Genomic DNA, 272,789 nt, shown 5'->3' with positions numbered 1-272,789 from the left:
CCCTCCCCCCGGTGGTGGGGGCTCACACCTGTAATCCCAGCTACTCAGGAGGCTGAGACCTGAGCATCAGGACTCGAAGCCCGCCCGGCAAACGAGTCTGAGATCTGTAACTCCAATTAACCAGCCCCAAAGCGAGCGGGCACAGGGCCCGGCTCGCGGAGGGCCGACGGGGCTTCCTTCCCCTCTGCGCCCGCAGCAGCCCTGCGGGCCCGGCATTGCCGTGACTGCCGCCGCTGCGTGCGTCGCTACGACCACCACTGCCCGTGGATGGAGAACTGCGTGGGGGAGCGCAACCACCCGCTCTTCGTGGCCTACCTGGCCCTGCAGCTGGTGGTGCTCCTGTGGGGCCTGTACCTGGCGTGGTAGGTGTAGGTGCCGCCCGCGGTGGGCGTGGGGGGGGGCGTGGGCAGCACAACACCCCCCCTCCCCCAGGTCTGAGCAGAGCCCGGGTCCCCCCATCCCTGTCCCGCAGGTCTGGCCTCCGGTTCTTCCAGCCCTGGGGCTGTGGCTGCGGTCCAGCGGGCTCCTCTTCGCCACCTTCTTGCTGCTGTCGCTTTTCTCCTTGGTGGCCGGCCTGCTCCTGGCCTCGCACCTCTACCTGGTGGCCAACAACACGACCACCTGGGAGTTCATCTCCTCCCACCGCATCGCCTACCTCCGCCAGCGGCCCAGCAACCCTTTTGACCGCGGCCTCACCCGAAACCTGGCCCACTTCTTCTGCGGCTGGCCCTCGGGCCCCTGGGAGACGCTCTGGGCCGAGGAGGAGGAGGAGGAAGGCAAGAGCCAGGCGTGTAGGCTCACTCAGGGTGATGCCGGGCGCGTCCCGCCAGGCCGGGCTCCCCACGCCTCCCCGTTTCCTCCCCCCCCCCCCCGAGCCCAGCCGGGCCTGGGCCTTCCGCTCCCGCCCTCCGTGGGGGTCCCCCGCGCCCGCCCCTCCGTGGGCCACCCCACCCCCTCCGCCCAGGCCTCCGCCGAGTGTGGGGAAAGACCCCTGCCTTCCTGAGGAACATGGAGAGAAACGGGACCTTGGGGGGAGCTCGAGCACGAGCAGACCCCAGACTCGATCCCAGCCCTCGGCTGGGCTTCTTTCAGTGCTCAACGATTCTACACATTTAATATTCCATAAAGCGAAAGGATTAAAAAGACAAGCCACGCCTGGCCGCGGCGCCCTCTGTGGTCCCGGGGCCCAGGGGGGAGGCGGGAGGGGCCGGGGGCATAGCAGCTCGCGAAGTCGGCCCGTGGTCATCTCCATGGTCCCCCCGTGTCCAAGCCCTACACACTGGCAAATATCAGGGCGCAGTAGTGGCTTCCACGCCCCCCCGGCCGAGCGGGACGGGGCGGGCGGGCGGGTAGGGACGGAGCCCTGGGCAGGGCAGGCGCCGCAGAGCCTCAGGGCTCCAAGAACCGCTCCGACACGAAGTCGAAGTCCCGGAAGGCGGCCTGCTGGGGGGCACTGAGGGGGCTGCGGGGGGGCGGGCGGGGTCAGGGCGGGCGGCAGGCCGGTGAACTCAGCCTCGAAGTAGCGCAGGTCCGCAGGGCCGCAGAGCGTGGGCACGAAGGGGGGCCGGACGGCGCGGGTGAGCAGGGCCTGCCAGTCGATGGGCTGCGGACCGGGACAGAGGGGAGGCTGAGAGAGCGGGAGGGGGGGGGGGGGGACCCCGGGCTTCCCCCGCCCCCCCCCCCCCGTGGCCACCCTGGGAACCGCGGGACCCGGCGGCCGCTCACCCTGAAAAACGGCTGGACCTTGATCTCCTCGGCATCCCGCTCCCCGGCCCCCAGGCGCTTCTCGGGGCGTTTCTGGAGGAGCTGGCAGGGCACGGGTACGGACTCAGGGCGCCTCCTGCAGGCACCCCGACCGCGTTGTGCTGCAGAGCTGGAGAGGGGTGACGGGGCCCACGCGCCCGCCCGCCTGCGGGGCGGGGGGGACCTACCTACCTTCTGAATGAGCTCGAGCCCCTGCGCGGAGAGAAAGTGGGGGTACGGGGCGTCCGCGTTGACGATACACTCGAACACCTCCTCCTCCGTGTCTCCCGGGAACGGGCACTGCGGAGACCGCGGCTCAGCGGGACGCGCGTGTGTGTCCCGCCCCCCCCCCCCCGCCCCCCGCCCCCCGCCGGAGGCCCCACCGCGCTCACCTCGCCCACCAGCATCTCGTAGAGCAGCACGCCCAGCCCCCACCAGTCCACGGCTCGCGTGTAGGCCTCCTGGGTCAGCACCTCGGGGGCCAGGAACTCCGGGGTGCCGCAGAAGGTGCTCGTCCGGTCCCCAAAGCCAATCCCTGCAAGGCAACAGCCGCGCCAGTCAAGCGACTCGTCCGCTCCTCCACGTCCGCGGCCCTAGGGGGCGCTGTCGGGCTGCCCCCCCCCCCCCCCCCCCCCCCCCCCCCCCCCCCCCCCCCCCCCCCCGCGGCACGGCTGGCCTGGCGTGCGTGTGGTTAAGGCCGGAGTTGAATCCTAGCACCAAAATAAAAAACAACACATAAAACAGCCAGGCGCTGGTGGCTCACGCCCCCGCCACCCTAGCCACTCGGAGGCTGAGATCCGAGGATCACAGTTCAAAGCCGGTCCAGACGGGAAAGTCCGGGAGACTCTGATCTGGGGCCCGAGAGCAGCGCCGCGCCAAGCCCTGCCCGCACCCGAGGTGAGGGCTTTCGGGGCCAGGGCCCCCGGCAAACTCCGCACGCCCACGGTGACGCAGAACCAGTGCCCTCTCCAGCCTCCATCCAGACCTTTCCTCAGCTGCCGGCTAGCAAGGAGGAATCGGTGCTCCCAACTGTACCCCCGGGGTGAGGGCCAGTCTGGGGGCCCCTGGGCATCGTGGCGGGGGGGAGGGGATTTCCTGCTGGCCTGGGCTCTGTCCCTGAGCCTCTCTGTGCTCAAGGCTCCTAGCACTCTACCGCTAGAGCCACGGTGTCACTTGTGGCTCTTTCTGTTTATGCCGTGCTTGGGAATCGAACCCAGGGCTTCACGCATGCTAGGCAAGCGCTCTACCGCTAAGCCACCTTCCCAGCCCTGGCCCCCACCTTCTTTGCAGAGCCCAAAGTCTGCGATCTTCAGGAAGCCTGGGCATCGAGCAGGAGATTATCCAGCTTCAGGTCCCTGGAGGTAAGTAAGGGGAAAGATCAGGAACCTGAGACCCCCACGAACAGCAGCGTGGGGGTGGGGGGGAGCCGGGGAGGAGGGCAGTGTCCAGCCCCCAACCCACCCTGCATGACCCCAGCACCTCTGGGGAAAAGCTACCTGTAAATGATCTTCTGCTCGTGGAGGAACTGCAGCCCCAGGACGACGCAGGCCAGGTAGAAGCTGGAGGGGGAGGGGGAGACCTCAGGGGCAGCTGGCGGGGGTGGGGGGGGGTGGGGGGAGGGGGCAGGGCACCGGGGCCTGGGTGAGAAGCTGGCTGAGAAGGCCCCGAGGGGCGGGGCTCAAGGGTGTGCCCCATCACTAGGTAAGGGGTCACACCTCCAGGCAGGGCCAGAAGCGCCCAGTCAGGCCCTCCCAACGCCAGAGGCGGCCCCGGAGGGAGGGCAGACTGTGACAAACCCAATGCTGTCCCCACCCTCGGTGGCTGGGGGACACGGCTCAACCCGGCCACCATCCCAGATCCCGGATCCCAGATCCCATGGACTCAGAGAGCGGGATCCACAGAGCTGAGCATCGAGGGCCTGGGGACCCCAGGCTCCTCTGATGGGCACCTGGGGTGGGACCCAGAAGCAGGAAGTGTGCTGCCGGAGGGAGGGGGAGGGGGGGGGGAGGCTTACCGTGCCTGGGGCTCCGGAAAGACGTCCTCGTGGATGTGCATCATCAGGTCGCCCCCGGGCGCAAACTCGGTCACGAAGCAGGCGTGGCTGGAGGTCTGGAAGCAGGCGAGGAGGGAGAGCAGGAAGGGGTGCCGCGCGCGCCCCACGGCCTCTAGGATCCGCTTCTCGCAGTACAGACTACGAGGGGAGGGGCGAGTCTCAGAATGCAAGGAAACCAGGCAGTGGCGGTGTGGGGGGGGGGGGAGGGGGGCGGTTTCCATTGCTGGCACACAGCACCCCTGGCGGATGGGGACCGGGCATGGTAGTGCACACCTGTAATCCCAGCAACGTGGGAGGTGAGACAGGATGGCCAGTTCCAGGCCAGCTCCAATGGGAACACAACACAAACGAAAGGGGCGGAGGCTTTGGCTCCAGCGGTAGAAGTCCTGCCTCGTATACTCAAGCCACGGGTTCAAAGCCGGGACCAAAAACACCCTACCTCCTCCAGAGCCAGAGGCAGGAGGACGGCCATTTGAGGCTCACTTTGGCCAAGAACCAGTGGTCCCCGTGCCCGTGATCCTAACTATTCACGAGGCTTAGATCTGGGAATCGTGACTCAAAGCCAGCCCAGGTACACAGTTGCAATGAGATGATTTCCAATGAGCTAGCAAGAAGAAGTCAGAAACTGGAGGCCTGCTCAACGGGTAGAGCACTTACCCGACTCTTGAATGAGAGCCTGGGTTTCATTTATAGTACCTGACACACACACGCACACACACACACACACACACACAAAACACCAAAACAAGGCTGGCCCCACCGTAATCCTAGCTACTCAGGAGGCTGAGATTGGATCTGAGTATCACAGCTCAAAGCCACCAGAAAACTGGAAGTGGCGCTGTGGCTCGCAGTGGCTTGAGCTGAGGAGCCCAGGGAGGGCGCCCCGGGGTGGGGGGGCCCCCCCGGCAGCCCTCACCTCTCTATCTCATCCCGGCTCAGCAGCTCCCGCTTCTTCAGGGCCTTGACGGCACAGTACTGCCCCGTCCCCTTGAACTGGACCAGCAGGACCTGGGCGCCGGGCAGAAGCGGGGTGTCAGGCCAGGCTGGGGAGCCGAACTTCCCACACACTCCCCGCACTCCAGCCTCCTAGTTAATGGGGGGGGGGGTAGGGGGGACGGCCCCTCTCTTGCCACACAACCTTCCCGAAGTGTCCGCGGCCCAGCACAGCCAAACAGCGGAAGTCCTGCAGCCGCGGGCTTTCCTGCAAGAGAACGGGGAGACGGGGAGATGGCACGCCGTGTAGGCCGGGGTGGCCCCCCGCCCCCCCCCCGCCCCCCCCCCGGTGAGCGGCATGCATTACCTGGTGGGCGCCGAGGCTGGGACAGGAGCCAGGCCTGCTCGAGGCTCCATGTGGGGGGCGCTTGGTGCACTGTGAAGGCAGAGGGGGTCAGGGCGGGCGCCCACCCCCACCCCCACCCCCACCCAGCAGCTCTGGGGTCCCCCAGTGCCCTTGGCCTCACCGGGGTCTCCTCGGGGGCCGGTTCCCGGGGCGCGGGTGGGGGCTCCGCCCTCAGGGGGCTCTTCTTGGCCTGGAGGTGACTGTGGGAGGAGGCAGAGGCGCGGCGTAGCCAGGAGGAGCGCGAGGGCGGGACGGACGGACGGACGGACAGACGGACGGATGGACGGATGGACGGACGGACGGACGGCGCGCAGAAACACAGAGTCACGGAGCCCCCAAGAGTGTGCAGTGTCGGGGAGGGGGGGTTCCTTACCTTGGGGAAGCAAGATGGGAGGCCCCTCGGGGGGCCGTGGGGGTCTGCAGGCCCGCTTTGGGGGGGCTGACGGTGCTTGGAGAGCCGCAGGGGGGCAAGCAGATTCATGACCAAGCGTCCCCAGGCCGCCATGCTCAGGTTCAGCTGAGAAGCCCTCAGGAAGTCCTGGCCTGCGGGGGGGGGGGGGGGGGAGAAAGGAGAGGGGGGGTTCAGTCCCGGCACCCCGAGAACCCCATTCCCTCCATGCGCCGCCTCCCCCCCCCCGCCCCCCCTACCTCTGCGTTTAGAGAAAATGCGCTTCTGTCTCTGCAGCCGGGGCCGCCTCTCCATGACGGGGTCACAGAAGGTCACCTTCAAGGGGACAGGCGGGGGGGGGGGGGGGGGATGGTCCAGCCGCCACCACGGCGACCCCAGGCCCCCCCCCCAGGCCCCTGCCGGCGTCGGGGAGCCGCACCTGCGTGAAGACGCGGCCCTGCGGCAGCAGGCGGAGCGCCAGCCGGTGGCAGGCGTTGTCCAGGAAGTCCTCCAGCCGCACGAAGGCCACGCCGCAACAGCTGCCGCCAGTCCCGCCAGCGCACCCCGATCTCCAGCTCCCGGGCCTGCGGGGGGGGACGGCGGCCGGGCGGGGGAGGGTGGGCGGGGTCCCGCGGCTCCCCCCCCCCACGGGGATCCCACCCACCCACACGCACACCCCCCGGGCCGGCCTCACCCGCTCCAGCGGCACCGTGAAGGCCTGGTCCCAGCACCCGGCGCCCGCCGGCCCCCAGCCCGTGCGGCCCACCACGCGGTTGTCCACTTTCAGCACAGCAAGCGCCTCATCTGGGGGGGGTGGGGGGTGGGGGGTTCAGAGCCGGCCCCACCCCCCGGGGGTGGGGGTGGGGTTCCGTGGGGTCCCTGCTGCCTCCCCATGGATCCCGACTCCCCCCCCCCCCCTTGCTCACCGCTCAGCTGGCCGCTGCCGCGCTGCCGCCGGGCCCTGGTTCGGAGCCAGCCTTCGCAGGCGCTGCCCGCCAGGGCGGCCCCCGGGGAGCGGCCCGGCACCGCGGGCAGAAGCTGCTCGCAGCCCAGGAGCCGCACCTGCAACGTCCCTGCCAAGGGGGGGGAGGGTGGGTGGGGAGAGGGGGGAGTCAGGGACCACAGGGCATCTGACCCAGCCTCCCCCCCCCCGCCCCCCCCGCCACGCTCCGGGCACACCACGTGGCTCTCCCGCTACGTGGGGGACAGGCTGGGAGACCCACGCAGCGGGTCACGGGATGGGGGTACACTGGCCCCCCTCCCCCCCCATGCTCCGGCCTCTCAGGGCACCGTGGTGGGGGCAGAGTTGAGGGGGAGGCAGAAGCCCGGCCTGCCCGCCCCTCCCATCCTCCAGCGACCACCATGGATACGAGGTATTTTGGCATCTGAATGAGCTGCTTATTTACTTATTTTCACGCCAGTACTGAGGCTCGAACTTAGGGCTCCTGGCTTTTGTCACTCAGGTGTGGTGCTCTGCCACTTGCTTTAGTTCCCATGTTTTGGTGGTTAATTGGAGATAAGAGCCTCAAGGACCACCTTCCTGCCGGGGCTGGCTTGGAACTGTGATCCACAGATCTCTTTTTTTGGCCAGTCCTGGGGCTTGGACTCAGGGCCTGAGCACTGTCCCTGGCTTCCTTTTGCTCAAGGCTAGCACTCTGCCACTTGAGCCACAGCGCCACTTCTGGCCGTTTTCTGTATCTGTGGTGCTGGGGAATCGAACCCAGGGCCTCATGTATACGAGGCAAGTGCTCTTGCCACTAGGCCGTATTCCCAGCCCCGGTCCACAGATCTCAGCCTCCTGGGTCATTAGGGTTACAGGTGAGTGGGCTCATTTTTAGGGTCACCAAGTTGTGTCTCACAGGACAGAGGGAGCCACGAGCACTCAGGGAACATAAACCGGGCCCTGAGCACCATTTTGGAAGGCTGGGCCTAGAGAGAGAGAGACCTTGGAGATACATGCCGGGGGCGGGGGGCAGGATGGGACCTACATCTTAGAAAGAACTTTCTAGAGAAGCTGCGCCCTCTCCTTCCCCAACTCATTTGCTTACGTGGCCAGAAGTGCTCTCTAAAGTCCTTCAGGACCCAGCCCCTACATCCCTATTCCAGGCAGCAGCCTCGATGGCCAGGGCTGAGGGAGCGCCTGGCCTGGCCCCGGCCCCTCCTGCTCCTCTCACAGGGGATGGGCTCATCCGGCCCCACCCCCTGCCCCCTGCCCCCTGCCCCCCTTGCTCCCCGAGGCAGACAGCAGCCCAGCTGGACCCAGTCAGCTACGGATTCAAGGAGACAGAAGACAGAACTTTCTTTTCTGCCAGTACTGTCGCTGGCCAGCACTCTACCACTTGAGCCACAGCGCCATTTCTGGCTCTTTCCATATGTGTGGTGCTGAGGAATCGAACCCGGGGCTTCATGTATACGAGGTGAGTGCTCTACCACTACGCCACATTCCCAGCCCCAGAGACAGAACTTCCCAAAGCTGGCACGCCTGAATCTTAAGTATTTAGGAGGCTAAGATCTGAGGGTTAAAAGATGCAACTAGGTGGGCGAGAAGGTCTATGAGATTATCTCCAATTAACCGCCAAAGCAAAAGCAAAAAAAAAAAGTCGGAAGTGGAGCTGTGGCTCAAGTGGTAGAACGCTAGCCTTGAGCAAGACAAAGCTCAGGGACAGCTCAGGCCCTTAGTAAAGGAGAGGGAGAGAGGGAGAGAGGGAGAGGGAGAGAGAGAGAGAGAGGGAGGGAGGGAGGGAGGAAGGAAGGAAGGAAGGAAGGAAGGAAGGAAGGAAGGAAGGAAGGAAGGAAGGGAGGGAGGGAGGAAGGGAAAAGGAAGCTTCCTCATGTCCCAGGCCGCCCAGGCCGTCCCGGGGCCCCGGGCTGGGGCTTCCTCGCCCGCTGTGACTGCCAGGCCCTGTAGCGTTCGGGCCCTGCATCGAGCCTCACACCTTGCGCAGCCACCCTGTGAGGCAGAGCCAGGACCATCCGGCTTTCCAGATGGATAAACTGAGGCTCCGAGAAGGTACGCCGGCTGCCCAGGGTCCCCCAGCCGGTGGGCAGTGGGCGGAGGGTGGACAGGCCTCCCCAGAGCGCTTCAGGGCCTCCCCCCCCCCACAATCCAAGGTGCCCGGTGGGGCGGGCTCACCTGTGAGGGCGGTGGGTCTGGCGGGCGCCCCCGCGGGCCGGGGCTGCCGGAGCGTGGCGGTCCTCAGCTCCTGGGCCACGGCGCGGCGCAGGGGGTGCGCGGCGGGGAGGCCCTGCGCCAGCCGCTCCAGGGCCAGGCGCAGGAGGTCCAGCTTCTGGGAAGACTCGTGGAGCTGGGCCTGGGCCTGCGGAGGAGGGGGCGCGGGCGGGCACCGGGTGGGGCGAGGGTGGCGGGCCTCAGCACCGCCGGGGAAGCGGGGGGAACGGGGGGACCCCGGCGAGGGGCGGGCCCCGCCTCACCTCCGCCAGGGCCTTGCGGTCCTGCGCGCTCCGGCCGCCCGACAGCTTCACCGCGTTCTTGGCGCCCTGGGCCACGGCCGCCTCGATGCGCAGTCGGTGCCGCAGCTCCTCCGCCAACAGCTCGGGGCCTGCGGGGAGGGGAGCCGGTCCGCCCTCCGCTCAGCCCCCGGGCCCTGCCGGCCTGGCCACCCCCCCCCCCGCGCCCCCCCTCCCCCCCCCACCCCCCCCCCCCCCCCCGCCTCCTCACCTGGCTCAGGGGTGGTGCTGGCCTCCAGGGCGCTCACCTTCATCCGCAGCAGGGCCACCTTGCGCTGGCTGTCCCGCAGCATCTGCTGGGCCGCTGCCAGGAGCCTCCTCTCCTAGGGGGGCGATGGCACCCCGTCCCAGCTCGCCGGCCGCAGCTGGGCCTGCGCCCCCCCCCCCCAGACCCCTGTTCAGGGGGAAGAGCCTCCTCCATCAGACTAAGGGCAGGGTCAGGCCTATGCCTTCCGATCAGACGCCAGGCCGAGCTCCCCACATTGTGCCAGGAGCCCGAGCTCCGCGGCCCCCGGGACTGGGGTGCCCACACACCGGTGTTGCCCACCCCCACACGGAGTTCGGGCTGAGCCTGGCGGCTGCCCTGCAAACTCGGCATCTGGACTCTCTTTCCCTGTTAGAATAGGAACTGGAAGGCCGGGGGTGCTGGCGTCTCCCGCCTGCCATCCTAGCCACCCAGCAGGCTGCGATCTGAGGATCGCAGTGCAAAGCCAGCCCGCGAAGGAGAGACCGTGAGACTCCTCCCTCCAGTTCACCACCAAAAAGCTGGAAGTGGAGGTGTGGCTCAAGCGCTGGAGCACCCGCCTTGAGAAGAAAAAAAGCCAAAGGACGGTGCCCTGGCCCCGAGTTCAAGCCCCAGCGTCGGAACAGGGGCCGGAGCCAAACTTCCCCAAACATCTGAGAGCCGCGTCTCTCCCATCAGACTGGACGCTGCGCCTCCCCCACTCAGACCCCGGGGGGGTGGTGGGGGGGCCTCACCTTGGGGGTGCCGGTGGCACAGGTGTGGATCATGTTCTCAGCACCCTGCTTTACCTTCAGCTCCACCTGCAGCTGCCTCTGCAGAAGCTCCAGGTGCCGAGCGCGTGCCTGCCCCTCCGGCCCGGCCCGGGATCCGGGGGCGGCGGGCTCTGAGACGGACAGGGTGAGGTCAGTGAACCCCGCGTCCGAGCCGGAGCCCCCCCAGGGCCACGCTCTCCCGGCCACGGCCCCCCACCCCGCCCCGGGAGGAGGGCGGGGCGGAGGCGGAGGGCAGCGGGGCGCCCCCCCCGGGGGCCTGCCCACCGGGCCCCCTCGCTCACCGGCCGGGCCCGGCAGCTGGACCTGGGCGTGCAGCGCCTGCAGCTCGCCGTGCAGCTGCTCCAGCCGGCGGTTGGAGGAGCGCAGCAGCTGCTGGACCCGGCCCAGGTGGCGGCGGTCCGTGGCCGCGCGCCGCAGGTTCTCCACACCCTCCTTGATCTTCAGCTCCTTTCGGATGGCCCGGCGGATCACCTCTTTCTCGTCCTGAAGGGGCGGCTGGGCAGGTCCAGGCTGCGGACGGGCGGAGAGGGGTCAGGGACGGCAGCAGCCCCCCACAGCAAGGGGAGCGGAGTACCGGGGCGCCAGGCTCAGGCCTGCGAGCGTCTCTCCCAACAACCTAGATAGATACTCGCTCAAGTACCTAGCTCCAGGCCCTGTGTGTGTGTGCAGGTGTGTAATACGAGGACTTGAAATCAGGGCTTCGAGCCTGGTGCCAGTGATTCACACCTGTCATCCTAGCTGCTTAGGAGGCTGGGATCTGAAGGTCACAGTTCAAAGCCACCCCGTGCAGAACAGCCCATGAGACGCTCATCTCCAGGTGACCACCAGAAAACTGGAAGTGCGTTGTGGCTCTAAGTGGTAGAACGCCAACCCTGAGCAAAAGAGCTCAGGGACAGCAACCAGGCCTTGAGTTCAAGACCTATGACTGGGGCTGGGGATATGACCTAGTGGCAAGAGTGCCTGCCACGTATACATGAAGCCCTGGGTTCGATTCCCCAGCACCACATATATAAAGAATAGCCAGAAGTGGTGCTGTGGCTCAAGTGGCAGAGTGCTGGCCTTGAGCAAAAAAGAAGCCAGGGACAGTGCTCAGGCCCCTGAGTCCAAGGCCCAGGACTGGCCAAAAATAAAATAAATTAAAAAAAATAAAACATTAAAAAAAGACCCATGACTGACAAAAGAAAGGGAGGGAGGGAGGAAGGAAGAGAGAAAGAAGGAAGAAAGAGAGAGGGAAAGAAAGAAGAAAGAGGGCTGGGAATGTGGCTTAGTGGTAGAGTGCTTGCCTAGCATGCATGAAGCCCTGGGTTCGATTCCTCAGCACCACATATATAAAAATAGCCAGAAGGGGCGCTGTGGCTCAAGTGGTAGAGTGCTAGCCTTGAGCAAAAAGAAGCCAGGGACAGTGCTCAGGCCCTGAGTTCAAGGCCCAGGACTGGCAAAAAAAAAAAAAAAAAGAAAAAAAAAAGGAAGGAAGGAAGGAAGGAAGGAAAAGAAAGAAACTAGGGCATCACACTCTAACTTGACTTTTTCACTCAAGGCTGGAGCTCTACCACTTGTCCTATACCAGCTTTTTTGGTGGTTAATGGGAAATAAGAGTCTCTCAAATGTGTCTGTCTGGGCTGGCTTTGAACCTTGATCCTCAGATCTCAGAATTCAGAGTAGCTAGGATTACAGGTGTGAGCTACTGGTACCAGGCAGGATGCTGGTTTAAAGCTAACCTGTACAGAAAAGTCTGTAAAGTGTGTGTTTTTTGTGTGGGGGGGGGAGGGGAGGGGGGCAAGAGTCTGTGTGGTTTTATCTCCAGTTAACCAGCAAAGAAGGCTGGGCTGGCCGTGTGGGTTCAATGGAAGAGCTGAGAGACAGAGTCCCTGACTTAAACATCAGGTCAATAACTACAGAGCACAAGGGGAGGCTGGAAGCGTGGCTTCAGTAGTAGAACACCAGCCAAGCAAGTGTAAGGCCCCTGAGTTCAAGTTCTTGCACCAGACCCCCTAAACAAAATTAAAAAATGGGTGCAGGAGGCTGGTGCCACTAATCCTAACCACTTCAGGAAGCTGAGAGCTGAGGATTGTGGTTCAAAGCCAGCGTGGGCAGGAGGAAAGCCAGCCTGAGACTCTATCTCCAAATAACCACCAAAAAAGCCAAACGTGCCGTTGTGGCTCAAATGGTAGAGCAGTAGGCTTTAGTAAAAGCCCAGCCCCTGGCCCAGAGTTCAAGCCCCAAGACTGCAACCAAAGTGAATCAATTACTTAATTAACAATTGAATTGACCCTATTCACATGGAGAAGGAAGCTTTGGACCTAAGAGACCAAGGCTTGTTTCTCCACCACCTCAATGTCACAGGTACCAAAGTTACCCAGAGGGCCTGAGGGGTGGGGGTGGGGGTGGGGAGGGAGGTCTGGGGTGCTGCTCCCAGGTCAGCCAGGAGGAAGTGGAAAGAAAGCTCCCCGTGTGTCCTGGCCAGTAAGAGGAAAGAGAAAGGCCTTTCTCCAGCGGTGCACACTGACCTCGCACCAGCCCGGGGGGTGGGGGAGGACACCCCCCACCTCTCCCCCCCCCACCTCACAGACAGTGGCCCCGTCCGTCTTACCTGTCCCGGTCCGGGATCCATCTCCGGAGCCCTACGGAAAGGTGGCTGCCCACCCCGCAGCCTCAACCCCCATCCCAGACGGCTCCCGTGCCCCGGGGGGTGGGGGGGGGCTGGCTCTCGGAGGGCTGGGGTGTGGCTCAGGAAATCCTCTGACGGCTTGGGCAAGAGGGCCCGGGCCCAAGGCCTGAGCAAACAAAGATCTCCAGGACCAGGGTCCCCAACCCCCGGGGTCCTGACTCACTCCTCCGCGGGCCGGGCGAGGCTCAGGAAATCGGAAAATGTGCAAAGGCTGCTGCGGGGCCTGGCCAGGGCGGGAGGAGGAGGAGGAGGGGGGGGGGGAGGGAGAGGGGGGAGGAGGGGGAGGTGGGGGGGGGAGGGCCCTTGGGGGAGGAGGAGGAGGGGTGTGTGTTGTGTGTGTGTGCATCCAGTCCCGGGGCAGTCCCAGCACGGGGGGTTGCCCCCAGTGCCACCCCCCCAACACCCCAATGGGCTCGGGTGTGGAACCCTGAAGTCCCCCCACCCCTCCCCATTCTGCTAGGCCGGGGCCCACAAATGTCCCGGGCCTCCCTCCCAGCTGCTCTGGGGGAGCAGCAGGGGTCATCCTGCCTCAGTGACCCCGGGTGACACACCAGCGCGGGTCCCCTCCCCCTCCCCCAGCCCTCCCCCTCCCCCTGCCCTCGGCCCCTCCCCTCCCCACCAGTCCCCCTTCCCCTCCGCCCCTCCCCCTCCGGTGCCCGGGGCCCGCCCGCACCCCTCCCCCCCGTCCCCCATCCCCCCACCCCCACCCCGCGCAGGCCCGTCGGCCTCCAGGCCCCGTCCGTCCGTCGGGAGGACCGACTTGGAGGATTTGGGGGCACCCTGGAGGCGCACCCGGCGGCTCCGCGGCAGCCGGTGGAGGATCTGGGTCCCCGGGGGGGGGGGGGGGGCCGGGGAGAACCTAACTGGGGCTCCGGTGCCCGGCGGGGGGCGCGCGGGAGGGGGCGCGCGGAGGGGGGGCGCGGCGGAGGCCGACCCGAGCGGGGGTGGGGGGTGGTGGGGGGCGCGCTGTCACCCCGCCGCCCGGCCGCTCACCTGCCGCGGCGCGCCCGCCGCCATGGCGCCGTCCCGGAAGCCCCGGCCGCCGCGGCGCCCGCACTTTCAAACTTGAAACTTCCCGGGCTGCGAGCCGAGCGGAGCCCGGAGCCGAGCGGAGCCCGGAGCCGCCCGCGTCCGCGCCGAGCCCCGCGGGCCGTCGGGCCTGCGCGCCAGCGCCGCCTCGCGGCCGCGCGGGGAACTGCAGACTGGAGAGCCGAGGGGCCCCGCGCCCCGCGCCCCGCGCCCCGCGCCCTGCGCCCCGCGCCCCGCGCCCCGCGCCCCGCGCCCGCCCCAGCTACTCAGGAAGCCGAGATCTGAGGACTGGGGTTCGAAGTCGGCCTGGGCAGGAAGGTCCGCTTGACACCCGCCCGCCCGGATCGTATTTTCTCACCCTTGCTGGGGCGCCCCCCCCCCCCGCAATGGCTCCCGCATCCAGCTCCCCGTCTTGGGGCGAATGGGGTCCTGCGAGCCCCTCCGCCCGGGGCTGGCTTGGGGAACCCTGATTCTCCAGGCTCCGGGCTCCCAGGAACTAGGACCATGGCGGTGAGCTATTGACGGACAGCTGGGACCCACTTTTCTCTTGAACTCAGAACCTGGGCGCCGCCGTCTCTGAGCTCCGGGGTGGCCGGCGCTCGGCCGCTTGAGCTTCAGCCCCGCTCTCAGCTTCTTGGTGGTTAATTGATTGGAGATAAGACTCACCATGGGCTTTCCGGCTTCAAGTAGTGATCCTCAGACCTCAGCCTCCTGAGTAGCTCTAGCATTACAAGTATGAGCCACCAACACCGGCTAGATTTTTGTTTTTTTCCTTGAGGTTTCCCAATATTCATGGCCTCACAGGAAAGGAAAAGAACTCAGAGGCAGAATCCATCTCATTTTTCCCACTTGGGAAAAGCTGCGCACAGCGCGCACACACACACACACACACACAGACCACCTAGATGCACCTTGTGTCTGGGAGATTGCCACAACAGATGCTCACATCCCTGGATAGCCCCTATCCACCCGACTGTGTAAGACTGTATGAACTAGGACAATCCTTATTCTTGTTGTAATCATCAAACTGCAATCCTGATCCACCGGGCATGGGTTCATAAACACAACAGCATCAATTGAAGGGGATCACTGCCAGGGGGAATACAGACTGGGAAATAAGTGCCTGCGTGCAGAAAGCAGTGGTGGCCCAAGCCTGTAATCGTAGCTACTTGGGGGGTAGAAACGGAAGACTGAGGTCTGAAGCCAGCCCTGGCAAGGTTTCTCAGACTATCTCCACCAATGAATGGGTGAGGCGGGTGTTTAGTCCAGCTACACGGGAGGCAGCTACAAGAGGATCACAGTGCGGACAGACACAGCCAGGTGCCAGGAGGCTGACCTAGAATCCTACCCATTCATGACGCGGAGATCCCAGGACCAGGTGAAAGCCAGCCCAGGCAGGAAAAAAGTCTATCTCCTACAAACGGCCACAAAAAATCCCGAAGTGGAGTTGTGGCTCAAGTGATAAAAGCCCTAACCTAGAACAAAGAAGCTCAGGAACAATGCCCAGGCTCAGTTCACGTCCCAGGAACAGAAACTAAAGGGGGGGGGGGGGGAAGAACCTGACAGAGCTGTTTGAATTCAGCATGGCCATCAAGGCTCCTGTGTCCCCCTTAACCACTAAAAATCCGGAAATAGAGCTAGGCCTTTGTGATTAAAGCGCTTGGCTAGGCTGTTTTCCTTTATTGCTAGTACTGGGGTTGGAACTTAACCTCAAACTTGCTTCAGTGACTGCTCTACCACTTAAGACCATACCTCCAGCCAGCTGTTTGGATTTTTCAGGTCCCTCCCACTTTTATTTCCCATCCTAAACTTGAGAGGGCAAGTGCATGCTACAACCAGCTGATTGGTTGACATGGGGCCTGGGTCTTACTTTTGCCCAGGGAGCCCTTCAAGAGTGCTTCCCAGGCATTTGAGGATTGTAGCCCATGTCTTTACACCTGGTTATCTTTTTAAAATGTAGATCTTGTGTGTATAATCAATCCTAGCTACAGAGGGAGGGAGAGCACTTATGGAGGTCAGGTAACAATCTTCTCTAAATCATGATCTCACTTTCAAGGCTTGGAAACTAAAGATACAATACTCAGCAATGAAGGAATGTAGAAGATGACCCATCTTGGAAAAAGCTACCACCCTCCGAGAAGCAATGCACCCTCTAAGGGGCCTGGATATCCTTCGCATCTCCCCAAGATCCCTCCCACAACCAGCACAAAACTCAGTAGCTAAATCCTCATCAAACACAGGCATAAACTGCAACCATACCCAGAACAATTTCCTTAAAGAACCTCCAAGTTTGACCCCACCTGAAATCAAATACTTGGGCAAGGTAACCCTGTCTATGGTCCCAGTCACCCGGGAGCAAGGCATCCTGCCTCCCAAAAGAGAATGTCATGTAACAAATAGCACTAAAGTCACACACACACCCTAAGTTGGGCGGCAACTTGTGACTACCCCACATCACAGATCTAAGGAGCAACTTAAGTGTGTGCCGGACATTATTCCTATGAATTAGTGTTCTCAAGTGTACAAAACTCTCACATACATGCCTGTAATCGCAGCTAGGCAGGAGGCTGGGCTGAGGATGGCTAGAAGCCAGTTCCTCAGAGAACGGAACCAGTGCAAAAAGAAATCCTGCCCATCAATACTCTGCAGGCTGTGTGCTGTAGGTTGCAGTGACCGTCTAGAATACCCCAACTATAGATCCCTGGTGATCTATGGATCCCTGGTGATCGTGTGGTTCCTCTCTCCACTCACTGCTTCACTGAAGCCCAAACCAAGTTAACACTTCTCTACAAAACAAGGAGAATGACCCCAGTCCAAAAAAAATCTTTATGTTCCTTTATTGGAGCAAGATTCCTGACCGGTATACAGTGATGTATTTACTCAACAGAGACCTGTGTCGAAATCACACACTAATCCATCTAGACAGGTTTTGGTTACACTTTTGCCTATTGATGGAATAGTTCCATTAAGAAAGTCTTATACATCACACAGCTTCCAATCTGACCAGGCTGTCCATGAATTCATCTCTGAAAAAGTGGCATTTAATCATTTCAGCTATATTTTACAGCATTAAAAAGCGTATGCATTTGGCAGCTTCTCCATGTGACACAGTGGGCAGAGCCCTCCCTCCACCCAGTCCACTCACAGGCAGAGCCTTGGGCTAGACACGGGGTCTCGAGGGACAAGGACGCCCTCCCAACCACCCACCGACTTCTCTCTCCAGCTTCTCCGCTGCACTGAATTGTGCCAACCAAGACACACCAGCCAAGGCAGGGTGCCATGTGCAACGTGGCCTTAGAGCAACAAGTCTGTGTGATGGTGGGTGGAATCCCATTGACGCACAAAAAAGCCAAGTTAAAAAAAAATACCAGTGAGATAAAAATCAAGGGTAGAACTCAGAACTCAAATTTGAGGTTCTAGTATCCCAAACGACATAGAATTAATGATAGCACGGTTTCCCAGTTGCGGAGACATTAAGACATTGATTCAAATCCCTTTATACCCTATCCACATAGCCCTGAGGTCATCCTGCAAAGTGCGTATCAAAAAATACGAGGTTAGGGGCACAGTTTGACAGGGGCGTTATTACACAAGTCAAACTCGGAAGGTCAGATCAAGTATGTCCATTCTGAGAGAAAAGCATCAAACCCTTTGTGTACACATTTAGTTTTATTGTAACAAAGCAACTTGTACACTTTTAACGTTTTAAAACTGAGCATTATCTTTCCTTTCCAGTGAAAACAAAAGAAATTTTAAAATAAATGAACAAAATTACAATAGAGAATGTCAATTCCGAATAAGATCCTACAGGGTCTGCTGATTCTCCCGTAGTGGCAGGGCTCAAGTCATCATTAGGAGAGAATTTTATTTTAAAAGTGTCATCTTAAACTGCAAGGATGTCGGTTAAACATCACAATTACACATGCCAAAGGAGAAGCCATGTTGTCAAAATGCCCACTTAACCCACCCAAACATCTCAAACCCACCCTTTGCTGACCTTCTATAACCCCTTTTTTTTAAGTTTTTTTTCTTTTTTTTTAAACAAGAGAAAGTAGACAGATACATGTTGGTAATGCTAACTGTCTGTATTCACATAGACACAGTGTAATCTCTGAGCCCAATATACAGAGAAAGGAGGAGAAAAGCTAGAATCTATGCACTACTACACAGGGCCTGGGCCTCAGCAGAGCCAAGGAACCGGAGGCTTCTTGTTTCCCACAGAGCAGGTGGCGGCGGCGTTGATTCCGTACAGTTCTTGTTGAGACAGGGGTAAAAATGAATTAGAACAGGTGTGTGGAGATTCTTTTCCTGTTGTGTTCTGAGCAAGGTATCCACCCCCCTCCCCGAATAAGTTGAGAACCATGGTGTTGAGAAAAAGAGACCTCAAGAATGGGGTGACTGAGCACAGAGGGGGAGAAGACTGCAAACTTGCTCCCAGGGACTGGAGAAAATTAAAAAAAAAAAAAAAAAAAAAAGAAAGTTGGAATCCATCAGTGTTTTCTATTAGTCATCTTCTCCTTCATCCTCCTGAAAGAAAAAGCAGGCAGTCAGTTCCCAAGGCTAATAAATTCGAGTATCACACATTAGCTTCTGTACGGACCACAATGAGCCCACAGAACCTGAGCACAGTAATGTTATGGTATGGCCATCTTCCTGAACCCATTATTCTACATCACATCAACACAAAGACCCAGAGATACTATTTCAGACAAATTAGCACTATTAAATCATTGAGCACATTTCATACCAATAATCCACAACAACCCATCTGTCCTATTTGACTGCTTGAAGGCCAAAGCTCACATTAAGGAGAAAAACAAGAGAGTCCGTTTTAGCTAACCCAGGAGGCTAAGATCCGAGAATTGCAGTTCAAAGCCAGAGTGGACAGAAAAGTTCCCATGAGACTCTTACCTACAGATAGATAACAAGCGCAAAGCTGGAAGCGGCACTGTGACTCTAAGGGGTAGGTAGAGTGCTAGCCTTGAGCAAGAGCTCAGGGACAGAGTAGTGCAGGCCCAAAGGTTAAAAAAAAAAACAAAACCCTAAACCAAAAAGAAACTAGGGACATGGTTCAAGCATTGGGGGCCAGCTCAAAGACAGGAGGTTCAAAGCCCACAACTGGCAAGGGAAAGCAGTTTGTCCAAAGCACTAAGCTTTGTAATTTAGGAAGTATCAGCTGTATTTTTTTTCCTTCAGCCAATCCTGAGGCTTGAACTGGACACACAGTCCCTAAGCTTCTTTTGCTCAAGGCTAGCGCTCCACCATTTGAGCCAGTGACAGTTCTGGCTTTTCTGTTTATATGGTACTGAGGAATTGAAACCCAGTGCTTCATGCATGCTAAGCAAGCACTCTACCACTAAGCCACAATCCCACCCCAGCACTGACTTTTAATAAGTGTTTGACTGGCTGGGTGAAAAGACAACCTTGCTGGCATGAGCTGGACCAAGTACAGCACATGCCTGGAATCCTAGCACTTGGAAGGTTGAGTGAGGCAGGAAGATCATGAACTCAAAGCCCAGTCTTGACAAGGTGATAGCAAAAGGCAGTTGGTGGCCCATGCTGGTAATCGTAGCTATTCAGGAGGCTGAGATCTGAGGATCATGGTTCAATGCTAGCCCCAGCAGGAAAAGTTCAGGTCTTATCTCCACTAAACTACTGAAAAAAGCCTGGAGCTGTGGCTCCAGTGGCAGAGTGCCAGGTGAGAGCAAAAGAAAGCTCAGGGACACACCTTCCCCCCGGGGTTAAGACCCAGGACTGGGGGCTAGACCAGGATAGAAGATGCATAGGCTCAAGTGGTGCGGGTCAATTCCCACCTTCCCTCCAAGTCAGAAAATAAGTCTACAGAAAACATAATCACTATCACAAGTGAATTAATTTACCAAGTATTTCCGAACAGAACAGCTTCCACACACATCCAATTGGTTTTGTCAGTCCTGTTACACTGGATGTGAGGTCCCAAAGTACCATGGGGAGTCTTTCAGCATCTTTTGTAATTATTTAGGCCCCCCTCCCTTTTCTTCTTAAGTTCTGGGAATTGGAACTCAGGCTGAGCACTGCCCCTGGTTTCTCTTTGCTCAAGGCTCACACTCTACTTGCCTTCTCTGTGTATGTGGTGCAGAAGAATCAAACCCTGGGCTAGGCAAGCACTCTACCGCTAAGCCACACGCCCAGCTCGGGCCCATTTGTTTTACCTCTCCCTCTTCCCCTTCGTCATCATCTTCGTCTTCTTCCCCTTCATCCTCATCCCCTTCTTCATCAATATCTTCCAATCCTTCCTCCTCTTCATCATCATCATCATCCTCTTCCCCTTCTCCTTCCTCATCATCCATGTCAGGCACCTTAAAAGACCAAGGTCCCTCAAGGCCTGACTTTGGCACAGTGGGGCTGGCAGCAGCACTGTGGGAAAGGCAGGTGCGGCTCACCAGGTAGTACTGCAAGGGGTTTGGCCAGATGTCGTCTTTGATGACCTCTCCCAGCTCGTCTGCACCGGCGTCTGAGTGGTCAGCGAACCAAGTGAAGAAGCTCTCAGGCTCTTCATGCTGCCGCTTCCTGCTGGCTTTATTCTGCGTTTGACTGGAGCGCTTTGTCAAATCCTAAAAAAGGGGCAACTTTCCATTTTAGCTGTCTGGGACACCTAAGCTCCATGAAATTTAATTTAAAAATATCCCTCTAGAGCAGCAAAAACACACCCCAGTACAACGTTTTCACGATTACAAAAACAAGACAACATGCGTAGTGGGGCAAGAAGTCTCCACAAATGTTTAATAGAAGACGAGCTATCACTAAATGAGACTTCATAAAATCAGTTCGGCGTGAGCAGCTAACGGTATTAACAGTCTGAGTGTGGGGGCACACTTGCAATCCCAGCACTGTGGCTGTGGATCTTGAGTTCAAGGCTAGTGAGAAGCCCAAAACACCCCAAAACAACCACGCACACACACATCTGCATATACATATACATGTATATATATATATATCTTATTACATGGACAGAAAGGTACTTTAGCACATGACAAGCCATTTGAGAAATTCAATGACCAATACAGGAACCAAGAAGATCTCACTCAAGACTTGCCATCTTACCACTCATGCATCGCTCGCAAGTTACATGGCTTTGCCCTTAGCATGCTATCAAAGCACTGGTTAAGTGACTCACAAAACCACAACACACAAAGTGTTATTTTCATTGAACAATTCCTTAAAAGCATATACCTTTCCAGATTTCCATTTGATTTCAGTGGACTTTGAAGATGGATCCCCGCTCTCATTCAGATGAAATTCTTTGGAGAGAACTTTATTTTCAAAGTAAGGATTTTCATCAAAATACTATAAGAGAGCAGAGGATTTGCAATCAATGCAGCAGCTCTCCCAATCCACATCTCCAATTCCAACAAGCAAGCAAAAGCAAGACTGTGGCTACTTACAAAATCTATTCTGTAACCTGATTTTATATCTTCAAATTCTGTCACTTCAACTCTGGTCAGGTAATGCAGCGCCTCTTCGTCTTCCTCCCCCAGCAGTGCAGACACTAACATCAGAAGACTGCATGTCAGGCAAACACTAACAACCTCCGTGACCCCTTTTAGACTTTTCCAAATTTAGTGAGCACTTTAGATTTCACAACTCATAAGTAACAAGACAAAGTCTAAACTTAAGAGTTGGCTGTAACTATCTTTTGAAATCTCCACCAAGGCTCTTTCACGCGTCAACTGGTAATAATGCTCTGCCCCACAACATACCTTGTGGATGGTTGACAAATGTTGTTACCCAAAAATTTGGGATTTTGGCGATCAATTCTGACCTCTTCTGAAAAAACGGTTGGCGGAGTTTATTATATTTCTGTTCTACTTTCAAAATCTCCTCACTGGCTTGTCATTAAGTCTAAAGCAAACAAAAACACATGTAGACAAGGGGGTTATCTGCCAGATGTGAAAGGCCCACAAACCAGTGCACAACACTTTTATCTGGTATAAGACTGCAGAAACGCAGTTACAAATCAAGTTTACTAGCAATTACATAGATCATAGTTTCAGTGACAAAACTTTTGTTTACCAGTAAGCAATGCTAATAATAAAGGGCCTTTTTTCCCCCTGGTAGTCCCTCAGGCTTGAACTCAAGAGCTCCATCCAGCACTGTCTCTGAGCTTTTGTCAAGGCTAGCACTCTACCACTTAAGCCATAGGCTCCACTTCTGACCTTTTCTGTTTGTGTGATACTGAGGAATGGAACCCAGGGCTTCCTTCCCGCATGCTAGGCAAGCACTCTACCACTGAGCCACATTCCCAGTCCAAAAGGCACTAGGCCATATTCCCAGCCCTTAAGGCACAATTCTTGAGAAGCTAAACTGAGTATTCAGGGAATACTCTATTACAAATACTCTTATTACCAGGCTGAAAACTGTTTTGTTCAAGCAGGAATTCTAACTTCAGGGAACATTGTATCATAGCTTATTAAGAGTACTCAGCCTACAACAGTGGCTCATGCTGGCTTTCCTAGCTACTCTAGGAGGCTGAGAGCTTGAGGATCAGCGATTGAAGCAAGCCTTAGCAGCACTTGAGACCCTCATGTCCAATAAATCAGCATAAGCTGGAAGTGGAGCTGTGACCCAAGTGGCAGAACAGTACCAGTACCCTTGAGGAAAAAAAAAAAAAAAGCTCAAGGGTGTCTAGGCCCTGAGTCAAGCCTTAAGATAGGCACACCAAACAAGCCCTGTTCATCCCAAACATGCAATCCGTACAGTACTACATACATCCCCAGTTGGATGCCAAGCTCAACTATCTCATCAGCTTGTGGGAGGTAGAGTAAGAACACTGGAGCATAGGAGCTGGGGACAAGGGCAGCCTGGACAATTTGGGGAGACACTACCTCAAAAGATAAAAACTATGAAACACCCATTGAAGGATGATGCATTTTCACCAAAACTTTCCTGTAATTGCACAAGTTATTTCACAGGAAAAAACACCACTGGATGTACATATTCCCAACCACGACACACACATGTATATTTATACTAGCTCTCCCTGGAGAATAGGTTTGAGTTTTATTGCTTTCACTGATTACTGGACCATTAGATGGATTTCAGAAAACAAGTCTCTAAGAAAAACTTTACCTGTCTATTTCATTTTGTACTTCATCGATATGTTCAATTGCTTCTTGCTGTTCTTTTTCTGCAAAAAGAAAAGGGAAGGGGAGCATAAGACTCAATGCTAATCATAACTAGTGTTTCGAAACATTGTGATATGTGAACAGTAACTGTAAAGCTGTTAAAAGAAAAAGTGCCTACTACAGGCGTGCTCTCCACGTGTTCCTACACGCAGTTGACAAATAACTTTTTCATTAAGAGACCATTCCCACAAATCCAGCTATCTGCTAGTTACTCAAAGAACGTTTTAAGAATTTCATCACAACAAAATATTACGGTTTCAGACGGTTATGGAAGGCGGGAGGTAGCCTCACTCAACTCTTGGTGTTTATTTATATTACTTATCACGAACACTTGCCACGAGTTGCCCCGCGGGAAGCTAGAATATGGACACTAACCCAGGGTAACAACGCACATCAGGAGGCCTCCACTTCTCAATTACACCATCCCCTCTCACACGAAGTTTAGGGTCTGCTCGGTACCCAGGGCAGTGGAGAGGCCCCGTCAGCCCTGCAGAACCATCCGCAGCACGCGACTCTGCCTTCCCGGGCCCCGGGATTCCAGTCCGACTTTCCTCGGCCCAGGCCAGGTGGCCTAACTGACCGTCTGACGGCCCCACAAAACCCGCTGGCCGGGACCGTGAGTCCCGGGGCAGGCAGAGGCCCCAACGGGGAGAGGAGAAAGCGGGGTGTGCTCCTCGTCGGTGCCCTTTTGTCCCGTGGACCGCGAACCCCGCGAAGCCCGGTGGGCGTGAAAGATCTGCCCGCGCGGCCCACTTCCGGTAAGCTCTGGGGGTCGGCAGCGCCCCCGCCGCGCGTCTGCCAGGCCGGGGGGCGGGCGCGGGGGGCGCCCGGGGTCCGTCGGGGGCTCCTCCGCCCTCCCCGTCGCCGGGCCCGGGGGCCTGGCGCGCCCCGGTGCCGACCCCACGTGGGGAACGGGCCCGAGCATCCCGGACCGCCCGGGGCCGGCCGCGTGCTCGCCGCGCCCCCACCCCGCCCCGGCGCCCCGGCCCCGCCGAGGGAGACCCGCGGCGCACGCCGAGGCCCCGGCTGCCGCGGCGGGCCGGGCGGGAAGGCAGGCGGCGCGGGAGGCCGGGCCCGCGGGCCGCGTCCGGCCGCACCATGTGGCGGCGGCGGCGGCGGCTGATGGGAGCGAGGCATCATGGCGGAGCACAATAAAGAGAGGCTTCTCGGGAGGGAGGGAGGGAGGGGGAGGGCGGGCGAGGGAGGGGGGGAAGAGGGGGGGTCTCCTCCGCCCGCCCGCCCGCGCCTCGCAGGCCGCAGCGCCCGCGCCCCGCCGCCCGCCGCCGCGGCGCCACCCAGGGCCCCCGGCCCCGCCGCGCACAAAAAATTAAGAGAAAAAAAAAAAAAAAGGGCGCCGAGCGGCGGGGCCCCCGCCCGGCCCCGCGCGCCCGCCCGCCCGCCCGCCGGCCGCCGCGGCCCGGGGCGAAGATGGCGGCGCGGCCGGCCCCCGCCGCGCCCGCGCTCACCTGAGGTCTCGTCGGCCCCGTCGTGGTTGGAGTTGAGCTCCTTTTTACTGACTTTGGCCGCCGGCGCCGACATGGTGCCGCTCCGCGGTCGGGGGGGGCGCGGGGAGGGGGCGCAGGGAAGGCGAAGGGGCGGGCGGGCGGGCGGCTGCCCCTCACGCCACACGCGCGGGCGCCCGCTCGGTCCGGCCGCCTCCTCCCGGCGCTCGATCGCCCGCTCGATCGCCGCTCGCGGGCCGCCCTCCCCCTCGCTCTCGCTGGGTCGATCTGCCCGCGCGGCCTGGCGCCGAGGGAGCGGCGGGGGCGGCGCGCCGTGCCCCGGCCCGGGGCTGCTGCGTGCGGAGGGGAGGCGGCGGCGGCAGCTGCGGCGGGCGGGCGGGCGGCGGCGGCGGCTCGCTCCCTCACTCGCGCTCCGCGCTCCGGCTTGCTGCTCGCTCTCTCCCCGACCGCCGCCTCCTCCTCCTCCTCCTCCTCCTCCTCCTCCTTCCTCCTCCTCCACCTCCCCTACCACCTCCTCCTCCTCTCGGCGAGGGGCGGGCGCCAGGGCGCAGGCGCGCCGGGCCGCGCGCACGGCCCGCCCCCGGCCGGAGGCTCGCGCCGCCTCCCCATTGGCCGCAGTGCCGGGACGAGGGGGCGGAGCCTCCGCGAGCAGACACAGGGCCTCGCCGAGAGGCGGGAGGACGGAGCGCGGCGACGTCCGGGCCGGCCCCCCGCGCCGCGCTCCCCTCCCCCGCCTTCCCCTTTCCCCAGCCCGACCCGGGACATTTGCGCGCGCCGGGAGCGCGGCGGCCCGAGGGGCGGGGCTCCACCGGGCAGCGCCGCCTCCCACTCCCCCCCCCACGCCTGCCCGCGCTGTCACGTGGTGGCGGTGGAGAGGCTCCCCAGCGCCAGGCGGCGCGGCGTGGGGCGCCGGAAAGGGGTGCTCGCCGCCCCCTGCGTTCCCACCGAGCCGGGGAGGGGGTGGGATCGGCACCGGGGCCTCGGGACGCCTCCCGCCGGCGAAGGACGGCGGCACCCGTGCTGTTCCGCGTGGGGAGGCGGAGACTCCCGCCCGGCCCGGCCGGCGCGTCCCATTTCTGGTTGGGGCCCGAGCTCTGCCCAGCAGGCAGGTCGTGGACCCTCGGGATCCATTTGCTGCAGATGGCGGACCAACGCGGGAGTCTCCCCAGAGCCGGGGGCACCGCACTGCACCCCCACTACTCCCGGCCCAGCCTAGGGCTGCTCCCCAGAAACCACACGGACCCCGGCCAGAAGCCGGCGTCGGAGGAACTCGCCGGCCGGCCGCGCACGAGGTGCCCTCGGAGCCAAGTTCCCCGGCCGGGAGACCTGCTCCCCAGGCGAAGCCCGCCGGCCGCGCGTGCCCCGTGGAAACACGGCTTTCCACCTGAGGAAACTGGCCCTGCTCTCCGCAGGGCCTCGTCCAACACCTACCTGATGTGACCGACCAGAACTTGCTGCTGGGGCTTTTTGTTTTCTTTTTGCCTTCCAGCAAGGAGTGTCAGGTCTTAAGCTCAAATGTTTACCACGGGGTCCAGGGTGGGTGTGATGGATAAAGTTAAATACACCGTACACAGAGAGAGGAGGAGCAAATATCTTCCAGAAACGCTCCTTCCAACCCAGAAATCCCTGAGACCCATAGTCTCAATTGCGTCCAGCTCCATTCCTGTCTATTGCAGTTGCAAATTCCATTTTCTTTCTTGCATTTTTGAGAAAGGGTCCCAATACAATAGGGAACTTGCCGTCCACCAGCCACCATCTCCCTAAACGCCCCGCCACAGTGAAGCCCATGAAAAACTACTAGAACTAAACTGATGCAGTAAATGTCTGACAACCTGTTGGGGGGGGGGGGTTGGGATGGAAACTACAAAAGGGGTTGTAGCATTATTTGTTGATTTCAGTGATGTAACTGCTTTCACCCTAGTCATTGTAGTTCAGTGCTATTATGTCACTGAATACAGTTGGCAAAGAAATCCCACAATCTGAGCCAGTTTCTAGAGTTCCCCCAGCAACCTGAGATCGAGACAATTGTATCAAAACAATGAAAAGCAAGAGCCCCAAGTTGGTGGCTCATGGTGTTTATAAGTAAGTACTAGCTACTCAGGAGGCTGAGACTCAAAGGATTAGTTTGAAGCCGGCCTGGGAGCAAAGACCTTGAGATTCTTAGCTCCACAAAAAAGTTGGAAGTGTAGTTGTGGTTCTTGCGGCAGAGCACCACCCTTGAGCAGAAAAAGAAAAAAAAAAAAGATTGCCAACGACTGGTGGCTCACACTTGTAATCCTAGCTACTTAGGATGCTGAGGTCTGAGGATCATAGCTCTTAGCCAGCCCAGGCAGAAAAGTCCCCATGAGACTTATCTCCAGTTAACCACTCAAAAACCAGAAGTAGCACTGTGGCTCAAGTGGTTGAGCCACTAGCCTTGAGCACAGAGGCTCAGGGACAGAGCCCAGGCATCAGTACCAGCACTCACACTTGCACACACGTGCACACACACATAAACCCACAATCAACCAGGAAGGCTGAGAGCAAATGCAGTCATAATACTTAATGTATGGAACATTAAAAAGCAAACTCAAGCCAGGTGCTGGTGGTGGCTTACACCTGTAACTCTACTTCGGAGGCTTAGATCTGAGGATGGAGGTGGGAAGCTAGCCCAGACAGCAAAGTCCATGAGACTCTTATCTCTTACTAACCACCAAAAAGCTGGAGGTGGAGCTTGTGTGACTCAAGTGGTAGGGTGCTAGCTTTGTGCACAAAAAGCTCAGGAACAGTGCCCAGGCCCTTAGTTCAAGCCTTAGGACAGGCACAATAAAAAGCAAAACTCAGAAAACCTGATGGAAGGGGTGAATTTAGGATAGAGAAGAGAATGACTTAAGAGTGACACTGGTCAAGATGCACTAAGCAGAAATGGATACACTGAATTTAAGCACCTCTGTACAATGTCTAAAGATAAAAATAAAAGTAATTCTTTTAAAAATCCACAATCATCTCTATGAGCAGTACTTCCTCTTCTACACCACTGGAGCATGAATGAGAGCTGCAGGTTGTAGTAACTCCATGCAGTTTTTACTTAATACTCACAAAAATACAGGTAATGTGGGTTTTTTGGGCCAGTCTTGGGACTTGCACACAGGCCTGGACCCTGTCCCTGAACTTCTTTTGTTCAAGGCTAGCCCTTGAGTCACAAGACCACTTCTAGCTTTTTCAGTGTATGTGGTACTGAGGAATGGAACCCAGGGCTTCATGCATGCTAGGCCAGCGCTCTACCACTAAGCCATACTCCCAGCCCCTAGTTAAGTCTTAATAGCCTCACTTCACAAGTTTTTAAGTTACTGGAAAAAGCCTTGGATTTGTGAATGGCAACCAAACACCCTTAAGACCAAACCACAAAGGAACTTATACTAAGTGGGCGATCCAAGATTCTAAACCAGCATTTTTTGCTTTTTCACTTTTATTTTTTGTGGTGCTGAAGATGGAAGCTGGTGGTACATACTTAAGCTCTACCACTGACCTACACCCTCCCTGCCCCTCCCTTCTCCTTTTCGGTGTCAAGAGTCTTGAAACCAGGACTTCTGGTCCAGAGCATACTATGCAAGTGCTCTAGCACTTGAGGCCTGGCCCTTCCCTGTTTTCTTTTCTTCTGGCAAGTAGGGGGCAAAAAGGGATTGAACTCAAAACCTTATTTTCGTGCCAGTCCTAAGGCTTGAGCAGGCTTGGTTTCAAATTGCAATCCTCAAGTCTCAGCCCCCTGCATGGCGGGCCATGGGAGCCCAGCTCAAAACTCTGTTTTTGAAACATGGTCTCAATAACGTTGCCCAGGCCGAACTCAATATCTGGCCTTCAGGATTATTTTATTTTTTGCCTTTTACTCAAGGTTATAGTGCTCTACCACTTTGAGCCACTTCCCGTTTTCTGGTGATTAATTGGAGGTAAGTCTAAACAGACTTTCTTGCTCGGGGTGACTTAAACCACGATCCTCAGATCTCAGCCTCCTGAGTAGTTAGGATTACAAGTGTGGGGGCACAGGTGCTATCTAACTTTCAATTCGTATGAGTTTGTGTGTGCATAGCGCTACCACTTGGGCCTTGCATCCAGCCCACTCAATTTTAAATGTGACCTCCACTGCTGGAAACTTCTTCTATGAAGCCTATTCCACAGGTTGGGATCAGCAACCCACAGCACCTGCCACATGGCCTGGCCCACCTGTTTGTTCTCCAGCGCTCCTAGAGACCCAGAAGGCCGGGGAACCTGGTAATAATGCCTTGTGATTAGGCAGAGGGCCTCAAGGCTCCATTCCCACCCTGCCTGCAGCCCTGCAGCCCTCCAACCGTTCTTCTTTTCTTCCAGATAGAAAGAGAAAGCAAAAGGGCCAGAGAGCCAGCACACAGGGAGGGGCCAGGGCAGGCCTGGGCCCATTCAGGCAGTGTATGGGTGTCCCCAACACCTGCTCCTGGGCCTTTTCCCTTCTGGTCTTTCACCTTACTCAGAATTCCTTTCTCTTCCTGTTTCCTGGCTTCTTTGGAAGAGGAGAGAGCCCCACAGGCTGCTGGGAAATCTTAACTCAGATACCTAAAGGTGTATCCTCACACTTCCCTACCACACCTAGGCTAACCTCTTTCTCATCCATAAAATGGAGATTCAAATAAGCTAGGGCTGGGAATGTGGCTTCCTGGTAGAGCACTTGCCTAACATGCATGAAGCCCTGGGTTCCATTCCTCAGTACCACATACACAGAAAAAACCAGAAGTGGCACTGTGGCTCAAGTGGTAGAGTGCTAGCCTTGAGAAAAAGCTCAGGGACAGTGTCCGTGTCTTGAGTTCAAGGACTGGCAAAAAACAGACAAAAAAACAAAAACCTGATAAGCTACGGTCCTAAGAACTGACCTGACAGGATACATACAGACATTCCCTGTGAAGGAATGGTGATTGTACCTCTCAACTCCGTTCTGGCCATTTCCCCCACAAAGCTGAATACAAGACCAGGAGGGCTTGTCTATCACCTCTGCTGATCACAAGACCAAGAGGACTAATTTGTTGTTATTCAGAAGACTGAGATCTGAACTTTGAGGTTCAAAGTCAATCCATACGGAAATTTTCAGTGACTCTTACCCCCACTTAACCAGCAAACAAAGTGAAGGTGTGACTCCAGTAGTAGAGTGCTAGGAAAGTGCCCAGGCGCAGAGTTCAGGCCCCACGCCCGGCATGCCTACAAGACAAGCCGAAAGCATGAAGCCTTGAGTTCAAGCCCCATTACACACCACACACACACAGATTAATTCAATCATGCCAGACCTTTTGTCTTTATTCTTGTTGGTGGTGGTTGTGGGGCTTGAACTCTGGGCCTGGGCATGGTCTCTGAGCTCTTCAGCTCAAGGCTAGTGCTCTACCACTTGAGCCACAGCGCCACTTCCCATGCCCTTGTCTTAAGTGCTTTACTTAGAAGTCAGCCTCAGCAAGGCTGAGAACCCAATTTACAGGAAAGGAAACAGCAGGTTGGTGGCAGGCCTCGGGCCGTAGGTCCGGCACAGTGCCTCTGCATGCCAGTTGGAAGGTGAGGGACTGTCACCAGAACCGCACACCTCCACAGGACCTTAGAGAGGACTCTGAGATGAAGGATCCTTCCAGTGGGAGGGACTCCACCCCTCCACCAAACTGCTGCTTTCCTTATTCAGCCCTCTCCAGTCTCTACCTGAGAAGACCCCCCCACCACTGACCCCCCACTCCACTGAGGAGCCCTGGTCGCCAGAACCATCAACACTGTCTAGCTCCAGGCTGTCTGGAAACACAGCCCTGGGCTCGGTGTTTAAGCATCTAATGGGGGCGGGGGGGGGGTGGAGACAGGGAAGCAACGTGCAGCCCACTATTTAAAGGCAAGGATCGAGGCGGGCGCTGGCGGCTCCCGCCTGTAATCCTAGCGACTCCGGAGGCTGAGATCTGAGGATCCTGGTTGAAAGGCAGCCCGGGCAGAAAAGTCTCCCAGGCGCCCATCTCCAATGAACCACCGGGCAACCGGAAGTGGCGCCGGGGCTCTGGCGGCAGAGCGCTAGGCTTGAGCAAAAGGAAGCCAGGGGCGGCGCGCGGGCCCCGAGTTCAAGGCCCCAGGAGTGGAAAAACGAACCCACAAACAAAACACCAAACACTACCCCACCCCCAAAAACCAGTGGCCGTGGCCCAGGGATGGAGAGGGAGGCCTTCGTCCCGGGAAGGGCGAGGCCCGCGCGGAGCGGGAGGGAGCCCGAGCCGGGCCGGAAGCGAGGCGGCTGCCGGAGGCCGCACGCTGTGAACCTGGGCGCGGTCACGTGACGCCCGGCCGGGCGGGCGGGCGCGGGAGGCGCGGGCGGCGCGCGCAGGCCCGGGCGGAAGGGGTCGCGGCCCCCCGGGGGGCGGGCGGAGGGTGAGGGGCGAGGGCGGCCTCACGCCTCAGGCCGCCGCCGGGGCCTGGGGCCGGGCCGCGTGGAGCTGCGCGCCCGCCGCCCTCCTCCTCCCACCCCCCCTCCCTCCCCGGGCCGCGAACCTTCGGCGGCCTCCCCCCCCACACACTCCCCCCCACGGCCCTCGCCCGAAGCCGCCGGGGCTCAGCGTCCGCGGGGCGCCCGGGCCCGGCCGCTCCCCCGAGCAGCCGCTCCTCCCCGCTCCCCCCGGGCCCCGCCGGGCGCGGCGCGCGGCCGACTCACCTCCCTTGGGCACGCCGGAGGAGGAGGAGGTGTCGGCCGGCTTCGCGCCGGGGCTCTGCTTCGCCTTCTTCGGCTGGGGCAGGATGGAGGACTGGCGTTTGGGGGTCATGGCGCGGAGAGAAGGCCGGGAGCGGAGCCGACACGTCCCGATTTCCCCAGGAAGGAGCCGCCGAGGACGGAGCGGGTCCCAGGTGCCGCGTCTTCAATGGCCCCGGGCCGCCCTGCCCGCGGGGGACCCCGCCGCCCCACGCCCCTTCCCCCAGCCCCGCTCCCTCCAATCAGGAGAAAGTTCTTTGAGTCGCTCCGAACTTCTCTCCGCGGGGGAGGGGGGGGCGGACACTTGGCCATGAGGGAGGGGGAGGGGCGGCTCCGGGTGGGGGGTCGGCTTGGGGATCTGACACCCCCAACACCCCCCTTTTCCCTCTCTGGGTCTCAGGTCCCCTCACCGGTCACTCAGGATCCCTTGGAGAGAGAACTAACTTCCTTTCTGGGTTGTTTTTTTTTTCCCCCCCTCTGGTGTGCAGAACCCTTAAATAAGTGCCAGGCCATCAGTTTACTCTAGAACATTCTTCCATTATCCTCAAACCCACCCCTAGGTCTGGCATACTCCTCAGCCTCTAAGGGAGTTCTTGAAGGGATAACAACCCCCCCCCCCCAAAAAAAAAAAAGTGTCTACTCTAGAGGCTGAGATCTGAGGATTGAAGTTCGAAGCCAGCCCAGGCAGGAAGATTGGTAACACGCTAATCTCCGATTATCAAGAAAGCAGCAGCAGGAGCTGGAACTGAAGCTCCTGGGGTACAGAGCTCCAGGAAAGCATGCAAGCCCAGAATTTAATCCCCAAGATCAGCACCAAACAAAATTTTTAAAAAGGTACTGGGGGTGGAGTGCGAGGGATTTGAGAAGCATTGAAACACAAGAATCATTTTCCACTATTGGAGAAAACAATGGAGGTGAGCCAGGCCCTAAGGCCCCAGCCTGTGATCCTAGCTGCTCAACAGGCAGAGCTAGGAGGATTAGGGTTTGGAGAGAGGAGAATTTTTTTTTTTTGCCAGTCCTGGGCTTGGACTCAGGGCCTGAGCACTGTCCCTGGCTTCTTTTTGCTCAAGGCTAGCACTCTGCCACTTGAGCCATGGCGCCACTTCTGGCCATTTTCTATATATGTGGTGCTGGGGAGTCGAACCCTGGGCTTCAAGTATAGGAGGTGAGCACTCTACCACTAGGCCATGTTCCCAGCCTCAAAATATGAAGATTTTAAGCCAGCCTGCATGTAAATTATTTTTTTTAAGTTGGAAATGAAGCTGTGGCTCAAGTGATAAAACGCTGACCTTAAGCAAAAGAAGCCGAGGAACACCATCCAGGCCCTGAGCCCAAGCCTAAAAGAAAAGAAAAACTGTGAGCTGGTGGCTTATACCTGTAATCCTAGCTACTCAGGAGATTGAGATCTGAGGATTGCAGTTCAAAGCCAGCCAGGGCAGGAAAATCCATGAGACTCTTATCTCCAATTAAACACCAGAAAACCAAAAGTAGTGTTATGACTCAAAGTGGTAGAGTGCTAGCCTTGAGTGGAAAAGCTCAGTAACAGTACCCAGACTCTGAGTTCAAACCCCACAGCTGACCAAAAAAAAATTTTTTTTAATTAAAGGGCTGGGAATATGGCCTAGTGGCAAGAGTGTTTGCCTCCTATACATGAAGCCCTGGGTTTGATTCCTCAGCACCACATATATAGAAAATGGTCAAAAATTAAATTAAAAAAAAATGATGCCTGGCTCAGGTGGCTCATGCCTGTAATCTCAAAAGGCTGAGAGTTGAGGATTGTGATTTGAAGCTAGCCTAGGGAAGGAAACTCCACAACTCCACTAGACTTTTCTCCAAATAAGCACCAAAAAGCCACAAGTAGAGTTGTGTCCCAGGTGGCAGACTGTCAGCTTTGAGCAGGGAGAACCAAGGGACAGTGCCTAACCCCTGAGTTCAAGCCCCAGTACCAGCATAAACACAAATCCTGGAGAGCTGTGTGTGTGTATGTGTGTGTGTGTGTGTGTGTGTGTGCCAGTCCTGAGGCTTGAAGTGGGGCCTGTGCACTGTCTCTTAAGGTTTTCACTCAAGGCTAACACTCTACCACTTGAACCAAACCTCCATCTTCTAGCTTTTTGGTAGGTAATTGGAGATCAGAGTCTCATAGACTTTCCTACCTGAGCTGGCTTCAAATCCCGATCCTCAGACCTCAGCCTCCCAAGTTCTTAAAATTACAGGCAAGAACACCCAGCATCTTGCTGGAGGGTTTTCGGTTAAGGGCAACTATGATGTTCGTAACAGCTAGCTAACCGGAAGTTGACAGGACCAGTCCAAAGACTGTGTCCAGTCCACCCACGCTGCGTGTGTGCAGAGCCTGTGACCCCCCTCAGTTGCCCTCCTGGCTGTAACTCCAAGAGAAATGCATACACAGGTACACGCGAGCACCACTGGGTGTAATGAATGTGTTCAAGAATGTGCCTAGCAGCAAGATTCCTAGGGCCCAAACCTGGACACAATACAAATGTCTGTCCCCAGTAGAATGAATACATTGTAAGATATTCATACAAAGGAACAGGGAAAGCAGTGGAAATAAAAGCACTATAGCTTACACAGAAAGATCTGAATGAAGCCTGGGTGTAGAAAATCCAGTGCGAAAGACAAAATAGTAGCTACTGTACGATTTAATTTGTATCCATGTAAAAACAAACAAAACTGCCTAGGAGAAGGTGGCTCATGCCTGTAATCGAGCTATTCTAGAGGTTGAGAGGTGAGAATTGAGGTTTGAAGCCAGCCTGAATAGGAAAGTCCTGGGTGGCATTAACCACCAAAAGCTGGAAGTAGAGCTGTGGTTCAAGTGGTAGCCTTGAGCAAAAAAGCATAGACTCAGCATGCAGACCCTGAGTTCAAGCCGTAGTCACACCGATCAAAACTGAGAATAAACTGCCAGAGAACCAGCACCCTTGCCCAGGGGCATATACAGGATCTGTGTCACTGGAAGGGGACAGTGAGGACCGTCTGGGGTCCATGTGGGGTTCATTCTGCAGGTCCCTTGCCTGCACAGCAACTCCGGCAACAATCTAGCAACTTTTTAGGCTTCTGGGAAAAAGGCCACATCTATCATTGGAATACTCTGTAGCCAGGAAAACAAGGAACTAGAGCTAAGGTGAAGGCAAAATGGGAAGTCCAAAACCATGTGGTCAGCATGTCCCCCACTTCACCAAAGAGAGTGCTATGGGCTGAAAGGCTTTGTCCTCTCTGCCCAGCTCTTGAAGGAGTCCAGAGGAGCCCAGGAGCTCCTCCTGGCCCTGCTGGGTAAGGGGGATGGACAGCAGGGAAGTGCTCTCTTGTTTACTGTGTGGTAATGTTAAATTTTGGACCTTAGGAACATATTACTTTAAAATGAAAACCTTCAGGAGGCTAAGAGCTGGAGGATTGAGGTTTGAAGCCGGCCAGGGCAGAAAAATCCATTAGACTCCCAGAAATAATTCTTGAGAAATAGACTCTCGAGAAATAACCAGTAAGAAGTAGAGTTGGATGAGTGGCTTCAATGGAAAATGGCGGCTGAGTGAGGAAGGGTAAGGACCTCAGTTCAAATCCCAGTGCTAAAAGGAAAAAAAAAAAAAAAAAGCTAGGTGCTGATGTCTCACACCTGTAATCCTAGCTACTCAGGAAGAGCTGAAGATCTTGGTTCAGAGCCAACCCAGGAAAGTAAGTGAGACTGTATCTTCAGTTAATCACCAGAAAACTGGAAGTGGCACTGGGGCTCAAAGTGGTAGAGCACTAGCCTTGAGCAATAGAGCTCCTGGACTGTGCCCAGGCCCCAAGTTAGAACCCCACGACCAACAAAAATAAATAAATGGGGGAGGTGGGAGGAAGGCAGCAAAAGCCAAGCAGAGAGCTGGTAGCTCATGCCTATAAATCCTACCTACTCAGAAATTGGAGATCTGAGGTTGGCAGTTCAAAGCCAGCCGAGGGAGGAACTCTTGAGATTTTTGTTTTTTTTTTTGGCCAGTCCTGGGGCTTGAACTCAGGGCCTGAGCACTGTCCCTGGCTTCTTCTTGCTCAAGGCTAGCACTCTGCCACTTGAGCCACAGCGCCACTTCTGGCCATTTTCTGTATATGTGGTGCTGGGGAATTGAACCCAGGGCCTCATGTATACAAGGCAAGCACTCTTGCCACTAGGCCATATCCCCAGCCCTGGAACTCTGAGATTTATCTCTCTAAATAAACACTAAAAAAAAAATAAAAAACAGAAGTAAGGCTGTGGCTCAAGTGGTAGAGCGCTAGCCTGGAGCAAAAAAAAAATCTCAAGGAGGGGCTGGGAATATGGCCTAGTGGCAAGAGTGCTTGCCTCGTATACATGAAGCCCTGGGTTTGATTCCCCAGCACCACATATGTAGAAAATGGCCAGAAATGGCGCTGTGGCTCAAGTGGCAGAGTGCTAGCCTTGAGCAAAAAGAAGCCAGGGACAGTGCTCAGGCCCTGAGTCCAAGGCCCAGGACTGGCAAAAAAAAAAAAGCAAAAAAAACTCAAGGAGAGGGTCAGAGCCCTAAATTCAAACCCCAGCACACACACACACACACACACACCACACACACACACACACACACACACACACACACACACACACACACATCACTTAGTTTAGCACTCAGCCAGTGCTTATCAGCTTAAATCCTGGCCCTTAAGACCCCACCCTTCCTCTCCAGCTTCTAAAATCTGCTGCTTCCTGGATTCTCGGGAGTGCCTGCAATCATCCCTGCCTACCCTTGCTGCAGGCTGGGGGAAGAGTTAGAGTGAGGGAAAAAGGCTCCTTCCCCCTAGCTTAGAGGCTGGCAGACTCTGAACCCCAGATGTTCTGTAACCGGAGGCCAGCCACTTTCCCAGACAGTACTCTGGTTGTTTATTTGCCTGCTCTTCTATGGGTATGGATACTTATGGTCTGTCCAGACTTAGGAGCCTGTGAGGCAGCTACAGTGCATTATCCTATTATTATTATTATTATTTGTTTTTGGGGGGGCCAGTCCTGGGGTTGAACTGAAGGCATCGGCACTCTCCCTGAGCTCCTTTTGCTCTAGAGCTGTAGCACTCTACCACTTGAGCCTCAGTACCTCTTGCAGCTTTTTCTGTTTATGTAGTACTGAGGAATCAAATCCAGGACTTCATCATGCATGGCTAGGCAAGCACTCCACCACTAAGCCACATTCCCAGCCCTGCATTTCCCTTTTTATTTTTATTATTTATTTATTAGTTTTTTTGTTTTTTTTTTGGCCAGTCCTGGGCCTTGGACTCAGGGCCTGAGCACTGTCCCTGGCTTCTTCCCGCTCAAGGCTAGCACTCTGCCACTTGAGCCACAGCGCCGCTTCTGGCCGTTTTCTGTATATGTGGTGCTGGGGAATCGAACCTAGGGCCTCATGTATCTGAGGCAGGCACTCTTGCCACTAGGCTATATCCCCAGCCCCTTGTTTTTTATTTTATTTGTTTACTTATTTTGTCCTCATAGGCTTGAACTCGAGTTTGGGCGCTGTCCCTGAGCCTCTTTGTGCTCAAGGCTAGCACCCCACCACTTTGAATCATTACACCACTTCTGTTTTCTTGGTGGTTAAGTGGAGATGAGAGACTCATGGACTTCCCTGCTAGTGCTGGCTTTGAACCGTCACCTTCAGATCTGAGCCTCCTGAGTAGCTGGGATGACAGGCCTGAGCCACCAGGGCTAGCTAGCACCAGGAGTATTCTCCTTTTTATTCATCACATCCACTGCCCCAAATGGAGAATCCATCCAAATAAAGAATCAAAAGCCAAACCTGGGCCAGGCGGCTCAGGCCTATAATCCTAACTACCCAGGAAGCCGAGATGTGAGGACTGCGGTTCAAAACCAGCCTGGGCACGAAAGTCCATGAGACTCTTATCTCCAATTAACTTCCAGAAAACCAGAAGTGGCGCTGTGGCTCAAAGTGGTAGAGCGCTAGACTTGAGCTGAAGAGATCAGGGGCAGGGCCCAGGCTCAGAGTTCAAGCCTCAGGACCGAAAAAGAAGTAGAAGTGTGGCTAGAGTGGTAGAGCACCAGCTTTAAGCAAAAAGGCTAAGGGACAGCAACCAACCAGGTCTTGAGTTCAAGCTTCTCTACAGAAAGTAAGTAAATAATGCTAAGAGGCAGCCTGCCCTGACACCAAAGGCCTAGAATTATCTGGATTTAACTCAGGTCCCTCTGACTCCCCTGCTCACAGGGACTGATGGCTGAGAGCTTGGAGCCCAAGGCCGGCCTCTAACACTTTAAGGAACTCCAGAGCATCAACCCTAAAGGATCACATTACTTCACAATGTGGCACTTGCTCTGACAGTTCCTCCTGCCAAAGGATGAGCTTCCTTTTTTGTTTGTTTTGTTTTTGTTGCCAGTCCTGGGGTGTGGATTCGGGGCCTGAGCACTGTCCCTGGTTTCTTTTTGCTTAAGGCTAGCCCTCTACCTCTTGAGCCACGGCGCCACTCTGGCTTTTTTCTATATATGTGGTGCTGAGGAATCGAACCCAGGGCTTCATGTATATGAGGCGAGCGCACTTTACCACTAGGCCATATTCCCAGCCCTGAGCTTCTTTTTTGTGTGGTACTAGGGTACTGGGAATTGAACTCAGGACTTCCTGTATGAGCCACACCCCCAATCCATTTGCTTTTAGTTCATTTTAACTTTGTCAAGCATGCATTGGGCTGTAATCCTGCTACCTCCACTTTCCAGTAGCGGGGACCACAGATCCACAATACTATTCTGGGCCTTTTATTTTCTGTGCTGGTGTAGAGGCCGTGTGCATTCTAGGCAATGTGTCTACCACCTGATTGCATCCCCTGCCTGAGCTTCCTCTGTTGTTGCTAGCGTGATGGCATGATGGCATCTGTTTTTTTTCTTCTTGGTCCCGAGACTTGATCTGAGGGACTGGACACTGTCCATGAACTCTTTTGCTCAAAACTAATGCTCTACAACTGGAGATACAGCGCCACTTCTGGTTTTCTGGTGGTTGATTGGAGATAAAGAGTCTCATGGGGATTTTTTTTCTTTATCCTGGGCTGGCTTTGAACCATAATCCTCAAATAAATCTCAACCTCCTGAGTCGCTAGGATTACAGGTGTGAGCCACCAGTGCCTGGCTCCCTTAGCTTTATTTTGCCCAAATTTGGTGCTCTTGAGCCACATTTCTAATTCTGGATTTTTGGTAGATAATTGGAAGTAAGACCTCATGCCCAGGCTGGTTTTGAACCACAATCCTGAGATCTCAGCTTCCTGAGTAGCTGGGATTACAGGTGTGAGCCACCAGCTCCAGGCCTGGACTTGTTTTGCTCAAGGCTAGCACTCTATCACTTGAGCCACAGCACCACTTCCAGCTTTTTCTTTTTTTTTTTGGCCAGTCCTGGGCCTTGGACTCAGGGCCTGAGCACTGTCCCTGGCTTCTTCCCGCTCAAGGCTAGCACTCTGCAACCTGAGCCACAGCGCCGCTTCTGGCCGTTTTCTGTATATGTGGTGCTGGGGAATCAAACCTAGGGCCTCGTGTATCCGAGGCAGGCACTCTTGCCACTAGGCTATATCCCCAGCCCCAGCTTTTTCTTTATTTGTTTTTGTTGCCAGTCCTGGGGCTTGGACTCAGGGCCTGAGCACTGTCCCTGGCTTCTTTTTGCTCAAGACTAGCACTCTACCACTTGAGCCACAGTGCCACTTCTGGCTTTTATCTATATATGTGGTGCTGAAGAATCGAACCCAGGGCTTCATGTATATGAGGCGAGGACTCTACCACTAGGCCGTATTCCCAGCCCCAGCTTTTTCTTTTTATGTGGTGCTGAGGAATCAAACCCAGGGCTTCATGCATGCTAGACAAGCACTCTACTGCTAAGCCTCCTTCCCAGGCCCAGGACTCTTATTTTAACAGTAAATATCTAAACTAAATCAAGCAAAAAGGAGCAAGGCCTGGCGGCTTATGCTTGTAAACTGAGATATGAGGCTCACAGTTCCAAGTGAGCATGGGCAGGAAAAGTCCTGGAGACACTAATCCCCAAAGAAGCACCCCAAAACGAGGTGGAGCTGTGGCTCAAGTGGTAGAACACTAGCCCTGAATACCAAGCCTCAGGGACAGCATCTAGGCCCTAAGTTCAAGACCCAGGAAGGTCTAGACATGAGCCAGTGTTGTGGCTTAAACCTGTAATCATAAGTACCTATGTGATTAAGATCAGAAGATAGAAGTTCAAGGCAAGCTCACATAAAGTCTCCAGACCCCTTCTCAACCATAGCTGCACTTGGTGGTGGGTGGTGGTGTAAGCCTATCATCCTAGGCAAGAGAGAGACTGAGACCAGGAGGATCAACATTTGAGGCCAGCCAGGCAGAAAAGCCTGAAAGATTTGATCCTCAAGGTGGCTGAGCCTGGTGACGCAGGCCTGTCATACCAGTTATGGAAGAAAATGAGGGCTGGGAATATGGCCTAGTGGTAGAGTACTTGCCTCATATGCATGAAGCCCTGGGTTCAATTGCTCAGCACCACATATATAGAAAAAGCCAGAAGTGGCGCTGTAGCTTAAGAGGTCGAGTGCTAACCTTGCGCAAAAAAGAAGCCAGTGCCCAGGTCCTGAGTTCAAGCCCCAGGACTGGCAAGTAAAGAAAATGAAGAACAGGTGGAGCTCAGCCCAGGAAGGGGCTGGGGCTAGAAATGAGACCTCATCTCAGAAATAGCCAGCACAAGGCCAGGTGGCTCATGCCTGTAATTCAAACTACTCAGGAGGCTGAGATCTGAGTATTGCAGTTCAAAGACAGTCTAGGCAGGAAAGAGTATGAGGCTCTTATCTTCCAATTAATCATCAAAATGACCCAAGTGGAGCCATGGCTTAAGTGGAAGAGCGCAAGCCTCCAGCACAGAAGCTAAGGGAGAGTGCCAAGGCCCTGAGTGCAAGGCCAGGAAGGGCACACAGGACACAGGTGAGTCTAGATGGAGGATGGCTTCCTGGGCTGGGGCTGGCTCTCCTGCTTGCTAGTGAGTGTGAGGGAGGGATTTGCCACCAGGGACTTTTACACTCCTCAGGCCTTTCCTTCCGGTCTAAGTCAAGCACAGGAAAGTATTCTAATGATTGTGTGGAGACCCCTTTGTCTTCAGCACACCTTCATGCTGGGGCTTTTCCGGGTAAGTGAAGGCAGGGTGGAGCCTGAGCTGAGGACTTTGATTTGGTGGTGCAGGCAAGATGGAGACAAGATGGGGGTGGGGGAGGCTTCTTGGGCCCCAGAGGCACTGAATTCCCAAAACAATCTCCTCCAAGGAGCTTCCTTTTCTGCCTGGGAAGAACAGTCCCTTTCCTTCCTCTTCTGAACCTTACTTCCAAAGGTTGACTGTATTTCTTAATATTTGTTGAACAGGGAGGGTGGTGTAACTCAGTAGTAGAGTGTGTATTAAATGTGAAAGTTCCTGCCTTGAGACCCAGCACAATGCTCCCTCACGCACACGTGCGCACGCCCCCCTCCCCCCCCCATCATCTGTGAGGCATAAGAATCTCAATTTCCTTTACTACCCTATGGTCTATCCCACAGGAACACCAGCTCAGGTTCAGAAGCACAGAACACTGCTGTGTGTGTGTGTGTGTGCGCGCGCGTGTGCGCGTGCAGTACTTGGACTCAGGGCCTTGGGTGCTGTCTGTAGTCTGTATTTTTTCCCCTCGAGGCTAGCACTCTGCCACTTGAGCCACAGCTCTACTTATGGCTTTTTTGCTGGTTAACTGGAGACTTTCCGGCTCAGACTGGCTTCAGACTGTTACCTTTCAGATCTCAGCCTCCTGAGTGGCTTGGATTGCAGGTATGAGCCGCTAGCAGCAGCCAGCATGCTTCTTGCAACCCTCCTCCCCCCAATTATTTATCTACAGGGTCAAATCTCACTGTGTAAATTCCAAGCGTTTACTGCTCAGTGGGGTAGCTGGCTCCCAGGCCTAACATACAGGTGGTATAGGTGGCTTGTCAGAGCTGACTTCTGGTTGAGAGACTGAACAACGCAGAGCTGGTAGAGGAGTGCCAGGGCATGCCTAGGAATTGGAACTGGATGGAATTTTCCTCTTCCATGTTGCTCTTTGTCTAACTGTGCTCCCCCCCCTCCCACCCTTGGGGGAATGGGAACTTGTGTTTGCTAGGCTGAAGCTCCTGGCTCATTGTGCCTTTGTTATTTTTCAGATAGGTTCTGGGACTTGGCCTAGGGGAGGCTGGTCCGTCATATAATTTCCCAGAAGTTAGGAGGCCTGTCTTGTTGACTGAGATGGTGTCATTTTTTTCTGAGGCTGGACTTGAACTGATGATACATCTTTGTCCCTCAGCCTCTCAGTGCTGGGATTTACAGGTGGGTACCAACAACCCCACTCACTTGGACTTTTGGAGTCTTTTTTGAGTGTGAGTTTTGGAATCTTTGGTAACATTTCCAAGTTTTTCTAGGATCAGGAGGGCATCACGTGGAAAATAAGATCTAGGAAGATGTTTCTGTTGCATCTTCTTTCTCTAGTGCTGGTCATCTGCCCTGTGTTTGTGGCCTAGGCTTGAACGTTGTCTGGATTGGGAAGACTGGTGGTTCGCACAGAACCAGGACTGGGCAGGTTTACATGTCTGATACAGGAGGAGAGTTCTGGAGACCCAGCTATGGGATCTCTAGCTAGAGGCCCACAGCATGCTTGGCTTTAGGACCAGGCAGATGACCTGTGAGCTCTTTCTGGGTGGTTGGGGGCAGCTACATCTCTAGCCATCAGCACCCCCAAAAGACATAATATACATACATACATATATATACACACATACATATATATATATATGACACTGTGTGTGGGTGTAGCTCAATGGCTTCAGATGCAGTTGGCTGTAGGTTTCATTCCTGGCACTGCAAAAAAACAAAAACAAAACAGGGCTGGGAATATGGCCTCATGGTAACGTGCTTGCCTCGTATACACGAAGCCCTGGGTTCGATTCCTCAGCACCACATACATAGAAAAAAGCCGGAAGTGGCGCTGTGGTTCCAGTGGTAGAGTGCTAGCCTTGAGCAAAAAGCCAGGGACAGTGCTCAGGCCCTGAGTTCAAGCCCCAGGACTGGGGAAAAAAACCAAACCAAACCGAAAAAAACCCCAAAAAACAAAAACAACCCTCCACAAGTTACTTCTTCATAGTGAGGCTTTTTTTTTTTTTTTTTTTTTTTTGGCCAGTCCTTTCTTCTCATAGACAGCACTCTGCCACTTGAGGCACAGCGCCGCTTCTGGCATTTTCTGCCGGTGTGGTGCTGAGGAATGGAACCCAGGGCTTCGTGCATGCTAGGCACTGCGAGGCCAGCGCTCCACCACCGGGCCACCTTCCCAGCTCCACGGCGAGGCTTCTTAAGATAAACAACACACTCTGGGTTCCGACACTTAGTGTGGTGATGGAGATCTCTTCTCCATCTAGGGAGCCCTCTCCCCCCACACCCCCCCCGTCGTGTGTGTGTGTGTGTGTGTGCGCGCGCGCGTGCGTGTGCTCGGTGCCTTGCCTCATTTTGGCCTCCCAACTACTCCACCTCACTTGGGATCGTGCATTCGGGCCACACTTGGGTTGCACGGGCAGTTTCGTCTCCACCTGGGCCCGGGCCCGCCGGGAGGCCCGGAGGCCGGGAGCACCGGGCCGGCTTAGAGGGCCGGGCGAGCTCCGGGGGCCCCGCGGCGCACAGCCGCGCCCCACTCCCCCGCCCCCCCCCCCACGCCGCCCTCGCCTCCGCGCGCGGGCTCCCGGCGCCATCTTTGAACCTGGAACCTACGCCTCACTTCCGCAGTTCTCTTTGCCCACATGGAGCTGCTGTTTCTGGAGAGAGCCGCTCCTCGGGAGTATCCCGATCCAGTCACGCTTATGGCGGTTCCGGAAGAAAGCGCTCCTTCTTGGGCCTGGGGGGGGGGTGTGGAACAGGGATAGGACCGGGCCACACACGAGGCCGCCGGCCTCGCTAGCCCTGACTGGCGCTCACGGGGCGGGGCGGGAGGGTCAGAGGTCACGCCGGAGTACGCAGGCGCGAGGGGAAGGGGGGGGCGGGCCCGTCTCTATGGCAACCGGCGAGCGGCCCGGGCTGCTTCGCGCAGCGGAGCGGGCAGCGCGGGCGTCGCGGAGCTGGCGAGCGGCGGGAATGCGGGTGCCGAGGGGCCCGGGAGGGCCGGGCCGCTGCGAGACGAGACCCTGGGCGTGGCGTCCGTGCCCTCGCTGTGGAGGGTCGCGCAGGGCATCCGCGGGGAGACGGTGAGGGCGCGGGCCGGGGCGCGGAGCGGGGCCGGGGCGGCGGCGGGTCGGTGGGCGCCCGGGAAAGTGCTCGGTGACGTCGGTGGCGGTGAGGGGCTTTTCTGAGTGGTTGAATGGAAAAGCCCCACGAAGTGGGCGGGGGGGCGGTCCGACCCCGGGCTCCCCCCCTCCCCTCCCCCCCCCCGCCACGCTGGAAGGCCGGCAGCCGTGGAGGAGAGGGCCGGGTGCTGGACGGAGAAGCGCTCAGCGGAGGGCACGGGCCGGCCGGTGAGCCAAGGCCCCGTCTGGGGAGTCGGCGGGGTGCAAGGCGCGCTTCACATCTGCCAATCCTAGCTGCTCAGGAGCCTGAGATGGGAGAATGGACCCTAGAAGCCAGTGAAGAAAGTCTGTGAGACTTGTTTTTTGTTTTTTGCCAGTCCTGGGGCTTGAACTCAGGGCCTGAGCGCTGTCCCTGGCTTCCTTTTGCTCAAGGCTAGCACTCTGCCACTTGAGCCCCAGCGCCACTTCCGGCTTTTTCTATTTATTTGGTATGGAGGAATGGAACCCATGGCTTAGGCATGCTAGACAAGCGCTCTACCACTAAGCCAAAGTCCCAGCCCAGTGTGAGACTCTTAATCTCCAATTAAAATACAGAAAAAAACCAGAAGTGGCGCTGTGGCTCAGGTGGTAGAGTGCTGGCTTTGAGCAAAAGGAGCTCAGGGACAGCATGGTGGCCCAGAGTTCAAGCCTCAGCACTGGAAGAAAAAAAAAATTTAAGAACAAGCTGGGCACTGGTGGCTCACACCAGGAATCCTAGCTACTCAGGAGGATGAGCTCTCAGGGTAGAGGTTTGAAGCCAGCCTAGGCAGAAAAATCCCTGAGACTCTTACCTCCAATAAACTACTCAGAAAAAGCAGAAAGGGCCCTATGGCTTAAGTGTTAAGAGTGCTAGCCTTGAACACAAAGAGGGTCAGGGTCACTACCCAGACCCTGAGTTCAAGTTCCAGGACCAGCAAAAACAAAACTAAAGTGGATTTCATCCAGGTGATCTTTGAGCAGACTTGAAGGAGTGAGAGCTCACCAGGCAAAGCAGTCTGGGCTGAACATGTAGCTAGTGGGAAGGCCTTGGTCTCCGGGCAGATCTGTTTGAGGAAGCTTGTGGAGCTGGAGAAGACTGAGGGAAAGGGAGAGTGGTCTGAGGTGGTAAGGACAGGAGCTCAAAAAGGCCCTTGGTTGGAGGTTCACACCTGTAATCTTCTTAGTTACTCAAAAGGCTGAGATCTGAGGTTCACAGTTTGAAGCCAGCCTTAGCAGGAACGTCCTTTAGACACTTAATTCCAACTAACCATCCAAAAGCTGAAGTGGAGCTGTGGCTCACATGGTTAGAGTGCTAGCCTTGAGCAAAAGAGCTCAGGGATAGCCCACAGGCCCCGAATTCAAGCCCCAGAAAGGGGACACACAGAGGAAAAGAAAAGAAATAGCTAGGTACCAGTGACTCATGTCTGTAATCCTATATAATCCTAGTTGCTGGGGTGACTGAGATCAGAGAATTGCAGTTCGAAGCCAGACTTGGCAATAAAGCCTATGAGCCTGTATCTACCATTAACTACTTAAAAAGCCAGAAGTTGAGCTGTGGCTGAAGTAGTAGAACACTGTCATTGAGCAAAAGAAAAGCTCAGGGACAGCACTCAGACCATGAGTTCAAACCCAGGACCAACACACACACACACACCCCTCCAAAACAAGCCCAAACAAACAGAAAAAGAAGAAAGCCCTTTTGCCTAGTGCTAGTGACTCTGACTCACTCCTGTATGTTTAGCTACTCAGCAGGCTGAGATCTGAGGATCAAAATTCAAAGCCAGCCTCTGCCGGAAAGTCTGTGAGACTCTTGACCACCAGAAAGTCAGAAGTGGAGCTGACGTCTCCAGGAAATGTCGACCCTGAGAACACAAGGCTGGGGATGTGGCTTAGAGCGCTTGAAGTGCTTGGGGAGCGCTAGAGTGCGCGACGCCCTGGGTTCCGTTCCTCAGTACCACACAACAAAGTGACAGAAGAAGCTCAGGGACCGTGCCCAAGCCCCGAGTTCAAGCCCAGGATTGGCAAAAAAAAAACACATAGGTGTCTTGCCTGAGGCCTTGGTATCTGAAGGTGTCCAGCCAGGATCGGAGCTGGCTCCAAGCCCTTCCTAACCGTGCCTTTACTGCATAGGAATGGTTCCAGCCAAAAGCAAATGAGTTTCAGACACGGACATTTAAACAGTGCTCCTGAATGAAGGTTCAGATTTTAGGAGTGGGATGGGACTTACTGATGCAGTAATGTGGTGCTGAGGAATGGAACCCAGGGCTTCATGCATGCTAGGCAAGAACTCTACCACTAGGCCACATCTCCAGCCCTCTTATTCTTAAAAAAAAACACACAAAACAAAACCTGTTTTTTTTTCTTTTTTCTTTTCTTTTTTGGTACTGGGGATCAAACCCAGGATTCTTATTTGTTTATTGAGGCCTTATTGAGGACTGAACCCAGGACCTTGTGCATGTTACACAGGTGTTCTATATTTTTAACTACCTGTCTAATCTCCAGTAGGTTTTTGTTTTGTTTTGTTTTTGGCGCTTGTATCAGGGCTTGAACTCTTGGCCTCTGCTCTTGCTCAGCTTTCTCGCTCATGACTGGTTCTCTGTCATTAGAACTATACCTTCAGTCCAACATTTAGTTGGTTAATTGGAGATGGAGTCTCCCAAATTTTCCTGTCAGACTGCCTTTTGACTGAGACCTTTCAGGTCTCAGCCTCCTAAGCAGCTAGGATTACAGGTGTGAGCCACTGTTGTCCAACTGGGTTTTGTTTCTGATATAGGGCCAGTTCACAGTACTGCAATAATAATAAGTAAAAAAGGGCTGAGAGAATGTGGCCTAGTGGTAGAGCGCTTGCCTCGCATGCATGAAGCTCTAGGTTTGATTTCTCAGCACCACATAAACAGAATAAGCTGGAAGTAGTGTTGTGGCTCAAGTGGGTAGAGTTCTGCTAGCCTTGAGCAAAAAGAAGATCAAGGATATTATTGCCTAGAATGTGAGTTCAAGCCCAGGCCTGGAAAAAAAAAAGGAAATTTTCCTTTTTATTGTTTCTACCTTGTTTTGAAATGACCTTGAATATTCTAGGCAAGCAGTCTGCCCCTGAGCTTCAACCCTAGTCTAACAAAAGCTTCTTAAGCTTTATTTTATTTAACGAGTGCCAGTTTAATGAACCATTAGGATGTTTCCAGTGTTTCTTTATTATCAATGATGTGTGTTGTAACTAAATTTTTATTTGTTTTCTTTATTTGGTAAGTTCCTTTAGAAGAGTTGAACATTGCAGCATTGTAATATATTTGTGTTTCAAGAGGGATTTAAAAAGCCAAACGTTAAACATTAGTGGTCTAGGACTAGGAATGTGGCTTAGCAGTAGAGTGCTTGCCTCACATACATGAAACCCTGGGTTCGATTCCTCAGCACCACATACACAGAAAAAGCCAGAAGTGGCACTGTGGCTTAAGTGGTAGAGTGTTAGCCTTGAGCAGAAAGAAGTCAGGGACAGTGCTCAGGCCCTGAGTTCAAACCCAGGGCTGGCCAAAAAAAAAAGAAAGTCTCATGGACTTTCCTTACCTTCCTGAGTGGCTATGATTACAGATGTGAGCCACTGGTGCCTGGCTTCAACAAATTTTTAATGGGAAGTAGAACTGTGTCTTAAGTGGTAGAACATTAGCCTTGAGCCGAAAAGCTCAAAGACAGTGTCCAGGCCCTGAGTTCAAGACCCATGCTGGGAGTTCCTGGAATGTGATGGCCAATTCCAAACCCCAGAGCTGCTCGGACAAAGGGAATTTAGAGCTATCTAAGCTGGAGCTGTCCTAGCCAGCCCCCTACGTTTTATTTCTTTATTAATTCATTCAGTCCTGGGGCTTGAACTCAGGGCCTGGGCACTGTTGTTGAGCTTCTTTTTCTCAAGGCTAGCACTCTACCACTTGAGCCCCAGCGCCACTTCGGCCTTTTCTGTTGATGTAGTGCTGAGGAATCAAACCCAGGGCTTCATGCATGCTAGGCAAGCACTCTACCATTAGGCCACATTCCCAAACCCTAATTGTTTATTTTTATTTTTGGCAGTGCTTGGGATTGAACCTAGCTAGGGCTTTGCACTTGCTAGGCAAGTACTCTGTCACCTGGCATGCTCCTCCAGTCCCATTTTGCAATGATTGTTTGTTTGTTTACTTATGCCAGTACTAGGGCTTGAACTTAGGGCTTGGGTGCTGTCCCTTCGCTTTTTCACTCAAGGCTAGTTCTCAGCCACTTGAGTCATAGCTCTACTTCTGGTGTGTTTGCTGATTAATTGGAGAAAAATGTCTCCTGGACTTTTCTGCCCTGGCTGGCTTTGAACTGCAATCCTTCAGACCTCAACCTTATGTGTCGCTATGATTACAGGTCTGAGATATTCATGTCCAGCTGGGGGTGGGGTGTGTGTGTGTGTTTGAACTCGGGGTCTAGGTTCTATCCCTGAGCTTTTTGTGCTCAAGGCTAGCACTAACTTTGAGCCACAGCGCCATTTCTGTTTTTTTGGTGATTTTTTTCGGACACAGGAGTCTTACAAGCTTTCCATGCTCCAGATGGCTTTGAACCATGATCCTCAGATAGCAGCTTACTGAATAGCTAGGATTATAGGCTCCTGACTCCAGCTAGTTTTCAATTCTTGAAATTCTTTTTGTTTTCTTCCTGTGTCGTCCAGGCTGACCTTGAACTCCTAACCCTGCGGTCTCTGCCTCCTCAGTGCTTTCTCTATAGGTGTGAAGCATCACAGCTGGCCTGCCGTGGACAGTTCCAGTTCCCTCCGGGTGCTGCGTCCCCTTGTCCCCCACCAGGGCTTTCTTCCTCAGTGCCTGCTAAGCACAGGGTGCTGGTGTACTTTTCCACCTCCCAGGAAATGCCCCATTGAAGGGTCCACCCTGGGAGTGGATACACTTGTGTCAGCCTCACACCTCAACCACCCCCCCCCCTGCAGCTTCCCTCTCCCACTTGATCATCCCTCACCCTTGCCATGCTGCGGTGCGTGGCGCCCTCTGCTGGGCCATCTGGGCTTGCAGGCTGCCTCCCTGACTGGAAGCACCTTTAAGTGCATGGTGCACAACTTTTCCCTCCCTCCTTCCATCCCCCCTCCCTCCCTCTCTTTCCCTTTCTTCTTTCTTTCTCTCTCTCTCCCTTTCCTGCTTTCTTTCTCTTTCTCTCTCTCTTTCGTTTGTTCTTTCTTTCTTCTTGTCCTGGGGCTTGAACTCAGGGCCTGGGTGCTATCCCTGAGCTTTTGCTCAAAGCTAGTGCTCTCCTGCTTCAGTCACAGCGCCACTTCTGCCTTTTTCTGAGTAGTTCATTGGAGATAAGAGTCTCGAGGATTTTCCTGCCCAGGCTGGCTTCAAAGTGATGCTCAGATCTCAGTGTCCTGAGTAGCTGGGATTACAGGTGTGAGCCACCAGTGCCTGGCTTTAGTTTTTTTGGCTGTGGGGCTTGAACTCAGGGCCTGGGTTCTGTCCCTGAGCTCTTTTGCCCAAGGCTCTTGATCTACCACTTTGAGGTACGGTGCCATTTCTGTGGAGATTAGCCTCCTCAGATCTCAGCCTCCTGAGTAGCTAGGACTGCAGGTGCGAGCCGCCAGCGCCAGCAGGCAGACGTTTTGATCCTAGGCTTTCTTTCATGCAAGGCCCAGGGAAGAGCAGCAGACGCACGGGATGCCTGCGCAGTCGCCGCACCTGCAGCCCGTGGCGCTGTGTGGGCTCCTGGCGTCCGTGAAGCGCTTCCTCCGCTGGGCTCGAGGCCCAGGCCATCCACTAAGAGCGCTTGCAAGTTCAAGCGCATGACAGGCTGGCTGTGGACGGCGGCAGGGGCGCCTGTGCGCGCTGCGTGCCAGGGAGCAGGAAAGGGGGGGCCATCTGGAGTGCACATGCGCCTTGTACAGGGGGCACAGGAGCTAGGGGACCTGAGAAAGAAGGGGGGGCTGCGGGGGGGGCTGAGGGACTGCCTTGGCATGGCCATGAGAAAAGGGGGTGATGGGCTGAGGTGTAGTCAGTGGGGGGGGGGCAGGCTCTTGCTCGTACAAGGCCTTGGGTTCCATCCCCAGAGCCACCTAAGAAGAAGGGAAGGGCTGGGCACTGGTGGCTCACACCCGTAATCCCAGCCACTCAGGAGGCTGAGAGCTGACGATTGCAGTTCAAAGCCAGCCTGGGCAGGAAAGTCTGAGAGACTTTGAACTCAGGGCCTGGGCTCTGTCCCCAAGCCTCTCTGTGCTCAAGGCTAGCACTCTACCACTTGAGACACAGCACCACTTCCAGCTTCTTTTGCTTATGTAGTACCAAGGAATCGAACCCAGGGCTTCATGCATGCTAGGCAAGCACTCGACCGCTAAGCCACCTTCCCAGTCTTGGGAAGACTCATGGCCAATTAACCACCAAAAACTGGAAATGGCACCATGGCTCAAGGTGGTAGAGCGTTAGCCTTGAGCAAAAATAGCTCAGGGACAGCACCCAGGACCGAGAGAGAGAGACACACACACACAGATTCTGGGCCAGCTGGAGTTCAGGATGTGGCTGGGTTGGAGGATAGCCAGCGCCTGGGCTTTTCCATTTTTATTCATCCCCAACACCCCCCTCCCCTACTGAAGCCCCTGGGGCTCAGGGCTCTGCGTGTGCACACATGAGCCTCGTCTGCATGCCAAGCGCCAGGGACGCCGGGTCAGCTGGTTCCCACGCTGAATAGACGCCCAGTTTACCAGCTGTCGGGACTGGGCAGGGCAGGATGGGGCGCCACGCCGGCCTGTGGTGGCCCTGTGCACAGGGCTGTGCCGGGCAGCGGCGGGCACCGCGCGCGCCGGCCCCGGCTCTCGGGTGAAGCTGAGCAGCGCGCGGGGAAGCTGGCCGCATCGCCTCCTCTGATCTCACGCCTGCACTGTGGTCCTTGCAGCCCCGTGGCTGGCGGGGGGAGCGCAGGGCCCCCTTCCCCGCCCCGGCACACCCACAGGGCGCGGGGGGGGGCAGTGCCAGGCCACAGCCCTCCGCCGGCAGCCAGGTCTGAGGAGCTTCTCAGGCACTCGGCGGCCCTGCTGCCACATCTCCCTCCCCGCTGTAGCAAATGTCCCTGCGCAGCTTCTTCCTGCTTTATTTTGGTCACATGAGCATAGCCGAGCCAATCACTGGCTGGGGAGAGACACAGAGCTCTGGTTGGCTCGCTGGAAGTCGTGTCCCCTTACAGTGAACCCCAGCCACCGAGGGGTTCCTCCTAGTGACCAGAGGAGGGGACCCTGGGCATGTCAAGCAAACAGGCCACCTAGCCTGGGGCAGTGCAGCCATCACAGGGTGACCCTGGTTCATTTCTCTCTCCTAGAAAAGTTGCCAGACAGCCAGCATCGCCACTGCCGAAGTGTCCACCCAGGCCCGGAAGCATGCAGACGCCGAGGTGCAGACGGAGGCCCCCGAGCCGGTGGCCGTGCTGCCCCTGCCCCGGCACCACAGCCCGCGGCTGGCGGCCTTCCTGCGCAGGGTGGAGGCCATGGTCATCCGGGAGCTGAACAAGAACTGGCAGAGCCATGCCTTCGACGGCTTCGAGGTGAACTGGACCGAGCCGCAGCAGACGGTAGGTCCCGGGCCGCCAGCCCAGGCTGGGGCCTGCCCACACGTCCCGTCCCTGTGTCCCTCTTAAGTTTTGGTGGCACAAGTGCCAGCCGCCGCTCTTAGCTTTTGCTGTCCCGGGAGTGGGTGCTGTCAGACGCCCATCTTCCCGCTGCAGGGGCGAGCAGTGCCCCCCACGCCCCGTGCAGGAAGGGCTTCTCCGGGCCGTGCGAGTCCGGAGCCTCTGCCATGGCTTTGTCTTTGCTGCATCGGGCACCCCAGATCCTCAGACCCACGGCTTCCTGTGGAACTGGGGGCACAGCGAAGAAAACAAAACCTAAACGGTGCCGGGCACCCAGCTCTGCCCCGTAATCCAAGCTAGATCCGAGGATTGTAATTCAAAGCCAGCCTGGGGAAGGCAAACAAGAGACTCATGTCCAATTAACCAGCCGCACGCTGGAGGGAAAGGGTTGCTCAAATGGTAGACTAGCACCCTAGAGCAAGAAAGCCAAGTAAGAATGGGATGCCCTGAATTCGAGCCGCAAGACTTGCACACGCAAAACCAAATCATTTTAGCCAGTGGCTCATGGCTATTGTCCTAGCTGCTCAAGAGGCTGAAACGTGAGGACCAGGGTTCCAAGCCAGCCCAGGCGGAAAAGTCCAAGGGATGCATACTTCCAATTAACCAGCAAAACGCCAAAAGTGGAGCTGTGCCTCTAGTGGTAGTGTCTGCATGGTAAACAAGCTGAATGAGCAAAAGGCCCTGAGTTCAAACCCACGTGCCATTGAAAAGACAAAACGCCCCCACCGTTGGTGTGTGTAACACACACAGGGTCGTGTTAGCCCTTTGTTGCTGTGCCGTTGGGCAAGGTTGAGTCCATTCACCCTGCCCAGCTGGCCCCGCCTCCCCGCCCGGGGGGGCCTTGCGCCAAGCCTGGGCGCCACGCAGCCTCTGTTCCAGAGCTGGCATGAACCGTGCGTCTCCAGCTTCGTCTCCCTGGGCTTGGGACGCAGCCTGGTGGGGGCCGCGGTCGGATGAAGGCGCTGCGTGGTGGACGGCTCCTCCGGCTGGGGCCGCGGCCTGAGCACGCTTGTCTCGCAGGTGTCGTGTCTGCACACGCTGTGCTACCCGCCGGCCCAGGCGCAGGGGCTGCACGTGACCAGCGTTTCCTGGAATGCCACGGGCTCCGTGCTGGCCTGTGCCTATGGCCGGTGAGTGGCAGCTGGGATGGGGGGGGTAGTGGGAGCCCTCAAGACGCTCGTGGGCCTGTGTGCCCGGGGAACATTGGCCGCGCAAGGCCATCGAGGCAGGAGAAGCGCGGGAGCGGGGCTGTGCGGCAGCCCAGCCTTCCTTGGCCAGCAGGTTCCCTGGGGCTGGATTTTGATGCCCTTGACTCATCTCCAGGGCCTTGACCTCTCTAGAGAGTGCGGTGCCCTTGAGGCGGCAGCCACACGCCCTGCCTGCTGTGTGTGAGCTGGAGCCCCGTCTCTGTGTGTGTGTGTGGGGGGGATGGGAGGTGACGGCCGCTCCCAACAGCTTGGCGTGTCCCTGGCAGGCTGGACGATGGGGACTGGAGCACGCTCAAGTCCTTCGTGTGCGCCTGGAACCTGGACCGGCGAGGTCTGAACCCCCAGCAGCCCCTGGCGGTGGTGGAGGTGCCCAGCTCCGTCATGTGCCTGGCCTTCCACCCCACGCAGCCCGCCCACGTCGCAGGTGAGTGCCGCCTCTCAGCCTCCCCCCGCCCCCCAGGCTGGCGTCCTTCCCTGCAGAGGGGCAGGGGAAGGCCCAAGGGCTGGCACCACAGCCTGCTGGGGACACGTGCCAGGCCCAGGCTGGGCGTGGCACTGGGAGGAAGGGGCATCTGGAACGCTGTGCAGAGACCGGGTGAGAGGAGACCGGACGCCCTTGGCTGCTTGCAGTGCTGAGGCCCACGGCGCCTCCCCCGACCCCCCCCCCCCCCCCCGGCCCTGTGTCCTGGCTTACCTCCAGAGCCTGGCTGGGAAGCTGCCATGCTGGTGCGGCCAGGCTGACCGGCCCAGCCCCGCGGGAGGGCTGTGCAGGGGGAGGCGCTGACGCCAGGCCTGGCCCCGAGGGAGGGCTGTGCAGGGGGAGGCGCTGACGTCAGGCCTGGCCCGCAGGAGGGCTGTGCAGGGGGGAGGCACTGACGTCAGGCCTGGCCCGCAGGAGGGCTGTGCAGGGGGGAGGCGCTGACGTCAGGCCTGGCCCCCCGGGAGGGCTGTGCAGGGGGAGGCGCTGACGTCAGGCCTGGCCCCGCGGGAGGGCTGTGCAGGGGGAGGCGCTGACGTCAGGCCTGGCCCGCAGGAGGGCTGTACAGTGGGGAGGTGCTGGTGTGGGACATGAGCCGGCCCGAGGACCCCCTGCTGTGGCGCACGGGCCTGACTGACGACACCCACACGGACCCGGTGTACCAGGTCAGGTGTGCACGTGTTGCAGCCCCGGCTGATGTGCCTTTGTGGGTGCTGGGGTTCTGGGTTGGGGGGACCTCGGGTCCCTGTGGACCCCAGGTGAGGCTGGGCCCTGTCCCCTCTTCGTGGCAGTGGGGGTGGTGGGGAGCAGGGGCGCCCCGCCCTCACTGCCCCGCCCGCCCGCCCGCCGTCCTCAGGTGCTCTGGCTGCCGGAGCTCCAGCACAGCCACCGCTTCCAGGTGCTGAGCGTGGCCACGGACGGGAAGGTGCTGCTCTGGCAGGGGGTCGGGGCCGGCCAGCTGCAGCTCACCGAGGGCTTCGCCGTGGTCGTGCAGCAGTTGCCACGGAGCAGCAAGCTCAAGAAGGTAGGGCCCCCCACGAGGGCTGTGGCTCCGGGGCGGCTGCGGGGAGCCCCGGCCCTCACCGCTGCCCCTTCTCCACAGCCCTCCCGGGGTGAGACCGAGGTGGGCGCCACTGCCGTGTCCTTCTCCAGCTTCGACCCCAGCCTGTTCGTTCTGGCCACGGAAGGCGGCTTCCCCATCAAGTGCTCGCTGGCCGCGGAGGAGGCGGCGCTCACGCGCATGCCCAGCTCTGTGCCCCTGCGGGCCCCCGCGCAGTTCACCTTCTCTCCCCACGGGGGCCCCATCTACTCCGTGAGCTGCTCCCCCTTCCACAGGTGCGGAATTTGGGGAGCTGACTGCTCAGGGAGCCGGGCAGTGCCTGCGCCCCAGGGCTGAGCCCCGCATCTGGCTCTGCAGGAACCTCTTCCTGAGCGCAGGGACGGACGGCCACGTCCACCTCTACTCCATGCTGCAGGCGCAGCCCCTCACCTCGCTGCAGCTCTCCCACAAGTACCTGTTCGCCGTGCGCTGGTCCCCCGTGCGCCCCCTGGTGTTCGCAGCTGCCTCTGGGGACGGTAGGAAAAGGCCATGGGGCCCAACATTTCCCAGTGGTGTTGGGGGCCCATCTGGTGCCCCCGTGGGGTCCAGATGACCTCCCACAGCAGGTGGAAGGTGGGGTGGTCTTAGTTTCTGAACCTCTCCCTGCAGGGGATGTGCAGCTGTTCGATCTCCAGAAAAGCTCTCAGAAGCCCACGGCGTCCATCACACAGACCCACGACGGGAGCCCCGTGTACTGCCTGGAGTTCAACAGCCAGCAGACGCGGCTCCTGGCTGCTGGTGACGCCAAGGGCGCGGTGAAGGTGTGGCAGCTGAGCTCGGCCTTCACGGAGCAGGGGCCTCGGGAGACGGAGGACTTGGACCGGCTGGCCTCGGAGATAGCCACCTGAGGGCGGGCGGGGGAGAGGCGCGGCCGAGCCAAATGAAGAGACATTGCTGGGGGAGAGTCGAGTCCTTTATTGTCTTTTACATGAAAACAGAAAACGGGGGTGGCGGGGGGAACAAGGATGCAGGGAGCCAGCTGCTTAGGTTTCTCTAGGCTGGAATGAGGGCAGCTGGTTGGAGACACAGGTGTGGGTTCCCACAGCAACACGGCGATTGTGACCAGACCAGAGCGGTTTATTGAAGCACCATTTTCTACTAAGTCTTAACCAAGCTAAGCGGGCTACGGTTACACTGGAGGAAGCGTGTGGAATATTCTCGGTGGGCACAGAGGAAGTGACATGCAGCAGGGCAAGCAGTGTGGGTGGGTCTAGCCGAGGATCAATTCACAAAGAGCGAGCGGGTGAACTCCACATAGTCGAAGGCCGTGGGGAGCTCGCGGCCCTTGCCGTCCACGTACGGCTTCATGTGGGACACGCAGTAGTCGGCTTGTTCCCGGGTCAGGTTCTGGGGAGGGAGGGAGGGCGGGCGGTCGGCTTGGGCAGGCGGCAGGGAGTTCAAGTTCCAGGTGTAAGTGGAATGGGCTTGGGGGGCTCACCTGATAGAGCTCCTCCTTGGTGACGTATGGCTTCCCCTCGGAGCTGAGGGCCCGGAAGGCGCTCTCGATCTCCTCGCTGGACTTGACGTTTTCTGTCTCCCGGCTGATCATGAAAGCCATGTACTCTTGCAGGGAGACGTGGCCGTCCCTGTGGGGCACGGGGCGAGCGGGAGCAGCGCGTGAGCAGCCAGCGGGCAGGAGCCCAGGCCCGCACTGCCTCTGATGCCACAGCTCACCTGTTGGGGTCCACGGTGTCCAGGATTGCCTCAAACTCCGGGTCGGGTTCTCCTTCCTCCACCATGGGGAGGTCGTAGCCCAGGGAGCGCAGGCAGGACTTGAACTCCTGGTGGTTCAGCCGGCCAGACTTGTCCTTGTCGAAGTGTCTGTGGCAGAGCCCAGGGCTGAGTGCTTAGTACCCAGGCCCCACTGCCCCCTGCCCGCAGGGCCCCCACTGCCCCCTGCCCGCCAGGGCTGGGGCCGCACTCACTTGAACATCATGCTGAACTCCTTGAGGGCCTCCTCTGTCACACCTGTTGTGTTCCTGGGGGAACAGTGCAAGTAGGGATGGGGTTGGCAGCACACCTCCCCTCCCCCATGGCACCCCACCTCCCATCCCCCAGGGCAATCCCTTCCCCCACAGGATGCCCTTCCCCCGGGCACCTGGCCTGGATCTGCTGCTCCAGGTTGTGCTGCATGCGCATGCCCAGCTGGTCCAGCTGGTCCCATTGCTGCGCCAGGCCCACGGTGCTGTGCTCCGTGTACTTGTTGTCCAGGATGAGGGCCTCCTCCATGGCGGCGCCCAGGTCCTCGATCTTCTTGAGCTGACTTCTCATAGCTCGGATCTCCTGGTGCTTGCGCTGTAGGAAGGGCATAGAAGTGTGGGGACAGGACTCCCGTCTGGCCCCAGTCCAGGAGTCTGCACACCCCCCTCCCTCCCTCCCTCCCTCCTGGAGGGGAGCAGCACTGGGGTGAAGTGTGAAATGCAAAACGGCTGGGGGGAAGGTGCGTGCGCAGCCATAGGCAGACACTGGGCAGGCCTGTGGGCAGCAAGGCCTCGCGCCTCCCCATAGGTCACTTAGGTGTCCGGGGCAAGGGTTTCACCATCCGCTGCTCACCTCCAGCCCAAGGACAGGAGATGTAAGGAAAGTGAGGAAGGCTATGCCGCCCACTGAGTCCTGACGGGAGGACAGGGAGGAGCAGGCAGGCAGGGGGGAGGACAGAGGGCCAGGTAGACAGTGGGGAGGACAGGGAGGACCAGGCCCGGGGAAGGTCAGCACCAGGCCAAGAGCCCCCTCACCTTGGTGGCTTCTAGCTGAGACTCGAGGGTTCCGGACTCTTCCACCATGCAGGACCTGGACACAGAAACACAGTGAGGACGGGCCAGCCGCAAGAGCTCAGGATGAACTTGCCCCGTGTGAGCGCGGGCCTGCTCTTTCTAACTGGCCCCGGGAACCAGGTCAGGTCTCCGGGCATGGGGCCCCTCGGCTCCCCGGCCCCCCACGGGCTCCTTGCCAGGTGGGTTTGTCTCCCACAGGGGCAGGTGGGCTGCTGGCCTGGCGCCTCGCCCTTCTCTGCGTAGACCACAGCAGGGCCCAGGGCGGAGCCTCCCGCAGGTCCAAGCGGACAGGAATAGCGGGGGCCGAGCCCTGACCTTGGCTCTGCCATCTACACTCAGCGGGGCCCCGTGCTGAGGCAGGTGGGCCTCTGGCCCTGCACCTCTCCAGGTACCAGTGTGAGGCCACAGGCTACCGGTGAACGAAGACAACACACGAGTAGGGGTCACGTGCAGGGACAGGGTCACACAGTGAGCACGGCCTTGGTTTGAGCCCCATTTCCTCTGTCCCCTCGCTTGCCGTGGTCCACCCGTGTGAGCCCAGTGAGCCAGGGCAAGCCTAGAAACTCCCCAAGTTCAAAGTGCTCCAGCAAGGCAAGCACCACAACCCTACCCCAGCAGGCGAGTCTCAGGCAGGCCCCGTCCCCAGGGGAAGGACACCCCAGGAGCTGGGGCGGGAGGCAGGGCCAGTGCAGTGGAGGGGACAGACCCTCCTCCCAAGCGGCCAGGGCGTGGGTTAGTCGGGAAGCAGAGCCGCCTGGCAAGTCCAGAGTGCATTGGTAAAACCATAGTGAGGGAAGAAGAGAAATAAGAGGAGAAAAACCTTCCAGACAGATCATCCCCAACTTCATACTGATAGACACGAATGACCCGACGGTATGCTATGCTATGCAAAGAAAAGAAACCAAATGAATACACCAGAGGGGGCGAGGCAAGAGCACGCGAGACACGCGCCGCGAGGCCCAAGCTGGCGGCGCAGCCAAGGGGATCCTGCTGCTGGGCAGGAAGCGGGAAGTGGCCTGGTGGCCCACCGTGGGGCGGGTCACAAGGGCACTGGGCCAGGCGGGGCAGGGCTGGGGGGGAGCCACGGGTGAGGGCACAGCACAGCACACACAAGAGCAGAGCAGCCGACAGCACGCCAGGGGAGAGCCTGAGCCCCGAGCCGGGGGCTGCCCTTCCTGCCCCTTCCCACCTGACCGGTTTGGGAAGATCTTGGCCGTTAGCAACTTCTATGGGTTTGCCATCTGCAGAACTTTAGGGGGCCAGGCCTGGGCACAGCCTGCGGCTCTCTGGGCTCCATCTCCCACTGTAACCGCAGGGGTCCCTGCCTTCCACTAGGGCAATGAGCTCCAGAGCTTGAGGGCGGCACAGCTCCCCCGTACCCATCCTGAGCCCTTAGCCCTGCCAGCAGCCTCATGCCCACTGACTGTGTGGGGCCACTATGGTCTTTGGGGACACACCGGGGAAAGTGAGGTAGAGGAGACGGATCAATCCTAGTACTCCAACAGACACGGGATTCCCAGATGCTTTGGGCTCAGCTCTGGCCTCCAGGGCCCCCTTGCTGGGCCCCGGCCGTGTCCCGCCAGCCGGGAGGGAATGGAGGGCAGGTGGGCGTGCGCCCTGCCCGGCGGCCCTGCTGCAGGCTCTGGAAGGACCGGAGCTGGGGGGGGGGGGGGGCAGGGGGGCACACGCTGCTTGTCAAGTGACAGAGACAAGGTGGGCGGGATCCTATCTTGGGATCCTTTGCAAGCCAGGCCACGGGGGACGAGGGGTACAGGGACAAGCACACGAGACCACCACACCATGAGCCCGGAGAAAGAAGACAATATTAACCCATCGAGAAGGTACGTTCTGTGCGGATCCAAACAGCCATGATACGTGGGGTCCGGACGCGGCGGCGACGGGAGGAGGAGCAGAGAGAAAGGAGACAGAAACAAAACCAACACCATCAGTGCCATTCTCCATCCATCGTGCCAACGGTTGCCAGATTCCTGCTGGGGCTGGTCAGAGGCCATGTACAGTCCCAGAGGTCACCTCAGCGGGGACGGCTGACAGCTGTGCTTCGGAGATGACTCATGCAGTAGTCCTTTACCAGTCTACCCTCACCCCACAGCGCGCCTGGACTGTGCCAACCTTTGTGTGCTGGTACTGGGGCTTGAACTCAGGGCCTCCCACTCTCACATGGCTTTTTTGCTCACAGCTGCCACTTTACCAACTGAACCATAGCTCCACTTCTGGCTTTTTACTGGTTAAATGGAGGTAAGAGTCTCAGGGTATGTCTACCCGGGCTAGCTTTGAACCTCCGTCCTCAGATCTCGGCCTCCTGGGTAGTTAGGATTATAGATGACTGGTGTGAGCCACCGTGCCCAGCAGACCTCTGATTTTCAGCAAAGCTCTCAGTGCTGGGCAGGCCTGCGGTATCTAGCTCAGGGACCAGAGTGCTCCCTCCCTCAGCTGTCCCACAGAGCACTCCCTCGGCCGCCCCGCAGAGCAGGCACCTGGTCTCTTGGATCCACTGGTGGAAGGCATTGGCATGTTGGGCAAACTCCTGGCGCAGCTTGTCATTTTCCTCCTGCCGCCGCTGCTCCTTCTGCAGCTCCAGCTCCCGCTCCTAGGACGCAAGGACCCCATCTCTCAGAGGGCTGAGTGTGGGCGTGGCCCCCAGGCCTGGGAAACGGCCTGCACTCTGGGAGGCGCGGAGGTACAGCTGAGCAGCCAGGCAGCAGGCACATGGGGGCCAGGAGGGCGGCAGGGGCAGGGGGCAGGCAGGTGGGGGCCAGGTGGGTGGCAGGGGCAGGCACGTGGGGGCCAGGAGGGTGGCAGGGGCAGGCAGGTGGGGGCCAGGAGGGTGGCAGGGGCAGGCACGTGGGGGCCAGGAGGGTGGCAGGGGCAGGCACGTGGGGGCCAGGAGGGTGGTAGGGGCAGGCACATGGGGGCCAGGAGGGCGGCAGGGGCAGGCCCACCTTGATGATCTTCTGCAGGTTCCTCCAGGTCTCCTCCAGGGCCTCCATGGTGAACCAGGTGTAGGGGTTGGAGGCCACACGGAAGCTCTTAATCTGGCGGTCGAGCTCGGCCAGCTGGTTGAAGTCGGCCTGCGCGGAGCTGAGGGAGGAGCGGAACGCGTCGTGGGCCTCACGCAAAGCTTTGATCTCTTCTAGGGAGTTGCAGCGGACAGGGTCGGTCAGGTCCTCCTCAGCGTTCTCAAACCAGCTGTTAAAGGCAGAGGCCTTCTTGGCGAAGGTCAGGAAGAGGTCCTCCACCTGGAAGCAGAGGTGAGTCAGGAGTGCGCAGGGCACGCAGCACGTGTGCGCGCGGCCTGCTGGGAGCCTGGCCTGCTCGGCTCAGCTCGCTATTCCTTCCTCCTGGGGGGAGGGGGGGGCGCGGGGGCGCGGCTCAAGAGCGCAACGGCTCTACGGGCCTGGTGGCAGCCCCCCCAGGCCCGCGCTCCCTCCCAGGACGATGGCACTGCCGGCAGATGTCTGCCGTGAAGTCAGCTCTGACGCGCGGGCCGAGGGGCCCTCTCACCTTGCGGAAATGACTCTGAGCCTCCAGAAGCTTCTTTTTCCGGGTGGCCGAGTTGGCCAGCAGCTGGCTCCACCTCTTCATGAGGGAGGCATGCCGAGCCTCAATGGCCTTGGACTGGATGTGCTTGGCGGCCAGCAGCTGGTCTTTGAGGGCCGTGATGTTGGCGATGCCCTCCTGCTGGAAGGCCTGCAGGCCGGCATCAAACGTTTCCTGCAAGCAACAGCAGGAAGGCGATTCGCGGCGACAGCAACGCGACAGGACGTGTTCTTCCCAGCGCCCCAGGTGCTCACGCCAGGCTGCCAGCCTGGAGCCCCACCTCCTGCCGCCACCCGCCGTGCCTCAGACCAGGGTCCCCCCTTCCTCGGCACCCGGGCTCTGAGGGTACACCACAAAACACCCCTACGTGACTACCTGTGGCTTATCCTAAATCTATGGCTGCACCACAGACTGAGGTGTCCCTTGTACCCGTGTGCCCAGCCCGGAGCCCCCACAGGCAACCGCAGGTGCCTGGCGATGCACGGTTTCCTCAGTTATTCTGGAAGCTCCAGGACAAGAGTGGCCTGCTGCTGAATCCTCTGGCCTTACGAGGGAACCAGCCATCGACCGGAATGCTGGGGTGGGGCCATTTCAGCCACCAATCAGGAGAGCAGTTGCTCACCTGCTTGGTGAGGAGCGTCTGGACGGAGGACAGGTCTCGGCCGTAATCATCCGTCTTCAAGCTGTTCTCCTTCTCACCTAGAAAGCCAAGCAAGGGAGCTTTCACACTCCTTCCTGGGGGTGGGGGGTGGGGGGGCGGCATGGGGCTGGGAATGGGGCCTAGTGGTCGAGTGCTTGCCTAGCATGCACAAGGCCCTGGGTATGATTCCTCAGTGCCACATAAAAGGAAAAAGCCAGAAGTGGCGTTGTGGCTCAAGTGGCAGAGTGCTCGCCTTGAGCAAAAGAAGCTCAGGGACAGTGCTCAGGCCCTGAGTCCAAGCCCCAGGACTGGCAAAAAAAAAAAAGAAAAGAAAACCACAGAACTGACACAGATGTGACTTCCCTCCGCTTCATCACCAAATCACTACAGGTCCCCTCTGACAGCAGCACTCATGGCCCTCAGTCTTATGCCACAAAAGGACCTCCTAACTTGGAGGTCACATGGACCCCAGTAACAGAATCCCCTGCGGGGCCTGGCCAGAGCCTGGCTGGGGCGGCCTGTGGGGTGCACTGACAGAGCCCCGACCCTGCACCTGTGGCGGTCAGGCCTCAGCGTCAGGCTGTGTCCCCAAGTGACTCACCTATCCAGGATTCCACCACGTCGGCCTTCCAGTTGAACTGCAGGAAGGCCGAGTTCTCGTCCAGCTTTGCCTTCCTCTGGGCCGCTGCCTTCTCCAAGTCAGACACCTTCCCATTCAGGCCCTTCATCTTGGAAGAGATGTTCTCCTCGTGGTGATTGTTCTATTCAGGACAGAAGCACTGTGAGCCTCCCTTGCCTCCCTGTTCCCCGCTATGCCAGTGGGCGTGGGGACGAGACAAAGGCCTCAGGTGAAGCCCTGGGCTGGCAGAGCGGTTTCTGGGCAGTCATGCTAAGGGTGAGAAAAGTGCTGGCATTTTAGATTGCAATGATGTATCATCACTAGTAGTCTCCATAGCAAACCATGGAGAAAATCCAAGTAATTAGCACTTAAATGAAACACTAAGATAGCTAAAGGATGCTTAATATGCGCTCAATAAAGACAATGGTTCTAGGGGCTGGGAATGTGGCCTAGTGGCAAGAGTGCTTGCCTCATATACATGAAGCCCTGGGTTCGATTCCCCAGCACCACATATATAGAAAATGGCCAGAAGTGGTGCTGTGGCTCAAGTGGCAGAGTGCTAGCCTTGAGCAAAAAGAAGCCAGGGACAGTGCTCAGGCCCTGAGTCCAAGCCCCAGGACTGGCAAAAAAAAAAAAAAAAGAGAGAATGGTTCTAGAAGATGTGCCACTGTAGACATTATGAAGCACTGGACACTTCGGTTAACTCTGTTTGAAAATATCCATAGGTGCCAGGAGTTGGTGGCTTGTGCCTGCAATGCTAGCTACTCAGGAGGCTGAGATCTGATGATTGTGGTTCAAAGCCAGCCCAGGCAGGAAAGTCCGTGAGACTCTTTTTTTTTGGCCAGTCCTGGAGCATGGACCATCAGGACCTGAGCACTGTCCCTGACTTCTTTTTGCTCAAGGCTAGCACTCTGCTACTTGAGCCACAGCGCCACTTCTGGCCATTTTCTGTATATGTGGTGCTGGGGAATCGAACCCAGGGCCTCATGTATATGAGGCAGGCACTCTTGCCACTAGGCCATATCCCCTCCGTGAGACTCTTATCTCCAATAAACTACTTTAAGAAAGCCGAAGTGGCGCTGTGGCTCACGTGGTAGAGTGCTAGCCTCGAACACAAAGAGTCTCAGGGTCAGTGCCCAGACCCTGAGTTCAAGCCCAAGACCAGCAAAAAAAAGGAAGGAAGGAAGGAAGGAAGGAAGGAAGGAAGGAAGGAAGGAAGGAAGGAAATACCCAAAGGCTAGCAGCACAGAATTTAAAGAGACATCTGTGGAGGGAAGAAAATGTGAGGCTGAGAAATGAAGCACCAAAGAACGGTCACGGCTGCCACTGAGGCTCACACTGGTGGTCACAGCTGCTCAGGGCTGAGGCCTAGAACCCATGGCTCACAGTGAGTCATGCAGAGGTCAGTGAGCCTCCACCTCTAATCAACCAGCAAAGTGCTGGGCAGGAGTTGTGGCTCCACTGGTAGAGCGCTAGCCATGAGGGCAAAAGCCAACTGAGAGCCAGGTGCTGGTGGCTCACGCCTATCGATCCCAGCTACTCAGGAGCCTAAGATTTGAGGATCACAGTTTGAAGCCAGCCTGGGCAGAAAAGTCCCCATGAGACTCTTATCTCCAATTAACCTGCCACGAACTAGAAGTTGATCTGTAGTTCAAAGTGGTAGAACGCTAGAGCCTTGAGCAAATGAGCTCAGGGACAGTACCCAGGCAGAGTTCAAGCTCCACAGCCACACACACAAAAAAGCCAACTGAGTGACAGCTCATGGTCCAGAGTTCAAGCCCTAGTACTAACACACAAAAGTAAAATAAAATACAAAACCAAATAAAACAAACCCAAACCCCACCCTCCTCACAGCTATCTTGTGGGCAGTCAGGGAGCCTTGGGTCTGGGGAGTTTCATACTGTGTATGCTGAGCAGGGCCAGAACGAAAGTTATCCAATGATCTAGACTTTTTTTTGCCTGTCTGGGTCTGGGCGCTGTCCCAGAGCTTTTTTGCTCAAGGCTGGTGCTCTACCACTTGAGCCACAGCTCTACTTCTGGCTTTCTAGTGCTTAATTTTCCTGCCCCGGCTGGCTTCAAGCTGCAATCCTCAGATCTCAGCCTCCTGAATGGCTGGGCTTCCAGGCGTGCGCCAGGGGTGCCTGGCTCTGTTTTGCATAATGTTTACAAGTTCTAAAAAGAGGTTCTCTTACCGAGAAGCCATTCTGAGAGTTCTAATGTCCCTACCTCCCCACTGGGATGCCTGTCTTTTCCAGCAGAAATACTGCACTCCCCAGCACGTCACTACCAGCTCGGCACGGACGTTGTGGAACTTGGGAGCATCTGCTGTGCTCTCCACATGGAGCTGTCTGGGGAACATGACAGGTGACAGGAGGGGTGTCCTGTGGGCACATCTGTCCTTGGGTGGGACCAAGTACCTTCCCAGAGGGCCAGGCTCCTCTTTTGTTTTAGTAAGGATTTTAGTATAACAAGGACCAGTAGGGAGAAAAAGAAACACTTCCTGCTCCGCCTGCAGGAAGTGGGAGTTAAAGCCTCAAAATGGTGGCTGTCAGTTGGCTACAGGCTTACCTTCTTAATGAGGTCTTGTCCGTTGGTGCAGACGTCATTCACACGATCCTTGTGGACCGTGAAATCCGTCTCAAAAGCTTCGTGTTTCTTTAGCAAGCCCTGGAACAGAACAGCAATGCCGGCCACTGAGCGCCTGTGCCCGGGATGGGGGAACAGAAACTGCCATGCGCCCCCAGCAGGCAGGGCGGGCAGAGGCTGGGGCGAGAGACCTTTCCTCAGGAACCCAGCATCCCTCTTTCCCTCTAGAGCACCAAAAATGACGCTGCAAAGCAGTGACTTGTTTGACCCATGAGGAATCCTGCAGGTCTTCCTCCTTGCCCACTGGGGGGACCTTGCCGTCAGCCACATCCCACCGCACTCATCCCAAGGGGTGCTGGGGCCCCTGCAGACTGCAAACCCGCTGTCTAACGCTTAGGGACACGTGGCCCTGATGGTGGGCAGCATCTTCCGAGGGGGACAGTGGGAAACGCAGGCTTCCCTGGGGCTGGCTCTGGTGCCAATGTAGGGAGGGTGAGGTGGGCTGCCTGGAGCAGCTTACTGGAGGGGGCAGAGAAGGCCCAACCAAAAGCCAGGCCTGCCCCCCGTGTGGACGCAGCTGTCTGAAAGATGCCGGTAGAAGCCGCCTGGGAAATGCCCACCAATCCACAGAACAGTGGTTACAGCTTTTAGCCACCAGGGTTCAGGTGGGATGTGAGTGATAACATTGCCAGAGTTGCTATGGGCGTAGCTGGGTCCTCATTTCTAGGCCTGAGAATTTGGAGGTCTTTGAAGAGGGAATGTGCAAGTTAACATGAGGTGATTAAGGGGTAACACATGGCCATGACCACATCTTGGTTCTGGGGTTTAAACACAGGTCTGGTGTGTGTTAGGCATTGCTCTACCACGGACTCCTTGAGCATTATCTGCAGCATCCTCACCAACAGGGCTGGTGTTCTGAAAAGGGGTCATTTAGAGGCTGAGTGCTGGTGGCTCACATCTACAATCCTAGCTACTCAGGAAGCTGACATCTGAGGATTGTGGTTCGAAGCTAGCTAGGGCAATAAAGTACTTGAAATTCTTATCCCCAATTAACTACCAAAAAAGACAAAAGTGGAGCTGTGGTTCAAGTAGTAGACAACTAGCCTTGGGCACAAAATGTACTCAGGGACAGCGCCCTGGCTGAGTTCAAGCCCCAGAACCCACATTAAAAACAACCCCCCCCCCCAAAAAAAAACTTGGGTACCAGTTGCTCACGCCTGTAATTCTGGCTAGTCAGTATGCTGAGGCCTGAGGATTGCAGTTCGAAGCCAGCCCAGGCAGGAAAGTCTGTGAGATTTTTATCTCCACGTAACCACCAGAAAACCAGAAGTGGTGCTATGGCTCAAGTGGTAGAGCACTAGCCTTGAGCAGAAGAGCTCAGGGACAGCACCCAGGCCCCGAGTTCAAGCCCCACAACTGACACCCCCCCCCCAAAAAAAAAGGGTAATCTGGACACACAGATAATGTTAAGTAGACACAGAGGGAGATAGCCATGTAGAAACAGGCAGAGACTATAGCACTGCCACCAGAAAGTGGGAGAAACAGGGAGGGGTCTCGTCCTGCCTGCGTCAGGGTTTCAGGACTGTGGGCAGAAGCACGTGTCTGTGGCAGCGCTCTTTTTTCCTGACCTGAATAGCAGCAAGTGTGTCTCCATAATCCTCGCTGGCCACCAGTGTCATTTTCTCATTGATCCAGGCTTCTTCTTCTTCCACATTGGCTACGAACTGCTGATATTCCAGGGACTCCTCTAGCCGCTGACCCCTATTTCCCAAAGGTAAGAAAACAGCGGTCACAATGTGGTAGGCAATGGTGCTGGGTGCTCACCGAGGGGCCTGTAGACGCCGCCCAGCGCCACATGTGGGGTACAGCAGACAGGTGCTCCCACGCAGGGAACTCCAGCCACAGCCTGCTCCACACCGCGGCCTGCTGCAGGGAGCGACTGTTCTTGTACAAGCCCAGGAAGGGGCCGAGGAGCTGGCAGGAGACGCAGGCCTTGTCCTCCACACCCAAGAGCTGCCTGGGAGGCTCACCGCGCTGCCGCCAGCTGCTTCAGCTCTTTCCAGTGCTCCACGAACTGGGCCAGGCGCTGCTGGATCTCTTCCTGCCCAATGGTGTTGTCATCAGACAGCTTCTTCCCGGTGTCCAGGACGCCCTGACAAGCAGCACCAGTCACCAGGGGGCAGTGCTCCCAGCAAGGGCCCCCACCTCCAGGTCCCGCTTCTCCTTCACACATGTGAGATCCGAGCAAAGGAATCCTTGTTGGCCAGCTGACCGCACTCCCAGCCCCCCTGCCATTGAGGACGGCCGGTCCTCACCTGGATGGCGGGCTCATGGGCAGCCAGTTCCGCCTCCAGGCGCTTGTGCTTCTTCCTCAGGTTCTGCACACCCGTGAGGTCTCGGCCATAGTCCTCGGAGCTCACCAGCAGCTTCTTCTCCCTGGAAAAGAGGCAGGCCGCCTGTACCTCCTTCCTTGCTGACATCCACCAGTCTCTCTGGAAAAATCCTGGCAGGTTTCTTCCAAACAAGGTAAGCCCACCCAGGAGCCTCAGCTGGTGGCAGACACACATGCCCATGAGTACCGGCTCACTTGTGTCTAGGCTCCGCAGAGGGCAGGCACTGCCTTGAGCACAGGGGCACCTCTGGCACTGAACCCGGTAAGAGTGCATCATTGTCGCATGCAGGGAATGTACGTATTTATTAGAGGTGGATTTCAGGATCTCACGTTCATTAGACAGGTGCTCTACCACTTAGGCCATGCCTCTAGCCCAAAGATATTTACATATGTAATTCTTTTAAGGTTGTAAGGAAGGAATGAGAGGAGTTGGTTCTAAAAGTGGCCTGTTTATAGGCGATATTATTTGGGAGACTGATATTTTGGGGATTGGGGAAAGATTAAAAAAAAATGGAGTGGCTGGGAATATGGCCTAGTGGCAAGAGTGCTCGCTTCGTATACATGAAGCCCTGGGTATGAGCCCTCAGCACCACATATATATAGAAAACAGCCAAAAGTGGCGCTGTGGCTCAAGTGGCAGAGTGCTAGCCTTGAGCAAAGAGAAGCCAGGGACAGTGCACAGGCCCTGAGTTCAGGGCCCAGGACTGGCCAAAAGCAACAACAACAACAAAAAAAAACTGGAGAAAAATGGAGGAGGTAGTAAGTTTGACAAGAAATGCACTCACTACCTTAGGTATGTAACTGTAACCCCTCTGTACTCTGTACATAACCTTGAACACACACACACACACACACACACACACACACACACACACACAGCTCTCCTTGGAGAAGTGGTCTTCTCGGATTAGATGCAAGTGCACTAACTTCCCCAGGGGCAGGATCTAGTGTGACACGAGGGTTGTCACCCTCGTGGGCCACTGTGGGTCACCACTGGAGAAACTGCCGTATCCCAGGTGAGCATGGGGAGCTGGGGACTCGCGCAGCTGCACGCCTGCTTCACAGCCCCAGAGGCCTGGGACACCCGCCTCTCCTGCACTCCCGCTGCCCATGCTAACAGCCACAACAACGCGTACTTTATCCAGGACTCCTCATCATCCATGTCCCGGAAGAACTGGTGCAGGCGGTGGGACTCGCTGAGCTTGGCTCGCCGGGAGGCCGCCATGCTCTTGATCTTCTGGAAGCGCCCGTTGATGTTGTCCCGCTTATCCTTCACTTGGGAAGTGTCGAAGGCACTGCTGGTCATCAGGCTGTCCGCCTGGCTGTTCAGGTCTTTCAGGCGATCCTGTGGGAGGGGGGCGGGGCGCACAGGGAGGGTGAGAAGCCTGGGTCTCCCAGGAATAACTGTGCACAAGTAAGAACTCAGGCATCCTGAGCACTTGTCCCATGGGCATCTTTGGCACTTGGTGAGGGCAAACGATTTTCATAGTGACCTAAGAAATGACCTGCCGATATCACTGTAGGACACTGTGTGTGACACTGTGACACTGGCACTGGTGGTGCAAAGGCAGGGGGTGAGGAGTGCCAGCACCTAGGCACACAGCCAGGCGGCGGCAAACACATTTCACTGTTTCACTTTGATTTCAGCGTTCTGGTGCTGGGGATAGAGCTCAGAGCCTTCTGCTCTACACCACAGGCTAGACGGTCCTGAAACTATTCTATACTAAGAAACAAATGTTAATTTTATTATCTGTGCCTTTTTACTTGAAAGACAGGCAAGCACTGGCAATTCTGCCTTAGGCAGCCAAGAAATATTTTGTCTGGGATTACGAAGTTTATTGCTATGATAAAATTCAGACTTGTGGAGAAAATGACAGCTTTGGAGAATTTCCATCCATCACCATGAGTTTGGCAGTTTCTCCAAACAAAAATTATTTCTCTGATGAGACTGGTGAGTGTGTTGAGAATGCCAAGTTTTGGTACTACATCTGTGCCAACATTTAGAACCAACCCACACCTCAGTGAGCCAGCACTTCCTGATTACCATGATGCCATGAGCCTGCAGAGCCACAAAACAGAGACGGCCAGTGGATTTGAACAGAGTGCAGAGTCCAACTCCAACCATTGGAACTCAACTATCCTCCTCCCCTCAGTAACCTCTATCTCGTTAGATACAAAATAGCACTATAAACTGAGCTCAGAGCAACCATATCCAGATACAGGGCTGGGAATATGGCCTAGTGGCACAGTGCTCACCTCATACATGAAGCCCTGCGTTCCATTCCTCAGCACCACACTTATAGAAAAAGCCGGAAGTGGCGCTGTGGCTCAAGTTGGCCGAGTGCTAACCTTGAGCAAAAAGAAGCCAGGGACAGTGCTCAGTCCCTGAGTTCAAGCCTCAGGACTGGCAAAAAAAAAAAACCCTAAACAAACAAACAAAAAAAACCCAGATGTCTCCTACTAAGCTGATTAGAGAGATCTGCTAAAATGTCATTCTTCTCATTCCTTTCTCCTTTTTTGTCCTTTAAAAAAAAAAATCTTGGTGGGCACCAGTGGCTCATATCTTTAATACTATCTACTTGGGAGGCTGAGATCTGAGGACTGCGGATGGAAGCCAGGCTGGGCAGGAAAGCCTGTGAAACTCTTATATCTGATTCAATTATAGGTAAAACTGGAGTGGCGCTGTGGCTCAAGTGGTAGAGGACTAGCCTTGAGCAAAAGGAGCTCAGGGACAGCACTCAGATCCCGAGTTCAAGGCCTAGGACTAGCAAAAACAAAACAAAACAAAACAAAAACCACACACACAGAGACAACACAAAAAACCATAATTAACTCTTGTTTTTTTCACAAGATCTCACTATAGAATCCAAGATGGCCTAAGCTCTCCACCCATCCTTCTGTTCCAGCCTCTTAAGTGCTGGGACGGCCGATGTGCCATCATGGCTAGTTCTTTTCCTTCTGATGAAAGTTATTGTTCATGAGAATGTTATTTATACCATAGAACTTTAGTATTACTAATTCCATCACTTTCTATTTTTAATTAGGTTCCCAACAGGCAAACACAAAATCCTTATGGGCATGAATTGATAAGAACGAAATGGCCCGAGGTTACATGCTGTGAGAGCCACTGCAGGCTTACCTCATGGGCTGATATGTCCGCCTCCAGCAGCTGGTGCTTTTTCAGCAGGTTGTTGACAGAAGCTAGGTCTTTGCCATAATCCTCAGATGCTAGAAGTGCCTCCACCTGGCATTGGAAACACCCAAAGAAAGGCCATTGTATGGGCATATGCGGTGTTGTGGGAAAGCCAGAATGCCCAGCTTCTACTCCAAGCGTGCTGGGTCAGTTTGCCTGTTCTGCAAAGCCAGTACAACTCAAGAGCTCACTAATGGAAAAGGGAGGGGAGAGGCACAGGCTTCATGGGCAGAGAGAAGAGCAGTACTACTGTGCTGCAGCCCAAGGTAAGGACCAGCACTGTGAGCCACAATGGCATACGGCAATGCCCACTGCTACACACTTACAACACTCAATATGTTCAAATATGGCTGCTCTAATATGGCAGCTTTCTCTGAGGGACTTATCCAGGCCCCCAAATGTCTGAGAAGTTTTCAGTGACCTAGAATAACATCCCTTACCTACTAATGTAAAACACTGTGAACTCTCCTATCAACTACACCCCTCCAAACATCCAGTGAAGCCCAGTCTCTGAAATGCTAATAGTAGTGGTATCTAACAATGTCTTTGTTTATATTCTCTATATCGTCTCAATTTCCTGCGTGGAGAGTCTCACACTCTGGCTCTGACTCGCTGCTCCTTCAGTTCTGTCTTGGCGCAGGTTTGTCAGAGCTCCTGTTGGCCAGACCCTACTTCTCTTCCCTGCAAGAGGAGGGGCTGAGCCTGAGTTCCACTCCAAACACCCATTCCTTCAGCCCTTATGTGCGTCCCAGGAAACCACAGACTTCACGCCGAGCATCTGTGCCCAAAGGCACCTGCTGAGTGGAGCCTGCCTTCTCACGGCTGGGGCGTGCATTACCTCAGAGAGCCAGAAGTCAAAGTCCTTGATCCCAGTGTTGAAGTTCTGCTGCTTGTTGGCCTCTTTCAGCTTCTGGCTCTTCTCAGCTGACTTCTGTACCAGGAACTGCCACTGGTCAGCGAGGGCAGCCAGGCGGGCCTGCAGAAAGAAGGGCAGCCGTGCAGGATGGAGAGGTTATGAAGAGGAAAAGGTGACAGGAGCCCTTGGCCCTGCATCCTATGCATAAGAGCTGAGCGGCCACACTTGGATGTTTCGGAGGCCTCATGCAGTGGCCGCTGCTGCTCCTCCTGGGCCAGCAGGAGTCCTCGGGCTGGACTTACCTTGACAGCGTCTTCGCTGCCAGCGCACGCCCCACGCTCGATGAGGGAGTTGCCCATGTCGATGACTCCACGGATACGGTCGGCATTGGCATGCAGCTCTGCCTCGAAGGCCTGGTGCTTCTGGTGCTTGCTCTGAAAATACCAAACCACCCTTCAGAGCCAACTCTTGGAGGGTGGAGCTTTAATGCAGGATGGAGGGAAACTTACAAAAGAACTGCTTAAGAGTTGTTGCTCACAGGTGGTAACCACGGAAGTGTGTGAGGCAATAGGGCCAGCGGAGGGTGTGGACCGAGGATAAAGGGTCCACCAACTTGGGAGCAGGACAGGGAGTGGTCCTGAAAGCAGCTGCAGCAGCTGGCTGGGGAAACGCCTGATGATTATATACTTTAGCATTTTGCAGCAGATGGCAATGCCAATTTCAGTCTTGGGGCTACTTGTTGCCAACTTCCATCCATGCTCTATTATGTCCTTAATGGCCAGAGGCTTGGACAATACCAGGCACGGGGGACAGCTCATTACCCAGGGCGACCATCTGCATCCAGCTATACACTAGATGGCTGGTCATGTTCCCCTGATGACAGGAATAGTCTACAGCTGTTGCCGACCTAGGCTTTGCTGGCTGTTCACGTGATAGCTGGCATTAGTCAAGGCACTGGGCTGATCTCAGAAGACAGCCTGATGGGAGGCTGGGATTTGTTTTTGCCAGGAAAGCATTCATTAAGGGGTCGATCGTACTGTAACACTATGAGAGACGACTGCAAGGACATAGCGGCTGTAGCACAATTCTGGGGGAAACACTGGACAGGTGAGAAGCGCAGGATCTCAGGGGAGTGTTACTGGGAGGAATAAAACTAAGTAATAAAAAGCAGTAAAGCTGAGGAGGAATTCTGCACCAAATGTTTCATTTCAGAGGCAGCAACTATTACGATGGGGGAGCAGCAATGACATTGCTGTGCCACGTCCCCTAAGCTCCTGATCCAAACCACAAGGACAAGAAAGGGGCTCAGCCACTGTCCCCGACAAAGCCAGACCCCCTCTGACCACAGCCACAGGATTCGAACCCCATCTATTCACGGTACAGCCTCATTTCTTCCACTCATAGAATACAAATTTGAGCTAGGTGTTACTGGAGACACCTTTCACTGCCTCTTGGGCAATATCCACTGTCATCCCAACCTCTAGCTCTTGACCCTCTCAAGGTGGGAAGCAGCCACGGCCTCTGCAGTCCCTGGGGCCAGCACCGCCGGGCACCCACCTGGGTGTGTAGCGGACTCTCTTGCCAGGCTAGACTGACCCTGCCTGCGCCAGTGACACCATGAGCCATGGCAAGCCTGATCCAAATCTTATATAGCAAAACTGACTATTCCATCTTCAAAAGAAGCATCCTTTGAAGGAAAGCAGTCAACTACTGCCCCTCAAATCAAACACTGTACAGAATTTGTCTGTGTGATGAACTGGGGTGGGGAGGAGGCGTGCAGGTCGATTACAACAGGGAAAGCCACATCCCACAGGGACACCTGGATGGCGGGTGATGGGAGTATTAGAAATGAAAATGATGAAGAGACACCAGCGGACCACGTGTGACCACAGTAACAGTACTCTACAGAGAACACAAATACTGGAGGCTCACGTATCTATAACTCTTAAAAGCATAAAAAAACTTACCAGCAGCTTGGAAAGCTACAAAAACAGATTAAAAGACAAGAGTTCAGTACACAGATATGAACACGCATCAGCTATTTAACAGACATTCTTCCCCTGGGAAGCTCAGCACCTGGGAACGGTTTGGGGCGGGGTTGGGGATTCCAGAGACTTGCTAGAAGTGATGCCAGCTTTCAAATGGCTCTGAACATTTACTGGGGCTTTTCCAATAGCTTGGTTTATTGACATGTTTTCCATTGGCTTCATCGTGAATTTAAAGAGACCTCTTTATAGGTACGTCCCCTTTAAAGATGTCTTGTTTAACAGAGTCTACTCACAATTCGGGGCTACTTCAGGACAAACCCCAGCTTGGCTCACCTGGATGTTTGTGGGGTCCTTATAGGACTCATCACTGGCGGTCTGCAGCTTTTCACTGATCCATGCCTCAATCTCGTCCACATCTCGGCTGAACTGCTGCAGGGTCTGAGACTCTCCCAGCTTTGACCTTTTCTCAATCATCTGGGCTTTCAAGCGGCGCCACCTGAGAGAGGGAAGACGTGAGGCCGGCTGTGAGCCCCCCTACCATGGAGGAGGACATGAGATGGGCCAGGCTCCTCGTGTGAGGACACAGCCTCTCTGTTGGAGCTGGGCGCATCAGTGCACAGGACACCCACCTGTCCAAGACTTCATTGCGACGGCTTGCAATGTCTCCCTTGGCATAGTGACCAGCAGCAATGAGCTGGTCAGCAAAGGCCTGCAAGGCGGCGATCTTCTCTTCCTGTGGACAGACCGATACAGTTAGGATGGGCTGCAGCCGGGTCCTCCTACACTGCAGGTCTTCAGAAGGCACCGGTTATTTTGGGTGACTGGGAACTAGCTGGTGGCAGGATCAGAATACACTGACACTTTAGAAGCAGGAGTGAGCTTGATTTTCATCATTACGAGAGTACAGTTTAACTCAAGACTTGAGGTCACCCTGAGGTGCTGGACACTAGCAGATTTCACTCAACAAATTAGTCTTCCTAACAAGAAAAGACCATCAGATTCAACAACACAGTTGAGAGATCAGTTACAGAGTTTGTTCATTTAGTCCCTTACTGATCCATAAATTTCCTGGAGCTTGAACTTATGACCTAGGTGCTATCAGGCTAGTAGTGGTCTACCATTTGAGCCACAGCTCCACTTCTGGCCTTTTGGTGGTTAACCAGTAATAGAAGTCACATGAACATTCCTAACCAGGCTGGTTTCTCAGCCTTCTGAGTAGCTAGGATTATAAATAAGCATGAAGATGTGGTGTCCTGCCTTTTTTTTTTTTGCCAATCCTGGGCTTTGGACTCAGGGCCTGAGCACTGTCCCTGGCTTCCTTTTGCTCAAGGCTAGCACTTCTGGCCGTTTTCCATATATGTGGTACTGGGGAATTGAACCCAGGGCTTCATGTATACGAGGCAGGCTCTCTTGCCACTAGGCCATATTCCCAGCCCCTGCCTTTTTTTTTTTTTTTTTTTTTAAGTCAGTTCTGGGACTTAAACTCAGTACCTGAACTCTGTCTCTGAGCCTTTTCTGCTCAAAGCCAGCGCTTAACTACTTTGAGCCACAGAGCTATTTCTGAATTTCTGGTGGTTAATTGGAAGTAAGAATATCACAGACGGGCTGGGGATATAGCCTAGTGGCAAGAGTGCCTGCCTCGGATACACGAGGCCCTAGGTTCGATTCCCCAGCACCACATATACAGAAAATGGCCAGAAGCGGCGCTGTGGCTCAAGTGGCAAAGTGCTAGCCTTGAGCGGGAAGAAGCCAGGGACAGTGCTCATGCCCTGAGTCCAAGGCCCAGGACTGGCCAAAAAAAAAAAAAAAAAGAATATCACAGACTTTCCTGCCTGGGCTGACTTCGAACTGCTACCCTCCGAACTCAGCCTTCTAAGTGGCTAGGATTACAGGCATGAGCCACAAGCTCCCAGCTTTATTTATTTATTTTTGCCAGGCCTGGGGCTGGAACTCAGGACCTAAGTAAGCACTGTCCCTGGCTTTTTTTAGCTCCAGATTCGTACTCTACCATTTGAGCTACAGTGCCACCTCTGGCTATTTTTATATATGTGGTGCTGAGGAATCGAACCCAGGGCTTCAGGTATGTGAGGCAAGTGCTTTACCACTGGGCCACATTCCCAGCCCCTCTATTCACTTTTGATTGATGGATGGATTGCAGTGGTGAAGGGCAAGTGCTTCCAGTGAACTACACCTCTATCCCCTAACATTAAAACAAATTATACATGTCCTTTTCTTGACCAAAGACATACTTCATGGAGACATACAGTGATTTTAGTGCTTGTTTTTGTAGGCAATATTGAGTTGTTCTTTTTGGTGGTGCTGGGGCCAGAACCCAAGCGAGTGCTTCCGTACTGAGCTACACTTTCGGCCCATATGAAGTATTTACTTTGAGGAAACTGGCAAAGCTGTCTAGCTGAGATAGAACATCATAGTTATTTACTTCAATCATAAAGAAAGGAAAGGAGAATTAGGAAATACAGAAGATGTCCATCAGGAAAAATCGAAACTAAACTTACAAGGAACAGGGTCTCACCTGGACATTGATAGCTTTGTCGAAGTCCTCGTGTTTTTTAATCAGGGCCTCCACACTGTCCAGCGAGTCTCCTTTGTCTTCGGTGTTGAGGAAGGCCTCGCGGGCAGCCATCCAGTTCTCAGCTTGTTCACAATCCCGATGAAACAGCTGAGGGAACAGACTGGAAGGTGAGAAGCCGAGCCACTGGCAAGGAAAGTCCTGGTGGGGAGCCAAAGCACACGTACCTGCAACTCAAGGCACTGGTCCAGCATCATCCTGCGCTGTACCCAGGCCTGTTCCAGGTCTGTCCGCTCCTGATCAAGAACATCAAGTTTCTCCTTGATCTCTGGGCTGGCATAGTGCCCATGAGCCAGCAGTTGCTGCCCAAACTGCTCAAAAGCCTGGAAAGTGCCAGCCCTGGCATCAATTTCTGTCCGGTGTTCCTGCCAAGAGGAGGGAAGGGATTAGGTAACTGGCAGAAGATGCCCATGTTAGTGTCAACCACTGGCTTTCAATGAAGGGTGGGGGCGAGGCCACTGAGCAAGCGAGTCTACCCACCTGGTGTCGTTCCAGCAAAGCTTCGGCTCCAGTGACGTCCTTTGCTAGCTCATCCGATGACACCAATCCCCGGATTCCATTGATCCAAGACATGAGATCCCTGGAAAGCAGACCGGCAGAGGACCAGCTATTACATGCTACCAGGCAGGCAGGCTTTCTGCCTAGGGAAACTCAAGGCCACTTTTGCTGCAGGAAACAATTCTTATTCTCGTCATTTTTCAAATGGGCTGGGGCTTGTTTTGTTGAAATATTTTTTTTTTGCCAGTCCTGGGCCTTGGACTCAGGGCCTGAGCACTGTCCCTGGCTTCTTCCCGCTCTCCCACTCTGCCACTTGAGCCACAGCGCCGCTTCTGGCCGTTTTCTGTATATGTGGTGCTGGGGAATCGAACCCAGGGCCTCATGTATCCGAGGCAGGCACTCTTGCCACTAGGCTATATCCCCAGCCCCTTGAAATATTTTTTAAAAACTAAAAACAACAACAACAAAAAAAAGGTCTGTATTCCCAAGAAGAAAGCCAAAGAGCTTTTTTCCCCCGCTAGTCCTAGGGCTTGAACTCAGGGCCTGGGAACTGTCCCCAAGCTTCTTTTGCTGAAGACTAGCACTCTACCACTTGAGCCACAGCGCCACTTCCAGCCTTTTCTGTTTATGTGGTACTAAAGAATTGAACCCAGGGCTTCGTAAAGGTCCTATACTACAGACCTGAACCACATTCATTTTTTTACCGGAAGTCACTAAGAAAGCGCTGCAGGTCATGGGAATCGCCCAGCTTGGCCTTGCGCTGGTCCGCGCGCTTCCCTAGGCTGGTCCAGGCTTGGTTTAACTCGGTGCACTTCTCCTTCAGGTCCTCTGCGGACTCGGGGTGAGACTGGATCAGGCGTTGGGCCGTCTCCCCTAGGGAGTTTACCTGTGGAAAAGAAGTGGTGAGGAAACAGAAACCAGGGAGCTCTGCTCTGCAGAAATGAAGGCTTCACTCTCCCCCTGGCCTTTAGCACCTTGTCACCGAGAGCTGCCAGGTCCCTCTCGAAGCCCTCATGCTTGCGCTGCAGGGCCTGGACACTGGCTAGATCATGGCCGTAATTGTCGGTGTTCAGAGCCTGGTTCTTCTCCTCAATCCATTCTTTGGTTTCGTCGGCATCTCTGCATGAGACACACCCAAGTCAAGAGCCATTGAGTACTTGTGCATGAAACCACCAGGAGAATTGCTTCAGTGGCACCCGTGGATGGCCACTGACAACAAGTTCGTCTTCAGTAGTATTGATGCTGTGTCAGGAGTGGCCTAGGTGACACAGACACTACCAGCAAGACCCAGATGTTAGGCTGGGATCCTGGTCCCCAAAGTCAGGGCTATTAGTGTGAGTGGGCAGTGCCGCTTGTCCCAGCCTCAGCCGGAGTAGGACCCTCACCTGTGGAACCTCTGGACTTCATGGGCACTGCCCAGGAGCTGGCTTCGCTCTTCAGCCAGTTGCTGCAGCGACCGCCAACGCTCATTCAATTCCTGCAAGAGGACAGCAGTATCAGCCCTATTCCCACCCTTCTGGGGCCTGGGGAAATGGCTAAACTAGAGCAAGTGCCAGGGTCCTATGGCTTCCTATTTCCAAGTTTCCTGGTTGAACAAATACTACAGAGAAGAGCAACATTCCACACAGTCAAAAGCAGCTGATGCCTTGAACACCGCTTGAGTGCCTGACTGAGGAATGCCCTTGGAAAGCGGCAGGGCAGCCTAACTCGTCCTCACTCTCAACCAGACTGGTGCTTGGTATGTGGCACCTACTTTATGAGCAACTGCTGAGGGGACAAATGCCAAGAATCTGCTTTCCAACACTCACTCAGAGAGAGTTGGCAAGCAGGGCAGGCTCTGATTTGCTGTGGATGGTGGAGGGAAGGCCAGCAGCACTGCTCAGCACTTTTGAGGCTGGCCTGGAAAAGCTGACCAAGCCTCCTTGCACAAGCAGGCTGGTGTTGACCAGGGTGTTCAGGGGAAAGTCTCCTGGAGACCAGGAGAGCGACTCTGGCCACAGCTTGCCCTGATGATGAGGACAAGAGTTCCACACCACAGGGAAGGAAGATCAGGGAAGTAAGCACCATGTCTTACCTTGATGGAATTGAAGGTGGCCACGGTGTGAACCATAAGACGGGCAGACTGTAAGGACAGGGGGGAACCAATGAGACAGCTATTTGTACATTGAGGTCTGAGTGTCAACTGCTACTGATTAGGTCTCGGTGGCCAACCAAAATTACCTTAAGGGACACTGACAACATTTGGAGGAGAGGCATTAAGGATCAGCCACCAGAAAAACAAAAACAGCCCACAGCTCCATCAGTTTATCTGACATCGTCTGACCAGAAAGCAGTGACAACACAATAGCTAGTGCACAGAAAAAGCAGCTCAAAGACTAGGGGAGTGTAACATTTTCTTATCCGCACAAGTTAGTTAACAGGGAGGTGAAGTTACTGGGATGTCAGCATGCTCCTGTAGGAAGAGCACAGGTTTATCAGAGGAAAAAAAGCCATGAATAAGCTTTCCTCTCAAAAGTGCAGACATTTCCCCACATCTAAGTGCCTGGAAGTTCAGAGTTCACCCAATTTATGTGAAAGAAACTCCCGATATGGCAATGGAATTCCACAGATGCTCCCCTGAACCTCAAGGTAACACATGGGTGTGTACGGAAAGAATGGAGTCTTTAACTCCTAGTTTCTGCATGGGAAATCATTGTATTATTCCCCCCCTTATTTCTTTGTACTTGCCTCCTTCTACATTAAATATTTACTAAAACTTAGAAAAGAAATCAAGATGTGCTGGTGTTTACAAAGGTATCTGGGCTGGGTGCTGGTGGCTCATGCCTATAATCCTACCTATTCTGGAGGCTGAGATCTTAGGCCTGAGGTTTGAAGCCACCTAGGCAATCAAATATGAGAGACTTGTACCTTCAACTAGCCAGCAAAAAGCTGGAACTTTATGTACTATTTTGCCTACACTGAGGCCTGAATTCAGAGCCTCTACTCTAGCTCTCACTCATGGCTAGTACTGTACCACTTGAACTACAGGCTTTACTTCTGACTTTTTTTTGTTTTTGTTTTTTTGGTCAGTCCTGGGCCTTGGACTCAGGGCCTGAGCACTGTCCCTGGCTTCTTTTTGCTCAAGGCTAGCACTCTGCCACTTGAGCCACAGCGCCACTTCTGGCCATTTTCTATATATGTGGTGCTGGGGAATTTAACCCAAGGCTTCATGTATACTAGGCAAGCACTCTTGCCACTAGGCCATACTCCCAGCCCCACTTCTGACTTTTTTTGAGGCTTGAGATGAGTCTCACAGACTTTGCTGCTTGGGCTGGTATTGAACTGAGATCCTCAGATGTCAGCCTCCTGAGTAGCTAAGATTACAGATGTGAGCCTGGTGAAGATATCTCTCTATATATCTCTATTGTACTGAGGCTTGAATTCAGCCTTTTCTGTTCAAGGATGGTGCTCTACCACTTGAACTACAGCTCCACTCCCAGCTTTTTTCTAAACGGACATACGTGTCTCATGGACTTCCCTGCCCTTGCTGTCTTTGAACTGAGATCCTTAATTCTCAGCCTCCTGAGTAGCTAGGATTACAGGGGTGAGCCACTGGTACCTAGCTTGTATGAACTTTGATGTGTTACAAGTATTTTTGTCTTTTACATGCTCAGCCTTTTTCCTACTTATATCATTCACTTGGTCTGCCATTAAGATCATTCTTGACTACACAGTGCCTTGGAAGGGTGCTGACACTGACATGATCTCTTCTATTGAGGATCTGAATAAGAGCACGTTGTTTCTGTGTACTACATATTACATCTTTGGAGAAAATGGAATATCAAGTGTAAGGAAAAGTCTGCCTAAAAAAGTCTACGGATGACCAAAGGCTCAGGACAAGCTAAACCCTCAGAAAAAGGTAGGACTCCTTACCTTCCATGGAGAGGCTGTCTTGGAATCCGCTTCATCCTATTCAAAGAAGGGTGAGTTTAGATAGGAGAGCCATCACACCACATCAGTGACTAGTGTGTCCAGTAGAGCTCCCAGATAAATTGAACACTGTCATACTGCTGTGACCGATAGCTGACTGTGACTAAAAACAGGGAGCCAGGTGCTGGTGACTCACCCATGTAATCCTAGCTACTCAGGAGGCTGAGGTCTGAGGATCACAGATTGAAGCCAGCATGGGCAGAAGTCTCTGTGAGACGATTATCTCCAATTAACCACTCAAAAAACTGGAAGTGGGGCTGGGAATGTGGCTTAGTGGTAAAGTGTTTGCCCAGCATGCATGAAGCCCTGGGTTTGATTCCTCAGTACCACATCAACAGAAAAGGCCGAAGTGGCACTGGGGTTCAAGTGGTAGAGCACTAGTGTTGAACTAAAGAACTCAGGGACATTGCCCAGGCCCACAATAAACAAGATAAGACAAAACAAAACAAAATCCAAGCAAACAAGAATCAACTTTTCTCTTTCTTTCTTTCTTTCCTTTTTTTTTTGCCAGTCCTGGGGCTTGAACTCAGGGACTGAGCACTGTCCCTGGCTTCTTTTTGCTCAAGGCTACCACTCTACCACTTGAGCCACAGTGCACTTCTGGTTTTTTCTGTATTTGTGTTGCTGAGGAATCAAACCCAGGACTTTGTACATGCTAGCCACGCACTCTACCAATAGGCCACATTCCTGGCCCAAGAATCAACTTTTGTTTATGCCATGCTCATAGGTTTTGTTGTAAGAGGTTAAAAAAACAAAGTCTAATGAGCCGGGTATTGGTAACTCTTTCCTCGAATCCTAGCTGCTCAGGAAACAGGATCATGGTTCAAAGCTAGCCCGGGAAGCAAATCCATGAGTCTTGTTATCTGCATTTAACCAAAAACAAAAACTGGATGTGGAGGTGTGGCTAAAGTGACAAAATGTCAGTCCTGAGCACAGAAAACTAAGATAGTGCCATGCTGAGTTCAAGCCCAGTACTGGCACACACATGCACAAAAAAATCTCTTTCCCACTCACGTTCCACATGGAGCCTCTGCAACTTACCTTGGGCATCATACCATACATTTCCTGCAATAGAGGGAACAGTTTTAGCATAAGAGTAAATATATACATCTTAGAACATAGAATACTGACAAAAATATTAGCAGATCAAGAAATGATGGAGAGATTTACAGAAGATGGGAATGATAGCTGTACTTGACAAGTATTAATGGGCAAGACCTTTCAATTATTTATGGAATTCATGAATTTGCCTTAAAGAACTAAAAAAGTACTTAACAACTCTCATAGCATTTCATACCCCTGGATGAAGGGGAGGGATACTGGCCCAAAAAGTTAAAATGGCTTGTAGTCAAAAAAAGTTAAAAAAAGTCAAAAAAAAAGTCAAAAAAAAAGTTAAAATGGCTTGTAGTAAAAAAGTTAAAATGGCATGTAGTCACAACTCTGTACTAGGAAAAGCTGTTGTGCATGCATGAAGGAACCAAGCTGATCCCTGATTCCGCTAAGCCTCGCTCTAAGATGGAGACACCCACCTGCTGTTGCACGGCTTGCACCTCCTCTGCCATCAGACCTTCAGACTCTAGGTCTTCAGCCACCTTGTTGATGTCCTTCAGCCGGGACTCATTGGCCTTCAGATCCTTTAAATCAAAAGCTAAAATAACTGCACTGCAATAGTAAGTGGAGGGAGAAGAAGGCACAGATTCTCAGAAGCAATGGTGTAACCATATAGATTTGCTCTCCAGGTATTATATGAAAAAGCTGAAGGTCAGTACCCAGGCCCAGAGTTCAAGACCCAGGACTAGGGGAAGTCAGGAGGACCAATAAGTTTAAGGCCAGCAAACTCAGTCTCAAACAAACTAGCAGGAAAAGATTATTTTTACATCTTTTTGTATAATGTAGGTTTAGAAAAGTTTTTTTCCCTCACTTTTTTTTTTTGGAGTGCTGGAGATTAAAGCGAGGGTCTTATACATGCTAAGCCAGTACCCCACAACTGAGCCGTGTCACCAGTCCCCTCAGGAAACTTCTTAGAACAACTGGTAGAGGAAACAGCATTGCCTTTCTTTGAAACTGGTGCAGGAAGTTCCTATTAACTTCATTTTTAGTAGTCACAGATCTCTACCTCATACATCTATTAACGCTACAAATGGTGAATCACAATCTACAGATTATTGTGTAATCTGTGTTTAAAAATCAAAGAGATGCCAGGCATTAGTGGCTCATACCTGTAATCCTAGCTGCTACTCAGGAGGCTGAGATCTAAGGATAACGGTTCAAAGCCAGCCCAGGCAGAAAAGTCCCTGTGAGACTCTCACCTCCAATTAACATCAGAAAACCAGAAGTGGCTCTGTGGCTCAAAGTGGTAGAGCACTCGCTTTGAGCAAAAGAGCTCAGGGACAGCACCCAAGCCCCGAGTTCAAACCCTCCTCAAAAAAATCAGGAGAACTGTCTGTAAGCAGTTCTTTTTTAGCTCCCCATACCTTCTGGAAGTCATCAAACTTCTTCTGCAGCACCTCGACCTGCTCCAAGTCGGCACCGACCTCTTCATTTGTCAGAGCAGCTTCCTTCTCATTGATCCACTGCTGCAGCTCATTTGCTTCACGGAACAACATAAACTTCTTGCAACTTTTCTCCAACATGCCTTTACGCTTCTCGCCCAGTTCCAGCAGAGAATGGTACCTAATGCAGGCCAAGGGGAACAAGAGAGGCAAGGAGGACAGTTAGCTACCGATGGCTATTAACACAAAGGCAAGCTACGCATCTCCAAGGTGTGCTCGAAGGCATGAGCGTGTAATGATGGTGCCCTGACAACAAAGACTCAGAACATGAACACGAGGATCCCAAGTACCCGCTTACAGCCTTAGGAATAAACACACAATTCACAGTTCAGAACTGGGGGCTACAATAGCCACACACACTCATCAGAAGGTCAATTTTGCATTTGCGACATGGGAACCACACACACTTAGCACGGAAACATAGGGTTCTTGCGACTGATTACAGCTGAGAGAGGAATTTGCACAATGTATATGTATGATTTTTCTTGTCTTTTATAATTCTGAGCAGTCCCTGAGTGGGGAAGGTATAATGAGCCCGCGATGGCCTGAGACAGATGCTGTGGCTTTATCTCTGGATCAGTAAGACATGTCTACAGCTACATTTTTGGTTATTTTAGAAAGTTGTGACAACTTTGAAAGCAAAGGTAGAGTGCACTATGTCCACACAATTTCATTATCTGGAAGGGTCAAGATTCCATTATCTGGAAGACTGAAGAAGAATCAAAGAATATTCTAAGATTAAAATACAAAAAATTCAACTCCTACTATCTTTAAAGATATAAAAAGGTCAACACTAGGAAAGTAAACTAAAAGGAAAAATCTAAAATCACCATTAAACCTAAACTTGGCAAACAAGACTACAACAATTCAAGAACACTCTAACAGGTGTTTCATTCCCTTCCTACTAGGACAACACAGAATTGGCCTCAGGTTTGCTGCTGGCAGCAGATGTTGTGCCACAGAACCAACAGAGGGAAACCAACACCACTGTGAACACAGAGCAGCAGCACAAGGAAGCAGCCATGACAGCAGTGGTCACTGCCTTTCGGCGTTCCCAGCAAAGCTGCTGCGCAGACGCGCCCCACCCTTCCCCACCTCCTCTGTACTGGGTGGATGAGTGCCTTGAAGAGAAGCGGCAGAGGGAGAATGGACAGGTGTGTAGCAGTGGACACAGGGTGCTCACAAGGCTCTCAGCCTACTCACAGTTCTTCCACCTGTTTCATACGCAGAGATACACTGCCGGCCTCCTTAGTTATGCGTGTCCTGCACAGAGGGTACAGCAAAAGCATGCACAAATTAGTGGGATTAATCCACGGGAGTGATAAGCGGCAGGTCCGACTGGTGCTGTGATGGTGACAGTTAAAGTAGGGAAACTGAGGAGTCATTCAGAAGCTCTGAGAAGCAATCTAGGCCATGAGTGAAATCACGGTGAAGGCATAGCAGGAAAGTTAAATGAGAGGGTTAGTTGCCTTCACTTTCCTGACAAGGGCAGGTTTTCCTGTACTACAAACATCGTTAACTTCATAGAGTAGGATCAGGGGTCAAGATGGACTGGGAAGGAAATTTTCCTAATTGCTAATAACCAATTTTCTCTTGGATTTGATCATTTTTGCTCTCATATTCATGACTCTGGCCTCTGATGAGAACACAAAACCAAATGTCCCATTCTTGTCTCAACAATAAGAGAATCTAGAAGTATACAAGTGACTGCAATCATTTTAAGGATCACTAAGGTCAAAAAAGTTCCATTACTTTAAACTCTAGTGGAAATATATTTTCTGGATATTTCCCGAGTATCCAAAGCCATTGATTTCATTTGTGGGTTAAGATAGGTACTAACAGATGCAAGCCTTTATGGGGGCCAGCTATAGAAAGGAAGACAGCCTTTTGATTAAAAATAAGCTATTCTCAGAACACAAAGCCATGGCAGAGAAGCTCTCGAAATAGCCATCCAAACGGGAACAGAGCTGAGGGATGAAAAAAATCTGGAAACCCAATTTCAAAAGGCATCTTGAACCACAAGACAAAAGTTAAGACAACAGTGATTAGGAAAACGTGGTTTAGAAAAAGAAACTCAGAAACACTGGGAAAACAAAACAAAGGAGATTAAGGTACCACCTGCCTGGAATTTGGGCTCAAATAAGGAGACCAGTGGGTTAAAAGTGAAAGTCTTGGAAAGCAAGAGGTGGGCAGAAGGGCTCCAGATGCCTCAGGATACTGCCTACACCTTGGCTAGTGGGCAGACTAAGCCCCACATACTGCCTTTGTACTGACTGTGTGCCCCTTACTGGTTGTCAATCTGCTCCTGCCGCAGCGCGATGCTGCCCTGCTCCTCCAGAAGGTTCTCCCTCGAAGCTGACTGGGCAGGGTCCAGCTTCTTCACATATGCAGCAGGCACAAAACCCTGACGATCATTCACTTCCACTTTCCACCAGTCCTAATGGAGAAGAGAGGATTTAAAGTAGGTCCTTTTCAGAAAGAAGCAGAATCCACACACATGCCTATGTATTTGGGGACATGGGTGTGTGAGTTGTGTTCAAGCCTAAGAGCTTTCGTCATTTTACAAGGCAAGCACTCTTGCCACTAGGCCATATTCCCAGCCCCAGCTTTCGTCATTTTAAAAGGCCTGAGACAGTCACTTGGACCACCATGTGCAAAGGAGGCCACAGGTGACCCAAACAATGGCAGCTACCATGGCCATTCCAAATTATGTACCTCATATCCACATCTGACTAGTCAGCTTTCAGCAAGATTTCAACTCATAAAAAAACTGATACAGGGCTGAGAATGTGGCTTAGCGGTAGAGTACTTGACTAGCATACATGAAGCCCGGGGTCAATTCCTCAGTACCACATACACAGAAAAAGCCAGAAGTAGCACCATGGCTCAAGTGCTAGCCTTGAGCACAGAGAGGTTCAAGGATAGTAGCCAGGCCCTGGTGGCTCACGCCTGTAATCCTAGCTACTCAGGAGGCTGAGTCCTAAGGATTGTGGTTCAGGGCTGGGGATATGGCCTAGTGGCAAGAGTGCTTGCCTCATATACATGAGGCCCTGGGTTCGATTCCCCAGCACGACATATACAGAAAATGGCCAGAAGTGGCGCTGTGGCTCAAGTGGCAGAGTGCTAGCCTTGAGCAAGAAGAAGCCAGGGACACTGCTCAGGCCCTGAGTCCAAGCCCCAGGACTGGCCAAAAAAAAAAAAGGATTGTGGTTCAAAGCCAGCCCAGACAGGAAAGTCCATGAGACTCTTATCTTCAATTATCTGCTAAAAAGCCGGAAGTGGTGGTGTGGCTCAAAATGGTAGAGTACTAGCCTTGAGCACAAAACCTCAGGGGACAGCATGCAAGGTCCTAAGTTCAAGCCCCATGACCACCACCACCAATAATGAAAGCATCAAAAGAGCTGAAAGTGGAGCTGTGACTTAAGTGGCAGAGTGCTAGCCTTGAGCAAAAAAAACTCAAGGGCAGTGACCGGGCCATGAGCTCAAACTCCAGGACCAGCACCGCCCCCGCCACCCCCAAAGCAACAACAACAACAAAAAACCCTGTATGGGTCAAGGAAGAGAAGCTGATGAGCCTGAGAGGACGAAGCCTACATGGCGCTATCACAGCTGTGTTCAACTTTCTGACAGGATGAGACACAGCTACAGAGTCTAGGTTAATAGCTGAGAGGAGGGGTAGAAGAAGTAGCTTGTGGTGGAGCACTTCTCTAGCAATGCATGAGGTTCCAGCCTCAGCAAAACAAACACCACAACCACAACCACAACCCACAGGTGCAAGTTACCCAAGAGCAGACCAGGCTCAAAGGCAAACATTCTACCTAAAGATTACCTAAACTGTAATAGAAACTATCTCAGAGGACAGTTCTCTGCATAACTTGCAGGACACATTCAGGAGGACAGATCTGGACCCTTCCTAATCTTACACAGCAGTAGATTCACAGATGAAGGAGGTCGGCAAGGAAACCCTCCTACCCATATTTAACCACTCCAAGGACCCCCAATAGAACACACTTGGCAGTGTGAAGGTCTCAGGCACCCTCCCCTTTCTATGCCTTGCCTTGTTAGTGCTGTTGAGCAAAGTGAGAATATCTCCTTTTTTCATGGTGACCTCACGAGGACTCTTCTCCTGATAGTCGTAGAGAGCCAGGACCAGCTCCTTCCCGGTCTCATCATCCATTGGAGCCACTTGTTGCTACAATCCAAAGGAAAGGCAAAATGATTAAAGGACATCCACAGCACATTATCTGTACCATAACAAAGCCCAACTCTAGGAGCTGTACCAACTTTACCAAATACACATGCAGGAGAGTCTTCACCAAAAATGGTAATGAAATTTTATTCAAGCTGATAGGTATGTTTACAAAATTTCAATTAAAACTGTCTCACTATAAACCTTTGTTTTGGTGTCCCAAGTATGCTGACCATTCTATTTCCTAAGGAACCTAGAACAGCTATACCACTTACCCGGCATGACTGAGCCTGCTCACGTAAAGCCTGGATGCTGCTGCCATAGGCACTGAGATCCGACATCAACGCTTCGTGTTTCTTCAGCAGAGCCTGAAACACAAGCATACATGGCACCCTGCACGAGAAGCCTGAGCTGCATCCTCCTGCACAAGGCCTCCCTTCTTTAAAGATTAAACATTTCAGTGAAATACCACAACATATATAAAACTCTGCCCAATTTTACCTATCTATTTATATAGAGACATAGACTTTAAATATACAGCGACATGGAGAATATTATATCCCATGTACAGGAGAATCCACTATCTATCCTAAGATGTAAAATACTACAAGACATTGAAGCTAGCTACACATGCACGAGTTGCCTCTCCACATGGGGTGCCTGTCTTTTTCCAGTAATAGCATTTCTAAGACTCTCAGTCCCTCCATCTTTTGGGAAGAGCATATAGTTCATGTTAATGCTTAACTAAATCTAGTCTTTAACATTTTTAATTTTTGTTATTTAAAAATGTTTTATAAGCATAAATTAATTGTACTCATACATGGATATGCAATGCTTATATACATGCTTATGTACAACACAAATTGTTGTAAAAATGCGACTATATTATTGAGATACAGACTGTATGTGACACAATTCTGATCACATGACTATAACATAATTGACAAAAACATGACAGAGGACGTGTGGAAAAACTGAAATGTCAGAATTTACGGACTAGGAAGACATGTCAACGTTCCGGGTACCACAAACATCTGTTTGACCACCTACAGTGGCCTTTGAATCACACTTCCTCACTCTGAGTGGAGAAGAGTTCCACACACACTGTCTTGAGCACTGAAACTGTGAGCCAAGACCAAACCTCCTAACCGACCATCCAGCCATCACTCCATCCTAAGGAACGCGCAAGAAACCATCAACTGAAAGCATACAGGAGACTGAAATCTCCATAAATTCTGGACTCAGATGTGGAAACCTCAGCAAAAAGCCCCCCAGTATGTGACTAAACAAGGCAACATGTTGCTATCAAAAACCATGAATTCTACAATCAAGGGCTTAGGTGAGAATGAAGAGGAAGCAGATAGAAACAATGAACTCAAAACAAAGACTAGAATGGCTAGTGAAATAAAGGAAAAGAAGATTTAAACAAGAGAAACAATGGTAAAACAAACAGCTGAATGAAGGATATGAGAAAATTCAAAGGAGATATGAAAATCTTAAAAAAAAAAAAAGTCAAACAACTCCTGGAAATTAAGACCTCACTCGCCCAAATAAAAAAAATCCAATCGAAGCTGGGTGCTGCTAGCTTACACCTATATCCTACCTACAGATCAATTAATCAAAGGCATTGAAAGGTGGGCTTAGAACATACCAAATAATTCTCAGGCTCCATCAAAGGATGAAACTTACGAATTATAGGGATAGAGAAGGAAGAAAAAATAAAAAGTAAAAGTATTGAAAATCTAATCAATAAAATAATGGCAAAAAAGTCCCCAATCTTAAGAAAAAAGCATCATCTATGTAACTGAGGTTTAAGGAACTCCAAACAGGTAAGATCAGAGAAGAAACACCCCTAGGTACAGTAATATAGAGAATAAAAAATATTGAAAGCTGAAAAAGAGAAGACACAAGCTAACACTGGTGGCTCACACATGCAATCCTAGCTACTCAGGAGGCTGGGATCTAAGGATCACGGTTTGATGCCAGCCTGGGTAGAAAATCTCTGAGAGACTCTTATCTTCAATTAAGCACTCAAAAATTGGAGGTGGAGCTGTGGTTCAAAGTGGGAGAGCAAAAGAGGTCAGGGACAGTTCCCAAGTTCTGAGTTCAAGCCAACAAATGATACACACACACACACACACACACACACACACACACACACACACACACACACACAAAGTGGAGTTACAAGTAACTTACAAGGACAAGCTTGATAGAATAACACATTTCTCCAGACACTGAATGCAAGGAGTTCATTGAAAGACATAATTTAAACTGGGCAATAGTGGCTCATGCTTGTAATCCTAGCGACTCAGGAGGTTGAGATCTGAGGAATGCAGGTGAGAGCCAGGCCAGGCAGGAATATCCACGAGTCTCTTTATCTCCAATTAACCACCAAAAAGGCAGAAGTATATCTGTGGCTCAAGTGGTAGATAGAGTTCTAGCTCTGAGCACCCAGAGAGAATGCCTGGGCCTTAAGTTCAAGACCCAGGACCAGTACCACAAAAAAAAAGTCACCATACTTATACCTGATGAGACAAAGGTTACTCCATATTAATAAAGGGAATGATCCATGAAGAGGTACTTACTATAGTTGTTAACATATATCTACCAAAGCACTGCATCCAGGTTCTTTAGACAGACATTTCTAGGCTTAAAAGTGCTGACAGACCTCAGCACAGTAATAATGAGGCACCTCAAACACCATTCTCAACAATAGACAGGTCATCCAAACAAAGTATAACAAAAAAACTAAGAATTCAAAGAAATTACCAACCAAGTGGACATAAGAGGCCATCTACAGAGAATTTCAACTAAAAGCTGTAGCTTAAAAAGAAACTGAGGGAAACTGTTTGGTGTAAGGGAACTGAACAACTCATGGGGGAAAGGGAAAGGGGGAGGAAGGAGGGGGGTATGAGGGACGAGGTAACGAACAGTACAAGAAATGTATCCAATGCCTAATGTATGAAACTGTAACCTCTCTGTACATCAGTTTGGTAATAAAAATTTGGAAGAAAAAAAAAAGAAACTGAGGGGCTGGGAATGTGGCCTAGTGGTAGAGTGCTTGCCTAGCATACATGAAGCCCTGGGTTCGATTCCTCAGCACCACATATACAGAAAAAAATGCCAGAAGTGGCTGTGGCTCAAGTGGTAGGAGTGCTAGCCTTGAGCAAAAAGAAGCCAGTGACAATGCTCAGGCCCTGAGTTCAAGCTCTAGGCCTAGAAAAAAGAAAAAGAAAAAAGCAACAGAGGATCTGGGGTGTAGCTGAGTGATAGAGCATCTGACTAGCATGTATATGGCTCTACATTCATTCCCAAAACAATGAATGAGTGAAAAAAGGAATAGCGACCGAGTACAGGATCATGGTTCTAGTCAGTCTGAGCAAAAAGTTAGTGAGAATCCATTTCATCCAAGACTGCAGAAATGGTGGTGTGGCCTGTCATGTGGCAGGTGTAAATAGGAGAATCACTAAGCTAGCCTGGGCAAAAACACAGAATCCCATTTGAAAACAACTAAGGGAAAAAAGTGTTGGAGGCATGGCATACATAGTAAAGCACCAATCTAGGAAGTAGCCCTGAGTTCTAACCCCAGTACCACAAAATCACTGCGGTGCCACATCTTTCCTACGGCCTCATTTCTCCTAACTCGCTTCCCTCCGCATCCTCACCCACTTCCCTGGAAGACATCACAGGAGCTCGAGGTTACCTCAGCAGAGTCCTCATCCTTCCCATAGTCAGTGCTGCCCACAATGGGCTCCTTCTCTCGCATCCAGGACTCGGCCTCGTTGGCATCCGCAAAGTACTGCTGGGCCTGCAGAGAGTCCTCCAGGTCTTGCCTCCGCTGAGAAGCTTTGGCTTTCAGCGCCTCCCACTTCTGGTTCAGCTCATTGAGCTTGGCCTTCACATCCTCTGCAGCAAAGTGTCCTGCAGCAAGGAGAGGATGGCATGGATATGGTGGAGGCCAAGAGAGGCTTCTATATCCACAGCACTTTTGTGATTACATTTTGAGGAGCCAAGCCCTGTCACAATAACTTTTTTTTTTTTGCCAGTCCTGGGGCTTGAACTCGCCTGAGCACTGTCCCTGGTTTCTTTTTGCTCAAGGCTAGCACTCTGCCAACTTGAGCCACAGCGCCACTTCTGGCCTTTTCTATATATGTGGTGCTGAGGAATCGAACGCAGGGCTTCATTTATGAGGTTAGCACTCTACCACTAGGCCATATCCCCAGCCCTCACAATGACATTTCTAATGAGTTGCTCTGACCCAGTCCTTTAATGGATTGCCTCCTCTCTTGCTTCCTCTAACTGTGGCTCTATCCAGTGCCAACAAGCAGGCCTCCTACGCCGGTGTAGTGTTACTCCAATCAGGAAGCTGTAAATGACAGCAGTATCATGGTTCTCCGTTCTGAGTCTTCTGTGTACAGGCACTTTCTCAGTCCTGTTACCTCAAAACCACTCCAGGAGAGGTGCTGCATTTTGTAGGTAAGACACAAAGCCTCAGCAAGGCATGGCTTAGCCATGGTTATATGATTAGGATGGATTGGGAACGGGACTTGCCCACAGCTCAATCTGCTGCCCCAAAGTCCATGCACTGAAGCAAAGCAGGGGAGAAAGGATGAGCAAAGTCAAGCTCCACTCACTGAGGGTAATCACTCACCTTCCTCCACCATGGCATTTCCTTTCTGTGTCACTGCTTTGATGCGAGGTTCATGTCCGGCAATTTCTGCTTGTAAAGCTTGATGTTTCTTTAGCAGATTCTGAACTCCGATCAAATCCTTGCCTGAAAGCAGAAACCACTCCTTCATCATCCAGAGAAGTCAGCACTGCACTACCACACATAGTCAACTCCCATCGGGGCTCCAGCAAGAAACCTGACCGCACTCTGTCCCCCTTATGCTATGGTGCCATAGCTCTTTTTCGGCTGCTTTCCTGCCTGCTGGAGGCAGACTGACCTCTGTTCGTAGATGCAGCAATGGGCTCCTTCTCTCGAATCCATGTCTCTTCATCTTCTACATCCCGGAAGAGCTGCTGTAAGCGCAGAGAATCTGCCAGCTTCTGCTTCCGGGCAACCATGGGTTCTTTAAGAGCCTCATAGCGAGCCACAAGTGCCTCTTGCTTCTTCTTGATGTTTTCAGCATCAAAATGGCCAGCATCCTGGAACTGGCGGGCCTGAATGGTGATGCCATCAATTCGATCCTGAGAACAGGAAAGAACAAAGCCTTGAGAGCACGAACAAAGGCTGAGCAACTGTGCTCTACACATTTCTGGGCTACTGCTTGGGGTGGAATTCTAGCACACTTAAGCTCCCAGAAAGCTGAGGGATGAGCAAAGCAAATAGAGTTCTTTCTCTAAGACAGCCACATATCTGTCATTCTGTCATTCTGCATTCACTTGCCCAAACACAGGCCCCAATTTCAACTCCACCTGGTGAGCAGCCACATCAGCCTCCAGCAGGGCGTGCTTCTTCTGGAGGTTCTGGACGTTGGTAAGGTCTTTGCCATAGTCATCAGAAGCCAAGTGACCTTCTACTTCATACAGCCACAATTCAATGTCCTCAACATTGCGATTAAATTGCTGTTGCTGGTTAGCTTCACGAAGCTTTATTCCTGTCAGGAGAAAAAGTTTAATTTCTGTTAGTTAACAATGATTCTTCCACCAATACAGCACATGAGCCATGCTCTCCTGGTGAAGGAAGATGGGTAAGAATTTTATTTACTGATTCACTTTTACCACAAAGGCAAAGAAAACCTAATGTACAGCCTCCACACCACCATCTAGAAGCCAAATTAGAAACTGTCTGGAAGCCGTCTCACCTGTGTTATTATTTATGCCCTTGGCTCATGGCTGAATTTTGATTTTCAATTCAGATGAAGCCCAATTCATTCCCTCAAAGTCATCAGACCACTAGCATCCATTTCCTCCTACCTTTCAGTTCTGTGGCCTCCAGCAGCTTCTTCCACAAACTGATGACCTCATTCATACGAGCTGCTACTTCATCCTTGGCATAGTGGTTGACATCTATCAGCTTCTGCCCAGCTTTCTCCAAGGCGTCAATTCGGCTCTGGTTTGCTGAGAGCTCAGCCTCAAAAGCCTGATGCTTCTGTACTTTCCCCTGCAGGTTGGATGGGTCCTACCAGTGAAGGAGAGAAGACATGTAAGTACACTACATTACTTTTACTTTCATACAAAACTTTCTATGTGGTTATGTCAGTGTGTTTGTGGAGTCTGCTATTTATTTTTGCTACAACTGGTTTGTGATAGCTGGGTTCAATATACTACTGGAGTACCACAGGGCAATGTTAACAGTATATTACTTTGTAAGCTTCATCAGTGGCAGTTTTCATCTTCTCATTGACCCAACTCTTGAGCTCGTCAGAATCACGGAAAAACTGCTGGAGATGGAAGGAATCGGCCAGCTGGGCCCTGCGGTGCATGGCGCGCTCGTGGAGGGCATTGCGGCGGCTCAACAGCTGCAAAGACAGGATCGCTGTGAATCTCTACTTCTTAGTTCCCAATAGTGTTCAACTCAAAAAACAAGCCTGCAGCAAGGGACACTGGTGGACAGCAATGAAGGGGAAGAAAGAATCCGGGGAACTTACAGCATCTCGGCGAGTCGCCACATCTTCCATTGCATAGTGGTTGTTCTGGATTAGCTTAGTTGCAAACTCATCCAGTGCCTAGGAAAGAAGATGAGAGCTGTGACTGAGTACTAGTCCCAGCCTGGCCTCTGGGGAACAGGAACTGTTGCCTGAAGGGAAAGAAGCTGTATTTGAAGTCTCAAGATCTGCACAATACAGAGTTCCCTGTAATGTAACGTGTAAACACGAAGGGCCTTCTCAAAGTCCTCATGCTTCTTGAGAAGGTTTTCTTCAATAAAGTAATACTGTGTTAAGTTCCATTCAAACCTAGAAACATGAGCTGTGACATACATAAGCTCCTGATAGTGCCAAACACGGACCATCACTTCTGATTCTTGTTCCTAAGGTGTTTTGGGGTTTTTTTTGGGCCGGTCTTCTTGAAGTCTGGGCCTGGGCACTGTCCCTGAGCTTCTTTTGTTCAAGGCTAGGAGCACTCTACCACTTCATCCACGTTGTCACTGTAAGGTTCATCAGAAAGAAAAGGAAACCTGCCACATGGTTCAGGCACAAAGGAGTTTATTGGGGGAGGGGGTGGGGGGGAAGCAAACTGCCAGCCCACACAAGATGGAGACATAGGGAGACAGAGGGGAAGGAAGAAGGGAAAGAGAAAAGAGCAAGAGAGAGCAAGAGAGAAAAGGAAAGAGTGGGGACTCGTGTTGTTGAGCCACATTATATAGGGAAAGGTAGGAAGTATGGCCAGGTGGATTGGATGTGACCTCAGAGAGGGAGTTAACTGCCTCCAGGTGTGCCAGTTACCTAGGTAACATAGCTACTGGGCAAAGACTTGAACAGGTGGGGGACATCTGAATGGAGCCCTCCCAGGGGTGGACCTTACAGTCGCTTCTGGCTTTTTCTGAGTAGTCTACTGGAGATAAGGGTTGCATGGACTTTCCTGCCCAAGCTGACTTCAAATCTTGATCCTCAGATCTCACCCTCCTGCATAGCTAGGATTACAGGTGTGAGCCTTACAGCTGTAAGGTGTATTTTCAATGGAAACAGTATGTTACATAACTTCTTGTAAAAGTACATCTCAAGTTGGAGGATTCTATCCAGCAAGTGGTTTCATTCAGTTCAGCCATGTTACATCTGTGACAAGATGACATGTCACCCCTGTAAGCCATGCGCCCTGCAAGGCACCAAGCTCCTTTGCGTGACCAGCTTGGAAACTGGGACTCCTGATCCCTCTAAGGATCAGGTGACTAGGACATCTTACCGTGATCTTTTCTTCCTGGGCACTGAGGGACTTCTCAAAGTCTTCGTGTTTCTTGAGAAGTGCTTCCACACTGTCCAAGGAATCGCCCAAGTCTTCATTCAGCAGGAATGCCTATGAAAGCAAACAAAGTAGGCGAAATCATACTATTTCTGATCTTCTGTAACTTGAAAGCAAAGTAGGCGAAATCATACTGTTTTCTGATCTTTTGTAACTTGAAAGCAAGGGATATGTGGATCAAAATACAGAGATTCTGTAGTCTTGAACTTTTGAGATCTCTTCTGGAAGGTGTAAAGTTCTTTGTGATTCAGTTAAAATTAATCTGGATACACTAGGAAATTCCTGTTCAATATTTTAGTGGAACTTCTTTTGTCAGTTATGGGGATTGAACTTAGGGCCTGGGTGGCTTTTTTTTTTTTTGCTCAAGGCTAGTACACTACCATTTTGAGCCACAGCTCTACTTCCAGGTTTCTGGTAGTTAACTGGAGTTAAGAATCTCACCTTTCCTGCATGGACTGGCACCCAACCCTGATCCTCAGATCTCAGCCTCCTGAGCAGCTAGGATTATAGGCATAAGCCACCAGTGCCTGGCTTGGAACAACTTTTTTTTTTCTTTAATGAGGGACTGTGTAGATTGGGGCTAGCTTCAAACTTATCTTGCCTCAGCCTCTGAAGTGCTACGGTCAGTCATGCTACACTGCACCTAGCTTTCAAATAAGCTTTGCCTATTTCTCTTAGATTCAGAATACACATAGTGATAAATTCTATTTTTCAAAATGAATTTATGAATACTGCTCCCACAAATATAATTATCTTGGGTCATTTCATCTTAGCAGTGAGGGAGGAAGGCAAGGATGACAGAAGCCTCCCCCTCCTTTGCTTGATTCAGAGCTGAATTGACTTTGACGTCATAAAACAAAGTAAACAAGCCACTCAAGTGGAGAAGAACAGGCCCAGTTCCTCCCTGCCTGCCCCCAGTTCATCAAGCTACCAGCTTTACCTCCTGTTTGCTCATCCAGTTGTCCACTTGCTCAGTGTCACGGTAGAAGAGCTGCAGGTCCATGCACTGCTCGTACTGCTGCCGGCGCAGTTCCCACAACTCTAGCAGGGCAGCTCGCTCCTCTGAGAGGATGGTCAGCTTGGGGGTTGGGAGGCTTGGTTAACATCATGTCTTAGTAGGAACTTCCCTGAGGAGTCTAGTCCTCCTGCTAACCTTCAGGCCATTTTCTGATTTCAAGTAGAGGAGCACTGTATGAACTTCGTTGTTTTTTGGGCCAAGGCAAGTGATCTACACTGGAACCACAGCTCTGCTTCTGGCTTTTTGGTGATTAAATGCAGATGAGAATCTTCTGGACTTTCCTGCCTGGACTGGCTTTGAACCATGATACTCAGATCTTAGCCTCCTGATTAGCTAAGCTTACAGTTGTTAGCCATTGGCACTTGGATACATACTCTGATTAGCTTGCAAATGTATGTTAAATGCAGGCAGGATGGCTCTACTGATCAACCTAGAATTAATTTATTATCATAATATTATTATTTATCTAAGTAGACTGATATCTAATATCAATTGATAGCTAGTACCAACATCTACCTACTAAGAAAATTGATAGAGAAAAGGCACTCTATTAGGAAGTGAGGGGTCTATAAGGAGTAGAGACTATCAACTAAGATATATCAGCTGAGTGGTACTCTGTAAAACCCATTAGATGCATTCATGAATGCCTTAGACTCAATTTATAAAAATGGAACTCGTTCTTGCCCCAGAAAAAGAACTGGCTCAGTCCTAAAACAGGACTTGCTCTCTGAAGTAGGAGATGTGTTACACATGCCCCAAATAAAACCAACTGTGACTTCCTGGCTAATTATCACACTTTGCATGTATCTTCTTTCTAAATCTTTAAGGCAAAAGCTGCCTTGCTAAGGCCTAGTCTCAAACTAAGTGCCCTCGCACATGATGGAGGACGCCATGCCTAGGACACTGAGGACAGAGAAGAGCTCCTGGGGCCCGGCTTCCCTCCAGAAGCTCCTGCTCCCCTCCCTTACCTTCTCCCTCACTTCATCTGAGGCGTAATGACCAGCTGCCAGCAGTGCCTGGCCAGACTCATCAGCAGACTTAAAACTATCTTCGTGAGCATCAATCTCACCCTGAAAGGGAAGAGACACAGTTTATTTCCAGAAGCTTGTAAAAGAAAAATAAGTTGTTGATTTCAAATACTCCTTATGAGTCAGACTGCCACATCTACAACGAGGAACAGATGGTATCCATACAAAATTCCTAAAAGTCAGCCTGATCTATGAAAACACCACTTTTCACATGAGAAGTCCTTCCCACTGGCTTTGCAAGGCCACCTCGGTCATCCATCAAGTAGCCACATATTCATGGGACCTGCGTTCTCTCCCGTCCCACTGGTCTATTTGTCTCCCTTGTGCCAAGTAGAGACTTGTTTATTTGATTTTATACACATACCTACATCCACAACACACATATCATAGACATATACACACAGCACACACACCCTTGCTGGGCTTCTGGCCGCTACTGCACTATCTTCACCTTTACAAAAAAATTCAACACATGGGCTAGGTAAGTCACTCTGCTTGTTGAATTATAGTATCTTTCAACAAGTTTTCTTAGCTTTCTCCACAAATTTATTGCTAAGTACCTTATATCTTGTGCTCTGAATAAGGATTCCCCTGCTTAATGGTAAAGCCCATAAACATACTTGGGGAAATCCAGTTTTACTTTAACAGCTTATAAAATTCAGTACATGGGTGTGTGTGGGTGTGTGTGTGTGTGTGTGCGTGCGTGTGTGTGTGTGTGCGCGCGCGCGCGTGCCAGTACAGGGGCTTGAACTCAGGGCCTGGGCGCTATCACTAAGCTTTTTTGTTCAAGGCTAGTATGCTACCATGTGACAGCCACAGGATGATCCACTTCTGGTTTTTTTGGGAGTTAACTGGAGATAATAGTCTCACATACTCTTTTCCACACTGGCTTCAAACCACAATTCTCAGATTTCAACTTCCTGAGTAGCTAGGATTACAGGCATGAGCTGCTGGCCCAGCATTACTTAAATATTTTTTACATGGGATGTGCAAAATAGTACCACTACCTGGCCAGAGCTCACCACTGCTTTAATGGATCACCACAGTTCCCCACCAGGAACAGGTACAACAGCCTTCTAAAGGCAAAGACAACTATAAGCTTAGGATAAAAGCGCCTGTAGATAATGGTCAATGACTGCGACTATGGACTTCTTGAACAGAGAGGCACTGATGCATCATGGGCTGTCTTCAGAAAGATGGGACTTTATTACCTTGTGTTCCTGGTGCCTATCCAGCAGGGCTTCAGCCCCAGCCACATCATTGGCCAGCTCATCCGCATTGATGAGAGCCTTCATCTCAGTCACCCAGCTGGTAAGGTCTCGGAAGTCAGCAAGGAAGCGCTGAAGCCTTGAGAAAACCAAAGGTATTATTACTAAAGGTTTTTGTGGTGGTTCTAGAATGGAGGATGTCACCAAAAAACTAGCAGAGCATACAAACTTCAGTCATAGCAATAGGAAATGTTATAAACTCAGGGAAGCACAGAAGTCTGATTAATCCTTTTAACCTCAGGTAATAAGCTGGGTGGTGGCTCATGCCTATAATCCTAGCTACTCAAGAGGCTAATTTCTCAGAAATTACTGCCAGCCCAGGCAGGCAAGTCCATGAGACTCTTAATCTCCAATTAATTACCTAAAAGCCAAAAATAGCAACGTGGTTAGAAGTGGCAAAGCACTAACCTTGAACACAAAAGCTCAGGTTCATTCAGTGCTAAGGTCCTGAATTCAGGTCCCAGGACCAACACAAAAACAAAAATAAAAATACCTCAGGTTCTATCTGTCACTGTAATGCCTCAATTCTTTTTTTTTTTGGCCAGTCCTGGGGCTTGGACTCAGGGCCTGAGCACTGTCCCTGGCTTCTTTTTGCTCAAGGCTAGCACTCTGCCACTTGAGCCACAGCGCCACTTCTGGCCGTTTTCTGTATATGTGGTGCTGGGGAATCTAACCCAGGGCTTCATGTATAGGAGGCAAGCACTCTAGCCAGTAGGCCATATCCCCAGCCCTGCCTCAATTCTTAAAATGTTTTGGTGGTACACACTGCTTGCTAAGGAGGTCTGCTTTACCAATGAATCAGGCTTCTAGCCTTTTTTGATCTTTTTGAGCTAGGGTCTTGACTTTTGCCTGGGCCTAAGCCTGAACCACAGTCCTCCCATTTTAAATTTCTACCATAGCAGACGGGTATGTCCATTACACCCAGCATTTTCCACTGAGATGATAATATATGCCACTATGTCAGGCTTAAGGCCAAACCTTTTTTGTGTGTGCTGATCCTGGAGCCTGGGCACCATCCCTGAGCTTTTCGTGCTCAAGGTTACCACTCTACCACTTGAGCCATAGAGCCACTTCCAGCTTTTTTAGTGGCTAGAGGTAAGAGTTTTGTCACAGACTTTCCTACCTGGGCTGGCTTCAAACTGCTATCCTTAGATCTCAGCCTCTTGAGCAGCTAGGATGATGAGCCTGAGCTACCAGTGCCTGGCTGTCATGATTCATTTTCAACTTTCTTGGTATTCCCGAGTCAACACCAGGTCAGTTAGAAGCATTTTTTTTTTTTTTGCCAGTCTTAGGTCTTCAACTCAGGGCCTGGTTGCTGTCGCTGAGCCTCTTTTTGCTCAAGGCTAGCACTCTACCACTTGAGCCATAGCACCACTTCCAGATTTTTCTGAGTAGCTTATGGGAGATAAGTCTCACAGACTTCTGACTTTTCTGCCTAGGCTGGCTTGAACCATGGGCCTCAGATCTCAGCCTCCTGAGTAGCTAGGATTACAGGCATGAGCCACAGGTACCTGGATGATTTACTCAATTTTAACAGGATATTTTATGCAATAATCAGACAGCTAAGGGGATATTTCCATTTCTATCCATCCTACTGAACTGATAGGGATGGAAGAATTTATGAAATTATAAACACTATACTGTCCTGTATCCAGATATAAGAACACAGGTGAGAACACGTGATCTGCATGCTCTTAATGACAGCTGGCTGAGTACACATAACTAACTAAAGACAGAAGTGTTTTTCCACCTGTAGGAGTCATTAAGGCGTGCATGTCTCTCTGCGGCCAGAGTGCGGATCTGCTCCCAGTTGGTAATCAGCTCCTCTCGCTTCACCTGGATCTGGGTGGCACTCAGAGGGTGGGACTGCTGCAGCCGGTCAGCCTCTGCACACAGTGCTTTGACCTGGAAATGCTTGCTGTTAGTACTGTTCTTCTAGCCTTTCAAACTTACTTATGGAAACAGCTGCTTTTCACACCCACCTTGTCCTCTAGAGCAGCAAGATCTCTCTCCAGACCTTCATGCTTCCGCAGCAGAGCCTGAACACTTGCTAGGTCTCGGCCAAAATCATCAGAGGCCATTAACTGTTCCTTTTCTTTAATCCAACTGATAGTCTCGTCCACATCCCTAGGGAATGGGAATAGGGGCACCAGTCAACCTGTGATGCTGATCATCCAAGAGGACCAAGACTAGCACACAGGCAAGATCTGGTGGCCAAAGACTTTACCAAGCCCTTTCCAGCCTGTGCTTGTTCCTCAAAGTCCAGTTGGGGTGGGTACCTGTTAAAGCGCTGAACTTCAGCAGCCCCAAAGAGCTTCCCCTGCCTCTGCAGAGCCAGACCCTTCAGTCGCTGCCAGGCTGCGTTCACCTCCCCCTGCTTGGTCTTGATCAGCTCCTCCTCAGGGTGCTGTTCCTAAACAAGGCAAAGCGAAAGAGACTAAGATTTGCCTGTCCACTCTCATTCCTCCAGTTACTCTAGTGCTCAAAATCCGATACTCCACATATCTGTGAGCTGGTTAGCACTGTTGCCCATACACAGGATTTTTAAGGCCCAAGTATTTATTCCTGGGCTTCATATCTTATAATAAGTACCCTGCCTACCATCCACATTTTATTTCTTTGTTTTAAGGAGAACAAACTTAGGAGGCAGAGACAAAAGGTTTGAGTCTGAGGTCAACCTGGACAAAGTTTACCAAGACTTTATCAGAAAATACAACAAAAAGGCTAGGGTACATAGAGTGCTTGCTTAGCATGCACACAAAACCCTAGGTTCAGTCCATGGTTACCTTCTCCTGCCCTGAAAAAAGAAAGAAAACACAAGGTAATCAGTTGTTTTCTTGTTGGATTACGGGCTTGGCCTGACAGCACTTCTTCAAAGCAAGCTGAGCATGGCTCAGGCTTTGGCAAGGAGCAATGTCTCTGTTCAACTGTAGCTATTTTTTTTGGTCAGTCATGGGGCTAGAACTCAGTGCCCGGGCATTATCCCTGAGCTCTTTGGCTCAAAGCTAGTGCTCTACCATTATGAGCCACAGTGCCACTTCCGGTTTTTGAGGGGTTAAAGAATCTCACAGGGTCTTTTCTTCCCAGGATGACTTTGAACTGTGGTCCTCAGATCTCTGACTTCTGAGTAGCTAGAATTGCAGGCCTGAGCCACGGAGGCCTGGCTAACTGTAACTATTTTTAAGGAATGCTACCTATCTTCTCTTAGCCACTGAACAGAAAAAGGAAAGAAGAATCACACTGAAACATATCTATAAATTTAAAATCTGTTTCCCTCAAAAATCTCCCTAAGGGCTCAGAATGTGGCTTAGTAGTAAAATGCTTGCCTAGGATGCATGAAGTTCAATTCCTCAGTACCACATAAGTAGAAAAAGATGCAAGTGGTACTGTGGCTCAAGTGGTAGAGTGGAAGCCTTGAAGAAAAAGCTCAGGGACAGTGCAAAGGCCCTGAGTTCAAGGCCCAGGACTGGACTGGCAAAAAAAAAAAAAAAAAATCTCCCAAAGCTCTCTGCTCCCTACTGCTTGGTGTCTCTAGTCCATGCTGACCTTGGTAGAAGAGATAAATGAAAAAGGAGCTCATGGAAGTGCACTAGGAAACTCAGCAAGGTCATCTAATGTCTTCTTTTGTATGCGTGTGTGCCAGTACTCCGGCCGTTCTCAACTCAGTGCCTTGAGCTCTTGCTTAGCTATTCTGCTTACAGCTAGGGCTCTACCACATGGGCCACACCACTAGTTCTGGCTTTTTGCTGGTTAAGCAGAGTCTGCTTAGGCTGACTTCAAATCTCAATCCTCAAATCTCAGCCTCCCAAGCAGCTAGGATTGCCAGTGTGAGCCACCAGTGCCCAAGTGTCTTTTCTGTCTTGACAGAGTATCACTATTCAGCTCAGGCTGGCCTAGAACTCAATCCTGCCTTGGTCAAATTCTGGCATCACAGGATTATACCGCCACAATGCCCAGCTGTCTCCCCACCTCCCCACCCACATGGACTCTACAGCTACCAGAGGAGCACTCATTTATAATCAGATTCCCTTAGGCTCCCCAAAGAGCCAGGGAAGCCTCAATTGAAAAGGAAGTGGCACTGGTGGCCACCTGCCAAGTCTGAGCAAGCACTTATCACCACACCCTCATCTGAGAAACTCAAGAGACCCAGCTTCAGCAGCCTAATAAAAGCTTTGCCCCACCCACCTGAAAGTGAGTGGAGGAAACAGACCAAATGAACTCTGGCCTTCCTGCCCACAGCTACAAGGTAAAAAGAATGTTCTTGTTTAGGGGTAATCCGTATAAGGCTTTGCTTGGATCTAAACAAAGGTTTTATGGATGCTTATAAAAACTCGCTCACTAAGGAGATAGAGATAGGTACTTTGGATATGCCACAAGGCTCATGTGATGATGCTGTGGTATGTTACCTGGATGAGTTTGGCAGCAAATTGGTTCACTTCATTAACTCTTTCTTCATGAGCAGCCAGATCTGTTTGAAACTCTTCAAATTTCTTCTGTAGAACCTCTACATGCTCTAGGTCCTGGCCCAGCTCCTCAGAAGTCACAATTGCTTCCTATTGAGGGACCAAAACAGAGTCACAGTCAACAGTTGGCTTAAAAAAAAAAAGTTTATCCAGGAAGTTATATGAAATTATAAAATCGATGTATTAGGGATGGAGCCAAGTTAACATTCATGGACCATTTTTTATGTGGTTTCTGATTTTGGTCCTTTTAAAGCATTCTGTTCAAGATACCCTAGGCTTCGAGTTATAGAAACCAAAGATCCTTCCCTACAGTAAGAGACCCAATGGTCCCCTTTTCACCCAGCATCTAGCTGGCTGCAACTGCCTACTGCTGGCTCTCAAAGCTCTCTCCCTGGGAGGCTCTCCAATTCTGCCTCCCCAGCGCACCTTGTCGCTGATCCAGTCCATCACGTCCTCACACTCTCGTAAATACTGCACCAACTTCTGGGCCTGCAGCAGTTTGATTCCTTTCTCCCGCATCTTCTCCAAAAGCAATTCCCACTGGCGGTGCAGCTCCATCAGACGGGTCTAGAGGACACAAATCAGATTTTTACTGGATTATAACTGGACCTGTAGGAACGGACCTTCTACAGAGTTCTGACAAGCCAGAGCCAACCTCAAGGCTCAGGTAAAGATCTCTTAAGAGGAGAATCCAACAGGAAAGTAAAACAGGCTCTGTTGTGGAACTAAGTACCAGTGGGAGGGGGAAGGGAAGGTGTAGTGGCTAAATAGGGATAGATAGGGCTGACATAGTTTATCTACATATATAACAGAACACCAAACCCATTGAAAATTTTTTTTTTGTCCTTCATGGTGCTTGAACTCCAGGCCTGGGGCACTGTCCCTGAGCTCTTCAGCTCAAGGCTAGCATTCTACTACTTGAGCCACAGTGCCACTTCCAGTTTTCAGGTGGTAAACTGGAGATAAGAGTCTCAAAGACTTTCTTGCCTGGGCTGGCTTTGAATTGCAGTCCTCCGGTCTCAGCATACTGAATAACTAGGATTACAGGCATGAGCCACCAGTGCCTGGCTTCTGTTGAAATTATATTAAGAATGGGGATGTAAGCCAGGCACCTGTGTCTCATGCTTCCTACCTACTCAGGAAGCTGAGATCTGAGGCTGGCAATTCAAATCCAGCCCAGGCAGGAAAGTCTGTGAGACTTCTGTCTGCAATAAACTACTCAGAAAAAGCCAGAAGAGAAGCTGTAGCTCAAGTGGTAGAGCACTAGCCTTCAGCAAAACCAACTCAGGGACAGTGACCAAGCCCTGAGTTCAAACCCCAGGACTGGTACAAGAAAAGAAGTGTGTGTGGGGGGGATGTATTTTCATAGTAGATTTATGCTAGTTTACTACATACAGGAAAAGTAGTATTATTTCCAATTTATAACTGTAGAATACCAGTAATTATTAAAGTGAGATTATCAGGCTTTAAAGACTGGTGGGGAAGGGGTAATAAGGAATTAATGTAGAAACAAATTACTGAAGGCTATATTCTAAATTAATGGAGGCGAGCAGAAAAACAAAACAAAAACAGAGGACCAACAAACGTGACAAAGATTACAAGACACAACACAAAGATCTTAGGATAAAAGTAGAAAAAGTAGGATCCTAAAACGTTATCAGCTACTGAAGATTTCTGGGCAGAAAAAGGTTTCAGACAGTCTGTATGAGAGCTGTACAGCATCACATCTCAAATCAGGCTTATTTCAAACTTAACTAAGTAGCAGCCACAGGGCTAAACATATTCATCTCCCAGCATTGTTGGGTGTTCAGAGCACAGGCCCTTTTAAAGGCGTACAGACTGAGCACAACTAATTCTCATTCACGCCTTGGTGCTTCATTCAGCATTCTGATCAGACCTCAGTGCCCTGATTATGCTCACTCAAGATACTGGGAGTTTCTGTGTAACACTGACAGGCAAAGGTAAACCAAACAGAAAGGTTCAAATACCAACAGGAACACAATGTGGGATCCACCTATTACGACACCACTCTCAGAAAAAAACCCAAAACAACTCTGCAAGCCAGGGATAGTCAGGTAGGGTGGAGACTGGCAAGGAGAAAGCAGTGGGAAGGCAGGCTCACACTGTTTACTTCCACCTGCAGTGAGGACCACTTGCCAGCACTGAGGAGGAAGTGAAAGACATTTCCACAGCAACCAACAGCAAGTCAGCATCCACCTACTCGGATGTGGGAGCCAATGTGGGTGGCGGTGACTATGGGGCGCCATGCTGTCCGGTATGGTGTGAAAGTCTAAACCAGTGACAGACAGGTTATACAGGACACAGACCCAGCCCTCCACCCCACCCACCATCTGTACTAATGCTACCTGCCAAACTAAGCTCTGACAGATCAATTGCCAAAACAGGATCCCCATGTATGCGCGCAGAGTGGAGGAGAACTCCCTGCTTAAGAATGTGGTGAGGCAAGGACACAGGGGAAACAAAGCTCTCCCTCCCGTCCCCTGGCATCCTCACAAACTTCATTCTCACACACGTCATGACTCAGGCAAAGGCCTGTTTGTGGTCGTATTGGCAATTTTCCTCTCTGGTTGGTCTGAGTATTTTGGTCCTACAGGTCCAAGACAACCCAGCTGCACAAGCTTTCTATTGCCTGGGAGCATGGGTGGGCAGAGGCAAGTGCACTTCAGAAACAGCAGGAGCTGGCAGGGTGGAGGAGAAAGCCCAATTCTGGTTCAGTGATTTCTCAATAGAGGCATGAGCCAGAGCTGGAGTTTTCTGAGAAACAGATGGCAAAAACATTAAGGAAGAAGAAAAGCAAGCGCTTGTGGGTCACACCTATAAGCCCAGCTACTCAGGCTGAGATCTAGAGGCTCATGGTTCAAAGCTAGCTGGGATAGAAAACCCACAAGACTCTATATACAAAATAACCAGTGAAAGTTTTGTTGGAGACATAGCGCAACTGGTAGAGGACCAGTCCAGAAAGTAAGCATTAAGTCCCCAAGTCCAAACCCTAGTACCAAAACAAGGGATAAGAGGGCTGGGAAAGGGCTGGGGATATAGCCTAGCGGCAAGAGTGCCTGCCTCGGATACACGAGGCCCTAGGTTCGATTCCCCAGCACCACATATACAGAAAACGGCCAGAAGCGGCGCTGTGGCTCAAGTGGCAGAGTGCTAGCCTTGAGCGGGAAGAAGCCAGGGACAGTGCTCAGGCCCTGAGTCCAAGGCCCAGGACTGGCAAAAAAAAAAAAAAAAAAGAGGGCTGGGAAAGTGGCTTAGTGGTAGAGTGCTTGCCTAGCATGCATGAAGCCCTGGGTTTGATTCCTCAGTACGACATACACAGAAAAAGCCAGAAGTGGTGCTGTGGCTCAAGTAGTAGAGTACTAGCCTTGGACAACACCCAGGCCCTGAGTTCAAGTCCCAGGACTAGGAAAAAAAAAGAAAAGGGGTAAGAATGAAATACAGGTTGGGATGAGGTGGGGTAAGCAAGCAAGTATGACTGGAAAAAGAAAGGAGCAGAGTGAAATTCCAGTTGCCATGTTAGGTGTGGGACTCTGAGGAAGTTACTTAAAATTCTGAGCCTCAATTTCCACACTTTCCCTATATGGAGATAATGGTCACCTTGCAAGCTTATTGTGAAGATTACCAATTAGCAGTGTCTGTACTTTAATAATAACTAGTAGCTACTCAACAATAGTAGTTAACAGAGTATTCATATTATTAACAGTATTTTAAATGTTGCTTTACTTCAATAATTTCTCCAAACTGAGAGGTGCAGACTTGCCCTGGAAGCTTCTCGGTCACAAAGTGGGTTTGTGTTTAGGAGCTCAAGCCTGGGATAATGGTGTGCATTCCTTGTATCGTCATTCCATTTCTGCTCCAGATCTTTAAAAAATTCCTGGAACCATACTTGTACCCTCTGGTCTCCCCTTTTGTTGGCCGTATATGGCCTAAAAAAGCTGTGCAAAAAGCCAGCAATAAAAATAAAGGCTCAGGGGCTGGGGATATAGCCTAGTGGCAAGAGTGCCTGCCTCGGATACACGAGGCCCTAGGTTCAATTCCCCAGCACCACATATACAGAAAACGGCCAGAAGCGGCGCTGTGGCTCAAGTGGCAGAGTGCTAGCCTTGAGCGGGAAGAAGCCAGGGACAGTGCTCAGGCCCTGAGTCCAAGGCCCAGGACTGGCCAAAAAAAAATAAATAAATAAATAAAATAAAGGCTCAGTAGGCTGCAAGGCTGCAGACTCAAATGGATTACCAACAAAAGGACCAACAGAAATCTCTGACAAAAAGACTGTTATTTTCCCCAAAGGATCTCAGTTTGGAAAATGGACCTGATGATACGAAGCACCTTCTTTGTAGTTGTTTCTGACCTTTTTCTCCTGAGACCAGAATTCTGGATAGACAGTTTAGATATTTACCTGGTACTAATCAGGAAATATATGGTATTTATATTTAAAATGAACTTAGTTGTATTTAATGACTTCATTCTTGAGTTCCTTTTCCATTAAAATAGTTCTCATTCCCTTATTACTGTTTTAATACTATGAATAAGTAAGAGATTTGTGCCAGTAGACCCTTTACTGAAAATCCTCGGGCCTTTAGCACTTGTTGAAATGAATTTGCCATTTGCTATAACTCAAAGGGTTCTAATTTGAATAATTTTACTGTGAAATAGTACAATGATGTGAGAAGATGCAGTGTAGCAGCTCATTAGAGTAGTAACTGCTGTTTACTGCTCTGGTGGGAATTGAAAATTCCTTGATAAATGAAACATCTTTTACATATACATCTAATATATAAACTATAATCCTATTGTATTCCTTCTGTTCATACAAATGCATTAAAGATCTAATTAAAAAATAATTTCTCCAAACTGATCACAGGGCACTCAGTAGTAAATAATAGCACAGTTAGCTTTGGGTCCTCCCCCAGGCTAATCACTAAAGCCCAATATCACTATTGCCAAAATAAGAAGCAGGCCACTTTCACTTACTCTTAGACTATAAACAAAATAGTGATTAAATGTGCAGGTTAATATTCATATTTAAATGCAGAGATGCATTGCAGTGCCAAAATGGGTTCAGTGTAACTAATTTATTGACATATGATAATGGACACTCTCTTTTACTTCCTATTTGCAATCATCACTAGTAATAGTAATTAGTTGTCATAAGCTCAGAGCTAGTTCCAAGACTTCAATGAATGGTCAGGGAGGCAAGTGCACTTGATACACCAAGGGCAGACAATATGGAGAAGGAAGCAAAGCAGAACAAACACGAGACAATGAATGTTTACTAAGAGAATGGATCCTAAGAGAATGAAACTGACCCCCTCTAAAAATAGTTATCAGGAGGCTGAGACAGGAAGATGGGCAATTTGAGTTTATAGAGTGAAACTCTGTCTCAACAACAAAACATAGCTAGATAGGAAATATTTCAAGGTAGAGAAGAGCATCTGCAGGTGAGAAACTCAGTGTGATACTCATCGGAGATTTGCTTTCCCCTAAAATCTATTGGGATGAAAACAAAGCAGAGAAAGATCAATTACAGTACCAGTTCCACAACAGACCAGACCAGTGTTGGGGGAGGACTGCCTTCATGTTAGTCCTATCACCACATCATGGGCCAAGACTGCCTCAGACATTCCTTAGGGCAGGGACTTTTCTGGCTTTCTGTATCAGTGGCTCAAGGGAAAGATGCTAAGATTCAGACAGAAATATTCCTAATACAGAACTTTCTTTGGAATGTCTGTGAGCGTTCCTATTTGTCTTTGTACCCTAACCTCAAATCCACCATTTGCCCTAACAGGCATTCCCATCCGATGTTGAGTTAATTTACGTGCTATCATATCCTAACTTGTTCTACTACAGAACACAAGTTTATATTCACGCTGAGTCACATCACAAACTCAGAACTTGGACAACTCCTTCAGGACACGCCACAGGTTCTCTACAAAGCTAGAAAAGTCTGTCTTGACATACAAGATCCTGAAGCCCTATTCTTCTTCCTCCCAGGCGAGGCCATCCCTACCCGGCACTCCTCAACTTACTCGGATGGTTTCAGATGCAAAATGTCCTTCTGAGATCATCAGGTTTCCAGTTTCATCCAGCTTGACAATGGCTCCTGAGTTGGCCTGCACTTCAGCTTCAAAGGCTTGATGTTTCTGGAGCTTTCCCTGGTGGTGGACACAAAGTCAGCCACAGGTGCCGTTACCCAGCAATCCTCGTCCCTACCTTGCATTCCTCCTTCCTCAGACTCACTTTCTCTAGTTCAGGAGGCATCCATCAGTGCCTTACCTTATTCTTTGCCTGGTCAGACAAAGACAGACTGCATCTATACTCCCTCTACGAGATAGGCCAGGAAGCACTTCCAACTTTGCAGATAAAAGATACAAAAAAAATGTCTAAAATTCTTTTGTTGACCAATTGATGTCCCTTTAGAAAGAGGATTTTATTACCAGTCTTCTTAGTATGTATGGGGAGTAGTTTTCCCTTGAACAATCCACTCATATTTAGACTGACACTCTTTTCTCCTTGCTTTAGAAGCAGTACTCCTATCTTGCTTCCATGGTGAGTTTTCTGGAATGAATCCAGGGCCTCTCTCTAGCACCGAGCTAGCATCACGGCTCCATACCTTTCTCCCCATGGACTGAGCTAGGAGGGGACCTGCAGGGCCCAGACTGCAGATACCTGCCACTCTTCATTCTCTCTTCTTACAGTACTTTGGTGCAGTAAAAGACTGTGCTTGGAGGGGTTAGAAGAATGGCTCAGTTGGTGGAGTGCTAGCCAATGAGTGGCACCATGTGCCATGTTTAAGTACTGGTCTTGGGCCAAAAAAAAAGGAACCCATGATAACAGCTACTACTCCATTTGTTACCAAAATTATTTTTCTTTAAAGTCTTTTACTGCCAGGCGCTGGTGCTCACGCCGGGGCAGGAAAGTCTGTGAGACTCTTATCTCCAGCAAATGACTCAGAAAAAGCCAGAAGTCCCCGGAAAAAAGTAGCAAGACCCCATATCAACCAACAAGCTTGATATAATGTTGCATGCCTTTCATCCCAGCTTCTCAGAAGATGAAAAGTGGGTCCAGGACAACCCAGGGCAAAAAGTGAGATTCTGGGCTGGGGATATGGCCTAGTGGTAAAGTGCTTGCCTCGTATACATGGAAGCCGGGGGTTTGATTCCTGTGCACCACATAAACAGAAAAAGCCAGAAGTAGAGCTGTGGCTCAAGTGGTAGAGTGCTAGCCTTGAGCAAAAAGAAGCCAGGTGGCAAAAAAAAAAAAAAAAAAAAAGTCAGCAGGCTTTGAACAGTGATCCTTAGATCTCTGCCTCCTGAGTAGCTAGGATTGTATGTGTGAGCCACTGGCACCTGGCTCCCTTTTGGCTTTTTGATAGTTAACTAAAGGTAAGAGTCTCATAGATGTATGTATGTGTGTGTGTGTGCACTCAGACTTGTGTCAAACACTGATCATCATATCTCAGACTCCTGAGTAGCAAAGATGGACTACAGATATGAGCCACTGGCACCCATCTGGGTTTTGAGCACTGAATTCTGGGATTACAAGTGCGTATTGCCATGTTAGCATCAAGCTTTGCTCTTCTATTTTATTTTATTTTATTTTATTTTGCCAGTCCTGGGGCTTGAACTCAGGAACTGGGCACTGTCCTTGAGCTTCTTTTGCTCAAAGAAAGGATAGCATTCTATCATTTGAGCCACAGAGCCACTTACACTTTTCTGTTAATGTGATGCTGAAACCCAGGGTTCATGCATGCTAGGCAAGCACTCTACCACGAAGCCACATTCCCAGCCCAGGGTTTGCTTTTATTAAGACTTACCAATGAGTTTTGCAAGGACCCTGGAATGTTGTCAGCAACAATATTGTTAGCATCCCTTTCTAAAGACCATATCACCTAAGACAAGACTTTTTTGGAAAACATTCACTTCACAAGTCAGCAGTAGTTTGAGAATTATCTGTGTAAAGCACTCAGAAAACCCTACATTTACCTCACCAATCCCCTAGGGGCTTATCAGTGCATTGAAAAGTAGTTGGAATTAAACATTCTGAACCATCATACCCAGCTTACTGGTTGAATGGGGTCTTGCTACTTTTTGTCTGAGGCAGCCTAGCACTGTGATCCCCCGATCACTGCCTTTTGAGTAGTTGGGATTGCAGGTAGGAACCACCATGCCATCTTCTGTTCTACATTCTTCATGCTACTGAATCTTTTTGTCTGATTTTTGGGGCAAGAATGTTTGGGACTTAAATTTGGGCAAGGCATCTGAAGGAGGGAAGACATACTGTACCTGTAAGTTGGTAGGGTCTTTATAATTCTCATCAGATGCAATCTGAAGTTTCTCCTGAATCCACTTCTCCAGCTCCTCGGCATCTCTCTGGAAAAACTGGAACCGATAGGAATCTTCCAGCTTCTGACGCCGCAAGGTAGAGAGCTCCTTGAAGCGGTGGTATCTATCCAGAACCTGCTGTCGCCTCTCCTGGATGTCCTCTGCTGTCTCCAGCACCTTGACCCCACTTGGGTCCATTTTCTGTTAAAACAGAATGTCCTGAGATAAATACCATAGGACATCAAGATAGACTCAAGGAAGAATGATCAGAAAGCCATAGCAAAAAAAAAAAAAAAAAAGGAACAGAGAAGGTGGCTTCTTCTAAGGAATAATGAACAATGCCCCTTGAGAAAACCACTATTCACTCCCACAACACTTACCTGTCCAGGACCCTCAGGCCATGCCGGTCAATATGGGAAAGGTGGGTGGAAGCATTATGTCTATATTGTCAACTTTACAGGGGCTTTAGGGTTCAAAGGAGAGCACAGTGATGATACTCAAGAGAATTACTGTAAATCCTTTAAAAGTCCTTTCGTCTGGACTCTGTGTTCATTGTGGGGAGTTTAGAATGAATTTATTCTTATTTAAATCAGCTATTCTGTCTTTCCAGATCCCAGCCTGATGGGTGATTTAAAGATTGATTATAAAACTACTAAACCCTTCACAACAACCAGCAGAATCGATCGAAAATGTCAGCTCTACTGTCTCTCGCCAGCCAGCCTGCCTGGGTGATGACCAGACTAGTTCTACTCAAAGACGTACAATGAAGACAAAACCATATCCCAGTGTATTTGGAGGATAGCGTCTTGAAGATCTGCCCTTCTCTGTACCTCCTGGGGATGGGGGGTACCTCAGAAAGCAAGGAAGCTGAATGGGTGTGCTCCCGGCAGTGGTGCGGCTCCCCGCAGCACTCCATTTGTCCCAAATTTGAGCCGGTGCTTGCTGGGCAGTTTTGCCAGATTTCAATGTCAAAAAGAGAACCTGACCTATTTATGGGAGAAAAGCATAATATGCTACTTGATCTTATTGAGAACAAGCCAGGCTAGACGTGTGGCTCAGGTATTGGAGCGCTTACACTTGCCTGGCTCAATCTAGCTCCAGTACCGAGAAGAAAAAAAAGCCACTTTATTCTCCAACCAATTAAGGAAAGTACACAGATTAATAACAAAAGGTCCCTTAATTTGTCAATATCATATGAAATAAATGAGTATTTAACACCAACAGTGAGGTAGCACAAGCTACCTTTTCTACCATGCCTGTTTCGAGTGGCTTACGATATGGTGGGTGAACACAGCATGGCCCTCATAATTTTAAAACCACGCTCTAGGGCCAGGTGTTATGGTGCAACACTGCCGTCCCAGTACTTGAGAGTCTAAGGAAGAAGGACTTAGATTTCGAGGCTGGCCTGAGTTACATTTCAAAATAAATAAACTTCAAAAAATTAGTCTACAGAGATAATTCTGGGTTTGATAAGCAACAGAATAGGGAATCCTTATATTCCCTTTCACCATTCTATCATATGTAAGAGGTCTAAAACCTGTTACCCAGGAAACACTTGGGAGCTTTCCTGTCATCCTGTTACGTGGCACTGCCAACAGAATGGGCAAGGCAAGCAGGCTGAGAATTGGGAGACATAGGTCAGTAAGGGTGCTGCCCACATTCTGCAGGTTACAGATGGTGGTTACAGGCCAGCTTAGAGAAAGGTCCACATTGAGAGGTCCTAGGAGGACTTCCAGGAAGACTGGTGATTTTAGCTAATCATCATGGCTGCCATATTACATAACATACCCACATTTTTGTCATATTATTGTTCTTCTTCACTGTTGGTGCTGGTAGTGAGGCTTGAACTCAAGGCCATGGTGTTCTCCCTTAGCTTTTTTTTGGCCAGTCCTGGGGCTTGGACTCAGGGCCTGAGCACTGTCCCTGGCCTCTCTTTGCACAAGGCTAGCACTCTGCCACTTGAACCACAGCGCCACTTCTGGCCATTTTCTATGTATGTGGTGCTGGGGAATTGAACACAAGGCTTCATGTATATGAGGCAAGCACTCTTGCCACTAGGCCATTTCCCCAGGCCCCTCTCCCTTAGCTTTTTCACTCAAAGCTGATGCTCTACAACTTGAGCCACAGCTCCTCTTCTCTCTGTTGACTGGCGATAAGAGTCTCACTGACTTTCCTGCTTGGGTTGGTTTTGAACCACAATCCTCAGATCTCAGCTAGAATTACAAGTGTGAACCACCTGTGAATTACCCAGCTATTTTTTTGTTTCGTTTTGTTTTTTGGACAGAGAATGAACAAATGCATCAGGGGCACACAGTAGACACTATGCTGAAAATGAACTATACAACCTGTGGGGAGGGACAGAAGGGGAAAAACTGGAAGAGAGCAAAGGAAAGGGTGACGTTACTCAAAAAGAAAGGTACTTGTTACCTGACTTATGTACATCACCTTTATAATAATAAATTAAAAAAAAAATTAGCAGTCCTGGGGCTGGGAATATGGCCTAGTGGCAAGAGTGCTTGCCTTGTATACATGAAGCCCTGGGTTCGATTCCCCAGCACCACATACATAGAAAATGGCCAGAAGTGGCGCTGTGGCTCAAGTGGCTGAGTGCTAGCCTTGAGCAAAAAGAAGCCAGGGACAGTGCTCAGGCCCTGAGTCCAAGCCCCAGGACTGGCAAAAAAAAAAAAAAGAAAGAAAAAAGAAAAGAAAAAAAATTTAGCAGTCCCAGAGTTTGAACTCAGGGCCTCACAATGAACTCCAGTTGCTTGCTTGGCTAGCTAGCATCCAACTCCTGAGTCACACCTCCTGTTCTGCTTTTTGTTTATTACTCTGGAGATGGAATCTCAAGTCTCTTCGCAGGCTGGTTTGGGATCTCAGCAAAAGAAATGTTTTTTGCTCTACCAATACCAAACCTTTATGGCTCCCTTTTGACAGAGAATGAATTCACTTCTTTATTTAGGAGGCCCTTTACCATTTGGCCCAACACACCTGGCTGGTATCATCTCATCTAGCTCCTGAATATACCATATTCTTTTTTTTTTTTTTTTTTTTTTTTTTTGGCCAGTCCTGGGGCTTGGACTCAGGGCCTGAGCACTGTCCCTGGCTTCCTTTTGCTCAAGGCTAGCACTCTGCCACTTGAGCCACAGCGCCACTTCTGGCCGTTTTCTGTATATGTGGTACTGGGGAATTGAACCCAGGGCCTCATGTATACGAGGCAAGCACTCTTGCCACTAGGCCATATCCCCAGCCCCTACCATATTCTTGGTATACAGAAATATTCTTTGTTCCCCAAAGTTTATGTATCGCTGTTAAACTCCAAACTATGCCCACATAATTATTTTGCCTAAATAGCCCATCTCTTTTGTGCCTAGATAACTCCCATTTATACCTCATACCTCAACACCAGGTGAAGTAAGTAAATTGCAGATTCTGTATTGTGCAAAGATCTTTCCTTCTCTACTTCTCAGATGCATCCATGTCTGTAGATTTTCTGTATTTGCAAAGTTCTGTATCTACTTCCTACTGTATGATTGGCCTGGCAACCTAACTTTAGAGCCCTGATTTCTAGTACACTGAGGTTAAGAAATGTTTGTATAAGCTGGGTGCTTGTAGCTTATGCCTATAGCCCTAGATACTCAGGATGCTGAGATCTAAAAATCTCCACTGGAAGCTTGGGCAGACAAATCCTCAAGACTCTCCAGTTAACTGGCTAATAGGCTAAAGTGAAGCTGTGGCGTATGTGGCAGCATACCAGTCAAGTAAAAAAGCTGAGAGAGAAGGAGGCCTTGAGTTCAATCCCCAGTACCAGCACATACACAAGTGTGCGCACACACATACACACACAAAATGCTTGTTTACTAAATGATCAAGTACATACTGTTACAGTTGCTCTGAAACTTGCTACATGATTTTATTTTAAATTTTCATATAGCAAAACTGGAATTCTAAATTGGTGATTAGAATGGCAAACAAGGGATGTGAGGATTGAGGCTCTACAAGGCGTCACTCTGCATTACCCATCTGGGAGGATTGCCTGGCATGTCCCAGAAAGCAGCTGCTCTCTTCACTGGCACAGGGTAGAACTATAGGGCAACAAATCTCAAGAAGAAACACAGCTCTACTCCTACAGTAGGTAGCTGTGACTGAAAAATATCTTCTATTCTCTTTTTGTTTATGAGACAGGATCTCACTCTTATGTAGCCCAGGCAGGTCTAGAACTCTCTATGTGGGCTGGTTTCAAACTTGCAATCCTCTTGCCTCAGCCTCCTGACTGTTGAGATTATAAACATGTACTACCATATTAGCTTCTGACATACTCTTTAGTGCACCAGCAACAGTGGCTCATACTTGTAATCCTAGCTATGGGAAGTTGCCAATAGGATTGTGGTTTGGGGCTAGACAGGGCAGAAAGTTAGCAAGATCCCTTCTCAACTAGAAGTGGTACAGTGACACACATCTTCACTGTAAGCTATGCAAGAGGCTGAAATTGGGAGGATGGTGGTTATAGGCCACCTTAGAAAGGTTTACAGAACTCTCAACAAAAAGATGCTGGGTATGATTGTAAGCATCAGTCAACCCAGCTTGGAGAGGAAGTTTAAGACAGGAGGATCAGGTCCAGGTTCATGCCCAGGTAGGGAGTGAGACCCTATCTCAAAAATAACTACCACAAAAAAGGAGTGGAGGCAGAGCTCAACAGCAGAATGCCTGTACGGCAAGCATCAGGACTGAGCTCAAACTCTGGTACCACTAAAAAAAATAAAATAAAAATAAATAAAAATTACTATTATTTGCCAGTCCTGGGGCTTGAACTCAGGGACTGGGCACTGTTCTTGAGCTTCTTGGGCTCAAGGCTATCACTCTACCACTTGAGTCACAGTTCCACTTCTTTTTCTGTGTATGTGGTACTGAGGAATCTAACCCAGAGCTTCATGCATGCTAGGCGAGAACTCTACCAATAAGCCACATTTCCCGGCCCCCCTATTTTTTCTAAATCAAAATTGTTTTTAATTTGTTTTCTTAAGATTGAATCTTAATACATTGTATACTGCATATGGGTCTACCTGACCTAGACAAGGGATGGGAAAACAGGTTGTAAGATATCACAAGAAATGTACACAATGCCCTACTATGTAACTGCACCCTCTTTGCACAGCACCTTGTAAAAAAAAAAAAAAATTTATGTTCAATTGATAATAAAAAAAAAATAAAAAAAAAAAAAAAAAAAAAAAAAAAGATTGAATCTTAATACCAGGTGGCAGTGGCCCATGCCTGTAATCCTAGCTACTCAGGAGGCTGAGATCTCAGGGTCATGGTTTGAAGCCAGCAGGGCAGCAAAGACTGAGAATGGTGAGAATGCTATCACCAATAAATTACCCTACCAAAAAAGCCAGAAGTGGTGCTGTTGCTCAAGCGGTAGAGTACTATCCTTGAGCAAAAGCTCAGACAGCACTCAGGCCCTGAGTTTAAGCCCTAGGACAGGTACAAAAATAAAAAAGGAATCTTAAGGCAGTCATATTTATTTATAGATTTCCTTTGTTCTCATCCCTTTCCCCCCTCCTCCCCCCTCCCGGAAATGGTTACGATTGAAAACCATCAGGAAATGATGTATCTGATTTTCTTGCTAACAAAATGTTCTGGTGAAGAAATTTTCCAGGGAAGGTAGTTATGTCTGGAAGAATTGCATTACAAAGGAGTACCAGAAGAATGTCTAAGATCTCAGGATTAAAGACTCCTCTATCAGAGGTTCAGTGTATTTTATTTGCCAGTCCTGGGGCTTGAACTCAGGGCCTGGGCACTGTCCTTGAGTTCTTTTTGTTCAAGGCTAGCACTATACCATTTGAGCCACAGCACCACTTCCAGCTTTTCCTGTGTATGTGGTGATCCCAGGGCTTTATGCATGCCAGGCAAGCACTCTACCACTAGGCCAAACTCCTGGCCTCTATTTATTTGTTTGTTTTGCTAGTCCTGAGGTTTGAATTCTGGGCCTGAAAACTGTCCCTGAGCTTTTGTGCTTAAGGCTAGTGCTCCACCACTTGAGCCACAGCTCAATTTTGATGCTTCTGGTGGTTAACTGGAGATGAGTCTCATAGACTTTCCTGCCCAGGCTGGCTTTGAACATCGATCCTCAGATCTCAGCCTTTTTAGTAGTTAGGATTATATACACGAGCCACTGGCAAATACTGTTATTTGTCTAGCATGCTTAGCAACAACAAAAGAGAAAGAAAAAGGTTCCATCTGAGAAAGTATCATTGCACTGGGCCCTTTCTGATTTGGCCCTTCCAATCTAGAAAGTCCAGCGAGGCTCTGCTAAAATTAACCAACCTAAAAGGCTCGCTTTGTCACCCCAGTGAAGTAGAATGGAGTCAATTCTATACCAAGTGCTTGGGTCAGGCAATAATGGACTTTTCTTTCCTGCAGTAGATCAGCTGACGTCAGGAGGCGGGAGCTCTGCCAAGCACACTGGCTGTGTCTGGGGAGCTGGACATCTGAAAGTCACCGATGTGCTCCCATTGCAACCTCATGCAGATGTTTTAATGGTAAGACAACAAAGAAGATTAGGGGTTAATAAGAGTTCCCCTCTTGGAAGCTGGGAGGAGGGCACAGAATGAGTGGGGTGAAAAAATACAGCAGAGGGGCCCAACAACTCCACTGGACATCGATGAAAGTGAACTAAGCAACTCAAGGGTAGTGATGGGAGGGAGGGAATGGGAGAGAAAGAGGGAACAGATGATACGAAGCAAAAGGAAAGAAATGTACATATCACCTGATCTGGAAGAAGTACTTTTATTGTTAACGTTCATAGAGTTTGTAAACTTTGTAGATTAGAATGAAGACGTTCATCATTGTGAAGGTTAAAATGTATACTGTGAAATTTATAGTTACTTAATCTCAATAAAGGAAAGAGTTCCCCTCTTAGGTAGAGCGATAACTCAATGGTAGAGTGCTTGCTTAGCATGTTTGCAAGGCCCTGGGTTTGATCACAACACTGGAAAAAAAAGAGGTTTCCCTCTTAATCTAATGGGCCCTATCTCCCTAGTTTATCTAACAGAGACCCAGTTTCTGTTTTGGATCTTAAAGGGTAATCTCCACAGACTTCATTAAACACAGGAAAAACTTCTTAAACACAGCCAAGAATTACTGCCATCCAAAGGTGCTACAAAACCTCTTACCCAAAACCACGTCAGTGTTCCTGGAATTTCTGGGGCCCTTCCTGTGGCCACACTCCTTCCATGGCTGAGGCTGCACACTGCAAGAGCCACACCCCTTCCCTGGCAATATGTAACAGTCTGATAAGGCAAACTCTACGGAGAATGTTCCAGGCTCTTCTCAACCTTCTGGGACTAACACCTTTAAAGCACCACTAGAAAGGAAAACCTGGCAATGTGTCATCAAAAACCAATCTTCAACAGTACCAGCTTATCTGTCCATCCCACACACTGTGGACAAACCACAGGAGAGAAGACTTCCTAGGAGTACAACCAGCTGACCCCTTATCTTAGGGCAAATGATTCACTCTGATTTTACCAATCTGGTCCATGTATGCAGAGAATGCAGGAGGAGAAATAAAATACTAGGTGTATTCTTTCTATGTTCAAGGACAGGTCCCATTTAAGGTAATTGAATCGGGAGATCTTTACAAATCTTATTAGAGAAGATTCAAGATACAGCCATTTATAAATGCTGCAATGCAGCACTCAAAATGTTAGCTGCATCATCCAGCCAGCAGTGTGATCAGATCTCAGAGGGATAAAAAGGGAATTACAACCATGTCCTCTATTATAATAAATTAAAGGGTCATGCCAGTATTCTTACAATACTGTCAGATCTTTGGGAAGAGTGGGTCCTAAAGATACAAAATTTAGCTATTATAGGAAGTGATGCTGTGGCTCAACTGGTAGAGTACTAGTTGAACCAAAGCTCAGGGACAGCGCCCAGGCCCAGAGTTCAAGCCTCAGGACAGGGGAAAAAAAGAAAGTTTAGCTATAATTTTTTAACTAAATGCAAAGACAAAATGTCTCAGAATATCTTAAACAACAACAACAACAACAAAAAGCCCATTGTTGGTGGCTCACACCTATAATCCAGCTACTCTGGAGGTAAGGTATGAGAATCAAAGCTCAAAGCCAGCCCAGTCAAGGAAGTCCATGAGACTCCAAACAACCACCAGAAAACCAGAAGTGGAGCTGTGACTCAAAGTCATAAAGTGCTATCCTTGAGCAAGAGAGCTCCGGGACAGCACCCAGGCCCTGAGTTCAGGCCCCATGACTGACAAAAGAAATGAGTGACTCCCCATATTCAACACAATCTTATACATATTATTAACTGAAAAAGATTATTTAAGAAGAGCTTAAAAAAAGAGTACCCTTGTCTTTCTGCTGAATGCCAAGAGGTAGTACTTCGTACTTAACTTTTTTTTTTTGTCAGTTGTGGGGCTTGAAATCTGGGCCTGGGCATTGTCTCTGAGCTCTTCAGCTCAAGGCTAATGCTCTACCACTCTGAGCCACAGCACCATTTCCAGTTTTCTGGTTAAGGTTAATTGGAGATAGAGTTTCATGGATTTTCCTGCCCAGGCTGGCTTTAAACCATGATCCTCAGATCTGAGCCTCCTGAGTAGCTAGGACTCCAAGCGTGACCTACTGGTGCCCAGCCACTCAGCAATTTTTAAAATGCCCTCACCTAGTCTACAGGAGCTATATTGCCACTGTACAAAGAAAGGTACCCACTGAACAGAGCAGGGAGGGCCCACGGCTGAGAATGCACTGCACTAAGCAACACAACAGACTGCAGATGCAAACATTTCAAACCAAAGGTCAAATGCTTTGTACTCTGCAAACTTGGCACCTGCAGTGAGTAGCTTAAGACACCCTCTTAACAGTGGAAGACAGTTTCTCTCTTTTTTGGCCAGTCCTGGGCCTTCAACTCAGGGCCTGAGCACTATCCCTGGCTTCTTTTTGCTCAAGGCTAGCACTCTACCACTTGAGCCACAGCGCCACTTCTGGCCGTTTTCTATATATGTGGTGCTGGGGAATCGAACCCAGGGCTTCATGTATATGAGGCAAGCACTCTTGCCACTAGGCCATATTCCCAGCCCGGAAGACAGTTTCTTAATGGAACCCCAAAAGATAAAACAAAGGGAGTCTCCTCAAGACATCATTGCCAGTCTTCCAGCAAGGGAAATGTGCTGGAGGTTCGGGGCTTTCAGAATAATACAGATAGAATGGCAACTTTCAGGCAGGACTCCAGCTACTCTGCTTGCAAAACAGGGATTCTCAGGGACTCAAGAGAAACAGATCACGTGGCTCTATGGAAAAATGTATAAGCATTGCCTATGGTAGAGGTCACAGAAACCACTCATCTGGTGTTTTTGTTGCTTAGTCAGAGCCCAAATGTGCAGAACTAACAATACCTTTTTTCTATGGCTTAGGAATCCAGCCTATTACCAAATTCTAGATTTGCAAAGCAAAAGGACTATATCCATGAATGTGGAAGGGCTCTCCAAGAAGAAACCACCCATAAAACTGTTTCATCTGAGAATCAGCTGGTGCACAAATTAACTCAAAACTAGCTTAGCTGCAGATTTTAGTGGCAGATCTTATGGTAAGCAAAAAGGTAAATAATACATTAAGATTTTCAACTCCACGGAGAAAAACAACAAATAGTTCTGCTTAAACTACATTCCAACCAGTACTGTGGACCTGCATGTCAGCCTTCAAATGGATTAATTCATTCCAACTTGTTAGTGCAATTCTGCAGAGGCGAGCAGGAATGTGGCTCTAAAAAAGCAAGATTCATACTGCATTGCATCAAAACTCAGAAATGCAGACCAAGCTGAGAAAACTTACTTCTGAATGCTTCCCAAATACTATCTTGCTGATACTTACCTTTTAACCTGTAAAATTTAGATGAGAGGTATTTAGGTGTAACATACTGTTACTAAGATTCAAAGCAGGAAAAGGAAAAAGCAAAAACAGGAAGAGATCATCATGTGGCCCTTTTTTTTATAAACCTCATTTAAATAATTAACTGGTCTGGTTTATAAAAGGGCCTGCCTTGGATTTATCACCTAAAATTACTAAAAATTTCAAAATCTGTATGTCTCATGTTAGAACATCAAGACAATTTTAACCATTTCTTTCATTTTGAAAAATGTCCAATGTTAGGAACACAAAAGCTACACAAATAAATATACAGAACTTTTTTGTTGTTTTAAAAAATGCAGGGATTGCGGCCAAAGTCCACAGAAAAGGAAACAAACCCAAGTTTACAACATCTGTCAATTTTTTTAAAGTACTATTTATACGACATATTTTCAGGAAACTATCTCATGTATCTAGGATAATTTCTTTATGTCCCTTGGTTCTTAAGAACCAAGCAGCCATCAATAAAAATACCAGCAAACAACTCCATGCAAACACCAGGATGGCAATAAGAAATTAATACATTCATGCCTTAAAGAGAAAGAAGGGAATGTAGGAAACGAAAGGCATTGAAAATTTTAGAGTACAATACATTAAGACTTCTGATCATGTGGCACCAGAAGCCATAAAATAAACCCTAATCACGCTTTCTGTTTAACAGAAAGGTCATGCAGGCAGGGCTGAGGCCCCCCTCTTTGGATCATTCACTCTCTGGCACAAATGTGTCTTCACTGCAAGCCAGGCAAATCCAAAGCCAACACATTTTCTGCATGCAGGTCAAATACCTGGACTCTGCGTTTACGAAACGATGACAACATGATGGAGGAATGTGGAGTCTAAAAAAGGGGGGGAGAGCAAGATAACAAGCTTCTAAGGGCAAAGTGAACAGACTTCAAAAATGAAGAGAGTAGATCTGTACAAATATATGAATAAAGGTGAAAATCAAATTTCAAGTATTTCCCAAACATTGTGATATTCATGACTAAATCCTCCAGGGACTGAAAATGCAGAAAGAGAAACAAAGTTCCAGATGTTGGCCATTACTATCATCTAGATCTGCTGTTCTGGCCAAGTCACATCCTCTTTGGGGCCTCAATTTCCCCAAGTGCAAGTGTTAATATGAAAATGCTTTTTTTTTTTCTTTTACTAGTTTTTAAGCTTTAAGTTGTTGTTCAAAGGTGCTTCAATTCCACAAGTCTGGTTATGAGTGCAATGAATCTTGATCAATGTCACCTCTTCCATTGTTCTTTCCCATGAATATGCTTTTTAAACTAAATACGCGCTTCTATCAATATTCTGATAAAGTTGAGATTTCCAGAGCTATGGCAATCTTAAATCCCCTTCCATTCAGTAATAAAAGAATGATTTCCTCAAACTATTTACAAGAACAAACTCATGCTATAAAGCAAGATGCAACTTAGGCCTACTTGGCTGGCACACTTCCTTTACTATTACTATTTCCTGTTCAAAACTGGTTCAAGAGGCCCATGCAAAAGAGATGGGGGAGAGGTGATGGCTCACTGCACAGCTGTTCCAGCCAACTGGTCCCCAGTGATCAGCCATGCAGTCCTCCTCTGCATTCCTGGAGTCAGCATTTGCCACAAGGGCACGAATTCTTCTGGAAGGCCACAGCTGACAGGCTAAAGCAGACCCAGATGCGTAATTAATGAAGGATTGATTATAAAGGTAGGCTAACCTCCACCCTGTCCTCAGTGCAGATGTGGGGCACTATTCCTAAGATCCACCTTTTAGGACCTATATCAAGCCCCCTCTTTTGAGATGAAGAAAAGAAGAGAAAATTCTAGTGAAAAGATATACTTAAAACAGATCTTCCCACTTAAAACTGTTAATCAGATCACTTGACAGGCTTACTTGGGAGCCTGTGACATGGGATTTCTCCAATTACTAGATTACTACAAAGCATGCTGCCAAGACCAAAATCATATAGAGTAGCTGGAGTGGCAGGGCTGGTGGCTTACACTTGTAATCCTAGCTATTCAGGAGGCTGGGAACTGAGGATCTCAGTTCAAAGCCAGCTTGGGCAGGAAAGTCCATGAAACTCTATTTCCAATTAATCACCAAAAAGCTGGAAGTGGAGCTGTGGCTCAATTGGTAGGTAGAGTGCTAGCCTTGAGCACAAATGCTCAGAAACAGTGCCCAGGCTCTGAGTTCAGGCCCCTGGACCAGAGGGGGGGGGAAAAGTGGGAGAGGGAGAAGGCAAGAGGGAGGGAGGAGGAGGGAAGGAGGGAGGGAGGGAGGGAGGAGGGAGAGGGAGAAGCTGGGTTCAGACTGGGGCAGGAAGATCATTTGAGTCAAGTGTGGGGCTATCTCAAGCAACATTAGAAAAACCTTGTCTCTTAAAAAACAAGGGGAGAGGGAAGACTGGAAGTATGGCTCAATGGTAGAGTGCCAACCGTTTTAAGAAAAAGCTGAGCAAGAAAGCAGAGAATAAATTAGTCTGATGGTTTAGTAAAAGAACTGCCACACACTTGTCTGGTGCAGGGCAAATCCTCCTTTCTCTACTCTCCTTCTAGGTCCCTGGGTATCAGTTAACATACTTTAAGGGTCCCTTTGAGTAATATTGGCCCAGTTACTGAAAAAAGGCTTATTGTACTTTTCCTCAGAGGCCTTACTGCAGCACATTTTTATGTCCTACAGCTGCATATTTTTTTAAACTTTGACTTCAACGTGACCTTTTAAAATCTAAGCCATTGGGGCTAGGAATGTGGCTTAGAGGTAGAGCTCTTTCCTAGCATGCATGAAGTCCACATAAATAGAAAAAGCCAGAAGTGGTGCTGTGGCTCAAGTGGTAGAGTGCTAGCCTTGAGCAAAAAGAAGCCAGGGACAGTGCTCAGACCCTGAGGTTCAAGCCCCAGGACTGGCAAAAAAATAAAATAAAGCAAAAAAATCTAAGCTATTAGCTGCAGTGAGATAGTTGAGAAGTGGGAACAGTGGCTCATTGGCTTCCTACAGCTGACTGTTCCTGCTGCTATTCTTAAGATTTTGTTTCTTGGCTGCAAGACACCCCCACCCTTCCATCTTTGATACATTCTGTTTCATTTAAGTCCAATTGCTATGACGACGCAGTTTCTCAACACATTATGAAAATACTTCATTCGGTCTCTCCTCTGTTCCTCCACGACTGCCATAGTGGTTAGGTTTATTCTAAAATATCATAAAGACAGGACAAAGGACCTAAATATTTCAGGACCTATATTATTAAAAAAATTTTTTTTAAAGATTTGATCCCTCAGGAGTAGGAGGCTGAGGCAGGATGATCTCAAATTCGAGGCCAGCCTGCATTACACAGTGCGGACTTTTGTCTCAAAACAAGTAACCACAAAAAAATAAACAATATTAATAAATAACAAATACGGAAATAAAAGATAACACAAAAAGACCTGACAAGGTGTTGTAACAGCTCCAGAATCATCTCACCCTAGCTTCCACTTAAAATGCATTTAAAATATATTTTATTTCTGTACCTGAGACTTTAAAAATAAAAAAAACAAATTTTATTTGAGAAGCACAATCAAAATCGCTGGGGCAGCTTGCAAACAAAAGACTGCTCTATCATCCCACACTGGCACGGTTGAAGAATTGACAAATAATATACTGCCTTGGACTTAAAAGAACCCAGATTCACATACACGCAAAAAAAAAAAAAAGAAAGAAAAAGGACTGTGAGCCATCAAGTGATCTGGTGTGGATCTCACACGAAGCGGGTGCCCGTCTACCGATGGCTGACAAGCTGATCTCGACTGGAGAGGAGAGGAATGTTTATTACGGGGTGGGGGGGGTGCAAGAAAAGAAGATGGCCAATTTGAGTCCTTTTCCGCGGCCGCAGGGAGAAGGCCGAAACCCGCCATCCAGGAGGGAAATCGAGGTCGGTCAAGGAGCCCTTCGCTCAACGCGCTGCGCTCTTCCTCCTCCGCGGGGCGTCGGGCCTGGCACCGACGGGTTCGGGAGCCCGGGCTGCCGACGCCGCTCCCGACCCCGGGACCCGGAGCGCGGGCCGGGGACGCCGCGGGGGCGCTCGGCGGGGAGGGTGCGGCCAGGAGCCACCCACCCACCCACCCACCTGCCAGCCGCGGCCCGACCGCGCAGGGCGGGGCCGCAGCGGCCCGGGCTGGCCTGGCCCCCGCCGCCACCACCACCACCACCACCTCCCCCTCGTCGGGGACATTCCTGCGCCCGCGCCGGGGCTCGGCCCCGCGGCCGCCCGCAGCCCACGCGCCACAAAGGCCATGGCGGCGGGTTGTCTTCGCTCCCCCCGCCCCCCCGTCAGCCCGAGGGGGTGAGGAGGGTGAGGAGGCCCGCCTGGCTCACCTGTCCGCGCCCCGGACCCGCCCCGCTCCCGGGTTGGGCAGCCCTGGACCCCGCGGCCACCCCGAGCTCGCCCTCCTGCCCAGCCCCGGCCCCGGCTCCGGCCCCGTCTCACCGCTTCCTGTGAGGGGGATGAAGGGCGTGGGCGCGCCGGGCTGACGAGTGCTGAGAGACCGATGTGCGGCCGCGGCCTCCGCTCCACACGGTTCGCTCCGCAGCGGGTAGTGGCGGCGGCGCGCGCCCCGCCTCTTTTATAGGCCGCCCTGCGCGCTCCCGCGGCGGCGCGGGCGCGAGCCTGAGGGGGAGCGTCCGGGCGCGGCGCGAGCCGAGGGCGGGGCAGGGGGGGGCGACTGCGGAGGGGGCGGAGCTCCCGAGGCCTCGTCGTCTGACCGCTGTCCGGAAACGGCCGAGCGTGGCCGGAAGGAGCCGAAGTGGCGGGCGGGCGGGCGGGCGGGCGGTGGGTGGAGGGCGGCGGGAGGCCGAGGACACGGGGAGCGCGCGCAGGGGTGAGGGCGACGGCGCACTGGCGTGGGGTTCCCCGCCCCCCGCCGCCGCGCCCCGCCCTCGCCGCAGCCCCGGCGCTCCAATCCGGCCGCTCCGGCCCGCCCTGCAGAGAATGCGCGCCGCGCCCCTCCGCCCGCGGGAGCCCGGCCAGGACTGCGGCGGCGGCGGCCGCGGCGGCGGCGGGCGGGGCGGGGCGCGGCGGGGGCTGCGGGCTGCGCTGCGGCGCGCTCGGGCGGGCCGCCCGGGTGAGGTCAGCGGAGCCTGCTCTTCCTGCTCCCTCGTCCCGGAGCAGCCCGGCGTGGCTGGGGGGCTGGGGTCCTGTCAACGCAGGGCGAGGGAGGCCCCAGGAAAAGGCCGGGTCCCGATCGATCGGGAAAGGGGTGGGGGAAGGAGCTAATCGGAGGTGTGAGGCCACCGTGTCAGGATTGGTAGAGTTAATCTTTCCTTGTGTGCTTTCAGCAAAACCTTTGTCACTAGTCTCCGGTGTGTGTGTTGTGTGTGTGCGTGGTGGTGGTGGTGGTGGGGGGGGGGGGAAGCATCAGACCTAATCCGTAGCCCACAATTAATTGCACTTTTCTGGGTACATGATTAGCATGTCATAGGTTATCGTTTCCGGGTGGTTTTGTGGTGTTGTGTTTTTTTTTTTTTTAAATACTTGGATAATATTTCTCCATTTCCTAAATGAGCATCCCTGACGTAGGAGCTAGGCCTCACATCCCGGGTCGGGCAGGCGGCAATCAGAAAAACTAGGATCAGACCCCCCAACTAGAAATCTTGCTTTCCTACGAGAAAGGGAAGGCATCTTTGATACAGGTGGATGCTGGGTTTTTATCGTTGGGATGTTATTTTGGTGCTAATAATGGGGCTTGAACGCTGGGCACTTGAACTGGGCATCCTCCCTTAGATTTTTCACACAAGGGTGCTGACTGCTCTACCGCTTGAACCACACCTCCAACTCCAGCTTTTTGGGGAGTGGTTAATTGGAGAGAAGAGTCCCACCATGACTTTACTGCCCAGGCTGGCATTGGACTGCAATCCTCATATTTCAATTTCCTGAGCATCTAGGATTACAGGTGTGAGCCACTGGTGCCTGGTGGATGCTAAGGGTTCTGAGATGAGAAAAAATGAGTTCCCTGTAATTTCTGTTCCCTACAGCTTTATCTTTTAAACTTTTAAACCTCTCTTCCCTTCCCCCACTTTGAGGACAACTGGGTCACAGCCATTGGGAATAATACCCAGCTCATTCCTGTGCATTCAGGCAGACTGGAGTTCTGTAGCTCAGGAAGGCCTCTTCCTCCTGGTTACCAAGCAGCCCTGCTCTTTAAATAAACATAAAAGCACTGGCCACTGCACCAGAACTTGGGCCCAGGTCCAGCCTTGAGCTTTCAATGGTTCTCTGCTATTTTGCTGCTTCTGCTGGCTTCTGCAATCTGATTTCTAAGCTGCCCTGGCTGTAGCCATCATAGTGGGGAAAAAAATCCCCTATTCCTTCCTTTTCCATTGGAGTGGAGAGAAAAAGAAGTGGCCACACCCCAGAAGCAGCTTGACAGAATCTGCAGGAAAAAACCGGAAGAGCTGGGAAGCATTTCCTGCAGAAAAAGAATCTTTCTTCAGAGAACACTGGGCTGAGTGACTGCTCCCCAGGGATGTGAAATTCTACGAACAGCTGATGGCATCCATGGCCTCTTCTCCATTAGTAACAGCAAAAAATTTTAATCAGATATCCAGCCTTGGGTACAAAAATGGCTAACCTCACCCTAGCTCTCCCAAATTTCCAAGCCATTCTGCTCCAGCAAAGAAATGGGGCTCACACTGGGGGTTTTCTTTTCAGTTGCCCTGGTTCCCTAAATTGGGGGAGGGGGGTTGCTACTTCTGCCAGATGTAAAAACAAATTGGAGCCCCCGAAGAGAGCCCTGTTTTGATGCCGAAACTAAAATCTTATTTGATGATCCTTGTCTGATCTGAAGCATGGTCAAGAAACACTATCCCAGCCCTCTTAGGCTCCCAATCACCCACCCCCATTCTGCATTTGGCACTAAAAATGAGACATTAAAAAGCCATTCTTCATGTGTTCTATTGTCTGCCACGCTCCCTCTCACCAGTTCCAACACAAGCCTCTCCCTCTACGAGGTGTGGGGAGGGAGAGGGTAAAGCAAGATAATAACCTTTGTTTTCTATGAGAAATTCAGGAGGGAGGGGAGGAAAGCCCAGGAGTTTATGGTGGCTCTGTAACTCAGTCAGCTGTGTGTTCTCGGTCCTGTCTCTCCTGGTCTGAGGAACAGCTGGTAGGACTGAATTCTAAGCGCCCTCTGAAGGCATGATATATATATATACACACCCCAGGCTTAGGCATCTATCTGGGTGTTCTCAATCCCTTCCTTAAGTTGCTCAACGATCAAGTAGTTGCCATGTTTTCACATGTTCCAGCTACTTGTCTTTTCCTGGTTTGGTTTTGGTGCCAGTACTGGGACTTGAACTTGGCCTGGGCACCATCCCTTAGCTTTTTCACACAAGGCCACTTGAACCACACCTCCAACTCCAGCTGTTTTGGGAGTGGTTAATTGTAGATAAGAGTCTCCCCCGGACTCCATCCTCAAACCACATCCTCTGCCAAGGTCAAAGGCAAGCATTGCACTATTTTCTTACCCTGCAAAGAGAAAAGTCATGCTGGCAAATGGACTGTAGCTCTTCCCAGATGACATTCTGCAGTTTCAGCTCTAGTAGGCAACGTATCTTCCAAACACAGTGACTAGCTGTCAAATAAGCCAAACAGGCCAAATATGATCCTATTTATGTGAGATCCCTACAATTGCCATACCCATAGACACAAGAATAGTGGTTACCAGGGGTTGGAGGCGTGGCTCAGCTGGTAGAGCGCCAGCTAATGAGCAAATCATCAGGCACTGAGTTGGAGTCCAGCCTGCCCCTCCCCCCCAAAAAAGAAAGGTTACTAGGGGTTGAGGAGGAAGATATTATGGAAAGGGGAGCATCATTGTTTCATGGGTAATGTTTCCATCTAGAATAAGAAAGTTCTGGAAATGATTGGGATCACTATGGATATACCATACTATGAATGTGTATAATATCACAGAGCTGTACACTTAAAGTAGCTGAACTTTCATTCTAAAGATATTTCAATCACAAAACAGTAAAGCAAGCCGGCTGCTTGTGGCTCACATCTGCAATTCAGGCTACTTAGGAGGCTGAAATCTACAGATCCCACTCTGAAGATAGACCAAAATTGGTGAGACTCTTATCTCCAATTAACCAGCAAAAAGCTGGAAGTGGCGCTGTGGCTAAAGTGGTATAGTGCTAGCCTTGAGCGAAAAAGCTATGGTACAATACCCAGGCCCTAAGATTAAGCCCTAGTACTGCCACACACTAAAGTAAAATAAAATAAAAGCAAAGCAGCCTGGGGCTGAGCAAGGGAGATCTTACTTCTTTGAGACCAACCTCAGCTATAAAATCCTTGACTAAAAACAATAACTTAATGAAGCACAGCACAAGTAATTGGCCTGGCTAAACTGGTATTTTTAATAATGGAGCCTGGCTGTAGACTGGAGGATAGACTGCTTTATATTTGGCACTTTCTGTGGAATTTTTAAAAATACAATTTTATTAAGGTATGTACCATGATTTCCATTTCATAAGTCAGGTAATGAGTACATTGCTTTTTGGGGACAATGTCATCCTTGCCTTCACTTTCCCTCAGTTCATATTCGGCACTTTCGTAAATGAATCACATAGCAAGAAGCCCACAGATCCCACTTGCTTTCTGTAGGTACATAGCAAAGTAGCTATCAGGAATTCATTAGGTGGAGGACAAAGAAGGGAAGGGAATGGCATCATGTCATTTGGGCCTGTAGGAAGCTCTGGATTTAAAGTGCTTGTCTGGCAAAAAAAATGAGACCTATAAAGCTACTGATGCTACCGCCACCACCAAATGAAGCTTGAGGAGAGGAAGTGCCAAGCGCAACCCCATTGTTCTGTACAATGGATGTGCAGAGGTTCTATCCTATTGGAATTTTTTTGAGGACAATGCTATGACAAGAATGTGGGCACTCTGCCTGAAAAATGAGGTCAAGCTGGACGGGAAGCAAATGGACAAGTGAGTACTTGAGTTGAAAAGTGAACACAGCCCTTAGCATTCTTCGGGCAGGAATCTGATGCCACTACCCACAGTACTGTATCTACCAGCTGGCGATCATGATCTCCAAGCGACACTATCAGTGAGTATCAAAAACTGAGGTGCCCAATGCTCTTCTTTCTTGGTTTACCTCTGAGAATCCATCAGGAATACCAGCATCAAATAACAAATGAAAAAGTGTTTTCCACATCTAGAGGACTATTATTAAAATACTGAAGTGGTGGGCTGGGGATATAGCCTAGTGGCAAGAGTGCCTGCCTCATATACACGAGGCCCTAGGTTCGATTCCCCAGCACCACATATACAGAAAGCGGCCAGAAGCGGCGCTGTGGCTCAAGTGGCAGAGTGCTAGCCTTGAGCGGGAAGAAGCCAGGGACAGTGCTCAGGCCCTGAGTCCAAGGCCCAGGACTGGCCAAAAAAAAAAAAAAAAAAAAAAAATACTGAAGTGGTAAAAAATTAAAAGTGAAAAACTCTAAAGCAGGTGTGGTAGCCACTCCTACAATTCCAGCATTCAGAGGGTAAGATAGAAGGATTAGAAGTTTGAGGCTAGCTTGGAGTAAGTTCTAACTCAAAATACAAAAACAGCAGCAATAGATGGGCCCTGGTGGCTCATGCCTATAATACTAGCTATTCAGGGGGCTGCGATCTGAGGACTGCAGTTCAGAGTCAGCCTGGGCAGGAAAGTCCATGAGACTCTTATCTCCAATTAACCACCAGAAAACCAGAAGTGGAGCTGTGGCTCTAACTGGTAGAGACTTAGACTTGAGCAAAAAGAGCTCAGGGATAGCACCCAGGCCCCAAGTTCCAAGTCCCACAATGGAAAAAAAAAAAAAAAAAGAGGGCTGGGAATATGGCCTAGTGGCAAGAGTGCTTGCCTCGTATACATGAAGCCCTGGGTTCGATTCCCCTGCACCACACATATGGAAAATGGCCAGAAGGGGCGCTGTGGCTCAGGTGGCAGAGTGCTAGCCTTGAGCAAAAAGAAGCCAGGGACAGTGCTCAGGCTCTGAGTTCAAGCCCCAAGGACTGACAAAAGAAAAGAAAAAACCCCAGCATTAATAGTAAAAACATATATGGAGTTGTGTGTTGCACAGACACCAACCCATACTCCTAGGCTGAAGCAATCCTGTCTCCTCATCCTCCCAAATAGCTGGTACTACAGGTGCATATCACCTCACTTGCCTTTACATTTTATGCAATTTTTCCAAGACAAAAACCTCATTATAAAGCCAAGGCTGGCCTGGAATTTGCTAATCTCATGACAATGCCTTCTAAATACTGAAAGCACAGCCATTTGCCACAATGCTTGCCATCCCTTCTTTATTTATTTTTTGTGCTGGTCCTGGGACTTGAACTCAGGGCCTGGGCACTGTCGCTGAGCTTTTTGCTCAAGTCTAGCACTCTTTACCACTTTGAACCACAGTGACACGTTAGGTTTTCTGGTGGTTAATTGCAGAACAGTCTCACAGACTTTCCTGCCCAAGCTAGCTTTGAACCACGATCATCAGATCTCAGCCTCCTGAGTAGCTAGGATTGCAGGTGTGAGCCACCAGTGCCTGGCAGGATTCCAGAATTTAATAGTTGGGCACAAGGTGAGCTCTATGACTCAGGTGGGCACCATTCACCTGCTAGTACCATAGATTTTCAGCTCTGAACAGGTCAGTTTTCCAGCAGAGAGCCCTAGAATCTAGAAAATCTGGAAGGGATGCCTTTCTGAAACGTGCACAAAGCCTCTGTCTTCTGACACACCCATTTGCTCAATACCACTCTTACCCTAAAACCACTGATTGCCACTCTGCTCCCTGCCATGATGTGTGGAAAATGATGTCAGGTTAGGCTCGGGTAGAGAAAAGTGCAAACTACAATTGACCTTAAGGATCCACTCACTACAGGCCCTGTTGAGCTCCCGTCAGGCTTTGGAGCACCAGGACATCTCAGTGGAGAAGCTCTGCCTTGAGGAACGGCTGGCTACCACACTCCATTTGAAAGCTGACGTGGGAATATTTAGGTTCAGAGAGGGTAAATGGCCTACCCAGGTGGAAAAGCGAATGGAACCCAGGTGTCCTTTGTTTGGAGTGGCAGAATTTAATCCCTTTCACTTCTTTGTTTCAGGGGTGAGAATATTGGGGATCAAACTTAGGATCACCATGCTAGGCAAGTGATCTACTGCAGAGCCACACCCTAGTCTCTCATATTTGTTGTTAGACGAGTCAGTTATTGGTGGATAATAAGGAACAACAGAAGTGAAGGTTAAGTCAAAAAAGGAAGACTTGGGGCTGGGAATGTGGCCTAGTGGTAAAGTGCTCACCTCCTATACATGAAGCCCTGGGTCCGATTCCTCAGCACCACATATCACATATATAGAAAAAGCTGGAAGTGGTGCTGTGGCTCAAGTGGTAGAGTGCTAGCCATGAGCAAAAAGAATTCAGGGACAGTGCTCAGGCCCTGAGTTCAAACACCAGAACTGGCAAAAAACAAAACAAAAAAGGAAGACTTGCATATTATCATAGCTCTGATGATTGGCACAGATTAGGATACAAGAAACTGATTGTAATCAATCAACTACACATCGGCAACCTTTTTTTTTTTTTTTCAATGAAGCTTTATTACTTAATTTTTGACTGTACTCAACAATTCACAGAATGGATTGTTTCAGGCCACTCATACCAGAGGAACCCCGCCCCCACCTCCCGACCAGCAAGGCATTTAGTATACACGAACAGATCTCGGACCACTGCCTCTGCAGTATAAAGGAGAATCTAGTTTTCCTATAGAACAAATCTCAATTTTTATCTGAACAACTATGGAGTTCTGCAGTGGCGTTAGCCAAATTCCCCATCATTCGTTACTGAGACCATGTAAAAAAGTACAAAGCACTTTTCAATTCCTCCTGTGCATCTTTATTTGCCCAGCTCATTGTTTGTGAATGCTCAGCACATGAACAACGTTGCAGGCCACAGCACAGCCACCTTGAGTTTCTTCGTATTATTTGGTTTTTAAGACAGGGTGTTGGCATGTTTCTGAAGCTGGCCTGGAACGTAGTCAAAGCTGGCCTTTGATACTTGAGCCTTCTATCTCAGCTTCCTGAGTTCTGGGATGACAAGTATGTAGCAACACACCAGCACCTACTCTGATGCACACATCAAATCCCTTCAGGAACAAAATTCCAGATTCAAAGGACAAAGACTGCTCCATATTTCCTTGTGTCCAGACCTAACACAGGAACTCAGCTACTCTGATGTCCTTGGGGACACAGTCCATGCACTTAGATTTAATTCACAAGATAGACCAGACTTGTATGATTGGTCTCAACCATTACATTTATCTTAATTTTACTTGATCTTTTGTGCCAGTACTGGGGCTTGAACTCAGGGCCTACGCACTGTCTCTTAGCCTTTTTGCTCAAGGCTAGTGCTCTACCATGTGAGCCACAGTTCCAGTTCTGGCTTTTTATGGTTAATTGGAGATAAAAGTCTCATGGACTTTCCTGCTCATCTGGATTTAAACTATGATCCTTAGATCTCAGCCTCCTCACTAGCTAAGATTACAGGTGTGAGCCAATGATGCCCTATCTTCATTACATGATTTTTTTTTGGGGGGGGGGGTGGGGATCATTTGTGGGGCTTGAACTCATAATCTGGGCACTGTCCCTGAGCTTCTTTCACTCAAGGCTAGTCTACCACTTTGAGCCACAGCGCCACTTCCCAATGACTGGTGGTTAATTGGAGATAAGAATCTCATAGACTTTACTGCCTAGGCCAGCTTCAAACCTCTATCCTCAGATCAGCTCCCAGAGTAGCTAAGTTTACAGGTGTGAGACAGTGGCACATGGCTTTACATGATACTTTAAAGGGGATCTTATGGGGCTTTCTTGTTTTGGGAATTTATCTGGACAGGGGAGAGGTGAAGGGAGAGAGGTAAAAATTGTGGGCTCAGACCAGCTCAGAGAAATGGCTAAGGTATCTCCAACTTTCTGAAACATACTGGACAACAAGGAAAAGAGACAAAATTGATCGAGTGCTAAAACCTCTTCGGAGAACTTTTGCAAAAATAAGCAAGGCCAGTTCTATTTACTCAATCATGTGGACACCTTCAGCAGTTACTGAATCTGCAAAGATACAGCCAAGATTTTGTAGCCCATGCAAACCTCTTCTAGTCATACAGTGCAGCTATAAAAACACACTAAATAAAATTCTAAATCTGACATGACTTCTTCCAGATACAGCTGTCTTCAGTTGCTTTATTGTTGCCTCTCTGCAACCTAATGGTGACCATAGGTGACAGAGTGACATCAGGAGCGCCAGAAGGAAGAAGTCAGAAAGCCCTTGGGGACAGGAATCTCCTTGCGCTGCAAACATTTCTGGTCAGGGAAAGATGAAGAAAGATGAAGAATGAGTTTCTGGGCTGGGAATATGGCCTAGTGGCAAGACTGCTTGCCTCCTATACATGAAGCCCTGGGTTTAATTCCCCCGCACCACATATACAGAAAATGGCCAGAAGTGGCACTGTGGCTCAAGTGGTAGAGTACTAGCCTTGAGCAAAAAGAAGCCAGGGACAGTGCTCAGACCCTGAGTTCAAGCCCCAGGACAGGCAAAAAAAAAAAAGAATGGGTTTCTAACTACAAAAGCAATACTAGCAAAACTGTTTGGTGTAAGTGAACTGAACACCTCATGGGGGGAAAGGGAAAGGGGGAGGGGGGAGGGGGGTATGAGGGACAAGGTAACAAACAGTACAAGCAATGTATCCAATGCCTAACGTATGAAACTGTAACCTCTCTGTACATCAGTTTGATAATAAAAATTAAAAAAAAAAGAATGGGTTTCTAACAGAATTGTTTCTAACACAAAAAAAGGCAGAAAAAAGGGGGAGACAGGAAGTTCAAGTCTTGTGGCACAGCAAACAAAAAAAGCAAAAAGCCCATAGGTGTAGCTGATGGATCTGTGTAAGAGTAGAACAAATGAAGCTCTGTTACTACATCTGTCTTACCTCTATCTTCCACAGCCTTGCCTCCCCTGTCATGGGTACCACATTCCTAACTAGGCTCTTCTTTCTCTTATCCCATTCCTGGGGCTTAAACTAAGGGTCTGGGTGCTGTCCCTGACCTTTTTTTGCTCAAGGCTAGTGCTCTAACACTTGTACCACACCTCCATTTCTGGCTTTTAGTGATTAACTGGAGATTCGAGTCTCATGGCCTTTCTTTCCTACGTTGGCTTTGAAGTGTGATACTCAGATCTCAGCCTCTAAGTAGCTGGGAAAATATTTAAGATTCTTTTTCCCCTCATGGGGCTTGAACTCGGCCTGGGTGCTGTCCCTGAGCTCTTTGCTTAAGCCTAACATTCTATCGCTTTTTGCCATAGTGCCACTTCTGGTTTTCTGGTGGTTAATTGGAGACAAGAGTCTCAAAGTGACTTTTCAGCCCAAGCTGGCTTTGAACTGTGATCCTCAGATCTCGGCCTCCTCAGTAGCTAAGATTACAGGTGTGAGTCACCAGCACTCAGCTTCTTTGACACTCTTATCTCCAATAAACTACCAAACCAAAACAACAAAAAGCTGGAAGTAGAGCTGTGGTTCAAGTGCTAGCTTTGAACAAAAAAGGCTCAGTGATAGTGCCCAAGCCCTGAGTTCAAACCTCAGGACTGGACCAAAAAGAAAAAAAAAATTCCAAGAGAAGCCTGTAATCCTAGTTACTCAAGAAGCTGAGATCCAAGGATTCTGGTTCAAACACAGCCCAGGGAAGAAAGTCTTATCTTATCTCCATTTAACCAGCAAAGAAGCTAGAAGCAGAAGTATGACTCAAGTGGTACAGCACCAACCCTGAGCAAAAAATCTGAGGGAAAGCATGAGATGCTAAATTCAAAGTCCAGGTGAGTGTGTACATATGCATCCGCATGCGCACACACACGTACATATGCACACAGGTACAAAAAGAGACTGCAATTATAAAACAGAAGTTATTTCAGGCCAATACTTTGGGATTTACAAAGATCAGGACATCTTACCTCCAAGAACTGCTTCAGACGTATAAAGGAACCCATCTGTCCTGAACTTGTGATGGCCTCAATTCTACAGGTGGAGAGAGAAGACACATGAATCCCATCTGTGACACAAATCTATCTTTTGGACAGGTGCTGATCTCACAGTCATGTCTTCTAGGCTAAGGATGCTGCTGCTCATTCAAACAGGAGGAAAGGAGAGCACGGCTCCTTTCTGAAGTCTTCATGCACAGGTAGGATGGGTTTTACCAAGACTGTCCCCCACTTGATATGCCAATGAGTTGAAAGAGCAGGAGACTTCAAGGTGAGTTCTCCATCTCATTTTATGAGTCTTGAGTCCTTGGTTTAATTCATGAGTACATGGGGTTTGGGGAAAGAATAGTTTAAAAAAAAAAAAAAAAGGCTGGGAATATGGCCAAGAGTGCTTGCCTCCTACACATGAAGCTCTTGGTTCGATTCCCCAGCACCACATACATGGAAAACGGCCAGAAGGGGCACTGTGGCTCAGGTGGCAGAGTGCTAGCCTTGAGCGGGAAGAAGCCAGGGATGGTGCTCAGGCCCTGAGTCCAAGGCCCAGGACTGGCCAAAAACAACAACAACAACAACAACAACAACAACAACAACAACAACAACAAGAACAAAAAACCTGTCAGATTTTCTTTTGCTGCTAGGTATAAACACCTAGCACCATAAACTAGGTAAGTACTCTAACACCCCCAGAGCAATGCCACCTTAATCCAGTACCTTCCTGATTCGTGTTTTTATATATATAGTCAACAATATTTAAAAGATTCTCATTAGTTCAAAAGCATTTACTCGAATAACATAGACAGGCTACAAGTAGGAAGAGATCATGTTTTATATAGGCCTTATTTTTTTTCTCCTTTCTTTTGCAGTGCTGGGGATGGAACCTGGGCTTTCCGCATGCTAGGCAACTCCTATATGGCTGAGCTAGGCCTCTAGCCCACCTAAGACATGTTCAATCTGAGCTGAAGACAGCAGGCAATAGCAGTTCAAGGATGTTGCATGCCTGGCTCCTAATTTTACCTACTAAATCCCTCCAGTCTCTCAATAAGCCTGATACCTGGGGAAGTAGTCTTCTTTAATGAGAAGTATCATCTTCCAGAACTGGACCTGGTATTGCTTCATGAGGGCATTCCCACACACCTGGGGAAAGAGGGCAGGGAGAATGGAAACCCCCCAACAGACAGGTTTACAAAGCACTATCAGCCTTCAGCTTTCACATCTATCAAACATTTTCAGACTGCCCAGCACCAGTGGCTCACACCTGGAACCCTAGCTACTCAGGAGGCTGAGATCTGAAAATCATGGTTCAAAGCCAGCTTGGGCCAAAAAGTGCATGAGACTCTTATTTCCAACTAATCACACAAACGCATACAAATAAGAAGTCAGAAGTGGAGCTATAGATCAAGTTTTAGAGCAGTAGACTTGAGTAAACATGCTTGCGGATGGCTGGGCACTGGTGGCTCACGCCTGAGATCTGAGGATCATAGTTCACAGCCAGACTAGGCAAGACTTGAATTTCCAATAAACTACTCAGAAAAGGGCAGAAGTAGCACTGTGGTTCAAGTATAGAAGGCTAGCCTAAAGCACAAAGAGGGCCAGGCCCTGAGTTCAACAACCTAGCACAAAAAAAAAAAAAGAAAAAAAAAAAGTAAATTCCAACTTGAGGCCTTAGAGAACAATTCATTTTTTTTAAACTATATATATTTTTTGTCTTTTCTTTTTTGGTACTGGGGATGGAACCCAGGGCGTTGCACTTACTAGGCAAGCACTTTGCCACTGAGCTACATCCCAGCCCAAAACCCGTTTTCTTTTTTTTTGCCAGTCCTGGGGATTGGACTCAGGGCCTGAGCACTGTCCCTGGCTTCCTTTTGCTCAAGGCTAGCACTCTGCCACTTGAGCCATAGCACCACTTCTGGCCTTTTCCATATATGTAGTGCTGAGGAACCGAACCCTGGGCTTCATGTATATGAGGCAAGCACTCTTGCCACTAGGCCATATCCCCAGCCCCGAGAACAATTCCTTTTACTGAACCTTTTTTTTGAAGGTACAGTATCCTTCTCAACCTTAGAAATACAGAATAGTGTGTGTGTGTGTGTGTGTGTGTGTGTGTGTTTTAATTCTCCTGTACCATTCCCTAGTTCACCACTTATATTCTTACAGGCACAGGCTCACTGTTCACATACATTAACTTTTGGAACTATCAGGTAACTATGGGCTATGGACATTATAGGAGCCATTCTCTCAGTTTTGCCATGGTATATACCCAAGCCTTTAGCATTATTTTTTGTTTGTTTTGGGCAGGGTATCAATATGTAGGCTCAGGCTGGCCTGTAACTTGTGTTCCTTCGGCCTCAGCCTCCCAGGTGCTGGAATTACAGTTGTGTATCACGTTGCTCAATTCCCTTAGCCTTCTTCCTGCCCCTATGGTACTGGGCTTTTAGGCTTCCCATCATTACTAGGATTATAGGTGTGTGCCACCTCATCCAGCTTCCCTCCACAGAGAGAGTCCTGCTGACCTTTCTGCTCAGGCTGGCCTGGCACCCCGATCTTCTCCATCTCAGGTTGGATGATAGATATACACACCACTGTACCCACCTATGAGTTGAGCAGGGGAGTGATAACTTTGCTGCCCCTTCAGCTATCCCTGAGCCTTCTTTAATAAGCACCTCTTGTACTCCTGCACTATGATGGTGAACCTTCAGGGGCAGAACTAAAGCCTTCTAGATGGGGAGATACTTGACCCTTGATGACGCATAGTTTCTCTCTGGGAAGTAGGAATCACAACTGCAATACCTGTCCCTCCATACTGGGTGACCTGACTGAGACTGTGGCACAGCCCAGGATGGCCACCCTGGTCAGTATGCACAGAGAAAACTGCCCTACAGAGCAGGAACAAAGCAATCTGTAGGGACAGCAGTTCCCTAGAGTGTGTTCCCAGACAGACTGCTTTGTTGCTTGGTGATAGTCCAATTCCTGGTTCGAGGGCCTCAGGATACATCTTATCTTTGATTGTAGATGTTACTGAAACTACCTCTTTTTATTTATTTTTTGTTGATCATAGAGCTTGGACCTCACTGGTCATTAAGTCAGGATCTGGGGACTGTCCTGGAGTTTTTTGCTAAAGGTGAGGGCTTTACCAGTTTGAGTCAAAGCTCCACTTGCGGTATTCTGGTAGTTAATTGGCAGTCAAAGTCTCACAGACTTTCCTGCCTGGACTGGCATTAAACCAGGATGCTCAGATCTCAGCCTCCTGAGTAGTTAGGATTACAGGTATGAGTCACCAGCACCTACCTGCTGCTGCTTCTTTTTTTGGTGCTAGTACTGAAAGTGGAACTCAAGGTTTGGGCACTATCCCTTAGCTCAGGGCTAACGTTCTACCATTTGAGCCACAGCTACACTTTTGGCTTTTTGGTGATTAATAAGAGGTAAGATTAACAAACGTTTTTGCTTGGGTTGGCTTCAAACCTCAGTTCTTAGAGCTCAGTCTCCTGAAGCCCCCAGCTTAATTCCACTTTATACTCATGACACCTTGTATATACTTTTTAAAAAATGTGTGTGCCAGTCCTGGGGCTTGAACTCAGGGACTGGGCACTATCTCTGAGCTTTTGTCCTCAAGGCTAGCATTCTACCACTTGAAGTAGAGCTCCACTTCTGGACTTAAAGTAGAGCTCCACTTCTGGCTTTTTTGGTGCTTAACTAGAGATAAAGATTCTTATGGGGGGGCTGGGGATATGGCCTAGTGGCAAGAGTGCTTGCCTCACATACATGAAAGCCCTGGGTTCAATTCCCCAGCACCACATATACAGAAAACGGCCAGAGGTGGCACTGTGGCTCAAGTGGCAGAGAGCTAGCCTTGAGCAAACAGAAGCCAGGGACAGTGCTCAGGCCCTGAGTCCAAGGCCCAGGACTGCCAAAAAAAAAAAAAAAAAGATTCTTATAGACTTCCCTGCATGGGGTGGCTTCAAATGGTGTTTCTCATATCATAGTGGTACTCATATCTCAGCCTGAGTAGCTAGGATTACGGGTGTGATACAGCAGCATCCTTCTTTTTGTTTCCTTTAAGGGGTGTGTGTGTGTGTGCGCGTGTGTGCGTGCGTGCATGCGTGCATGTGTGTGTCCTGAAGATTGAGCTCAGAATCTAGGCACTGTTCTTGACTTTCTTTTGCTCAAGGCTAGCACTCTACCACCAAGCCACATTACCAGCCACTCTTCCACTTCTTGAACCATGCCTTCAGTCCTTGAGTAACAATTGGTTGACAATGGCCCAATATTGCTCAGTACCAAGTTCCATTACCACATTGTTTTCTCACTCATGTCACTCAGTATCCTGAGGCCACCTCAACCACTGGCTTCCTCGTAAATGAATTACGTACCTCTAAGAAGTCAAAAAGGAGGGTGGCTGTCACATCTGATAGAGGCTCCATGTTTAAGATTTGTGCTAACCAGCGCCAGCCATGATTTAAGCCATGAGGGTGAGTCTGGGAAGAGAGAAACTTGGTCATGGCTTGATCTCATTTAATTCAGAGACCTAAACTCCAGGTTATTATTTACAGCTACTATATAAACGCAACCCTAAGTGGACATCATTTAGCCAAACCACATGCCACAAGGCAGATAGAAGACAAACTAACCTAACAAAATAATTCTTTTTTTAAATGTTGCAATTATAGAATTGGCTCCCAAATTATTTACAGATTTGCTTCCACATATGCATCAGCTTCAGTTTCAAGGATTCCATAGGCCATCACTTACCATTACTAACATTATTATTCTTGGTACTTTTTGCACAGAACCAGAATACACCAATGGAAGAATTAAAACTTTTTTTGGGGGGGGGCAAGCACCAGGCACCAAAAAACCCCCCAAACTCAAAAACAACAAAAACACAAACCTTCAAGAGTAGCTAGGCACAGGTAGCTCATGCTTGTAATCCTAACTACTCAGAAAGCTGAGATCTGAGGATCATGGTTCAAAGCTAGCCCAGGCAGGAAACCTCACCAGACATTTTTCCCCCCAGTCACGGGGCTTGAACTTTAAGCCTAGGTGCTGTTCCTGAGACTCTTTTGCTGAAGGCTAGTGCTCTCCCACTTGAGCCACAGTGCCACTTCTGGCTTTTCTGAGCAGTTTATTGGAGGTAAGAGTCTCAAAGACTTCTTTCCTGGGCTGGCTTTGAACTGTTATCCTCAGTTCTTAGCCTCCTGAGTAGTTAGGATTACAGGTGTGTAGGATTACAATTGTGAGCTACTTGGGCCTAGCCGCTACACACACACAGACACACACTCAGAGGATCTGCCACCCATGCATGCCTGGCAAAAAAAACCTTATTGGATTCAACTTCTGTTTTTCTGTTAGGGGTCCAAGTCCATTAATTCTGCTATCCGTCTAATCTGTCAAACCTTGAGAAACAACTTGACTACATGCTCTGTTGCTGACAGTTATGTATCCTGTTAGTTTTCAAGTCTTCCATCTGCTCATGTGTGAGGTAAGGTATGGGACCAACAAGGCCATATCCAAGTCTAAGATAGCAATTTCTCATTTATTCCTATAGTTGGAATATCTCCAGACTCAGATGTTAGAGCCCTTGCTTAACATATGCAAGGGTGTAATTCCAGCGCGCGCGCACACACACACACACACACACACACACACACACACACACACACAGAGAGAGAGAAAGATAAAGGGAAGAGGAAGAGCAGGAGCAGGAGGAGGAAGAAAAAGGAGGGAGAGAAATCAAGAAGGAAGGGGCTGGGGATATGGCCTAGTGGCTAGAGTGCTTGCTTCGTATACATGAGGCCCTGGGTTCGATTCCCCAGCACCACATATACAGAAAATGGCCAGAAGTGGCGCTGTGGCTCAAGTGGCAGAGTGCTAGCCTTGAGCAAAAGAAGCCAGGGACAGTGCTCAGGCCCTGAGTCCAAGCCCCAGGACTGGCAAAAACAAAACAAAACAAAACAAAAAAACAACTCTCTAGCAGGGCACTAGTGGCTCACATAAGTAATGCTAACCTACTCAGGAGAGACTGAAAACTGAGGATCATGGTTTGTAGCAAGCCGGGGGCAAGGGAAGTCCATGAAACATTTATTTCTAATCAACTACTCAGAAAAAGCTGAATCACTATCCAATTCTTTAATGACTACCTATCAAGTTCTCATATACTTTCCCTTATTCAGCACTCTTATTCTCTGAAGGAAGATTGTTGTGGTTTGGAAGTATTCCCAAAGGCCCTCGACAGTACTGGTCACCAGCCTGTGGCACTAATGGGAGATGGGGCTTCATTGGAGAAGTTAGGTCATCAGGGACCTATTCCTTTTATTGTTTGTTGATCCGGGGCTTGAATGCACAACTTGTGTGCTTTCCCAGAGATTTTGTGCTCAAGGTTAGTACTCTACCACCTGAGCCACAGCTCTATTTACAGCTTTTCTGGTCCTGCCCAGGTTGGCAGCGAGCCACAATCCTCAGATCTCAGCCACCTGAGTAGCTAGGATTACAAGCACAAGCCACCATGCCTGGCAAAATTAGGGACTTACTCTTGAAGGGGATACTGAGGTGCTAACTCATAGTTTGTCCATTATTCTACCACATGCTTTTGCTGTGCTGCCCTGTCATACCATAGGTCTAAATAAAAGCACTACAGTGTTTGAAAATGTGGCTTAGTGGTAAAGTGCTTGCCTAGAATGCATGAAGCCCTGGGTTCCATTTCTCAGGACCACAAAACAGAAAAAGCCAGAAGTGACACTGTAGCCCAAGTGGCAGAGTGCTAACCTTGAGCAAAAGAAGCTGAGAGACAGTGCTCAGGCCCTGAGTTCAAGCCACAGGCCTGGTAAAAAAAAAAAAGAAAAAAAGCTGAGCTGTTCCCAAGGCTGGGAACATGGCCTAGTGGTACAGTGCTTGCCTGGTAGAGTCCTAGCCTTGAGCAGAAAGAAGCCAGGGACAGTGCTCTGGCCCTGAGTACAAGCCCCAGGACTGACAAACAAACAAACAAACAAAAAGCACTATGGGGCTGGGGATATAGCCTAGTGGCAAGAATGCCTGCCTCGGATACACGAGGCCCTAGGTTCGATTCCCCAGCACCACATATACAGAAAACGGCCAGAAGCGGCGCTGTGGCTCAAGTGGCAGAGTGCTAGCCTTGAGCGGGAAGAAGCCAGGGACAGTGCTCAGGCCCTGAGTCCAAGGCCCAGGACTGGCCAAAAAAAAAAAAAAAAGCACTATGGCCAAGAGGCCACAGACCAAAACTTCAAAGCCCTAAGTCAAAGTCAACATTTTCTCCTGGCAACAGCTTGGTTACCTTTGGTATTTTGCTATATTAACAAAGCTGACTAACACAAAGACCAATATTTGCTGTAGATGGCATGTGCGAATTTGGACGCCAGCCTGGTGTTTCCTTGATAAAAGTAAGTCCTTTCCACCTACTGCTTGTTGGTTTCCATATGGCCAGCGGAGCTGGATGATGGCAGCATACAGACGGATCATCCCAGACATGCGCTTTAAGAAGTTGTCCTGCTGTTCCATCTTGGAGTCTTTCACTTGGTAGCCAAGCATTCTACATGAGAGGATAAAAGTGAAAACCACAGATTTCCTTTTGTGGCTAAATGTAATGAAATATTATTATGTTGCATTAATACATTACTATATGTTTTTTATTACATTTGTAGAATATGTTTGCTTTTTCGGATTTTTTTTTGTTGTTGTTGTTTTACTAGTATTTGAACTTCAGGCCACCAACTCTTCCTTAACTTTTCCCCTCAAGGCTGGCACTCTACCACTTGAGCCACATCTCCATTTCTGGCTTCCTGCTGGTTAACTGAAGATAAGAGTCACTTGGATTTGTCTTCCCACACTGGCTTTGAACCTCAATCTATAGATCTCAGCAAGAGTAGCTAGGATTATGGGCATGAGCCATCAGCACCCAGCATTTGTTTTGATACAAAGAAGCTATATCCATTATCAAATTTAAGATTCATAAAACCCCTGCAACATAAACTGACAAGTAAAGCCAGGAAGTAATAGATACCATTACTGCATCTACAAGTAAGGAAAGAGGTTAAATGCTTACCCATCTCTGCCAAGTTATTAAATAAAAAGCAGGGGTAAATTCTAAGACCTTTGGTTCTAGTTCAAGCATTCATTCTAGTAAATTATATCAATTACCAGGACATAATCTGCTTGTGGCCAGTAGCTCAAACATGTAATTCTAGCTACTCAAGGGACTGAGAACTGAGGATCTTGGGGATCTTGGTTCAAAACCAGCCCAGGCAGGGCTGGGGATATGGCCTAGTGGCAAGAGTGCTTGCCTTGTATACATGAGGCCCTGGGTTCGATTCCCCAGCACCACATATACAGAAAATGGCCAGAAGCACATATATATAGAAGCACATATATATAGAAAACGGCCAGAAGTGGCGCTGTGGCTCAAGTGGCAGAGTGCTAGCCTTGAGCAAGAAGAAGCCAGGGACACTGCTCAGGCCCTGAGTCCAAGGCCCAGGACTGGCCAAAAAATAACAACAACAACAAAAAAAACAGAACAACAAAACAAAACCAGCCCAGGCAGTCAAATAAGAGAAACTGTGAGAAGTGGGGGAAAACAAATTCCAATTCGATTTATATTCTATTAATTTTCCTAGGGAGACTAAGTAAGGAGAAAACCAACTTCACCGTTGATAGTCCTCTAGAGCCATTCCCTCCTTGAAAGCAGGGTAGAATGGAACAGAGTAAGGGCACTTCTTGTGGAGATGAGCAAGGATGAGGTTTCCCACTCTAGGGTGAAGCTCCCAGATCCCAGACGCCACCACTGCAATGGGGAATGCTGCTTCATGGTGAGAGGCCACCTCCTCCTCGCCTTGTTTCTGCAAACACAGGGACAAGCAGAATTTGAACAAGGCAAAGAAAAGGCTTCATGTTTTACACCAGCTTCTTCTCCCCATACCTCTGGCAACAAGATTTCTCACCACAAATTTCTCTGCCAGTTTGTACTGAACAAAGTCCAGCCCTTGTGGGTTAAGTGTAACTGACACAGAGTGCCCACCAGACTGCACCAGCTTTCCAGAGAGCAGACCGTTGATCTTGTCAAAGACCTCCTTTAGTTTCGAGCCTGTGTATGAGAAGAAGTCAGTAAAAAGCACAAGTACATGTTAATTTCTGTCTCATCATGTAATAACAAAGCATCTATAGAAATTCATCTAAGTGGCCTTATACAAGTCCTGAGCCTCAAGCCAAAACACTGGTTCAGAAGAATGTATGACAATCAAATCAATGTTGTGGGGGGAAAACAAAAGACTCCAATGTGGTACAGTTCCAAAGAAGTTCCTTATTTGAGCAGGAACTAATTCTGAAATGGACATATAAGACATAAAAAAGAGGTATGGTGACACAGAACCCAGGGCTGTAGCAGATAACCATAGAAGCAGTCCCTATTCTAGAAAGAACCTTCTAAGTGATCGTCTAAATAATGATCTCCATTATTTAGATGCATTCCTCCATCACAGTGATACACAGTGGATTACTGCTACTGATTAATAGCTTCTGAGTCCTGCAAAGGTCCACAGGGCCAGTAAAGGCTTGATTCGCAGCTTGGCACCATTGGGAAGTATTAGAAAGATGTAAGAAGGGCTGGGAGTATGGCCTAGTGGCAAGAGTGCTTGCCTCGTATACATGAGGCCCTCGGTTCCATTCCCCAGCACCACATATATGGAAAATGGCCAGAAGGGGCGCTGTGGCTCAGGTGGCAGAGTGCCAGCCTTGAGTGGGAAGAAGCCAGGGACGGTGCTCAGGCCCTGAGTCCAAGGCCCAGGACTGGCCAAAAAAAAAAAGAGAAAAATGTAAGAAGTAGGGGTCTAGTGGGAGGTCTTCAGGTCAGTGAGGGTAGTCTGACATTGAAGGGGACTGTGGGACACTGGGCTCTTCCTTTGTTTTCCACTTCCTGCCTATGAGGTAAGCAGTTCTGCCTTGTCACGTGTTCCTGCTTCATAGGCCAAAAGCAATGGGGCCGAGTGATCATGGAGTGAAACTTGTAAAAGCTATGAGCTAAAACAAACATTTTTTTTTTTTTTTTTTTGGCCAGTCCTGGGCCTTGGACTCAGGGCCTGAGCACTGTCCCTGACTTTTTTGCTCAAGGCTAGCACTCTACCACTTGAGCCACAGCGCCACTTCTGGCCTTTTCTATATATGTGGTGCTGGGGAATGGAACCCAGGGCCTCATGTATACAAGGCAAGCACTCTTGTCACTAGGCCATATTCCCAGCCCAAAACATCTTTTTTATAATATGTTATGTCAGATATTCATTACAATAACTGGAAGCTAAAGCTGTTTATAATAGGTGTAAATTTTTTTTTTAACAGTCCTGGGGCTTGAACTTGGCCTGGGCACTGTCCCTGAGTTTCTTTTGCTCAAGGCTAGCACTCTATCACTTGAGCCACAGCACCACTTCTGGCCTTTTCTATTTATGTATACTGAGGAATTGAATCCAGGGCTTCATGCATGCTAGGCAAGCACTCTACCACTAAGCCACACTCTCAGCCTGTTAATAGCTGTAATTCTATGAAAGACCCTCGTGTACTCCATCCCCCAAATGAGCTATAGTTATATTATAGGAAGTCAAGCTGAGTGACTCAGACAACTCAGAGTGAATTCCTTAAGTGTTTGGCACTTCACCACTCATGGGCAGTAGTAGAGCATTGCACTTGCATGTAGACCAAAGACTATCTATATGAAAGGACAGAGAGGCAAAGAGGAAAGATTAGATGAGAGGAAAAAAGAACTCAAGTTTCCAGTTCCAGTAGACACTAGCTACTCCTTTACCCTTAGAAGAACTGCCTCCCCCCCTTTGGTCAGTAGTGGGGCTTGAACCCAGAGCCTGTACACTGTCCCTGAGATTTTCTGCTCAAGGCTAGCATGCTACTACTTGGAACGACAGTTCCACTTCTGGTTTTTCAGTGGTTATTTGGATATAAGAATCTCATGAGGACTTTTCTGCCCAGGATGGCTTCAAACAGCAATTCTAAGATCTCATCCTCCTGATTAGCTAGGATTACAGGCAAGCCACCAACATCTGGCATGAAGCAGTTATTACTCCGTTATACTTACAATCAAATGTTAGCACAGCATTTCTAGTTCAGAAACACTGCAAATTTCCTAATCATTTCAAAAGTGTTACTAAAGTCTCAAAAATACCGTTCACAGACCAGAGTCAGGAGCGAACTAAGAAGCAAATGTTTAGAAACCCCAAAACAGTGCTGGACACTGGTGGCTCACACCTGTAATCCTAGCTACTCAGGAGACTGAGATATGAGGAACACAGTTGAAAGCCAGCCCAGGCAGGAAAGTCTGTGAGACTCTTATCTCCAATGACATCAGCAGAAAGCTGGGAGTGGACCTATAGCTCAAAGTAGTAGAGCACAAGCCTTGAGCAAAAGAGCTCAGGAACAGTGCCCAGGCCATGAGTTCAAGCCTCACAACAAAATAAAAAAAGAAACCCTGAGACAAATAACCCCTGAAAACCAGAGACCCAAACCTTCTTGAGATGTTAATACTATATAATCTCCATATACAATTCACCAGCTCACATTCCAGTTTAAATTCCATTGCTACATTACTGTCAGTTTCAAAGGACCTCATTGATGGAATTTTCCATCTCCACATTTCTCTACCTGTCCCTCCCACTTCCTTCTGCTCATGTCCTTATTGCAATTTCCCTCAAATGCTCACTGCTCACAGACACTGCCTTTCCTTCCAGAAAAAGAAATGAGATGCTTTTTTCCTCTTGCTCATCACTGAGCATACCCTGTGTCTGGCTGCAGGTCTCTCTCAATAGGCTTCAGTAATGATGGAGTCACAGGGACAAATCTAAGAAACTAACTAGATGCCGTGAATGGACAAGAACCAGTTGACCCTGGTTTCCAGCTCAGGCGACAGAGCAGATAACAATGCTACTGTCCACTGAGAGAAAACAGAAGAGAGGCCTCAGGCAGAAGGTGAGTTCAGACGTGGAACACATGACCCTGCAGAGCTCAGAGGCACCTAGGCAAAGGTCCCTCTGCAGGCTGGGCTAGGGACAGAGCTCAGAGGAAAGGAATAAGAAAAGGCAGATTTGGGAGTCACCAGCACACAGGTAATGTTTGAATCCCTGAGAGAGATATGATGAGGAAAACTGAGGCACCCACAAAGAAAAATAACATGGAAAGTAAAGGAATGCTGCCATAGGAGCATTTTGTTGAGAAGGGAGTAGTGCCAGATGGAAACGCAAGGAAGATTAGGAAATGGGATCAGAAGGTAGAAGATCAGAGGAAACTTTTTTTGTTGGTCGTGGGGCTTGAACTCAGAACCAGATGGTGTTTCTGAGCTCTTTATGTTCAAGGCTAATGTTCTACCACTTTGAGCTACAGTACCACTTCCAAAGGAAACGTTTTTGTTAGGATGTGAGAGATGCAAGTGCATTTAAAGCCTGGAAAGGAAGCAATGGCTGAAACAAAGGGAGAAAGGCCACAACAGTGAATAGTCTTACGCTAGCCACCTGGAGACACAGGGTAACAATGAGGGCAGATGTGTAGAAGGGTAAGCCTCAGTCTCTGAAATAGGAGACTGGAAGGTAAATATAGCCATGAAAGGTGGAAGGAGCAGGTCTCTGAGGAGCTTGCCCTGTCTCCATTTCCCTGCTGCAGCTGGACCTGGCTGTGTGCAGTGACAAAGAGAAGGGCTGTCATGAGGCCGGGGAGAGCAATGAAGGAATGGGGTGTCTGTCCAAGCCAACTTAACCTTGGATGCTGCCATCAAAGCAAACAGAACAGTGGCACATTGGTGGATCACACCTTTAACCTGAGCTACTCAGGAGGCTGAGATCGGAGAATCACTGTTTGAAGCCAGCCCAGGCAAGAAGCCCATAGACTCTTATCCCCGATAAACTAGTTAGAAAAGGCCAGAAGTCGTGCTGTGGCTCAAGTGGTAGAGCACTAGCCTTTAGCACAAAGAGGCTCAGGGACAGCACCCAGGTCATGAGTTCAAGCCCCAGAACTGGTAAAACAAAAACAAAACAAAACAAAAAAAAAACACTTCAAATTCTTTACCATGATACATATTTATTTATACTTTGCCCTGTTTCAGGAAGAATTTTAATCAACAAAATGATATGTAAGTTTGTCATGCAGCCTTTTGAGGGTAGGAACTTCAATGAGCCTATGTATGTTTGGCCATGAACTAAAGAGGCTCTGGTACCCATGGTAAATGAGAGTACTCCCACAAAACTGAGCAGCATAATCTGTAATTTGGATGCTTCCTCATCAAGAGTTGTATAAAAATATCTGGCAAAGTGCTGGTGGCTCGGCTCGTGCCTATTAATTATAGCCCTTGAGGGGCTGAGATCTGAAGTTCCCAATTTGAAGCTAGCTCAGGAAAGCCCATGAGACTCTTAGCTCCGATTAACTATCAGAAAATCAGAAGTAGAGCTGTGGTTCAAAGTAGTAGAGTGCTAGCTTTGAGCAGAAAAGCTCAGACACAGCACTCAAGTCCTGAGTTCAAGCCTCACAACTGATGTAAATAAATAAAAAAATAAATATTTTTAAAAATCTGGTTCTAAAGAAAGGAGGATCATTTCCTGTCTGGTTCTTATTCTACATCTCAATCTCTGGAGAGAAAATAAGCACATCCTGAAGTACTAGCATGGAAAAGCTGAAGGACAAAAGCAAAGACAACAAGCCACATTCTAGGTTCCCTTTGTGATATTTGCAGAATTAACTTCCAACCTTACAGCTATGTGTCATTATAGTAGGGTTGATGTCTGCCTCAATAGTAGATCACTAACCGACTATGCTCAAGACCATAGGTTCAATCTTCAACACTATTAAAAACAAACAAACAAAAAACCCAAGCCAAACTAAATAAAAATTATAAAGTATGGTAGACACAATGGGGACTCCTGGCACATGCAGGGGAGGAATCTAATGGTGTAATGCCTATGAACTAACTTACAGTTTAACAAACTGAATACCATGAAACTGGAATATCTGTTGAGGTAAAGTGTAAGGGAGGGCCAGACAAATGGAGAGAGGAGGTGTGGACAAAAAAAACCAAAACATTCAAAGTGCACATGTGGGGGGCTGGGAATATGGCCTAGAGGCAAGAGTGCTTGCCTCATATACATGAAGCCCTGGGTTCGATTCCTCAGCACCACATATATAGAAAATGGCCAGAAGTGGCGCTGTGGCTCAAGTGGCAGAGTGCTAGCCTTGAGCAAAGAGAAGCCAGGGACAGTGCTCAGGCCCTGAGTTCAAGGCCCAGGACTGGCAAAAAAAACCCCAAAGTGCACATGTGAAACTAGAACCAGGCAACTTGAGAGGACAAAACTGGGAGAGATGAGGGAGCACAATGGAAGGGGTAGATGATATTGATCAAGGTAGGTTGTACTCATAAACTGGTATGTTGAATTGACACATCTTCCTACAACTATTTCATAAGTAGATAGGATCTCTTCTCAACCCGTATCTGGGTAGAGTGGCATGTCCCTGTCCTAATCTACAACTGAAATGATTATAGTTCTATGCCAGACTCAACAGAAAAGTTCATGAGACTGCATCTTCATAGACACAGTAGTGGGTGCCTTCCAGCAATTATGAGAATCATAAGTGGGCAGATAGTGGTCCAACTGTGCATCTGAACATGAAGTGAGACCCTTTCTTAAAAATTACCAGTGAAACCAGGCACTGGTGGCTCACGCCTGTAATCGTAGCTACTGAGGAGGCTGAGATACAAGGATCACGGTTCAAAGCCAGTCTGGGCAAGAAAGTCCAAGAGATTCTTCTTCTTCTTCTTCTTCTTCTTTTTTTTTTTTTTTTTGGTACTGGGGATTGAACCCAAGATGTTGCACTTGCAAGGCAAGCACTTTGCCACTGAGCTACCTCCCGGCCCCTAAGAGACTCATCACCAAATAATCACCAGAAAACTGCAAATGCTGCTGTGGCTCATGGTGGTAGAGCACTAACCTTGAGGAAAAGAGCTCAGGGACAGTGCCCAGGCCCCAAAGTTCATACCCCATGACCCACAAAAAAATAAATTAGAAACCAGTAAGCTTGGCACTGGTAACTAAAACCTATAATCCTTGTTACCGAGGCTGAGATCTGAGAATCATGATTTGAAGCCAGCCCATACAGACAAACCTGACTCTTATCCAGAACAAAGCTGCAAGTAGAGGTATGGTTCAAGTGTAGAGTACCAGCATTGACCAAAAAAGCTAAACAAGAACAAGAGGCTCAGAGTTCAAATCCCATTGCTCTCTCTTTCTCAACACACACACCCCCCCCCCAAACAAAAAACAGGTTGGGGATGTAGCTTAGTAGTAGAGTGCTTGCTTAGCACACATGAAGCCCTGAGTTCAATTCCTCAGCATCACATAAAAAGCCAGAAGTGATGCTGTGACTCAAGTGCTAGAGTGCTAGCCTTGAGCAAAAAGCTCAGGGACCGTGCCCAGACCCTAAGTTCAAGCCCCAGGACTGGCAAAAAAGGAAAAAGTGAAAATCAGGGCTAGAGGTGTAGCTCCATGGTAGATACAAGCAATATGTATCGATGAGGAAAATGAGATAAAAATTCAATATGTACAGTTAATAAACACCTGATGAAACTGCTACCTTTTGTTTGAACACATTATTTTTCTAGAAATCTTACAGATGAAGTAGATTTGGACCCTGTAAAAATTAAACAATTAAGCAAAGGGCCATGTTCTCAACTCTTTGACGCACCTGCAATAGTGGAGATTTGGCTGACTGGGATAGTGGCAGCCTTCTGCAGGTCCATCTTTATTTTTTTCATCTGCAAGAAGAGAACAGCAAGAAGGCACATGCAATTTTGAAGGAATGAATAGACATCTTTTTGACTGGGGACATGACATACCATCTACATTCCTTCGGAACATGAGGCTATATGATTAAACCATCAGGCCCACAGAATTCCTGCCATTTATCCCTCCCCTACCTGACTGTCCTTGCTGCTGGTCAGGCCCTCAAAGGACAACACACACTGAGCAGAGGCCTCCTGCAGCTGTTGGTACCACTGCATGGTACTATCTTGAACTTTCACTTGGAGGTCTGGGGAATAAGTAGCTAGTGTTTACTGAACATGTTGTGCAAGTTGAGAATATTCTACTCTATTAGCTGTTACAGTGGTTACAATAACACTATGAAGTTGTTGTTTATATAGACAATACATAATATATAATGTCCATATGTATTATACACACACCCACATATATGGCAGTATTAGACTCAAAGCTTCACGTTTGCTAGGTGCTTGAGTCACAGACCAACCTGCTTTTCCTGCTTTGTTCCCCCCCCACTACTGAGGATTGAACAATGGATATTATTACATCAATTTCATGAACAAAGAAGCATGGAAAGGTTAAGTGATGCATGCCAAAGACAGACTGCCTCCAGATCTGTCTCCAGAGTTCATATGCTTAAACATTATGTTACAGGATTCTCATAAACTGTGAACAAATATATACCTGTACGTGTTTATTTAAAGCACTCAGTCCCAGAATACTTACAATAATACATCTACTAAAATTACGTAGCTATTTAAGTCCTCATGGAAACTGTTAGAATCTGAAACCAGGTTTCACATCCACCTAAACTAAATGTAATACATTATGTACAAATTCTGACTGAGAGCCAGGCACCAGTGGCGCATGCCTGTAATCCTAGCAACTCAGGAGGCTGACATCTGAAGATGGTGGTTTCTGATGGTGGTGCCCATGAGATTCGTGCTTCCAACGAACCAACAAAAAGCCAGAAGGGGAGCTGTGGTTCAAGTGATGAGTGCTAGCCTTGAGCAAAAGAGCTCAGGGACAGAACCCAGGTTCTAAGTTCAAACCCCAGTTCCAGCACCAAAAACAAACAAAACAAAAATATTCTGGCTGTGCTATTCTACAGTTTTTCACATTATAGAAGGTAAAAGATATATCCACACTAAAACTCACCTTCATTCTGTGTTCCTCCTGGGTCCTGGCTGGGGACTGGGGATGGGGTGGGGGCCCCAGACCCCTGCTGCATCTGGGATTCTTGCAGCTTGAGTCGGGCCTCCTCTTCATCCTGCCGTTTCTTGTCTTCACAGGCTCTGGTAATTTCCTGGGCTAAGTTTGTGACAAGCTCCCGCATTTCCTGCAAGGCTCGCTCAGCCTCAGCTTGGTTTTCTGCCGTGGGATAGCCACTCTATCAGAGGGACACAGACAGCACTAAGTGCCGAATCCACAATGAGCAGTTTGTATCAAGGACATTAAATTTTGCCATGTTATTAGAGTTACAAATGTTTCCTGAGTTTTTTCATTTCATGTACACATATATACTCACTAAACTATTCCTTGGTAACCTCTGTTCTTGTGCTTACATAGGGCCCCTATACTTTAATATCTTTTAAAGAATCACCTGTTGGGGCTGGGAATATGGCCTAGTGGCAAGAGTGCTTGCCTCGTATACATGAAGCCCTGGGTTCAATTCCCCAGCACCAGACATACAGAAAAAAGCCAGAAGTGGCACTGTGGCTCAAGTGGCAGAGCGCTAGCCTTGAGCAAAAAGAAGCCAGAGACAGTGCTCAGGCCCTGAGTCCAAGGCCCAGGACTGGCAAAAAAAAAAAAAAAAAAAGTCATTGTGACAGGGAGGGAGGGAGGGAGGGAGGAAATGTTACCTGTAGTTGTTAACTCTTAGAAAGAATATGACAGATAATTAGTACTTCCTCCAATAGGCACGCACTGCTTTTAAATCAGAAAAATATTTTCCTTTAAGGATGTCTTTTTCTGACAGAAAGCAGATTCACATGCAGCCCCTCACCTCTGATGCAGAACGAATGATCCCAGAGATCAGGCTGCATAGCTGGTTGCCCCGGGTGCGGAAGGCAGCCAGGTCGACCACCCGTAGGTCCCTGTGCTGGTCAGAGGCATCCAGCTGCTGGCTGAGCTGCAGCACCTCCTCCTGCAGGGTATAAAGGCTCCGAAGTCGGACCTGGCCTTCCTCCTTCTGCAGCCGCTCCAGCTCTGCCTGTTTCATGCGCTGTTGCTCTGCCTCCCGAAGCTTCAGGTTGAGAATCTACAGAAAGGGCCACCGAGTCACTTCATGGTGGGGACTGGGGGTGGGGAGGGAGGGAGAGGCTTTCCCTTTCCACAAGCTCAAGTCCTAGGTAAACTATACATTTTCAGATGGGCTCAGAGCAGGAAAAGGACTTCCCAAGACCCTGTGCTGATTAACTTTCATTCTCAACTTGACTGTGAAGCTCTTGGGGTAATAAAAGTACTCCTCAGCCGAGGGCTGGTGGTTCATGCCTATAATCCTAGCTATTCAGGAGATCTAAAGATGGTGGTTCAGGGCTGGGGATATGGCCTAGTGGCAAGAGCGCTTGCCTCGTATACGTGAAGCCCTGGGTTCAATTCCCCAAGCACCACATATACAGAAATCGGCCAGAAGTAGCACTGTGGCTCAAGGGGCACAGTGCTAGCCTTGAGAAAAAAGAGAAGCCAGGGACAGTGCTCAGGCCCTGAGTCCAAGCCCCAGGACTGGAAAAAAAAAAAAAAAGATGGTGGTTCAATGCCAGTTCAAGGAAGGTCTATGAGACTCTTATTGCCAATTAATCAGCAATATGACAAAAAAAAAAAAAAAAGGTGCTGTGGCTCTCAAGTGGCAGAGTGCCTGCCTTGAAAGAAAAAGCTAAGGGGGGCTGGGAACATGGCCTAGTAGCAAGAATGCTTGCCTCATATACATGAAGCCCTAGGTTCAATTCTTCAGCACCACATATATAAAACGGTCAGAAGGGGCGCTGTGGCTCAGGTGGCAGAGTGCTAGCCTTGAGCAAAAAGAAGCCAGGGACAGTGCTCAGGCCCTGAGTCCAAGCCCCAGGACTGGCAAAAAAGAAAAAAAAAAGCTAAGGGATAATGCCGAGGCTGAGTTCAAGCCCCAGTACTGGAAGGAAAAAAACACAAAAAGCATACCTCTGCAGATATCTGTGAGGGTCTTTCCAAAAATGAAAAACTAAGGGAGCAAAAGCTGCTCTGAATGTGGCACCATCCCTTCGGCTGAGCCCAGAGAAATTATCTTTCTGCTTCCTGGCTGCCACGAGGTGAGCATTATGCTCTGCCACGCCCTGCCTACCATGATGAGTTGAAACCCTTGAAAATGTGAGCCAAAATAAATCCTTTCTCCCCTGGAGTTTTTCTCTCAGGTACTTGGTCACGACAACAACAAAGGAAGTGGCATAGCCCAGTCACCCAGAGGCATGACTGGCCCAGGTTGTGCAGGATGGCCCTCCGCTGGAAGCTGACGCTTCAGGCAGGTTGCAGACATCGACACAATCACTGATTCTCCCAGGTAACAGACCTTGGCTCTGTGGCGATGCTCAGCTTTTAACTTCTCCTGGTGGCCCAGAGCTTCTCTAGTACTGAATGAAGAGTTAGGGAAGAGAGAAAAGTTAGGGATGGTTCCTGAGACTGTTTTCCCTTTCTCAGAGCCACTCTGTTGGGTAACACTGGTCACCTTGCTACAGTAGGTCAATTCTTTGGGTTATAAGTTTTTCTGCCTATTTTATTGTGATACTTAAGGTCTTGGAACTTGAAATCTTCTGCCATGGGACTCCTCTTGGGAATGAGTTCCTGTTGAGACTATAAGATATTCCTAGCTGGGACTGGGAATGTGGCTTAGTGATAGAGTGACTACCCAGCATGCATGAAGCCCTGGGATAGATTCCTCAGTAACAGAAAAGGCTGGAAGTGGCGCTGTGGATCAAGTGGTAAAATGCTAGCCTTGAGCAAAAATAAGCAAGGGAAGGTACTCAGGCCCTGAGTTCAAGCTCTAGGACTGGCAAAAAGAAATTCCTAGCTGTAATTCAAGGAGACTCACCTCTTCTCCATTACTTCCCGCAAGTCCTGGAATTCTTTATGTTGCTTCAGTTCTTTCCGTTCATCAAACCGTTTCAGCTGTTCAGACGCCATCTCTGAGAAGGCTCGTACCTTCCTCTCTTGCTCCTCCTGCCACTGCCTCAAGCCCTCCTGGAAAGGATCAGCATATGCTCTTGGAGCAGCAGCACTGCCTTGCTCATTTGGCCCTGGGCTACTTTCCTTTGGTCCTAAACACTCAAAGGCCTAGACTATCTGCTCATTTGTTAGGACGGGGGCAGGAGCCCTTTTCCCCCCTTAAACTCAGCTGCTCTGGAACAGTCTTCTAGTCTGCTCCAAGTGGTTGTTCTATTTGGGGGAGGGTAAGACAGGGTTTGGTTGTGTAGCCCGGAATCTTCCTCTCTCCATCTGTTGAGTGGTGAGATTATTAGTGTGCATTACCATGTTTGATATTATGTTATTCTACGGGTTGAGGGTATAGCTCAGTGGTCAGTGGTAGAGTGATTGCTCATGTGTGAGACCCTGGGTTTGATTTCTCTTTCTTGTGCGTGCTCTCTCTCGCTCTCGATCTTGCTCTCTCTCTCTCTGTCACACACACACACACACACACACACACACAAATGCAGTGAAATGTGGCCCTCTAGGGTCAAGCCTGCCTTGCTTCACAGGTTCACTTACCGTTCCTTTCATTCTATGCAAAAATTCATACATTCGGATGCAGCCTTCCACTCTGATCCCTCGGGAGGACTGCAGGGCCATGGGTTCTGGGTGCTGGGGCTCATGTTTGCCCTACACAGGCAAAAGATTAAAAGGGCCTTAGCATGGTTAAATTTATCTCTTCTAGACAAAGACTGAATTCTGTGTTAACTTTCCATCACTAAGAAAATACCCAGAAAAATCAACTTGAAGGAGGAAAGGTTTATTTTGATTCACAACGGAGCTTATCCAGAGGTTCCTTCTTATCTATGGTGACTTTACTCCACAGGTGCTGAGCTGTAGTGAAGCAGAACATGATGGTGAGGAACATGGGGTAGAGCGAAGCTGCTCGCCTCATGGCTACTGAGAAGTACAGGAAAAGGCGCAGGCAAGGAATGTGTCTTAGTGGTAGAGTGTGCTTGCCTAGTATGCACGAGGCCCTAGGTTCAATTCCTTGGTACCACATAAACACATACAAAAAGAAATAAATTATTAAAAAAAAAAAAAGGAAAAGGGGCAGGCAGTAGGAGAGTTGAAGGGATTGGAGAATAAATAGCTAACAAAGGGGCATGCCCTCAAGGATCCACTTCTTCCAACTAGCTGAGCTTTTCCATCACCTCCCAAATAGCCTATCCCAATTATGAACCCAGCAACAGACTGATCCATTGATGAGGTGAGAGCCTTCATGATTCAATCAGTGCCCCTGTCTTAGAACACTACTGCACTGGGAACCAAGCCTTCAACATGTGAGCCTTTGGGAGCCATTTTAGGTCCAAACTGTAACACATCCCAAGTTATGAACCAATAATGAACTTATGAGTCCCAAATAACTAGAAGAAAATGTAGGTAAAAACCAATGTGTTTTTTCCATGACAGAAATAGTATTATATTTTCTCTCTCTCTCTCTCTCGTACTAGGAATTAAACCCAGAGCCTAGTTCCTACTAGGCAAGAACTCTTATCACTGAGCCTGTTTCTTTAATAAACTGATGTTTGTTGTTTTGAGTAGCTTTTTGGTTTGCTTTGATTTGGCTAGCCTGCTTGTTTTACTTTGCCCACAAAATGTTGCTGCTTTTATTTGAAAAGCCAGAAGTGGAGCTGTGGCTCAAGTGGTAGAGCCGTATCCCTGAGCACAAAAGTTCAGGAGTGCAAGCCCTAGGATGCTGGCACAAAAACAAAAAAGCAAAAACAGCAAAACCATTCAGGAATTTACTTGAATTCTAAGAATTATGAAATTTTATGGAGAGAAGAATCTAAGCAGTGGAGTTCCAGAGAGGTTTACAGATAAAGAAAATGAAGCCTTTTAAGGAAGAAAAAGACCTGTCCAAGAGCACACACTTTAAAATCAAACTTCAATCTGTTTCATATTTTTATTTTTTGCAGGTACTAAGGCTTGAACTCAGGGCCTCATGCTTGCTTATCTTGCTTACTGGAAAGCCTAGTGTTTTATTTGAAGTACTCCTCCAGCCTGGCTTTTTGCTGCTTACTTTGGAGATCAAGTCTTTGTAAACTTTTCTGCCAAGGCTGGCTTCCAGTCTTGACAGTCCAGATTTCAGCCTAATGAGTAATCAAGATTATAGTCAAGAGCTACCAGTACATAAATAACTTTTTTTTTCTTTTTTGGTGCCTAATGAGGTAATATGTCAGATGTCAGTGGCTCATGCTTAAAAAGCAACTGAGATTTGAGAACTGTATTTTGGAGCAAGCCAGGACAAAGAAATCCAAGACTTATATCTCCAATTAACCTTCAAAAAGCTGGAAATAGGCCTGGCACCAGTGACTCACACCTGTGTAATCCTAGCTACTCAGGAGGCTGAGATCTGAAGACTGAAATTCAAAACCAGCCTGGGCAGCAAAGTCTGTGAGACTTCAATTTCCAATTAACCACTAGAAAAGTAGAACTGGAGCTGTGGCTCAAAAGGGTATAGCACTAGCCTTGAGCACAAAGCTCAGGGATAGTGCCTAGGCCCTGAGTTCAAGCCGATCAACCAACCAGAAAAAGAAAAAGCATCACTAAGAATAATTTAACTACTTAAACTAGGAGAAAAATTTTAAAGTAAGGAAACAAGAGAAACAGAAACTGGGTAAAAACTCTATAGAAACAATAGCTTAATTCACAAAAAGGTGTAGCCAGGCACTAGTGGCTCAAGCCTACAGTCCTAACTACTCAAGAAGCTGAGATCTAAGGATCACATTCAAAGCCAGCCAGGGCCAGAAAGTCTGTGAGACTCTTACCTCCAATTAACTACCAGAAAACCAAAAGTGGCACTGTGGCTCAAGTGGTAGAACACTAGCCCTGAGCTGAAGAGCTCAGGGACAGTGCCCAGGCCCAGAGTTCAAGCCCCATGACTGGCAAAAAAGAAAAAGAAAAAAGAAAAAAAGTCTTCATGAGACACTTATCTCCAATTAACCACACAAAAAATTGGAAGTGGTGCAGTGGCTTAAAGTGGTAGAGTGCTAGCCTTGTGCTCAGGGATAGTGCCCAGCCCCTGACTTCAAGATCCATGACCAACCGAAAAAAAAAAAAAAAAGAAGTTGTAAATTCCACTCTAAGCCTTCCAACAACTACAATGTTTATGAGGAAAAGTAATCCAGTTGCTCATGAAATTAGTTACTCTATTTGGCAAGAGAAAAGAGGACTTTCTCCCTCTGAGTCTTCATAAGGGAAAAGTGAATGACATAATAACCACTGTCCCTACTAAAAGCTGCAATGGGAACAATCATTATTTCCCCAGGGAAAGGTCACTGCCACACAACAGAAACAAACACTATAACTTTGCAGCCACTATGTCAATTGTCTTAAACTAAACCTTACCTGAGCTCCACTTGGTGATGCAGGAGAGGCTGGTGAGCTGGCAGAGCTTCTGATGGGAGATGTGGGAACAAGTGAAGGCTGGTGTACAACTGAAGCAGAGTCAGAGGATGGCGAGTTCTCAGAGGAAGAGGAGTTCTCTTCAGCTTGCTTATGGGGCAGGACATGATCTACTATCCATCCAGAATAAGAAGACAGCTTGGGAAGAGACATACACTCTTCCAAAACATCCTAAAGAAAAGGTTTAGTCCAGTTTGTACATCCTCCAATGTAAGCATAATCTACTACATGTTTTTCTAAGCCTCTCAGAGGGCCCAAATATGTAAGTCAATACTGAAGATCCCAAATAATTGTGTGAACAGTCAGAAATGAAAAAAGTCCAGTGGTTTCTCTGTGTGTGTGTTGAGGGGGGGGGTGTGTGTATACTAGTACTAGGGCTGGAACTAAAGGCTTGGGCACTTCCCTTCACTAAAACAGTAATCCCAGCACGAGGCAGAGATGAAAGGATAGAGGTTGGGGCCAATATAGGCAAAAAAACAGCTAACTTTCATCTGAACCAATAAGTTGGGCATTATGGTGCCCATATGCCTGTCATTCCAACTATGTGACAGGCACAAATAAGAGGATTTTAGCCCAAGACAGACTGAGCAAAAACTCCAGTCACTATTCAAAAACTGAGGCTGGGTGCCTATGGCTGGCACTGATGACTAACACCTGTAATCGGGAGGCTCAAAGCCAGCCTGTGAAGGAAAGTGTGTGAGATTCTTATCTCCGTGTCAATCATCTAAAAAGCCAGAAGTTCTGGGTGCTGGTGGCTCATGCCTATAATCCTACCTACTCAGAAGGCTGAGATCTGAGGATCACGGTTCCAAGCCAGCCCCAGCAGGAAGTCTGTCAGATTCTTATCTCCAATTAACCACGAGAAAACCAGAAGTAGTGCTGTGGCTCAAGTGGTAGAGTGCTAGCCTTGAGCAAAAGAACGCAGGGCCCAGGTACAGAGTACAAGCCCCACAAATGACCAAAAAAAAGCAAGAAGTAGAGCTGTGGCTTGAGTAGTATGGAACTAGCCTGGGGCAAAAAAGCTCAGGACAGTGCCCAGGCCCTGAGTTCAAGACCCAGGACTGGCATGGACATGTGTATGTACATGCACATACACACATTGAAGCAAAAAGAGCTGTGTGTGGCTCAAGTATTAGAGTACCTGCCTAGCAAATGTGAGCTCTGAATTCAAACTTCAGTAATCCCCCCCCCAAAATACAATAGTGCCTAGAATTTTTTTGGAAATACTGTTATAATACCTCTTCTCATTCTTTTCAACCAAATTAATTCATCCCAGGGGCAAGTGCACAAGAAATATCATAATCAATGAAAAATACAACTGAAAATCAAGTGGTACACTGCTTGCCTGTAAGTGCAAGACCATATATTCCTTTATAGATCCCAGTATCACCACAAAACAACAAAATACATAATCTAAGTCTGGTGGTTTAAAAATACCACACAGACTCATGCTTGAATTCATCTATAGACCATAAGGTCTGCATTTTTTTTTAACTGTCAAAAGACAAGCCAAGGGATGGGATGTAGCTCAGTGGCAAAGTGCTTGCCTAGTAAGTGCAAAATCCTGGGTTTCTAAGGTTCATGGTTCCAAGCAAGCAGAAAAGTCAAAGAGAGAAGCTTATCTCCAAATAACCACTCAAAAACCAGAACTGAGGGCTGGGAATGTGTCTTAGTGCTAGAGTGATTGTCTAGCATGCATGAAGGTCTAGGTTCAATTCCTCCGTACCACATAAACATTTTAAAAAAGAAAAAGGTGGGGATATGGCTTAGTGGCAAGAGTGCTTGCCTCGTACACATGAAGCCCTGGGTTCGATTCCTTAGCACCACATATAAAGAAAATGGCCGGAAGTGGCGCTGTGGCTCAAGTGGCAGAGTGCTAGCCTTGAGCAAAAAGAAGCCAGGACAGTGCTCAGCCCCTGAGTCCAAGCCCCAGGACTGGCAAAAAAAAAAAAAGAAAGAAGCTGAAGTGGCACTGTGGCTGAAGTGGTAGAGTGCTAGCCTTGAGCTAAAGAAGTTCAGGGGCAGTGCCCAGGTCTGAGTTCAAGCCCAGGACTGGCAAAACAAACAAACAAAACCCAGAAGTGTTGCTGTGGCTCAAAGTGGTACAGCCCTAGACTTGAGCAAGAGTTCAGGGACAGAGCCCAGACTTTATTTAGCTCAAGTCCCACAACTGACCCTCCCCCTCCCCCCAAAAAAAGAAAAGCCAGGTATCGGTGACTCATGCCTGTAATCCTAGCTACTCAGGAGGCTGAGATCTAGAGGTTGGCAACTAGCTTGAGCGGGAAATTAATTGGATTATTGATCATTAACCAGCAAAAAGCCAGAAGTGGAGCTGTGAGTGAAGTGACAGAGTGCCATCCTTGAGACAAAAAGCTACTGAACTTGAGCACAAGGCCCTGAGTTCAAGCCCCAGGACTGGCACAACCACCGTCAAGAAGACGTCAAATGCAGAAGAACATACGCTTTTTACAATTGTTTCCAGCCGAGGTTTGAAGAGATGGTACCGCGTTCCATCCGTAGCTAGAGTAGCAGAGCCTGGTCAAGGGAGATTAGCCTTAACCATCTCCACGTCCCCGCCCCGGTAGGGTGGGACACACCCTAGACGCGCTGGGCCACGCCCCCACCCGCTAGGCAAGCCCGCTCCACGCCATCCAATCCGGGTTCGTGTCCACGGCACCGCCAAGTCAAGTCCTGCTCATCGCCCGCCCCCAAGTGCGGAGTGTGCGGCACCCGGGGGTACACGGGAGTAAAGGGGCTGAGGGCGACTGGGGCCGCTCCGACCACGGCCTTTGGCTCACGTCCGAAGGAGGGAACTCCGTGGAAGGGGCGCCAGGACCGGGACACGCACACGCCGAAAGCGCGAGGTGCGCGCGGGTCCTCGGCTCACAGAGCCAGGCGGCAGGGAAGAGGGGCGGGCGGAACGGCGTCGCGGGCGGCCCGCGGACCCCGCTCACCTCGCTCCGCAGCAGCCAGTCGCGGTTGTAGGAGAGACGACCCTTATTGGAGCTGCGGAGCGCCTGCAGGGTCTCCCAGCAGCGGCCCTCGGACGGCATGACGGCTCGGGCGACAGCTCCACAGCGACGCGGCCCGTGACGACAAGAGCCCTCGAATCAGCCGCCAGGAAAAGGCGCCGGCTTCCGTTTCCGGGACACACATTCAGCGTAGCCCCGCCTCCAACGGCTGCAAACTACTTCCGGCGGCGCTCCTGCCGGCCAGCGCGCCTGCGCAGACCTGGCTGCAGGGATTCAGGGCTGGGAAGCCGGCGTGTACAAAGTGGGTCTGTGGGGAAATTCTCAAATCCCGCTCTTGGGGGTACAAATGGGGCGACCTCGAGGTTAGCCAAGCCTGTCGGTTCCCCGAGAGGCTGGGCGTAACGTCTCTCGCAAGTGTACCCCAGGGAAACATGTCCACCCTGAGACTTGGGCATCCACGCCCATCCCAGGCGGGGTCATAATGTGCACGCCATCAGTTGTGAGATGTTGGTAAATGATGTCATATCCACATAATGGAATTATTCTGCCAGGGATAACTCTATGTACTACAACCTAAACCTTGAGAGTATTTTGCTAAGTGAAACAAGTGGCCCCCAAAGGCCACCCTTCTTATGTGAAATGCCTACAATAGACAGATACTGAGTCCCCAGACATTTTGACCCTTCTGTCAGTCATTTCATGGCACCTGTTGCAGGTAGGAATCTCTGCAGTATAAGCAATATAGACATTTTTCATCATACTTTTTTAAAACATTCCCTGGACTTTTTTTTTTTTTTTTGGAGAAGGGTGTTACTGGGTCTTGAACTCGGGGCCGGGACACTGTCCTTGAGGTTTTTTGGCTTAAGTCTGGCACCCTATCACTTCCACTTTTTTGAGGTTAAAGATGAGTCTCCAAAAGGTGCTGGTGGCTCATGCCTGTAATCCTAGCTACTCAGGAGGGAGATCTGAGAGTGGAAGTTCAAAGCCAGCCAGCCAGAACAGGAAAGTCTGTGAGATTCTTATCCTTACGATTCACAACCAGAGGGTTGGGGATATGGCCTAGTGGCAAGAGTGCTTGCCTTGTATACATGAGGCCCTGGGTTCAATTCCCCAGCACCACATATACAGAAAATGGCCAGAAGTGGCGCTGTGGCTCATGGCAGAGTGCTAGCCTTGAGCAAAAAGAAGCCAGGGACAGTGCTCAGGCCCTGAGTCCAATCCCCAGGACTGGCAAAAAAAATTCACAACCAGAGGGCTGAGGATATGGCCTAGTAGCAAGAGTGCTTGCCTTGTATACATGAAGCCCTGGGTTCAATTCCCCAGCACCACATATATAGAAAATGGCCAGAAGGGGCACTGTGGCTCAAGTGGCAGAGTGCTAGCCTTGAGCAAAAAGAAGCCACGGACAGTACTCAGGACCTGAGTCCAAGGCCCAGGACTGGGGGCTGGGGATATAGCCTAGTGGCAAGAGTGCCTGCCTCGGATACACGAGGCCCTAGGTTCGATTCCCCAGCACCACATATACAGAAAACGGCCAGAAGCGGCGCTGTGGCTCAAGTGGCAGAGTGCTAGCCTTGAGCGGGAAGAAGCCAGGGACAGTGCTCAGGCCCTGAGTCCAAGGCCCAGGACTGGCCAAAAAAAAAAAAAAAAAAAAAAAAACCAAGGCCCAGGACTGGCCAAAAAAAAAACAATTCACAACCAGAAAACGTGAAGAGGTGCTGTGGTAGAGCACTAGTTTTGTGCAAAACACTTCAGGGACAACACCCTGAGCTCAAGCCCAACCTACCAAAGAAAAGTTCCACAGACTTTCCTGCCCATGGTGACTGAATCACAGTCTTGCTAGTAAAGTATTTTACAAAGAAAACATTGTTGGTGACTGAGAATGAGGCTTAGTTGTAAGAGTGTTTGCCTAGCATGCATGAAACCCTGGGTTTGATCCTCAGTACCATATAAACAGAAAAGGCTGGAAGTGGTGCCTGTGGCTCAAGTGGTAGAGTGCTAGCTCAAGAACAGTGCCCAGTCACTGAGTTCAAAGCACCAGGACTGGCAAAAAAAAAAAGTTGGGAGAGTTCCTGAAATGGACCCCTAGAGAGGCACTCTGTCACCAGTTACACAGCTGTGCCCCTTGGTATGTTTGCTGTGCCTCCCACTCACATCCCGACCCCAGCCAAATGATGGTAACAGAGGTTTTTCATTCACAGTTGGCACTCTACCACGTAGTCACATCTCCAGTCTGGCATTGTGTGTGTGAGACACAGAGAGAGGCAGAGACAGATGCCCAACAAACAGCAGTTATGTCCTGGGGCTTGAACTTGGGGCCTATGCTCTGTCCCTGAGCTTTCATGCTCAAGTCTAGTGCTCTACTTTGGGCCACATCAACACTTTCTGCTTTTAATTAATTAGAGAGGAGTCTCACAGATTTTCCTGCTTGGGCTGGCTTAAGAATCCTGAGATTCTGGCCTCCTGAGTAGCTAGGATTACAGCCATTGGGATCCAGCTGTAGTCTAGCATTCTACTAGTTAGTTGGAGATAGTCTTTCAAACTTTTCAGCCTCAAGTGGCTTCAAATTATCATCCTCAAATCTCAGCTTTCTGAGCAGTTAAGCGTACAGGAATGTCACAAACACCTACTGATTTAAAATGACATTCCAATGAAAAGCATAAAGCTAAAAATGTGCTACAATGTACTACAAATGTGCTCAAAATACAGGGAAGGAAATTTTCTGTTATTTTAGAGGGTAAAGGAGGAGTCTCATTTTCTTGCCAGTCCTGGGGCTTGAACTCAGCCTGAGCACTGTCCCTGGCTTCTTTTTGCTCAAGGCTAGCACTCTACCACTTGAGCCACAGCGCCACTTCTGGCTTTTTCTATATATGTGGTGCTGAGGAATTGAACCCAGGGCTTCATGTATACAAGGCAAGCACTCTACCACTAGGCCATATTCCCAGCCTAACACCCATTTCTTGAGAAGAGGTAAAGTAATACTTCTCTCTTTTCCATTTCTCCCTACTTTATGCTAGTTTTACAAAAATATATCCTTACTAAAATTTAAAAGGGGCTGAGGATGTGGCCTAGTGGTAGAGTGCTTGCCTTGGATGCATGAAGGCCTGGGTTCGATTCCTCAGTACCACATATACAGAAAAAGCCAGATGTGGCGCTGTGCCTCAAGTGATAGCGTGCTAGCCTTGAGCAAAGAGGAGCTCAAGGACAGTGCCCGGGCCCTGAGTTCAAGCCCCAGGACTGACCAAAAAAAAAAAAAAAAAACTTAAAAAATAATAAAGAGGGTGTTGGAGTCAACACTGATGGTTCACACCTGTAATCCTCTCTATGCAAGAAACAGATCTGAGGATCATGGTTTGAAGCCAACCAGGGCAGGAAAGTTCACAACATGGTTATCTCCAATTAGCCACCAAAAAGCCAGGCATACAGCTGAAGGACAATGCCATAGCCCTGAGTTGAAGCCACAGGACTGGGAAAAAGTAGAATGCAAAACAGTGCATCCCCTCTGTATCAGCCAAACACCGAGCAAGGCCCTACAAAGTGTATTACCTCAAGACATCTTTGTACAGTATAGAGTAACGGTGCAGAGAAGGAATGCTTGCTACAATGAAAAGCCTTATGATTCATGAACCAAGTATTTTGAAAGCATTTATTAACTCTCTTTGCAGCATTTTACTCAGCAACGATTTTTAAAAAGATAGGTGAAAGAAATCATCTGAAAGAACCTTAAATTATAAAACCTTTTGTAAAACCACAAAAATATTTCAATAATAAAATGCATTCTAGACATACAAAGAGAAACAAAGACAGATTGCATGTGTAAGGCCACACAGACATGGGCCCCCGTGCGGGGCTACTATGAAGTGCTTCATAGGCCCTCGTGGCACCAAAGGAAACTCAGGCATGGGGGATTTCCACGGGCCCTGGGAAAAACACCCAGTCCCAAAAGCAAGAGGGCTCCTGCTGGCTCGGGTCAGAAGAAACTCAAGACATCCTCAAAAAAATGTGGCCTGGAAGAAATGTCCAGTCTAAACATTCCCTCGGGAGAGGAAAAACAGAGTTGGAATGAGCTAAAACTCTGGTATCCTAACTTAGTTAACTTAAGGCCTATTGGGGTCATAAATTTCCGTCAGAAAATTCTATCAAGTGCTTCTCGCTTCTTCCCCTGCTTGCTAGGGACTCTTCTGGAATGGGTCACCAAGAGCAAAGCCCTGAGCAACTCATCCCTGGAAGAGGGACAGCCACGTGACTTTCCAGCTAAGCTTGGCAACTCTCAGCTCCCCTAAATCAGGCAGGACTCCCAGTCCTCCACAGGCAGCCTCAGACAGGCGGGGACCGGGAGCGGATGGGAGAGCTGGTCAAGTAGGAGGTATAGGGACCATCCCCAAACACATTGGCATAAGAGGACTTGAGGAACTGGACGTAGTTCTGCATGCTGCGGTTGGTGCTCTCTGACTGCTCCAGACGGTCTTTCAGGTCCTGCAGACGGCTCTGGTAACGCCTGTCAGACTGAGAGGAGAAGCAGAGCATGGGCTGAGCTTGCAAGATGTCAAACAGGCAAAGCAGAAACATACCACCAGCCTTACTTACAGGATACCACGGAAGTATTATCATAACTGCTAATAAGTATGAGTTGTTTTTGTTTTCTATTTTCTACAATCTGAGGGGTTTAGTTTAGGGCCTTCAGCTCGCTGGGGAAGCACTCTACCACTTGAGTCATGCCTCCAGTCGTTTTTCTGTGCGTACGTGCGTGTGTGTGTGCGTGTGTGTGTGTGTGTGTGTGTGCACGCGCAGTGGTCCTTGGGGCTTTAACTTAGGGCTGGCTGCTTTTTTTTTTTTCAGTCCTGGGGCTTGGGACTTGGGGCCTGAGCACTGTCCCTGGCTTCTTTTTGCTCAAGGCTAGCACTCTACCACTTGAGCCGCAGCACTACTTCCGGCTTTTTCTATATATGTGGTGCTGAGGAATCAAAGCCAGGGCCTTCATGTATATGAGGCGAGCACTTTACCACTAGGCCATATTCCCAGCGCATGCTGTTTTTTTGTTGTTGTTTTTTTTCCAAGTAAAAAGATGGATTTATTGGGGAAGTATAAAAAGTATACTGACAGGTCAGGGTCACAGCCCAGACTCAGCAGCTGGGACCGCAACCGTAAAAAGCAGGCTGGCCAGCCATGGCTGTTTTGTTTTTTAAAAGACAAACTTTTCACTGTGTTGCCCAGGATAGCCTGGAACTTCCAGGCTTAAATGATTCTCTTAGCTAGCACCGGTCTAGCAAGCTCAAGGCCCCGAGTTAAACCCTAGTACTACCAAAAATGGGGGCAGTGATCAGAATCTACCTAGGTGTGTCCTTTAAATATGGACAGAGTGAATGGATTAAACAAACAAAAAAAGCATAACATAGTTGGGTGTTGGTGGCTCACGCCTGTAATCCTAGCTACTCAGGAGGCTGAGAACTGAGGATCGCAGTTTGAAGCCAGCCGGGGCAGAAAGGTCCCCATGAGACTCAGCTCCAATTAGCCCCTCAAAAACCACAAGTGGAGCTGTGTAGAGCACTACTCTTGAGCAAAAGAGTTCAGGGGCAGCGCCCAGGCCCCGAGTAGCAGCCCTTCGGGTCCCGCCCACCAGGCCAACTCACATCATCTCGTGTGCGCCGCAGCTGACCAAGCTCAGTTTTGGTCCTGCTCAGCTGGGTCTCCAGGTCCAGGATTTTGCTCTGGGCTGCTCGCTCCTTGGTGACTGCCTGTTCCTTAGTTTGCTCCACCTGTATGGAAGGCACAGAGGTGGGACTGGCTGGCTTGGTACAGGGATACCTGGCAAGGAGAAGGCTGGCCACTCTCACTACCCGGTCAGAGAGCACTTGGAAACCAGTGTGAAAAGCATTTCTTTGAGCCTCGCGACGGGAGCTAACTTAGGTGGCCTTCTGCAACCCAGCTTTGCCTGACCTTACCCAGCATTTCAAGAGCCATCACCTAACGTGGTTAAACTGGTGTGTCAAAGGAGGGGGAAAAGTAAATGAGCAATAAAATAGAAAGGAAGAACCCTATGTAATGTATGCTCTCTTGATTCCCACAGCAAACTCAGGAAACAGGTACTAATAATACCCATTTTTCAGGTGGGAGACTAAGCTGATAAAAAAAAAAAAATTTGCTCAAGGAGCACAGAATCGAAGAGCACCCCGACTGACCTGCCGCCTGGCATCTTCAATGGCACTTTCCAGCTGCCTCGCCAGAGACCCACATTCCCGGGTTTTCTCCTCCAGCCGCAGCTGGGACTGGTGGATTGCCTCTTCCCTCTTAGCAATCACCTGTAGGAACTCGACATTCTGGGCACTGGTCGCCTCCAGTTTCCTAGGTGAAAGCACAGAGTCAGACCCAGCACTGACCCAGTGGACTTGCTCCACCCCGCCAGGGGGCTGCGCCGCGGCCTGGACTGAGGGGTTCTCATCACGCCAAGAGTCTCCAAGGAGCCGTGGGAGGAAACCAAAGCAAACTGCAGATCAGCGGGGCGGCCACGGCACTGTGCAGCTGGAGCGGCTGGTCAGAGAAGAACGTGAGTAAAGGAAAGAGCAGGTTTAGGTGAGCGTGCCCTGAGCTGCGAGTTCCTTGTCACGTGGAATACTCTCCAAACCGAGCCTGAGAGGGGAGAGGCCACTGGGCCTGACGTCGGCAAAACCCTTCCCTTCAACTTCCGCTGTTCACTGAGGCCACCCCCACTCCAGCCCCATCGTTTTTCCTCTAAAGCAGTGTGGCAAGTCTTTCTGGAGTTAGCTGTATCTTCCACGCCAGCAGGGCAGAGCAGAGCTCAAGCACACGAGGCAGCAACCAATACCAGTCTCCCTCTGGCTGCACTAGCTCCCTGAGCACTTCCAGCTGAGACCAGACCCTGTGGGCTCCAGCTCTCCTTCCACAGGGACTAAGCTGACCCCGGGGGAAGACAGCCGTTGGTCTAAGTCAGCTTTGAGTGTTAGCCACGTAACCTTGGGCAAACCACAACCTCTCCCCATCTCATACTCTTCCCGTTTAAAATTGGGATACTACCAGCTAATGCTCTATCTGCGAACCTGTCTCAAGCATCTCTCTATCTCTACACTGGGTAATGTGCTAAGTCCTTTACAAATATCCTTTCCCTGAAGCATCCTACCTCAATTTCCCCTCAGGATGATCAGTTACGTGACTTACTCAAGGTCACAATGCAATCAGTGGCAGAGCTAAAGAAGGACACAAGGCCAGGGCTTCTGATTCTGAAAGGTGCACACCCCACTTCTACTGCCAGCCAACAAGTAAGTAACCGAGGGGAGTCGGATAGGGAGGTCAAGGATCAGGAACAGGGAAGTAGGGAAATACCCATGTTGGTGGGTCGAGCAGACAGGGAAGTACCCAGGTTGTTGTCTACTTGTTCAAACCGGGGCCTGCTGGTTTGGTGGGGCCTGCTGGTTTGGTGGCCGGAGCATGCTATTGATACAGAAGTGCCTAAAGGGTAGGCTGACCTTGATCACAACATTGAGGGTCATCCTTCCAGGCTGAGACCCCACCCCCCAACCCTTTCCTCCTGCACACAGCTTACCACCACAACTGAAGTGGCTCTTCCTCTGAGGTCTGCCTAGCACCTTCCAGGGCCTTGAGTCCCTCAAACACTTCCGCACACTAAGCACAAAAGCAGCTAAGTGGCTGAAAGTCTCAGGTCCTAGGAAGAGGACAGAGATGGGACCAAGTGCCTCTAACCTCTCCAGTTCATCCACCTTCAGACTCAGCTGTTTATTTTCCTTCTGGGAAGCCTGATGTTTCTCTCTCGCCATCTCCAGCTTGTCCCCCTGATGTTCGATCTAAAATGACAGGAACATAGACTGGTTTATGAAGGAATTTCCAGCAGGGAAAAATCAGGAAGGAATTTTCTCTTCTCCCAGTCATTCACACCCAGCCAAGAGGCACGCTGTCCTCTGTGGGTGTCCAAGCCCAAACCACACCTGGACAGGAAAGCAGGCCCCAATCCAAAGAATTCCCCACCAGGAAGACAGATTGGAGGCTGAAGAGCCTGGACCATGATGTTTCCTTCATCAGGAGAGGCCCCCCACCCCGGCCCCCGGAGGCCCAAGCAGATGGTGGTCAGGTACAAGAGACCACAGAGCTTTCCCAATCATGACGTTGGTACCATTGATTTTATCCTACCCTTCTTAATCCTGGAGACTTGACGGATATGAGATGTTACCCAGAGGGCTGCTTTAGGCCAAGGCCTAAGGTGCCAGGGCTCCAAAGGCCCAGAGATTACTTATTTAACAGAGGAGATGACAAGTTAGGAGTCTGAGAACACGAGCTTGGGAACTACAGCGTGCCGGCTGGGTCCCATTCCCCATATTACCTAGAAGCTTTTGTGACATTAGGGAGTTATTTATCCCCTCTAGGTCTTGGGCTATTACTGGGAAAACAGATTTCTAGGGGGAAAAATTGCAAGGCTGAGCACAGAGCAGGTTCTCAAAAAAAAAAAAAAAAAGAAAGAAAGAAATGGTAGCTGCTTTTATGGTTACTCCTAGGACACAAAAGTCCAGAGAGGGACAGGGCCCTAGCTCAAGGTCACGCTGCCTGACATAGGATGTCCCCCCAGCAGGAAGGAGCACGGTTCCAGCAACCAGAGGCAAACTGCTTCTGCAGAGAGGGGCTGCTGGCTTCTGTCTCGCAGCACAGAATCTCACATAAAGGCTCTGCGAAGAGTAAGGAGAGAAGTTAAAGCGAGAAAAAGGTGAGCAAAGGGAGAGGGAGGGCCAGGTTTCTGGCTGGGATCTCCAGTCTGTGGCTGTGGGGCAGAGGACAGTAAGGAAGCATTGGGTGGAAGCCGGCCAAGCACAGAGCACTGGGGAAAGAGTCGGGGTGGGGACCAGCAGGAGGGCCCCAGGACTCCAAGAGTGACGGTTTCTATAGCTATAATCACTGTGCGTACACAGGCATTTGGCACACCAGACTTTTATTTCACAGCACTGATGATAGCTCACTCCTTTCAGAAAGCGGCAGCCAAGAAAAAGGAAGTGGTCCTCCCTTGGGGGGCGTGCAGCTCATCTCGGTAAGCGGGCCCCTGCTCGGGCCAGGTCGTGGGACCCCTTCTGCCAGTCCCTTACCCGGCTGCGCAGGTCTGATATGATGGCTGTGAGGTCGATGTTCTTCCTCTCGTAGCCCTGCAGTTGGTCCTGGCACTCGGCCAGCTTAGCCTCTGTGATCTTGAGGATGTCAGGCAGCTGCTGTAGATCAGCCAGCTGGGACTGGAACTGCCGACGTGCCTGGAACAGAAAAAGAAGCCCAACATGGGTGAGGGCCAAGGTGCTGATGGGGCCAGGCAGGGCTGAGACTATCCAGGAAAACCTACAGGCTGCCCGGCCCACAGGCCACCAAGCAGGCATCTGGTTGCTCATTGGGGGATATACCTGGGCTGCCCTTAACACTTGAGGCTGCTCTTCATCTAATCAATAATGGCAAGCACGCTAAAGACTCTCCAGTCACTCAGTGATTTTGGACAACAAACCAAATAGGTGCTGTTGTCCTCGTGTAAAGATGCTATGGAGCCAGAGCTAAAAGCTGGAAAGATTAAGGTCTAGTTTAACTCCACAGCCTCTACATAAGCAGCCGCAGAGCTATATGTCACAGGAAAATAAGACATGGCCATCTGGTCCATCCTTGGCTTTACCAAGGAGACAGAGGACTAGAAATGGGCAATGAGCTGCCCCAAACTCAACCTGCCTCCAAAGTTACCCGTCAGGGTGATTGCTGTGCTCTAGTCCACCAATCATCGCTAAAAAAAATAAGGCTCTTTGGAAAAGGGATAGATTTTGTATTGCACAAAATAAAGAGAATGAAGCAGTCATGCCAAACACCTAGCATACCAGTGGATCTGACTTTTTGGTGGTTTGTTTATAAGGAAAATGGAAGAACAACAAAAATATACGAAAGGAAAAAATGGATAAATAAAGCATGAGAGAGCCAGCCATGGTGGTATGTGCCTGTTATAATCCCAGCTACAGAGGTGGTAAGGATAAGAGGATCACAGATCACAGGACCACACTCAATCCAAAAAATAACTAAAGCAAAAAAGGGGCTGGGTATGGTTCTAGTAGTACAACATTTGCCTAAGGCAAGTACAAGGCCATGAGGGCAAACTTCCGTACCACCAAAACAAGATTTAAAAAAAGCCAGCAAGAAAGCTTGGGTGAGGAGAGGAGAGGGGATAAAGGAGCAAGTACACACAGTGGAGTGGACCAGCCCAGTCCCTCTTGTGCCCCAAGTTAGCAGGGTCAAGGGCATATAGATAAAACTCAGAGGGAAGAGAGCACGGAAGGGGGGCAGTACCGCTTCAATCTCTTTGTTCATCTCATCTTTAAGGATCTTGTTCTCTTTGTCACAGCGTTCTAGCTGGGCAGCCACTTCATCAGCTTCCAATCTGGTCTTCATCACCTAGGGAACAGAACCACAATGAGCTCCCTTGCACAGAGCTCCTGCCCCGTCCAGAGAAGCCTGATAAGGAACCCCCAGCCTGACACGGTACAGAGGATGTTACCGGAGGGGGCTGGGCCACTTGAAGCCTACCTGGCTCTTATAGTTGTCAATCATCCCCTCATAGTTCTTCACCGACGCCTTCAGCTGCTGGACCTCTAGGTGGGCCTGGTTGAGCTTGTCCTCCATTGGGGCGAAGCTAGCCTGTAAGGGATGGTTTAGAACAACTATCAGTAAGTTCCCAAATCAACAGTCTCTCCTTTGCAGTCTACTCCTGGGAACTAGCAAAAAAAAATCCCCTACTCTAACCCAGACAGCAGTTTCCCTCCGGCTCCCAGTTAAGACCCTGAATATAACCAACATAGGTGAACAGAGATGCAAGACATGACCTCTCATTTCAAAAACATGTATAAGCTTAGTGATAAAGTGCTTGCCTAGCATGCATTAAGCCCTGGGTTCCATTCCTCAGTATCACTGTGGTTCAAGTAGTACAATGCTAGCCTTGAGCAAAAGAAGCTCAGGGACAGTGCCTAGGCCCGAGTTCAAGCCCCAGGAGCAAAAAAAAAAGGCACTGCATAATCACTGAAGAAAGTGGAGAGCTATAATGCACCCCCAATGCTAGATTGTTGGCCTAGCAGGCACACGACCCTGCAGTTCCATCCCTAGCACTGAAGAAGTCAATAATGTTCGCCTCTAACACTTTCAAGTCCTCACCGTCATGGCAGTCATGGTACTTGAATACAATCAGACGCAGTCATTTTAAAAGATCAAGCTTTAAAGCTTGGGTGCAGGTGGTTCACACCTGTAATCCCAGCTACCCAGGAGACTGAGATCTGAGGATCAGTTAAGAAGGCAGCTCAGGCAGGAAAGTCTGTGAGATTCTTGTCTCCAATTAACCACCAAAAAGACAAAGTGAAGCTTTGAACAAACAATCTCAGGGAAAGTACACAGGCCCCGAGTTCAAGTCCCATTAACCGGCCATATATACTTAAGATCAAGATCTTAAAAAAGATGATCTAGCTGGCTCATACCTATAATCCTAGCTACTCAGGAGGCTGAGACCTGAGGATTCCAGTTCAAAACTAGCCCAGGGGGCTGGGGATATAGCCTAGTGGCAAGAGTGCCTGCCTCGGATACACGAGGCCCTAGGTTCGATTCCCCAGCACCACATATACAGAAAACGGCCAGAAGTGGCGCTGTGGCTCAAGTGGCGGAGTGCTAGCCTTGAGCGGGAAGAAGCCAGGGACAGTGCTCAGGCCCTGAGTCCAAGGCCCAGGACTGGCCAAAAAAAAAAAAAAAAAAAAACTAGCCCAGGCAGAAAGGCTAGCACTCCATCACTTTGAGCCACAGCTATACTTCGGGTTTTGAGGTGGTTATAACTGGAGATAAAGAGTCTCTTGGAGACTTTTCAGCCTGGCCTGGCTTCAAACCGTGATCCTCGGATCTCAGCCTCCTGAACAGCTAGCTGCTACAGGCTTGAGCCCCTAGCCCCCAGCTAACCTTCACTTTTATATCGTATTATCACAATGGATTTTGCTTGTGTTTGTGGTGCAAGGGATGGAAACTAGAGTTAGTACATTCTAATAAGCAGATGTTCTGCTACTGACTATTACCCCGATTTCTTCTGTAATATTTTGAATTTGTACTCTGAGCATGTATAACTTCTACTTATGCTATTTAAGAAAATATACTTCCTCGACATTTGAAAAGGCTGCATTGTATTGCCCTAAACAAAGGCGTGCCAGATGATCGTTAATCCCTAATTCGTAGAGTTGAGGTTACAACAACTGCAGTACAACAAAAGAGATGACTATCACACTCCCACTAGAGTGGCTAACATAAAAAGAAAACACCAAATGTTGTCAAGGAGACAGGGAGCAACTGCTACTTATCTGCTACCTATCACTGGGTCTGAGAACAAGTACAGACTTCTATACTTCTGTCTGGTAACACCCAGTGAGCTGAACTATGCATACCACCAGGTGACATGGAAATTCTACTTCAAGGTGTGTAACCAACCAAACACATCAAGTGTGTATATCTAAAGATGCTCACAGCACTATGAGCAACTCAAAGGTCCACTGACAGTAAAATGGGTAAACATATTGTGGTTTGTTCCTATAATGCCACATGCCTAGCATAAACAGATGCTGATTTACTCAGTGTGGCTTGTACAGCCACACTTAAAGAGTACGTAAATTGTCTGGGCTAGGAATTGGCTTAGTGGCACAATGCTTGCCTAGCATGCAAGAAACGCTGGGTTCAATTCTTCAGTACCACAGAAACAGAAAAAGCCAGAAGTGATGCTGTGGCTCAAGTGGTAGAGTGCTAGCCTTGAACCAAAGAAGCTCAGGGACAGTGCCCAGTTCAAGCCCCAGAACTGCCAAAAAATAAGAAAGAACCATGCCCACCCCCCTAAAATAAATCAATCTTATTTAACAAAAACAAAATCAGATGGTGCTGCCTAGATTAAGCCAGTTTCCGTATAATGATTTGTTGCAGTGCTGAGGATCAAATCCTGGAGTACTGGGGTAAATACTCTCCACTGAGCTGTATTCCCACCCTTCCTCTCGCCCTGAAGGGATATCACCAGCACACGGTGGAGAGGCTGAGGAGCTAAAGCTTGTTCCATTCTGTGTGGGTGCATCTTGTCAAGCAGTTCACACTCTTTACCCCATTCACAGCAGGCTCTCTCTTCCTGTCACCCGCGCCCCCTGCCTCTCTCAGGAGCATTCCCCTCCCACCAGCCTGCTGCTATCAGGCCCTCTCTCAAGAGCCCTTTGTTCACTGTTGCCCTCCAGCAGCCCACAGACCTTCAGCCTCTCGTTCTCAAGCTTGAATGCAGAATATTCAGCGGTCTGCCGGTGCAGTCTCTCCACCAGGCTATCCCGGTCTTCCCTCATCTTCTCCTCCAAGGTTTGTTGCTGGTTTACAAGATCTGTCACTCGGCTGGAAGGCCACAAAGTTAACAGCGGACAAAAGTCAGTGTGAGGAGCCTGGGTCTCTGTGGGCAGTGGGGCCAAATGTCCCTCTCTAGATCACATCCACCTCTAGGCACAATGTCTGCTTGCTCCTCCAGTACACAGAGAGGGAGCTGCCCCATGCTCGTGTCCCACTACAGGTGACCTCCTTTAAGACTCATTTATTATTTGTCCCTATGCCACACCCTTTAAGGTGATGGTTTATGAAGGTAAGTGTGTCCATTCTGCTCCCCCGGGACACCAGCACACTCCATAAAGACAAGAGATGGGGCACACAGCTCCCGGCTCCCCTGTACCTGCTAGTTTCCTGGCCCGTCGGGTCTGGAATCTTTCCCACTCACAGGCTGGTTGTCAGAGATTATTGCCTGGGCATTGCTCACGAGCTAGACACTTAGCACACCAGGGTTTTTTGTTCCCACAGCAGAGGGCAGGGGCCACAACTAAACACTCAGTGGGGCGCGGGCAGATGAGAGTGTAAGAGAAGAGGCACAGCCCATAGCAAAGAAGCCAGCTGCAGAGATGGCTACACACCCTGCCTTTCTTCCCTCTTCCTTAAGTCTGGGTCTCCTCAGAGCCAAGAGCTCAGGTGCCTCAGACCTATCACAAAACGTTTGTCCAGTCTGTGATCTCAGTATTCTTAAAATAAAATAATTATTTGTGATACTGAGCATGCTAGGGAAACCCTCTGCCGCCAAGACACATTCTTACCTGTGCTCTCAGTACAGTTCACTTAAGACCAAATATATCAAGCACTGACTGAACCCAAGCAAAACATTTTATACCTGGAAAACTACTTTCCAACGAAACTCAAGATTTTCCCTCCCCTGGACATCTACTCCCACCCCAGCCCCTCTCATCTGAGCCGTATATCCTCTCCCTTTAATGTTCTGGGCTCTCCCACTACAGACACAGCAGCTCTCGGCATCTGTTGGCTGAGCTGAGTTGAATACGACAGACGCTTCCCGGGGGAAAGCTTTCCTGACCTGCAACCATGCTAGCCTAAGGCGTGCTGTGTCTCCCGCAGCCCCCTCGTCGTCCCCTTGTCGTCAGCCCTCTTACTGCAGGAGCCCTCTAGGGGCACACAGCTGCTGCATGGGAGAGAGCCTCCCTGCATATTTGTACACTGAAGAGATGCTGACAGCTCATTAGGGGCAGGAAAGGTGTGAGTTCAGGCACCTGCAACCTGGAGGCCTCTATTCAGCTGCCACACCCGACGGGCAGGCACTGACAACTGCTGTCGCTGGACAGAAAACACAAAACAGGGACTATCTGTCAGCCACACCACCCTCCAAGAGGTGAGTATGCCCTTGACCTTCACTGGGAAGACTCTGGCTCGAGAGCTGGAACCAGATTGCTTGCATTTCAGCCCAGTGCAGTCCAACAAGGAGAGACCACCATAGCCTGATGAGCCCAAAGCCCTCAGGGCACAGGGCAGGCACCTCCCGCTCCACCCTCAAGTTCCTCAAGTGGCCCTCTTTCCTAGCGTGAGACGTACTCGTTTAGGACAATAATTTCCAGCTCGAGGTCTCCCTTGTCTTTCACAACCTGGTTGTAACGGCTCCTCCAGGATTCCAGGGTAGATAGAGCTTCAGCAACATAAAGATCCTGGAACACAGGACAGCAGGTGCATCAGCTGGTGTTGACACCCGGGCTTCAGAACACAGGGCTGCACTCACCTAGGCACCCCAATGCTGACACCTGGGCCTCCCCCTTGCCTGCAGCCCCTCTCTAGGGAAGACAGCCACAGGACAGAGTGATGGGGGGAGCCCAGTGGCCACTGCCAGCCTCCTAGCAGCACGGGCATTCTGTTTACCAACTCGGAGCCACCAGCCCTCTTCAGTACCCTGTCCACAACCACATCCCTCTGGTCTATCCACCAAGAAGGCGGCCCGCGGGCTGGGGATATAGCCTAGCGGCAAGAGTGCCAGCCTCGGATACACGAGGCCCTAGGTTCGATTCCCCAGCACCACATATACAGAAAACGGCCAGAAGCGGCGCTGTGGCTCAAGTGGCAGAGTGCTAGCCTTGAGCCGGAAGAAGCCAGGGACAGTGCTCAGGCCCTGAGTCCAAGGCCCAGGACTGGCAAAAAAAAAAAAAAAAAAAAGAAGCCGGCCCGCTACCTTGTCGGCAAGTTGCACATGGAGCTGTTCGGCATACTCCTCGCTTTTCTCAGCTCGCTCCTTCTGGGCTCGGATGGCCTTCTTCAAGGTTTCTTTGTCACGGTCTCCCTTTTGCTTCAGTTCCTTGAGCTGCTCCATGATGGCTTCCACTTCTGCCTTATGCTGGTTCCCACTGCGCTCCAGGTTCTAAGAAGGGAAAGGAGGAAGTAGACAAGGTTAAAGAGATAAGCAGGGTGTAGGATATCACAAGAAATGTACACACTGCCCTACTATGTAACTGTACCCTTTTTGCACAACACCTTGTCAAAAAAATTTGTGTTCAATTAATAAATAAATTAAATAAAAAAACAATAAAGTAAATTAATAATTTAAAAAATGAGAGATAAGCAGGTGCCGGTGGCTCACATCTGTAACCCTAGCTACTCAGGAGGCTGAGATATGAGGATCATGGTTTGAAGCCAGCATAAACAGGAAAATCTGTGAGACTCATATCTCCAGTTAACCACCAGAAGTGGCTCTGTGGCTCAAAGTGGTAGAGCACTAGTTTAGCCTAGGCCCTGAGTTCAAGTTCCATGGCCAACCCCCCCCCAAAAAAAACAACAACAACAACAACAAAAAAAAACAAGAGATAAGCAAGTAGGGGGAGGGGGAGGAAGAGAGAGGGAGAGGAGACAAGGGATAAGAGATCAGGTCATCCGCTGCATGAGGACTTCAGGTGAACCAAAACCAGAGTCATCTCAGCCCCACATGGCTGTCGGGATGTCCCAGACCACTGGGAATCTATGGCCTTCCCTCCAGTAGACTGGTGAATTGAGGGCCTAAGGGATAGACAGCACTCCATTATCTTAGAATCTCTCCATCGCACAAGGGCTTTGGCAGCAGCTGTCCCCTAAAGCTCGGGGGTACACCTTCCTGATGGGATCCCCTAAGGCCAGACCAAGACCCTTGGACTTCCTCAGCTCTGACTTCCTCAGCTTAGGGACCAGCAGGTACCTTGATCTGCATACACAGGCGACTGTTCTCAGCTTCTTTGCACCGAAGCTGGGCCTGCAGGTGCCCACGCATGGACTCCATGGACTTGGAAAGCTCGGATGCCGTCTTTGCCTGAGCCTGGGGAGAAGCACAGAAAGTACTGGAGCTGGTACGGGAGCCCCGCCTTGGCATACCTGCTGTGTTCTACTGGCTCCTAAGGAGATCAAACAGTACCTTCTCGCACTGTATCTCCTGGAGGAGCTCTTCTACCTCCTTGTCCTTGTCTTGCAGCAGTAACAGCAGGCGCTGGAAAAAACATATATATATATATATATATATATATATATATATATATATATATATATATATATATATATACAGTCATGCACCCCATGGGACAGGCAAAGAAGCCCATCCCAGGAAAAAGAGAAGCAGGATTTCCCTGAGGTTCCACATAACACAGAAACCACTAACCCATGTCACAAAGACCCAAGTGGGAAGCACCTGACATATAAAGGAAAAAAAATTAAACATTGGACAAATGTTTTGCAATTTAAGAGCCTGATGAGGTGCATATCCATCATCCTTATTCCCACTCCTCACTTATGTGGCAGAGTGAAGGGGCAGAACAAGAATGCCTTAGCAATTTTACAGGTCATGGGACTACCACCAAGGAAATGCCAGCGCTGGGGCTAGAGCCAAGGGCCTCCCCCCAGCCACCTGAACACACACACACACACTCTCTCTCTCTCTCTCGAGCCAGCAGGGGGCCATGAGATTACCGCTTTCTCTGAGTCCGCCTCTGCCAGTCGTTTCAGTAAAGCACCTTGTTGCTCCATTAGTCGATCAGAATCCTTCAGGTTGTGAAGAAGAACCAAATCATTTGATTAACCCAGATCCTACCTTCCATTCCAAAAGCTAGTTAAATTTACAAGATCATAGGGAAACATTATCATGAGTGATTATGAATAATGTTCAAATTTCCTCAAAACTAACTGGAGCTAACAGTTGAATGATGGCCCTTCGCATTCTTTTTCTACACATTAACAATGAGCCACACCAAAAGGAAAATACTCAGTGGTGTCTAAGTCTTCTTTTTTTTTTTTTTGCCAGTCCTGGAGCTTGGGACTCAGGCCCTGGGCACTGTCCCTGAGCTTCTTTTGCTCAAGGCTAATACTGTACCACTGGAGCCAAAATGCCACTTCCGGCTTTTTCTGTTTATGTGCTGAGGAATCAAACTCGGGACTTCATGCACTCTGCCACTGAGCCACATTCCCAGCTTTTAGTGTGTAATTTTACATACTTACGTGTTACAACTTTTTTGTGTGTGTATTACTGGGGATTGAACTCAGGGCCTCATGCTTGCTAGTCAGGTGCTCTACCACTTTGGCAAAGTTCCCAGGCTTTTGTCACTAGTTATTTTTCAGCTAGGGTTTTGAGCTTTTGCGTAAGGAAGTGTAAGGACTTGGATTATGATCCTGCTTTCTCAACTGCCCTCATGGCTGGCATTACAGACATAAAACCACACCCCAACTTCAGCTTGTTTGAAATAGTGTTTGTTTTTTGTTGTTTTGTTTTGTTTGCACTATCCCATTTGCTTAAGGCTACCACTCTGCCACTTGAGGTACAGTACCACTTGGATTTCTCTAATTGGAGATAAGAGCTTTGAACATTGGATCCCAGCCTCCTGTCTAACTTTTTACCCAGGCTCTCCCTCATGAAATAACTTGATTTTTAAAGATAGCATTATTAAGATGCTGCACAACTGAACCACTTAAAATTTATAGCATGGGAACTACAGTTATAAAGACTATTTGAGGGGCTGGGGATATAGCCTAGTGGCAAGAGTGCCTGCCTCGGATACACGAGGCCCTAGGTTCGATTCCCCAGCACCACATATACAGAAAACGGCCAGAAGCGGCGCTGTGGCTCAAGTGGCAGAGTGCTAGCCTTGAGCGGGAAGAAGCCAGGGACAGTGCTCAGGCCCTGAGTCCAAGGCCCAGGACTGGCCAAAAAAAAAAAATAAATAAAGACTATTTGAGGGGCTGGGGATATGGCCTAGTGGCAAGAGTGCTTGCCTCGTATACATGAGGCCCTAGGTTCGATTCCCCAGCACCACATATACAGAAAATGGCCAGAAGTGGCGCTGTGGCTCAAGTGGCAGAGTGCTAGCCTTGAGCAAGAAGAAGCCAGGGACAGTGCTCAGGCCCTGAGTCCAAGCACCAGGACTGGCCAAAAAAATAAAAAATAAAAAAAAATAAAGACTATTTGAAACTTGGAGGGGGAGGAGGTGGGGAGTGCTTGTCCTAAGGTTTAAACTCAGAGCCTAGGCACTGTCCCTAAGCTTTGCTTACTCTAGCAATTCTACCACTTGAGCCATAGCTCCACTGTTGTCTTTCTGGTGCTTAACTGGAGATGAGTCTCTTCTCTCCCCATGCCCATTTTCACTTTCTGGGTAGGAACTCTGTGCCTGTTCCAATTCTTCCTCCCTGGCACCTGAACAAAGTATACCTTGGAAGGAAGCTCATCCTCTTTTCTTTCAGGCTCATAAGTCCCTTTCAGGGGCTATTTGGCAGTTACTTTCCTGGGTACCTAGGAACCGACAGCTGACATCGATAAGCTTCTCCAATAACAAGAAGAGATAAAGAGCCAAGCACTGGTGACACACACCTGTAATCCTAGCTACTCAGGAAGCCAAGATCTAAGGAATGTGGTTTGAAGCCAGCATAGGCTTCAAAAGGAAAGTCCATGGGATTCTTTTTTTTTTTTTGCCAGTCCTGGGCTTGGACTCAGGGCCTGAGCACTGTCCCTGGCATCTTTTTGTTCAAAGATAGCACTCTACCACTTGAGCCACAGCGCCACTTCTGGCTGTTTTCTGGGAATCATGAATACGAGGCAAGCACTCTTGGCACTAGGCCATATTCCCAGCCTCCAAGTCCATGGGACTCTTATCTCCAATTAGCTACAAAACCAGAAGTTAAAAAACTGGGACATAGTGCCAGTTACCTAGGTAACTGGATAGAGACTTAAACAGGTGAGAACACCTGCAGCCCTCCTGGGGGTGGACCTCACAGATAACCTGTTTCTTTCTGGGTGCTAGCTTGAGAGCAGCAGTCCTAAGGGACTGGCTCTTGTCTCGTCCTTGCTCTCCCCAGCAGCCTGTGGGTGGAGTCACTTTACAGTCCAGGCAAGATTAAGCTCTCCAAAGAGAAATCAATGATTTGATTTTATGTACAAGAAAAAAAGGGGGGAATGTAATATGGAGGTCAGATCTGGCCAGCGCCATCACGGGCTGTTGAGTGGTGTCAGATTGACTCCACCTCAGATTAGAGAGCAGAAGCCGACTCCATCTTCACTAAGCTCTCCCCCGCCCTATCCAGGGAAGTTCCCCTTCTCTGTGATAAGATTGTGTAAACTGCTTGACCACCTGAGTAGTAGAACGCTCATAAACCTGTGCCCTCCCATGAGTAGACGTATCCGCCTGCATCAAGTGAGCCCTGCCAAATCCGTGTGCCAAGTCTAACTAAAATGATAGTTTGGTTCAAACAGTTGCTATGAGGCAGATTGTAACCTCACTGGCCACCTGCGTGTGGCCTGGCATGCTCTGTAAGTGTTGTAACCTCACTGGCCACCTGCGTGTGGCAGGCTTGACAATGTGGTATTTGCCTTTATAACTGGACCCCAAGTGTGGCCCGGGGCCTGCGGTCCCAGCTCCCGAGCCTGGGCTGTGGCCCTGGCCTGCCACAGCTCTTTACAGTTGCGATTCCAGCTCCCAAGTCTGCACCGTGACCCTGGCCGGTCAGTATACTTTTTGCTTCCCCAATAAATCCATCTTTTTGCTTGAAAAAAAAAAAAAACCAACAAAGGGGCATGATCTCCCTAATATATATAAGGGAGATGGAGAGACAGTAGAGACCAGGTCTGTGAAACCAAAAACTGCTTGTCAAATGGAATTTCCCACAGGATTGGGGCAGCGACCCAACAGTATGTAACTAAAACCAAACAACTACTCAACATATAAAGGTCAAAAATTGACCTCTCAGTGGAATACAATAGTTCAAAAGCTATGTATGTACGTTCATATAAGACTACTGTCGACATACTGTCTAATGTCGACATTACATTTAAAGCCCTAGGCGAATTTTCTTGGGCTTGGCCACGTGGCTACTGTATATGTTCTTGATACATTGTATACTGTATATATGTCTACCTGACCTAGAGAAGGGAAAGAAAAACAGGGCGTAAGATATCACAAGAAATGTACACACTTCCCTACTATGTAACTGTACCCTTTTTGCACAACACCTTGTCAAAAAAATTTGTGCTCAATTAATAAATAAATTAAATTTAAAAAAAACCAAAATACCAAAACTAGGACATAGTTTAAGTGGTACAATACTTGCCAGGAATCAAGCACAAGATTTTAGGTTCAACCTCCAAAAATGTAAAGTAAAATAAAAATTAAAGCCAGGAGAGAGCTAGGTGCCAGTGGCTCATGCCTGTCATCCTACCTACTCAGGAGGCTGAGATCTGAGGATCACGGTTCAGAATAAGCCCAGGCAGGAAAGTCCATGAGACTCATTTCATTAACCACCAGAAAAGCAGAAGTGGCACTGTGGCTTAAAATGGCAAAGCAGGTTGGGAATGTGGCTTAGTGGTAGAGTGCTTGTTTCTCACATGCATGAAGTCCTGGGTTCATTTCCTCAGCACCACATAAACAGAAAAAGCCAGAAATGACACTGTGGCTGAAGTGGTAGAATGCTAGCCTTGAGGAAAAAAAAAAAAAAAAAGCTCAGGGGCAGTGCCCAGGCCCTGTGTTCAAGCCCCAGGACACACACACACACACACACACACACACACACACTCACACACACTCACACACACACAAGGTAGAGCACTAGCCTTGAGCACAAAAATTCAGACAGTACCAAGGGCCCTGAGTTCAGCTCCATGGTTGACCAAAGAAAAGCCAAGAGACAAAAAACATGGACAAAAGCTGTCAGGGACCCAGAGCCTGATGCTGCAAAACTTAAAACTATCCCTCAAGAATCTTGTCACCGGGGCTGAGAACATGGCCTAGTGGTAAAGTGCTCGCCTCGTATACATGAAGCCCTGGGTTCAATTCCTCAGTACCACATAACATGTAGAAAAAGCTGGAAGTGGGGCTGTGGTTCAAGTAGTAGAGTGCTAGCCCTGAATAAAAAGAAGCCATGGACCAGTACTCAGGCCCTGAGTTCAAGCCCCAGGACTGGCAAAAAACAAAACAAAAACCTGTATCGGCCTCACTATCACAGTCCCCACAGTGCAGATGAGGGAACTGAACTGGGCACAGTGAAGACAAGTTGACTAAGGCCACACAGTAGGAAATGGCTGAGCTAGGCCATACATATATGTTCTATATATCCAAATATATGTATATACACTCAAAGGCTCCCTCTAAGAAGAGATGAGGTAAGATCCCCACCAAACGAAATAAGAGATTTGACTGTACAGGTCAAGGTTTTTCCCTCAAAGCTGAGCTTTCTTCTTTTTTTTTTTTTGTTTTTTTAGTCAGTTCTGGGCCTTGAACTCAGGGCCTGGGCACTGTCCCTGGCTTCTTTTTTGCTCAAGGCTAGCACTCTACCACTTGAGCCACAGCGCCACTTCTGGTTTTTTCTGTGTATGTGGTACTGAGGAATGGAACCCCGGGCTTCAGGCATGCTAGGCAAGCGCTCTACGGCTAAGCCACGTTCCCAGCCCTGTAAGTCTTTTTCATAAAGAAAGGATGACAGAGTTTAAAATAATGTCAAGAGCCAGGGACGGTGGCTCGTGCCTGTAATCCTAGCTTCTTAGGATGTTGAGATCTGAAGATCATGTTCAAAGCCAGCCCAGGCAGGAAAGTCTGTTGAGTTTCTCAGGTTTAATAAACTATTCAGAAAGAGCAAGAAATGTCATTGTGGCTCAAGTAGCAGAATAGTAGCCTTGAGCAGAAAACCCAGGGACAGAGCCCAGGCCCAGATTTCAAGCCCCAGTAAGAAGACAGAGATTACTGAACTCAAGTCCAGCATGACAAAGTGAGTGAGACACTTATCTGAAAAACAAAGCACAAACAAAAGGGCTGGGAGTTAGGCAGATGCCGGTAGTTATGGTAGTAGGAGGATCATGTTGGCCCGCTTGAGCTAGCATGTGAGTTGTATGACAGCCTGGCCTGCGTTAAACACAGTTACATACACACAAATACACACACACACACACACATTTTTGGAACTGGGGATCAGACCTAGGACATTGCACTGCTAGGTAATCGCTTTGCAACTGAGTTACATCCCAGTCCTCTTTTTTTTTTTTTTTTTGGTGTTTTCATTTGTGCTAGAACTTTGGCTTCAACTTCAGGACTTTCTTTCTCAGTTGGCTTTTCACTCAGTGCTGGCTCTCTGACATTTGAACCATACCTCCACTTCTAGCTTTTTATTACTCAACTGGAGGTAAGAGTCTCTTGAATTTGTCTGCTCTGGCTGGCTTCCAAGTGGATCCTCACATCTCAGCCTCCTGAATAAGATTATAGGTATAAACCACCAACATTTAGCTCTGGTGAACCTCTCAAAAAAAAAAAAAAAAAACCCACACATGTAGATGGAACAAGATGGTGACTATAAAAAAAAAAAAAAAAAAAAAAAAGTGCCTAGGCTGGGGATATGGCCTAGTGGCAGAGTGCTCGCCTCGTATACATGAGGCCCTGGGTTCAATTCCCCAGCACCACATATACAGAAAACGGCCAGAAGTGGCGCTGTGGCTCAAGTGGCAGAGTGCTAGCCTTGAGCGGGAAGAAGCCAGGGACAGTGCTCAGGCCCTGAGTCCAAGGCCCAGGACTGGCCAAAAAAAAAAAAAAAGTGACTATATGTAATAACAGTATATACAGTATATACTGAACATATATCTAAGTGTTCTTACCACAAAGCATGTGAATAACACACGTAAATTGGTTCGATGTAGCTGTTCCACAGTGTATCTATTTTAAAACATGCTTAATTATTAATTTAATGCTGATTGCTAATATTTTAAAATGTTTGGGAATATAACTTGGTGGTAGAACACTGCCTAGCATGCACAAGCCCCTGGGGTCCAAACACATCATTGCAAAAAAAAAAAAAAAAAAGAAAGAAATAGGGCCAGGCACTGGTGGCTTCCACCTGTAATCCTAGCTACTCAGGAGGCTGAGATCTGAGATCAGTAGTTCAAAGCCAGTCTGGGCAGAAAAGTCCTTGAGACAGATCTCCAATTAACCACCTAAAAGCCAGAAGTAGAGCTGTGGCACAAGTGGCAGAGCAACAGCCTTGAGCACAAAAGCTGAGGAACAGTGCCCAGACCAAGTTCAAGCCCCAAGACACACGCACATGTGTACATACATACACACATTACCCTCCCCCCCACACACACAAGAAAGTAAGACTGGGGGCCTAGCCCAGCCCAACAGGAGGTAGAATATCTCCTCAAGACAGCATCTCAATGAGTCAGTAAAAAGTTGGGGTGGAATAGTGGCTCAAGTGATTAAGGGCCAGCCAATGACTTAAGTAACAGCCCAGCAAAAAAGCAAGCTGTATGAACTCAACTTCCTGAGTTTAAATCCTGGCATCAGAAAAAAAAAAAAGGAGTAATATTTGCTAACATAAAAGGTGTTTCAGAGGCTGGGAATATGGCCTAGTGGCAAGAGTGCTTGACTTGTATACATGAAGCCCTGGGTTCAATTCCCCAGCACCACATATATAGAAAACGGCCAGCAGTAGCGCTGTGGCTCAAGTGGTAGAGTGCTAGCCTTGAGCAAAAAGAAGCCAGGGACAGTGCCTGCAGGCCCTGAGTCCAAGCCCCAGGACTGGCAAAAGCAAAACAAACAAAATAAAAGGTGTTTCAGAGAACACTGAAAAAAAAAAAAAAAACACAAAACAAAAATGGCAATTAAACTCAAGGTCTTGCCCAGCACAAACGGCTCACAACTGTAATCCTAGTTCCTCAGTAGGCTGAGACCTGAGGATCACAGTTCAAAGCCAGCCCAGACAGGAAAGTCCATGAGACTCCTATTTTGAATAAATACTGAGAAAAAGTCAAAAGTGGCCCAGTGGTTCAAGTAGCAGAGGGTTAGCCTTGAGCAAATGCAGATCAAGTCCCAGAGTTCAAGCCCCAGGACCAGCAAAAAAAAAAAAAAATTAAAAATAAATAAATAAATAAACTCAAGGTCTTATGCATGCAAGCCAAGACTCTTACTAACCTACACCTGCACCCTTTAATAAGAGCCTGGCTTTAGAAAATGAAGTGAAATCACCCAACTAGTGGTCACCAGCCACTATCCATTCTTCTGCCAAACAAAAAAAGACAGGTCTGAGCCAGGCATGGTGGTGCAAAAATTGTCAAGCTGGCAACTGAGCGCCTATGGGAAGAGGAGAAGGTGTTCAAGGCCCTCCCGAAGCTACAGAGCAAGCTCGAGGACAATGTGGGCAGTAGAGCAAGATAGTTCAAAAAGCAGAAAAGCTGGCAGGTCCTGTGCACTTCCCGCCCTGTAAGTCTGTACAGGCTGAGCCTCTTCCCTGAGGCCACACTGCTCCCAGCAACCTGGCTGCGCTTCAACATGGGACATAAGGAAGTGATCTGGTAGACTCTCTCCACTAGCCCCTTGGGGCAGACCCCAGGGAGGGCCCAGAGCCGGCGCTCACCTCTTTGCAGTGCTGTTCCCTCAGCAGGTCTCGGAGGGTACGGTTGGTCTCCTCAAAGGTGCTCAGCTTCTGCAGGAGAAGTTCCTTCTGCCGCGTAAGGGTGTTGATGTCCGTGCAGGTCATTTGTTTCTCCTAGAAGACAAGCAAGTCTTACACAGAGCAGGAAACCAAAAAGAACTCGAGAGGCACTGATGCCAGGAAGCCCAGGCAGAAAGAGCTGGACCAACAGGGTCAAGAGCCGGCTTCCTGGAAGAGGCGAGGACAGACGGTGACTTCTGGTGGCTCGAATCAACCACATGCCTTGCTTGATTCACTGTGATCCCAGGCGACCCATGATGAAGTCTCATCACATGCCCTGGCTACCAGAGGTCATCTTCGAGGGTCAAGGCCCAGGAAGTGAAAGTGGGGGTGGGGACAGAGGAGTAACTGTGCCCTCCCCCAGCCTAGAGATGTCATAGTCAGCTTGATGACTGCGTAAAGCCCCCCCAGGCCCCACCCACCTGGCCCCAGCCTCCACTTACAGTTTTTAACTTGCCAATGGTATCCTTCAAGGCCATTACTTGTTTAGCGGCAGCAGCCCCATCCATTTCAGCCTCTACCAGTTTGGACATGAGGCACTCCTTCTCCTGCTGGAGGTGTTTCTTCTGAAGCCTGGGGCCAGAAAGAACAAGGCTCCTTGAGCCCTCAGGGGACCCAGCCTGCTTAGAGCTCTGACACCCGCCTCATAATGCCTAGCCCGACTCCCTCCTACCAGGGAACAATGGGGAGTTGGGTGTGGGGAGGCCCGTCTGGGCCCAGTGGTCTTCTAGAAGGGCAAGGGCCACAAGTCCCATCTTCTTGGACACCAGCACACAGTCTCTACACCAGAAGACGTAACACTACCTGTGGCCCTGCTTGTCTCCGACAGCGGCCAGTGTGTGTCTCATTCCCCACCCTCCCCCCTTCCCCCCATGGCCTCCTCATCCTTTTCTTCAGATTGGCTCCCTCTCCATACCATAGCCAAGCCTGGAGCACACTAACCTATGTTTTTTGTGGGTTTGTTTTTTTGGGGGGTGCTAGTGCTAGGCCTTGAACTCAGGGCCTGAGCATTATCCCTGGCTTCTTTTTGCTCAAGGAGCTCTCTACCACTTGAGCCACAGCTGTATATGTAGTGTTGAGGAATCAAACCCAGGACTTCATAGCATGCTAGGCAAGCACTCTACTACCAGGCCACATTCCCAGCCCCTACCACCTTATTTTTAAATAACTTTCACCACTCTAAAGTACCCCCAATCTGGGCTCGGTATATAGCTCAGACTCACTATCTAGCATACATAAGATTCTGAATCCCCACAACAAACACCACACACAGAAATAAAAGTGTTGCCAAGCGCCACAGTGGCTGATAAGCACCAGACTTCTTGCCATCTGTCCCTTTCCACTGACCTGGAGCAAAACCACCTACCCCAGGGCCTGCCCGTTAAGACTCTCACCCACCTAACTTCATCCGGCAGGACTTCTCTCAATGTTCCCTTCTGAGGGAATTCCTTTCCTACCATGCACTCCACCTCCATGAGATCTCCCATGAATCACAGTGTGGCTTGGCCATCGCTTGCCTTCCCTTCCCAGGGCTTGGGTGCTGGGCCAAGGACTCAGTCTTGTGGGGCCAGGCGGGGGGCCTTACATGGTGAAGTCCTTCTCCTCCTTGATGCGCTCGATATTGTGCCTCAACACCGTGTTCTCATGCTCCGTCTCTGCTAGCTCGTGGGCCACCTCCTCCAGCTCCTCCTTCCGCTCCTCCAGGAACCTTTTGGCCATCTGGCGCTCACCTTTCTGCATCTTGACCTGCGCAGGACACGTGGGCAGGACCACTAAGGAAAGGCTTTCCTTCGAAGCCACACTGCTAGGCCCAGTGCTGTGGACCAAAAGGTCCCTCCAACCGAGAGAAAGGGACAGGCGTTGTGCCGGGGCCTTATAGGCTCAAGGGCACTGTTGCGGTGAATCCTCATAAACACTCTCTAGGAAGAAACTACTCCTATCCTATTGTAGGTGAGAAAACTAAGTAGAGAGCCTGAGAGACTTGCTAGTTGAAGATGGAGCCAGGTGACAACTGTGGTAGTTGGCATGCCACAAGGGGCAAGATGTCACATAAAGGCCCTCTGCATTGGGCTATGGGACAGGAGGCCCTGTTGCTAGGCAGCCAGCCCTAGTCCCTATGGGAGGGTCCTGAGACCTCCAGAGTCCAGAGTGCAGTGTTAAAAGACACAGGGCAGAGCTGGGCGCCAGTGGCTCACACCTGTAATCCTAGCTATTCAGGAGGCCGAGATCTGAGACCATGGTTCAAAGCCCAGCCCAGGCAGAAAAGTCCCTGAGACTCATCTCCAATTAACCACCAGAAAACCAGAAGTGGCACTGTGGCTCAAAGTGGTAGAACACTAGCCTTGAGTGAAAGAGCTCAGGGACAGCGTCCAGGCCACAAAACAACAACAAAAAAAAACAAAAAAAAAACTGGGCAGTCAGGACACAGATTTTAATTCCAGTTCCATCAATTTCCTAGTTGGGAACCTAAGACTAATTCTACTTCCACAGCTGTCCCTTCAAGGGCCAGATAGCTCTACAGAAGGATAAGCTTCCTTTGCTTCATTACGACTTTTCTTTTACTCAAACTTTTTCATGAAACAAAGTCTGGACAGGGACCAGTAGCTAACACCCGTAATCCTAGTTACTCAGGAGGCTGAGATTTGAAGATCATGGTATGAAGCCAGCCTGGGAAGGAAAGTACCTGAGAGACTTATCCCCAATTAACTACCAGAAAACCGGAAATGGCACCATGGCCCAGAGTGACAAGAGCACCAGCCTTGAGCAGAAGAGCTCAAGGACAGAACCCAGGCCCCAAGTTCAAGCCCTATGACAGACCAAAAAAAAGGAAGGAAGGAATCATTTCTGTAATTCTTGCTCCTGAAGGACCGTGATTCAAGGCCAGTCATGCAGAAAAGTCTCCAAAACTCCATCTCAAACCAACCAGCAAAAAGCTAGACTGAAGGCATGGCTCAAGTAACAGTTGTGAACAATCAAGCTGAGCCATTACAAGGCCCAAGTTCAAGCCTCAATACTGGCAAAAAATAAAATTAAAAAGTGGAACTGAGCCAGGCACCAGTGGCCCACACCTGCAATCCTACCTACTCAGGAGGCTAAGATCTGAGGATCAAGGTTCAAAGCCAGCCTGGGCAGAAAAGTCCCCAGGAGACTCATCTCTAATTAACCTCTCAAAAACCAAAAGGGGCACTGTGGCTAAAGTGATAGAGCACTCGCCTTGAGCTGAAGAGCTCAGGGATAGCACTCAGGCCCAGAGTTAAAAATAAAAACATACAGGGTTGGGGGACTGAGGCTCAGAGCAGTTATACTAGCTACTTGGGAGACAGAGAGGATTGTGGTTTGAGTCTAGCTTACATTAAAAAGTTCATGAGACCCCCATCTCAATCAATTAAAAAACTGAGCATACTGCCCAGCACCGGTGGCTCACACCTGTAATCTCAGCTATTTAGGAGGCCGAGATCTCAGGACTGCAGTTCAAAACTAACCTGGGCAGAAAAGTGCACCAGACTCATCTCCAATTAACTACCAAAAAGCCAGAAATGGCACTGTGGCTCAAAATGGTAGAGCACTAGCCTGTAACAAAAGAAGCTTAGAGACTCATTGAGTTCAAGCCTGAGGACTGGCACAAACACAGAAAAAGAACACAAGAACACACACACACACACACACACACACACACACACACGATAGCACAGTAGTGCAGTCATGCAGATTGTTGTCTCAGCTACATGAAAAAACCTAATTAGGAGGATTATAATCCAGATCAGTCAGGCTGGGAATGTGGCTTAGTGGTAGAGTGCTAGCCTCACATGCATGAAGCCCTGGGTTCAGTTACTCAGTACCATACACAGAAAAAGCCAGAAGTGGCACTGTGGCTCAAGAAGTAGAGTGCTAGCATTGAGCCTTAAGCAAAAGAAAAGAAGCTCAGGGAGTTCAAGTCCTATAACTAGCAATAATAAATAGTAATCCAGATTGGCTAAAAAAGAAAGAACTTAGACCAGGCACTGGTGGCTCACACCTGTAATCCTAGATACTCAGGAGGCTGAGATCTGAGGTTTACGGTTCACAGCCAACCAGAGCAGAAAAGAATGTGAGACTTATCTCCAATTAACCACCAGAAAATTGGAAGTGGTGCTATGGCTTAAAGTGGTAGAGCTCTGGCCTTGAAGGAAAACACTCAGGGACAGCACCGAGGTCCTGAGTTCAAGCCCCATGACCAAAAGAAAAAAAGAGCGTTTAGTTAGAATCAGCCCCAGACAAAGAGAAGGCCCCCCCCCCAAAAAAAGGGAAGTGCCCAGCAGATGGGGCTCTCCCCAGAGTCCCTAGGCTGTCCTGCCATACCCCGAGACAGAGGACCTCTGATGTCCTGGACAGGGCTTGCTGAGGGTCACAGGAGGCCCATCCCCTGAGGACATGTCAGGGCCATACCACTCCTCTCAGGTCTCTTACCTCAGATTTGAGACAACCAACCGCGTTCATTAGACTGTCAATCTTCTTATCATAACGGTTCATTTTACAGTGACCGGAGTCGTCATCTTCTGTGGAGAGGTCACTCAGCCGCATCACGGAGACTAGTTTTTCTGAAGATGGTGGTGTGATCTCCAGGCAATGAGGTGGATTCTAATACAGAGGAGGGAGACACAGGTGAGCACCTAGGGCTGAGCCCCAGCCTGGAGTTCCGTGGCAGGCGTCTGTCCACTGGAAGATCGCAGGCTGCGCAGGCAGGAGGAATGAGGAACCACTCCTGAGAAGACCACTCTAGACTCTTTAGAGAATATTACCTAACGTCTAAAGGAGGCTTCTGAACAATTCCCAACACTGAGAGAGGAGAGAGGAGACTAGGGTTAGAATGGTAAGTTAAAAAAATAAAGCCAGCCAGGTGCACACCTGAAGTCACCAGGAGAAGTGATGCCAGGCAGCTTTAGCCCAGGCATTGGGACTGGCCCAGGGGACACAGTAAGATTCCTATCTCAAAAAGAGAAAAGAAAGAAAATGAGGGGACGAGGAAGGGGAAGGATGGGGAAGGCGAGGCAGAGCAAGGCATATGTTCTAATATCTGCAACACTTTCTGAAGTCATATCAGTATAGCCAGGCATAGTGGTAGACATCTATAACCAAAGCACTGAGGAGGCCAAGGAGGGGGCTGGGGATATGGCCGTGTGGCAAGAGCGCTTGTCTCGTACACATGAAGCCCTGGTTTCGATTCCCCAGCACCACATATATAGAAAATGGCCAGAAGTGCAGAAGTGGCGCTGAGGCTCAAGTGTCAGAGTGCTAGCCTTGAGCAAAAAGCCGCCAGGGACAGTGCTCAGGCCCTGAGTCCAAGGTCCAGGACTGGCCAAAAAAAAGGGAGGAGGCCAAGGAGGACCACAGATTCAAGGTCAGACTGAAGTATATAGGCGGCAAGCTCCAGACCTGGGTAACAAAATAAAGCACTCTAAAAAAAAAACAACCAACCAAAAAAAAAAGTCTTTTTTAAAAAAATGTATTTTTGTATATGTTGGTACTGGGGCTGGGGGCTGGGGATCTTGAACTCAGGACCTGGGCACTGCCCCTTAGCTTTATGATTCAAAAATGGCACTCTACCTACCACTTGAGCTACTTCTCTTATGAAGTTCTCTGACTGGGGCTGCTTCAAACACTAGTCCTAGCTACTCAGGGACAGCATCCACACCCTGAGCTCAAGACCCAAGACTGGCACACACACACACACAAAAAAAAAAAGTACGTCATTTTAATGGATTAAAATGCAAAGTTGCACTAATACTATTTTGGTTTTTTTGTACCCGTCCTGGGGCTGGGACTCTGGGCCTGGGTGCTGTCCTTGAGCTGTTGGCTGTCCTGGGGCTGGGACTCTGGGCCTGGGTGCTGTCCTTGAGCTGTTGGCTGTCCTGGGGCTGGGACTCTGGGCCTGGGTGCTGTCCTTCAGCTGTTGGCTGTCCTGGGGCTGGGACTCTGGGCCTGGGTACTGTCCTCGAACTGTTGTGCCCAAGACTGGCACTTTAACACTTGCACCACAGCGCCACTTCCAGTTTTTTTAGTAGTGTATTGGAGATAAGAATGCTACAGACGTTCCTGCCCCATTGGCTTTGAACTATGATCCTAGGACCTCAGCTTCTTGAGTAGCTAGGATTACAGGCTTGAGCCACTGACACCCAGCCAACACTTCACTTTATAAGACTCAAGAAAGGTTTGATTTTTCTCTCTCACTGTGAGGTTATTTTAATGCCCTATTGCTTGTTACAGGTAGCTCTTTGTGCTCCATGACTGGAGGTGACCGTCCTCTAGCTTCCAGGGGAGATGACATGAGGGTCATCAGGGAAAAGGTTTAATAATGATGCAGCTATTACATCCAATAGTCAGGACCCATGGGATTCAATTAAGAATGGGCAGGTGCTCTTTGTCACTGTAATTTGATTTCTGGGAATTATTAAGAATACTAAGATGGGGGCTGGGAATATGGCCTAGTGGCAAGAGTGCTTGCCTGGTATACATGAAGTCTTGGGTTCGATTCCTCAGCACCACATATATAGAAAATGGCCAGAAGTGGCGCTGTGGCTCAAGTGGCAGAGTGCTAGCCTTGAGCAAAAAGGAGCCAGGGACAGTGCTCAGGCCCTGAGTGCAAGGCCCAGGACTGGCAAAACACACACACACACACACAAAAAAAAAAACTAAGATGAAACCAGGCACTGGTGACCCATGCCTATAATCCTACTACTCTGGAGGCTGAAATCTGAGGATCACAGTTCCAAGGAAGCCCAGGCAGGAAAGTCATGAGGCTCTTATCTCCAATTAACCATCAGATAACTGGAAGTGGTGCTATGGCTCAAAGTGGTACAGTGCTAGCTAGCCTTGAGCAAAAAAGCTGAGGGACAGTGCCTAGGTCCCAAGTTCAAGCTCCATGAAAGAATACTAAAATGGGGCCAGGTCTAGTGGTTTATGCCTGTAATCCTATTCAGGAGACTGAAATCTGAGGATCATGGTTCAAGGCCAGCCCAGGTAGGAAAGTCTGTGCGACTTTTTTTTCCAATTACGTTACTTTATTATTATAAAGGTGATATACACAGTGATCACAATTACATGAGTCAGGTAATAAGTACATTTCCATAAGACTTTTATCTCCAATAAACTACCAAAAAAGCTTTAAGTAGAGCTACAGATAAACTGATAAAGCATTAGCCTTGAGCAAAAAAGTTCAGGGACAGTGCCCAGGATCAAGGTTCAAATCAGCTGAATCAGAAGCTCAGGGACAACACCACCCACCAAAGTGCTAAGTGCAAGACCAAGACTAGTGCGGGTGCGCGCACACACACACACACACACACACACAAAATACTAAGATGAAGGCTGTCAAAATGGTATTTCCTGGCAATCCTAGCACTCAGTAGGTAGAGTCAGAAGGCTACTGAATTCAAGACCAGTCTAGGCTATGTAGTCAGACACTGCTTCAGAAAAATAAAATAGGATACCAAGACTGCACCTATAATCCACCAAGACTGCACCTATAATCCCATCTATCTGAGAGCTGAGAGAGGAAAATCACTTGAACCAAATGGTTCAAGTCCAGACTAAGCAATACAGCTAAACCTCATGTAAAAGGGGGGAAAAAAGCGGCAAAGTAATCATAATCACAGCATGTTTTACACAGAGCAAGGACTGCGCTCAATAACAAACCCTTATGTAATATGCACCAGGCCCTAGGTTCAATCGCCAACACCACAAAAAAGTTACAAAAAAACAAGTGCTAAGCAATGTGATGCTATTTTTACTAGAGCTAAAGAGTATTCCTAACAAAAGATCAAAAAGGAAAATATTATAATTACAATTCTATTTTTTTTTTAATGGGCTAAGGGGGCTGGGAATATGGCCTAGTGGCAAGAGCGCTTGCCTCCTACACATAAAGCTCTCGGTTCAATTCCCCAGCACCACATATATGGAAAACGTCCAGAAGTGGCGCTGTGGCTCAGGTGGCAGAGTGCTAGCCTTGAGCGGGAAGAAGCCAGGGACAGTGCTCAGGCCCTGAGTCCAAGGCCCAGGACTGGCAAAAAAAAAAAAAAAAAAATGGGCTAAGGGTGTAGCTCGGTAATCGACTCTGCCTACCACCACTCACAAGGGTTTGGTTTGATCCCCAGCACCACACAAAATCAAAACAACAGGGGCTGGGAATACGGCCTACTGGTAAAGTGCTCGCCTTGTACACATGAAGCCCTGGGTTCGATTCCTCAGCACCATATATATATATAGAAAAGGCCAGAAGTGGTGCTGTGGCTCAAGTTGGCAGAGTACTAGCCTTGAGCAAAAAGAAGCCAGGGACAGTGCTCAGGCCCTGAGTTCAAGACCCAGAACCGGCAAAAAAAAAAAAATTCCTGCAAGGGGGAAACGACAGGAAATGAACATGGCTATTTCTATAGGTAAGGAAGAGACAAGTAACAGGAAGAGGCAAAGGAAAGCAGGGAGTAGTTGACACTGGTGCATTTACTTTTTTATTGAGCAATGAACTTATTTTTTGCTTTTGCTTTCTGAGCTTGGGGCTCAAGAGATAGAATGCGGCTGGGAATATAGCCTAGTGGCAAGAGTGCTTGCCTCCTACACATGAAGCTCTTGGTTCGATTCCCCAGCACCACATATATGGAAAACGGCCAGAAGGGGCGCTGTGGCTCAGGTGGCAGAGTGCTAGCCTTGAGCGGGAAGAGCCAGGGACAGTGCTCAGGCCCTGAGTCCAAGGCCCAGGACTGGCAAAAAAAAAAAAAAAAGAGAGAGAGAGAATGCCAGCTTTGAGGGGAAAAAACAAAACCAAGGGACAGTGCCCAGGCCCTAAGTTCAGGATCTAGTACCAGTGATTAATATTTTTAAACAATAACAGTAAAGTGATAACCTGGGTTTAATCCCTATAGGATCCCTATAGAATAAAACAGAATAGAATAGAAATAGAACAGCAAAGCCTGCCATATCCAGGAAGCAGTCACTGCTTACCAGTCCTTTAGAGCCTCCTAGGAATTCCATGCATGTATAAACACATACAAGGGTAGATACATGCCTTTTCCCCACAATTGGGCCAAACTACATGTTGTGCATCTCCGGCTTTGTTAACATGTACAAATAACCCTCTCAAGCTTCTGTGTATGGCTGCATGGTATAACAATTCACCCAGTACCCTTGATAGAAATCTAGATGGCTTCCAATTTTTCTGTTATTTATGAATTAAGAGTAAACAATTTCAAGAAATCCTAGCACTCTACTGTGACTTTGTGTGCGCACTGGTTGTGGGGCTTATTTTGTGTGCCAGTCCTGGGGCTTGAACTCAGGGTCTGGGCACTGTCCCTGAGCTTTTGTGCTCAAGGATAGCCCTGTACCACTTCAGCCCCGACTCTACACACTTCTGGCGTTTTGACTGTTTAACTGGAGGTGAGAATCTCATACATTCCTGCCTGAGCTGGCTAGAATTACAAGTGTGAGCCACCAGTGCCCAGCATCCCTTAGCCATTTTACTCAAGGCTAGCATAACACTACCACTTCTGGCTTTCTGGTGCTTAACTGGAGGCAAGAGACTCACAGACTTTCCTGCCCAGTCTGACTTTGAACCTGGATCCTCAGATCTCAGCCCTCTGAGCAGGTAGAATTACAGCCAAGAGCCAGTGACACCCAACTACTTCTGTGACTTTTGAAGGATAACTTCCTATATAAATCTCTATAGTACCCCACATTGGAACACTAGAAAAATGTAAAAAAGGCTGGGTGCTGGTGGCTCACACATGTATTCCTAGCTACTCAAGAAGATGAAATTTGGGGCCGGGAATATGGCCCAGTGGCAAGTGCTTGCCTCGTATACATGAAGCCCTGGGTTCAAGTCCTCAGCACCACATATATAGAAAAAGCCAGAAGTGCACTGGCCAAAAAAAAAAAAAAAAAGAAGCTGAGATCTGAGGATCACAGTTCAACGCCAGCCCAAGCAGGAAAAGTCCAGGAGACTCTATCTCCAACAAACCACCAGAAAACTGGAAGTGGTACTGTGGTTCAGTAATACAGAACACTAGTTTGTTTTTTTTTTGTTTGTTTTTTGCCAGTCCTGGGCCCTGAACTCAGAGCCTGAGCACTGTCCCTGGCTTCTTTTTGCTCAAGGCTAGCACTATGCCACTTGAGCCACAGCACCACCTCTGGCCATTTTTCTATGCTGAGGAATCAAACCCAGTGTTTCATGTATACGAGGCAAGCACTCTTGCCACTAGGGCATATTCCCAACCCCCAGAGCACTAGTTTTGAACAAAGAGCTTAGGGACAGCACTTAGGCTCTGAGTTCAAGTCCCATGGCTGACAAAAAAAAGAAAAGAAAATGTTAAAAAAAAAAATGTTCAGGGGCTGGGGATATAGCCTAGTGGCAAGAGTGCCTGCCTCGGATACACGAGGCCCTAGGTTCGATTCCCCAGCACCACATATACAGAAAAACGGCCAGAAGCGGCGCTGTGGCTCAAGTGGCAGAGTGCTAGCCTTGAGCGGGAAGAAGCCAGGGACAGTACTCAGGCCCTGAGTCCAAGGCCCAGGACTGGCCAAAAAAAAAAAAAAAAAAATGTTCAATACTCCATATGCGGGGCTGGGATGTGGCTTAGTGGTAGAGTGCTTGCCTTGCATGCATGAAGCCCTGGGTTCGATTCCCCAGCACCACATATATAGAAAATGGCTAAAGTGGCGCTGTGGCTCAAGAGACAGAGTACTAGTCTTGAGCAAAAAGAAGCCAGGGACAGTGCTCAGGCCCTGAGTCCAAGCCCCAGGACTAGCAAAAAAAAAAAAAAATGGCAGAGCCGGTTCAGTCTGGTTTTTTTTGTTTGTTTGTTTTGCCAGTCCTGGGGCTTGAACTCAGGGTCTGGGCACTGTCCCTGAGCTTCTTTTACTCAAGGCTCGCACTCTACCACTTGAGCCACAGCTCCACTTCTGGCTTTTTCTGTATATATGGCACTGAAGAATTGAACCCAGGGCTTCATGCATACTAGGTAAGCACAACACCAATAAGCCACAATTGCCAGCCCTATTTTTTTATTTTTATTTTTTGTTAATGTGGTACCAAGGAATCAAACCCAGAGCCTAAGGCATGGTAGGCAAGCACTCTACCACTAAGCTACACTCCTTGTCTCCTATTTCTTCTTAAATGTTTCAGCTAAGTGAGTGGTTCATGCCATTCACACCTTAGATAATCTTAGTTTGAAGCTAGCTCCAGTAGAAAAGTCTGTGAGACTTCATCTCCAAAACTGGCAAAAAGCTAGGCTAGAATTATGGCTCAAGTGGTAGAATGACAGCCAAGAAGGCAAGCTGAGCAGGCTGGTGACCCTGAATGTAGTCCCTATACCAGCAATCAATCAGTATTTCAGGTCAGGAGTAGTGGCATCCATAATCCTAACTGCTCCAAAAAAGAGACTGTAAGGATCAAAATTCAAAACCCTCATCTCAGGCAATAAGCCTCGTGTGGTGATAAGCTGCTGTTATGGCCACTCGTTGGGAGGCCATACATAGGTAGGAGGATCTTAGCTTGAAGTGGCCTGGAACAAATATCAGACTTTACCTAAAAAGGGATGGGAGTGTTTCAAGTAGTAAAGTACCTGCTTAATAAGCACAAGGCCCCATGTTCAAACACCAATACTGCCAAATAAATAAATGCTCCAAATTTACATTTCAGTGGCCATTAGTGAGGTATACAGAGTAACACATGTAAGAGAGCATTTTAATTGCAACAGTTTTTGATGGAGAGGGTTGCTGGAAATTGAAGACAGGGCCTCACATAGGCTAAGTATGAACTCCACAACTGAGTTACATCCCCAGCTCTAAGATCCACTCTTTCTTGTGCTTTCTTGTACTGGTCAGAATACTTTCCATTTATTCTTGAGAATATCTTATATGCTCTTCGTGTCTTAGGGACATATTGGTTAATCAGAGTACAAAACCATAAAATACGACCATAAATGTCAGGATAATGAGTTTCTTTTTGCCTTCTTGTAATTAACTACAAGACTGAATCTTCCACAAAGTGCAAGCACAATCCTTTTTAAGTAGGCCCAAGGTTTTTCGTGAGTTTTTTTTCCCTTGAGAGTTTGTTGTTTTTTTTTTTTTGGGGGGGGGGTGTTGAGGAATGATATTGGGTTTCAACTCATTTGATTGATTGTTTTTTTTTGTTGCCAGTCCTGGGGCATGGACTCAGGGCCTGAGCACTGTCCCTGGCTTCTTTTTGCTCAAGGCTAGCTAGCACTCTACCTCTCAAGCCACAGCATCACTTCCAGCTTTTTTCTCTAGATGTGTGGTGCTAAGGAATCAAACCCAGGGCTTCATGTATACGATGCAAGCACTTTACCACTAGGCCATATTCCCAGGCCCTCAATTCATTTGAGGCATGTCTCTAGTCCAATAAGAAAATCTTCCAGGTGGCAGTGGCTGATGCTTATAATCCTAGATACTCAGGGAGCTGCGATCTGAGGATCAAAGTTGGAAGCCAGCCAGGAAGGACGGTGAGACTGTTATCTCCAATTAATCACTGAAAAAGCCAGAAGTGGAGCTGAACTCAAATGTAGAGCCTAAGCCTTGTGCCAAAGGAGCTCAGGAACAGCACCCCAAGCACAGAGTTCAAGGCCTAGCACAGGCAAAAAAGAAAAGAAAGGAAAAGAACATTTTTATCCAAACATGGTCAAACTGGGTGCTGGTGGCTCACACCTGTAATCCTAACTGCACAGGAGGGATGATAGAAGGGTTGAGTTTTGAGGACTGAAGTGTGGCTTCTACTTCAGCTAAAAAAAAAGGTAAGTGAAGGCTGGAGATCCTGAGTTTAAGCTCTAGTTCCAGCAAAGAAAAAAAAAATTATTTCAGCATTAAGAGTTATTATATTGCAACTAAGTAGAAAGTTAAGTCTAAGGAGGCATGTCTGCCTGGTTTCTAGCCATATCCTGTGCCCACCAATGCCTGATATGACTCTTATAAATGTAGGCCGCATGAATTATTGCACAGATAGATGAATAGACAGATGGTAAGAGTAGATAGAAGGGTGGTTGAATGAACAGATAGTCAAGCAAACCATATTAAATTCTCTTGGCTATACTGAAGGTAATTATTTCCCAAGAGATTGGTCCAAAAGTGGCACTGACAGGATTCTCATATGGGATGGTAATGCTTTCTTGGATATGTAAATGCTGGCATGTGTATTTATCTTCGATCATGCTGGATCTTTATATGTGAAGCCGAGGCTGACTTCAGGCTCTAGGATGAGAGTCCCCAAGTCCTAACTCTACTTCTGCTATGTTCTGTGAGACTCCAGGACCATCAGTTCCCCCAAAAGCCTAGGTGTCATGTCTATGCTGTTCCAGCAGCGCCTACCATATGACAGCGTTGGGAGATTTCACACACCTCCAAAACTGTTAAGTACTTAGTAGATAGCACTTAATAAGATGTCACCAAGAGCTACCGACCCTGAACCATACCGAGTTTGAAGCCTGCTAGAATCTGACCAGTCCAAGAAAAAAAAAGCCTGAACAAGAATGAGCCTACCTCCCACTTGCATCCCACATGCCGGGAAGATGATTTTCCAGGGGGCATCCAAGGTACCTTGGTTTTCACCCGGACACTCCGCCGCACATTCACGGTGTCCCCTTTCATTCCGCGCTTATGAGATTTCTGTGGAAAGGGACAAACCAAGGGTCACCTCTCCAGCCCTGGCTGTCCATGGTGTCACTCTGCTGGCCTCCACTTCCAGCTCTGCAGGGGCACCTCCTCTGACAAAGACTGCTGCTGCTACTGCTCAATGACAGATGCCTACCTTCTAATCGGGTAAGTGACCTCCGGAAGAGAATGTGTTGTCTCCCAAACCTCTGGAGTCAGAGCGTGAGGAGGCTGGGCCAGGAGTAATGCTGATGCACAGCTGTTACCTCACCCACTGGCAGTGCTCCTACCTGGCTGCTGGTCGCTGATGGTTTCGGGAGTTTTTTTATGTGGACGTGGACAGGGGTGTTCTCATCCACATGAACATGTAAGGGGGGAGTTGAAGAGCGGTCCTTCATGGTTCGCTTCTGGCAGGCAGGGGAGGGCAACACAAAAAAGGTTGATCTGTGGATAAGTAAACTGGACATAAAAACAGAGTTCACAGCCTCTGGGGATAATGAAAGCCTAGCCACCAAGCGAGCAGGACAGCCACCAACTACTGGCATGCAGGTAGAGGCCAAGGCAGGAGCATCGTCTGGCAGGTTCCCACAGAGATTACAGCTACAGAGCACCAGGGAGGCCCACATTTACTGGAGAGAGGGTTCTGAGAGCTCCATGGGGCTCTACACAAGGCCCCAAACTCAGACCCCAGCGTCCTCGGTTGAATCTCCATCCAAGCCTGCTAGAACGCACAGCTCCTCCTTGGACTTAGTGTAGCGCAGCTGGAAAGCGGGTGCGCCTTTCTACACAGTGGTTGCAAGCGGGCATGCGGATTAGCACAGGAAATACACAAAAGGGTTAGGATGCAGGATAAACCAGACAGCAGGAAGGTAAATGACTGTGGGAATAGAAGGCTGGTGGAATGCCAAGGATGGGAAGGTTGTAAAAACTATAAAGAAAACACGAGCAGGGCCGAATTCCAGCCACATACCCCTTGCCCACCACCAGCTCCTATCCCTTCCCCTCATTTTGTTTCTTTCTTTCCTTTTTTAAATATCTGTTTTAAAAACGTGGGCATTTTTCCTGACGGGATGATGTTGTTAGGACAACCTCCTCACACCTGGCAGCTTTATCGCAAGGGAAGAAAAACAGTTAGGAAACCAACAGGACACGCATGAGAGCACTGCGTGGAACAGCTGGGTCCCCGATGGTGCGGCCAGCCCCTAGCCAAGGTGTGCGGAAGCATTGGTGGTGGAGCCCAGGCCGGAGAGGGGGCTGCTGCACTGGCACGTCACCTACCGTCACAGTTACACTGGGTGCGCCACAAGGTGTTCTTAAGACCTTTTTCTGCGTGAGACTCGTTACTCCGTTCTTCCCACACGATGGAAACCTGCACCCGGGCATAAGAACTGGGTTATAAGCGGAAAACAAGAGCTCTTCTGTTTCTTAGCTCTCTGAAGATTACGTACTGCAGGTGGTGGCTAACGAGTTCACAGCCGGGAGGACCAGACTGGTATCCCTTGGCTTCCTGTAGATGAGCACCTGGCTCGCATGTTGTGCCCAGGAGAAGATGGAAACAGGGTGAAGGGCATGTGGCACAGGCGGCCTTTTAACCTGGCATCGCATCACATGTATTGTGACCTTTAGCTGAAAAGCCCTATCTATGATCCTGTCAGGGGACAAAAAAGCAAGCAGGACACGAGCAGCAGGCAAGATGCTAGTTTGGATGAGGTGACAGTCGTCCAAACTAGGCTGCCTGAGCGCAGGTAGTAGCTCCAGAGAAATTCATGGCTAACACAAAGAGACAAAGCATTTTGCTCAGGAACAAAAATCACTGTAACTCAAACTCATAAAATTAGGGCTCCAAGGATTCCTTTAAGAGCATGAAGAAAGTACTTACTTCCTCAAATAACCCACTTGCTACCCTTTAAGGCCCCAAGAAATAGGAACGTATTTTTCTTCCATGTGCAACGCATCTTCTTCATACATTGTCAAGCCCTGTCAATGCATCTGCAGATAGCAAAAGTCCAATCTCCAAGAATTCCAGATGGGAGGGGCCTAAGTAACCAACCCTTACCACTGTCTCTTGAGGGCTCCAAAAATAAATAAGATCATCTTTCCTCCCCAGAAATTCTTGGGGAAAATACTGCAAACATAGTAGCCGAGCACTTTCACAGGCATTTCTGCTGGGCCCATGTATGAGGCCTTAATTTTGCAAAAAGATTAAGAAAAATTATTTTATCAAGCCCTAACACAGTCACTTAGCCAAGGAAGAACAAAGCGAGGAACTGAGGTATTTTCCCTCCTCACTTCTATCTTTTCACTTCAAGCCATCAAAGCCCCTGAAATCACCAACACCTTGCTAACTGCACACCCAAACTCATACGCCACGTGTACTTATTTACACCCAGCCTCCTTTCCAAACAGGCTCCCGTTTAGTACTGCCTTAAGACAAGGGTGACCCCCATGTGATACCAGGAAGCAGCGGCATCTGGGGAGGCAGAGAGAGGGGTCAGAGCTGGGGTGGTGTGTGACGGCCATTTCTTTCCTCCTTTCCTTTCAAAATAGATTGCAAAGTACCAGGTCAAAATTGTCAGTACACAAGACAGATAAACAAATCTTGCAGCCAGCCTGGGCTGGGGGCCCCTGACCATCTTTCCCTGCCCTGCTGCAGAGGCTCCCCACACGTTGGCAGTACCTGGGGGAGCCGCCTGAGGATGAGGCAGACATGGCTAGGCATCAAAGCCGCAAAGGTGGGCAATTGGGTCAGCAGGCTCTGCTCAGGGGGACCCAGAGGGGCTTGTCAATGAGAATCTCAGGGGCCCGGCATCAAACGTCCTCTCAGGGGAGGAGGGTGGAAGCTTTGGGGGTAGCAGTTGGATGAAAACTTTGGAGGCGCTCCTCTACTGTCCGAGTCGCACAGCAACTGTCCTGCCAAAGCGGGGAGGAGATAGGATAGAGGCTGAGCGCGACCTCGGGGGGGGGGGGGGGAGAGAAGGGGGGAGTCCAGTGGGATTGCCGGTAGGTGGTGGGGGAGGGGGGCGCGGCGGGAGCTCCCCTCCCAAGGGAGGGGGGGGTGGCTGGCTACTAGGGAGAAAACCTGCGGGCTGACTGGAGTGCGCAGATGGGTGAGAATCGCTAGGCCCCGAGTGGGCCCCCCTTAGGGGCCGGAACCCGCGCAGGGAGCTGGAGGGATATTGCGGGAGGGGCCGGGGCAACTGTCTCCTAGGAGAAGGGGGCGTTCCCGGCAGAACAGATGCCCAGGGAAAGCAATCGAGCTTGGAGGGGGAGGGGCAGAGGCCGATGGGGGGGGAGGAGGAGGAGGAGGAGGAGGAGGAAGGGGCAAGGGAAGGGAGGGGAGGGTCGCTACGTCGAGACTGGGCCCCGGGACCCAGGAAGGGACCGCGCTCCCGGGCGCCGCCGGAGCCGGCTGGGGTTAGAAAGAAGAAAAAGAAAAAAAAAAAATCCAAGTTTCAGAGGCCTCGACCGGGCGAGGTCACTTGGGCAGCCCGGAGCGGCGGCCGGGGACGCGCGCCCCCAACTAGCAGGGCGCACAACTGCTGCGCCGAGGCCCGAGCGGGCAGCGGCGGACCCGGCGGCGCCCGCCGCCCGGCGAAGGGGGACGAGGGCGGCCGCGGCCGGGGACGGGGAGGACGGCCACCCACCAGTGGGCAGGAGGGGATGGGTTTCTGCCCATAGAGAGAGGGGCGAAGCCCTGCCCGAGGGCGGCGGAGCAGGGAGCAGAGCCCTGCCGACGGCCGGGAGCGGAGGGAGGGGAGGAGGCGGCCGGCCCGCCCGTTAGCGGGAGGAGAAGCAGCCCCGCGCCGGGGGGCGGGGCCGGGCCCGGGTTCGGACGGGAGCGGACGAGCGCGCCCGACGCCGGGACGCGGCGCCACCCGCAGGGGGGCCCTCGGCGCCGGCCCGAGGAGCCCCGCGGCCTCGACGCGGCCGGCCGGAGCCGCGGCGCCGCCGCCCGCCCGCAGTGCCCTGGGTCCCGCCTGCTGCTGCCGGCGGCCTCTCACCAAGAGCGGCACGGCTGCGCCCAGAATCGTCTCCTTATGAAGTCGTTGAAGTCGGAGGCCAGGGTCGTGCCATGGAGACGCCGCGGCGGATGCAGTCCGGCTCCCGCGGCGGCTCCTCCCCGCTTCCGCCTCCTTTTCCGACAACCGGTCGGCAGCTCGCCCATTGGCCAGTTCAAACCCCCCCGGGAGCCTCTCGGGGATCGCCATTTAGGCCCAGCCCCTGGCGTCACAGAGATGCCCCGCCCCCGGGACGCTCCGCCCACTTCCGGGCCGCGCACACCCCGCCCCCGTCGCCAGGGCGACGAGCGACGCCTCCGGGCGGGCAGGCCGAGTCTGGCCCGCCGCGCAAGGCTGGCGCCGCCTGGGGTCGGCCCGGGCGTCAAGGCCTCGGCGCGCTCCCTTGGATACCAACGGGGAAACTAGGTCCCGGCAGGGTCGTGGGGACGCGGTGGGGTGGGGGTGGGGGTGGCCCGGGCCGCGCACGGCCCGTGGAAGGCCAGGCCCGCGCGGCCCGTGCCCTCGGGGTGAGACGCGGACGGGCCCGCCGCGCCGGCCCCGCGCGGCCCCCGCTCCCCACCGCCGCCGCCGCCGCCGTGCCCTGGCCCACGCGAGAGGGGAAGGGAAGGGCGCGGGTTGGCATTCTCCTGCCCCTCGCGGCCCTCCTGCACGCCGGCACCGCCTCTCACCTACTCTGTGGAGGTTCCCGCTGGGCCGCCATCTTCTGAACTATGCTTCCTTGTCCTCCGGTCGTCCGGGGGTCGTCAAGGGGCTCACAATGCCGCCCTGGATGCGGGGAGGCTTGCACTGCCCTCGGGCGGGCCTCGGGCTCCCGACACGCCGCCGCCGCCCCGTGCGCCCGCCCCGGGGGTCCCACGCCGCCGAACGTTCCAGGCCCCGCCTCCCCGAGAGAACCTGCTCTTTTGGCCTGCACCCTGCCACATTTCTTGCTCGGGGCCACAAGGCGCTGCTCGTTTTCTCCACGTTGGGTAGCCGTGGGTCCCCGGCCCCTCTTGTGACCCAACCCTCGAAGGTCCGCAAAGAACAAATAGGCTGAAACCCGGACACGGCCCAGGCCTGGGGCCCCCACCCCGACATGGCTTTCCCCACAGCCCCTACTTCCACTGTGGGTTTTCATAGAGAAAAATAAAAGTCAGCTAATGGAATTTTCTCAGCCTTCTCCCGAGCATGCACTCTCTCTCTCTCTCTCTTCTCTCTCTCTCCCTCCCCCTCTCTCTTCTCTCTCTCTCCCCTCTCCCTCTCTCCCCCTCTCTCCCCCTCTCTCTCCCTCTCTCCTCGCTCTCTATCTCTCTGTCTTGCTCTCTCATCTTTCTCTCCCTTCAGAGCTCTGTGAGGTACTTTTGACAGCTCAAGACAAACCTCCTGCTACTTCAAGATCTTGGTCAAGCACCACAGTCAACTGTCCCTTTGCTATCCCCAGGGCGAAATTGATCTTTTCTCAGTGTCTTCCAATCTGAACCACATATACGTCCCTACCAGTCTGTACGACCCCATGACCCTCCATGTTAATGCCACCAGACAAAAAAAGAAGATTTTTCCCGGCCGGTGGCTCATATCTGTAATCCTAGCTACTCGAGAGGCTGAGATCTGAGGATCAGAGTTCAAAGCCAGCCCGAGCAAAATAATCTGTGAGCCTTATCTCCAATAAGCTACACTGGAAAAGCTGGAAATGGCACTATGTCTCAAATGGTAGAGCAGTAGCCTTGAGCACAAAGAAGCTCAGAGACACTGCCCAGGCCCTAAGTTCAAGCCTGGTGACAAACAACAAAAAAGATCTTTCCTGCTGGGGATATGGCCTAGTGGTAAGAGTGTTTATTTCCCCAGCATCACATATATAGAAAATGACCAGAGGTGGCGCTGTGGCTCAAGTGGCAGAGTGCTAGCCTTGAGCAAAGAAGCCAGGGACAGTGCTCAGGCCCTGAGTCTAAGGCCCAGGACTGGCCAAAAAAAAAAGAAAAGATCTTTCCTTCCCACCCCTAAAGATACTTTGCATATGTGTCCTTCCCACCATCTAAAGAGAGTCTTGCCCTTCCAATACAGTGCTTGGTGGCAAATCTGAGAATGGGCAGGACAGAGTCTACACCCCTCTCAGAACACACACACACTACAGACATATACAACAAACACATGTTTACACACATACAAACTTTGTAAGAGGAAGTAGTAAGAGAATAAGCCTCTTAGAACCCAGGATCTTTGAAGACAATGGCTGTTGTCTATGAAGACTACTGAATGCTGTGCGTGCGCGCGTGCACACACACACCCACACACACACCCACAAAGAAGTGTGGTGGCTCAAACCTGTACTTAGAAGGCACAGATCTAGGAATCTCTATTCAAGACCATCGAGCAGAAAACAAAGTTCAAAAGATACCATCTCAACCAGTCAATCACTGGGTGCAGTAGTACACCCCTATCATTAAACTATGAAGGAAGTACAAATAGCAGCCCAAGCCAGCCTAAATAAAGTATGATTCTATCTCAAAAAAAATGACCAACATAAACAGGGTGGCTCAAGTGGCACAGCCTAGCAAATTCAAGACTCTGACCTTGGGGGCTGGGAATATGGCCTAGTGGCGAAATTGCTTGCCTCCTATTCATGAAGCCCTGAGTTCAATTCCCCAGCACCACATAATACAGCGCCAGAAGTGGCGCTGTGGCTCAAGTGGCAGAGTGCCAGCCTTGAGCAAAAAGAAGCCAGGGACAGTGCTCAGGCCCTGAGTCCAAGGCCCAGGACTGGCAAAAAAAAAAGACTCTGACCTTAAATCCTCATATTCCTTCACCAAAAACTAAATCAAATATCCCTACTGAGATTCCAATAAAAAACATCCTATAAGGGCTGGGAATGTGGCTTAGTGGTAGAGTGCTTGCCTAGCATGCATGAAGCCCTGGGTTCAGTTCCTAACAAACAGAAAAGGCTGGAAGGGGCGCTGTGGCTCAAGTGACAGAGTGCTAGCCTTGAGCAAAAAGAAGGTTAGACTCAGGCCCAGGCCCTGAGTTCAAGCTGCAGGACTGGAAAAAAAAAAAGTAACCCCTCTTTGACAATAAATGAAAAAAAAATAAAAATAAAAAAGCATCCTGTAAAACTAGAATTTTTCTGGAAAGAAGATTGATATAATCTAGAAATTATATGTTTTTAAGTGTTTTATGGCTTTGTGTTTTCCTGTGGTGTTAACCAAATCATAGTGGTGCTAGAATAGTTTTTTTTTTCTACCACTAAACCCCATTCCCAGCCCCAAATGTTGGTTTTTACAAAAACGTTTTCATAGGGAGGTAGAGCCCAGGAGCAGCTGTCTAGCATGTGTGAGCCCTTGGGTCCCATCCCCAGCAATGCAAAAACAAAATAAGAATGAACTCCGTGTTCATGTTGACCAAATGTCAAATTATAAAAATAAAACTGACACATTTATGAGCAAATGTAATTAGATAATTAGATACACATCAAGAGGCTCAGTTAAGGAAAACATAAAACTTCTGTATCCAAGAATCTCTTAGAGCTGGTTGCTAGTTACTCATATCATATGTGTAATCCTCGCTACTCAGGACGCTCAGATCTGAGATTGTGGTTCAAAGCCAGCCCAAGCAGGAAAGTCCCTATGACTTGTTTTGTTATTCAGATACTGAGGCTTTTACTTGGGGACCTGGGCATTGTTCCACTCTACCACTTGAGCCATAGCTCTACTACTGGCTTTTTGCTGGATAACTGGAGATAAGAGTTTCATGCACTCTCCTGCCAGACTGGCTTCAAACCGCAGGCCTCAGATCTCAGCCTTCTGAGTAGCTAGGATGACAGTGAGGCACCGGTACCTGGCTGAGCCTTGGTTCTTCGTGTGCAACGTTGAAGATTAAGATGCTGCCCCAGGTTCAACAAAGAACTACTACAGACAGTACAAAGATAGCAAGGAGTGATTTGTAGGCAAGGTGGAAATCCACCTCAAGGTCGGGGTTGGGGTGGGGGTTGGATAAGGGGTTGTCAAGGCCTGAGGGTTGGTTATCCAATAAGATGAGGGTACCGTGTCCTATAGGCCTGAGGCTTACCCTTGTGGCTCCTCCTCAGAGGTGTCCTCAGGAAGTGTCCATTACACCCTCAATGCACAGGCCCAACTTTGACGCGGAGAGTGTGTAGGACAAAGACGTTATTAGGAAATTGTCTTAAATCATTAGTCTAGACTGCAGCACATTCTGGGATCTTCTAATGGCACCGCTGAGAAGGTGAATAAAATTGTGTAGTCTCCATTTTGCTTATACCTAGCTAACATATCAGTGCCGGTGACAATACAGAATCGCTGGAATGGCACAGGTGACCTTGGAGACTTTCATTGGAAGCATACCAATCTGAGGCCTAATCAAAACGTCTAATATTTGTGAGAGGCTGAGAATCCCAGCTGCCTCATAGGATTCAAGGGAATATTATAGAACTGCAGATCTTGGGGCTGAAGCTCAATGGTACAGAACTTGCCTGCCATGCATTAAGTCCTGGACTTGATCTCTCCTAGTGCTACAGAGAAAAGGAAAAAGACGGCAAGGGGCAACGCCCTAAGCAGACTGTGATGTCACCTCTGTATGAACATTAACACACATGTAGGGCTGGGAATGTGGCTTAGCTGTAGAGTGCTTGTTTGGCACACACGAAGCCCTGGGTTCGATTCCGTACACAGAAAAAGCCAGAAGTGGCGCTATGGGTCAAGAGGTAGAGTGCTAGCCTTGAGCAAAACAAAACCAGGGACAGTGCTCAGGCCCTAAGTCCCAAGCCCCAGGACTGGAAAAAAAAAAAAAAAAAGAAATTAACACATGTAAACAAAATTTAAGGAATATTAAAACAAAATTAAAATTGACCATTTCTAAGCCAAGTGGCTGGTGACTCACTCCTGTAATACCAGCTACTCAGGAGGCTGAGATCTGAGGATCAAGGTTAGAAGCCAGCCAGGACAGGAAAGTCTACGAGACTCTTTTCTCCAATTAACCAGAAAAAAAAAATCCAGAAGTGGAGCTGTGGCTCAAGTGGTAGAGCCTTGAGCAAAAACACTCAAGGACAGCTTCCAGGCCCAGACTTCAAGCCCCCAGAATGGAAAAATAAATTACATATATATTATATATACATATAATTATATATAATTTCTAGAATTTATATATAATTTTTATTTATTTATTTGTTTTGTTTTTGTTGCCAGTCCTGGGGTGTGGACTCAGGGCCTGAGCACTGTCCCTGGCTTCTTTTTGCTCAAGGCTAGCACTCTACCACTTAAGCCACAGCACCACTTCTGGCTTTTATCTATATATGTGGTGCTGAGGAATCGAACCCAGAGCTTCATGTATATGAGGCAAGCACTCTACCATTAGGCCATATCCCCAGCCCCTATATATAATTTTTATATATAACTTTTATATAAGGGAAAATTTTTCACTTGTAAACTGACGTTTCTGTGATGTTTAAATATTTTTTTGAAAAGGTATATGCTTCCATTCAGAAGAAAATTAACAGAAGAAAAAACTTGTTGGAAAATGCTGGAGGGGCTGTGGGGAAAGAGGAACCCTTCTCCATTGTTGGTGGGAGTGCAAATTAGTACAACCACTTTGGAGAACAGTATGGAGGTTTCTCAAAAAGCTCAATATAGACCTACCCTACAACCCAGCCATACCACTCCTAGGCATCTATCCTAAACAGCAAAACCCAAGATATCAAAAAGACATTTGTACTTCCATGTTTATCGTGGCACAATTCACAATAGCCAAAATATGGAAACAACCCAGATGCCCCTCCACAGACGAATGGATAAAAAAAATATGGTACTTATACACAATGGAATACTACATAGCGATTAGGAATGGTGAAATATTGTTATTCGCAGGGAAATGGTCAGAACTCGAACAAATAATGTTGAGTGAGACAAGCCTAGAACACAGAAAACAAAGGGGCATGATCTCCCTGATATATGACTGTTAACAAAGGGAGATGGAGAGACAGTAGAGACCAAGTCTGTGAACACTGTATATGTGCTTGATACATTGTATATTGCATATGGGTCTACCTGACCTAGACAAGGGATGGAAAAACAGGTTGTAAGATATCACAAGAAATGTACACACTGCCCTACTATGTAACTGCACCCTCTTTGCACAACACCTTGTAAAAAAAATTTATGTTCAATTAATAAAAAAAAGAAAAAAACTTGTTGGAAAAGATAATTCATGATCTATTTGATTGACAATAAAAACAGGTTAGAACCAGCAAAACTAGATAAATGTTAAGTTTGGAGAGTGCAAGGGTTCTTTATATTTTACCATGCTGGGGAGAGGACCCAGGGATTCATGTGTAGTGTGTGCTCTACCACTAAGCTACAGCTATGTAGTATCCTCTGTGCTACTCTGTGTGTGTGTGTGTGTGTGTGTGTGTGTGTGTGTAAACACACTGGTGATGGGTCTTGAACTCAGGGCCTAGGCCCAGTTTCTTAGCATTTTCGCTCAAGGCTGGCACTCTACCATTTGAGCCAGAGATTTCTGCTGGTTAATTAAAGGTAAAAGTCCTGTGAATCTTCTTGCCTGATCTGGTGAGAGAGAGGTTTCGTGGCAAGAGTGCTTGCCTAGCATGCATGAAGCCCTGGGTTCGATTCCTCTACCACATACACAGAAAAAGCCAGGAGTGGTGCTGTGGCTCAAGTGGTAGAGCGCTAGCCTCGAGCAAAAAGAAGCCAGGGACAGTACAACCTCAGGGGGCGCCTAGGGGGTTCTACCAGGACTGGGGTGCTCACACAGCAGGGGAGAGCCCAGAAGGAGGCGGAGGCAGCCAAGGCAAGGAGCCATGTCCCCCTCCCCCCTCCAGCCCCTGAACAGCCCTGGAGAGAAGCTGGCCCCAGGGTCTGGGGCGCCACCACCGACCCGCAAAGGGCGCGCTGGTGCCCTCTAGTGGCCGCACTGCTCCCAGGCCTCCTCCTGTCTAAAGGGGCTCCCAAACAAGGGCAGACATGAAGTGGGGGGGGGAGGGGGGAGGGCAGGGGTCTCTTCCACAGCTCTCAGTGGCAAGGGCCCAACCTAACCAGCAAGGGGAGGCTGGTGACGACCGTGTCAGCGCCTGCAGGCGAGCATTTGCTGCCCGGGTACTTTCTATCTACCCAGACCAAGTCTATCAAAGTCTTCCCAAATATACCGCAGGGGACAAGGCGGCCCAAGAGGGGTGGGTGCCTCCCCGAAGTAGCCAGCAGGAGGCGATGCTGGGCCATCTGACTCCTCCCCCTCCTCCTCCCCCTCCTTCCCCTTCCCCTCCCCCTCGAGCTGCCCACCTCTCCATCCTACTCAGGCCAGGGAAGATGCAAAGCGATCCAGCCACGAGTGAAGACGTGTAAGGTGCAAATACAGCGGGCTTTTATTGAGGGCCTGCTGGGAACAAAGCACCAGGCCCACGGCACCCACCTCTCTGCTCTTCCCATCACCCAAGAGGGTGCTGGTGAGGCCCAGATGTAGAGTCAGGGATGAGGCAGAGGTGGAGGTAGACAGGGGGTCAGGGGCCGAATTTTCAGGGAGCACAGCCTCTGGGGTCGACCCGGCTTCACACAGGATGAGGAGGTCCCAGGCCACAGGGTTGGGGGCCATTGAGCCTCACGGTCTCACTACGTGGTTCGCCCACTTGGTGCTCTACCCCTTGAGCCATGCCTTCAGCATGGCTTTTTGATTGGAGAAGGAATCTCCCACACTTTTCTGTCCAGTCCTCCAGGCCCCAGCTTCCTGAGTAGCTAGGATTACAGGTGTGCGCCACTGGGCAGCCAGCTGGCTCCATCTTGGATGGAGGGCGGAGTGGTCAATGTGTTGGCGACAGCGAGGTATCTGCTGGCTCTTGGTGGCTCCCGCCAGTGATCCGCCGCTCTGCTCCAGGTGCTTTTGCTTGGAGCTGGTGGGACTGGGGCCAAGAAGGGCAGGAAGGGGGCTGGGGATATAGCCTAGTGGCAAGAGTGCCTGCCTCGGATACACGAGGCCCTAGGTTCGATTCCCCAGCACCACATATACAGAAAACGGCCAGAAGTGGCGCTGTGGCTCAAGTGGCAGAGTGCTAGCCTTGAGCGGGAAGAAGCCAGGGACGGTGCTCGGGCCCTGAGTCCAAGGCCCAGGACTGGCCAAAAAAAAAAAAAAAAAAAGAAGGGCAGGAAGAAAGAAACAGAAAGAACTGGAGTCTGGGCCTGTAATATGGCCTAGTAGTAGAGTGCTCGCCTCGTATACATGAAGCCCTGGGTTCGATTCCTCAGCACCACATATATAGAAAAAGCCAGAAGTGGCGCTGTGGCTCAAGTGGTAGAGCGCTAGCCTTGAGCAAAAAAGAAGCCAGGGACAGTGCTCAGGCCCTGAGTCCAAGCCCCAGGACTGGATAAAAACAAAACAAAACAAGAACTAGAGTCTGAAACCATCAGAGAGAGACACGTGCCAGCGTATGTGGTGAATGGAGCCAGACACAGGGGGAGGGAAAGAGCGAGAGAGAGAGCGAGAGCGCCAACCACAGACCCAGAGACCGAGACGAAGCCGGACACTGGCAGGGCAAAGATGGCCGAGAAGGTGGAGACAGAGCCAGACAGTCCAGTGCAGGGCCTGGGGCCTCTTCCTGGCCCTGGCCTCACCTAGAGCTCGTCCCGGGGGTGGGGGAGGAGGCTGTTCCCACTGCTGCCAGCCAGGCCCAGGCTGGGGCCACGCAGGGACTTCTGAGAGCCAGTCCAGCTGACGATGCGGCCACTGTCATCGTCCCAAGGGGAGGACGTCTCTGTGTCACTGAGCCAGTCACGGTCCCCGGCGTAGTGGGTGGGGGTGGCGAGCAGGGGCTGGGCAGAGAAGGCCCGCAGGTCCCGAGGCCAGAAGTGTGCCTTGTACTGCTCGCTGTGAGGCGGGAAGATGGCTGAGGTGTGCAGAGGGGGGCTCCTCTCCCCAGCCCCCCCCCCCCGCCCCCACCCCACCGGTGCTCACAGCAACCTGAGAAGTGGGACTTCCTACGTCCCCATTTCCCTGATAAGGAAACGGAGGCTCAACACAAAGTCATCGTGCCATTAAAACCCAGAGAGAGGACCAGGAGCAGTGGCTCACACCTGCAATACCAGCTGGATGAGAGGTAGAGATCAAGAAGGTTCCAGGCTGGAGACCAACCCAGCAAAAAAAAAAAAAAAAAAAAAAAGTTTGCGGGCTGGGGATATAGCCTAGTGGCAAGAGTGCCTGCCTCGGATACACGAGGCCCTAGGTTCGATTCCCCAGTACCACATATACAGAAAACGGCCAGAAGTGGCGCTGTGGCTCAAGTGGCAGAGTGCTAGCCTTGAGCGGGAAGAAGCCAGGGACAGTGCTCAGGCCCTGAGTCCAAGGCCCAGGACTGGCCAAAAAAAAAAAGTTTGCAAGACCCTGTCTCAATCTATAGCTGGGCTTAATAGTATATGACCGCCATCCTAGTAGAGTAAATGACAGCGAAGAGGAGGATCACGATTATAGGCTGGCCTGCCCCCCCCCCAAAAAAAATGTAAGATCTTATTTGAAAAATAATTAAGATCAAAAGAGCTGGGAGGGGCTGGGGATATGGCCACCACATATACAGAAAATGGCCAGAAGTGGCGCTGTGGCTCAAGTGGCAGAGTGCTAGCCTTGAGCAAAAGAAAAAAGAAGCCAGGGACAGTGCTCAGGCCCTGAGTCCAAGCCCCAGGACTGGCCAAAAAAAAAAAAGAGCTGGGAGCATGGCTTAAGTGGTAGAGCACCTTCTTAGAAAGAGGCCCCAGCTGGGCGCTGGTAGCTCATGCCTGTTATCCTACTCAGGAGGCTGAGATCTAAGGATCGCAGTTCAAAGCCAGCCCGGGCAGTCAAGTCCCTAAGAGTCTTATCTCCAATTAATCACAGAAAAAGCCGGAAGTGGCACTGTGGCTCAAGTGGTAGAGCGCTAGCCTTGAGCAAAAAGAGCTCAAGGACAACACCCAAGCCCTGAGTTCAAGCCCCAGGACCAGCAAAAGAAGAAAGAAAGCGGGGGGAGGGAGGAAGGGAAAGAAGAAGGGAGGGAGGGAGGGAAAGAAGGGAGGGAGGGAGGAAAGGAAGAAGGGAGGGAGGGAGGAAGGAAAGAAGGAAGGAAGGAGAAAGAAAGAGGCTCTGAATTCAACCCCTAATACTACAAAAAAAATCCCCACACACGCACACACACACGCACACGCACACGACAGCACAGCGTTCACACCTCGCTGCGTCTGACTGGACCTCACCAATCTCTGCCCTCCCGTGAGGAGCCCCGCCCTCCCAGTCTCACTTGGGGTGCCGGTCAGACATGATGGGCAGAAACTCGTCCACAGGCAGCATGCGGTGCAGAGGCTGCGAGGCCAGCAGCTTGCGGGCCCCAGCCAGGCTCAGGGCGTAGGCCAGCGTCCAGTAGGAATACCCCGCCACCACCAGGCCAGGCAGCCCCTCCACCGCCAGCTCCTCCTCGGGGTTCACCTGCTTCCGGCCCAGGTAGCTGCGAGGGACACCAGGGACCCCGATGGCGGCCTTGCTCGTGGGGTATCCCAAGCTCCCCTCCCCACCCTCCCCGCCCACCCCGTGACAGGGCCAGGCTCTGCGGGAAGGGCTGGCCAGCAGGGAGTGGACATCAGCAGGCCACCTACATGAGGTCCCACGGGAGCTTCTGTGCCGCCACGTCCCGCATCAGCTGTTCCAACCTCCCCCGGAAGTTGCTTTTGAAGTACACATCATCTTCAAACACCAGGACCTGGGCCAGGCCCCTGGCCACCACCTGTGGTACAAGGAGGCGGGAGGGGACTGCGGAGTCAAGCTTCCCTCTCCCCCCCCCCTGCCGAGAGCCAATCGTCTGTGCCCGGCCCCAGCTACCCGAGCCCTGGCAGCACCCCGAAGCCACTCTCAAGTCTGCGGGGCGCTCTGAGCTGGGGGCTGCCATGGGCCCGGCCCTGGTATGGAAGGCCCTCAGGCCCCGAGTGTAGCTGTCAGGGATGCTCACAGCCGTCACCGGCCTCGCTGGGCTCCCTGGGCACCCGCACTCCCCAGAGGGCGCTGGGATCTCCCAGGAGCTGGGGGGGGAGGGGAGGCAGGAAGGAAAGCAAGTGGGCGCCGGAAGGGAAAAAGGCTTGCCCAGAGCACGGCGCCAGAAGTGACAGGCCCCGGGTTTCAACCTGTGACTGCTAGGCTCCAGGGTCCGGCTTGTTAAGTCACCTCCTGAGTCTCTTCATGGAAACTGGGCTGCCCTCACATCTCAAGGAAAAACTACTTCGTGCCAGGCACTGCTGGCTCGCCCCTGCAGTCCTAGCTGTTCGAGAGGCTGAGATCTGAAGATCGTGGTTCAAAGCCAGCCGGGATAGGAAAGTCCATAAGACTCTTATCTTCAGTTAACATTCAGAACACTGGAAGTGGAACTGTAGCTCAAAGTGGTAGAGCCTTGAGCTAAAGAGCTTAAGGACAGCACCCAAGCTCCACAACAGACCCCCCCCCAAAAAAAAGAAAAGATTCTTCATGTAACTTTGGGAAATGTGAAAAGAACGTGAAATGAGCACAGTAAACGGCAAACTGAGTCATCATCCCTCAATTTTTTTACAGAACTGGTTTTCAAAAAGACAACGATAAACAGAAGCTCACACATACCAACGTACTTTCATTGGGCAGAAGATAATATAGGGTAGGAAAGAGCACAGAGAGCTAGATACAGCGGCTCATGCCTGCAATCGCAGCACTCGGGGGCTGACACAGAAAGACCGTAAGGGTGAGGTGAGTGGGCTACATAGTAGAACCTTGTAAGTAAGACTCATCAGTAGGAGAAAAAGAAAGGGGCATGGGGCACCGGGCACCAAGGGCTCACACCTGTCATCCTGGCTGCTCAAGAGGCTGCGATCTGAGGACTGCAGTTCAAAGCCAGCCCAGGCAAGAAAGTCCATGAGACTCATATCTCCAATAAGTTACTCAGAAAACGCTGGAAGTGGTGCTGTGGCTCAAGTGGTAGAGCACTAGCCTTAAGCACAAAGAGGCTCAGTGACAGCACCCAGAACCCGAGTTCAAGCCCCGAGACCACAAAAACAACAACAACAACAACAACGAAATAGGAATAACCAATAACCAATGCAAGAAGAGGCGAGAGGCATAGCTCAAGTGGTAGGCAGAGCATCCATCCAGCAAGGGCCAGAGGAAGAGGAGGTCGGCCCGCACACGCACCTCCTGCCTCTACCGCAAGATTGCCACTCTCTTGATTTCTTTTGGCTGTCGGTGGTCCTAGGGTTTGAACTCTGGGCCTGGGCGCTGTCCCTGAGCTCAAGGCTAGCGCTCTACCGCTTGAGCCACGGCGCCACTTCCGGTTTCCTGGTGGTTAATTGGCGATGTGGTGATGTCCACCGTTGGACGGGGGGGGGGGGGGGGGGGGGGGCACCGCTGCGGATCGTGTGTCTGTACAGGCCTGGCGTGACTAGGACGGGCTGTCCCCTGCTGTCCCCGAGGGTGCGGCCCGGAGCGCAGGTGTGCTCACCTCTTCCCAGATGGAGTAGTGGCTGAGGAAGCAGCCCACCTCCCCCTTGGTCAGCGTGCGGCCCGAGAAGGGGTCCTGATAGCCGGGGAGCAGGTCCACGCCCAGGGTCCTGAGGATACTTCTGTTGAGCAGCCTGCAAAGCACACAGATTCTGCAGAGGGGCCTCCCCGGTGCCCCTGGGGACTGTCACCCCGGCGTCTGGCTGGAAAGAGGCCGCAGCGCGCCGTGACTCCTTTCTATGCCTCCAGTATGTCAGCAGCCGGCCCGAGAACAGGGAGCCAACTTCGGGGAAAGCCTCGTGTGACTCGGTTTACGGAAGTGGGGTCTGCCTGAGGGCGGGGAGTGTGGGCCACATACTGAAGACTTCCTGGGCAGACACCGACCACGGGGCAGATATCCTCAAGTCGAAAGTGCTGGGAGAGCCTGGGGCCTGGGGCTCACGCCTGAGGAGGCCTCGGGAGGCTGAGATCTGAGGCTCTTAGTTCAAAGCCAGCCTAGTCAAGAAAGTCCATGAGACTCTTACAGTTAGCTATCAAAAAAAAAAACCAAAACTGGAAGTATTGCAATGGCTCAAGTGGTAGCCCTGAGCAAAAAAAGCTCAGGGACAATACCCAGGCCCTAATTTCAAGACCCAGGACTAGCACAGAAAAACCAAACCAAACCAAACCAAAAGAGCTGGGGAGCTTTTGAAGTGAACCGCAGGGGGGCAGAAGGGCCGCACACCCTAGCATTGCCCTGGGGAACAGAGCTGCCTGAGCCCATCAGTACTCCTCAGGGTCCCAAGTCCAGCACAGAGAAGGACCAGCCTGAGGATCCCAAGTGTTCTGGAGGTGATGGAGCCCCGAGGGAAGCACAGGAGAGAGACACAGGGGGTTCAGAGATGGGGGTGACTGGCCACGAGTCACACGGCTGGGCCCCTCAAGCTGGGCACTGCCCCCGGCGATGTGCCGAGGAAGGGCATCCCGTCCTCTGTCTGTCTACCCCAGCATGGCCTCAGCCAGCAGGACTCGCGTCCTTTCTGGATACTTCCTGGACCCAGAAACTGGGAGCTCGCTCAGAGATGGACCCCATTGCCTGCCCTGGCTCCATTCCCAGAGGTCTCACCGGCCGTCCACAGCGTCCACCACGCGCCCAGAGATCTCCATCTCCCGGAGCGAGCTCAGCATGCGGGCTCGCCGGTGGGGCCTGCGGGCCAGGCCGATGACAAAGACCTGTGGGTAACGGACAGGTGGGGGGGGGGGGATGGGGAGGGCCGAGACCCGAGATCCATCCCACCCCTCCCCCACGGCTGAGGCCTTACCTCACCAAACCCCAGCTTACTGGGCCTCTTTGGGGGCCGAAACACGTGAGCTGAGGCCTGCATGGGGGGCCCGTCCACTGCAGAGGGAAGCGCCTCCCAGTCAGGCATCCGCAGGCTCCCGCGGTCCACCCTGAGTCCCAGCTCCCAGCCTGCTCCTACTCCCCTCACCTGAACACTGGCACAAGGAGCCCACCTGTCCCCATCACACAGGCGGGGTCCCCCCGGGGAAAGGGTACAGCTTAACATCATGGCAAGAATGAGGGGCAAGGCCAGCACCCCAAGGACACTTCCGCCTGGCCTAGGAGAAGAGCCCGGAGGGAAGGCAGGCAGGCAGGCAGCCAGCCCTCCAGCAGGGGCGCCAAGCAGGCCGCAGCCCTCACCGAGTGCTTCCAAGATCAGGTGGACAAAGTTGACCTTCTCGTCCTCCAGCCCCTGCTGGGGTTGCACTGCCACGTTCATGTACCCAAATCGGTGCTCATTGCACACGTGCACTGAGACCCCTGCGGAGAGAGGCGGGGTCGGACATGGCTCTCGGAACCCAGCAGAGGCCCCTAGGCCCAGAACTGCAGTGACCCAAAGCGTGAGTCCTCCTGGCCTCAGTTTCCCCATGCAAATAAGAGCGGCATGACCAGAATCAAAGGAGCTCTTCTCCGGAGACAGTTCTCCCAAGACGCTCTGGTCCCTCAACAGATCTTTCTCCCTTCCCTTCCCAAGAGCGAGGGTACAAAAGTTGTGCGCTAGGGACAAAACCACTTGTCACTGAATGCCTTCAGCTACTGAAGCCAGGGAACCAAGGAGCACTGAATTTTTCCTCCTCCTCCTCCTCCTCCTCCTCCTCCTCCTCCTCCTCCTCCTCCTCCTCCTCCTCCTCCTCCTCCTTCTCCCCCTCCCCCTCCCCCTCCCCTCCCCTCCCCCTCCCCCTCCCCCTCCCCTCCCCCTCCCCCTCCCCCTCCCCCTCCTCCTGTCCTGGGGCATGAACTCAGGGCCTGAGTGCTACCCTTGAACTTTTTTTTTTTTCTTCTCAAGGCCAGCACTCTACCACTTGAACCACATGTCTGCTTCTGACTGGTTTTTCCATCGTTAACTGGAGATAAGAGTCTCACAGACTTTCCTGTCTAGGCTGGCTTCGAACCATGATCCTCAGATCTCAGCCTCCTGAGGAGCTAGGATTTCAGATCAGTGCCTGGCTATTTCCTTTTTCAAGGCCTGCCCATACTTTAGAGCTCAGCTCAGTAGTTCTTCCCTGACCAGATCACATCTAGTCTAAGTTCTCACATCTCCTACAGTCAAGAAGTTCTCCCTGCCCCAGGGTGATTGGATGTGGGTTGTGAGGTCCTTTGATTGGCAGGACTGGAGGCTCTGGGAGGGCAGGGACCCCCTCCTCTCACCACTGTCTCCCTAGCACCCAGTACAGGGTGGGTGCCCCCTGAATCCTTGCACAGTACACACAAGTGCCACAATGGCACAATGGCATCCAACCTACCAGCACGGTGGATTTAAGAAAGGCTACACGCTGGGCACCAGCGGCTCACGCCTGAAATCCCAGCTACCCAGGAGGCTGAGATCTGAGGATCGTGCTTTGAAGCCAGCCCAGGCAGTAAAGTCTATGAGACTCTTAGCTCCAATTAACCACTCAAAAACTGGAAGTGGAGCTAAGGCTGAAGTGGTAGTGTGCTAGCCTTGAGCACAAAGAGGCTCAGGGATAGTGCCCAGACCCTGAGTTCAAGCCTCCCAACAACAACAAAAAGAACAAGAAAGAAAGAAAGAGGGGGCTGGGGATATGGCCTAGTGGCAAGAGTGCCCTGGGTTTGATTCCCCAGCACCACATATACAGAAAATTGCCAGAAGTGGCGCTGTGGCTCAAGTGGCAGAGTGCTAGCCTTGAGCAAAAAGAAGCCAGGGACAGTGCTCAGGCCCTGAGTCCAAGCCCCAGGACTGGCCAAAAAAAAAAAAAAAAAAAAGAAAGGAAAAGGGAAGGAGGGAAGGAAGGAGGGAGGGAAGGAGGGAGGGAGGGAGGGAGTGAGGGAGGGAGGCAATGACACAAAAGGGAACCGACAAACAGGAGTTGAGCAGATGAAATGCAGAGTGGGGAAGAGCTGGTTAAGCAGAGGGATCGGCAGGTGCAAAGGTCCAGGGGCCTCCAAGGAATGCTCCAGGAGGGCTGGTCCTCACCAGCGGCCTCGCAGGAGTAGGCGAAGACGATGATGTCATCGAAAGGCCACGTGTAATTGGGGTGAGGTGGGTAGAAGGCGAGCTGAGCTGTCTCCTTCTCTCGCAGGGACACCAAGAAGGTGGAGTGGACCATGGGAACCCGGAAACAGCCCCGGCGCTGGCGGTTCTTGGTGGGGAAGTACTCGGGGGTGCGGCGGTAGTAGCCCTGGGGAACAAGGATGCTCTGGGCCCAGGGGCCACCTGCACCGAACCCTAAAGACCCGTTCAGGCCCTTCCTCCTGGGAGCTCAAGCCTCCGGAGGCCCCGCCCCGGCCTCACCTGGGGGGTGATGCCACACCAGAAGTTGGAGTAGTAGGTCTGGGAGTCCAGCATGGGGGCCACCACCGGTAGCCCCTGCTCTATCAGAAACCGCAGTGTCTGGTTGTTAGTCAGGATGTTGTCCGTGTCTGCAAACTTTGAGGAAGGGAGTGTCCTCAGCCCGCTCTGCGCTGTAGGCTCCCTGCCCGGGAACTCACTGAGTGAAGTCCCCCCAGAGTCCCCCCAGGTCCACTACTGGAGGTCTAAAGGATACACATAGATCTGTTTCTTCTAAGGATCCGGTCTGGGACGCTGAGATCAGAGATCAGGCCTGAGAAGCTGATCTAAGAGATCTGGCTTAGAAAATGGATCCAGGGACTGGGAATTGGGCTTTGCGTTTGGGTGCTTGCCTACCATGAACAAAGCCCTGGGTTCAATTCCTGGGCACCACATAAAAGAAAATGGATCCAAAGACCTACCTACCCTGAGCCCTAGTCCAGGGATCTAGGCTCAGTTTATATTCCAAGCACTAGGATCTGTCTCTGGGATCCAGGCTTAATACCCAGTCTGGGCTCAAACATAGATATTCAAGCTCAACATCAGATCTAGGCTCTGAAAGATCCAGCCACCAATCGTGGCAGTTCAGCCACACCAAGGCTTTGTGAAGCCGGATGGATCCCCACCACCTTTCAGAAGCCAGACTTCCTTACCAGGATGTAGTCAGCCCCCCAGTCCCTGGCAAAGGTCAGGGCCTCCTGCTTCAACTCCATCAGAAACTGGTGCCTCTCTTTGGTCCAGTGCTTAGGACCCTCTTCCTCTGGGTAGAGCCTGAAGAGGGAGAGGAATGAGCTGTTCCCGTGGCCTTGGTGACACCCTCTCTTCATGGCGGGGACATAAGGACAGAGCCTTCCCTGCCCCGAGACTGGGACTCTGCACTGTTCTCCATCTTCCCCAGCGCCCTGTCCCCACCTGGCCTCCCCCTCGGGCCTCCAGACCACAGCTGCATAGTCACCGCCCACAGCCGCCAGCCACTCCTGCAGCATGCCCGTGGTGTTGTCCACGTTGTGGTCAGTGGCACACCTGGGGACACAGGAGGAAAGAGTGAGGGGGTACAGCGACAGCCACAGCAAGACTGAACAATATGGTGATCTCCATCCCCAAACACCAAGAACCTCCCCTCACTGGGGGCAGTAGTGTGCGTGCATGTGCACGCGCATGCGTGTGCGCTGTGCATGTATGCGTGTAGAGGAGTGGGGCCGTAGGGGAGGGGCTGAAGCAGAAGGACCACCAGGGTCCAACTAGCACTGTGTGTTGACCTCACACAGGTCCTAACTTGTCCTGTTCATTCCTTCCTCTGTAACTTTATTAAGCGGTCCTGTCTAGGTCCAGGGGAAGACTAAAGATGATGGCATTGGGAAAGATGAAAGCCCTGACTTGATACACCTCACACCTGCCACATTCCCTGGTTACTTACCTTCCTCCCTGGCTGCAGGACCACCAACTGTATGCCTGGCCCTTTCCCGCTCGGAATCAGGCCCAGACAAAAGATCTGCTGCTTTTCTTTATCCTAAGTTGTAATGAGGACCAAGCTATGCTCTGAGCGTGGATGAGCCCAAGCTCCGTTGGCAGCAATCTACCCTCGCCTGGGGACGGAGCTCTCGTGATGGGGGTGGGTGAGGGGGCTTAACCAAGAGCCTAGGTTTTAGGTGATGCTGCCCCTTTAAGCCAATTGCCTAGAAATGAAGACTAACTACGTGTCAAGTCCTCCAGGGGTGGGAACCAACTCCCAAACTGTGGTGATTGTGGGCAGCCTCCCCAAGCCTCGGCTCCACCCCAGCCCAACTTTGGTGTGCAGTGAGGGGTAGTCTGTCCACAGCCTCAGCTTGGGACTCCTCCTCGTTTTGGATTTTATGGTCAAAGGAGTTGTGGCCTTTGGTTGCATGTTGTACAGGGACGCGGGAGGGTGGTCCAGGGAGCAGGCAGGACACTGCCCTTGGCTGCAGGGCCAGCGCAGGGAGCCAGCCTGATTCCCCGCACAGCACAGAGCCCGGGCCCACAGGACCCCACCTGCACCCTGGTCCTCCAGGCTGGCTGATCTCTGCCACGTTGAACTCCAGGGTACCCTGGATCTCCGCTGCAGTCCCACGAGGGTGCGGTTTGGGCTCTGAGGGTTGTGACAAGAAGGGCTGGGCCCCACTTGCATGCAGAGGAGCCCAGGAGGGAGGTGGGGGTGGCGCTCCTGGCCTGTCTTGCTCCCCAGGGCGCTAGGAGTTCTGTCTGGGCCTGGCGAAGGTGGGGTCTGCGCAGGGGCAGAAGGGGGCTGCCAGGGGAGGGGCCTTCCCCGGGGCCGGGAGTCGGAGCCCAGGGAGGGGGGGGGCCCACACCCGGCTCTCTCACCAGAGGGCCAGCCTGGCCCGGGGGTAGTCCAGCCGCTCCAGCGCGCCCAGGTAGTGGGGCAGCGAGTGCTCGGCATTGCGGGCCAGGATGGCAAGGACCACAGTGGGCAGAGGCGACTCGGCGACCCCCGAAGCCTGGAGCCGTGGTCCCAGCAGGAGCAGCAGCGGGAGCAGCCGGAGCCCGGGGGCGGCCGGGGCGACGCTCATGGCGGGCGCTCAGCTCCTGCGGCGGCGGCGGCGGCGGCGGCCCGGGGGCTCCCCGGCGGGAGGGGCGGGGCGCCCCGGTGGGCGGGGCCTCTTGAGGGCGGGGCCGGTCCGGGCGAAGCAGCGTGGGCGTGGCTTCGCGCCTGTGGGCGTGGTCTGCGAGCGGCTGGGCGGGGTCGTGGGAGGGCGGGGCCGGCCGGGATGATGCCGCGTGGGCGTGGCTTCGCGCGTGTGGGCGGGGCCTGTGCGCGGCTGGGCGGGGCCTGGGGTCTGCCCTCGCACAGGTGGGCTCGGGCTCCGCCCGGGTTCCTGAACGCTCAGGTGGATCCGCTCCTCCGCCCGAGCCCCGGGGAGCCAGGGCCTGACACCGGCTCCCATGACCCCAGGCCGGACCCCGAAGGCTGGCAGAGGGTCGGGGTGATGGCCAGGAGCAGGCCGGGCGTGGGGTCGCTGCACCCCGAGGGTTCCCCCTGGGATCTGCGGCGCCCCCATCCCGACCTATAGGGGCGCTGGCCCGCGGCGGGGCGGACCCCAGCGGCCGCCGCCGGCCTCGCCCCGGTCCCGGGCGCCCTCTGGCGGACACGGACGGGAACTTCCGCCGCCGGGCAGGCGGCCACGCGTGGGCTCGGGAGGAGGCCCCCCCGGGCCTGGGCCGCTCTGCCGCGCGGTCCGCGCTGGGCCTCCCCGCGCGTCGCAGCCTCGCTTCGGTCGCCCGCACCATCACCGCGCTCCAGTCCTGGACGTGAGCAAAGCCGATTCGGGGGTCACGGAGCCCTCTTGGGGGACCCAGTCCCCTCCACAGCCTGGGATACAATCTCCCCAGTCCCTAGGACCCTTCCTCAGGTGCAGGCGAACCTCCAGACTCGTGGAGGACAGAAGAGAGGAGGGGCCTAGAGGCGCCCCACCTTCTAGCCGGGTATCTGCCTCCAAGCACACAGATCGCTTCGTCCCCTGGTGGCACCTTGGCAGGGACAGCTTTGATGAGTTCCCTGAGACTTCCCTCTTCTCCCCAAGAGCCGGGGCCAGCTCCCCTCCCTCCACCCTCTACTCGTAAGGCCTACTTCCCGCAGGGCCCCTTGAGCCTCCCTCGGCCTCTCCCTGGGGTGAGGATGGGTGAGCACCAGGTTGGCATAGCTGTCTCCACTGGGAGAAGAAGCTGAGCTTACCTGATGATGAAGCTTCAGGTGGGGCATTGAACCCTGGGGTCAGGGCTCCAACCCAGCTCCCGAGCCTCTTCCAGGCTCCCAGCACAGAGTCCAGGTGGGCCATTTCCGGCCGGGGGGGGGGGGGTCCTGCAAGGAGATGGTCTAAGGGAGCCATCTTGGAGAGATACCGGAATCCCCTCCCTTGCTTAAAGCTCAGTCAAGTCCCAGGGTCTTCCACAGTCTTTGCCCAGCCCAGGCATGAACTGTGGTCTGAATGTCTGTGACCCTGAGCATTCAGAGGGTCTGAATGTCTGTGGTCTGTGGTCTCTGGGGTCTATGCCGTCTGTGGTCTGAATGTGCTGTCTATGGTCATGAAAGTCTGAGCATTCATGCAGCACCCATGTTATGATCTTGGGATGGGGCCACTGGGAACCTGTGGCTCACACCTGTCATCCTAGCTACTCAGGAGGCTGACATCTGAGGACTGGGGTTCAAAGCAAGCCCAAGCAGGAAAGTCTGTGAGACTCTTATCTCCAGTTAACCAGCAGTGGAGGTATGGTACAGCGGTAAAAGGCCAGACTTGAGCAAAAAAATTAAGGGACAGTAACCAGGCCTTGAGTTCAAGCTCTAGTACCAACAAGCATATGCATGTGCATGCACACCACAGAGAGGGAGAGAGGCCCTTGGGAGGTGCAGAGATCAAGAGGGGTCCACTCTCATGAAAGGACAGTGTCCTTATAAGAGATCTGAGACCTGGGGGGCTGTAGATCCCATCCTCTGCATTAAAAAAAGAAAAGGAAAAAGAAGCTGGGCGCTGGTAGCTCATGCCTGTAATTCTAGCTCCTCAGGAGGGTATCTGAGGATCACAGTTCAAAGCCAGCCTGGGCAGGAAAGTCCATGAGACACATTTCCAATTAACCACCACAAAACTGCAAGTGGAACTGTAGCTCAAAGTGATAGATGAGCCTTGAATGAAAGACCTCAGGGGGGCTGGGAATATGCCCTAGTGGCAAGAGTGCTTGACTCATATACATGAAGCTCTGGGTTCGATTCCCCAGCACCACATATATAGAAAATGGCCAGAGGTGGCGCTGTGGCTCAAGTGGTAGAGTGCTAGCCTTGAGCAAAAAAGAAGCCAGGGACAGTGCTCAGGCCTTGGGCCCAGGACTGGCAAAAAAAAAAAGACCTCAGGGACAACGCCCAGGCCCTGAGTTTAAGCCCTATGACTGACAAAGAAAAAGAAAAGTAGCCAGACACTGGTGGTTCATACTTGTAACCCTAGCTATAGCTACTGAGGTGAGGATCCCAGATGAGATTTCACCTCCAGTTAGCCAGCAAAGAAAAGCTGGACTGGACTGGAGGGGTGGCTGGCTCAAGTGCTACCCTGTCAGCCATGAGGGGAAAAGCAATCAGGAGCGCAAGGCCCTGAATTCAAGTCCAGTACTTGCACGTGCACGCATGCGCGCGCACACACACACACCAAAAGAAACGTCTATATACTTACTTGACGCTGTGAGCTTGCTCCTCCTCCCACCATAAGGACATGGCTAGAAGGTATGTGCCACCTATGAACAACAGGCCTTTGACAGACACCCAATCTGCTGGTACCTTTGATCACAAGTCCCAGAACAGTAAGCAACTAGAATCTGTGGTTTACAAACTATCTGCTCTAAGCAGCCCACACATCCTAAGACGGGGCTTCCAGATTCTTCCGTGGCCTCGAGTTCTCTTTCTCACCAGTGCATTGGCTCTTCCTTTCCTGAACTCTGTCAATAACTCCAAGTCGAGAATTTCCCCCATTGCCTCGGCCTGGGAAAACCTTGTAACTGTCTTGCGTGGGGCGGTTTGGAGCCTCAGCTAAATGCTCACACGCTCCCAGCAATCCCGTTTCCTGAGCTCCAGCCCAAGCAGCATTTCAGATGCACGCCCCCCCACCCCCGCCAGGCCTTCCACACCCCACGCATGCAGAACAGAGAAGCTGGGACCTCATTCTCATTCCCAGCTCCCCAGGCTTCAGCCCTGCACTCTGCCCTCCAGCCAGCTCTCCTGCCCGGGACCCAGGCAGAGGACCCCTTGAGAGCCACAGAACCCCCAGCCTCCAGACGGCTCCTTCCACTCTCCCCAGTCACCTTCGCCAAAGGACCTAGAGCCCCCCAATTTCAAAAGACATCAAAGCATCCATGAGGCCTGGCTGCAGCCCTGTCACTCCTCCCATGGTCTTGAGTGGAAAACTCCACACCCCATTCCCTGTGTCGTTGCCCCCCCCATCCATCTACCACCACCACCCCCAGTGGACATGTCTTCTTATACATTGTCCAAGAGGCCTAGGGCTCGGCCTCCTTCAGCATCTGAGAACACAGGCCACGCCCTCTTTCTAGAAGCCTGACCTGTTCCCAGTGTAAAGCCCAGTCTCGGGACTCCCGGACTCCCTCCCTTCCTGGCCCAGGCTGCCTCTACCTGTCTTGCACATGGCTGCCTTCTTTGCTTCTTCACCACCTCTAGCCTGGCCCAGGCTCCGGGTATCAACCCTGGGGGCGTGTCCCCTCTCAGGACCGCCCCCAGGCCCTCGTGCCCCCCCCCCAGTATTGTTTCCCTAAGGCCTGACCCCAGCGAGGCCCTGTGCTTCAACTCCCTGCTTCCCACCCACCCCTCACCTTCTGCTCCTACGGAACAGTTTACAAGTTCCATGCTTGTGTGTGTGTGTGCGCACGCGCGTGCATGAGCGAGTTGGTACTGGGGATTGAACTCAGGGCCTGGGTGCTGTCCCTTAGCCTTTTCCCTATGGCTGGCGCTCTACCACTTGATCCCTAACTCCACTTCTGGCTTTTTTTCTGGGGTTTCTGGAGATAAACTGTCATGGACTTTTCTGCCCAGGCTGGCTTTGAACCACGATCCTCAGATCTCAGCCTCCCTAGTAGCGAGGATGACAGGCGTGAGCTGCCCAGCCCCGCTTGCTTTTGGATCTAGGTCTTGTTGTTGTTTGTGTGTGTCTTTTGGGACAGGCTCTCCCTGAAGAGGGTGACAGACTGGACTTGAACTCAGCCAACATCCTCTCGGTTGTTGTTTTGCTCTCTCTATTAACCTTCCCCCGCCCTGGGTAACTCCTAGGCTGCAGGCCCTAAGTCTTAGCTTCCCCCTGGAGAAGCCCTTGACGTCACAGCCCGGGGGGACACACTCTGCGCTCCATGGCGTCCTACGGGTGACCCCGGTCTCTCAGTAGCTATTTGCTACATGCAGGGGAGTTGTAGCTCCTGAAGATATAGACGTGGGTGAGGAGAGAGACAGTGACAAAGCCATAAGTGACTAGATAATGTCAAGGAATAGTAATGCTACAAACAAATTAAAACAAGTGGATGGAAACGGAGAGGAGCTCGGAGTAAGACACGCTCAGAGAGAGAGAGAGGTCACTGAAGACATCTTCTCTTCAGGTCTGAGACCAGGACTCAAGCTCAATACTTGATGCTTTTGCTCAGTTGGAGCCATGCCTCCAACCCCTGGAGAAGACATTTTTTAAAGCTTAAGGAGGAATGGCTAGATCAAGGGAAGATCTGGGAAGGAATACCACGGACGGATGGACAGGTGGTGCAAAGGTCTGGAGGTGGAATGGGCAAGGGAGTCAGTGTGGCTGAAGAAAGGGGAACAAGACAGGATGGGAAGAGAGCTGGGGATATGGCCTAGTGGCAAGAGTGCTTGCCTCGCATACATGAAGCTCTGGGTTCGATTCCACAGCATCACAGATACAGAAAACGGCCAGAAGTGGTGCTGTGGCTCAAGTGGCAGAGTGCTAGCCTTGAGCAAAAGGAAGCCAGGGACAGTGCTCAGGCCCTGAGTCCAAGGCCCAGGACTGGCAAAAAAAAAAAAGACAGGATGGGAAGAAAGAATGCTCATTATTTAGGTGGGCAGGATCTGGCTTCCTGCAGCCAAGAAGCCAGAGCAGGATTTGGGGGCTTTCCTCCCCCCCATCACTGCTAGGGATCAAACCAGGACCTCACACAGGCAAAACTAAGCTACATCTCCAGCCCCTCCTGTGTGTATATGTGTCTGTCTATCTGTACCAGGACTTGAACTCAGCACCTCCAGCTTTCAGCCTTTTCTGCTCAAGGCTGCTGTCTACTTGAGCTATGCCTCCAGCTCCAGCTTTTTTGGTCAGTCCTGGGGCTTGAGCTCCGGGCCTGGGCACTGTCCCTGAGCTCTTCGGCTCAAGACTAGCGCTCTACCACTTGAGCCACAGCGCCACTTCGGGTTTCCTAGTTGTTAATTGGAGATAAGAGTCTCAAGGATTTCCTGCCCTGGCTGGCTTTGAACCGTGATCCTCAGATCTCAGCCTCCTGAGTAGCTAGATTACAGGCGTGAGCCACCTGTGCCCTCTGATTTTTAAAAAAAAATACTTTTCTGGCTGCAGCTCAGAGGGCAGATGGGCATCTGTGTCTCAAGCCGAAAGACAGAAGCCAGGAGAGCTCAGCTCCGCATGGGGAGAAAGGGTTCTGGTGGACAGAGCTGGAATGGAAATGGAGACGGAGCCCCTGGTCCTGTGAGACAGGACATGGGAGACACAGTAAGGAGTCACGATGGCTTTGGCAGCTGGCTTGGGTGGTGGGGTTCGTGCCTCGATGGGGAAGCTGCAGACAAAGACGCAGTAGATGAAAATAGGGCACTGTTTTGGATCTTACTTTGAGCTGCTTTTGCGCCTCCAGGCACGAGAACACACGCTAGACCGGACCATCTGCTTTGAGTACTGAGACATGGACCTATCCCCACATTATTTACCCTTCCATCCCCTGGCTCGGGCAGGGGGGAGCGGGGGGCTCTTCATAGAAATGGGATGGTGAACCGGGCACTGGTGGCTCATGCCTGTAATCCTAGCTACTCAGAAGGCTGAACTGTGAGGATCATGGTTCGAAGCCAGTCCTAGCAGAAAAAGTCTATGAGATTCATCTCCATGAAAATACCAAAAAAAGCCAGAGGTGGGACTGTGGCTCAAGGGGTAGAGCACTAACCTTGAGCAAAAAGAAGCTCAGGGAGAGTACCCAGGCTCTGATTCAAGCCCCAGGACAGGCACCAAAAAGAGAAAGAAAGAAAGAAAGATAGATAGAGAGAAAAAAGAAAGAACGAAAGAAAGAAAGAGAGAGAGAGAGACGGAGGGAGGGAGGGAGGGGAAAAGAGAAGAGAGGATGGTCACTCTTTTTTTTTTTTGTCCTCTGAAATAATCCTGAGACACACCGGGCAAACATATCACTGGCTAAATTCACAGAAATGGTAAAGCTGTGGCACTTGTTTTAGTAATCCAAGGTAGTCAGAAGGCAGCAGGAGGAGGATTTGGTCCTAGACCAGCCAGGGAAATAAATGGTAGCATGAGACCCTTCCAGAGCAGTAGAAATGAAAGGACTGGAGGGGTAGCCCATGGGCAAGGCCGAGTTCAATCCCCAGTACTATAAAGAAAAAGAAAAGCGGCTAGGCTCACATCTGTAATCCTAGCTCCTCAGGAGGCTGACATCTAAAGACGGGAACTTTTTCACCTGGGCTGGCTTCAAACCCTGATCCCCAGATCTCAGCCTCCTGAGTAGCTAGGATTACAGGCACGAGACATGGGTACCTGGCTTTTTTTTTTTTTTTAACATTACTGGAGATCAAAGCCAGGCCCTCCACATATTTCACAAGCTGAGCTGCACTCCTGGACTATGCCATGTTTAACAAGCCTTCCAGGCAATTCCGATTCGGGTTACAGTTTGAGACTGCTGTTCTAAATGGAGCCTCAGGCCCTGACCTAGACCAACCTGACCTCAACGCCCTCAGCCACTGTAGTTCTGGATATGACCAGGGGGTGGCGCCAGCACCCCACACACTTCCCTCTGAGTCCTGAACTGGAAACCCTGCAAGAACTTACCCTCCCCCTAAGGCCACCGGGCAGTGGCTGTGTGTGTAGGATGGCCTTCCCTAGCCACAGGGATGCAAAGGCTGGCACATCCGCAGCTGGCAGGGCTGACCCCAATTTCCTTCCCTGGGGGCCAACATGGAAGGTGGGCTAGAGGAGCCCCCCTTCAGATGACAGAGACATGAGGAGAGCCAGGTCTCTGGGCATCAGTAGCACAGGTATGCGGCTCCAGTCCCGTGGAGTCTGGCCACACTCGCGTATAACCCTCAGCCCAGCCTCATTCCCAATCCCAGGTGCCCCTTCCCTGCCAAGGGGTAAGGGCAGCCTGGAGAGAGGCGCCCCCAGGGGGCTCAGCGTGGGGGTCTTCATGGCCAAGCAGCCAGGCGGGAGGGAGGACCCAAAGCAGGGAGGATGCTTGCATAGCTCTCTTACCAGCCGCCAGCTTCGTGTCCTGGGGTGGGGGTTCTCTGCACCCCTGTGCTGTCTAAGATCCTGGCCAGAGGATGAGCCCTCGTCCTGCTCCTGGCTCTGGGCACAGCTTGGCATGTGGGAATCCAGGAGACCAGCCGGGCATCCTTCCTGCCCCTGGTTGCACGCCTGGCTGCCGAGGACCAAAGGCTGACCAAGGCTTTTCCCTGGGGGCCCCCTGCCCGCCCGCCCGCATCTTCCCGTCGGGTGGAAGACGGGGACTCCCCGTCCTCCTGGGGAGGCACCCCTGCCCAGTCTGCTTTGAGTCAGCATTCCCGGGGCTCAGGCTACGCCTTGCTCATCTCCAGGGGCCCACCCAACACCCACAAGCTCTGGAGGACCACCCTCTCTCCCTCTTAGCCCTGTCCTCCTCTTTCGGGACCCCAGATGTGGAGCTGTCCTCTGAGGCTCTGTCCCTCCTGCCTTCGGAAGGCTGGGACCAGGCCAGCTGTTTTCCCTGGGCAGCCAGCTGTTTTGCCCATCAGGAAGCAGCCCTGGCTACTCCACTACAAATCCTTGCTCTGCTGCAGCGTGGCAGCCCTGCTGGGCCGGGGCCTGGAAGCTGTTAACCCCTGAGGCCCGGGCAGGCTTTCCCTCCCCACCCAGCCGCTCTGCTTTCCCTGGACTCTCTGGAGGAGCAGCCTGCCTGAGGCTCTAGTGACCCTAAGAACATGACGTATGCCAGGTACCAGTGGCTCACACCTGTGATCCTAGCTACTCAGCAGGCTGAGATCTGAGAATCAAGGTTTGCAGTCAGCCTGTGAAGAAAAATCTTTTTTTTTTTTTTTTTTTTGCCAGTCCTGGGGCTTGAACTCAGGGCCTCGGCACTATCTCTGAGCTTCTTTTTGCTCAAGGCTAGCACTCTACCTCTTGAGCCACAGCGCCACTTCTGTTTCTTTCTGTGTATGTGGTTGGTGCTAAGGAATGGAACCCAGGGCTTCATGCATGGTAGGCAAGCACTCTACCACTAAGCCACATTCCCAGCCCCGGGAAGGAAAATCTATAAGACACTAATCTCCAATTAACCAGGAAAAAAAGCTGGATGTGAAGCTGTGGCTCAAGTGGTAGAGTACGCCAACCTTACGTGGAAAGCTAAGGGAGAGTGCAAGGCCCTGAGTTCAAGCCCCAGCAACATACACACACACAACTTCTAGAGAGCGCAAGAATATCAAGTATTGTTACTCCACTCCCTCAATGGCTGCTGCCCACCACACCCTACGAGACCTCAGGAGAACCCCGGTGAGAGCTGAGATTCAAAGGGATAAAAGTCACCCCCCAGTGAAAATAATTCTGATACGGGTTGTCCTTTACCATGGTTCACCCTACTTGAGCTAAGTGCTTCACCACCACCACCACCACCACCACCACCACCAATCCCAGTCCTGCCAGTGCTGGGGCTTGAACTCAGGGCCTGGGCGCTGTCCCTGAGCCTCTTCGTGCTCAAGGCTAGAACTCTAGCACTTGAACCACAGCGCCACTTCTGAGCTAAGTGCCTTCAGTGTCTCATCTGGTTTCATTCTCGTGACGCCCTGTGGCAAGGGCAGTATTTTCCTCGTGGAGCGGGGAAAGCTGGAGTCGGAGGTGTGCAGAGTCAATTTGCCCAGGCCAGCTTGCCAGTCCCGCCACTCCTGCAATGTTCATGTTCTCCACCGCCCCCCGACCCAGACCTTCCTTCCTGGGTCTGGGCCCCAGGAACCCCAACTGTGAAGTGGGGTAGCTCATGGATGGAGTTAAATACACCCCTGGACCTGCCTGCGTTGGGTGCTGGCGGGCTCAGTGCACAATACCTTCCAAGTATTTATTAGCATACACCTCCTCCCAGTGGCTGCGGTGGGCCTGGGCGTGAGGCCCAGCCTTGCGGCCTCCTTGGCTGCCTGGCTTGGGCAAGTGACACCTCTCCGCCTCCCAGCTCCAGAGCCGGGAAGTGCGGAGGAGAACAATGGCTCCTGTATCCTGACAGGGCTCCAACAGCCCAGGTACAGGGGCCCCGTTATGATGCGGAGGATGTGCGGGCTGCCACCTCTGGCCGGTAGATTTTGGGTTCTCTGGCGGTGCTGGAGTTCAAGCTCAGGATTTCAGGCTGGCCAGGGAGGCGCTCTGCCACGCCAGCCACGCCCCTAGCCTTCCAACAGAACTGTTCCCCACCATGTGGAAGGAGCCCAGCCGTCTATCTGTGAACTGTTAGACGCTGGTCAGGGGTCCTCAAGTTGCCCACCGAGTGTACCCAGCCAGGTGTCTGTCTGCGTGTGTCCCCAAAGGCCCAGGCTGGGACACCCCAGTCCTCACCCCCACCTCCTCCGGCCCCAGTGTCTTGGCTCTTGTGGCCAGAACCTGGTCTGGAGGAAGCACCAGGGACCGGGGCTGCCAAGTAGGTGATGAGGCTGCGCTGGGTGGGATCTCAGGGTCTGGGAACGACCCCTTAGGAAGCAGTGACCCGTGTGCTCTCCCTTTGTCCCCTGCCCACCATGGGTCAGTTCCCTGGTCCCAGCCTAGACATCTGGAACTGGGACACACAAAGGGCTGCGGGAAGGGACAATAACCTTCTGTCCATTTTCCGATGCTGGGCCGGGCTTGGCCAGGGCTGGGGGCCGGAGCCCCGGCGAGGCGGTGCCAGGCCCCCCGCGGGCAGCGGACAATGTTGGCAGTGATGGAGAGGAGGCATTTCAAAGCGTTTTGTTCCCGCTGACCCTCCCTCACCCCCCCTCCCCTCTCGCCCCAGCTCAGGGTGAGGCCCCGGCCCCACCCCCAGCCACCCAGGCCCAGCTCTGGGCTTGGGGACTGGCCACATTCTTGACCTCAGGGGAAAAGTTTAGACTCTTTGCGCCCAGGGCAACAATAACAGTGTCACAGACCTGATTTAGGAGCCGCACTTTCCATCACAAAGCAGCAGACAAAGAGCCCAGGCTGAGAACGCCGGGCGTCCTTCGACCAGCGCGGCTGCTGCTCACTTCTTGCCTGGGTTCCGCCCCACCACTGGGCACCAAGGCTCTGACCCTGGCCTCCCGGGGGCAGCTGAAGCGGGCAGAGGGAACCAGATGACCAAGCTCCTCAGATCTACTTCCTACACAACCACCAATTTGCCACGGGACCCTGAGAAGGTCCTTCTCCCGCGTGGGCCTCAGTTTCCCTAGGGTCATAACAAAGCTCAACTACAAGGCTCTGATGTGTGGCCATAAAGGTTTCCATCGTGATGACGATGGCCCAGACAGGGTCACACACCCGGAGTCCCGGGATTCCTTGAGCCTAGCCGGAAACGGCAGCAGAGAGCCCGAGGAGAAGAGCAAGGGAAGGGAGAGGAAAGGGAGAGAGAGGAGGAAGGAGGAGAGGGGAGGGGAGGAAGGAGGGGAGAAAGAGAGGTGGAAGTCAGGCGAGGATGTGTTGCTGCGTCTGGTTTCCTCACTTCACAGGCACCGGGCGTGGTACTCGCTAAGCCCTTTCTGAATCATTTCATCAACCTCACCCAGCAGGTGTCCACAATGAACAGCATTTTACAATGGGTAAACTGAGGGGCGGCCCAGTGAGTCACTTCCGAGGCCACACAGCCCGGCCTGGAGGTTGGAGAGTCAAGACTTCAAGGCCGGGCACCATCCAGGAGGACGGGGGAGTCGGAGGCAGCTGGCCACTGGCGAGAGCTCTGGGTGGGAGCCCCCCCCCCCCCCCCCCCCCCGCCACTACCCTCGGCCAGAAGGCTATGAATAAATAAATGTCTGATTATCCCCGGGGGAACTCCATCCTTGGAGCAGGTGCCTTTAAAAACAAGATTGATTCTTGTCTATGAGCAGAGGTTGGCCTGGCCGGACACCCACAGGCAGGGAGAGGGGATACAATGACCTCCAGTGGAGGCCATTTTTTGAATCCGAGGCAATACAGAAGACCATTTAAAAGTATGAGGCTCTGGGGCCGGCTGGGAGTTTGGATCTCTGCTGCTGTTTCCAGGCTAGGCTCAAGGGATCCTGGGACTCCGGGATCCCAGTTTGGATCCTCACATTTCTTGGCTGTGTGCCCAGGGACAAGTTGCTTCAGCTCTCTGTGCCCGAAGTCACCCTGCAGGGGTGTGTGGTGTCTCTACTTGTCTGGTTCTGCTAGTGAGTGCCATGTGGAACGCAAACCTGGCTTCCCCTTCCAGGAAGTAGCATGAGGGAGGATGGTGAGACCCCAAGAGGGTCTTCTGGGCTCTGGAAGGCGAAGGCCGGCTGGGGCTTCCCAAGGAAGGCAGGCAGAGGAGACTGTGGCTCCTCTGACTCCCGGCAGGGGCTGCTCAGCCTCCTGGCTGAGCTTCCGCGGAGGCGCCTGGAGCCGGGACAGAAGGGAGGAGGCCTGAGCTTCTGTCCAGACCCCACCTCTCCCTCCGCTGGGCCTCTGAAACCCAAAGACACGGAGCCGTGTATGTGGACAGGGAGGGAGGGCGGTGGCCACCGTGCCGCCCCTGGAGGACAAGGGGCCTTGGCTACTGTGACCAGCAGCTCCACCGACCCGGTGTGCACCTGGGACGGCTTGCCGTGGCTCTCGGTGCTCATTCCGCACGTCTCCCGGAACCCAAGGCCTTACAGAAGCCTCTGTGATTCTACCAGTTTAATGGGAAAGCTGAGTTGGAGTTGGTGGGGGCCACAGCGGCCTGTACCTGTAATCCCAGCTATTCAGGAAGCCAAGGCAAGAGGACTGAGTGAAAGAGTTTGAGGCCAGCCTGGGTAGTGTGGTGGGTAATTATTTGTTCTCACAAAAAGAAAGGAAAAGGAAGGAAGGAAGGGAGGGAGGGAGGGAGGGAGGGAGGGAGGGAGGGAGGGAGGGAGGGAGGGAGGGAGGGCGGGCAAGCCAGGTATGGGTGGCTCATGCCTATAATCCTAGTTACTCAGGAGGCTGTGATCTGAGGATCACAGTTCAAAGCCAACTTGGATAGCAAAGCCCAAGAGTCTCTTATCTCCAATTAACCATCAAAGAGCTGGAAGTAGAACTAAGCCTCAAATGGTAGAGTGTCGGCCTTGAGGAAGAAAGCTAAGGCACAGTGCCCAAGCCCTGAATTTAAAAAAAAAAGGAAAAAGTTGGCTTGGAGTCCAGGGGTTCTACACCCCCGCCGCCAGCCCCTCCTGCCTCCTCTCATCCCCAACAGCCTGGTTAGGTCCCTCAGCAAGCCCCCCCCACCCCGTGACCCACGCCAGCCACAGACAGGGGGCAAGACCAGCCACATGGTCAACGCCATGGATGCTGGCACTCCTGGAGCTTGTGGGGGGCCCAGGGGTGGGGGGCCTCCCTCCCCAGCCTGGCTAAGGGGCCAGAGCAGCACTCACCAGGGCAGAGCGTCTGGGGTTCCCCTCAGCCCCCCGAGAGGTGGATGGCACTGCTGCTGGGATGTCTTGGGCACAAGGTGACTTCCCGCCCAGCTCCTCCTGCCAAGAAGGGCTGGCCAGGCGGCCCTTAGGTGCCAGCCCAGCGCTGCTGAGGCCCGGATTTTCCTGGCATCTCTGGCTAGGAGGGGCCCTGGGGGGGAAGACGTGAGTACAGGGGTCTCCTAGAGGGCTTGCCCCAAAGTGGCCTCTCCCTCCTGGACACCGCGGGTGGAGTCTGGGGACCCAGGTTTCTCCGAGCAGGGGGGGCCATGAAGTCCCCCCCACACCCAGGCCCTCACCCCATCACACCCCCTTCCAGGACGGCAGGGCCCACAACGAGGTGTTTGCCTTTCCGGTCTCCACACTGGCTCCATTCAGAGTGGCCCAACCCACTCCGGGCCCGTGACCAGGGAGCCAGGGGGAGAGATCACGGCCCAGCTCGCTGGTCACCCGCTTCCTGCCGTCCTCACGGCCGGCCCACGGAGCCCACAAGGGCCTCGCAGTTCCAGGGGAGCCTGGGCGGGGCGAAGCCTGCTCTACAGAAGAGAGAAAGGGAGGGCAAAAGGAGGGGAGGCTGGGGGGAAAGAGGGCGATGAGGTCAGGAGACAGAAGAGGGACGTAGTAGCGGGACCAGGGTGGGGGCAAGCTCCCCTCCCCCTCCGATAGAGGAGACCCCAGGTCTAAGGGGTGAGGGAAGAAAGCGGGAGCTCAGGTCAGAGAAAAGGAGGCCTCGATCACTGGCCTGGGACACTGGTGCCCACCTGAAACCTGGCCTCCACCCCATTGCTGGCCCGGAGGCCCAAGGCTGAGCTGTGACCTGGCCTGGGGCCTGGGGGGGGAAGGAGGAGGGTGCAAAGTTCCCCCAAGTCAGAAGGCCACAGGGGAGGCATCTCAGGGGTCCCGCTCTCTGCTCTCCCTGTCACGTTGGTACATAAAGGGGTAGAAAGGTCAGATGTGGCCTTTCAGGCCCGTGGGAAAAACTCTGCCCATTTCCCTAATCCATATTTATTGGTGTGAGACTCTGGGGGTGGGAGGAAGCCCTGCCCCCACCCGGCGCCCCAGCCAGACCAGGTTAGCTCTAACAGGCTCCATGTCACCCAAATCCTAGTCTTTGTCTACAGATCGGCTCCAGAGTCCTCCTCCTCCCTCCTCCCCATGGCTCAGCCCCCCTTGGGGTTGCCAAGCAACCATGGAAGGGTAGCTGAGATATTTTCTTTATTGCAAGCAAAAGCAAGACAGCATCATGGTCCCAGGAGGGGAGCGGGGGACTGGGAGAGAGGGCACCCTATGCTCTAGAGACCCTGCTACTCCCTGGGCACCGACCGCAGGAGCCAAGGCCCCAGACTGCGAGGTGGAAAGGGCGGAAGGGAAGTGGCAGGGATGTGGGAGGGGCACGCAGGCCTGGATGAAGGCGAGGCAATGCAGGACGAGGCGCTGCCAAGCCCCTCACCTGCCCCCCCCCCCACCAGCGGGGCCATCTGCACTAAGTCACTTGTTTCCTTCGGGCCTAAGTTTTTCTCCACGGTAGAATGGGAATCTTTTTATTTATTTATTTATTAATTGAACACAAATTTTTTTGACAAGGTGTTGTGCAAAAAGGGTACAGTTACATAGTAGGGCAGTGTATACATTTCTTGTGGTATCTTACGCCCTGTTTTTCTTTCCCTTCTCTAGGTCAGGTAGACATATATACAGTATACAATGTATCAAGAACATATACAGTAGCCACGTGGCCAAGCCCAAGAAAATTCGCCTAGGGCTTTAAATGTAATGTCGACATTAGACCATATGTCGACAGCAGTCTTATATGAACGTACATACATAGCTTTTGAGCTATCGTATTCCACTGAGAGGTCAATTTTTGACCTTTATATGTTGAGTAGTTGTTTGGTTTTAGTTACATACTGTTGGGTCGCTGCCCCAATCCTGAGGGAAATACCATTTGACAAGCAGTTTTTTGGTTTCACAGACCTGGTCTCTACTGTCTCTCCGTCTCAGAATGGGAATCTTAATGTGTACTATCTCATTTAACCACACAACCCACCCCTAGATAATTGCCATCTCAGGAGTTAGGAAACTGAGGCTCATAGATAGCTGCTAGCAAAGGCAGAATTGCTGAGCCCACAATTTTTTTTTTTGGGGGGGGGGGAATCAATACAGAGGCTTGAACTCAGGACCTTGAGATTTCCTAAGCAGGTGCGCTGATGTTAGGCCTCCCTGTAGCTGAGATGACAGAGGCATGGCACTGGGGACAACTCTGTCGAGAAGGTATGTCCCATGGGCTTTTATTTCTGCCCCGGCTCGCCTTAAACTCTGGTACCAATTGTCTCAGTCTCCTAAGTAGCTAGGTTTACAGGTATGTGTGAGCCACTGGTACCTGGGCTGCTTCCTCCTCCTCCTCCTCCTCCTCCTCTTCTTTATCTTCTTCTAGTAACAGCGTTAGTGAGAGATCATTCACACATTGCTATAATTTAGTTTGTAGGTTCGCAGTTATGCACCTAAAATTACAATTTTATACTTACATCACTCTGAAATAAACTGCACGTGCCCATTACCTATCACCCCTATGACCTCCCACCCCACCCCCAATCTGTGGGGACCACTAATCTGCTGTCTAGATTTGCCCATTCTCCACATTCCCTAAACACTCTGTGTGTGTGTGGGGGGGGGGGGGGTCAGGCTTGAACCCTGGGCCTGGGCGCTGTCCCTGAGCTCCTCAGCTTAAGGCTAGTAGCACTTTACCACTTGAGCCCTAGCACCACTTCTGATTTTCTATTTTCTGGTGGCTAATTGGAGAGAAGAGTCTCATGGTCTTTCCTGCCTGGACTGGCTTTGAGCCACGATCCTCAGATCTCAGCCCCCTGAGTAGCTAGGAATGATCCACCAGTGCCTGGCTGGTAGGGTTTTTTGGTACCAGTGTTTTAAGTGTTTGAATTTGGGGCCTGGGCCCTATTCCTAAGCTTTTTCACTCAAAGCTAGTGCTCTACGAATTGAGCCACAGTTCTACTTCTGGCTTTTTGGTAGTTGATTGGAGATAGGAGCCTCATGGACGTTCCTGGCTTTGAACCTCGACCTCAGATCTTAGCTTCCTGCGTAGCTAGGATTACAGGCCTGAGCCACCAACATCTGGCTCAAGAATGTGGACTTGGCGGTTAGACTGGAGTCTACAGTCTAGCTCTGCCCCCTTGGTAGTGCTGTGCCTAAGAAAGCCATTTCCTAACTCCAGGCTTATGTTTCTGGACTCTTAGATGGAGAGTGATGGCATTTCTCTCCAAGGACTGCGGTGACGTGTGGCAGGCTCTAGTCCGGTGCCCAGGGCTCCATATATCACACTCGTTAGCGGATTACAATGGTTAGCGTAGCTGCTCACCTCCTTACTCCTTGATGTCGGTACTTAATGAAATTTACACCTGTGGGTCAGGCATTGCTGTCGCTGCTCGGGATATAGTCAAGAACAGGACGCGATCCCTGTCCACACAGGGCTCCATTCTAGGCAGACAAGATGGCTGCCAGATATGCTTTCAGAACGCAATATGAGGGGCTGGAGGGGGACAGCACGGGCTGTCCCGTGAGTGAGAGCTTGAGGCCCCCAGTTAAGCACACCAGGGGAGTGGCAATGGATGTGTTTTTTTTTTTTTTTTTTTATTTATTTTGCAGTGCTGGGAACTAAATCTGGGGCCTTGTACATGCTAGGCAAAAACTGCCACTGTGCTACGAACACCTTCAAGCCGTCAGTGAGTCAGCCAGTGGATCTGGCGAAGCTGTCCGGGCTGAGCTTGATGCTCTGATCCTGTACCTCCTGAATATCCAGGATGCTAAGCGTGTGCCACCACACCTGGCCACCCAGGCGGCTCCAATCGATGAAGGGTTCTCTGTCCTGCCTCCACCCTCCCCACGGAGGGGGATCGCTTGAGAATGAACACACACAATGCAGCAGGGGAGGTTCTCAGCATCCTTTCGGGATAGGCTGGACATGTCAGCTTGTCAATTCATTTCCACTTGGTTACTGGCTTCTAGAGTGTTCTCTACATCCAAATGGAGCACTGGAGCCTAGAGTGGGCCAGGGCCAGCCTGAGGAGGAGCAAGGCTCTCGTCTCAATTCCAGAGTACCACATCGACTCATAGTGAAATCAGCTTGGTTTTGTACTAGTAGTAGGGTTTGAACTCAAGGCCTTGTTGTCTTGGCTTGGCTTTGTGCTCTTATTTGGCTTTCTTTTTTTAAATTTTATTTTATTTTATTTTATTTTGCCTGGGCCTTGAACTCAGGGTCTGAGCACTGTCCCTAGCTTTTTGTTCAAGGCTAGCACTCTGCCACTTGAGCCACAGCGCCACTTCTGGCTTTTTCTATATATGTGGTGGTAAGGAATAGAACCCAGGGCTTCATGTATACAAAGCAAGCACTCTTGCCACTAGGCCATATTCCCAGCCATCTTACTTGGCTTTCTTGCTCATGGTTGATACTCTACCAGTTGAGCCACATCTCCAGTCTAGCATTTTGCTAGTTATTTGAGACAGAATCTTGCCTGGGCTTTTCTGCTGGGCCTGGCTTCCAACCACAGTCCTCAAAAGCTCAGACTCCCAAGTAGCGAGGATTATAAGCATGAGCCACGAGTGCCCAGTTTACAGTGAAATCTCTACTGACAGGAATACCGAGGGAGAAGTTTCCAGGGTTGAAAAGCATCTCTCTGTCATGTTCTGGGTCCTGGGCCTCCCTTTATAACTCAGAATGGAAGCTAGGTGCTGGTGTCTCACACCTATAATCCTAACTACTCAGGAGGCTAAGCTCTGAGGCTTGCAATTCAAAGGCATCCTGGGCAGGAAAATCTGTGAGACTCCTATCTCTAATTAACTACCAGAAAACCAGAAGTAGTGCTGTGGCTCAAAGTGGCAGAGTGATAGCCTTGAGCAAAAGAGCCCAGGGACAGCATCCAGGCCCTTGAGTTCAAGCCCCACACAGACCAAAACAAACAAACAAAAGCAAAAAAAAAAAAAAAAAAACCCTCAGAATGCTGATCCTGTCACAAATCAAGTCTCCTCTGGACCCCTTCAACTGCTCTCCAACCACAGCAATAACTCTAGTTTTACACCAAGAACCTCAACTGATGATTATTACTACTTAACTACATCCAACCATCCCTGTTTGTTTGTTTGTTTTTGACAGGGTCTTGCTATGAGCCTAAACTTAAGATCTTGGTTCAGTCTCCTGAATGCATACACCACTGCACCCAACTTTTTGTCCATTCTTTATTCATTTCTACTCAATTGTTCCCAAGTCTACTTCTCCATCCATTCACCCAGTCATTTAATTCTGACACCAAGAAAGCATTCATCCATGCATTTATTCATCACTCAGTCAACAGATGTTTACTGAGCATGTCCTTTGTGCTGGGTTAAATCCTTGAAAAAATACTTGTCCTGGTGGGAAGGAGAGGAAAGGCATCCTGATGAGAAGTGCGATGAGTCTGCTACCCTCTTTCTGAGAGCAGGTTTTCATAAGGGAGAAGAAAGTCTATGTGTGTTCAGTACACAGGTGTGTGTGTGTGTGTGTGCGCGTGCGCGTGCGCGCACATGTGCATGATAGTAATGTGTTTTTTTTGGTTGTTGTTCAGGTCCTGAAGTTTGAACTCAGTCCTGGGCAGTGACCTTATTAGCCTTTTCTGCTCAAGGCTGGTGCTTTATCACTTGAGCCACAACTCCACTTCTGGCTTTTTGCTGGTTAACTGAAGATAAAAGTCTTATCGGCTTGCCTGACCAGGCTGGCTTGGAACCTCAGTCCTTGGATTATAGACGGGAGCCACTGGTGGTGCAAACACAACCGAATGCAAGTAGGTTTGGAACCTGCTAACACCATAACCATCTCTAGGAGTCAGGACAGGCATGGAGAGCCTATTTCCCAGAGGCCACAACTAAGGTTCACTTGCTCTGGAAGCTGAAGGAAATGCTAATTCTTCTAGAAGTTTCCTCATATCCTCCCCGTTGGGCAGAACCTCTGCCTCCTGTAATTCCATACTGTCTTTACTTCAGTTGAAGAGTTTTCCCACAGCTCTGCTCCTTTCACTGGAGTTGCTGGGAATCTGCCTGTCTGTCTGTCCACTGGCTGGGTGCTTCTGAGGGCGACACCACTGTCCACCTTTCTCTTGCCCCAGCCAGCAGTGCGTAAGCATCAGGTGCTCTGCTAAGGCTGCGGGTGCAAGTCACCCATCTGCTGTTACCTGCCAGCCCTCAGAAGCGTAACGACTCCTGTCAGATGCGCCCTCTGCAGACCTTTCAGAACCCCCACACAGTTAGGAGAGAATCACTAATGGCGTTCTAGGCCCTGCCAGGTCACCTCAGCTTTCCGCGGGCTGGCGCTTCCTCCTCGTGCTCCAGCCAGGCTCACGTCCTTCCTCAACTTGCCAGCATCCTTTGTGATTGCCAGCTTTGGATCCGACCACTCTCTCCACCACGGGGTCCACATTTGCCCAGAGCCCCACTTTCTCAGGGCCCCCCATTCCCTGTTGTCTGACTCAGCTGCACGCTGTCAACCACTGGGGGGACAGCTGTGCTTGACTCAGCCCAACTAGCAAACGGTAGGCATGCTGTACATGCTCAGGGAAAGGACGCAGCCGGCTTCCTGGGAGGCCACTGACTATTTTCTGCTGGCAGCAGACAGGCTCCAGGGCTGGCTTTGGGACTGGAGTGTGCATTACTCAGTGGCAGAACGCTTGCCTAGCACGCTCAAGGTCCTGGGGTTGAGCCCTGGAACCACAAACAGAACGAAAGACAACAGTACTGACATGAGAGGGGGTGCAGGTAAGAAAAGGTTTCCTCTTAGAACGAAGAAGCTAGGATGGGGCCTGGGAATTCTTCCCTGGAGTCTCTGGCCAGCTGGGGTGGGGCTGGGGCTAGATCACCTGCCAGGTGTGGGCTAACCACCTATGTCTGCAAATTATGCTGCTAATTAACTACTCCCCAGGCTCTGTGTGTGTGTGTGTGTGTGTGTTAGTTCTGGGGTTTGAACTCAGGGCCTGGGTGCTCTTGCTTATTAGCTTTTTCAGCTCAAGGCTGGTGCTCTACCACTTGAGTCACATTTCCACTTCCAGCTTTTTGGTGGTTAATTGGATAAATCAGTCTCATGGACTTCACTCCCCGGGCTGGCATTGAACCTCAATCCTCAGATCTGACTCCTGATCACAGCTAGGATTAGGGGTGTGAGCCATCTAGTCCAGTTCCTCAGTGTTGTCGCGAAGCGTCAATAAGCTACCTTTATTTTATTTATTTTTATGTGGCACTGGAGTTTGAACTCAGGGTGTGCGTGCACTTGCTTAGCTTGCTTGTTCGGCTGGTACTCTACAACTTAAGGTATGCTGCTAGCCTTATTTATTTTGCCAGTCCTGGGCCTGGGCACTGTCCTTGGCTTCTTCTTGCTCAAGGCTAATACTCTACCTCTTGGGCCACAGTGCCACTTCTGGCTTTTTTTGTGTATGTGGTGCTGAGGAATGGAACCCAGGGCTTCATGCATGCTAGGCAAGCACTCTACCGCTAAACCACATTCCCAGACCCTCTAGCCTCACTTTTTGCTGGGCATTTTGGAGAGAGAGACTTGGGGACTTTTCTGCCCAGAGTGATTTCAAACTATGATCCTCTAGACCTCAGCCTCCTGAGTAGCTAGGATTACAGGCACGAGCTACCAGCACCCCAGCTATTTTATTTTTATCTGATTTGGTTGGTCATGGGGCCTGAGCTTTTTTGCTCAAGGATAGCATTTTAGCACTTTAAGCCACAGATCTACTTCCGGTTTTCTGGTGGTTAATTGGAGATGAGAGTCTCACAGGGACTTTTCTGCCTGAGTTGGCTTGAAACCTTGATCCTCAGATCTCAGCCTCCTGAGTAGCTAGGCTTACAGGTGTGAGCCGCCGGCACAGGGTAGCTTTTATTTATTTGACATGTCGTTTAGGCTGGCCTTCAACTCCTGGGCTCAAGCAATCCTGGGCTCTTAGCCATCCAAGTAGCTGGGACCACAGGTACATGGCCACCATGACAGGCAAGCTATTTATCTTTAAGGCCTCCAGTGCTTACACACAAAGGCACTCAACTCCACTCCTTACTTCATTATCATATGGAGTTTCCCAGGAGTTGAGATCTGGCTAGCAGTGCTCCCTCTCTATGAAGCCCAAGTATATTCTATCAACTTCGAAAAGAAACACAAGCCAGGCATTGATTGGTGGCTCATCCCTATAATTCTAGCTACTGAGGAGGCTGAGATCTGAGGATTGCTGTTTGAAGCCTGAAGGGGCAAGAAAGTCTGTGAGATTCTGACCTCCAATTTACTGCCAGAAATGGAGCTGTGGTTCAAGTGTGACTCAAGTACTAGCCTGGAGGGGGAAAAACAAACAAACAATAACAAAGCTCAGGGACAGTTCCTAAGTCCTGAGTTCAAGCCCCAGGACAGGCGCGCGCGCACGCGCACACACACACACACACACACACACACACACACACACACACGGCTTTCATTTGGCTCATTCTCAAGTAATAGGGCATGCATGAAAACACCACAGACATTTAATGATTGGTTGGGGAGGCCACTGTACTAGGCTCTGGAGGCTCAAAGATTGGTAGGACTCACTTCCTGTCCCAGTAGGGCGAGTTAGGCAAACAGATGACTGCAGTTCAGCTGGGTACCATGGCAAGGCTACGCAAAGGTCGTGAGGATAGGAAAGCATCACAGGGCAAGGCTGTGCCTGGCAGAGGAAGGTGCCCCTCCTCCTGTGAGCAGCATCCTGTGATGAGCACTGGGGTACCTGAGTCCACCACTACAGAGAATCTTCTGGGTGCCAGACCTGGCTAGATGGGAGGGAAAGCACACCAGACCTTCCAGGGCCCCAGTTCCCCTGATGGGTGGGCGGTCCAATGGAGACAATGAGGAGACAAGCATTAATAGATTCCACACTCCCCTCACATCCACCTGCTCCCCCCACCCCTGCTGCTAGGGCAGGAGCCTGGGACTCTGGTCCTTGGTGGGGGGAGGGGACAGCATCCACATCCCTCCTAGGGGTGTGGTCTCTGGAGATGGCACCCTCGGCTTGGGGGTTGGGACTGTACCCTTCCACCCTCATTTTTCAGCATAGCCTTCTAAGAGGTGACCCTGGGGCTTCCAGACTGTTCCCCTCACCCTCTGAGAACACCTGGACAGAGGAGCTTAAAGAAGGGGGCTCTGGGTGGGTGGGGGTTCACAGATTTTTAGATGGCACCGGGAGGAGGAGGATGGGCCTCCAGATACTCTGGGTTCCCCCTGGGCACTCTTGGGGAGCTCAGCCAAGGCCAGGATCCGGAGTCGGGTCCACAGAGTGCAGGGCCGAGATGTGGGTGCCTGGTCCAGGAGGGAGGGGGCGATGGGCAAAGGGGTCAGGCCGCGGGAGCAGGCGGGGCATGGGGGGTGGGAGGGCGAGGGGTCCGGCTGGTGCAGGGGGAGGCGGCCCCCGGGGAGGGGCACGCTATGTCTTTAAGAGCTGCCTGAGCGCAGGTTGCAGCTGCCTGGCCAGCCCGGGAGACAGCGGAGATTCATTACCCGCCGACACAATGACCATTGATGGCCCCGTGGCGTTATTCAAACCCAGTACCAATTGCAGCCGAGCCCCTTTCTCCGCGCCAGGCCCGTATTGTTGCAGCGGCCCACTAAAAGCCCGCCCCGGCCCCGGGCCGCCAGAGGCTCCCGCTCGGCTTCGGTGCTGCGCCTCGCCGGCTGCGGCTCCCAGGGCGCTGCAGGTGACCGGGCGGCGCATTCCAGCGCTCCCGGGATGCTCCGGCCGCGGCCCCGGGGCCGCCCGGCCGCCACCGCCGGCACCCAGCCGGGACTCGGCCACCGGGAAGCGGAGAGCGCCCAAGCCGGTGCGTGCGCAGGGCTGGGAGGGCGCGGGGGAGGGCTCGCGAGCCCGGCAACTCGGACCCCAAGATCGGAAACGTGACCGGCCTCAGCGAGCCCAGGCTGGGGGCGGGGAGAGGAAGATGGGGGCTCCCCGGGCCCGACAGAGGTTTCCCCCAGCCCGGGGGCGCAGACCCAGCGCGGGCTATTCTGGGGACCCGGGCCGCGATGGAAGGAAACAGCCCGGGGCGAGCCCCGCACAGGCCGGATCCGTGCCCGGGGCCCCGCGCACCTTACCCCGGGATGGGCCGCCGGCCGAGGTCTGCGGGGATCCGACGCGCAGCTCGCTGGAAGCCGGGGAGACCTGGTCCTCAACTTAGGGGCTTCGCCACTGATTGTCCAAACGCAATTCTTGTACGAGTCTGCGGCCAACCGAGAATTGTGGCTGGACATCTGTGGCTGAGCTCCGCGCGCGGCGGGGCGGGGGCCGCGGTCCCGCGCGGGCCGGTCCCGGCGCCGGGGCGCAGAGGAGGGACGGACGCCGTCCGGCCCGCCACCCGCGCCTCCATCCTCCGCGCGCTCTCTCCTCCCGGGCGGGGGACCGGTGCCGGCTGGTGGGGTCCTCCAGTCGATCGCATCGATTTCCCCCTTTTTCAAAACCCGGCCGGAGCGAAGCCGGCCCCGAGCGGCGGGACCGATGATGCCGTCCGCGGAGCCCGCTCCCGGCCAACGCCGCGGGAAGCCGGGGCCAGGGCCGACAGACGCCCGCAGAATGCCCTCGCTCACTCGATTCGAATCTGCTCCGCACGATCCCCCATCAACAGTCCCCCGGCCCCCCAGCAACAACAAGACCTAAGCGAACCCTTAAGCCCCACACCGACCGAGCCCTCCCACACGCTCCTGCGGGCAGACCGACGGGCTGAGCCGCCTCCGAGCGCGCGCGGCCGCACGCACAGAGCACGGACCGAGGAGCTGGGGACCGGGCGCTCCGGCCGGGCCACCCGGGCGGCTTTGGAGACGGGGCTTCAACTAACGAACCCTTTACATTAAAGAAAAATCTTCCGGTGACAGCGGGTTTTACTTATTCGTTTATTTTCTCGAAAACAGGAGCCAGGAGTTGAGCGGGAGGGCGACTCCTGGGGCGGAGTGGGGTCACCTGTTCTTGACCCCTTGGGACGGGGGACCTGCACCGGTGTGGAGCGCCGTGGCCCGGGCCAGTTTCCTTGGCGCTGGCACCGGCTGTGGGGAGAGCCGGGTGTTCCCCGTTGGGCTGCTACTGGCCGGCGTGAATTGGGGTGCTAGGGGGCAGGGATGTCCCACATCCACAACCTTCACTCCACTCCCTTGCAGGCAGCTGAAGGAATCTTAGCTGCCCTCCTTTTCCAGAACGTGGAATCCCAGGGTGGGAGAAATGGGCCATTCAAGCAGTTCAAGGGCTGGAGGGGGAGAGACTTCGTGGGGACAGGCTGACCCTCGAAAACGGCGGCTGCTGGGCTATTACAAGTCTCTCACTCTGTTCACTAATACAGAGACCCAACCTCCACACTGAGTGAGGACCTGGTCATACCGCCTCTCTTTCTCTTGGACAGTGCTTTAATTTGCACCCAGCTGGGTCCTTGCTGATAACCCCAACATGGCTGCTATTATCCACACATGCCCAAAGGGCCTCCACTGCAGCGTGCCCCGCAGCTCATGGCCAGGGGTCATTTGTCCTCCAACCCTTCCCAAAGCTCCTGTGACATTATTTGGCACTTCTGTCTTCAGAGGGTGAGAAACTCCACCTTAAATGACTGACTTTTATGGAGCGCAACATTTAGGGCAGGATGATGTTAGCATCCTAATTCTTCTGAGATCTCTCCCTTCTGTAAAGCTCTTTTCTCCAGGTCACAGAAGGAAAGAAGGCTAAGAAGTCTTATCTATGCCAGCCCTGTTCTGGGTGTTGAGCTGCTGGCTGCAGCTGGCAGGACAAAGTCCAGGCTTGGACAGACTGGTGGGGATGTGTCCTGGGACCCAGACCAGCCAGCCTGGGTCTGCACCCACTTCCCAGGTGGCCCCACGGGACTACTCTTCATAAGGGTAGCCTGCATTTTAACCTTTTAGGTGAAGGGCAGCTCCAAGAACCCCAAGCTCAGGGAGACAGATTGTACCAGGGCCCTGTGCCTACGGCTGCAAACATAGAGGGTACCATTCGTTTCTAAGGACAGAGCTCCAAGAAAGGCTAGTAAACAACCTAGTCTTTTATTTGCCCAAGGCCAGCTGTTGCAGGCACCGAGGCCCCCAGATTTGCAGGAGAGATAGGGGAAGGAAGGGCAAACCACCTTGCCCACCAGGGAGGGGCTGTTTGCTCCCACCCTGCTTCCTTCAGGAAGTGGGAAGATAAAGTCTGTATTTATGCTGTCAAGTCCCTCCCCCAGGCTTCAGACTAAAAACTGCTGTTATGGAAGAGGAAACTGAGGTAGACCAACCCCTGGGCCTCTACTGGTCATTCCATAGCTAGGCGACTTCCTCCTCCTCTGTTCCCAGTCGTGGGCAGCCTAGGGAAGGTCTCAGGAGCCCATCTGGTGGTGGCTTGGGGGGGAGGCAGTCAGGGTCAAGGGCTGGGGGAGAGCAGGAGGAGGGGTGTGGCTGGGAGAACAGCTGCTGGGTGTGGGGAGAGGGTCAACACTGAATAGGGAACCCCAGCTGGGGTTCCGTAATGATATCAGTGGGGGACAAGAAGGGCCCTCTGCTGTCCAGATGGGGAAACTGAGGCGAAGAGTCCTCCAACCTTTGAGAAGGTAGGGCCTGCCATCGGTTATTCTAGTCCATTCATCTTCCTTATGAAGATGGCCCAGGAGCGGGGTGCCTTGTCCACAGTCACTCAGCGCTTCCGTTTAGACATAGAGTGGAAGGCAGCTGAGTCACCTGGGTATGAGGCCCCCTCTACTCCTGACACACCAGAGGGGTGCCCTCCCCCACTGCAGCTGCCACAGGAGGGCTGGGCTCAGGGCTGTCTGCCCCCCTCGTGCTTGCTCGCGTGCCCTGCAGAGAAGAGCTCATTTTAGCACCTGGCCTCTTTTTCCCTGCCTGGAGGAGATCCGGGGGTACAGGGAGGAAAGCAGCAGCCAAGGGGACCGGGAGGCCTGGAAGTAGGGCCCAAGGGGATGTGTGGTTGTTGTTTAGTTCTTCCCTCACAAGAGTGCCCGGGCTGAGAGGGGCCCTCAGCCGCCATGCAGCGTGGAGATGAAGAGGACGCTGTCCTGGTCCTGCAGCTGGTAGTCCAGCTCCCCCTGGGGCAGGAGAGAGGAGCAGAGGCCATCAGGGTAGGGCCCTGGCTTTCCCCCCATGCGTTAGAGTGGCTGTGGGGAGAGCTGGCTGCTCTGGGAGAGAAAAGAGATTCCACCCGAAAAACAGGGCCTCTACACAGCCACTCAAATCTCCCAGGAGGGAGGGAGGGGGGGAAGGAGGGAGACAGAGAGAGCGAGCGAGCTCCACTTCCTCCACAGCCAGTCCCTCCCCACTAGAAGTGGGAGATGTGAGCAGCCTCAGTAGAAGGACCAGAGTAGGGCAGAGGTTGTCCAGCCTCTCTCTCTGGGCCTAACCAGAAGCCCGAGGCTTTCCCACTGAGGCGAGGAGTGCAGGGACAGGACAGGGGCTGGGAGGGGTGTCCCTTGAGGTACTGACCAGAAGCTCCCAGTCGGCATCGTTAATCAGCACCAGAATTCCTGGCCGCCTGTGGGAAAGATGGTGGTGAGGAGCAGGGTGGGGAAGGCAGGAGGCTGAGTGTTGGGCTGGGCTGCAGGGGTGTGGAGGTAGCCCTGACTCCTAAGATTCTGATGAAAGGAAGTTGAAGCCCCAGACTGCAGGTGCCGGAAACCAGGTCAGAGAGCCACGGGCACCGGCGTGAGACTCTGGGCGAGTCCCCTCAAGTGGCTGGGCCTCAGTGTCTCCAATTGAAAACGGGGCCTGCTTCAGTGCCTTCCCATGGCTCTGACGAAGGGTTCGTGAGAGGCAGTGAGTTCAGGACTTATTTGCCTCCCTGTCTCAATACTTCCCAGAGTCTGACCTCACTCTTAGGCCCTGGGCTGGGGATGGTCAGGGCAGCGATGCCCATGGAAGGCAGCTCAGCCTGGCTCCCGCTGGCAGGGCGTAGGGAGCCCTGCTGACCTCACAGGTTGCCCCTGGGACCACTGCACCAGCTCTGAGCTCTGAGGACTGCACCCCACCCCCCAACTAGGGCTTTGTGTGGCCTGGGCTGCCCACCTCTTTTGCCCAGGAGGCTTTGTTTAGGAGCAAAGTGACTTCCTGGCACGTGGACGCTGGGTATGTGCTAGAAGGTTGGGCTGGGGCAGTCAAAGGAGCTTTGTGCTTCTCCTGGAGAGTGGGAAGTGGAGGAGCCCGAGCACGTAGCCTGCAAGCAGCCGCTCACTGGAATCCTCAGCCCGCGTCCTTCCACGCAGTCACCTACTGGCCACGTGTGGCTACTTCAAACTATGACAAACTAAAACGAAGCATTTCCTTCCCCAGTCACCCTAGCAAAGAGCTCAACAGCCCCCGATCAGACAGCACAGTTAGGGCGCATGTCTGTCACTACACAAAGGCACAGGGACAGCACTGTCCTAACGCTCACAGGTCAGAGAACCCTGGGCAGCACCTAGGTCTTGGTGTTTTCTGTAGAGGTCCAGAGACACAAATTATTTGCCTATACTTCCACACTCATCAGGTCCCTTTCTTCTGGGCCTTTAATAAACCTCTAACTGTGCAATGTGGCAAACAAAACCCCCAAAGTAGACCCTAGACAAGAGAGGGGGAGCCCAAGGCCAGGCTCAGACATCCTGCCCGCCCTCTGCCCTCCTCATGAAGGGGGAACAGAGACTCACACGCTGTCTCCCAGGAGGAACAGCTCTGGCTGCTCTTTCAGTAGATTCTTCTTGATCCAGACAAGAAGGTTCCGGATGTCCCCTGGAGAGGAAGGCACAGAACAAATTAAAGTCAAACCTAAGTGAGTCCTGGCTCCCAAGGCCTCTTTTAGACCAGGCTGTGATGGCCCTTGACCCTGTGGGGTCCCAAGATGGGAAATGAGTTAAGAGAGGCCAATGACCTAACAGAGGTCTTGAGCCAGTGGCCACTGGCACTGCTAAAGACCACAGACACTGGGTTTTACACGGGAGGGGCAAACATCAGGCCATGGGGGCCGCGCAGGGATTGTCTTCAACCAAACAGATGCTTATTGGCTGCCTGTGGCCCATCTGCCTATATTAAAATTTCTGTATGGCTTGAGAATGCCATTATAAACATCCAAGTATTTTCTTCCCTTAGCAGGAAAAAGGTTCCCCGACCCCTGATAGGACAGGACTATGGCAAACAATAAGTGGGGGAAGAAGCATCACATCTAAAGGACTGGCTGGGGGGGAGGGAGGTGAGAAAGTACCTACTTAGCATGTGGGAGGCTCTGGGTTCAATCCCCAGTGCAAGTGTGTGCACATGCACACACACACATGCACACACACACACAAACACGGCCAGTCTGAGGCTGTCATGGTTAAGATGCGGAGAACCCTGAAAAGCTGCTCCCACCTTTATCTCTCCCACCAGTCCAGCTGGAGGGGCCTTGCCTGTGTTCCTAGAGGGGGCTGCATAGATTTTGCTTTGTGAGGAGAGAAAAACAATTGTGGGGCCGATAACATCAGTTAATTTCCTCAAGCAGAGGTCGAGAAGGGCCCTTCGCCAGCCAGGGACATTGACGAATCACCGCCCCACTACTGTCCATTTCCAGATCCCCGGGGACTGGGGGTGGCCACCTTAAAGATGGGAGAGGTTTGGGGATTAAAGGACTGCTCTGGCTCAGCTGAACACCAAGCGCAGGTGTTCTGGACTAGCTACCACTGTTTCTGTACATTATGTAGCGTCCCCAGGGTCACCTCTTTCTCAGGGAGGGGTGACAGCCCCCCCTGCCCAACCTAGCTCTATACATTTCTTGATGTCTAGGCGTCTTCACTCGGTGGACCATTCTTGTGAGGCTGCTCAAGGTCCTGTTCTCTGGAGACAACAAAGGCCCCAGGGAGACAGGTAGCTTTTGAAGCGCCAGCAGGGGCTAGTTTCATCAGTGACTCAGAGGGGCTTACAGCCTGGGTTGGGCTTCTGTTGCTCTACATGGAGTCCACAGTCTAGAGGCTGAAGGGGAGGGATGGGCCGTCTGGACTTGGGGGGAAGCTGTGCCCTGATGGGAGTGTGTGTGGACCTTGCGGCACACCCACACCCAGCCTGGGGCAGGGCTTGAAGGCTCTCTTCCTGGCCTGCGTGCCACCCTGTCAGGAAGGCTGCCAGCACCCTTGGATTGTAGGGCAGCAGAGCTCAGAGCCACAGGCAGAGCGTCCATGGACTGAGACTGCCACCTTCCTATGCCAACTCCTTGGGTTAAACAAAGCAGACAGGGAGCCTCACTGCTCTTCCCCTGCTGCCTCTATGAGCTGCAGTTCAGCTCACCCTCCTGGAGGGGCTGCTCCTGAGGCCCAGGTTCAAGAGGCTTCCCCTTGGCCTCCATCTTGGCACTGTCTGGTGGGCTGCCAGCCCATACATCTTGTAGCCGCTCGATAGAACCGCCAGGGTCTGACACATCCATCAGTCGGCCGTGGCGGGCGGGGATGTGTCTGTGTGCAAGGAGAGGGACTGGGAAGGGCCTCGCCCAGACCACAGGCCAGGACGCCAGTACAGAAGCAGGACTCTGCTGGCGAACAGTCCTAGCTCCCTCCAAAAGAAGGGCAGGTGCTTGTGTTTCACTCGGGAGAGGCTTGGGGTAGGGGGAGGGCGAGTGGTCGTGTGGGGGTCATCCACGTGATGGCGCCATCATGGAGTCCCAGAGGGTGGGTAGGGGGATGAGTCTGTGGCCTGGTGCAGGCTCATTTATCATCATGCTCCTATTTGCGGAGGTCACTCCCTCCTTCCCTCGCTCCCTCCCTCCCTCCACAGCCCACCCCCACCCCAGGCCTGTGCACATTTTTGATAGCCTGTTACCATGGTGAGGCTACTGCATCACCACCCGTATTGTTCCCCCATGCCAGGATTTGGGGGTGGGGAGAGGTAGGACTCATGGCTCCCTTCACAGGCAGCAAGGGCCACTAGGACTGGCCTGAACACACCCCGGGGGACATCTTGCTTGGCTTACTGAGGGCCAGACAATATGCAAATAGGCTCTAAGCCAGATGGTCGGCTTCCAAAGGCGCCCAGGGGAGAAGGAAGGGTTAAGCAGAGTCAGGGACTGGTGGCTTGGGGATGGCTCCCAGATAGATGGGGGCTGGGGAATCTCACTTTCACCTTCTGTGTCCTACTACTTTCTTGTTCTTTCTGAGGGTGGTCTCCCTCCCTGCAGCCCATGCAACCATTCACAAGACAAATATTTATTGAGCAACTACTCTGTACCAAGTGCTAGGGAGATGGTGGCAAGCAAAATGGACACAGTCCACTCTCACAGAGCTAGGAGAGCAGGAGGAGAGATAACACTTACTGAAGTGGTTGTGATAAAGGCTATCCCTCCCTCTGTCTGGGACCAAAAAAGACCTTTCCAGGGGTTTGAAGGATAAATGAGGTGTGAGTGGGGGCCATGAGGGGCAGGAGGAAGAGCATATGGAAAGACTCAGTCTGGGTGGAACTGGTAGGTTCAAGACAGCAAGAACAGAAAATCCAAGAGAACAGAGATGCAGCATGAGGCAGGTTCTGCTGGTTCTGGATGAGGCTGCTCCCTGCTTTGAACCTCGGTGGCAATGAGACTGTGATCCTCAAGCCAGGACCCCATGTTTCTCTCCCTTGAAATGCAAAGCAACATCTGGCTCAGACAGATGGAATTCCTATAGTGGGGTGTGAGGCTGTGGCCCTCGCATCCCCAAGATGTGTGCTGAAGAAGACATAGACAACTGCAAGTAAAGAGGGAGAAGACTGGATTAGGGACATGGCCTATACAGTTGGACAGTCTTGGTCTTGAGCTGGATTCCATCACTAGTTACAGGATCTTGTAAAAGGAATTCTCAAAGCCTCAGCAAACATGCACACACACCAAATGCAGTGATCAGAATGCCTCATTTGGTGGGAGAGAAGCTTAGTGGTAGAGTGCTTGCCGAGCATGCATGAAGACCTGGGCTCAATTCTTTAGTACCAGACACACAGAAAAAGCAGGAAGTGGCACTGGCTGTGGCTCAAGAGGTAGCATGCCAGCCTTGAGCAGGGACAGTGCCTAGGTCCTGAGTTCAAGCCCCAGGACTGACCTTCCCCCCCCCCCCCCAAAAAAAAGCACCTCATTTGGTTGTAGAAGACAGATTAAGATGATGATCCAATACAGAGCTATGACTGGAAAAATGAATGTTCTAGTTATTCCAAGATCTGGTGACAGAAGCTGTCTCCTTGGCACTTCCCAATGTTCTGGGCTTCTTTACACTGGGGCACTGGTCTGGCACCCCAGCTTCGGAGAGAGAGGGGCATATCACTAACCCTGCAGTGTTTGGGCAGGCCAAGTTTTCTGTGGGATCCAGAATCTTCCCATCAAAAGCCAGAGGGAATAAGAAAGGGAAAGGGGCTGGGGATATAGCCTAGTGGCAAGAGCGCTTGCCTCGTATACATGAAGCCCTGGGTTCGATTCCCCAGCACCACATATACAGAAAATGGCCAGAAGTGGCGCTGTGACTCAAGTGGCAGAGTGCTAGCCTTGAGCAAAAAGAAGCCAGGAACAGTGCTCAGGCCCTGAGTCCAAGGCCCAGGACTGGCCAAAAAAAAAAAAAAAAAAGAAAGAAAGGGAAAGTGGATAAGGGGATTCAGATAGTGACCTTCCTTTTTTAAAAACAAAAATGTGAAATCAGGCACTGGTGGCTCACGCCTGTCATCCTAGCAACTCAGGAGGCTGAGATCTGAAGGATTGGGCTTTGAAGCCAGCCAGAGCAAGAAAGTCAGTGTCTAGACTTTTATCTCTAACCATCTGAAAACTGAAGTAGGGCTGTGGATCAAAAGTGGTAGAGTGCTAGCCTTGAGCAAAAAAGCACAGGGACAGCACCCTAGGCCCTGCGTTTAAACTCCATAACTGACCCCCCCAAAACAAATCAAGACAAGGTCTCACTATATTGCCCAGTCTGGCCTTGAACCCCTAGGCTCAGGCAACCCTCTTGTGGCATTCAGATGTTGAGCGTTCTAAGCCAGCCGCGGCCGGTACAAGCTCCTGGGGTAACCCAGGTGAAAGAAGCATATTCCTAGGCTAAGAATGCTGGCTGGCCATGCCCACAGCACCCGGGGAGGAGATGGACCCCCAGACGCACAGTCTCCAGAGTAGGAGGCCTCCAGACCTGGCCTGCTGATGTGCAGAGTGCCTGCTGTCCGGTGGTAGAGGTTTATAAAGTGACTCTAGAGCCGGAAGGCCCTGTGCAGTGGGCTAGGTGGTCTTGGGTAGGCAGTCACTTCACACTCCAAAGGGTTCCTCTGAGAACTAAGGTATAACGCTAGCAACAGACCAGGGGTGCCCCATCCAACAGATGGGTGTTATGGGCTACGTGCTCCTTGTCCTCTGGACTGTCAGAGCCCTACCCAGAAAGTGGCTGCGACAGGAACACAGTGGTGTGCCCATCTTACAATCCACCTATTAGAGTTTCCCTCACAACCCCTTGCCCCAGCGGCCTCTGTCCTTGTCTGGTCTCATGCCTAGCCTCCTGAAACTGAGAGGGCAAAACTTTAGGGTCCTGTTTGACAGGAATTCTGGCCACAACAGATTCCCTGCCCCCCCCCCCCCACCGGAGCCTCTCTGAATAGCTTGGGGACAGGCTACTCATCAGTGTGACAGCTCTGCCGAGTTCTTTCCTCCCAGCAAGAGGTCTGTCTTCTGGGTCTCCCACCCACTGGGCCTGCCATCCACAGGGTCTGCACTGTTGCTCCCAAGACACCCCACTGACACCGGAAATCTCTCCTGCCAAACTCCTGTAATCCTAGCTACTCAGGAGGCTGAGATCTGAGGATCACTGTTGGAAGTCAGCCTGGGCAAGAAAGCCCGTGACACTCATCTCGATCTCCAAATTAAGCACCACAAAAGCTGGTAGTGGAGCTGTAGCTTAAGTGGTAGAGCAAAAAGCCCAAGGACAGAACGCAGGCCTTGAGTTCAAGCCAGGACAGGCACCCATGCATATACACACACTTACGCATGCGCACCCCCCCATCTCTACTGTGAGCTAAACTGCCCAGTCCCCACAGTGTCTAGCACACTCCAAGACAGGACTCTTCTGGGATCCTACCCCAGGCCTGGTTGAAAGGGAGAAGAAAGAGCTGGCCAGGGGGAGTGAAGGAGCAAGAGGGTAGAGGGAACCTCCCAGGCTCCATTTACAAGTGAATGGGGTAAGAATGGAGCAGTTTGTGGGCTAAACTGGCCTCAGAAGGTTTACAGATGTGCGTGGGGACGCTCCTCATTGTTTAATTAAGCAGAAAGTGGATCTTTTGAAAAGCAATTTTGCACAGGGACTGGGAAGGGGATGGGGGGGAGGAGGTGGGGAGGGGATCAGCAAACAGACCCAAGAACAGAGAAAGGAACAGCTGGCCCCAGAGAGGCTGTGAAACGCATGCTAAGCAGTTTTCAAGAGCCCAGGAGCTCCACTGGGCTCCAGCCCTCCCTTGCAGCCACCCTAATGCCACTGGAGCAGGAACAGGGGCACCAGGGCAGTGGAGTGACCAAGGAAAAGGGACCGGGAAAGGTGAGGCACATAGCCTCCTCCTGGGGCAGGCTGGCAGCCAAGAGTCTTAAAAGCCAGCTCTCAGCTGGGCACTGGTGGCTCACACCAGTAATCCTGGCTACTTCAGGAGGCTGAGATCTGAGGATCCGCATGAAGCCAGTGAGACTCAATTCAAACTACCGGAAAACCTGCAGGTGGTGTCCTGGTTCAAATGGTAGAGTGTTAGCCTTGAGTGAAAATGCTCTGGGACAGCACCCAGACCCTGAGTTCCAGTTCCAGCACCAACTGACCAACCAACCAACAAAAAAGCCAGCTCCCTAGAGCTGAAATCGTCTAAGGTGGCTGGAGCAATTTGGTTTTTCTTGCTCTTTTTCCAAAAGTGGAGATGTGAAGAAGATAAAGAATCTCCCATTCTACAGATGGGGAAAACCCACGCTGGCAGAAATCACTGGTGGCATGGTGGCAACCACGTAATGCCAGGCTCCCCCGCCCCCAGCTTACTCTCCGCTGACTGCCCTGGAAGCCTCTCTTTCCTAGCCCAGACCCCACTGGTCCTTAGTATCTGTGAAACATGTCAATATCTATAACTTTCTGTTTATTGCTGTGCTTGTCTATTTGTTTGTGACCTGGTTTCTTTCATTAGTAGCTTAAACTAACCTCAAACACTGGAAATCCTCTAGTCTGGAATTACAGGCATGTGTCGCTATACCTGCTACTGCCGCCATTTCAGGTGGAGTGGTAACTGCTGGACTGGGAAAGCTGCCACATGACAGATCTGGGCATGGGTTTAGGGAGAATAGGACTCCCCCCACCCCCGCAGTCCTGGGGCTTGAACTCAGAGCCTGAGCACTGTCCCTGGCTTCTTTTTGCTCTACCACTTGAGTCACAGCACCCTTTCATGGCTTTTTCTATATACGTGGTGCTGAGGAATCAAACCCAGGGCTTCATGTATATGAGGCAAGCACTCTACCACTAGGCCATATTCCCAGCCCGAGAATAGGACTTTTCTAGCAGCACCAGGACCCTGTTGGGCTCATGTGTGCCAGGGTAAAGATGACAGCTGCCAACAGTTCTGGGCTGCTGTGACTTATACCTCTGGGTACAGCCGGGCATAAATGGGAACTACAAGTAGAGATCCAAAGCCAAAGGTACAAAAACAAAGCAATGGAGGGACATCTTGCCTTCTGTCCCAGCATCCTTCCACCCCAAGGGAAAAAGCCTTTATCCTCCTCCTATGCAGTGGCTGTAGGAGGAAGACTCAGACTTAAGTCTTACTCTTGTTTTCCTACTCTGGCTCTAGACAGGTCTTACTCTCCCGACTTCTCTCTGAAGTTTGGTTTCCTTGGTAACTGCATCTATTGGAGTCATTAGGAAAACTGAACTATGTAGCTGTTGAAGGCAAGAAATGAATGAACACAAATGTAAAAACTGGAAAATGATGGCTGCGAGTGTGGCTTAATGGTAGAGTGCCTCAGCACCACATAAACAGAAAAAGCTGGAAGTGGCGCTGTGGCTCAAGTGGTAGAGTGCTAGACGTGAGCAAAAAGAAGCCAGGGACGGTGCCCAGGACTGGCAAAACGTAACAAAACAAACCCGGAAAACGGAAAAAGACGCCAGGGTGATGTGAGAAGCCTCTTAGGACAAACAATGCTCGATTAGTAGCACAGTGGCAGGACATGGGAGACCCTGACATTTCAGTGTGATTGCCAGGGCTGCTGTTTAAAATACGGGATAGCTGGGTATAGGTGGCCTGCACCTGTAACTGTAGCTATTCAGGAGGTGGAAGATCTGAAGATCAAGGTTCAAAGCCACCAGGGGCAGCAAAGTCCACGAAACTCTTCTCTCCAATTAATCACCAGAAAACCAGAAGTGGAGCTGTGGCTCAAGTGGTAGAGCACTAGCCTTGATCTCAAGAGCTCAGGGACAGCACCCAGGCCCAGAGTTCAAGCCCCACAACCAACAAAATATTAAAAAATAAAAAAACTGCATGACCAGGAGGGTAGCTCATACCGGCAATCCTAGCTACTCAGAAGGCAGAGATCCGAGGACTATTTGAAGACAGACAAACCTGACAGGCTCATCTCCAATTAGCCAGCTAGAACTGCTATGGCCCAAGTGGTAGTCTGCCATGAGCAGAAAAAGCAGAACAAGAGCACAAGCCCAGCATAGGCACAAAAACAAACACAAACTCTGTGACTCCCAGTGAGACCCCTAACAGCTTATGCTTTAGACTGATAGGGTGGTTCTGAGCCTCATGTATACAGGGCAAGAGCTTGACCACTGAGCTATATCCTCGCCTGCCTTTCACCTTTCAAAATAGAAATATTCATAGTTATCTCCTAGAAATTTGTGGCGATGACTTGTATAATCAACTGGAGGCTTTGCCCACCATTTAAAACCCCTGTGCCCCTTATGATCCTGGCCTTTCTTCAGTTCATCAACGACAAGGCCTTTTTACCCTTGGGGCCTTCACAAGGGCTCACAAGAGGCCTCACAATTCTGCTCTCTCTGAGACAATCACTGGGCTACCTGAATTGCTCTCTAGCTCCTCACCTCAACCTTAGTCCCATTCATCAAAGCACCACCCCCTTCATTTTCCTGCCAATCATTACAGTTTGCAATGATACAATTATCCATTTATCTGCCCATCAGAGTTAACTCCAGTGAAGCAACAACCACACATTGGTTTTGTGAGCCACTGAATCCCCAGAACAAGTTACAAAGATTGGTACAAAGAAGGCACTCAGCAATGGAGGGCTGAGCTTGATACATTGTTTACATTGTGTAGAAATGTCATAATAAAACCTTCCTGATGCAAATAATGTATGCTAATAAAGGCTTTTTTTTTAAAGACTCAAAAAAATATTGTCAACTGTATGAAAGAATAAGTCATTCTACTGTACCTGGCACTGGCTGGGTAATTCATAAATAAATGACACAGGCTAGACTTGTAAAAATCGACACAAAAAAGTAAACTTATGGGGAAATAAATCACAACTTGTAGTATTTGAATACAACTTCCAGGCAAGGTCTTTGGGATTAAATCCTTTTTATGTGTGTGCTGGTCCTAGGACTTGAACTTATGGTCTAGAGGCATTATCCCTGAGGTGGTTTTTTGTTTGTTTTTTGCTCAGGGCTAGTTAGCACTCTACCACTTTAGCCACAGCTCCACTTCTAGGTGTTTTGGGGTTTTTTTTGAGTAGTTAACTGGAGACAAAGAGTCTCATAGACTTTCCTGCTCAGGCTGGCTTTGATCCTCAGATCTCAGCCTCCTGAGTTGCTAGGATTATAGGTGTGACCTACGGTGCTTGGCTGGGATAAGACCTCTCTGGGAGGTTTTAGCTGAAACCTCTTGTTCTCGCCCAAGGCTGCCAAGGCTGTTAGCCATCTGCCAAACTATCTTTCTTACCCATGGGTCTTACTCCAGGAGGAGGAAGGCACAATCCCACCATCCCGATGTGTTATCCACAGGAACTTACCTATCCCTAGCTGGAGATAGGCAGTGCCCTGCTCCTCAGCAAGTGTCCCCCTTGACCTCTATGAATGGCAGTGGCTCCATGATGAGGGAGGGCTAGAAATGGCTGTGGCAGCCAGTAAATTTGGACAATCATAACCGATCAATTCCTAGCAAATATGTATCCACTCCAGCAAACTCTTGCCAAGCCTCACTTGACCCTTTTCCACTGTCCATCTCTAGGAAATTCACCCCTCTGCCTGTGCACAAGACTGATGCCCTCTTCTCCTTACAAGGATCTCAGCCACAGGTGAAGGGAGACAGGCTCCCCTCCCCAACAATTCTGCTCTTACTAGGACCCACTGCCAGTGCCGTAAAAGACCTATCAGTCAACCATAACCAGCCCCTGATGAGGCCATGCTGATGGTTACCCTGCCAGACCTCAGAGTTGACTCCAAACTCATCTGAAGGCGGGGCCTGGCTCTGCTTGTTTGTGCCTATCTCCTAAGCCATTGGATATCATCAGCTGATGATGAGCAACAGGGGTTGCTCAGTATGTATTTATTCAAGAAAGATAAAGTTTAAAAAAAAAAAGGGGGTGGGAATGTGGCTTAGTGGTAGAGTGCTTGCCTAAGCATGCATGAAACCTTGGGTTCCATTCCTTAGTACCACAGAAACAGAAAAAGCCAGAAGCAGCACTGTAGCGCAAGTGGTAGAGTGCTAGCCTTGAACAAAAGAAGCTCAGAGACAGTGCCCAGGCCTTGAGTTCAAGCAACAGGACTGGCAAAAAAAAAAGAAGACAATAAACATTAAGTAAGTATTTGAATGAACAAAATTTTTTAAAAGGTCACTATTTCTCTTGGTCACCTCCCTCTTCTGGTAGGAATTTATTTTGGTAGTGCTCTGCTCAGAAATGGAACCCAGGAGGGGGGGAAAGGGGGAGGGGGAGGGGGTATGAGGGACAAGGTAACAAACAGTACAAGAAATGTATCCAATGCCTAACGTATGAAACTGTAACCTCTCTGTACATCAGTTTTATAATAAAAAATTAAAAAAATAAAATAAAATTGGACAAATGGGTAAAAAAATTAAAATAAAATAGTAAAATTAAAACTGAAAAAAAAAAAAAAAAAGAAATGGAACCCAGGGCCTTGTGCAAAAGGACTATAGGCATTTGCCACCATTTGTGGATTGGATTTTTTTTTACACGGACCTAAATATTCCTATGGGGCTGGGAGTGCAGTTGAGTGGTAGTGTGCCTGCCTCATAAGCATGCGCTCTGATACCAAAGGAGCAAAAAGTTTCTGGGCATCGGTGGTTCATGTCTGTAATTCTAACTACTTAGGAGGCTGAGATCTGAGGAATGCTGTTTGAAGCCAACTCAGGTAGGAGAGCCTGTGAGACTCTTTGTCTCCAATTAGTAACCAAAAAGCCACAAGTGGAGCTGTGACTTACTTGTCCCTGAATGGTTCAGGGACAGCCCTGAGTTCAAGCCCAAGACCAGTGTAAGAAAATAAAAAGGCGGGGGGCTGGGAATATGGGCTAGTGGCAAGAGCACTTGCCTCGTATACATGAAGCCCTGGGTTCAATTCCCCAGCACCACATATATAGAAAATGGCCAGAAGTGGCGCTGTGGCTCAAGTGGCAGAGTGCTAGCCTTGAGCAAAAGGAAGCCAGGGACAGTGCTCAGGCCTTGAGTCCAAGCCCCAAGAAAGGCAAAAATAAAAATAAATAAATAAATAAATAAATAAATAAATGGGGGGTGGCGGCTGGGAATGCGGCCTACTGGTAGAGTGCTTGCCCAACATGCATGCAGCCATGGGTTCAATTCCTTAGTATCACAAACACAGAAAAAGCCAGTGGTGCTGTGGCTCAAGTGGTAGAGTGCTAGCCTTGAGCAAAAAGAGTCCAGGAGCTCAGGAACAGCCTCCCAAACACTGAGTTCATGTCCTAGGACTGGCAAGAAAAAAAAAAAAACCTTTCCTGCTGCCACATTATAGCCACAGAAGCACATGGCTAACTTGCTTCCATTAATCTTGAGCAACTGGAATGATGTCTCTGCCTCAGCAATGAGGAAAACTAAAGCTCAGAAGGCAAGGTAGTATAAAGTTCTAATGAGTCTAAGGAGAGAACCAACACAGAAAGACTAAGCTACCCCACTTCCCTCCCACAAGCTAGCTGATGACAAGGAAGAACATTCTGGTACTTTCTTCTTTTCCTTCTCTACTGGCCAGAGAGATCTCATTCTCACTTCCACAGGGCTGAGCGATCCAGCAGACGCAGGAGTGCCCCGTGATCCCCCCCAAAGAGCTTAGAAAGCCCATACTCACAGGGCTCCTCCCGCCCAGGCAAGATGACTTGATGCTTCTTTATTCCATCAAACAGGAGCTCTGCACCACCTCTGCAAAGGAAGGCCAGAGAGAGACAACTGGGTGAGCGCCTGCAGGTAGGAGGCAGAACCTGAAACCCAGAACAGGGCTGGTAGGAGAAAAAATAAAAACAGGAGAGATGCCAAGGTTCAAAAGTTCTCTAGGGGCTGGGAATGTGGCTCAGTGGTGCAGTGCTTGCCTAGTGTGCATGAAGCCCTGGGTTCTCGATTCCCCTGTACCATATAAACAGAAAAAGCCAGAAGTGGCTCTGTGGTAAAGGGGTAGAGTGCTATCCTTGAGCAAAAAGATGCTCAGGAACAGTGCTCAGGCAATGAGTTCATACCTCTAGAACTGGCAAAAAAAAAAAAAAAAAGCACTCTGGGACCAGGTGTTGGGCAGCAGTGCTGACTCTCATGGTGATGTCCTCGTGTGCTAAGGTAGCACGTGCTTTAGCAGGGTAACCTTTCACTCACACTCAAGCACTCAAGCCTCTCATTTTCACTCCTGCTTTTCCCCCCATGATCGTGGGGCTTGAACTCAGGGCCTGGGTGCTGTCCTTGAGCATTTTTCACTCAAAGCTAGCGCTCTTCCACTTTGAGCACTTACAGTTTTCTGGTGGTTCATTGGAGATAAGAGTCTCATGGGCTTTCCTACCCAGGCTGGCTTCGAGCAAAGATCCTCAGATCTCAGCCTCCTGAGTAGCTAGAAAGACAGGTGTGAGCCACCAGCCCTGGCTTTGCTCCTGCTCTCTTGACAGGCGGCTCGGCATGCAGCTGATGAACAAGGACTTTGGTGCATCAGAATCCAGGTGAGCACCAGGCTGGGTCTGCCTGTCGGCCAGACCTTGTCCATGTGACTTAGCTTCCCAAGCTTTGCTCTTTCATCTGAAAAAAGGCTGAGACTCTGTGCATTCTGAGCTTTCCTCTGGCCATGTGAGGCCTGGAACTACTCCTGTCCCTGCTCTTTGCTGCTGGCCTGGTAGGCAACACCACAGCACTGAAGGTGTAGAGGCCACTGGACTCAGCACTGACTACGAACAACTTTTCCCAGCACTGTGCCATTTCTAAGGTGCTCATCTTCTCAGGCCATTCCAGTGAAGAGAGTGAAGCACACATGATTAACTTGGCTTGATGGAGAAGCAGACAGAGGCCTTGAGAGGTTGATTTGTCCACGTTCAGACAAAAAGTGGCTGCACTAGGATTCAGGATAAAACGGTTGCTGCTCAGTACCAGCAGCCTTGTTGGGGGGAAAAAGAAAGGACGACTTCTCAAAGGTCAGAAAGCCCCTTGAGGGCAGCCTCTGTCTCATCTCTGCATCCCAGTGCCCGGCCCAGGGCAGCCCAGACACAGCGGGGCGCTTTCAGTGTCCCACACAGCCTCTCTCTCTTTGGGGCTCCTGATTCCCGTAACAGACTTGAGCTTGGTCTGCACTGAGAAGGCCTTCACAGACCTCTGATGGCTATGATGCCTGCCACCCCACCACCCTCTCCCCGTCCCAGAACAGTGATGTCCTGAGGCCCGCTGGGAGGCAGAGGCAAGGCAAACATTGTCGGGGGAAACATGGGAGACTGTCATCCAAACAAGGTCATGCTTTGTTGATGCAGAAATGTGGAGGGGGAGCAGAGGCCCATCTGTGGCTGTGCACGGGGCCATTTCAGCTGCAAACCCTCACAGAGCCTCCATTTATCCCCTTCCAAGAGCTTCATTTTCTCCTGGGTAGGGGTTGGCACATGAAGCAGCTGGGGTGGGGGAGGGTGATAGGCAGGGGGCTCAAGACTCGGGGGTCAGAGGGATGGGAACTAGAGGCACTGGGACCCAAGCAAACAACCAAGAGTGGCCAAGGCTGGCGGTGCCAGGCTCGGAGGACACGTCTGCATTCCCCTTTGGAATTGGATAAAGAGAGAACCAGTCTGGCTCTGAAAATGGGCTCCTCCGAGGGAGGGCTGGCATCTCTGTCAACACATCTGGACTCAGGGAATGTGTACGCCCAGCCTCAGGAGTGATTAGGTAGGGAGGAAGACAATGGGCCTGTTCTGGTCCCAGAGACCCAATGACAGATCCTCTTATAGGTTGTTTTTTTTTGCCAGTCCTGAGGCTTGAACTCAAGGCCTGGGCTCTGTCCCTTGGCCTCTCTGTGCTTTAGGCTAGCGCTCTACCACTTGAGCACAGCACCACTTCTGGCTTTTTCTGCTTATGCAGTACTGAGGAATTGAACTGAGGGCTTCATGCGTGTTAGGCAAGCACTCCACAACTAAGCCATGTTTCCAGCCCTATGGTTTACAAGTTTTGCCATTCAAACTCAACTAAGATATCTCCATCTTTCCCCTATCTCCCAATTCCTAGTGGATATACTTGCAGATACCAGGGACAGGTATAGATATTACTATACCTCCACCTTTTAAAAAAAATTACTTACCTATATACATACATACATACATACATACATATACACATACATAATTTTCCTCTATCTACTGGAATACTAGTTTTGCTTAAAACAGGGCCTGTACTCAACAAGGTACTCAACAAGTATTTGTCCAAGTGAACAAAAATGTCCATTTCTTCCATTCTCTCTTTCCCCAGTGATGTGCCAATCCTTTACCAAACTCCAACTTTAGAGGGAGGGAAAGGGAATTTTACATCTAGGCCTTTACAACCTGGACAAGTGGAACCTAAAATATACCAGTAGTATGTATTTTGAGTCTTGTATGTCCTGAGAAAATGGTCAAGGCTAAAAACAGTTCCAAGAGATATGCCAAAAGACGGCAGAACTGTTTCTTGCAGAGAGAAAGGTCCAAAAGGACTTCTGTAGGGTCCATGGCAGAGCTGGTGGAACAAAGAGAACTATATCCGCTCAGGAGTTGAGACAGATTCTTCCAGGATTGGGGGGGGGGGGGAGACTATGCTGGGAAAGAAGAGGAAAATCCACTGAGGAAATCCACTGAGGTTCAGAGTGAAAGGTGAAGCATGAGTGCTAAGAAATGTAGCAAATGAAAGACCAGAAGTAAAAATGCAGAAGGACAGAGAGAAAGGCATACACCTTAGGCATCTTTGCTTCTCATAAAGCTGCAAGTTGCGTGAGTCACTGTGATGTGGATAAAAGGAAGGAGGTGGATAGATAATAAATGGATTGTGTCCTGCTTGCTGGGCCTGCTATTGCCTATGGGGTTGAGAGGCTGAAGTTAGAAAGGGCTAATTACATTGGTCTATAAAGTCTAGTTTACCTTCTGATTTCCCCACTGTTGCCTGTACAGTGTCTGGCAAATAGAAGACATCCTTGGTGAATAGATGCTATGTCTGACTCAGCAAGAGCGCAAGGCAAGTTTGCTGCGGATAAACATTAACACTGGCAGTCTGTAGGTGCTCTTTTCAGCTCTGCTAAGCCTGTCAAGGCAGCAGGATCCTCCTATTACCCTCAGGCTCAGGGAGTATAGCTAGACCAAGGGTCAGAAAGGCAAAATAGTCAGGAGGCCAGACCAATGTGGTTCTAATTGGATTCAAGCAACCAGACAATATCATCAATTAAAATGTACTTAACATTCATGAGACTACCCGCTTCTAAGAGACAGAAATGCTGAATACTGTAGGGCATGGACAGAGTGCTATTTATCTTTGTATCCTCGGTGTCTGGCTCATTGCCTGGCACATGGTAGGCACTCAATAAATGACTGGTGAATGAACTACCCAAAGAAGGGAAAACATGAAAGAAACTGGGGGCCCCAATGAGGGAAAAGGCATTTGAACAGAGGTTTAAGGTTCCCATTCCAGACTCTGTGTGTGTGTGTGTGTGTTTGTGTGAGTGCGCAGGCTTGAACTCAGGGCCTGGGCACTGTCACTGAATTTTTTTGCTCAAGGCTAGCATTCTACCACTTGAGCCACAGTTCTACTTCCAGCTTTTTAGTGGTTAATTGGAGATAAGAATCTCATGGGTTTTTAACTTTTCTGCCCAGATTGGCTTTGAACTATGATCCTCAAATCTCAGCCTACTGACTAGCTAGGATTAGAGGCATGTGCCTTGGGCACCCGCTCCTCTGAAAATTTTGAAACCAAGAAAAAAACCTTCTGTTTGTTTTGCGACACATAATGGCTTGAAATTTCCATCCTACTCTGTTCCTTCCGTTATTGGTTGTGTCCTATTCCTGCACTTTTCATCTTGTGCATTTTCTCCCTCCATCTCCATCTGACTCTAGATATGCAGGAGGCCCTCAGCAAGCTTACTGACTGTCCTCACAAAGGCTCGGGGTCTATTTAAAGCCCCCAACTCTTAAGAAAGTGAAAGTCCCATCTTCATCCTATGAAAAACAGGGCCCCAAGAACCATAAGCAGGTATCTGTTACCCGAAGGAAAATATCAGGGGTTGGAAAGACTTCCAGGGCTGGGAATGTGGATCAGTGGTAGAGAGCTCGCCCAGCACGCATTAAGCCCTGGGTTCGATTCCTCAGTCTCACATACACAGAAAGGACTCCCTTCCAGAAGCCCACGTGCCAGGCAAATGGGCCAGATCCCAAGTGAGAGACAAAACCAAGAAGGAAGCCGCCTTTTTAGTTCACAGCACACAGGGGACCACGAACCACCCAAAGCCCACCACCCCGCAGGTGCGTGCGCCTCTATTCCCGAACATACGGCCGCGTCGCCACGGGAGACCCGAGCCTCTCAGGCTTCAGAAGGGCGGCCTAGCTCCCCGCGGGGCCGGAAACCCCAGCAAATGGGTCACGTCAAGCCCCAAGGCAAGAGGACACATTCGGGGACGGCCACTTCAGCCCATCCCCACAGCGCCCCAGCTCAGTGACTCACCCGAACTCCACCTCCACTGACAAGGGCGCCGCCATGTTGAGGAAGCCGAGCTCACAGGAAACGCCCTCCACTTCCTGCGCGCCCGCCCACTTCCGGTCTCGCCCGGCGCCTCTGGCGGAAGAGGCGGTGCCTAGAAATCCGTCCGCCTTCCTATTGGAGGACAGCCTGGAGGGCGCCGACGGGGCGGGGCTGGACGTGGAGAATCCACAGCGCGGAGCTACCTGGCAGTGGCCGCGGCGTCCTCGCCCTGGCGGCTTAACTTGCCACGTTCGTTTGCTGGTCCTGGGCGCTGTACCTGAGTGAGCTTTTTTTTTTTTTTTTTTGCTCCAGGCTGGAGCTCTACACTTGAGCCACCGCTCCACTTCTTATTTTTGGTCATTAATGGAGATAAGTCTGCAGAATGCCCCGAGCCCAGACTTCAGCCCCGCCCTTGGCGGTGGTACCTGATGGGCAGGTGGGTTAACCCCCACTCCCAGCCCCCTGACGGTATAAGGGTCCCCCTGGGAGACAGACCAGGGCCATTTTCCTTACTCCCTCTCGGGAACTTGGCCTTGTCGCCTTAGCTGGCAATGGACCTCTTTTGCTCCGCGTGGTCTTCTGGGATGAGTCTCAAGGACATCCCTTGCCTGGGCTGGCTTTGAGTCGTGATCCTCAGATCTCAGCCCTAGGACTGACAAAAAGCAAAAACAGGGGCTGGGGATATAGCCTAGTGGCAAGAGTGCCTGCCTCGGATACACGAGGCCCTAGGTTCGATTCCCCAGCACCACATATACAGAAAGCGGCCAGAAGTGGCGCTGTGGCTCAAGTGGCAGAGTGCTAGCCTTGAGCGGGAAGAAGCCAGGGACAGTGCTCAGGCCCTGAGTCCAAGGCCCAGGACTGGCCAAAAAAAAAAAAAGAAAAGCAAAAACAAAGATCCCTACCTTCTTACCTACACACTTGCTGGTATGGCCCGAGCTTCGTTGTACAATCCAATTCCGTGGACACCTCTGAGTCCCAGGCACTGGTAACGGTACCAACAAAAGCACAATTGAGTCATGACCCTGGTTCTCACAAAACAGAGGAATCCCGTGGTCCACGTCTAAGGCTCTACACATTGGTCATGCCATGTGGGTAGGTCCTTGCCCTCTCTGAAACTTCCTAATCAAAAGAGAGTCTGGGACCAAATGATGTTTGTAAGGTCCTTTCAGGAATACTGGACTGTTAACTTTTTTTTTTTTTTTTTTTTTTGCCAGTCCTAGGCCTTGGACTCAGGGCCTGAGCGCTGTCCCTGGATTCTTTTTGCTCAAGGCTAGCACTCTACCACTTGAGCCACAGCGCCACCTCTGGCCATTTTCTGTATATGTGGTGCTGGGGAATCGAACCCAGGGCTTCATGTATGCGAGGCAAGCACTCTTGCCACTAGGCCATATTCCCAGCCCCTGGACTGTTAACTTCTTCATAGCAAAGAAACCTTTCCTTTTTTATTTTTTATTTTTTGCCAGTCCAGGGGATTAAACTCTGGCCCTGGGTGCTGTCCCTAAGCTTCTTTTGCTCAAGACTAGTGCTCTTCCACTTGAACCACCATGCCACTTCTGACTTTTTTGGTCAGCTATTTCTGGCCTTTTCTGAGTAGTTTATTGGAGTAATTTTGAGTCTCACAGACTTTTCTGCCTCATCTGACTCCAAACCAGGATCCTCAGATTACAGGTGTGAGCCATCAGCCCCTGGTTTTTCCTTCTTTCTTTTCTTTTCTTTTCTTTTCTTTTTTTTTTTTTTTTTTTTTTTGCCAGTCCTGGGCTTGGACTCAGGGCTTGAGCACTGTCCCTGGCTTCTTTTTGCTCAAGGCTAGCACTCTGCCACTTGAGCCACAGCACCACTTCTGGCCATTTTCTGTATATGTGGTGCTGGGGAATTGAACCCAGGGCCTCATGTATACGAGGCAAGCACTCTTGCCACTAGGCCATATCCCCAGCCCCTCCTTTCTTTTCTTCCTTCCTTTCTTGAGGTTTTTGTTTTTGTTTTGTTGGTCCTGAGGCTTGAATTTAGGGCCTGGGCGCTGTCCCTGAGCCTCTTTGTGCTCAAGGCTAGCACTGTACCACTTGAACCACAGTGCTACTTTTGACTTCTTTTTAAGTAGTTTATTGGAAATAAGAGTCTCACGGACTTTCTTGCCTGGGCTGGCTTTGAACCACAATCCTTAGATCTCAGCCTCCTGAGTAGTTAGGATTACAGGCTTGAGCCACCAGCACCGGACTTGCTCACGCTCCTCCCTCCCCTCTCTTTCTCTTTCTTTGTTTGTGCCAGTCCAGGGACTTGAACTTAGGACCTGGGTGCTGCCCTAAAGGTTTTTTTTCTTTCTTTTGCTCTAGGCTAGAATTCTACCACTTGAACAACAGCTCCACTTTTGATGTTCTGGTGTTTAATTGGAGATGAGTCCCATGGACTTTCCTGCCTGGACCAGTCTTAAATGGCAATCTTCAGATCTCAGCCTCCTGAGTAGCTAGGATTATAGGCATGAGCCACAATACCCTGTGAAAAACCTTTTGATTCATCTTAACTCCTTAGCATGTAAGGAGGAACTTCATGCACTTTAGGACTTGGTAAATGCATGCTGAGAAAGAGAATAAACGAGGGCTATTTGTTAGCAAAGGCCCGACTACCTAAAAGGCTTCTAGGACCCTTTCATAGCCTCTGATCCCACCCAACCAGAGCTGGATATCGTAAAACCCTGGGAGTCATCACGATCACTCAGAGCATTGGAAAAGCTGTATCCTTTGGGCTCTGGTGGCTCACACCTGCAATCCTAGCTGCTCAGGAGGCTGAGATCTGAAGATTCTAGTACACAACCAGCAAGAAAGTCTGTGAGATTCTTGTTTGTTTTTTTGGCCAGTCCTGGGTTCTTTTTGCTCAAGGCTAGCACTCTGCCACTTGAGCCACAGTGCCACTCCTGGCCATTTTCTATATATGTGGTGCCTGAAGACCGCGTGGCGTTCTCTTTTACTGGCTACCTACTTTAAAAACCTAACATGGTGCTGGGTAATCAAACCCAGGGCTTCATGTATATGAGGCAAGCACTCTTGCCAGTAGGCCATATTCCCAGCCCCTGTGAGATTCTTATCTCCAATTAACCACCAGGAAACCAAAGCAGAGCTGTGGCTCAAAGTGGTAGAGCGCTAGCCTTGAGCTGAAGAGCTCAGGAACAGTGCCTAGGCCCAGAGTTAAAGCCCCACAACCAATGCCTACAAGATGCCTCTGTCACTTGCATTACCTTATTTATTCCTTATAGGGACTTCCATTTCTCAGATGAGAAACCTAAGTCTCAGGACATTTGGCTTGCCCGAGGATTCCCCCCCACACCCTGCCCCCCCCCCCCCGCCCCCATGCTGGGGCTTGAACTCTCGGTGCTGCCCCTGACCTCTTTTGCTCAAAGCTAGCTCTCTACCACTGGAGCCACAGCTCCACTTCCAGCTTTTTCCTGTGATTAACTGGGGATGAGTCTCAAGGACTTTTCTGCTCTGGCTAGCTTTGAACAGAGATCCTCCGATCTCAGCCTCTGAGTAGCAAAGATTACAGGCATGTGCCACCGGTGCCCAGCCCAAGGATTCCTTGGTGTCAGGCCTCCAATATGGATCCCAGCCCCTCCTGGCTGATGGTTCCCTCCACGGGCACAACCCCACGGGCACAACCGATGGCACAACCGCAGGTCTTCTCCCTACCAGCAAGGGGCTTAGGCCCCAGCCCCGGGACCCTCTAGCAGGCTGACCAACCAGGGCGTCGGCCTCCGGCCTCCATCCTTTAGGCAGCTCCTAGGGACACAATGGTGGGGTCCTGGGGGAGGGGGAGGCCGCCCCCTCGCCCGCCCTTTGTCTCCCCGCCCGCTCCCCCTCGCACGCCCCAGGAGGCTGGGAGGCGCTCTCGCAGGCTTCCTCCTCCCATTCTTGTGCTAATTGGGTGTCAAGCTGAGATCAGTGAGAAAGAAATCCGCCTCGGCTCGGGTTAAACTGCCGCCAAAGACCAGGGCTGAGGCCCGAATCTCATTAGGCGGGGAGGAAGCCCAGGCCCCCTCCCCGGGGCCGGGCGGCCGCTTTCAGGCAGCTTTGAAAGTCACTGGGTCGCCCCCGCCGCCGCCACCCGCCACCGCCGCCGCCACCTCCTCTGCGGGCCTCTCACAAGTCTTTAACCTTCTTCCCAGGAATGGAAAGTGATAGCCACACACTGGCCTGGGCAGCCACTTGCCTGCCCCAGGGCGGCTGGACCTCCGGGGACGTGCAGCGCACAGCCAGGAGGACTGGCCGGGCTCCTGGCGAGGGGACTGCTCCCTGCTCTGCCATTCAAGTGCTCTGGGAGCACTGGGAGTCCCCCCCACCCCCACCCCCGCTCCCTTCATCCGTCCCTGGGCTTGAAAAATCTTACCCCGGCCAAGCGCAGGTGGCTCACACCTGTAATCCTCTGCTACTCAGAAGGCTGAGATCGGAACCCAGACAGGAAACCCCATGAGGCTCTTTCTCTCCAATTAACCACCTGAAAGCCAGGAGTGGCACCCTGGCTCAGGCTCTGAGTTCGAGCCTCACAACCACCACCACCGCAAAACAAAAGTGGTACCCACTGCTGGGCACCAGGGGCTCACGCCTGTAATCCTAGCTACCCAGGACCCAGGAGGCTGAGAGCTGAGGAGGATCAAGGTTCAAAGCTAAGCAGGGCAAGAAAGGCATGAGATTCATCACCAATTAACCAGCAAAACGGTGACTCAAGTGGTTGGGTAAAAAGCTAAGAGACAGTGCTGGGAAGGTGGCTTCGTGGTAGAGTGCTTGCCTAGCATGCACGAAGCCCTGGGTTCCATTCCTCAGCACCACATAAACCAAATAAGCCGGAAGTGGCGCTGTGGCTCAAGTGGTAGAGTGCTAGCCTTGAGCAAAAAGAAGCTCTGGGACAGTGCCCGGGCCCGGAGTTCAAACCCCTGGACAGGTGTGTGTGCACATGCATACACACGAAGTGAATGAATAAATACATTAAAACTACTATACACTGAGATACCAGAACAGATTTGCAGGCACATTTTATCCCAAGATAGCGACTCTTTGAGCTCCATGTTGAAGAAAGAAGACAGAGGTTTAGCCTTAGTGGATCTGGGGTCTTACTGTAGTACCGCAGCTTGGCATCACCACCACACTGCATTTTGGTGATTGACCAATCTACCCCCTCTAGGCACCCCTCCCACTGTAGAGAAAACACCATTGAGGGTTAAAGACACAAAGCTGGGGCGGGGGGAGCAGCCCACACACAAACACATATAGAGCTGCTCTGCCCTTGAAGGCTGACAGTCCTGAGTTTGTGGTACCTGCCTTGGGGGAGATTGCAGGGGAGCCTCCCTTGACTTCCTGCCTCCCTTGACTGAGGGCCAAGATGGATTCGCTGAGCTCCTCGCACCCTCTGCTGGCCACATCCAGCATAGCAGCCATGCCTCGCTCCTCCCTTCCCCCTCCACACCTCTGGGCGAGGGCCCCTCACTCCAGCGTTGGTGCCCACTTTCCCAAGGGGCACCAGGCTCCTCTATTTTGCACAGGCCCCTCCACCAGGAGACACCTCAGATCTCTCGGCCTGGCCGCTGCTGGCTCAGGGTGTGGCCCAGGCTCCCCGGCATGTG

At 51.1% G+C, this 272,789-nt stretch overlaps 9 protein-coding genes and 1 pseudogene across 26 annotated transcripts; 3 read left to right on the top strand and 7 right to left on the bottom strand.

The window, feature by feature from the left end:
• LOC125353199 overlaps positions 1-1,003 on the top strand; it is a 3,671-nt pseudogene extending 2,668 nt beyond the window's left edge.
• Positions 1,004-1,328: 325 nt separating this feature from the next.
• Positions 1,329-13,758, bottom strand: Pkn3 (protein kinase N3). The gene is given in 27 exon segments (XM_048344248.1): positions 1,329-1,470; positions 1,472-1,603; positions 1,726-1,806; positions 1,936-2,043; positions 2,136-2,278; positions 3,023-3,064; positions 3,067-3,098; positions 3,240-3,302; positions 3,758-3,934; positions 4,713-4,804; positions 4,935-4,992; positions 5,085-5,152; positions 5,154-5,165; positions 5,257-5,335; positions 5,509-5,606; positions 5,608-5,678; positions 5,784-5,859; positions 5,963-6,058; positions 6,060-6,107; positions 6,218-6,327; positions 6,450-6,596; positions 8,657-8,840; positions 8,956-9,083; positions 9,203-9,314; positions 9,970-10,118; positions 10,290-10,518; positions 13,670-13,758. Coding segments are annotated over 27 exon segments (2,640 nt in total). The 5' UTR covers positions 13,694-13,758; the 3' UTR covers positions 1,329-1,389.
• A 2,764-nt stretch (positions 13,759-16,522) lies between these two features.
• On the bottom strand, positions 16,523-24,722 carry Set (SET nuclear proto-oncogene). Its single transcript, XM_048344236.1, is given in 9 exon segments — positions 16,523-18,232; positions 19,897-20,043; positions 20,128-20,298; positions 20,918-21,031; positions 21,130-21,233; positions 21,445-21,579; positions 21,582-21,586; positions 22,814-22,871; positions 24,336-24,722. Coding segments are annotated over 9 exon segments (831 nt in total). The 5' UTR covers positions 24,409-24,722; the 3' UTR covers positions 16,523-18,208.
• Positions 24,723-42,814: 18,092 nt separating this feature from the next.
• Positions 42,815-54,645, top strand: Dync2i2 (dynein 2 intermediate chain 2). The gene is made up of 10 exons (XM_048348703.1): positions 42,815-42,852; positions 43,102-43,255; positions 50,621-50,869; positions 51,947-52,056; positions 52,401-52,558; positions 53,168-53,277; positions 53,469-53,636; positions 53,715-53,947; positions 54,030-54,187; positions 54,321-54,645. The coding sequence occupies exons 1-10, from the start codon at positions 42,815-42,817 to the stop codon at positions 54,557-54,559; spliced, it is 1,617 nt and encodes a 538-aa protein (XP_048204660.1). The 3' UTR covers positions 54,560-54,645.
• Positions 54,613-124,707, bottom strand: Sptan1 (spectrin alpha, non-erythrocytic 1). 4 transcript variants are annotated; one of them, XM_048344114.1, is made up of 57 exons: positions 124,498-124,707; positions 110,101-110,340; positions 107,845-107,970; positions 102,224-102,364; positions 101,741-101,887; positions 99,614-99,747; positions 99,317-99,461; positions 99,085-99,239; positions 97,278-97,413; positions 96,007-96,108; positions 94,961-95,098; positions 93,964-94,074; positions 92,712-92,789; positions 92,427-92,582; positions 92,038-92,242; positions 91,537-91,718; positions 91,065-91,308; positions 90,770-90,892; positions 89,822-90,039; positions 86,391-86,483; positions 85,984-86,118; positions 84,215-84,363; positions 83,130-83,189; positions 81,849-82,047; positions 80,904-81,008; positions 80,416-80,439; positions 79,318-79,353; positions 77,480-77,527; positions 76,791-76,882; positions 76,380-76,524; positions 76,110-76,291; positions 75,388-75,487; positions 75,075-75,272; positions 74,851-74,997; positions 72,947-73,050; positions 72,651-72,813; positions 72,297-72,311; positions 70,632-70,763; positions 70,312-70,449; positions 69,420-69,524; positions 67,417-67,625; positions 66,204-66,324; positions 65,919-66,040; positions 65,517-65,649; positions 63,871-63,969; positions 61,285-61,444; positions 60,666-60,742; positions 60,008-60,217; positions 59,446-59,742; positions 58,981-59,093; positions 58,316-58,333; positions 56,447-56,501; positions 55,810-56,006; positions 55,637-55,690; positions 55,386-55,532; positions 55,150-55,297; positions 54,613-55,058 (listed from the first exon to the last, which is right to left on the bottom strand). In XM_048344114.1, the coding sequence occupies exons 2-57, from the start codon at positions 110,335-110,337 to the stop codon at positions 54,933-54,935; spliced, it is 7,434 nt and encodes a 2,477-aa protein (XP_048200071.1). In that variant the 5' UTR covers positions 110,338-110,340; positions 124,498-124,707; the 3' UTR covers positions 54,613-54,932. The 4 variants fall into 4 exon arrangements, with proteins under 4 accessions (XP_048200071.1, XP_048200073.1, XP_048200074.1 ...); XM_048344116.1 differs by lacking the exon at positions 72,297-72,311; XM_048344117.1 differs by lacking the exon at positions 83,130-83,189.
• LOC125349919 (UPF0729 protein C18orf32 homolog) lies at positions 105,621-106,323 on the top strand. The gene is made up of 2 exons (XM_048344185.1): positions 105,621-105,783; positions 106,013-106,323. Exons 1-2 carry the CDS (start codon positions 105,636-105,638, stop codon positions 106,129-106,131), a joined length of 267 nt encoding a protein of 88 aa, XP_048200142.1. The 5' UTR covers positions 105,621-105,635; the 3' UTR covers positions 106,132-106,323.
• Positions 124,708-133,161: 8,454 nt separating the features above from the next.
• On the bottom strand, positions 133,162-161,585 carry Gle1 (GLE1 RNA export mediator). The gene is made up of 16 exons (XM_048344196.1): positions 161,434-161,585; positions 158,423-158,650; positions 155,591-155,701; positions 154,917-155,065; positions 154,398-154,458; positions 152,862-153,116; positions 152,015-152,246; positions 151,012-151,124; positions 150,780-150,849; positions 144,005-144,147; positions 143,712-143,902; positions 142,470-142,599; positions 139,427-139,531; positions 136,111-136,193; positions 135,033-135,096; positions 133,162-133,393 (listed from the first exon to the last, which is right to left on the bottom strand). Exons 1-16 carry the CDS (start codon positions 161,530-161,532, stop codon positions 133,325-133,327), a joined length of 2,103 nt encoding a protein of 700 aa, XP_048200153.1. The 5' UTR covers positions 161,533-161,585; the 3' UTR covers positions 133,162-133,324.
• A 3,488-nt stretch (positions 161,586-165,073) lies between these two features.
• Odf2 (outer dense fiber of sperm tails 2) lies at positions 165,074-205,136 on the bottom strand. 15 transcript variants are annotated; one of them, XM_048344122.1, is made up of 22 exons: positions 204,381-204,497; positions 203,057-203,289; positions 201,658-201,748; positions 200,670-200,786; positions 200,269-200,394; positions 191,200-191,370; positions 188,339-188,499; positions 187,197-187,326; positions 186,676-186,807; positions 178,774-178,845; positions 178,226-178,297; positions 178,013-178,129; positions 177,020-177,205; positions 176,395-176,504; positions 174,732-174,867; positions 172,012-172,122; positions 171,775-171,879; positions 170,553-170,711; positions 169,168-169,268; positions 167,631-167,793; positions 167,082-167,207; positions 165,075-165,957 (listed from the first exon to the last, which is right to left on the bottom strand). In XM_048344122.1, exons 2-22 carry the CDS (start codon positions 203,086-203,088, stop codon positions 165,769-165,771), a joined length of 2,607 nt encoding a protein of 868 aa, XP_048200079.1. In that variant the 5' UTR covers positions 203,089-203,289; positions 204,381-204,497; the 3' UTR covers positions 165,075-165,768. The 15 variants fall into 15 exon arrangements, with proteins under 15 accessions (XP_048200076.1, XP_048200079.1, XP_048200080.1 ...); XM_048344132.1 differs by having other exon boundaries at positions 165,076-165,957; positions 200,670-200,823; XM_048344119.1 differs by lacking the exon at positions 203,057-203,289 and having other exon boundaries at positions 165,074-165,957; positions 204,381-204,544.
• Positions 205,137-211,735: 6,599 nt separating this feature from the next.
• Cercam (cerebral endothelial cell adhesion molecule) lies at positions 211,736-223,248 on the bottom strand. Its single transcript, XM_048344111.1, has 13 exons — positions 223,025-223,248; positions 221,597-221,707; positions 221,338-221,455; positions 220,649-220,783; positions 220,331-220,535; positions 218,539-218,658; positions 218,159-218,235; positions 217,963-218,069; positions 216,859-216,991; positions 215,000-215,127; positions 214,648-214,851; positions 212,999-213,251; positions 211,736-212,289 (listed from the first exon to the last, which is right to left on the bottom strand). Exons 1-12 carry the CDS (start codon positions 223,228-223,230, stop codon positions 212,999-213,001), a joined length of 1,797 nt encoding a protein of 598 aa, XP_048200068.1. The 5' UTR covers positions 223,231-223,248; the 3' UTR covers positions 211,736-212,289.
• Positions 223,249-248,098: 24,850 nt separating this feature from the next.
• On the bottom strand, positions 248,099-267,244 carry Urm1 (ubiquitin related modifier 1). The gene is made up of 5 exons (XM_048344091.1): positions 267,167-267,244; positions 262,335-262,405; positions 250,740-250,821; positions 249,544-249,592; positions 248,099-249,149 (listed from the first exon to the last, which is right to left on the bottom strand). Exons 1-5 carry the CDS (start codon positions 267,199-267,201, stop codon positions 249,081-249,083), a joined length of 306 nt encoding a protein of 101 aa, XP_048200048.1. The 5' UTR covers positions 267,202-267,244; the 3' UTR covers positions 248,099-249,080.
• Between the last annotated feature and the right edge of the window lie 5,545 nt (positions 267,245-272,789).

This window comes from Perognathus longimembris, chromosome 1 (assembly GCF_023159225.1).
Source record: "Perognathus longimembris pacificus isolate PPM17 chromosome 1, ASM2315922v1, whole genome shotgun sequence".
In the NCBI taxonomy this organism is placed as follows: domain Eukaryota; kingdom Metazoa; phylum Chordata; class Mammalia; order Rodentia; family Heteromyidae; genus Perognathus; species Perognathus longimembris.
The sequence above is the reverse complement of the archived record's forward strand: the minus strand, read 5'-3'. Positions and strand labels throughout refer to the sequence as shown.

Excerpts from the sequence above, each read along its gene's own strand:
- Dync2i2 (XM_048348703.1), top strand. The coding sequence starts at position 42,815 with ATGGAGCTGCTGTTTCTGGAGAGAGCCGCTCCTCGGGA. Across the intron at positions 52,559-53,167 it reads GCAGCCCGCCCACGTCGCAG|GAGGGCTGTACAGTGGGGAG; the intron begins GTGAGTGCCGCC and ends CCTGGCCCGCAG. Across the intron at positions 53,278-53,468 it reads ACACGGACCCGGTGTACCAG|GTGCTCTGGCTGCCGGAGCT; the intron begins GTCAGGTGTGCA and ends CGCCGTCCTCAG.
- LOC125349919 (XM_048344185.1), top strand. The coding sequence starts at position 105,636 with ATGGTGTGCATTCCTTGTATCGTCATTCCATTTCTGCTCCAGATCTTT. Across the intron at positions 105,784-106,012 it reads AGCCAGCAATAAAAATAAAG|GCTCAGTAGGCTGCAAGGCT; the intron begins GCTCAGGGGCTG and ends AATAAAATAAAG.
- Sptan1 (XM_048344114.1), bottom strand. The coding sequence starts at position 110,337 with ATGGACCCAAGTGGGGTCAAGGTGCTGGAGACAGCAGAGGACATCCAG. Across the intron at positions 107,971-110,100 it reads AAGACCCTACCAACTTACAG|GGAAAGCTCCAGAAACATCA; the intron begins GTACAGTATGTC and ends GTCCACCACCAG. Across the intron at positions 75,488-76,109 it reads CGCTTTCTTAGTGACTTCCG|GGATCTCATGTCTTGGATCA; the intron begins GTAAAAAAATGA and ends TCTGCTTTCCAG.
- Gle1 (XM_048344196.1), bottom strand. The coding sequence starts at position 161,532 with ATGCCGTCCGAGGGCCGCTGCTGGGAGACCCTGCAGGCGCTCCGCAGC. Across the intron at positions 158,651-161,433 it reads ACTGGCTGCTGCGGAGCGAG|GATGTTTTGGAAGAGTGTAT; the intron begins GTGAGCGGGGTC and ends CCTTTTCTTTAG. Across the intron at positions 150,850-151,011 it reads CCAGCAGCAAGGACAGTCAG|ATGAAAAAAATAAAGATGGA; the intron begins GTAGGGGAGGGA and ends CTCTTCTTGCAG.
- Odf2 (XM_048344119.1), bottom strand. The coding sequence starts at position 204,544 with ATGGGCGAGCTGCCGACCGGTTGTCGGAAAAGGAGGCGGAAGCGGGGA. Across the intron at positions 187,327-188,338 it reads GAGGAGAAGGACTTCACCAT|GCTTCAGAAGAAACACCTCC; the intron begins GTAAGGCCCCCC and ends TTCTGGCCCCAG. Across the intron at positions 167,208-167,630 it reads TTGAAGATGCCAGGCGGCAG|GTGGAGCAAACTAAGGAACA; the intron begins GTCAGTCGGGGT and ends CCTTCCATACAG.
- Cercam (XM_048344111.1), bottom strand. The coding sequence starts at position 223,230 with ATGAGCGTCGCCCCGGCCGCCCCCGGGCTCCGGCTGCTCCCGCTGCTG. Across the intron at positions 221,456-221,596 it reads AGGCCCGAGGGGGAGGCCAG|GCTCTACCCAGAGGAAGAGG; the intron begins GTGGGGACAGGG and ends CTCCCTCTTCAG. Across the intron at positions 218,070-218,158 it reads GTAAGCTGGGGTTTGGTGAG|GTCTTTGTCATCGGCCTGGC; the intron begins GTAAGGCCTCAG and ends CGTTACCCACAG.
- Urm1 (XM_048344091.1), bottom strand. The coding sequence starts at position 267,201 with ATGGCGGCGCCCTTGTCAGTGGAGGTGGAGTTCGG. Across the intron at positions 262,406-267,166 it reads TCAGTGGAGGTGGAGTTCGG|AGGTGGTGCAGAGCTCCTGT; the intron begins GTGAGTCACTGA and ends CTTCCTTTGCAG. Across the intron at positions 249,150-249,543 it reads ATGCCGACTGGGAGCTTCTG|GGGGAGCTGGACTACCAGCT; the intron begins GTCAGTACCTCA and ends CTCCTGCCCCAG.